Genomic DNA, 246092 nt, shown 5'->3' on the forward strand with positions numbered 1-246092 from the left:
TCATTGTTTTTCTAGAAACATCACTCTGGGTAATCCATGGCCCTCGCTGCCAGTTTTCACCGGAACTACGACTGACAGGAAGAACCGGCCGAAACCGCTGACGTCGGGCTCCGTGGGTTATCCAGGGCAACAGAGGAGTCCTCGTGAGAAAAAAAAAAAAAACACCACCTGCCGTGGCCACGCTGGCAATGGCTGTTCCCTCTCGGGAGGAAGCGGGTATGGAAGGTGTTGGGCGATGAGGGTCTGACGATGACCGGGACGAGACCACGGTTCAACAGCTCTTCCATCCTCCATCTTGTAGGCCGGTCTTGTGGAGTGACTCTGTGTCGTTTTTTAAGGAAAAAATTGTTTCGGTTCATATTAAAGCCCGTTTGTTACACAGTTGTTACAGAGCTTCAACCAACAATTGTCTCCATTGTCAACAACTCTGACAATTATTTTCTCTAGTAATCGACCGATTGTTCAGTCAATAACATGTCGGAATATGGTGAAAAAGGCCTGTCATTATTCCCTGAAGCCTAAGTTAACATATTCAAATTGTTGTTTTTTTTTCTGATCTTTTTCTGTCAAAAAGCCGATGCTATTATAGAAACTGAGAAAACAAGCAGTTTCTGCTTCAAGATGACTATTTTTTTTTTTTTTTGCTTAAAAACGATTTGAGTTATCAGAATTGTTGGCGAGTGATTTTTTTTTTTTTTGGTCAATTGACTAATCTGATTAATCATGCTAATTATTTCAGCTGTAGAGCACAGGTTGGTTTCTGGGTGCCTGGGGAAATAATGAAACTGCCATGTATTATAGTGGGGGTGAATAGGGGCCCCACAACAAATCTGTGCCCTGGGGCCCCCTAGGTGGTTAATCTGGCCGTGGTGTAACTACAGCTGCTGTCATGCGGCTCCTACTATCTAATTTGGGGTGGAGCAAATTATTCATTTTATATGCGCGAGTGTTAATAGAAAATAAGACATTACATTAAATTTCATTTTCACAGCTGAGTTTAAGATTTTAAGGTGTTAAAATAAAGAAGGGACATTAACGTGGCCTTTATCATGTGAAATTTATTCAACTTTTACTATGTTATTATTTTTGTATCCCTAATAGACTATATTATTATGAAAAAAAAAACCTTGCTGTTTATCTTCTTTTTCTTATAACAACTGCCATTAATGACAAACATGTTATGGCTTTTACTGCTAAGTGAGAAATTCCGACTGAGGAATTTCAGGTAGCGAGTTTCTTCCCGTAATTAATTCATATAATATTGTATTTTGGAATGAAGCCCTTCATCTGGCATGTGGACCTCAACAAAAGATGATATCATGTTAATAAAAAATTCAACTCATATAAAAGATCCCCCTGAACATGACACCTTTGATACCTGCAAAGTAACTGTGAAAAATCTCATGGCAGCTTCAGTCTGCGGTGAGAAATGAGGCAATATGTTACTAAACTGTATCACAATTCATAATTCAAAAGAAAGTAGTAAGAGACTGGGTGAGCAGGAGGAAGAAGGGTGGGAAAAGGAATAATAGAGAAGAGAGAGAAAGAGAGAGAAAGAGAGAAAGAGAAGAAAAGAGAGAGAGAGAAGAGAGAGAAGAGAGGAGAGAAGAGAAAGAGAGAAGAGAGAGAAAAGAGAAAAGAAAGGAAAAAAAGAAGAAGAGAAGTAGTAAGAGAGAGAAAAGAGAGAGGAAAGAAGAAAGAGAAAAGAAAGAAGAAGAGAGAGAGAGAGAGAGAGAGAGAGAGAGAAGAGAGAAACAAAAAAAAAAAAAAAAAACAAAACTTCTCTCTTTTGCCCAAAACATTTTTTTTTTTTTTTTCAAAATATTTTTTTTTTTGTTTTTTTTGTTTTCTTACAAAACTTTGACACCTTTTTTTCTTTTTAAGTAATAAAATTTTGCCAGTGTTTTTTCCCTTTCTCCTTCTAGACCCAAAGGTGTGGGCCATTCCCCATGGCCCCAGGCTGGGGAGGGGCAAAACCCCCCCCTCCTAAGAAGAGCCCAAGACAGGACCTCAGCAGAGCAAATCGAGCCACTTTGTCACCTCCGCACACCTGGCCAGTCGCCAGTCGCCGGTCGCCGGTCGCCCTTCTCTAGTCGCCCGTCTCTAGTCGCCAGTCGCCAGTTGCCGGTCGCCCTTCTCTAGTCGCCAGTCACCAGTCGCCGGTCGCCGGTCGCCGGTCACCCTTCTCTAGTCGCCAGTCTGGAGTCGCCAGTTGCCGGTCTCTAGTCGCCAGTCGCCATTCTGTAGTTGCCAGTCTCTAGTCTCAGTCGCCAGTCTGTAGTTGACAGTCGCTGGTCGCCCGTCTCTATTCGCCCGTCTCTAGTCGCCGGTCGCCAGTCTCTAGTTTACATTCGCTGGTTGCCCATCTCTATTCGCCAGTCTCTAGTCACCAATTGCCAGTCACCAGTCGTATGGCCCCAGTCGCCAGTCTCTAGTCGCCGGTCGCCAGTCGCAAGTTGCCAGTCTCTAGTTGCCAGTCTCCAGTCGCCAGTCTCTAGTCGCCAGTCTCTAGTCGCCAGTATCTAGTCGCCAGTCTCTAGTCGCCAGTCTCTAGTCGCCAGTCTCTAGTTGACAGTCGCTGGTCGCCCGTCTCTATTCGCCAGTCTCTAGTCACCAGTCGCCAGTCGCATGGCTCCAGTCGCCAGTCTAGGTCGCCAGTATCTAGTCGCAAGTCTCCAGTCGCCAGTCTCTAGTCGCCAGTCGCCAGTCTCTAGTTGCCAGGCGTCAGTCTCCAGGCGCCAGTCGCCACATAAAGTGCGCATGCTTGTCAGTTTTGTCCGACCCTGGGAAGATGTGTTTCAGCTGATGTTGGATGATTCAACAAGCACTTTGTTTAAATCATACTGAGCCCCCTCGGTGAAAATTACAAATGTGTTTGCTGATTCTAATCATTTCATCCAGTTCAGTTCAGAGATTGTAGTTTGTTTGTTTGGTTTTTTTGTTTGTTTTTGTTTTGTTTTGTGTTACTAAGCTAAGTGAACACACCTCTGTTCGAATGCACTCCAGTCAGTCCCTCAGTAAACAATTCATAAGGCCAAGACGTTCTGCGCTGATGCTGACTGTCTTCAGCTTAGTAAGTCCATTCTTTTGCAACCTATCTGAAACAGTTATCAGCTAAATCTGCCACACATTTGCGTGGGCAAACCTTAAGTGATCGTATCCCTGCAGACCAGAGGTGTTCAGTACACGTTAGAACAAATCTTCAAAGCAGTAGTTCGACATTTTGGGAAATGAACCTATTTGCTTTTTTGTCGGGAGCTAGACAAGATGGATACCACTCTCCTGTCTGTATGGTCAATATGAAGCTACTCCCCCTTTAAAACATCAGATTGTTGTTTTTACACCTCAAGTAAGAGCTGTAGAGGTGCTGTTAGGTGGATGTTGTTATCTTTGGACAGAGCCAGACAAGCTGTTTCCCCGTTCCAATTCTTTATGCTAAGCTAATGTGTATTTGTGTTTATCTGTGCGTTTCATGCGTATCCGTGTGTGTTTGTTTTTTGTGTACGCGGTTGTCGACATGCAGACGGTGCCTCTAAATCAAACACAAGGCTGGATGTGATAGACGTCAGGCACAGGTTCCCCCTGGACTAGACCGGGGTGACTTTCCACCGACATGCTGACTCACTGCAGACAGACGGGCAGGTAGACGGACGGGAGAGGCCCCCGACGGGACGTGTTGGGACAAATGCAGGCAAGGGTTGGGAGGAGGGCACGCGCTACAGCCCTTTTACAGCGTTACAGGCCTTTAGTTGTACCAAAAGCGCAGGATGGAAACCTTTAGACAACAACAGACAACTCTGCCATGCACCACCAAGTAAGGCACACATACACTCTCTGATTTAAAGAGAGCCAGAGAGCCGTCTGTGATGCGGATTTTTAATTAACTCAGTCTGAATCGAAACGCAACCCACTTGGACGTGGTGGTCACGCACCCCGCGGTAACTGGCTGAGGTTAGGATGTAAGTCCAGCATTGTATGAGCATTGTATGGACAAACAGCCACGATGCCGCGTAATGCAAAACTGTTTGTTGGCTTCAATGCTCTACATTGTCAAAACAATAGGGCTGGTGATATACAGAATTTTCTTATTGTCAACAACACCCAAGAAAAAAACAAAATCAACAATGAAGGGATCCTACCAAGTAAGTATAGTGTGTGTATCCAAAGACGGATATATCTTATTCCTCTGTGCCACAGAGCTCCACTGTTGTCCGGAAACACACCTATGAGACACACTGTTGCAGGGGGTAACATACTCCTTCGTTACTGTTTAAGCTCACACACCGTCTTTTATTTTGACTCAGTCCCACACACACCATCCTAATGCCCGAAATACTGGAGCAACAAACGTGCATTAATCGGCTGCTGAGAATAGTCCCCAACAAACAGACTTGCTACTCATGTTATATTAATGTTGAGTGATGCTTGCTGCTTGAGTAAGTGCCCAGCTGCTTTTCAAAACTATTTAAACTTCTGAAAAAATTCAACTACATATATCTGTGACATATTTTTTAAAGATTTATATTGTCAGTAGGAACCAACGGGCTTGGGGCTGAAAGCCACAGCCCTGGCTGAGATCCGGAAAAGTATCTGAGATGGACTAGAGCATTGTCGGTTTTGGTCTTTTCATGGGATTTGTTGATCCTCGTGTTCAGCAGAAAAACTGCTCGTGAGACCCTTTTACAAACCGGGCCAACCCTAAAAGAATCAGACGAGAAAATCTTTCACTCAAAAGAAGTTTTCCAATACTACATGTATAATGAAACCCACATGTATTTTAACCAGCATCCCACACCCACACCACAAGATGCTTCGTCTTTGCAATGAAATTGCAAAATTAGACTAAACATTGTCACGGTCTTGTGGGTTCGGACTTACAGTAGATGTTGCTCACATTGTACCGCACCAAGTAAAGGACACAAGCATCCTGTCTCCACCCGGCCATGCTCGGTTGTACAGTGCAAGTAAATGCAAAAAGAACTGCACCAAAATCTGACGGCAAGTCGGGATGAGGCAGACAGACAGATGCTCACACAGACAGAGAGAGAGAGTCAGACAGCTGTATAGACAGGACGGTGAGCTGGTGTCGAACACTTTCTGATTTGGAAGCCAGCCAACTGGGGGAAACCTGTCAGACACTGGCAGGAAGCTGCTGATTAATCTGAGCAGTGATGGAGAAAAAAATCCTGAGAGAGCTGGGAGGTATTCTGTGTGTGTGTGTGTGTGTGTGTGTGTGTGTGTGTGTGTGTGTGTGTGTGTGTGTGTGTGAGAGAGAGAGAGAGAGAGAGAGAGGGAGAGAGAGAGAAAGGAAAGGGGTGACAAAAGGGAGAAATACGGTATTTATTGTTATGTTGCAGATATTTTTGTATTATTTTTATTCAACTGATTTGACAGCGCTGCTCATCCAACATTCATGCCAATAAATTAAATTGAATAGAAGTTTAACCGAATAAAAGAGAGCGGAGAGAACGGGAGGAAACGGGGAAATTAAGGACAGACGTGGCTGGATGGGGGGTTTTAGAAATACCGAGGTCCAAAAACTGAGCTTGCTAGGGGGAAAAATTTGGAGTTCTCTGATCGCAATACGTGCACGTTAAGACATTGGCATGGGAAAAACCGGATAACAGTAGCTTTAAAACCATGTCAGTGGACGGTGGCAGAAATGATCTGTCGAGCAGAAATGCATGAGCACCAGGTTAAATGTTGTCAAATTGAGCCTATAGGTTTCACTGTCATTACCAAAGAACATGTATCTCTGCGGTAATTAGGCCCACGTTGTATGAACGCGATTAGGTCAGTCAGTTTTTTCTTTATCTGGAGCAGCACGAGGACATAATGCTAATCCTGTCCTGGGCACCGTGGGCAGTACACTGCAAAAACTCAGCTCTCAATATCAATAAAATGGGGAAAATATTACTTAAAAGAAGGAAAGTTTTAGATATATATAACATAAAAACTGGATGGTAAAAAGAAATATCTCGTCAGACAAAAAACAAGCACATATTGCCTTGATTTAAGATATTTCATCTTACTTCGGTTTCACTCTTTGCAGTGTAACTGCTCTTCCTCTCTCATCTCCATCGCCTTCTCTCTTTCTTTCTCCCCTCAAGTCTCCTCATCTTGTCCCGTATCTCTTCCCTTCCCGAAGCTTTGAGCTTTGATTGATGCAGTCTTTTCATTTTTGTCTGTGTCAGTGAAGTAAAGTAAACTCGGGGTCAATTGATATTTGCATGTAAATGTAACCGGGCCTCCGCTGGGATAATCTTGCAATGAAGATTAAAAAAGCAAAAAACAAAAAACAAAAAGCATAGGGGTAGGCCTACCTCAATTTAACACACATTTTAATCCTTTACAGAAACTCAATTCAAAGAAAAGAATTTATTTAAAGTTTATCGGTCTGACATTGGATGGATGGAATTAATGCTAGCTAGCTGAATCGTTTGATAAAGTCCTTTAGGTACTTTTGAATTAAACAGGTTCAATTTAGAATTTAATTTTTTAGGCAAAGGTGTATTATAACGTCACATGCATTTAAACAAAAACAAATCAAGAAAGTTACTCGTTGCAACTCTGAATCCCTCAGGACACGAATGCGGCAGACTGAGCAGAGTCGTTTGACTCCGTCGTTCAGTTTGGAGACAGCGGCGACTGAACGCGTCCTAGAAAATGTGCAGGTTTACACGGCGGATTTATGGTATCCTTTCCGTTGGGTTCCACGTGATCCGACAGACGTAACGCTTAAGCCGTTACACTGTGGTCATAGGAGTATCAAGTTTAAGTTTTACTGATTAATGTCAGTACAGTTATTAATAGAAAGGGCCGTTTCACACAACCCAAACACGCTGTAGTGAAACCCGACTTAGGTAACTGGTAGAACAATCTAACGTTAGTGGAGAATAAACCAGAACACTATTAAAAAATGGGTAATTAACAAAAAAACAACAACAAAAGAAAAAAAAACCCAAACTATGACTGCGCTTCATTTAACTTAACAAAATCATTCCTAGTTTCCTAGTTTCATAGCAGTAACCATGATGTATTACATCAGGCATTTTTATCATCAATCTTCTCAGCCAAAAATCACGTCCTTAACAAAAAAAACCATGGACAAACTGAGTGTAGGTGCTTTAACCTCCACCACATCCCGGTCGGCAGGAGGAAGGCGCCCTCTTGTGTCGTGCATCAGATTTCACTCGTCCACCTGCTGTGATGTTCACCGCAGGAAGACTCAGCCTTCGGCGGCTTTCAACACAACATCAGTACGGAGAGACCGAAATATATGTGACATCCCACTGTGTCAGTTTGTCCACAGGGGTCACACCCTGCAACACGGAAGCTGCATTCAGGTCACCTGGGAAGGATGGGAGAGACGGGTTTCCGGTCAACAAATACTATTCACATCACTTTTCGGGTTGTATATGGAACTTGGGAATGTGAGACTTGAGGAAAAAGGTTAAAATTTCTCTGTCTTCTTGAATTCTGATTGAGCAACGTGAAAATTCTTGTAGCCGGGCATCATAGTAAAGAATTACATTTACTCTCATTACTATGGCAAAGTCGTTTTTTCGTGTACTTGTATTTTTTCAAAAAAACATGATTTGACTTGGATCCAAGTCAAATCGTGAGAGAGTCATGATAAAACTGTGTGAGAACGGAACAAAGAAAGGAGCAAAATCAGCAGATGGAGCAGAGAAGAATTAGCTGCTTGTGTGTTTGTGGCCGCAGGAGAACAGAGCAAAGAGCGGAGCGGTACAAAAATGCATAATGAGATCAAATGAGGGATGACACCATCATGGGTTGGATGGTTAACATTAGCACTGTGTCAGTGAAGGTTAAGAAAAAAGGTCACGTCTATCTCAGTTAATCGCTGATTTATTGCACCAACCGGCCAGCATGATAAGAGGCTCAAATCGAGCACACCCACAATGCTGCAAGACCATCAGGTGCGTGCTGGGTCTGGTTCAAATGCTCACGGTGGATCCTCCAGCAGTGACGTGTGTCAGGCCTTTCTGCTGTTTTTGACTGTTAATATTGGTCACAGTTGTGACTGCAGAGCATCATTCAGACCAACAGTGTTTGAAAACTTTTACACACACACATAAATATATATATGTGTGTGTGTGTGTGTGTGTGTGTGTGTGTGTGTGTGTGTGTGTGTGTGTGTGTGTGTGTGTGTGTGTGTGTCTGTGTGTGGGTACAATTGGGTCCAAAAGTCTGAGACCACTTTCCCATTCGCTTGAAAAGAAAATACATTTTCCATTAAAAAAAAAAAAACTTTATTCACTGTGTAAACCTTCAGCTTGTTCACACATTTAATCAGTAAAGTCTGTTAAACGACTTTTGTTCAGCATGATCATACATGGGATTTTAGAAAAATACCAAGGTCCAAAAACTGAGTTTGCAGGCGAGGTTAGGGGGCTGGCCCTACCAAAAAAAAAAAAAAAGATTTCCCTGATCTACATTAAGTTAGGTGCATTAAATATTTGGATCATTTTCGTAATAATTTTTCAGCTGAAAAACAAAACAAACCTATCAGACGGACGACAGAAACTTTAGCTGTGGCCAAATCAACAATTTGGTACATTCTTAAAAAGAAGGAAATGCACTGGTGAGCTCAGTGTCACCAAGAGGTCTGGAAAACCGTGCAACCAAAGTAGATGATCACAGAATTCTTTCCTTGGTGAAGAAAAACCCTTCGCAACATCGGGCCAAGTCAAGAACCCTCTGGAGGAGGAAGGCGTGTCATTGTCTACAATCAAGAGACGCCTTCATGAACGCAAATACAGAGGGTTCACCACAAGGTGCAAACCACTGGTGACACTCAAGAACAGGGAGGCCAGATCAGTCTTTGCCAGAAAACATCTAAAAAAGCCTGCCCAGGTCTGGAACCAGATTCTTTGGACACATGAAACCAAGATGAACTTGTACCAGAATGATGGGAAGGGAAGAGTATGGAGAAGGAAAGGAACGGCTCGTGATCCAAAGCCACCACATCATCTGTTAAACATGGTGGAGGCAGTGGTATGACATGGGCATGTATGGCTGCCATTGGAACTGGGTCATTGGTGTTTATTGACGGTGTGACTGCTGATAGAAGTAGCAGGATGAATATCTGAAGTGCACAGGGCTAAACTATCAGATTCAGCCGAATGCTGTAAAACTGATTGTGCCTCACAGTACTGATGGATAATGACCCAAAACATACTGCGAAAGCAACACGAGGGCTTCTCAAGACAAGCAAATGGGATATTCTTCAATGGCCAGGTCGGTGACATGACCTCAACCCAATTGAGCATGCTTTTCACTTCCTGAAGACAAAACTGAGGGCTGAAAGACCCACAAACAAGCAGCGACTGAAGGCGGCTGCAGTAAAGGCCTGGCAAAGCATCTCAAGGGAGGAAACTCATCCAAGTATTAAAAATAATCCTTATATTTTATAATTATGTTGGATTGTCCAACTAGTTTACCAATCACCCCTTTGAATTAGAGCTGAAAGTCTACACTTCAATCACATCTTGATGGCTTTGTTTCACATCCATTCTGGTGTCTGTACAGAGGCGAATTTACGAAAACTGTGTCACTGTCCAAATACTTCTGCACCTGACTGTATGAGCATTTTAAGATGCTTGCGGGGGCAAAGATTTGAAAACAATAGTTTTACAACCATGTCAGTCAGTTATAGAAATGTGTCTCAGATAGAACATAAATGTAAGCAAAATGTGTTTTATACAATAATATATTCACACAATGATACAGTTTTCCTCAACTGAAACTGACTTGAGTGTGGACAGCCACTGTTTAGTGCATTGCAGCCCCACAGGAGCTATTGGTCTTATGATGTCTGGGGAGGAACGGCACTGAACTACAAACAGTCGGCTTGTAAAATTCTCTAGTTACCTGTATCACGCTTCGGCTGATGCAGCTGCCTGTCCAGTTTGACAGACAGAATTAATGAACCACCGCCTCGAGTAAAGATTTTGTAGAAACGACAAGATCACCCACTCAAACCCACCAACACACAAGCGATGACGCAGGAGATCAGGCGAGAAAGTCGGTTATCTCGGTGTTGTACAATATCTTTGCAGCACAAAAGTAAAGTTGTTTTAGGCAAGAATTCCACGTCTTTCATTATATACACCTCGGAAAAAATAACCGGGGATCCGACCTTGGTGACCTCAACGGTGGGTACGGCCACGAGGACAGAGCAGATGGGAGAGAAAGAAGGAAGACAGCTGCGAAGAGATAAGAGCGGCGTGAGACAAAAAAAAGGGAGGTAATATTTGGAGGGAAGAGGAAAATTGATGTAGAGAAAGTGGAAGATGCGTGTTGTAAAAGGTGTTAAAGGTGCGAGATATGAGAGGAACCGAGAAAGGAAGAAATGGGAGAGGAAAGAGGGGAAGAGAGGTAGGAAGTCTGGTGTTTACTCACTAACAGGTCTACTCTTTATTTTGGCATACATCCAGCCACCAAGCAGCACTTATTTTGACAACCAGTCAATTTAAAACAAAAAAAACAAAAAAAATTGATTTGAACTCCTGGCTCCTGCCACCCACACTGGATTTGGGTGAGAAACAGGAGGAGTGACAGGAAAACCAGCTGCAGAAGATGAAATAATGTGGACTGAGAATGAAAAATGAGAAATTATGTGGACCAACATTTCCAGCATTTCTGGTGGTAAATTGAGTGTCACCCATCCATTCAATTTCTGCTGACTATTCAGGTCCAAGTCACCGTGGCAGGAAGTCCAGATGTCCTTCTCCCCGTCGTGTCCTCCAGCTCCTTCAGGGGGATTTTGTAGCATTCTCCGGACAGAGGGGACATGTACTGTAAACACTCCGGTGTGTTCTCTGTCTGTCCTGCCGTCTCCTCCTGGGTGGATGTGCCCGCAATACTTCTCACAGGGCGTCCATGCCGGATGCTCCAATCGCTTCGATTCTTCACTCGCTTTGTTCCTTTTAACTCAGAGGGGAGTGTGGAGACTGCTCCAAACTAACTCCAGATGTCCACACCCCTCACCTCATCTCTACAGATACGTTCCTCCATCGTTCCCTGTGTAAACAAGATGGCACCCGCGGTGCGGATGAATGGCCTGAGTTGATGTTGGCTGAGCTCAATCAACTCTCCTCCACAGCTTGCCAGTGTGACACTGTCGACTTTACCGGTAACCGAGTTCACTTAATGGAAGCCGGGCAGATACAGTACGGATTTGTCCCGATTTTAGCCCTGAATCCGTTACCTCCGACTAATTCTAGAATCGGGCTGAATTTCTGCCATTGTTGGTTGTTGTTTGACGTGCAGTTTGAGGTCTTGACACCTGGTTAATTACCTGTGTGGTCAACGTTCTGGCTTCCGGACGATCGGATGGATTTCTGACGTGTAAAATATAGTGAGCTTGTTTTAATATTGCTAATCCTAGATGGGCCAATCCACTGTTCAGTATTAGCAGTCGTCTAAAACGGGTCCAAAACAGAAAGAAGCGTAAAACAATGCCAATTGGTTCTGACTGTTTGTTTTACCGAGAGTTCAGGTTGACAGAGGCATCTTATTGTTCTACACTTTGCTTTTTGTTTGTTCGTTTTAAGCCTCTCAAGATTGGTCCTTGTCAGATACACTTTTGTCTACAATGCGACTTACTCATCCACTTACATTTGGCCGACACCGAAACAAATAGAACCTATTCTTTATATAAAACAGGGAGAGGAATTCACCGCCTGTTCCCTCATAGGAATGTGTTTTACTTCAGCGGTCATCATCTGGTCCAGACAGGCTTTCATTACACTGTCATTTGTTTCACCTCTCCCCCCTCCAAAAATCACATCAAGACAAGACCGAATCCATTTGAAATGGCACGGCATCCATTGGTGACCCGAGAATATTTGCAATTCAGATTCACATCACCTCGGTGAGAGAAAATGTTGAAATATTAAATATCCAAAAGTCCAAACGTGATCCTGGATGATTGCATGTCATGTCAACAGCGAGTTCCCTTTAATTACTTATTTGAAGTGGGTGATTCACTCGCCATCATGTAACCCCACACTGATGCAAAGAGTCTGATTTTTTTTTTTTTTTTTTTTTAACCTGTCGAGGGACTCGCTGCTTTCTGATCTAGATCTAAATGGCTGTGGTGCCTTTCTACTCGTCACATATTTTAATGGTGTCTGCCCACACACAAACAGACGCGAGCATCTATGGCTGCACGCGTGCAGACACGCAATTGTTTTTTTAAACAGACCTGCACATTGAAGCTTGTAGGGGCATTCAGCTCAACTCATGCTACCTTCATCCTCAGAAACTGTTTTGAAACAGTGAGTATATGAAGTATTTTCTACTCACAAGTAGGGCTTCCAGTAAATATTGTGTTCATTGTTGATTCATTTGTTGATTGTCATTATTGGTTTTCTTTCACAGCTGATGGACTATGTGTTTAGTCTGGATAAAGCAATAAATCCTCAATAAAAGCTTGAAAAGCTGGATTACAGAATGGTTGAAACTTTTTCCCAGATAAATGAGTGAAGCAACTAATCAACAGCTAAATTCACTATCGATTAAATTTGATGGTTAAATATGGTTAAAATTGGGTCATTAAAAAGTCAGGAAAAGATTGTGGTCATGGTTTTTTTGTTGTTGTTGGTTTTGGGCATTGGCGTTTTATGTAAATCGTGCGCTGCACAATCATCCAATATGAGGGTAATTACTGGGGAGACTATTATTACTTTCGCACAATGATTAGACCACTAAAGAAAACACTCTTTGCAGTATCAAATACCCTCTGTGGGCTTGAAATGTGGCTCTTAAAAGTTTGTAGCTTGCTCCCTCATGGAGGATGGTAGTTAGTTTGGATTCACAGAAGTTCGATGTCCGGTGTCAAACCAGATGAACAAACCAGCAACAAATGGCATCCACATGTTCACAGAAACGTCTCGAACCACTCATCTCTCCACTTTCGATAAGTATGTCCCTATAACTCCTCGTTTCTCCACAACGTAGCTAAGTACGCCACCTCCACGTCTCGCTATTCCCTTGTCATAGCGCTGAAGCTCTGCCGGAAGAAGCGCATTCAGTGATTTGTTGACCAAGCGACAATTGTTTTTTAAAGATACTTCACACTCAACTGTAGCAGCTGTTCCATGCAGCTGTCGTTAGCTGTGAGTCCCAGCTAACGACAGATGCTGTCCTCCACGAAGGAGCGTCTATATAAAAACTCAGAACCACCGTACAAACCTACCGGGGGTATTTGATGCTGACGAGATTTTTCTTCGGGTACATTTTCAGTGGAGTGTTCCCTTTACAAAGTTACAAAGTTCATTTAACGGTATGGATGCTCCACCACCCTCCTGCCCAGCGGGATCGTCAAGAGATTATCATCAAGATGAATTGCTGAATATTTACCGTTCTTTGTGTAGGTAGTAATTCTAGCTCAGACATCAATCCAACGGGAAATTAGGAATGATTCCCTCAATTTTCATGACCAAACACATCAAGTTAGCAAATCTCATTACAAACAAACTCTGCTTATCCGGACAATGGGGAAGCCATCTTGACTGAAGAGCACCTTTCCGCCTCCTCCTCCTCCTCTCTTGGCCTGAAGATTGCCTGGCAGTGAATGAAGAATGAGCTGCGTCAAGCTCACAAAAAAGGCAGGTGAGTTAAGCCTCACTTTTCATTTTTCCATTTAAGCCCGGGGAATGAATCTCCAGATAATACTCACACCTTTGGCCTCGGGAATTGAAAAAGCTGCCATGTGTCTGCAGGATGCGAGGCCATATTGGATCTGGGAAAAGGGCCCCAGACGCCATTACAGCTCATTTAAAGTTAAAGATTGAGCTTTCTTCGTTCTGTTTTTGCCCTGGGGTGTAAAGAGTCTCCTCAGTGTGGACGGGAGATATTAGCTTTAGCCGCCATGAAACAGAAAGAAAAGATTGGAGGGAAGTCTTTTAAAGCCATGCTGTACTACTGTGAGATGGACTGTGGAGTGTGACTGACTTCATTGTTTTAACTTTTTCACTAAAAAAATACTCGCCTCGTTTACTGAAGTGGAAGTACCAAAAGCACAATGTGAAATACAGGCAAAAAAAAAAGGACTCTTGAAACTTTACCAAGTTTTATGGTACGGGAGTTAAATTTCATAGCATAAAGAAATCAAAGTAAAATCAATGGCAGTCTGGAAGGACAGAAAAAAGCTACATCCAAAACACAAAAGCATGGTTTAGAAAGTATTAAGCTGTGATGAAGATTACTTGTGACAAGTAGTAACACTTGCAACAGTACTGGTTTGGTCTTTTAAGAGTACTTATTCTGAAGAATGGTCCCTTGCAGAGTGTGAATTACAGATTTCATTTTTATACAGTATTTATACCGTCCAAGCTCCCCCAATCCTTGACTACTGTCTTTTGACTTCTTGTCGGATAAGGATAAAAATGATTGAAACTTGTTTATTATTATTATCATCATCATTATTATAAAACCTTGCCAAGAGGAAACACTAAAATTGTCTTTAATGAATAAATTATCTTCATCCTGTGTCCGTGTAGCCACAGACTGATATACCGAAGCTTGTGCCTTTGTGCCATAGATCTGCACTGTCATCCAAAACTATCAAAGCATTTGTTCACCCAGACCACAGAGTGCTATTTATTTTACTTCCTCGTGACGGTAACTCGGCGAACGCTTTGAGATGCCTCTCTGTTTGATTTCTGCCTCCATCCAGCTACTAAGTGGAGGCGAACGGAATTTTATATTCAACGCTCAGAGAAGACATTTAGAAAATCGAGCAGTGTCATCTCATTGTTTTCTGGAAACAATGTCCCAGCCGCGCTGGATAATCCACAGACCTCACGTCAACAATTATGACGTCAACAGGTGCTTTCTCCTGACGAAACAGTCCTCGTGAAAACTGTTGAATGTATCAAATCTAATGTCTTAATGCTGTGAAAACCACAAGTGAAATTGCATTCATTCTACATTGTACTGGATTAGGGCAGAGATCTCAGAAAAACCCAAACTATCTGCATGAATGGATGTACTGGATGTCATTTGCAATTCGGGCGAACTGACCCATTTGAGCCACGTATTCCTTAACTACAGTGTGTGTCCTGCATTTACCCCGTGCGTCCAAAATATCCCAGTGCTAAACAAAGTGAGGATGCTTTCAATGTATGTGTGTGTGTTTTCTGACTTTTGCTCATTGAGTGCCTGTGTGTGTGTGTGAGTGTGTGTGTTTGACAATGTGTGTGTCCTGTTTGTATATGCATGCGCTCCCTGTGTGTGTGCCCAATCAGCTGTGGGAGGAAACACACTCGCTTCACCCTCTTACCGGCCCTGCTCCTCCCGATTGGCGGCTCCGCATCAGACACATTGCCCCTCCATTGGCTGGCGGACGAGGAGGCGGCAGTTTGTTGCAGTTACTAAGATCCTGTTGCTAGGTTCCCGGCTGTTGCTAGGAGACATGCGATGCATTATGGATGGCTGGTTTCCTCATGGAGGCTCGAATCTGAAATGCTGATGACTGGAGCCTCCATCATCCCCTCTGTCTCTCTGTCGCTCTATCATTTTCTAACACTGTTTCTAAATAGCTCAGTGATTCTGTTTCTAATTTAAATTTGCTTTAATGGCAGGACCGTAATTAATTACGCTGTTGCCAAAGCAGGTTACACAAGGCTTACAACATTAACATCCATTTGGATGAGGTTAATATAACAGGGGGTGAGGTGGATATTAAAATATTTGCTCTGCCGCTTGGCAATTTAGCTCATCTTTGTGGACAGCATGCTAGCCATTGGGAAATTAAAGGAACTGGCTCTGTATACAAAGACATTCATTCTCAGTAAACACTGAAGCAGTAGCCCGCTCCTATAGATTCCTCCTGTACAACATCAGGAGGATTCGCCCCTCCCTCACTGGGGAGGCGGCCCAGGTGTTTTATCCACTCGCGTGTCATCTCCCCGCCGGACGTCCGCAGCTTCCTCCTTCCGGGGCACCTGCGTCTTCCTGTCTGCTTTTCAGCCTCCCGAGGTTTTCCCAACCCCGTATCTCTCTGCACCACGGAGATATCCCCGCTGCAGCTGAAAGGAACCGCTCCCCTCCACCTCCAAGCCACCGCAAAAACCCCAACTCTGTCTGTGGAAGACTGGCGTCACAGTCAACCTCCGCAAGGGCGTAGGTTTGGTTTCCAGAAGAGGGGAAGGTGCAAGGGAGTTAAAAAAAAAAAAAGGAAAAGAAAAAAGAAACATTTAAATTAACTGAGCAAATAACAGATTACACTAAAATGGGTCACTGTGTTTTCCATAAACCCTTCTGAAAATAATTTCTATTTTCTCTTGTAGATACCTGATACTTTGTGATAGATAACTGTTGTATCCGCAGCATTGCCACGGAGCGAACGCTGCTTTACTGTCTCATTTACCTACCGACGTACAGTCCTGATGTCTTTTTAGGAAAAGATTGACTCCAGAATTCAGTCTATATAAAACTGGCTCCAGCACTGGCTGCTGCTCCTGAGCTTGCTGCTTTGAGCACAAGGTAACAATTGAATCTTAAGTAAGAGAGTTAACCTGAAAGTATAAAAGTGAAAGAATCAAAAAACAGGACTATTTGAGCACGAGGGGGACATGTCTCCCGTGTCCCCAGCAGGAAATCACACTGCTGATTCTTTGGACCCTGTGGTTGCACATCTCGGTCAAGGCGTTCCTTTGCACTGGCCCGACAATGGCAAACAATGCGTTTTGCCCTTTTGACCGGAGGCCTGGTTGTCTACGGGAGGACCCACATGTGGGCCAAAAAGAAAGTAGGTTATTGGGGCTGTAATTACTACGAGGAGAAGGGAAGGAAAGTCTCGCTCACACACCCAGCATGTGCTGTAGAAGGGATTAAAATTACTCACATTAAAATTAAAATTACTTACAAGCACGAGTAATATTAAAACCATCTGACCTGTCCTAGAAAAGTATCCTGTCCAAACAGCGCTACTATACTAATTCAGAAATTTTTGAGAAACAAAAAAGTTCTCTTTCACCATTTTCTGTGGTAAATCAGGCTGAACGTGCATCGTTATTACATCCAGTTCACCTGCAGTTCAGCTTGGCCTGTGCTTTGTTGAAAAAAACGAAGGAGGCTGAACTCGGCATTGGGCTCCACCCTGAAGTTACCAGTTCAACTCAACTTTTTTAGTCAACTAAACAAGTCAAAGTGGAACCGACCTGTAAGTTCCTCCGTCTCGAGCGTACCTTACTGACACAACACAGTGACCTCTACTCTTCCTCGCCATTGACTGCTTTTGAGGATGGTAATCTGATCTGCTAGATAAGAACATCCCCCCTCACGCCTCAAAAGTGAAGTGTAAATGGAGCATTGTTACCTTCACGCTGGAAGTGCACAGAGGTGCCGCAGCCAGTCTTTCCCCTCACTACTGAAAAAAGACACGCTGGCTCATTCTGCGTCACAGAGCGCCCTCCCCGCCATGACCAAATTCTTCTATTCTCTCACACCAACTTCCACTTTCCTCCGAGAGACTTTTTTTTTACTCGTGCAGACGCTCAGATCCTACGACAGTTACGTTAGATGCTATCGATGCAGTACGCAGTTCCTGGACGTGTAAACCGAAGGCCGCGCAACACGACAAAAGCGTCTGCTCGACATCGCCGCGTGGACGAAGGCAGAGCCCCGGGGTCTCAGTCATACAACAGCGTGGTGGTATACGGTGCCAATTTGCTGACGAGCTGTCCAAATCGTCGGGAGCTAAACCAGCCGGCTGGCACAGTGGTAGATACATTTTTTTACATGAAAACATTAAATGACTTCTTGATAGGTGAATCGTTTGAACTCTTGAGGTTTGACATGTAACACAGCTCTGGAATTTCCCTCATCTTGCAATACTGTTTGAGTTTGTAGCAGTGAAAACAGCCAAACGGAGCCAACGTTAAGAGCGCGGGTGCATTATATTATGTAACTGCGAGAGCCACAGTCGTCAGAGCCATTATCGACCCCTACTGGCCTGGAGTACACGTGCCCAAATCTAATATGTGATATGCCTGCTGCCTGCTGAGGCAAGGGATGTAGCTACTTGGGGAAAAATTATTTTCGTGTTTGTGTACTCCTTTCATGACGAAATAAGCAAAACTGTCAAGCCTCTGAAACGTTGTGACTGCAAGAAAGAAAACATGGCTGTCTGGAGTTGTAGGTGGAAAGGTGTGGCACAGTTTATGCCCTCTTGGAAATGAGGCCCTTAGCCGTTCAATGTTCTGGGGAAAAACAAACCAACAAACCAAAAAGCCTCTTTCTCGACCAGCGGTGGGGCAAAGCTTCGGAATAAAAAGTTGAGCTATATAACTTTTGCTTGCAGACACCTTTATGCAGCGCACCTGGCTACAGGTGTCCCTCCTCCTTAACGCTGGTCTCAGTGCCTCTTTCTATCTCTTACACTCCCTCTCTCTCTCACACACACACACACACACACACACACACACACACACACACACACACACACACGCGCGAGCGCACACACAGACACATGCTCACCACCCAGATGGCGGAGGAGCCACTCAGTCACAGCTCTTATCTCTGAAAATTGCTCAAGTGTGCACGTCGAAAATACCTGCTGCCGCCGTCACAGGCGTGTGTGTGTGTGCGTGTGTGTGTGTGTGTGTGTCTGTGTGTGTGCGTGTGAGTAAGTGAGAGAGTTAGAGAGAGACACATAGAAAGGAAACAAGTGTATGTCTGTGCATGATTGCCACAGTGGGGAGTATGTCAGCTAGTGTGTGTACACTTATGAGAATTAAGTTTGTGCAAGGTCCTGGGTCGTGCGCGCAGACATGTGTGTGTGTGTGTGTGTGTGTGTGTGTGTGTGTGTGTGTGTGTGTGTGTGTGTGTGTGTGTGTGCGTGCGTGCGCATGCCAGATCCGTGACAAGCCAACTGTGACAGGCTCTAATAGCTCTTGAACACATCCGTCTGAACACGCTGCTGCTCGTCGCGTGTGTTCTCTCCGTCCGTTTTATCTCTGGCTCCGTTATCACTGCGAGTCTCCCCCTTCATTCCCAGCCCAGCACTCCCCTCCGCCACTGCCGAGGCCGCCGGAGCGAGACAGATAGAGGGGGAAGTTGGCCGAGAAACGGCATCGATGGAAAGTTTCACTTGGCGGTGAAAGTCTGAGCTCAGACCCTAAGCAAACACAGGACACCCATGGCATCCTGCGACTGCGGATTTGAGCTGGTCGATGAATTCAGGGGGCCTCTAACGTCTGTCTTAACACTCGCAACCTTAAAGCTGCTGCAGATAGGATTTGAAATACGATTTGGTTCAGAGCGAGCGACAGGTCGAGGATGTGAATCAGCGATTTCCAGTCACGGTCCTGCTTCTCTTACTTTCCTCAGATTGCAATCCCGTCTCCTAAACGTCGCCATGTCCCGTCTTGTGCTTCAAGTCAGAGTTGACTTTTTCAATCTTTAACGGCGAGTGCAAAAATGTTTCTATCTTTAACGAGGGGTTTGATTATGCAAAACCCGACCGTCCCCGGGACATGGGACACAAACTGCAGTCATATGCTTGGTACACCTGGCTTTTAGATTAGAAGCGACCACCTACCAGCACGTCCGAAGCTCACTAATGAACACGTTAAATCCTGGGTTTTTTTTAAGTTACACAAAGAGCAGAGTGTGAAATTGACAATTTGTCGATCCTCGTGGGGGTAACGCGCCAGACTCCAGGAAGTTACCGGTCACCTTTTCATCCCTCTGCGCCCATGTTTTATATCCTCCCAGAAAGTCTTGCTGGATCTCAGTGCTGTGACAGCAGCCGGGGATATTAATAAAGCTCAACATGAAACCTGTGAATGCTGAGGGCAACGGACAGAGTTCTCCCGACTCCTCTCAGGGGGACTGATTAGTGCTACTGAACTCGTCTCGCTCAGTTGTTCCATAAAATATATCTCAGCCTGCAGGGGGGGGGGACTGGCTGGAGTCTGAGTCTGCTGCACCACTCTGGAGCTGACAACAACACCAAACAGAATCCGAGCCGAGCATCAAATTTTCATTTTTCCCTAGATGTGAGCGAAGACTGACTCCTGCCGATGCTGCGCTCTTTGGACACCGAGGCGGTAATAGAAGGAGAAAACGCTTCATTCACTGCTCTGAATAAAGAGCTTCATGTTACAGCCCCTTGCGCTTGATTATTAATCAGAACATGGGATTTCCCACTACCTACTAGAAATAGGTTCTGGCTAGTCTCTCAAACTCAGAGACGTGTCCCAGGGACACTGCCTGCCCGGCACCAAATGTCAGGCAGGTGAGATGGAGAGAAGCTGGCGAAAAACAGGGGAACTTCCAGCATCTTAAGAGCCAGATATTTTTCTCAGGAGTTTCTCAGACCAAACTCAAACTGTAGCGAGAGTGAGTACTGGACCTGTGACGCCCACTGAAAGGCTGATGTTGCTCTAGGACCACAGGTGACTGTTTGCCAACATGTTAGCCATAACAACTTTGCTTCGAGGTGTTTCTCTGATGCCGAGAGGCTAAAAACGGATTAATATACACATCTTCAAGGCTAACGGTTTCCCCATGCTTCCAGTCCTCATGCTAAGCTAGGCTAACCGCGTCCTCTGGGCTCTTAATGCACGGATGTGCGAGACTGATATTGATGCCGTACCACAGGAGGAAAGGAAACAAATAAGTGTATTTCCCAATACTTCAAAGTATTCATTTTAAGAAAGTAGAAGCTAGTTCATTTACAATCACATTTGTTAAAATCAGGATTGAATGTTGGATTGATGTCTAGTTTGTCACTTGTAATGATCGTGATGAATGTGGCACACACAAATACATATAAACCGGCATGTATTGGGGGTTATAGTATGAATTAAATAAGATTTGTTAGTGTGTTTAAAACAAAAAACAAGAGGAATTGAAAAAGGCATTTATTAAATAGAATCCTAATCTGTGAAAACTGCGTTTAATCCCCCCCAAACACTGGAAAAATAACATTCTCCACCGTTTTTAGTCTCCAGCATTTTTCGGCTGTGATCTTCCTTCATGTCCGCCGACACACATCATATCTATCAGAGTCCCATTCTCCTCCTTATTCTCCCATGTGCCCACGTCAGTCTGGTCCGGCGGCCGCACATCATTTGTAATTATGCAAAACAGTCCTTTCCCGTCGCATGGAGGAAAGCAATTTTTCTATGCAAATGGTTAAATTCCCCGCGAGGGCCGCCATTGGACGCGTGCTTATAAAGGTGCTAATGATGAGTGACGGCGAGCGATATTGGGGTCAGTGCACGCGCCACACCGATGAAAATGATCGACTAAATACCAGAAGTGTTCTCACAACGGGTGAACCGGGCAGGGGAGATGGGACCAACTGGCGCGCTGAGAGTCACAGCCATGGCCATTAGTAATCCATTTGGACGAGGCGGTCATGAGAAAGGATCTGAGGGGTGATTTAAATTAAATAATTATTTTCCTTCAAGTCCCTTTGGCTTGTTGAAGTGATAATCATTCAAATCCTGCACAGTACCCTACGAGTACACCTGAAAATTGCATGACCTTAACCGGGTTGTAAATATCCGTGAAAATTGGGCTCGAACCATTTAGACGGCCCTCATTCACCAGCGAAAACAACCTCCTGATTCTCACACGCACAGTTTCTCTACTCGTGATGACATGAATGCTCGACATATGCCGCTGTCGGGCAGCCTCACAAATCACGAGAACCAACGATGCAAACCGCAGTTCGCCTCTCGGCCAAGTCGACTGTCTGCTGGTGGGTCGTAAAGGCGGGGAAACAAAACGTGTTAGTTCAGCTCCATCGTTCCGGTGGCAGGGAGCACATCAACGAAAACGGCGCCCCAAACTAACGGAGCGAGCCGTGCAAGGCAGTGTTAAGTCCCAACTGGTTTATGGCGTCCGAACCCTTCACGTGAATGTGCAAACGGAGATATTGAGTCGATGTGACCTTTAGAAAGTTCCTCAACCTTGACAGCTCGGCGACAGGCGCCTGTCGGCGCTGGAAGCTCCCAGGTGGGAGATTGTACAGCTGTGTTTTTATGACCGAGTTTTTTGTTTTTTTTCCTTCTTTAAATGTTTGCTCAGTAAACCCTCAGATAAATAATCAGTTAAAAAATGTGACTCTGTTATGACAGAGACTGTGCGTGTGTGTGCGTGATTACCATTCACAGTGAAGCACTGACATTTCAGAGATGATGTTTCACACCCTCCAAGGCGTCTTTTATTGATCACCGAACAGTCACAGAATATCCGACTGCCTGCGTACGCTGCTTGCAGGCTGATGCGCGGACGGGGACAAAATATTTGAACTGCTGTTGTTAAACTGCAGATGCCTCATTTCTGTACAAAACTCTTGCATCCATCTGTGGACTGCAATGAGCCTTTTTTTTCCGATCTATGCAACGAGCAGCGGCGGCAGCGTGTTTTCTGCAGGAATAACAATGGCCCATTAGCAGGCCGGCAATGACACGGCGAACAGCTACTCCGTGGTTTTACAAATAACAGCAGATGATTTTGAACTGCGCACAGACTTGACTGCTGCCTTTCAGGGAACCTCATTAGCTACCGGTGGAATAAATGACAATATTTCACTTGGAGCGCTGTGGGGACTGAAATCCACGATGGCGTTATAACCTGCAGGCGCAGGCATCTTGTTTGGATGTAAAATAAAGTAGACTACAGTGAGTCTCAGTGCATAATACGTCTGTCTGGGAGGGGGGGGGGGCAGTCGAAGCAATTATGTCTTTTTCCTGCTTCACTTGTATTTAAAGTTCCCACAATCATTTATTTGCTGAATGAGTTTCATGACCTCTCAGGCCCTTAAAAACCTGTTAAAATCCCCATTGTACAATTTCAAATCTGCCTGCGTGTCAAAGGGAAAATAAACATTCATCTCCTCACTCCTGAAAACTTAATATTCCCAAATACATGTCTCTCTGTGTGATTGTTCTGCTTCAGCTGCAGTGGCAAATGACACGACAGCTAAAAATAATGACTATTTACAACTCATCTTCTTTAGGGCTGTGGATTTTAACAATAGTGGGTTCTTTTGGGGACCTGGAAACAAGATTAATTCATTAATTACAACAGAAAACCTATAAAATACAACCACAGTGGGTGAGGCACAGATTGAAGCAACAAAGTCCGAAGGGCCAAAGCAGGCAAAACAACCAAAAAGCAACCCTTCCTCATAGAAATTAGATTTCTACAAAACAAAACGTATTGTTGGAAACAAAGTCGCTGGCTGGATTATGTTCAGAAACAGTGAATTTTTTTTTTTTGAACGAAAGAAATGCACATTTACTAACAGCAGCAGCGACGCCAGGAGGCAGACAATGGGTCATATCAGAGCAGGCAGAAAATAAGAGGAGGAGAAGGCTGGAACACTACAGCTTAGATGGCACAATGGACAATCTGGCAGGGAACCAAGGCCAAAGGGCAGGTATATACGGGGGAGCTAATGATGGATTGGGAGGGTGTGGATGTCAGATAATGGTGGAAGGTGGGAACACACCGAGGATTGCTGCAGACCACAAAGGTAATGACAGGTTCTGAAATGACTTGGAACAAGTGCACCGTCGCCATGACACCCAGCAAGACATCTTGATTACCGGCCGGATTTCCATGAAATGCTGTGGGTATTCATGTTCCCCAGAGGAAGAAGCCTAATGATTATGCTTCAGAGTTGACATGTTGAGCCCCAGAAGTGTTCTAAAGGAATCAGTTGTTTTGCCTATAGTGTTTGGACCTCCGGTACTGTAGTATTATGCACTGTAATAAACATTTCAGCCTCCGGGGGCCACTGGTGCTGCTTCACACTTTTAGTTCTATTATTAAAATCCAAAGTAAATCAGTATTTCTAAAAGGGGGTTGCAATCTAGACATTGCGGCTGCCACCATGTTACCGACGTGAACTAAATCTAAGGACACAAACCCTTTTTCACATCAGTTTCGCATTCTGACACTTAGAACCTGAGTCTGTCTTCTTCCCTGGGAGCTGATGTGGCTTTGCGTATAGAATTGTAGAAGATGCCGTTTGGGTGCAGCTTGGCGTGAAGATACAACACTTAGACGCTGTAAAATCTGCTCATATAACTCATCATTGAAGAAAGCAGGGTCTGGCTAAATCGATTTCCCTGCTTCCTACTCTCTAAGTCAACAATGCCGGCCAGCAACACCCGGCTTACTGTAGGTACCAAGAGTGTTTTCTCAACAAATCGATACCAAGCGGCTGTTTCGCCTGAGTAAGTACCCTAAAAAAGGCTATTCATCCACTCTGTTTAATCTTAAAAGATGCCGGTAGAATAATAATGCTGGTGTCATGTCTATGTGTAAAAAAAAAAAAAAAATTAGACTTTTCGTTATGGCCACAGAAGGATTTTTAAATTGAGGAGCTTGTTGTCGTCAGCAGGGTTAAAGCAGTGATTAAAACCACAGATGATCAACCTGTTTAATAGTTTCAAGTGTCTCTGGAGCTGAGCAGGTACGGTAGTGTGTGGAAACTAGATACGTATTTCTTGGGAGCTGGCGGAGACCAAACCAGCGGCAAAAAGACGGGTCAGTATTGGACTTCGGTTGGGCAGGAACACGACTCCGAATGGATGCTAATGTTGCCGGCGATGGTCTGGTGTCACGATCCTCGGTTGCCGGGTTTTTTTCCAGTTAGCTGAGGGAACAGGAATAGCCGAGGAATAGGCAAATTTACTGAAGGCAACAGGGCATGCGCTGGGTCAGACAGACTCCACCCCCCACTGGAGTGTAAGGCATAGTTTTGAATTTGAACAGATGGTGACAGATTGAATATTTAACTTTTTCTAGTAGCTTCAATTTCAAATAAAGAGTGAAGGCCCTAGTGCGTAGTTCTGTAGGGGAGCTGGAGATTTACCGACCCGTCACCTTCTGTTTATTGTTTACTTTTCGCAGCAGGATTTATGGCTACTGTGTACTCTCCATTTTCCCGTTGGACGAAACCAAACTGTGACCCTGAAACCCTGGTTTTTAATCAAACCTTGGAACCTGTGTAGCCTATTGTTGTTACACCCTCAGTAGACGGGGGGAAGTTTCACCGTTTGATGCATTAGGTGGCACATCCCCGCAAACCGTTTTAAAGCGTGAAATTGTGACTGAGAGGCAGAGTGTTGCTCCAGGAGAACAGCGGGCGTTCTCAGAAAACTCTTAACGGACGACTGAACGGACGACTGAAAAAAATCTGAGATAAGTTGAACTTCGAGCTGAAAACACAGCGGACTGCAGGACGGCGCTTGGAATCACGGCTAACTTAACGACGCCGTATCTGATTTAAAATGTAGCCGGTTGTTCGGTGCTCTATGGAACAGCTGTTTAACTGCCCTCCAAGACGGGAAGACGGCCGTGTGGCTATAATTACGACCTAAGCATACATTTGATTCACAACAGTGTTAAGAAAGAAAAAAAGAGGGACAGAACTCACAAGTCAGGAATGCATTATAATACTGCATCGACAATGAGACTTTATTCACAATTTGTTTACATCAATAGAACAAAATATCTTCTATTGTATTTCTTGTCTTGGTTTATGTACAGAGTGTTAATGCAACAGACCAGCCATCTATTGATACCTGATGGAGCGTGTGTAAGAAAGAACAGCACTGGGAAAGTTGACCTACTGAGCAACCGCACTGCAAAAAATGCCCATTAAAACTGGCTCAGTTTGGACTCGCATCAAAAAATGGCCAGTACAATGTGATCATTTCAATTCCCTCAATGCAGTTTCCCTTATTCCCACATTTTTATAACAAACATGTCAGTATCTTGAAACCGGCAGAAAAGATAACACTCCATTCTACATCAAACGAGCTGTGATAAGGAGCATTTCTTGCAGCCGGTTTAGGGTTTGTGATGAAAAATGGAGTCGATTCCAACAACATGACACCAGCTTGCTGCAGTGTTACATCACATTGATACTGCACCACCTTTCAACTCTCTTTAACCTTGATCTGCACAGTTTAGAGAGGGTAATCCTTGGCTTTTGCACTTTTAAGGTCCTTGGAGCTTCTCGTGCAATAGATAGTTTGAAACAGAGCTAATAGATAAACCGTTTGCTTGTTTGCTTGAAGAGTTTTGCTAAGATCGTCTTGAGGCCACAGAAAAATACAGCATACTCATTTACTGAATAAACAGCCATGCACTAGTAGCATAGTGTATGCAAGTCATATTACTGGTGATTCGAATAAGACTGGACAAACAAAAACAAGGATTTGATGGATTAAACATTTAAAACTGCTCGTTTGCTGTCAGCCAATTGTCAGCAGCGAGATTACGCTGATTTTACACAAACTGCGAGCTGGTTTCCCAAAGTCATCTTTAGACGAGTGATTAGTTTGTTCAACTGAACCAAAACCAAAAGGATTTCAGGGCTGATACTCGGATTCGACAGGTTATCAGGGCCGCCCAATATACAGGCTACTTGAGCGAGTAATGCGACTTTTGCTTACGTGCAGATAGAGGCCTTTAATCGTTCAGTGCGAATCTTAAATCTACCAAATACAATAATGCACCAATGGAAAGAGACTGTAGCCGTGATTGCATCTCAAAGCACCATACTGGTGTATTTTTCCATTTAAATACAAAGCAGGGATACTGCAAGTTCAGTTCTTTTTGTGTGTGGTAAATTGGTTGTAGTTGAAGACTGATTTGAAAAAGACAGCTCTGGACTATTTAATAATTTGTCTGGTAACAGATTTTTATTTTACTTTATACAGGAAAGAGTGGAAACCGGCGGCTGCCTGGAATATAGGTAAAGCACTTTGAGTTCAAAGATGTTAAATAGAGGTAAAAGATTTAGCAACAAAGTGAAGTATAAGTAGTTTGCAGTGAATGGGCTGAACGGCTCATTTCATGGACATCAGAACAAAAGCCCAGGTAGTTTCAAGATGCTTTTGGGAAAACCAGCCAAGTGTCACTGCAAATCAGTTTTCAGTGACATACAGCTTTCAGCTACTGTATATGTACAAATCATCCATCAATGCTACATAGAAGAACTGCTATCCAGAAGCAAGACTTTCCCCTTTTATCAAGAAAGGGGATAGTCCTTCCCTGTCAGGAACACTTTACTTTATAATGGCCTCATTCCAGTACGGAGTGGTTCATATTAAGATAGGAACGTAGTTTAAACTACACAATGTTACTGCTGTTGAAGTGATTTCAAGACTGTCATAAACTTTTGCACAGGGGGTAACTTCCTGCTCCCGGATTAATAGAGACTTCATGTCCTTCAGTGTTTATCTGAGGGATTTTCTTTAAATACCAGCACAGCAAACCTTTAATCCACAGGTTAATCCGCTGGAATAAGGCCATTTTAAAATGAAGCATTACACACTGGCCTCGTCTCCAGGTGGCAAGACACACTTACCAGTCCATCTACTGTTTTTTTAGTAAGGCAGACATGAGTGTTACTTCACTGACAAGCCACAATATTGGTTGTCCACGAGAGATATCGATTCATGTTGAAGAAACACAATATTGCTTCTACGATAAAGATAAAAATTACACATTGAAAAAGCCATTTCCAAGTTATTTAACCTCATCTCCAGTGTTAGCGTCTCATTTATTTTTCACCAGTGTCTTGTAATGTTTCGCCACTTACTTTTACGAAAAATAAGCCTTCAAGGAGAGATAAAATTACTCGTATTTGGTCTCATACCTACCTCACTGACACTCTAGCATACTGCATGAAAACATATCAGAAAAAAAGCATGGCACCAGAAATCAGACACAAATACGATTCTGTGATACAGACATGATGATCAACATCATACACTCACTCAAAACAAAGACCAATCAGCGGCGTCAATTCGGTTAAACACTCGGGTTTGGCAAATACCTATACTGAAGATCGTTTTGGAAAACAGACATTAAATTTAAAATGATATAAACTGATTTATTTAAGTGGGATTGAACTACTTTTGATCCCACTAAACCAATTCCGGAAATTCGGACGAAAAAAAACTCTTACATCCAAGTAGATTGTGACGCTATTTGCCGAACCTCGCTTTACCCAACTGACGCCCATGAGGTCAATGCTCATCTAGAAACAGAAACTATAATAAATATACTCTTAACAGAACATAGAGAAACATTTTTATCACTCTATCAAAATGTCTTTAAACGCAGTGAAATGTCACTTTGGAAAACAGGCTGCATGGATCATTACAACAGAAGGAAGGTCTATCTATGTACAGGACTGATTCAACGGTTTCCTGGCACAATGTTTACTGAGATGGAAGGAGAGACGGAGATGAGAAGAAACGAAAAGTAGGTGGCAAGATGTGGAACAAAGAGGAGGTAAAAGGAGAGAAGACAAGAGTAGAAAGGAGGAGAAAAAATGAGGAAAGGAGAAGGGAAACAGGAAAGAAGGAATGGACAAGAGGGAGAGGAGGAGACGAGACGAAAGAGACAGTGATGAGAAGGGACAAGAGGAGCCAGAAAATGCAAAATGATTAGTTAAAATAGAGAGTACGACTGCAGGAACGAAGAGATGAATGGAGGACAGAGGGTAAGGAAGGACAACAGGGGGAGAAACAAGACAGGATGAGACCAAAATGACAGAAGAGAAGTATGAAAGGAGAAAGGAGGAGATGAAAATGGGAAATAGATGGAGGAGGAAACAAAAGGAAGCATCCTCCAGTTAGGACAGGGGGAGGGAGAAGAGGAGCAGAAGAGAACTGGAGGACATCTGTCAGAAGCAGGAGCTCCTTCCTACTGTGGAAGAGCTTTCAGTATGGCGTTCACCTCCTCCGCAACGGCCGTCAACGCAAACTCAAACTGATCCTGTAGGGGGACAAAGAATGGAAAGAAAGAGACAAAGAAAGTGAAAAGTTCTGAAACACACACAGGAGCAAAACTCTGGACAGCAGAGAGCTGCCAAGGAGGCCTTTGGCAAGATGATGAACCTGGTGTTCCAGCAGAAACGACAACTTGGAATATCAGCTTCGGCTGGTTAACAGAGTCCTACAAAGTCCCACTTCTGTTCCCCACTTGGCTTCGGTTCGACTTACTGCAACCCAAACTGGAAAAGCAATTTCTTTATGGGCCTGGCTTTGTGCATGGGGGCACTGCCATATTGAAACAGGAACGGGCCAAACACAAACTACTTACACAAACTTAGAAATATATTATTGTCTAAAATGTTATCGTATGCTCTGTCATTTAGATTTGCCTTCGCTGGAAATAAAGGGCCTCAGACCGTAAGTACGCAAAGGCACGAACGTGGACAGGCGCGTCCCAAAGCAGCAGGAGTCCCGAGTGGATTTTTTTTCCCCCCGGTTTTGACTCTCAGGATACACACAGGCTGCCCTAATCCTGTGAACCTGAAATTAAGACTGCGGACACTCCTCAGAGCTGAGAAAACCGACCTCAACCTCCACTGCCTGTTTTTCTAGGAATAATTTAATCTATGCTTTGATTTAGAGTTGACAATATGGAATTCAGTAAACATGCAGCATTATTTATCATTTCTGTGATTTTGCATTGAAATGCCCTTGTGGTAACCTTTTTTTGGTAACCACTTGGAAACCATTTTATTTCGAAATATTTAGAAGTCTTGCTTAGTCATGTTCTGAAGACCTATACATGCTTAGCATTTAGTTTAATGTACGTTTACAGAAAGCGGAAGATTAGAGGAACAAACAACGACTCCCTTCATCAGAATCAGTGCTGAGGCTGCGACTCCAGACCACAGGGGGAATCAATGTGTGGGGAACGCCGAGAGAGCACCCTGACAGCCGTTTGCTTAGGATACATGGTTTAATAAAGCCCGGATCGATGCGGCCAATGTTCTACACAGAGCCTGGCTTTTCTTTCTAATTATGTTCAGAGATCAGCTGGTAATTGAAGTTTCCAGGCGTCATCCTGCTCGCAGTGAGACGAACAATGACTCTGGTTGTTTTTGCGATTTACAGCATTTGTCTTTTTTCAAAAGGGTCTATATTGTGGAATGTTATACAAACAAAAGGATTTGTGTTTAACTTTTGTGATCTCTATTATTCAACTGTCAAATAATTAAAACAATATGTATTTCCATATCGAACCAATGGGTTTTCATTCGGGTTGGTAAAAAACCTCAGGGGCTGCACTGCAGAACTTCTGATCCTGCTGCCACTGGGAGCAGGTGTTAGCACAGATTATCGCCTTCCATTTGAATTCTATACGTACTCCTCCGTGATGTGGGCAGACCTGACTGTAATCCCTGCTCAATTACTTTTCAGAAAACCGATCGATCCTGCCTGATGCGGAGGAACGAGTCCCAACCCCGAAAAACTGCTAATCCAGCCCTATCTCACGACAGGACACAAAGATTACCGGCTAACCCGAGCATTTAAAGATGAAATACAGTTTTAATGGAGGCGTGGCTGATCGTTAGAGAGACTGTACTCTGACGTGAAGGTCAGAGGTTTGTAACCAGCAACTGTCGGCGACCAACTGTCAGATTCAAGAATGATGGCATGTGTGACTTCGCGGAGACAGTCCCTCGAACTAACCCTCTTTACGAACTCTCCTGACAGTGCCGAAGCCTGTTAGATAAGGAATTGTTCATGACGCGGTGATGCCACACTGTTACAGTCATGATTTCAACACTTCCGAATAGAGGTGCGTCACTGTCTCTATCGTTTGAACGTACAAAGCTGAGGGTGGTAGTCTGCTGGATTTCAGCTGAAGTGAATGGGACACGGGGCGAATTTTCACAGAAGACTGGTGATGGTTTGACTGCAACTTTACTCCCAGCACTGGGTTCGGGGAGGAGATCGGGATGGGCTGGCCGAGGTTTGCGTCCCATCTCCTACAAACACTCGATGTTGGTTTCTTTTAAACATGAGGGGCAGCTTCCCTCCACCTAACCTACAATTAAACAGAGCTTAAAGGAATATTTTGACATTTTGGGAAATCCACTCGTTCACTTTCTTGTCGAGAGTTGGATGACAAGGTCGGTACAACCCTCCTGTGCACGCACTGAGTTTCGCTTAGCGTGAACGCTCGAAGAGACGGCGAACGGCTAGAGAACTCTGTCCAGAGTTCAGCAACATGCCTAACAGCACCTCAAAAGCTCACTAATTACAATCTTGTATCTTGTGTTTTTTTTTTAATCCCTTAACTCCTTTTCTACCCTTTCATGAGCCCGATGAAGCACTGAGTGAAAAGTGCTGTTCGTTCCAGAAATGCTCGATCACACACTCAACGGCTACGTGTGCGGTCATGACCACAAATATATCCAAGTTTATTTTTCTGACTAATGGAAATGTTAAAATGTAAATGTTAGATCGTTAAAATAAGCGTGTCTTACCTTGGTCTGAACCATTCCTGGCCTCTGGTCCCGCAGGTGCTCCAGAGTCGCGGCAATATCAATCTCCTTGGCACCTGTCATGTACAGAAACACACACACACATTCAAAAACTCACTCATATAACATGGTGTTGGACGGTGTCCAAAGACCTAGCGAGAAAATCCAGCTAACATCTGTCCACCTGGTGTTTTATACCAACTCCCTCTAGAAAAGCAGATGCCGATTAGATTCATCCTCTTCGCCCATGCAAGCGCACGCACACACACACACACACACACACACACACACACACACACACACACACACACACACACACACACACACACACACACACACACACACAAAGACTCTACAAACAGCTAGGTGGTGGTGTTGTGTTGTTAGGATGAAAAAAAGATAAAGAGGAAAGAGGAAAGAAACTCTTGGAGAGGACTTGAGAGGGAAAATCACAGGCCTGCATGTTTGTAACCTCTTCTAAAAGAAACGGAGCTGATCCTAAAGCCCCTTGTCGGTCTTTGATAGTTGTCCTGTAGCTCTTGAGCCCCTGAAAGATGCCCAACCAGAGCTGCATCAGCCCCTGCCAAAATCTGACATGCCTGTTTGTGTGCTGGTGTGGCCCCTTGTCGGCGTGCCAGACTGGCACGAAGTCCCACAGCCGACAACGCTGAGGCTGCCGGCACTCGGCTGAATGACCCCTGGCCAAGCGCTGGCGAGATTGTTGCGCTGTGATACATTACTGTTGGAATATAATGCTTTTAGAGATGAACACAGATGAAAGCTTATCTGTCTCTGAGGTGTACGATCAGTTTATGAATTACCTTCAGCTCAATGATGATCTTTCCAAGTCAAGTCGTGATTCTTAATAAGCAAATTGCAAGTGAAACTCCAGGTCTTTCACTTCTCTGAAAGCTGACACTGCATTTGAACATCTTCCTTTCAAAGCCGTGTAATGTTGTTGTCTACGTAACTGAGACCGAGTTCTTTTACTCAGAGGATGAACAAATATCCAGAGAGAGCACCACGTCTGCTTGACATTATCATATTTCTTTTACTTAACCCTGAGACTAAATGTCTACGTTTTGAAAGTGGCCTTAATTTACGTTTTTATATCAAATGACACTGTGAAAACAATGCGATGCTTGTAGAGGTGAGCTCGCAGAGAGTTATCCGCTCGACGTTACCGAGCTTCGTAGCGAGTTCACGCTCATCGTTTGGCTTTCCGGCCCGCACGTTTACGTTTTTTTGGGATCACTCCCACTGCTCTCGCCGTAGAGCCAGATATTTCCCCTCGGGAGTTGGCAGAGACCAAAGGCAGAGCTAGAAGAGAGGGAAACTGGACTTATGTTTGACACCCCTTTTGAATGATAATGTTGCGCCGTAACTCCTGGAGGTGTAAATAAACAACTGCTTAATAAGTTCACAACATGAACTACAAAAGGCGATAGGCCGGTGTTGTGTTCATTGCTTGTTTCTTCTGCCCCCAAGTGGCCAAAAAATAAGAAAAATCAGTTATTGCAGGTTTAAGTCTTAAGTCTTGCTGCAGCCAAGTCTAAAGCCTGAGTCTAAACCAAGTCTCACGTCTGCAGCTCTTTCATCTCTTACAGTCTCTTTAACTATAAATGATTCTGACCCAAAATTTAAATGATTGCAAATCCAATTTCTTATGTAAGGTTTTTGTGTGGAAAAGGAACATCAGGTGTTATTGGGTCTAAATTCCCTTTAAGTATCAATTTGTCCCCTAAGATCGCACCTGGGTCGGGCTTCATGAAGAGAGTGAAAGGAGCGCAAAACTGGAAATGGGAAGATGCATTCAAAAGGCCTAAAATACTGAGGCTTCTGAAGATGATGGACGGTAAGGTAAAGTATTCCTGCAGATGAATTAACGGATGAAAAAAAAACGAATTCCAAGGTTTGATGTTCTTAATGCACTTATTGTATATAAAAAATAAAGCTGTGTTGAAAGGATATTTATGTCGACACACGTTTATTTTATATTGTAACGTGACTTGATTTTTCTGTTAATTTTAAAGTGTGGACGGCACTTCTCTTTTCAAAGACAAATATCTCTTTGCGAGCACAATAATTTTGTCTTTTTTTTTTTCTCCCTTTGGGCTTAAATGGAATTTATGTCACCTTATAATCTCATAAGAGCATAACTAATAGCTTTAGGTACCCAGCCATTAGCTGAAAAAAGAGCAGAAAGAAAAAGAGGGAGAGAGATAATTTGAAAACACAGAGTGAAGAATAGATGTTGAGGGGGAATGAAGACATCTAAAATAAATAGAGAAACCGTTGAAAACCGGGAGAGAAAGGAGACAAGAAAGAGAGGCAGGAGCAAGAATTAAATTAAATAAGAGAAAGAAAAAACATTTAATTTGTTGTCTTTCTACACGCTTTTCTCTCCCCCCTCTTCCTCTATCCAAATTCTGAAGAAACAAAAAGCGCAAGAATTCTCTTTTTTCTTGTTGTGACACATAATAATGCCGCTTTTCATCGCCTGCATGAAGAGGAAAGTGAATGGTGGGAGAACTGCTCATTCACACCATTTTCTCTTTCTGTTTCACAGGTTTTGTGAGCTTTTTTTTCCTCTTTACATCACAATAGACTCCCTTCTAGCCAGAAAAGCTGGAACACACTACTCACTGCTACAGTTTTTCTTTCTTTTTCTTTCTTTTTTTTTGGGGGGGGGGGCTTAACAAGCTGAGGGCTTTTGTGCAGGTTCTGATAAACCTCAAAATGGACGGCATTAAAAAAAAAAAAAATTGCCTTCCTGCAAAATTCCACCTTAAAGGAGATGGTAGAGGCATGAAAAAAGGAGGAATGGTATAAAAACCCCAGCCTCATTTTGAGCTTCCCTCCTCTGTGAGACCCTCGCTTCAGGGTGGAGGTCGAGGAGTAGGACTGATGAGGGTGGGGGGGGGCATAATCAGAGGAGGAGGAGAGAAAGATACAAAAAAGAAAGACAGGGCCCTTGAGGAGGCCACGAAAGACCCACGGAAGCCAAAGCCGAGGGCCGAGCTCACCAGCTGGACCTGGGGGAAAAAAAAGCAAAAAGAAACAGAGGGATGCTGAAAAGCTCTCCGGCACTCGATGGGTCTCATTCAATCCTTAAGATGAAGAGAAGGGTGGTGGAGGTGGTGCTGTGAGGGGGGGATAACATTAGAGGGAGGAGGGAAATGGGGGAGCCTTTTGGAAAAGAAGGGGAAAAAAACCCAAAAAACTAGAGAGTCGCGGCAATACCTCCTCAACCCTGCAACACCGCTGTAATTCTCTGACAAATTTACTATTCATTCCTTGCGAGAAAGAGAGTGGGAATCACAGAGAGCGAGGGGGGAAGAGGAAGAGGGAAGGAGGGAGGGTGAGGGAAACAGGAGTGATCTTGTGTCTAAGAGGGAGGAGGAAGAGGAGGAGGAGGAGGAGGAGGAGGGAAGTGTCTTTGATCAGGATGGAGGAAGCCTGCAAAACCTGGGGGCCTCTAGCTTCTCAGGACAGACAAAAACCTCCTAAATAAGGGGGGATGGAGAGCTGAGAGCAGTGATGTAGTGGAGGGAAAACCAGTCTTTTTCCCTGGGGGAGAGATTTTATGAACCTTAGTTACTTGCTGAGGTATAAATCGACATGATGTAAACTACAAAAAGACAACATAAATTGAGGCTCATCTAGCAATTAAATACATTTTTCTTTTTTCTTTTTTTTGAAGGTCACTCAGCCTTCTACTGAGCCATGAAAAATGTTGTAAAATGTCTTTTGTAGGTCTGGAGGAGCTTTGTCAAGTACGCCTTGGAGACAAATATTACATCTTATTTTTGGTTTAAAAGACAGGGACGTTTGCGAAGGGTCTAACAAAAGATGCTTTTAAAACGGATTATGAGTAGTGTAGTGTTTTTTTTTAGACCTGCTAAAATTTATGGAACTGCAGTCCTATGTAGTCCCCATTTTAGTTAAAAGTAGAGAAGTGTTATCGGCATAAATAAGTCGAGTGGGCTGTTAGTAGCCAACTCATACCGGATTTTTGAGGCTAATACGCGTATTGATGGCGAGTTCGTGAGTTAAAAAATGGTTGACATTTATTTTTCAGATAAACACATAACATAAAACAAAACTTAAAAAAAAAGGTCCCTTAAATATCTCTCTACGCTTTGGCCAACTAAAGCTCAAACAGACAGACAAACTGAGGCAGGATTGAAAAATTTGGGGTACAAGATTATAGTAAGAGATCAGTTGCTGCAACTTATTAAAAGATGGTGAGATCCTTCCGTTGAGATGCTTTGCCAGCTCTTTACTGCAGCCGCCTTCAGTCGCTGCTTGTCTGTGGGTCTTTCAGCCCTCAGTTTTGTCTTCAGGAAGTGAAAATCATGCTCAATTGAGTTGAGGTCAGGTGACTGACTTGGCCATTGAAGAACATCCCATTTCTTTGTTTTGAGAAGCTCTTGTGTTGCTTTCGCAGTATGTTTAGGGTCATTATCCATCAGTACTGTGAGGAACCATCAGTTTTACAGCATTCGGCTGAATCTGAGCAGATAGTTTAGCCCTGAACACTTCAGAATTCATCCTGCTACTCCTATCAGCAGTCACACCATCAGTAAACACCAGTGACCCAGTTCCAATGGCAGCCATACATGCCTATGTCATACTACTGCCTCCACCATGTTTAACAGATGATGTGGTGGCTTTGGATCACGAGCCATTCCTTTCCTTCTCCATACTCTTCCCTTCCCATCATTCTGGTACAAGTTCATCTTGGTTTCATGTGTCCAAAGAATCTGGTTCCAGACCTGGGCAGGCTTTTTTAGATGTGTTCTGGCAAAGACTGATCTGGCCTCCCTGTTCTTGAGTGTCACCAGTGGTTTGCACCTTGTGGTGAACCCTCTGTATTTACATTCATGAAGGCGTCTCTTGATTGTAGACAATGATACGCCTTCCTCCAGAGGGTTCTTGACCTGGCCAGATGTTGCGAAGGGTTTTTCTTCACCAAGGAAAGAATTCTGTGATCATCTACTTTGGTTGCACGGTCTTCCAGACCTCTTGGTGACGCTGAGCTCACCAGTGCATTTCCTTTTTTTTAAGAATTTGGCCACAACTAAGGTTTCTGCCATCCGTCTGATAGGTTTGTTTTGTTTTGTCAGCCTAATGACGGCCTCCTGCATTTGCATCAACACCTCTTTGGACCGGGAACAGGCCACACCTGGACATGAAACTGACTGTGAGTCAATTGCCCAGTTCTGAGGAAATGAAAGAGCAAACAGAAAATAGCTAACAGAGCAAAGAGAAAGAAAACAGCCAAATCCCAAACACCTGACAAACATAAGGCCTTATGTCATCACTGCTGGGTGAGATTTTTGTAACTCAAGGTTTGGGGATTTTCATGTTTTAACTCGAAGGATTACATGCTCCTGTGTGGGGTTTAGCAGATTCCACAACACCACAGGTTTATGAAACCTCTTCAAAGGCAACTAGATAATCTTAAAATACAGAGGACAGTCAAAGCTCGAAACACAGCTCTTCCGAATGTTGAGCCAAAGACCCAACTCGACCCTCTACCACTACTAACACTATTATCACTGCTTCACACTGGGGTGGCTAAATCTGTTTCTAAAAGTTGTCTGCCTGCACTGAAATGCCAAATCAACGAAGAAATAAAATCCCCTGTCTTTGGGTTGGCAAACAAAATATTTTTGCATTACTGCCATCATCCGCTGGTTACATCTGATGATGGCACCTGCTTTTGTGCATCATCACCTATACTGTCTTTCTGTTGTGTTTCTGTTGTCAGACAACTACAGTTTCCAAAAGGATGCTTTATTTTGGAACTGGCTGAATCAGAATTAGAAGCTCCAGGAAAAAAAAAAAAAAAAAAATTGTTGAGAACTTTTCTTTTTCAGAGTAAATTTGAGATTAAACTCCCTCCACGCCCCGCCCTTTCCTCTCCGGCCGCCTGGTGCCGAGGAGGGGCCCCCGGGGCCCCTGTTCACAGTGTGACAGCCTGGGAAAAGGCCCCCGATGCCTGACTGACCCTTTGATCTGGAATTAAAGACCCAGGAGCTCGTTCTGCTACAGCAGCGCCACCACTGAGGGACACCTCACACACATACTGGAACACACAGACACACACACACACACACACACTTACAAAGGAACCAAAAGATATGCAGACACACACATACACACATGTAAAGTCTTAAACTGCTGTGTTTGGACGTCAGCTTCTATCTTGAATTTATAAGGACTTAGAAATAACAAGGGAACCAACTGTGGTCAAATCTTCATCAAAAATAAAACATTTTAAAAAACATTTTACATTTTACTCTATTTATTAATAAACACTAAATACAATGTCATTTTCATCTCATCATTATACTGAGGCCTGTAGCCTTTTTCCACACTGCTTATGAGCTTAAAGAAATGTAAGTAGTTACCTCACTACGCAGTAATTCTTTAGTAATGAAAGTCACCCTTTACATTATTTAAAAAAAACAACTGTCATGCAAGGAGGAGAAAATGGCAGTTGTCAATTTAAAAAAATAGAAATAAATAATAGTCCTGTAATGTGCGTGGAACCCCACATGGTATGAGGGGCTTTTAATTTGAAGACACAGTCCTCTGTGCTGTGGCTGGACAGGTTTTCCCTAAGGTGGTGAGATGTCAAGAATTTGAATGTATACGCAGTAGCACTAATGAAGACCTACTTATAAGTGTAAGCACAAGCTCGAGCTTAAAGCAGATGTAATCATATAAACCGAAGAAGTAAAAGTCACTGGTGCCTCCAAAAAGAACATGTAAATACTCTCATATTGCTATGTAATTGAATATAATCAAACTTAATTTAACGCCATGTCATGAACAGCCAAAGCCCCATGAAATATTCAGTCCCCTACATAATTACTACACTGTTTATTATATCATACTTTAATTATAGTAATTATCATGCACTCGCAATGTGCTTAAAATGCTCTGGCTCTGGGTCCTGATGACACTTCAAAATAAAGTGTTCACGATCAACTGTGTTCGATTCAAATCTGACCGCAGACTTTGAAAGTGGGAGCACACCCCTAGACGAAACTTGTTTAGTTCCTCTTTTCCACTGATCGTTCCACCCCTTTTTCCTTCCTTCCGTAATCTTTCTTTCCCTCGTTACACTACTGAAGCCACTTTCCGTCTCTCTTCGGAATTTATAAAAGTTTAAATTTGTTTTCTTCGCATGTCAGGATAGAAACATCCCCGCAGTATGCTGCCAAATTGGCATAGCATCCACTGAGATAATGAAACAGATATTAATTTGCACTAATTAAGGAAAATCTTGTTTTCTCTGGCTCAGTCGCAGACACTGACAGTGATTGAGTTGTTTTGTGCTAATGGAAAATGTCACTCGTACCTACTCATCACTTTAATTATCTAATTAAATATCATTATTTTTAACGCAATCATCCAACTTTATATTTTACACCCTGTTGAGCATGGGGGGAGGGGGCATGTTGCCACGGTAACACCCCTCCACATAGGTAACAATGAAGGGCAGAGGGGAGGGGGGAAAGAAAAAAAGGCAACACCCACCTTTAGCCATCTTGTTGAGGACCATGTCGATCAGGATGTAGGTCCCAGTTCTTCCCGCACCGTCACTGCACGGGTGGGCGAGAGACAAACAGACGGGGGGGGGTAGAGAGGCATTAATTAAATGAAACAGTTCATTTGATAATGTCATATAATTTCAGATATCTGATGAAGTACTTATATTATTACTTGTCATTAGTTAATGTGTTTGATTATAATTTTACACAGCACGGCTTTCATAATTCTCCCGTTTCTCTCTTTTCATTATATTTTTTCACTTTGCAATCATGAAAGAAAAAATGTTAACGAGCTGAGCTGGAATTCTCAAAATAAAGACGCCAATAGCCAAACAGACTGTCCTTGTGCGTGCAGGTAAATGTGCGTTTCGTGATGTCTCATGACAACGGTATTATATCCGTCAGGCATTTATAATGAGGTCAAAACCCGTACGAGCCGTTGACATTGTTGTAGTTCCTGCTGGTCACGGATTGTGTTACAGAAGTGACAGAACACCCAAATGATCCTTATCGCTCATTCCCTCCGGCCCTCGTCCCTGTGACAGCGTCACCCACTGTGAGACCGTGAACCCGCTCCGCTGCCGTTTCACCGTCAGCAGGTGCGTATCTGCAGGTTTTTGTTGTCTTGCCACGATCCCCCATCAGGCTCGCTTTTACACGGTCAGTCCGGAGGCTCTGTGTTTTTTATCCAGACAAGGATGAATGAAGGTTTTCTCTTTCTGGAGCGAAGACAGACGTAATCTGACTCCAGTTTAAAGCAGGTGAGCAGCGAGATTTAATATGTTGAGGTTTATGAGTCTTCTAATGCTATTTCAAGGGGATAAACAACTTCAAAGGTGTTTAACCCTGGAACAGAAAAGCTGAATCTGATTTTTTTTTTTTTAAATCAGGAATTGAAGAACATCCAAATAGGAACCTGTTTAACACGTTTAACATCAACAGCAAGGCTAAAATGTGTTTTTCTTTTTCTTTTTTTTTTTTTTAGACACGGACGTCAATGCACGTTCTTCTATGCTAAAAAAAAATCTATGTGGAGGGAAAACTCTGTATCCTAGATTTATTTCAAGTGTTGAAAATTGATGTCTTCACCCCTACCAGTCTATTTAATGGGCTAGTGTGTCATCCAACAGACCCGACTGTGCCCTGTGTGTATGTGTTCTAGCATGCCTCTATACTTTCATTTTCACTGGGGCCTTGGTTATTTTCTGCAAGCACGCACACACACACGCACACACACACACACACACACACACACACACACAGAGCTGTATAATTCAACACACCCGTTGGCAGTAATTGAGCTGCAACCCCACTCCCAGCCCCACCACCACCACCGTACGTGTGTGTGTCTTTCAGAAAGGTTATTATGGTGCGATGAGATCTGTCGTATTGCTGCACCTTGTCAGGATCATTTCAAGACGATCAAAGATATGTGATGTGTGTGTGTGTGTGTGTGTACATGTGTGTGTGTGTGTGTTTGTGTGAGACAGCAGAAGCCTGAAGGCTGTGAGTAAACATGTCAAGATGTCTGCTGCCTTCTCTCACTCTATTTAAAATGAGAGACACAGTAAGAGGGGCAGAGAGAGGGAGGGAGGAGAAAAAGACGAGATCGAAGGAGACAGAGAAGATAGAAACAAAAAAAAACAGAGTCGGACAAAAAATTTGACGAAAAAAAGAAATGCCAAAAAGAGACAGAGACAGAGACGCTCTCTGAATGCTGTGTCATTATTGAATTTCTGCCTCCGCACTCTTCTGTTCGCTCGCTTCTCACCCTGATTGCTTCACTCTGCTTGCTCTGTACAATAGGGTGATAAATGGCTGTGCACACTTGGCTTTGACAGACTGGCCTGAGCGTTCGACAGGACGAACACGAGGGTCTCTCGATCCTTTCACTACTATATCCTTAGACGTGACTGGCTGGTTGGGCTTAGGAATGAGCTTGGATTGGTCCAAATCAGAGGTTACAAGTTAGAATATATAGTTCTCTGCTCGTGGCCCGGTGCCTGTCGTGAATTACTGAGGTAAGAAAAGCCGCTACGTATGGCAAAGAGCAGCTGCAATGGGCTTAACAGGCAATCTAACTACAGCCACAATCCATTTTCAAACCTTGCTGATCATTGGAAAACCTGCAAAAGCCAATCAAACATGGTGCCGCTCGCTGTTTATTACCCAAAAAATAGCCGACGGAGAAATTATGTTTTGCTTCTTTTCTTCTAAATCAATTCCAAGGCCCTATACACACAGACGGGTCCACCCACCAAGGTGGCTCCCCTTCACGTGGCCGATGAGCCCTCTCCCCGAGTCACATCTCCCGACCTCTTCTGTTGGAGCCGGGCGACTTACACCTCGGCAAGAGCTGCCTTCGTGGCATGGGGGAAGACCGGGAAAACCCTCAGAGCCTCAGGCTTCACGCATTATTATTCCCATGGCATTTAAGATGTTTACGCCCTTTGCAAGGTTTGTAGTCACACTAGATACATAACAATTAAGCCTAAATGTACTTTTTCCAATTGTGTCGTATATTTGTAGCAATTTATTAAAAGTAAACCATGATACAAACAAACAGTGTATAGCTCCGCTTTAATAAACTTAAGTTAATATTGGGTTTTTTTTTTATGTCTACCACCGATAGCAGCTTTGTGGTCATTTTGCCACAAGTTTGGATACTTCTGCAGTTCTTTTAAATACATTTGACATATTGTAGCTTTCAGAAATTCCTGACAATGCCAACTTAGAAATACAGCAGACGGGCAGATGTGTTGTTTTTCCCCGGACTATCAGCCAGAATAATCTAAATCGCCTGTATGGGTGCGCAGGGCAGTTCGGAGGATTTAAAAAACTTATATACTAAACAGTTTATCTTTACTTTAATTAGAGATCTGATACAACCATCTCGCCAGATAATGGGTAAAGAGACCTACGGAATGAAATAACACCCTGAAGCTAAAGTAGTCATTTACTTTTGACTTGTAATTCTCTCTGTGTGAAGATAGTAGTGACCATACCAGCACTTGAATTTTTCAAAGCGGAGAGAAGGACTAAACCTACAGCTAAATCTGGACCCACTGTGATGGGATACCGCAGAGGACCGCTGTTCACTTCCTGTCTGAAACCAGTGGTCGTGGTGATCGTTTCTTTTTTGCCACGACCAATCCCCAACCCTGACGGCACGCTTATTATTGTAACCACGACGACGAGCGTCCTCTTTCCTTAAGGAAGTAGTTATTTTAACCCAAACTACGTGTTAATTACTGTGACCATGACAACGGAGGTCCGCTGGACCTGCCGCCTTAGGGGCGCAATTTCAGGAGAAGCTCCTAAGTGTTGCAACAGAGGGTAGGGACAGACGAGGCATATGGTTGTTCAGGTTGGAGGACTTGTTGCAATTACTGCAACTTTCATATACATTAAGCGTGTGTGTGTGTGTGCGATGGTTCTATTCAAGCAACCTCTCAACCAGATAACAAACCATCAGCTGGAGGTTTGACTATGTATCTAAACACTGACATCTTCTTGTAAAGTCCTACAAGTAACCAGGGAACTTCAGGATGTTCCGGCTGCTGCGGCTGGTGCTTCATAAAGACAGGTTTCATTCTCTGGTGCAGACTGGCAATTTAGCTGAGAAATGTACAGTTCCATCATCCTGGAAGAACCATTACACCATATTAAATAATAGATCACTTAGTGGAGGAGTGAGCAGACAGACATAACGGCAATATGTTATGGAAGTAATTTTTTCCCCCTCTAATCCAATCATTGCAGGATGCTTCTGCAAAAAAACTGTGGCAGATTTTTCTGTTAAATACCGATTTAATTATGTCTCACTGGTCTGAGTTATTTCCTCAGGTGGTGGGGCTATGCAGATGTGATTAAAAACACACACACACACACACACACACACACACGTACGTATATATGCAAATACAACAGCTGCAGCACTGCCTACTTCTCTTTACCCCTCTCTCCCTCTCACCCGCTGGCTCCGACCGACACACTGCAAACTTTGAAGTGCCTCCAATTAAAAGTTGCCGTCCACAGTTTGTCAAATTAGATCACAACTTTTTGGCTAATTTCTCATTTAAAATGTTTGTCGTCCTCCACATGCTGACAAGGGACAAGAGAGCTGGTGTGAAGGGAAACGGGAGCGCGGATTGGAGGACAGGAACCAGAACCGGCTGAGCTCAGCTTCAAATCTTCTGAGCGAACATTTGATCAGTATCAGTAAAAGGTCTGTTTATCTGCTTGTTTGCTCATTAACTACATTAAAAAAAAATCACAAGTACTATGGAACAGATCTCAGTCACAACAGACATAAAAATAGATAAAAAATAACATAAAATAGAAATGAGTTATTATTATACTTGCCTGCAGTGGACTATGATAGGACACGAGCGTCCCCGGTAGCACTTGTTAACTTTCCTATAAAAAAACAGAACAGAAAGAAAGAAATCAGTGTTAAAATCACAGGTACAGCAACACACACACACAGACAGTACATGTTGCATCCGGGCTTTTAGGGATGATCGCTAAAAAGAAAAACATGCATAGTACCTTTAATTCAAATGTTTATCAGGAAAAAAAAGACAGAACTATTCCTTGGGCCAGAATTCTCTGTAACTGAGGTATAGTTGCACAACCTTGAGATCGTCACATAAATACTTTCTAAGCTCGTTGTCATGATACTGAACATGATACTGAACATGAGTATCCTGCCCTTGAGTCTTGCCCACTTACGATGTCCATAGTGTTCCATTTTATAAGTAATTGTAAGTTTACAATTACTTCAGTGAGTTCAAGACAATATGTGTCTGTAAAAACATGCTTTGCAGTTTGTTTTATCTCACATAAAACCAGTTTACCATTGTGCAACGTGCACTAGGCAGTTTAATCAATGAGCCTGATTCGAGACTCGAGAGCTTCAGGACTCATCGTCCCCGACAACGAAATTGATGCTGCAAACTGAGACTGAATGACTCAACCACGGCGAGCAGTAGTTGAATTTTTTCCAGTCAAACAAAAAATGAAGTTTCATACTACTTCTGATGCAGTGGCAAGTGATCAAGAGGTATAACAATATTAAGTACGAAAAATAAAGGAGGCCTTTATAAAAAGAGAAAGAAAAAATCTCTCTGAATGTCTGCTGAGGGATGGCCTAACTTAAAACTGTTGTGTCCTGGAAGTGGTGAACCCCATTTATCTGGTGCTCTGAGAAGACTGAACGAGCGAACAAGGTGGATACACTCTGAAAATGAACAGTTTGTTTTCGGCTTCGACCAGATTTGGATCTCACAGTTCTGCCGCTTTCCACACAACATACAATAAGTTAAAGGTACATCATGTATCCTTATTAACCACTGACATACTTCTGTATAAAAGAACTGTTACCTTGAAACAAACATACTGGAAAATTTAGCGCCATTTGATCTGGAGGAAAGACATCCACTTCCTGTTTGGAGCTGCAAAAACAGTCCAGCAGACTTCCCAGAGGCTCAGAATTGTTTATCAAAATGTCACTTCTACACACATAGGTAGGGATTTTTTCCATAATGTTGTCAGGCACTTACAAAAATAATCGGAACCTGTCAGTGGCAAGAAAAAAAAGCACAAAGTACCTGGACGTACACTGACCCGGACCAATGCCCCTTCGGCTTACGTTGCAGGTTGCCGGGTTCTAGCGTTCTTGCTCAATATCGGACCGATTCCCAACATTTCTGTCCTTATTAATCAAAATGGGGTTTAAAAACCCTGGAATTATCCTTTAAGAGCTCCACATTTACTTCACTGGTGGAAACAATGAGCTTCCAACATTACACTGAAATAAAGAACACAAACTTCACGGCAACTTTTATTCAGAGAATGAAAATCATCATGTTGCAGTATCATAACATTCCATGACAGAGGGATATTTCGTGCTGCTTCCGTACATGCACGAGTAAAACTCAAACTGTGTGTTGGAAACGACGGCCTTCTAAAAAAATAAATTAATTAAAAATTGTGATGAAAACGTCACACCTTCATCAAAATGCATAGCAGCCAATGGATCTATACAAACATGCAGCTTCTATCTGAGCAAGAAGCAGTGAGCCGTGAGTTTGATCCCAGCTGGAGATCATCTCTGATTCTATTTCATGGTGATAACTCTAAATAACAATATTCAGCGGGAACATATTATGTAAAGACATGGTGTGTGTGATCCATAATGCATCACTCAGTCAAGGAAAGAAACCTCAGACCTGCAGTGTTGAAGCTTCACTTTTCCTTCCTTCAACTTAAGTTTCCTGGGTCTTTTATGTTCATAGGGAATTTTCACCTTCGGGTTCCTGAAACCTGCCAGACTCCTCATCGTAAACAGCTTTTCAACATTTCAAAACCTGTTGATATTACCCAGAATTAATTTTACCTAAACCCAGGAGATAAATGTTTTACCTCTGCCAAGGTGCTTACGATTTCAGCCCTCTTTTTTTGTTTGTTAGTTTGCGAGACACTTAAAACACACTTGGCATATTTCAGTGGGATTTGGTGGAAAGGTAGGACAGACTTAAAGTAGAAATGACTGAGTTTTTGGTATTTGCTACAGGATTTCTTTGTTTTTTTTGTGATAGATTTCTTAGAGAAGTTTTGATCATTTTTGCTTTTCTTTCCAAGAGCTAGTGCACTTACCTGAGTTAAAAATATCACAGCTGTCTCATTCTTGTCTTTGACCATGTGCATTTTGATTCAACTCTAGATCAGATCCAGATGCAGATCAAGCAAATTTAAACTTTTTCTTTTATGAAAATAACAAATATGGAGGATTATGCAGCTGTGGCAGAGGTTTGCACTCAACAAGAAGGACCATGATTTTCCTAATTCTTCAACAAGCTCGTGCTCTCCATCTGACAAATTCTGATATAATTTTCAACCACTGGCCAAAATCGGCACAAACCTGCTGCCAATGTCAGCAGGATTGTCGGGTTTTGAATGGGGTGCCCGGGCCGAACAGTCAACACACACGACCGGCAGCATCGCAAAGACCGAAGAAAGCGAGTATTTCCACCCAAAAACCCCACACATTCTCCCTCCTCCACCCTAGCCGAAATTGAAAAGTCAGAGCTCACTGCAGACAACCAAAAGTGATGTTACCATGGAAACAGTTAGAATAAGAGGGGGTAGGACCGAGAGGGAAAGAAACCGACGGAGAGAGGATAGAGGAGAGAGACTCGGTACATGTCCATGCTAAGTCGGATCATCTTGAAAACGCTTTTTATGTGTGAAAACAATAAGTGTTTTTTCTGGTTGTTCTCATAAAGTCCCCATCCACACTGAAATATATAGTCAGTAGGACAACAGGTAAATCTCCTCGTCTTCATTCACTTTCAGTTTGAAATCCACAAAACTGTGCATCCCAGCCAATATCCGGGGACCGTTTCACCGAACTTAATACATGGGATCAGTTTCAGGGTTCCCCTGGTCAAAGACAGACCCCCTTCATGCAACCTGCGCATTGGCACGCGAGAGCCCTGTCGAACTCGACACCCGCAGCACACACACCGAACCCGTCGCACAGACAGGAGAGGCAGTGAAGGGATGGCAGCCACTATGGGTCTTTTTTACCTATTCTAACTCCACAGCAGCTGCGTGTGTGTGTGTGTCCTGTCAAAGGGCACCGGTGTGTGTTGCGCTTCTTACCTGCACCGAGACACAGTCCAAATCACCATTTTTTACGAATACGGCTCACGGACAACAACTGCATTGTGTAACTGGCTACGCTGACATTTAAAATAACTATTGCGGAGAAGGTTAGAGGGGACAGACAGTTGCTTTCTTAACTTTACTACCACACATCTCCCACCTGCGTCTGAGCTCTGTTCACCTTGTGCGCACATAAGACCGCTGTGTCACATTTATCCAGTCTGGAGACAGACTTGATAGCTGGGTGCCAGAAACGGCGGTCAACGGCTTAGCATGGACAAAGGGCCAAATCGTGGAGAAGAAGGTGGCTTTTCTCAGTGTGGATGTATTCTCAGACCGCAAGTCGGAAATCATCAAGTGAGACAGAAGGAGAAACAGGGTACACGGGTATAAGAAAGAGGAAGCGACGGATCGAGGGTGGGAGAGAAAAAGACAAAAGCGAACCAAGAGAGGAAGGGAGGCATGGCGAGAGAGAGTGGGGAGGAGGTGGGAGGAGATCCGAGGCGGTGAAGCAAACCGTGAGCAAGCAAAAAGGCGAGAGGTCATCTCAGGTCACCAGGCACAGCAAGGAGAGAGAAAGAGGAGAGAGATAAAGGAGGGAGAAAGAAGGGGAGGCGAGAGGGGAATAAAAGCGGAGTAAAAGGGTGGGGAGGGGGGGTCCATGAGGCCCATTGGTTGCAGAATCACAGTCTCCAATGATCACTTTTGTGACTATGCAACTGGGCTTATATTACTAGCTGCAACATCACAAAAATGACACTGGCAACCGCTAGTTAGCTGGTAAAAGGGGGGGAAAGGACAGAGAGGAGTTGTAAGCAATGCGTCGGCTCAGTCAGTTGTAAGTGAGGCGAGTGCCGGCACGAGCACAAAAGAGGGAGAGATATTTCAGCTGCCATCCTGAAACCATCGAGGTGGAAAAAAAGGAAACGCCAAAAAAAGAAAAAAAAATAGAAGGGGGCAGGGTATTTGTTGCGAAAGTACCACATCCTTGGTAATAAAAGTGAAAAATATCTCCCCCTGCGCTTTCTTCATTGTGTTCTGACCCCAGTGCCCTGTGAGTAAAGGCAATATTTCCTAACTGATGGTGGGCGGTGACGCCCACCAGACCCTTTTATAATAGCTGTGACCACAAACCCTCACTCTTGATATCACCTAATTGATGTGCGCCAGCAACACAGCGACACCGGACCTATATATAAAACCGAGCTGGGGTCTATCGCTCGAGAAAATCCACAATGAATCAGAAAAGGGGCCGGGGCGGCTCCTACCTAATAGGCAATACAGTATATCAGTTTAAAAGAGGTCGAAGGGGAGCAGCTATAAAGGCACCAGAGATAAAGGATCACTCCGGCAGAGTTCTCTCAATGCGTCCTCAATTACACTGTTATCGACTGGAAAATGCCCAGGATGTTTGAGGATATACAGATATTTTTCTGCCTGCACCTCAGGGCCATGAGTCAAAACTCCTGGAGAAGTGAGAGGTTTGAAGTTATTATGCTGTCAGGCGAGCCACATAAGCTACCCAAAGCCTTTGTGGTTCAGGGAGGAACAAACAAGTCCAAGACCTTCTATTTAATGTCCACCATTTCCCTTTTTTTCTTTCGATTAAAAACAAAAATGTCCAAAAGAAGTGCGGCCGTAGCCATCACTCATACATTCTACCATGCGCTCTTTTCTGTTTTTTAATTACCATACCTTAGGAGAGGCATAAAGAGCTGAAGAGAATTCCACCCTTGAATACTTAGATGACTGTCAGGCATTTCAGGACTTGCTTTGTAAGGCTGTAGCCCACATTTCTGTCAGCCACCTCCCTGCCTTTTGCTCTGCCATTTCAGTTTGCTATTTCCTACTTTTTCCAGAACCCTCAGATAAGATACAGATACAGATGCAGATATCAACGGGACTTCTTGTTTGCGTAAGATAGCAACGTTTGCTTTTAGAATATGGAAAATGACACATCTTAGTGGTATTGAACAGTGAAAAGCCGCTAAACATTCCCTCATTTTGGATATGTGGGTGCCATCAGCATTTCTGACGAGAAAATGCTGATTCTCAGCTACAATCACACAAATCTTGGCGTCTCTCGTGTCTTTTTACAGGACTTTTTCACCCAAAGCAAGAAGAAAGTTACGTATAACCAGCCCTTTTGAAAAATCGATTGCGGTGACTTTTCTTGAAGACATCATACAAAGTGGTGTTCTTCTATTCTGCTATGGAAATTTGATTATCAAAGTGCGTTTTTCTCTAAAGACCTCTTTAAAAAAATGCACTTTGAAAAGTCTCTTTAAGGTCGTCTAAAACCTCGGGGCTTTCGTTACCTACATGAAAAGCAGGCTTAAGTACTTCATGGTCTTCAAATAAAAAGAGAAATAAAAGAGTTCAGAGAAATTCTCTAAGTAAGAAGCTTTAAAAAAAAAAAAAAAGCCGTTATTACTTGAAATCAACTCTGTGTCATGCACACTTGCCCACAATGTAGAGGACACGATTAGGTAGCCGGTGGTGGTACTTTGAGCTTTATGTGTGCATTCCAAGAATGTAATTGGCTCATCACATCCTTGTCGCTGCAGCAGCAGCTCTTACAGGTTGGGTGCCGGTCAAGCGGCTGGTTGGTTCCTCCTCATGCCGACAGCGAAGTTACAGTAGCAGTCAAAAGGGACCACAGCACGGGGTCCCAGGACCAACCAAACTGGTAAGGGGAAAAAAGAAATCCTCCCCTCTGAAACGACGCACCGATTTCAAAAAGCTACTGCCTGAAGAGCAAGAAGTCTTAGTTACGTTTAAAGTTTCTGAAGAGGCTCCCTACCTGCGGAAGTCAAGGAGCGTCCGGCTGGTCTCCGGGACATTCTGGTTGAGCCAGGTCAGAAAATGGAACTGAGTGACGGTCCGTGTCTCGTTGGTCTGCATGTTCTTCAGGTAGAAGCTACGAACCAGGAAATCGTCACACCAGATGTGTTCGGACACCAGGTTCACCTACACCAGGTACATGCAAATGCACGATTAACAAATATGTATACAACATGTACAATAATAGGTTTAGTCATGAAATCCCCTTAAACCAAACACTGGCCGTCAGTGTTTATTTGCCATGGCATTTATGCTTACTAAATCCAAAAAAAAAAAAAAAAATTCTTAAAATTTGAGCTTTAGAAACTAGACTACAATTGACATATCATCATATTAATGGAGAATTAGATCAATCCAATCAATGAAAGCCAATCAGATTCCCCAAAAAATGCCATAACCCCCTTTAAAGAGGAGAGAGAGCAAAATATTTATGTTTTTACCTTAAAAACCAAACCAATGCCAAAGAAAGTTGCAGCTCACCCCCTACACAGGTCAGTTCTGCTCCCGCTGAGACATTTTACCTCGTAGATGTGGTACAGGTTGGATCCCTCATCAGGCCAGTAATGGTAGCACTGCTTCACCCCGCTCTCGACGAGAGGTGTCAGCATGACAATGACCACGCAGCCGTTCTCCCATACCATCTGCAAACAACACACGAACTCCCTCAGACTCACTCATCACCGCGGCGGGCAAATGCCTCGCATGCCACGACACAGGAGCGGCGTCACAACCTCAAACTTATTCTCACTCTTCGAAGGCCTCCTCCTTTTGAAATCTGGGAGGTTCACATTTGTCGAGACAAGGGAGTGAACAAGCCTGGTGATTTGATTAAATAGTGTGTTTTATTTTAGCTCTCTCAAGATGCTTAACAGTGCTGCTTCACCGACTTTGTTTAGCTCTACACCAGTAATCTAACAAAGCTCTGACTCGCTATCTGCGACAGCGAAACCTACAGTAAACATTTATACTTTTTAAAAGGACCTGGCACGCAAGTACAGATGATTTATTTTTCAATCCGAGGATTTATGTTACCTCATGTTCTTTAAAAACTTTCAAAGTTTGTTAAAATGTCAATCACTCAGCCATTTCCTAAGAGTAGGAGTCACGTTCTTGAAGAGGGGGAGAGCTCGATTTGGAACGAGATCTTATACAAAGCTGTCAACACTTCCTAAAATCTGCCAACAGGAACGGTGACATGTGTCCTCACTCACCCACTCACTTGGATATTGGTCCATAATTAGTTTAAATTTTGTGCAATCTAGCACTTCGGAAGGGTAGATGTCTCTGTTTTGGGGGTGGGAAGGAAAATGAAATCTAAGTTTGAATTCAAACGCTTCAGAACATGTTTACTGTGTTTTCAAACTTTGGTAAGAAACTGCAAGAAAGTCATGGGTTGTCGCATGGAAAGTAATTGCTGTCGAGGCTGCTCCCTCCCCCAACTGGGTCATTCCACAGCGAGACCGGGCGCGCGATTGTATTTTTCCTGCTGGCAGTCATATTCTCACAGCCGGAGGGTGGGCCGGCTCTGGAGATCCATTCGACTCTGATCAGAGGCAACAGTCTGCCGTTAATGGAAGCCATAAAACAATACCAATCCCACATCATCGCGTTAGATAATCAAGATCGCTACACCTGCCATTCAGTCAGGATTGCTGCCGCACCTTGACAAAGCTTTAACTGACGTTAATTGCGGCGGGTATGAATTACTGCTGCTCTAAGCCCCGACTGCTTCGCTGATTGCTCTCATGCATCTAAAGATGTGACTGTGCACTTCTTTGAGAAATGGTGTTAATTCACTTTAGCTGAAAGGGTGAGAACTCTGCTGGTGCTGGGGAGACAAGTCCCAAAGTTTGTTAAAATGCTAATTTTCTTTAAACCCTTATTTATCCAGGCAAAAGTTAACTGCACACCGTGCTCTTTTCTACAATTGCACCCTTCTCATCACACAGATCCACGTTTTAACTTGTGGAGGCTGGGCATCGCGGAGGATGTGCCTTCAGTATTTTACCCGAGGGCACCTCAGCAGAATCCGGATGGTAGAGATGTTGTGTCATGCAATATATGTTGTGTAATAACCTTGACAGCTCCGGATTAAGGGGCCTGATAAAACAGAGTAATGCTGGTTAAGTCGCTGGGCCACAGGACAACAAGAAGCCTGGTTAAACCCTGAGTACAGAGAAGCCAATTACAGAATCCGAGCTGAATCCATGATGAGCAGCACTTCTGGTCTGAGGTTTTCAGACAAAATTTTAAATGATCTTTTCAGATATGGTGATAATAATGAAGATAAGGTCCATCTCTCCCTTTTATTTGATTCCTCTTTACCTCTGTCATGTCCAAAAATATTTTCAAAAAATATTTCTAAAAGGAGGTAAAAGGAGGAAAAAGACAGTGAAAGAGGAGGCGGAAGAGCAGGGGAGGAAAAAAGGTTGGAGTCTGAGCAGGATGAAGATGGTTCGTCAAGAATAAACTGTCTACAACTCACACACCCCCACCACAAGATACACACAACCAACCTTTCCCTTTCCTAAAAGAGGAGTAATGTCTAGAGATGCACAGGGATTAGTGGTGAAAGGAGGAGGAGGAAAAGGGGGAGGGAAGTACTGGTGTAATGGGGTTAAAGTTCATTCTCTCTTCCCCCAGAGACCACCAACCCACCAATTCTTCACAATCCAATGGCCAAAACCAAAGTAAGCTTCTCTCATCACCACAGCAGCTTGTGTGTTTGTAATCACCTGAGGATTGTTGAAGCAGTCATTTCAGTGTTTTAGCTATTTACTGCGGCACCGTCGTTTGGTCTTATATCAGCTCCCGCTCTTCTCGGATGTTTTGACAGTGCACTTGAAACGAAATTGGGTATTTTTTAAATTTTGTTTTATTTAACCTTTAATTATACAGGCTCAGCGCTGGGCAGTAATGCATTATCGGTAACACATTAGCGTGCTGTGATTGTTTTTATTACAATTTGAAATTCGGTAAGGACATTGCAATTACTAGGCCCAGTAGCACTCCGTTACTCTGACATTTGGGGGTCGGCCTGTTGGCTGTCTTACTGCGGGCTTGATGGAGGGCTGATGTCAGTTCGGTCTCTGTGTTCCGTGGGTAGAGGCGGGAGCCTCTACCAAAAGACGGGAATTGTGACTCCAGGTATTTCCTTTATTCTAATTTTGTGTGTGCCCTTGGCTAGCTTGCAAATGTTAGCCACAAGGTACGTGTACATTCAGGAATCACCCCTGAACTCCTGGGACTTCTGAAAAGCTGTGTGCAGTCACCGGAGGCTAAGCTGGCTGTGCGACGGTCAGTAAATCCCTCCGAACTGAAGGGCTGATTGTTAAACTGCAGTGTCTCATTAAATACAAAAGATGTGACGTACGTGTGTGTGTGTGTGTGTGTGTGTGTGTGTGTGTGTGTGTGTGTGGGTGGAGGATTTGGAGTTGTGTAAAGGCACGTCTGACGGAGCTGACTGCTGAGTAACCGAAGTACAGTGACGAGTAAAGTAACCCTGCACTTTTGCTGCTGAGTAATTAGCCAAGTAATTATTTTCCCGATAAATAACGCAGGACGCGGAAGTGATTACGATTTTCATGTGACTTGCTCAACACCCCAGCGTAGGCTGGCTGAGAACGGACACTCCTTTGCAGCACTGCCCTGCGAACATCTCAGTGGAAGCAAACAAACAAAAATGACGTGATCATTTTGTGGTGTCAGCAGGCACTGTGGCAAAGCTACGGGGCGCCTCTCAGCAAGAGTTTAGCTGAGAGGGCGAGAACTCTGCTGGTACAGAGTTCGAAGGCAATTTTTCCCAGGCTCCCTCTGCACCAGACACTGACGTAACTGCGGCGTATTTGCATTGTGTCACAGCTGGCGTGGTCGCCATTTGTGGAGCCTTAAGCAATGAACTATCAGTGAGTAGAGAAGAGACAATAATATGTAATCTGACCAGAACGTATTAAGAAAATAGTAACATAAGTAATGTGACTTTCATTTCTTGCTGAATTACTTTGCTAATTAAGAGATGTTTGGATTCTGTGGCCTTGGCGTTTCAACGCTGGAAAGGCAACGACAAAAAAAAAAAAAAAAAGATAATTTATTAGAAATTCCTTGGCGCATTTTTAAATGTGTGTGTTTTTTATACTTCACTCAAGTCGATTAGAAGTAAAAGGAGAAGAAGCAGTGACCATACAAGAGCCTGAGATTTCTGTCCTTTCATCCTGCATGGTAACCTTCACTACCGGGAACGCACCGGGGACAGAACTTTCCTTCCTACAAACCCCTGACAGACACACACACACCCCGCCCACTGCTCCGCTCGACACACACACACACACACACATACACCACGACTGGCCAGAATAACTTATCGATCTCCTGGCCTCAGATTCAAGTCCAATCTAATATTTGGAGCAGCGGGAAAAGTGTTTGCTGTCTCATGCATTAACAATGTGTCTCACCGTTGACTGGTTGTGTGCGTGGTGTGTGTGCAGTGGTGGTGGGAAGTGGGCATGATGGTGAAAGAGAGATTAATAACGACAGCCACAGAACAGGCTGGTCTCCCGTGTGACTCGCTGCACTTATAAAAATCGGCTAACTCTTGTTTAAAAGAGGAGAATGTATTGATTTTTATGTCCCGAGTGTGTGTTTGCATTTATGCGTGTGTGTGTGTGTGTGTGTGTGTGTGTGTGTGTGTTTTTACCTGCCAGAAATCAGCCACCGTGGAGGGCAGAGGGCCTTGAGTGGCAATGTAGGCTGGGTTCCTGGGATCGTGATCCATCTGGGGGAGATGACGTGAGGTTATAAATGTTGATTATACCGAAGTTAATCACCTTCACACACAATTCATGTCCTGGTCGAAGTGGCAGCAGAGTTTGCAAATAATTCACAGAAAACGCAACACAAGAAAAGACCAAGACACAGTTAAATATAACAAGATCCTGTCAGTCGCGACTTACAACTGACAGGCAGTCTCTTTAACCTTTGTTGAGTGACTTCATTCAAATGAAAGTTTCAAGTGGGCGCGAGGTGAAAACACAGACTGTCGCTGTAACAATATAAAATTTTAAGTTAATTCAAGTTTGAGAAAGTTAACAGAAGTGAAAATTCTAAGTCAGGCAACCTCAAAGGCAAACCTTTAACAAATTAGGTAAAATTCTCCAACATAGATTTTTAAGTGAAAATGTTGGCTTTGGAAATTTTCCGGACTTTTTTCAAAGTCTGTGCGAGTTTTTTGGGGAATGAACCGACTATAAGTCCTGGGAGAGGAGGCTGGGTGTTGAATTTGTGGAAAACTTAAGATACAATGTGAAGAGAGAGGACTACAAACCAATAACAGCCTCATAAATAAACGATACCTATGATCTCCGAGTGGTCGCGCAGGACCATTCCACCTCAGCACACAGTCGTACAAGCGTTGTTTTAATGCCCCGAGGCCTGTTACAAACCTCGCAGCACAATGATATACAGTATCCAACAAAGTATTTCTGTGCCGCCTCACTGCTTTTGTCCATTTCAGTTTGCAAAACCTCTCCATTCTCCATAATGACCTCAAACAATTTCCCCCCTTTGTTTAATTCTCCTTGTAAAAAAAAATCTATCTGCATTTAGGACATTTGAAGTAAGCAGAGAAGGACAGACTATCTGTCTCAAGGGTACGTTATTGGACTTGTGACAGGTGATAAACACATTTATTTTTGCCAGGATTAAACCTGTGATTGTCACTTTAGAGAATGGTCTTTGAGCTGCCTGACAGACAGAAGGACAACTCTTTATCAGTCCTTCTTGCTGAATTAGTACATTATGTATAATTAATGATATATATCATATTTTACAGTTCTTCTATTCACAGCTGGAGGCTCTTTGGTTAACTTCTTCCCCAACTCCATTGGAAATTACAGAAGGATGGCGAAGCCATTGAGAGCAAAAGACAGGAGGGGAGCGTGAGGTGAATTGGCGAGGAAGTGAGTGACACCGCTGCCTATTACCATGCAAATTGTACGGTAAATGTAATAATTGGCAGGACCAATTTAGCCGGAAGCAATTACAAAGGGAAGACAGATAATTTCTGGGGCTTTTCTGCACACAAATTGTCTTTAATGTTCTTTCTTCCCTTTATGAATGCTAAACAATAATGCACTTCTAATTAACTTAAAATGTAATAACGTGGAGAGAGAAAAGGTGACATGGTACCAGGGAGTTTTGCTCATTAAAACATCCACAGCTCGAATTTCATCATGGACGAAAAATAGCCGGAGGCGAAGAGTGCTTTTAAAGACTTCTGAAGGTGAAATGCCACAGGGTTACACTACACTGCATGGCAAAAAGTATGTGGAAACCCCTGTCGGCATGCGTTTCCTCTTGTCTGGGGCTGTTTTTAAGGGTCTTCAATGCAAAGAAATCCTACCGCTAGAACGTACAATGACATTTTAGACAATAGTGTGATTTCATGTCCATAAAGAAACGGTTTTCCTGGCTTGGTGTGGATGAACTTGACTGGTCTGCACAGAGCCCTGACCAAAACCCCACCCAACACCTTTGGGATGAACTGGAACACCGACTATGAGCCAGACCTCATCCCCCGACGTCAGTGTTCTGGCTCAATGGCAGCAAATCCCTGCAGCCAGGTTCCATATCTGGTGGAAAGGACTCATATGTGGGATTAAAGTACGGGTGTCCATCGGTTTTTTTTTTTATTTGGTCATGTAGTGGATATATTAAATGAAATTCAGGCCTTTTCACTGGTTTTTCCATTCCCCATTTCATTTCTGAGAGAAGCAATGACTTTTTTTTTTTTTTTAATCCGAACGTCAGATGTGAAGGTACAGTACTGAATGTTAGAAAATATCAGTTTTTAGGAGCTTCACAAGCCCAAACTGGTCAAAGTCCTGTGACACGTGGTTACATAGTCAAATATTTTGGTCAAAATTTGACCGGCTCTCGACTGCTTTGAAAGAAGAAAAGACATGTTCCTTGCTCATCCCAGAGTGTTAAGGGCTGGAAAATAGAAAAAGAAAGTTCTGGAAGGGATCTGAAGAAAACAAACAAAACAAAAAAAACAAAATAGGGTCTCGGAAATTGAAAGACAAAGACCAGGAAGGGCAGAGAAGGAGAAAGAAATTGATACTGAGAAATCAAGAAAGACAAGAAAGAGAGGGTAGAGTAAAAAGCTGGCGAGAGGCGAAGGTGAAAAAGGAGGGGAAAAAGATTCAGGAGAGAACGAGGAAAATGCAGAGACAGTATAAAAGACGAAAAGAACGAAAGGAAGACAGTGAGACCAGGGGGACTCTGTACACTTGACATCTCTTTTATTTCTCTGTCTCCTTTTCACTCTTTGCAGACACACCATGCTTCCTGACATCTCAAAGTCTCAGAATTTAATCTCGGCCATTAATGACACCGCAAACGTGTGTGTGTCGCAAAGGACAAATGATCTTTTCTCCACCTCTCACACACACACACACACACACACACACACACACACACACACACCCTCTCCTCTTTAATGAGGAACAAGATCGGAGGATGTGACAACTGTAATTATCCCTGTTGTTTCTTGTTTTTTTTCTTTTGGAAAGAAGGAAGGACTCAAATTGTGTGTGCATATGTGTGTGTGTGTGTGTGTGTGTGTGTGTGTGTGTGTGTGTGTGACTGCTGACAGACTGGTACTGGTAAACTGCTAGCTGGCAGCTACATGAATTAGCTGTAATTGTGAATCTGCATATTAGGAAATAAAATTACGTCTACTGTACTAGCGTTCTCTTAAGACACGGGAATCTTCTTTCAGACATGAACCTTGATCAAAGTTTCAGTTTGTTTTGCTTGACTGTCATAAATGAATAAATAACTTAAAAAAAAAAAAAAAAAATATATATATATATATATATGTATATATATATATATATATGAATATTTATGACTATTTATTTGAAAAATATCTATTCCTTTCGCTCCACCAGGCCAAAATTAACATTCAGGTGTAGCAGCTGACTATTAGTATCTATGCTGTAGCCCTACAACATGTGGTGCGTCAGTGGGTTTGTCTGGTAAAAGAGTGTACTGCACTCTTTTGGCAGCTAGCCAGTCACGTCAAGTCCACCGATATGAAGCCAGGTACTTTAGAGACTTCCGACAACTGCTCACAGTGAGGTCTAAGAATTATCTAGTGTAAACAGGACAGGTTCTGGGAAGTGACTTTCCACTTTCCTCAAGTTTTCAAATGCAACCAAAAAAAAAAAAATTTCACTCTCTGCCATTATAGTGGGATGGAGGCAAACCTCTTAGCAGCAGTGAGAAAATGTTTTGGGCATTTGAGCGAGATGTTCCTTTAAGAGAGGAGGGTCTTTCTAGAGGTGAAATAATGGAAAGGGGCCCAAAATATTCTTTTTCTTAAAACCCATAATCTGTTTAAAATCTTCAATAGCAAAAAGAAAGTTGGACCTTGTGGCGAGAAATTTTTGTCGAGCTCCGCGATGTTACATTTCATCCGCATCTTTTCAAGGATAAATCACTGCTTCGGCAAATGTGGTGTCTAGTTTCAAATGTGTAGTACAACCTTGGAACTTATTATAGCACTGGGATGTTTGAAAAAAACAAACAAACTGGTTTTTTTTTAAAAAAGAAGTGCCCATTCAAAAATGTCCCAATAGGTAATTTATCATGAGTAAGATGAGCTTTCGACGTGCATCCAAATGGGTGTATGTGTGTGTGTGTGAGTGTGTATATGCATGATTGAGTGGTACCTGAGTGATTTATTACGTCTTAGGAAGTGTGTGTGTGTTAGACTTGAGTGTGTGAGGAAGCTAGCGTGTCTGTTTTTGGACCGACTGCGTGCGTGCGTTTGAAAAAATGAGTGATTGATTCCGTTTGCGAGCAAGTCTGCGCATCTGACTGACTGAACGTGAGCGGATGTGTGCATGTGGGACTTTGGGTCATATCACACAGGTTGTGTTTTGAGCAGAGGAGCGCAAGAATGGGTTTGACTCAGAAAGGACAGGAAGCGCGCTTTACTTTAAGCTTCTATTTTACTACCCAATGGAATCAACGGAAAGGTCGGACATTAACAGTAGCTTTGGTTAAAAATATAAAGGTAGGATTTCCAGGAGCAGAGTTCCCAGGTAATGTGTTTCCCTTCTGTTTGTTCGATTGTTTTTGTGGTAATACTATATTTTATCATAATAACTGTTAGCTTTGCACAGATAATCCCTCTACTTTGTTTTTGTGGTCAGTCAAGATTCAACACGACGTTGCTTGGTTGAGGGTCATCGTCAGAAGTTGGACACCAAAGCGGTGATTGGGTCGGCAAGAACCAAACCTGCACCTGAAAGGATGAATGAATTAGCAGCTGAGCTGTCACTGGATGATACTTTGAGTTTTCAAACTGGAAAAAAAATATCATGGTTGGTGTGTTAAATGTTTCATCCAACTACCTGGAAGATTCCGTTTTCTGAGCAAATGTGAGGCAAGAACCAGACTGTGGTTTTGCAGAATCGGCCATCATTTTAGGTCTGGCTTTCTTTACCAAAACCGTAGTGAGGAGCCTGTGCGTGCCCATGACTCTAGAGTTTACCTTCTGGTAGGTCCAGCTATGGACAATCCTTGGTCAACCTGGGAGACCTAGCCCCATAAAACAAAACCGTTATCAAGAAAACCATCCATAGCCTGCTGGTTGGTCCAAACTCCAGCTGTTGGTCCCAGCGATTCATCTTAACTTTTTTTTAACCCACCTGTGCCGCTGCGAAAGCCTCAGAGAAACGGAATCAATGGGATCCTTGCTTTGCTTAACTTTCCAAATTATTTTCTTCATCTTTATCTGTGTATACAAGACTGTTTGACTATATAGTGTGACCATGTCTACACCAGACTCATAAATCACCCACTGTGTAAATAATACACAGGTTACTGGGATACATATATATATATATATATATATATGAATGGCCTCTGGTAATACAATTTTGAAAGTAAAAGGTCTGTGAACATCAGACCAAAACCAGTCAAACTAGAAAGGGGTCAAAGCCATGAGCTTAGATTATTTTGTAACATAAAATCTCACTCAGAACTCAGAACTTGCCAAGGTCATTGGATGTTTATCTGCAGAGTCTGAATAACCACTTGTTGGACTGGAAACATGCTTTTGACGTCTTTGTTGTGGCAAAGAACTGTATTCTTCCATGAACAGCTGCTGTAACCGACATTTTATCGATTTGACGTATCATTAATCTTTATTATGGACAACCCCCCCCCTCCCAAAAAAAAAAACACATTAGCGTTCCAAAAGAGAGCAAGTAATAATATCCAGGTTTTAATTGTATGAATGGATGCCGGGAGAACTAACAAGTTACTCCAATGCGACAATAGGGAATTACTAGCTACTTTCTTGCTAATAATCCATCGACCCTAGAGAAAGGGTGTAAGAATGTTTTTTGGCCAGGCAACCAAAACATTCGGCAGTCTGCCGGAGCAAGCCCCCAAACATCTTCTCTTTGCTGCTGTTCTTTCCGTCAACGTGTAGGTGAGGGCGGTTAGGGGGAAATCAAAATGTCAGCGGATGAGGTTCCCTGAATAACCTCAGTGTGTGCCATGCATTCACATGCAGTCATTCTTTAATATGTGAGAGTGTGGGAGGGGAGGTAGGAATGTATTCATGGCAGAGGCTATGAAATGTGTGTTCATGTTTGAGTGTGTGCTTTTGCATGTCTGTGTGGGTGTTTTCACTGTATGCTCTATGGTATCTGTGTGTGTGTGTGTGTGTGTGTGTGTGTGTGTGTGTGTGTGTGTGTGTGTTTTATGTGAGTGTGGGTTAGCATGCATCCTTGTGTGTGTATTAGTGAGTGTGAACATTTCAGTGTCTCTGTGCATGCTTGCCAGAATGTGTGTCTTTGAGCGTATGTGTTTCTTTGTGTGTATGTGTGGGTACACGTGCTGCAGCTGTTTTTGCATTTGCTTGTTTGTGGCATTTGAAAAGGTTGCTCTTCTGTTCCTGTATAGTTTTGATTCGTTCTAACTCTCTCTCTCTCTCTCTCTCTCTCTGCCTCTGTCACACACACACACACACACACACACACACACACACACACACACACACACACACACACACACACACACACACACACTCGGCCACTTCTTGGTGTGACGCCCAGATTTGAAATGCATAGCGTTTCTGTTGCTTTTAATGGAATACCACTGTATCTGCCTCGAGGGAAACATAAACCTACTATTCCAACACTGGTTTCCAAATTGATACACTCACTCACTGGATTCACACGGCTCTTTCTTCCCCCTTCTCCTTTCTACGGGCTGCTTTTCTGCTTAAATCTCCACCGCACCGTAACAGTAAACACAAACTAGTGTCAAATTAGCATAACCCAAGGTTAAAAACAATCATTTCCCAAGACCCCACAGATCAATTTTTTTTCAGAAATGAGAAGTGAGCCGAGAGCCATTCACATGTCCTTTCCCACGCCTTGCCCGAGCTAATACTCACCCGGGGTGTTTTTTCTGTATAACAATCATTAATATTCATGGTGCACAACATACACACTAGCGTGGGGCTGCCGCTGAAGCTAAGCAAGCGTTGCATCAAAATTTATATTGTACAACGGTAGGCTGCCTTTGTTCCTGCGACGCCCCGTTGGGACTGTGGGAGCCTGGCATAGTGGTGGTGTGAGGCACAGAGTAAGAATGCAGAGGAGGTACTTACGATCGGGCTGGCATTGATGTAATCTGAGTTGCCTTGGCTATTCTCCGCCTTCAAGGTGATTCGGGAGTGATCATCTGGAACACAAATGGAGGAATTAATTGCATTTCGTCTTAGGAATGCAAGTGCTCCGTGGTCATGTTACATGCACTGCAATTAGGGATTTCCTTTCAGATCTGTTGAGTATACAGGACTCCTCACTGTTGCCTTGAAGTACGTTCCCGCAAGCAGCTGAGTAAGAATGCCTCCGTGATCTAAAGAGTTTATTCCCTTCAGGAGTAGGTTGTTTTCAGCTCAGAATAGAACCAGTTTCATTTGAGAGATTGAAAACCCCCAGGGGGCTTGTTTGAGAAATGTCCTGATGTTCTTTGATTTTTCCTCAGAGATTTGATCAATTGATCCCTGACTTTCGCTGCCTGGAAGGCACCTCTGACAAATTCACACAGCTCTGGTGGGTCAGTCTTTACAGACTCATGTTGTCTGGCCAAACTTTTATCGGTTCGACAGGATTTCATTTAAAGTGTTCTGGATATCCAAAAATACCACAAATGTTTCTTGGAAAAATGTGTATAAAATGATCCAGCTTTCACTACATTTAAGCATCAACTAGGTTAAGTGAAGAATTGAAACGAGTCGATATACTATGTGTGTGTGTGTGTGTGTGTGTGTGTGTGTGTGTGTGTGTGTGTGTGTGTGTGTGTGTGTGTGTGTGCGTGAGTGTGTATGTCTCAGTCCAATTATGTCAGACAACAAGGGAAAAGTTTTTTTCTATATTTAAAGGAACTGACAGTTTGGATAAATTCCGGTAAATCTAAGCAAAAATTATGTTCATAAGTTTAAGCATAATATAGAATGATTTATTTTTTTAAGTTTAATCACGTGTGCATGTGCAGCTGTTGTGTTCACTGCCTGGTTGGTAGACACATTTTGGAATTGGATTAAAACACTCAATGTTTAAGGAGGAGAAAAGTTGCTCTCTGTGAGCTTCAAGGAGATCAGCCCTCCGTCATCCCTGGTCCAATGAAATTTTTGGGAGTGAGATATTTCCCTGGTTTGGCCATTTCGCTCTTGCGAGCGGCCCTCTCAAGCCTCCAGTGATAATGGCAAAACGGTTCTGAAAATCTTCTGGAGAAGCCAGTGGTGCTTCAAATAGGGAGCACAATTTATTCCTGACAAACTGCTTTCCCTGCTGACAACCTGGTTTTCATTAAGCCCTGGCCCGGTGGAGAGAATGGGACAGCACTTTTTAGATGGGCTATTTCCACAGGAGCTTAGAAATTTTAATCATTGATGAGGTCGGTGCAGGAGAGCTTTAATAGAAAACTAATTTACAACCCTTCTGCTCACTGCATCTGCTCCTGGTTCTGATAATAGAGGCCCGGGCTCGGAATGTACGGGGAGTGTTGTCAAGAGGTGGTGAGAGTAATGCCACCGTGTCTGAAGGACTGACTTCAGGAGGTCTAACAGTCGAGGTTTGGGGACACACTTTAATATGAAGCTTTCTTTCCTGAGACCACAGCGTCCATTTTTCGAATACCCACAACAGCACACGTTGAGTTTTTCAGCACTCGCTGAGATTTTACAGGTAAGTAAACCCAACCCGATTGAGCAACAACTGAAACGCAGAGCACGTGGTCTCTACCAAAAGCAGAATCTGTGTTGTAACAGTTTCCTATTGGGTAATTAAGTTATGTATCTTTGAATCCAAAAATAACCCGATGATGGTTCCAGTGACAAATATCTGCTGACTGGAAATTTGGAGGCCTGTTCTGATCCTTTTGATTTGGAGCTGAAGATGTTAATGCCTTGTGGTGATTTCCAACTTTGGTGGCCCTTTTCATGATAACAAATACCCCAAACGCACATGTCCTCAGGTCTAAAGCAGCGTTCAGAGGATCTGACAGAAGCAAGCAACAGTAGATATTGAAATAATAATTCACTGAGTCGATCACTTTTTGATGGCTACTATCTAAATGCTAAGGTGTGGCCACTAATAACCATGAGGGCTGATAGAAATCAAACTTAGAAACAGAGAACTAAGAAAAGAAACAAAAGAGGGAGAGTTCATTGCTTACATGCCACTACAGCAGGGGAGCGGTTCTTCTTGGCGTTGCCGTCCTTCAGGCCGATGGTGCAGGCGTTGGGTTCTGCCTGATAAGCACACAGCGCCTCCCACTCCTTCTCCAGGCGGTCCTTGTTCTTCAGGTGATCCTCCATGTAGGACTGAAGGAGACGAGGAGATGAGAGAGAGGAGAGCGGGTGAGGAAAACAGGGCTGAAGATAAAGCGGAGGAGTTATGCATTTGTAACTGTTGGATGGCTTTCGGCATGTGAGACTTCTTCACCGGTTTCATTACTGGCATATCTTTATATAGGTTCATTACTGGGGTTCCCTGTATTTGTATTAATGCTTGGTTAAGCTTGTCTTTATCTCCCCCTAGCACCTGATGGGCAAACTCTCCCTCTTAAGAAAGAGGGTTTCAATTGATTTGTCAATCACAAAATTTCACATTCTAGACTGTCATTTCAACTTACTGAACAACTTCGGCGAACTGTCGGGCAGACTGTTTGTTCGCACCTTGGCGGAGCACCAGATGAAACCAGTTATTTTGTCAATCAAAGAAGAGTTGACCATATAGATGCTAGGGCCCCTTCCTGCGTTTGCCAATCAACTTTTAAACTTACTTTGTTGCCCCAAGCGGCAAATCCCACCCACCTGGTGCTCCGCTGAGGTGACGAGGGAACCAAGATAATACCGTCTTAACCTGCTTAAAGCACCAGAAGGGGGGAGTTGACCGCATCAGGACAATTCAGTTTACAATTGTTAACCACAAACACTGAAATTGGCAAAGAAATTCAAGATATTACACGGTAGTCTCACAAACCTCAGGCACTCAGAATAATGAAAATAATCAGGTCTGTTATGAGCTTCTGGTTGGGATTTTACATGTGTGATTTTTTAAAACCGGGTCGCTCTCCTTTTTCATCTTTTGTGGCGAACCTCCTCCGTCTGCCTGTCCGTGAACTTTAAAACAAAAGGGGAAAAATACTTGAAATAAAGACTGGTGCGGATATGCGTTGCTATGCACGTGTTTTACTCTTTTTTTTTTTTATTAGTTGCATCTTAATCAGAGTGCCTATCAGTCTAATCTACTCTAGCTCTGTTTAAATGACGACATCGACAGTTTCAGCCTGGCCATTACCTACCATGCAGTTTTCATAATTAATGAAGGCGATGTGACTTTGATCGACCGCCAGCAAAGGAGCTCGGCACATAAGACCACAGCAGGGACCGTGTGCGGTGTTAGTGCTGAGGCTAACAGGTTAGCTATATTATGATGGTAGACGCCGTGGCTTTGTTTTTTTAGCAGCCTTGGAAATCAGCTGCCCTTGCACACAAAATTCGTGCGATAGTTTGTAATGGATGAGGGGACAAAATGTGCTGGTGTGGTTCTTTAAATGGCTCTGGCAATGATTTATGGTGGCAGTTACAAATGGGGCTGATCTTAATCAGAATTAGCTTCCAAAAAAGGCCTAATGGCTTTCAGCTGAAATGAGAGGAGTTTGTTAAAAATGGAAGGCAGCACGGCTCGACGCCCGGCCGGTGGAAGATAATGGGAAAGTGTCCTAATCAAACGCATGTACGTGATTTTGTCATAAATGTGCCTGTGCACACGACAAATTCAACGAGCCGCGATGTGCAGCCGGCCAGGCTTGTTATTGGTTAGTCTAGTAGTGAGCCGAGCAGGGCTGGGAGTAGGACAGCAGGCTTCGCCTCTTCGCAGCTGCATTGTGCATAGCCGAAAACACGCACGCACATAAGACCCTACACAACACCCACACACACAGACACAGACAGCGTAACACGAGCCACTCCTCGTTGTAGTATCGGCTCTGTATTACATTTGCTTCAGAGCTGCTAAAAGCGGCAATGATGTAACAGGAAGCCACGAGGTGCGACCCTCCGCCTGCGCACAGCCGCTTATCAACAGCAGGAGGTTCGAATCCTTCAGAGGAGACGCGCGCGCACACGCAGGGAAATGCACGTGCGTCTGTAGCACAAGGGTTCTTATGAGGCCACATACACAAAAACAGAGTCCACCCACACACGCTTACACGTATCCACTGCAAAGACACACACAAAAAGCAAACACGCTCACACACGCCAAACGCAACAAACACACACTCAGATTCACATTTACACGAATCACTGTACATATGTACTATATGCACACATAAAATACACATACCCAAAATCACACTCACATTCTAACCACACGCAAACACACAAGTGCGCACGCACACACACACACACACACACACACACACACACACACACACACACACACACACACACACACACACACACACACACACACACACACACAACATGCAGACAAGATAACACAAAACACAGAATAGAAAAACGTAGAAAGAAATACGGTCCTACAGAACACACACACACACACACACACTCACACACTGTCCTACATCAGACGCCCCCCACCACCCTCTACCCCCTACCCTCTCTCTCACTCTCTAATGCCAGAGTAATAGGGTTTTGTGGCTGTGTAAAGGGATTACTGCAATCCAATCAGGAGGCGCTGAGATCACCATGTGTCGGCCAAACACTGAATAATCCCCTTACCGCGGGGGGGCTTACAGCTGCCAAAGGTGCTCAATAAAAACTGCTACGCAATAAGACTCTGCCTCAGCGGCCATTGTGGCTCTGACGCACCATCTGAGCACCTGTAGGAAACAGCAGCATGAGAGCCGGCGGCATGGGAGGTGATGTAATGCAGCAGCCATTTTGGATCGACAGAGACCGGAGAGAAAGGGGAAGAGGGTGGAAAAAAAAAAAAATCAATGTGGGATACTGTTTCCCAGCAGGGAAGGGTCTCCAGCGGTGGAAAGTAACCAAGTACATTAACGAGTGCCGTCTAATCGGAGAGTTTAAGGCGGATGAAGGCATGTTTCATGTCAAAACGTTAGTTGCTGCCCCCTTATTAAAAGCTCTCACTATGACCGTGCGCTCCGGATCTCATCTTTACAGACCCTGGCACAGTTGTCATGTCTGTTCAGGCACCGGCTCGAGCTCTAGCTGGCTGATGCACGGAGACGCCTTCACCTGGGACTCATTACTTTACTTAAGTATTTCCATTTTATGGTAGGCTGCATGTCAGACGGAAATACTCTCCTGTTTACCCCACTACGTTATTTAGACAGCTGTAGTAATGTGTGCGCAGAATACGATGAAACATTTTATAATTTTTGATAAATATGATCCAAATTAATCCAATTAAAGATTAAAATACCAAACATTTAATGAAGTGGTTCAAATTAGCATTAGCAGTAATTATAATAATGCAGTAGTTGGCTATACGCCCCAAAAAAGGGACATTTGTACAATTTTACATTGAAAAATTAAGTACATGAGTTAATACATAATACGCTCTATATTTTTGCTTAAAGTAAAACTATGACTGGAGTACTTACAATGTGGCACTGCAACTTTTATTTCGGTAAGAGATTTGATTGTTCTTCCTCCACTGAAGGTGTCGTAGCGGAGTAAACAAGTTACATAGATCAGTGCTTTTATCGTGAAAAAGAAAAAAATGTCTGAGTTTTATTTACCATATAAAATAAATAAGGAATTTTAAGAACTAATCTGTTTCCGGAATTTTCTCTCCGTCTGTTTAGCCAAAGTGGCTGTTGCTGCTGATGCACTGTCCTTTATGTTTTTATGTTTTTGTCCAAACGTAACACGCAACAGTCACCAAAAGCTTTTATGAAGAGGACACGGCATTGATCGCTGTTTTGTCGTACAAATGGGAAGTTTCATTTAACTGAAAACAGTGAAGTTTCCAGCTGTATTTTGTCTATAAAGGCCTCACTTCAGCACGAGACATAGGGAAGAAAGTCCAAAAATGAAATCCATTATACACTATACACTTTAACCTGAGTATTTTCTGTTTCTTGTAATAACAAGTCGGTGCCATTTTTATTTGGTCAAAAATATTGCAGCAGCAGCAGCAGGTGCACTGCGTCAGTCTAAAACAGACATGTAATCAATCAACATCAATCAATCTGCATCCATCCTTCATTTCAGAGGCCGGTGTCTTAATTTTAGTTAACAGCTGACGTCATCCTGCTGCAAGAGTCCGACTTCTCTGCATCTGAACGCTTGCTCCTACTCCACCGACCACACTGGAGTGATCTCACGTCCATTTCCTGAAGCCAGATCTTCCTACAGCCATTGCCCTGTGACCTATCAACTCCACAGATCACATCCCAGCCGGTGAGCTACAAAAACCACAACCACGACAAATTCCCAGCGCGATTAATCTCGATGGAGGCTCCTGCTGCAGTATAATCTATAACACTTACTTGGCCTACAACAAAAGACTAGATAATGTGCTTTATATATAGAGTCGACTAATCCTCTTAAGACACAAGCAGAGAGGATGTGGGGGGAGGTGGTGGTTCTGCGGGGAGGTGCTCGGTCCCAGTCACATGGGACCAAGTAATACATTAACTTAGATAAGATGGAGAAAGCTGTTCTCCTCAAATTAAAATCAGTGGGTGGATGATGACATGGAATTTGCCTGGGTTTATGAAAGGCAATTAATTTTTTGGGGAGGTGGGAGGGTTGGGTGGTGAGGAGGAGAGAGGTGGGGCACTGCGGCTCATCAGCAGTCATGTTATTCCTTTTTTGACGCCCGTGATTTTTATTAATCGCTTAACAGCTGCCTCACTCAAGTGCATGGCAGGGAGGAAATACTTTCTTTTCCACGGCTGAGGTGCGCTCATCTCGTAGGGTCTCTCGCTGTGATGCCACTCTGGAAAAAAAACTCTCTCTGCTCTCAGTTTCCCCCGAATGTGTCGACTGGGTCCCAATTTTGTTGCCGCAAAACTCTCAGCTCATTCTCTAGTTAACATCATGATGTGAATCTGAAATTCTGAAGTTCTCTTGTAAGTGTGAATATTTTTGTAAAACTGACAGCGCTGACTGCAAAAGAAAAGTATGAGCAGTAACAAATAAGCATTGTTCCAAATCATTAAAGAAAAGAAGAAAAAATGACAGTCCAGAGAAACAGAGGAGGGAAGAGGAAAAGGAGAAATGAGAAATTCAAAGAATAAATAGGGAAACAACAAAAACCAATGGAAGAAAGAACAATGTAAAGAAATATGAAAGACTGACAAATGAAAGGAAGAAAGAGGGTGATGATAAACAGGGAGACAAAAAAAAGAGGGAAAGAAGTAAAGAAAGAAAGGAAGAAAGAAAAGAAGGAAAGAAAGATGAGTAAACTGTGTGGAAGTGTGGAAAACTTGGGAGCGGAGTAAAATGAAAGAAAAACGTAAAGAATCCGTGACGAAATAAAATGGAAGGAAAAAAGGTAGGAAGGCGAAAGAATGACAGAAAAAGGACGGAATCAGCAACAAGACGCGGGAAAAGTAATGAATGAAAGATAGAGGACGGATGAAAAGAGGATAGTGGCGGCTAATCCATAAAACCTTTACTAAAGAGAGGTATGGGGGTGGTGGGTGGGCAGTAAGAGACATTAAACAGCTATTTCCCAGACTGTCACTTTTTATGTGAAAGCCTTGTTACTCCAATTTTAGTTCTTTTCATCTTTTAACATAAGCAGAGGGATTTCATGCTCTTCTACGGGCCAAGTAAACCAGCTGACCTTTGGCCTGTACGGGGGGGGAGGTTTGTGTTGGCGTCACGTGACTTCCCCTCCGCTCTGTAATGTCTCTGTGGGCGGGAGAACGTGGAGCTGCAGTTTGCCTCGCTGTACGTGCGGAGCTGTCCAGGGTGCTGAAACACACTTCCAGGTCGAACATCGCTTCTCTTTTTCTATCGTGTCCTTCTTCCCTGTGTCGTGAAGGAAGAAAACGGCGAGCAAAATTCTCACAGCTCCCTCCCATTAACTGAGAATCACACATCATCACAGCGTCCCGCGACTGACAAACGACACCAGAATCCTCATAGCTTGTTCCTTTTTTATTTCCTTGATGCAACAGCGACGCCGGATCAAAGTTTCGTATGCCATCAACTCCCCGTCGGCTCCATTTGGACAGATTTCGTGAGAGCATTAAATAGCATAGTTACAATTAAAAGGGGGGCGTGTTATGTTTATAATCCAACTGCTAAATACAGGCAGTAATAAAATGGGCTCAATAACAGATCATTTGACTTCTTACACCTATTGACTGTATAAAACTCCTTTCTCCTTTATTTACCTCACCTGCAGAAGGTACCAGGCCTTTCTTTGAAGCAGGCGGTTATTTTTCTAATTTCCTCTGTTTGATAAGTATAATTGGTCATATTCTAGTTTAGCCTCCGAATGAATGAATCAGAGGCCACCGTCGTGTCAGTTCGAACCCTGTACAACATGCCAGGCACATTTACTGGAAATATTCTCTCAATACCAAGTGTATAACAGTAGATGACAGTACGTGCTTTTTTTGTTGTTTCAAGCACATTCAGAGGCCAGTCTCTCTCTTTCATATTCCTCATTATCACTGGTGCCAAATAAAACATTGCCCAAACTAGACTCTAGAACTTCTTACTTATTCTCGCGGCCTACATACATACATGTATATACACACATCTATCCACAAGCATCTCAATCTACATCTATACATCTCTATGAAAAGACTGATATTGGGTAAAACACACAGCCAAAGTCGGATTAGACCAACCACTACTCCCACCGAAACAACAAAATAGGTTATCCATGCAGTCAAAAATGACTCCTGTGACTGTTACCAAAACAATTCCAATGAGCATGTTTTCGTGTGTTGCTTCTGTGGTTAAGGTTTGGTAACTAAGGGTTAGGGAGAGGTTGTGGTAATGGTCAAAACTGCACTCGATCCCCCATATTTACGTTCATTTTGGACGATTCCCAAATTCGGGTATGGCAAGACCCACACTTGCATCCAGTCACAGACCGAAACCACAAACTTTCCCCGAACTTTAATCAGATGTTTTAGTTGCCTGACCCCAACTGTACCTTTTACTCATTGCTCATATGTCATGACCCTGGTCTCTCTCCAACCTTAGCCCCAGTGTAGATTCCATGCACAGATACTGAAGTCATCATTTAAAAAAATGTCATTGAATGTTTTAAAAAAAAAAGTAACGAATGTAATCTGGGGTTTTGCGTTCTTGTCTGGTCGTAAGTTTGGTTTGAGAGAATGAAACTTTGGCTGAGACAGGACGCCAACCGTGGCCCCGGCGTCAAAGTCACCCAACCTACAGGGATTTGCATTTCTACAACTGTCACAATACGTCTTTGCCTCTGAGAGAGGAAAGTCATTATTGGCATGTTGATTTAAGCATGTGAACATTTTAATGACCGATTCTGTAACTTTTCTTGGTTTCTGATTTTTTATTTTTTTTAAATCAGAAGATACACAATGCACTATACAGTTTAGCTGAAACATTTTACAGAGTGAAAGATGTCTTTTAGAACTTTGAAGTTTCTTTGGAGAGGATTTAAGTGGAACATCGAGAGGACAATCATCTCCATCACCTACACAAAATTTATTAATCCTCACGGCCACATCCCTTTCACTTGGTCTCTCTCCGTCCCTCGCAACACTGACACATTAGACTCTATTTTATGACAAATTCAGCAATCACCCTGACCAGACTGTACTTGACTAAACATGAGCAGAACTTAATTTCATTCCTGCTGTCTCTAACGTACCTGAAGAGGTTCAGACCTCGCTGTCTCGAAAACTCAAATATATTTACATCCAAATGTGACCTTGGCACATCAAAAGCACGTATCGCACCGTGTTGTGGGCGCGTTTGCCAAAGAAACACTTTAGCTGGATGGAGCGTTCATGTCAAACAACAGAGCCGCTTCTCTGCAGTGGCACAGGGCTGCAAAGGGAGACATTTCTCCTGAACACAACTCCGGTGCCAGTCTCTGGGGTAATTAGTATCTTTGTGCCTATTGAACACATCAAAAAGCCCGCTCTGTCACATCTCGCCGGCAGCTTCATAATGGATGGAAAGAGAGAGAGAGAAGGGAGCGGGTGGAGGTGGGGGAGTTGGGAAGAGGAGGTGGTGGTGGGTGGTTGAAGGGAATAGTTATAGCAGACACGGAATGCGACCGAGGTTCAATAGAGATTTTCATCTGCAGGATAGAGGAGGGTAAGAAGCCTGCTTATAGAAACCGTGGGTGTAATGAGATGTACAGATACAAAAAAAAGACACAGGGAGAGAGATGAGAGATTCAGTGAGATGAGAGGCAAAAGAGAAGAGTGTGTGTGTGTGTGTGTGTGTGTGTGTGAGGGAAATGAGTAGCACATGAAGAAATTCAGAAACGCGGAAAAGACACAGACGTGAGAGATGGAGCCAAAATAGCTCCTCTGGTTTTTAAAGAGATAAGTGGTTTGAGGGGGTAAGAGAAGCAGGGGGATGGGATGTTTTGGATGAGTGGGAAAATAAAGGATGCATAGAAAATCTGTGGCAGCTGCTTGGAAAGACAGACAACCCACACCACAGGTAACAAAAAAAAAAAAAATTAAATTAAATCAATTACTGTAGAAGTGTAAGGGCAAGAATAAAACAGTGATTTGTGATTTGCCTTGTTATAGTGCGAATCCACCATTTAAAAACAAGTTTACCTTCTCTTGTGAAATGATCACTGAAACTGAAATAAAGCTCACTTTGAAATATCTTGTTATCGAGGGATGAACTCATAATCAGACCGAAATGCCTTTTCGTTTCACCTAATTATTCAGTTTGCCAACATATTCGTGCAAAGCCCATTTCTGTTTGGGCTGGGCAGGTATTTTGTTTAGTAGCAAGTGACACATTCACCCCACCAATGCAGTTTTAAATCAAGACGGAGGCTGCGGTAACGGCTCCTGGGAGCAGTTAACGTTTTTCACGATGGTCAAAGAAAAATGTCGAGTTAAGGTTTGCTGCACCCATCTAATCCATGCTAATCACCATTTTTGCAGACATTTTTTTTTTTTTTTTCTCCTATGGTTGTAGCAATTTCTTCTGCCTCTGCCACACAACGATTACATCCCCATTCTTAATCCTGCCTACACGGCTTTGATTGGCTCTTTTTTTTCAGCAGGGGAAACAGTCATTAATGAGTACACCCCGAGACCTATTTGAATAACGGAAAGAAAAAACTGGAGATGTGGGCAGTAATTCGGAGGTCTGGAGCCCGGGCTAACACGATCTGAGTTAACAGTTTGTTCTCTTAAGGCATTCGCCAGGGAAACCCTTCCTTCAGTATGTACTTTCTTTCTCTATCATTCAATAAACTCAGGGTCAAAATTTTAGTCGGCCCAATTTTCCACAACTCAGGATGTGTAATATGAGCGGCGGTCGGATGAGATTTACACATTAATGTCAGTTCCATTGATTCGTTCATACCGAAAGAAGGACATGCAGTATTTTAAAACCATTACTTATCCCACGATTTGTCAGAAATTGAAAGACAGTCCACAATCCTCCTTCAAATCTTTAATATGTATCCCTCAAATCCATCACTTAGAATTCATGCACGTTTCCAATTATGTCCTTGAAGATTTAGCAGGGTAACATCCTTATCACTGGCTTTTACAATATTTCGATTCGGTGTACAGTGAGTGGTGTGACTTGATCAGAGACTCACCAGTATCATGTGACCGGTGGAGATGTCCATGTTGGAGTGGGCGGGCTCCTCGCTCCAGGAGGAGACGCTGCTCCGCGCCGAGGGACTGAGGGCCGGCCCGCCGTCGCTGAACTGAGACGACACGCTGTTGATCCTGGAGGAGATGGGCTCCGGGCGCTCGGCCGGAGGTTTGACCGCCATACGCTGCCGACAGAGTTCCTACAGGGGGAAAAAGACGGGGTCAGGTTAGTCGCTGGCGTCGTAACGCAGCTTGACTCCGAACACGGGGCGGACAATTTCATTTGAGCCGCCTTAACGTAACTGACATAATTAGGGATCAAACCCCTCATAGTAGACCCTGTTGTCTTGCTCTAACCTGCGGTCTTCTCAGGGAACGAAGCCTCTTTTATGTCTTACTTCCGTTACCTTTGAATTTGTCCCTCTGTATGTTGCTACGCTACCGGTCCTGCCGATCCGTATTCACATTCATTATCTGACGGCATCACTGTTTGGCTGCAATGCCAAGGAATATTTATCTGTGCTATTTTGAGAAAGGGTGCGTTTTACAAGAGTTTCGGTGCAGGAAAAGTGGTGGTCTCTAAAATTCAAAACATTCTTGAACAAATGACAAACTAGGCAAGAAAAAATGTAATTTTAGTAAAAAATATCACTGCAAATTTGACTCAATTTAAAAAAATCTTTAACTGTAGACATAGCGCTGACAATGTCTTACTATTAATCCAACAAGCTTCATTAGTTCTACTGAATCATGTGAAGGTCCAGGGTTTTACAACTCTGTGGGACCTTCACACATTGAGGCCGCATATGAATAGTTGTGGGAGGGTGGTTCAGGTCACCTGGCCACCATGTGATGGACTCGCACAAGTTAAGGTGAGAATTGCTGTGAAAGCACCCGTGACGGGGCATCAGAAAAGCTTCTTTGATGACCGGAGTATCACCTGCAACTACAGAGGATTTTTGAGAAATGTGTCTTCAAAAAAAACTGCCTTTCTTATAAAACTTTATTCATGATTATCCTTTTTATTTTGGTTCTCTCTCGGTACTTGAGCTCAAAGGCTGAAAAACAGAATCATATAAACGGCCACTATTGGCTTAATGAGTGAATGTGAGTGTGCTGGGTGGATCCAGGACACAGAAAATAGAATTTACTGTCAAAAAAATCCCGACAATGTCTGTCGCGACCTTAACGGAAAAAGCTTTTAGTAAAGACTTGTTTTGTTATGCTCCTGTGTGCAAACCACAAATCATAAAACGACAACAATGCCATGAGCGTGAGAGTACAGGTAGGAGCAGTGGGCTTTTAAGTGGCAAGTACCTAGACGAAGTCCTGCAGACTGGCTGCAAACATCTGGGCAAGAATGGTGAGTAAAACTTTTCCACGACCAGACACTTAACCTCCAACTGCTGGATGCCGGCCAGCTTCCGGGATGTCAGTGGAAAACGGCATGCCTGCTCAGCAGCCCTTCCCTGGATAAATAATAATGGCAAAGTACGCCGGTCGGTCTCTCGGCAGCTAATACGGCGTCTTCATTCATACGCCAGAGGAAACTGTCATTTTCTGTCTGCCGGGTACGTGACCACAATGAATTGTTGTCACCACGTCAAAGTTATCCACGCCCTCACTACACGACTCCCAGCGGGAACCTTCAATGAGCTGCGGTGAATGACTGTACCACTTCACACAGGAGACAAGACAATGACACAGACGATGTTGTTCTAAATGTAGAACAGCAGTTTTACTCATTCTACATGTTAGAGAAAGATTGCAAAGGCCGATGGGCCCAATAAACCTGCAATGACGGTTAAAACTATGCTGAACTTTCTACGCTTTCATTTGAACGTTTGTTGTGTCTAGAACAATGTCACTTCCTTGCTTTGATTTTTTTAAGTGGAAGCTGATATCTGTACTATGGTGCTGCAGATGAAAGTTGATCGTTTGTGATGCACATAATAGGATCTTGTAATGTTAAGATGTCAGTGTGCACATCAGCACATTAAGAGATCTTTGCTGAAAAGCTTTATCAACTTCGGTGGGACAAGATCCCTACGACTAGTTCTTTGGTGAAGTGGTCCTGAATTCTGGTTCTGAATCTCTATAAGGACATATACTGTATGTGCAAAACTAATTAAAATGTTCTGCAAAACTGAAATATTATTTAAACAAACAAACAAAAAAACAATGCATGTCCCACATGCTATGACAGTAAAGCCAACAATGCACATTCTTTACAATACAGCAAACTTTGATTTTTTTTTTTTTTTTTTTAATGTAAAGTTGGAGGTTTTCACGTGGACAGAAAAATCTTATAAAACTCAATTATTTGTGTATTTACTAACAAACCAACCTCAATCCAAATTTTTTGTCAGAACTCCAAAGAAAGTCTGTCAAGCTGAGCCTCCATTAGATCAAACACGGACATTTCTTCTTTGACCACATGTTGCTAGAAAAGCTTGCGCGTTTTGAAAGTCTTTGTTAACGAGGCTAAGAGTCTATAGCCGTGCCAGCAGTTCTGTGAGGCTCTACATCGGCACGTCAACTTCTTCACAACGGTAATGCTACTGACATAAAACCAACCCCAAGGTACAAACTGAGGGCTCATTACAATTCATCCTGAGGGGGGCGCGAATGTGCGAACCAAATTTCATGGCAATGCATCCGATAGTTGCTGAGACGTTTCACTAAGGAACTGACCAACCAACACTGCAGTCCCGTCTAAAAAAATCTCTAAATAAAGGCTCCAGTGCAAAGTTATAGCGAAGGAAATTGGTAGACGTGTGTTAAAACCACTGAATAGAAATAAAAAGATTTGATTCAAATTTAAAGTACTGTATTTAATTTGTTTGTTCCTTCCTGAGCTGACATTAGTCACTGCAATGCAGTAGTAAAAAGGAGTGCCTGCTGGGTTGAACACGGCCACCCCCTGCACATCGCTGTCCATCACGAGCTTAGTGGCAAAAAGAGGATTCCTAGGAAACCAATGGATTACATCTTCAATCCCTGTATGACGTTTAATACATAAGTAATCAATATGTCCAATCTTGGTAAGTCATTCTATGTAATCCTGCATAAGCGCATCACACCACTGCATGCACTGTACCCGTGAAGAGTGAAGAACACAATAATAAAAGCCGCCTGGCCCTTTTTATGGGACCCCGTACATCACATCACTCACGTCAGCCCACAAGGACGCTGACTGCAACGGAAGACCCGGGCTGAATCTCAGTGGGTATCTGTGTTTCTTAATGAGGGAGACGCTGATGATTAACTAACGGCACGTCTGATGGACGGCGTAGGTAATGCGAGCGGGCCTTCATTAGTCTGTATCTGATCTGACTGATGTTCTCGTAGGTCGGCACGCTGACACTGATCTATGAGCTCGGACACAGACTCATAACTGTGTGCAGATTATTAAAGTGCTTCGGTGCCTGGCCTGGGGACCCTGACAGCACTGCCGGTGGGAGGCGAACACAAACATGCCTGCATGTGACGGAGGAGAGTGCAGACAGACACTATGGGAGGCGCTGAACCGGAGCTAAATATATTCCGCAGCGCTGGGTTTACAGACATGGTTTTCATGGATGTTTTTAGTCCTTTTATTTCCAGAACGTCAGTGATCGGTAAGCTTATGAAAAGCAGCGTTGTGTTTAGCCTGTCGAATAGTATGTTTTAAGTTGAGGCCAGTGGAGGGGGGGAAAAAAAAAATGGATGAACAGAAAATGATTCAATAACAATTCTGATAATTGTTTAATCATTCACTGGTTGGGTTTTAGATTGCTGCTCGGACCCAACAAGCAACGTGAGCACATCAGCCTGGGCTCTGGGGAGACTGTGATGGTCGTTTCTCACAAATTTCTCCTTCTTCATCAGAAGATTAGGCATTTGGTCAATTTTCAGTACATGAAAATATATCTCATGTACATTTCGTCTACACGTTACCCAATTCTCACCGGCCACCGGTTATATTTCAAATATTCAAATTCATTATATGGCTTTAAATACTTACTTCTGATTGGCCAGTGGGGATGTTCTGAGGTCAGTTACAGTAGGGGCAGAGACTAAATGGTTTTATCGGATTTAGTTGTGTTTCTGTGGTTACAGATCTTCAGGGCTGTTGGTTAAAATCATCTTATCTCATATTAAAACTACTGTAATTAATATTCCATACCAAATGAGACATGTCTTTAAGAGTCTGCTGCACGATAACCGGATAACGTATGAGATAGGTACGAGATAAATAGAAGCATACTTGATCCTGGATTTGGCATAATGACAAGTTCAATGCACGTATAATTTGGAAAACCAATTTGGATTTTTTGTGACAGCCGACACTGAACTTTGTCAGTCAGAGCCTCCAATATGTGATATTTTTATCCACTGTTCACCTTTGTATTTGATCGTTTTAATGCTAAAACTTTCAAGGATTTTACTCTCTGGGCAGAGAAGTTTAAATGTCACTCCATGTTTCACAGACTGTTGCTGTAGTTTGGAGAGAAGTTTCGGTGAGACCAGAAGCGGATCACACTAACTGGCCAATTTCAGATGTTTAATAAAGGTCAAGTACTGGCCCCATAAAGTGGTCTAACTCAAACCCTGACTGTTAAGCACACCCGTTTGTCCGGCTTCCCGTCTGTGCATCAGACCTCCAGCCTCAGGGAGACAACGTGGAGCCCAGTCAGCGCACCACACTGAATTGTGGGTGTTTTGTCAGAGAGGGAAACACGTGATCAACGGCATTCATATTTCAACGAGCCCACACGCTGAACTTTGCTGCAGCAGCAAATTCTTTTATGATGTAATTAAAACTCCTTAAAAATGGCTTCCCTCCCGAGAACCAATTAGAGGACAAAAAAGGCAAGAATTTTGAAGGACCAGCTATAACCCAGGACATGTTTAGAGTCTAAACAGCGAAAATCTACAGCACCTCTGATGTCCCAGCACCTCCCTTCCCCAAGCTGCGACAAACACAGATATCTTTATTTACAGCGTATTGATTTTCAACTATACACACTTCATCGGGTGGCGGGGCGCGTTCCTGTTAATCACTCAGGTTTATGATGTGGAGGAGAGTCCGGTGTGCACTTTCCAGCTCGGTCTCAACGTTGCCTTTAATTTTTGAATTTACGCCGTGAATGACAGAGAAGGTGAGACGAACAGTCAGACTCCCAGAGAGATTCGCAGCAAACACATTCAGTCTTGTTTCAGCTTACACCATCCCATCGGTTTTCAGTAATTGCCTGCACTTTATATTACTGCCAAGTTAATAAGAGTGATTCCCTTCATTCCGGGAAATAATTCGTTTTAGTTCATTCTCAGAATTGTATGAAAATCGACACGCAGAGTTTTGGAATTAAATTTTTGGTCAAATGTTACGTCGTTGTCGCAGGGACCGTTTTGTGTTCAAGGAGATCCAATATTTCAGTCTCCTGCCAAACAGCAAATATTAAATGCAGCGAATGAGAAAATGACCCTTTCCAGGACGTCCACATCAGCTTTTGTTTTTCTTGTGCATTCACTTTTCTGAGGGCGTAGGTCATGAGTGAAATGCAGTCAGGTTTTAAATCTAAGATGTTGGAGCATCCATTCTAACAACTTCATTAACTTTGAAAATAAATAGAGGCAGATAAACGTTCACCATGATGGATTACCAATGTCTGGCAAGCTTGAACTCTTTTCAAATTGATTTTAAAATACAATGAAATGAATGATAACAAGTGTCTGTCTGGGAGTTAGAAAGTGAATAATAAAACTGATGGCAGCATTTGGAAAAAAATAAAAAATAAAAAATTATGGGATGTTTTAAATAAATGATTCATTAAGCTCCTGCATACGGGTACATCACAGCAAAATGATGACACAGTTGATTCATAGAGAAAAAGGTTGTCATTGATCCACAAAGTGTCAAAAATGAAATTTCTACTAAATTTACTGTGATCTACAGCAACAGTCACCTAACTCTGAATCCTTTCTTTATGTCCTGAGGCTAATTTTGTTTAGTGGCCTGAGACAAAGTAAAAGCTTTTCCCACAAATACTATTTTTTTTTTCCCCAGAGACAAAAGAAAGTAAGTAATCAATTAAGAGCACTAAGGTAAATGGAAAAGGACTGTCTGTGCTTTAGCAGAGCATGTGTGCCTCATCAACCCTTCCTGCATGATTAAAGGTTAAAAGAACCCCCCCCCCACACACACACACACGCAAAAACTGGCTTCAGGCCAGGGAATCCACTGGGCGTCACATGACCGACACGAATCATGCATCATCCCTGGGCGACGGCGGGCAAGTCAGCGTCAGGAGGCGAGTGCCACCAAAAAGCAACCCCTCTTTACAAAAACCTGCTAATGGGGAGGAAGGCTGGGTTGGGGTGTGCCAGCAGGGGCCAACGGTGCCCACGGGGGCGCCTCTGTTTACACGACCTTCTGACCAAAACAAATGCGGTGGTCTTAACCCGAGCGCGATGCCTCTGTGCTTGAACAAACATACAAATAGAAGGGGGAACATAATACAACATGGTGGAGTCGAGGGAGGGTGGGGGACGAGGGACTGAGGGAAAGAAGAAAAGCTAGAGGAGACCAAATACAGGCCAGTATTTTATAAAGATCCCGCTGGACTGCAGCTGCAAACAGCTTGTACACTGACAATAAATATTTAAATGTGTTATCATTGCAAAAATAAATCTAGAAAAATTACAAGTATTCTCTCAGAGTCCTGCCCAGGAAAGTATTTAGCCTATAAAGAGCTGGAATAAGGGATAAAAGTGGAACTACTGGCACTGAATGCTGTTTTGATTTTAAAATATATGGTCCCCAACAAACAGTAAGCGGCATGTTAGTCACTGTTCCCAATAATATTTTAATGAAAGCAGCCAGAGAACCCAATGTACAGGCTTTGTTAGCATATTTAAAAACAGTGGCAGTGGCAGTCACCATGTTAAAGGGCTTCCCACCACAGCTGTTGAATTAGCAACAGCAAAGACTCATGTTGCCAGAATGACGACTAGTGCGGACGAAAAGCCCTGCAGAAACTACTCTGCCATATTTGAGAACAAAAAGCACTGGTTTGAAAGAATTTCCTTAACTAGGAAATAGAACCGAGTTCACACGCGTACTTTCTAAAGAGCAAGACTGGGTTAAATCTTTTCGAGGTATTGCGTGACGAAAATCATGTTCAGCGATGGCATTCAATGGCAAAGCTGCCGAAGCTAAAGGCTGGTAAATACAGTGGTTTTAGGTCAAAAACCACGGGGAAAGGGGAAAGGAAAAGATAGCTGCCATTGTTATAAAGATCTGACGTACACATCTTACATTCTGCCTCACCCAATTAACATTACACTACTTTCTGCAGATGTGCTGGACATAAATTCACTGCCCAAGAACCATCCGACATGTGCATACAATAATTCCTAGAGAGACATGGATAGGGCGTGACCCTCTGACCTGCCCTAATGCACAATCTAAGTCTTTATACCCAGTTTATTCTCTCTGGTACTTGTTGTTGCAACATGTAGACAAGGACTTTGCACACTGCGAGGGTTTGTGCAAAAATCCGATGCAAAAAAATAAACATTATCTACGAGTTTTATAAATTTAGACTAATTGAACTTTGAATCTGTTACATGGAGGCCACTTGGTGGAATTACTGGCTGCACAGGATGCCGCCACTCTACACTCAATTCGACTATAACACTACAAACCCCCATTGTTGCTGCTATGAGTCTTGGTACTAAATAGTAATGGTATTAAAATGTGTGTGGAATAAAAATCAAAATATCTCACCAAAATCGGTTCAGGGGAGGGCCTCCCGAAGAAAAGATGTACAACACTGATTAATTGTTATGATATGTAATCAATCAAGTTACATTCTTTCCATCATATTAGTGGTAGACGACGCTGACTGGAAACGGTCTGCTTTTTAATGAAAGGACGTTATCGGCAATCTGATGTATTTACCCAAGACAAGGAGAGAGAGCAAGGAAAACTGAAGAGGACGGGAAATTTAAAAAATAAAAATAAATAAATAAATAAACACAATTGACAGGGAGAGAGAGTCAGGGAGCAAGAATCATTGTTTGCTTGTTTAATCTAAATTGAGATGCACTGAAAATGTCTTTTGCACTTATTCTTCGGCAGTGTAAAGATGATGTTATCGTGCCAGTGAAGGTCCTTGAAATTGAATTGAGACAGAGAGAGAAAACAGACGCAGTTGGAGGCAGGCCGAGGGAGGCAATCCTAAAAAAAAAAAAAAAACAACAAGTGATTAATTTCATCTTGAGTCTTGAAAACTTGAGAAAATATGCAAATATGTTGAGATATCCAAAGCATTTGTCATGTTTCAAGAAATTTCATGCTGTGGATGATGATATCTTTAAATAAGATAATATTGCTTCATGATAACATCTCAATTTGTGGAAAATCAACGCAGAAAGTTGAGTTCCACCGCTATCAAATGCAACGATCTCACCCTACTGGCGGATAGTTTCTTCTACTTCGAGGGAATAAAAGGAGCAGATAAAAGTTTGAACCAGATGTAAAGATAAACTGACGCTGCAGACTCCCATGTCGACAGCAGAGTCGTCCTGGGACCGACCGACCGACGAGCGTCATCCACCGTCTCCCCGCCCAGCGCTCCGACACGCCGCACGCACTCCTCCGTCGACGCCTGTCGATCAATGTCCTCCTTTGCCAGTGTCGGCCAATCCCATTTCGCCGCTTCACCGGGACCGTTTGATTGACAAGTCGGGGAGCGGAGGAGGGGAGCGCTGCAGGTGGAGGAGTTTCAAAGGGAGCTGGTGGCACAGTGACGTGCATGGAAGATGGAGTGTGTGTGTGTGTGTACTTGTGCGAAGTGAGGCCCTAAAACAAACGCGCCAAGGGCAAGAATCATTAACATGTAGTAGCTGGTGAGTGTGTGCATGCATATACAGTATGTGTGTGTCTGTGCGTGTTTATGTGTGTGCACGTTTGACAGGCAGCACGAAGGAACTGCAGTAGTAAGGCCATCAGGCAGCCTGCCGCTTCCTGTCTGCTTTAATTGCATGTAGCCTTGGAGACTGCGCTCACGCACACACACACACACACACACACACACACACACACACACACACACACACACACACACACACACACACACACAGAATCCAGCCCAGGGAACCCCTCTACACAGCAGTGCTGACAAAGAGACGGGGCTTACACGGCTAAGATGGGAGCTGAACATTGAGGTCTTTCACTGAGATGACGACGGCTCGCTGTCGAGACTCGATAAAGACGACAGAGGAAAGAGAATGACTGGAAGGGCTTTGGGAGTCTGAGCGAGGCAGGGCTGGGTAAACCCTCCAAGAATGGGCCACATGAACGTTTTTTATTAGCTATTAATCAGATAAATAATGTGTAAACACAGTCTTACGTGTGAATTTTAATTAGCCGTTTCCAATTAGAGGCTTGAAAGCAAATCTTGGTGGCAAGTAACCATGAAGATAAGTTTCTCACACTGAGGAAAGGCAAATATTTTGTTGTAGACTGAGGAAGGGGCAGAGCTGAAATGTCAGCCCGTCATTGGACATGTCGAACGTCAGACTTTCAGAAACAGTTTCTTCTTTTGCTAAGCAGTTAAATCCTACGATGCTCGTACTCGTAAGCTACGTTTCCATCTTCTCTTCCTCATTGGTAAACAACATGTTTATGCAAAAATTAAGATCATGAATTTTCAGTGCCAGGTCCCAGGTGATGAGGCAAACCCTTGACGCAGCAGCAGGGTCTATTTCAGAAGTTAAAAATTCCCGGCGAGGAGCATGGAATGTAAGCGCTTAGGGGATGGGCTGGGCTCATTATAAAATCAATGCTCACAGGACCACTCTCATTTAAAAACACAGTGGGGAAAAGGTCAGAGACAGAGAGACGGAAAAATCTCAATCTAACTCTTTGCTCAAAAAGCCACTTAATATTGGATTCTGTAAATTAAATTTCACACCCGGCTATTCCGGCCAAAGATTAATTACAGCAAGCAGAGGAAGGAATGGAAATGACTTGGGGTGGAAAACCTGTTGGATTGGTGATACTGCTTCACGTCACATCATAGCACGGGATTAAGTACAGTCAGCAATAACCACAGAGCATCAATCTAGTGCTAACATGTCAAAATAAAAGCCGAGCTTGATTTAGTGAAGCGGAATGAGCTGAATTTCACCAACACTCCCACAGTAACGAGTTTCGCTCACAAACACTCGAAATGCTGCACTTGAGGCGGAGGAAGGTTATTTATAAACCCGGTACAAATCAGACAAAAAGGCTCGACAAAAGACAAGTTCGGATCAGAGCTGGGTTTTAAAAATATCATTTGCAGCGCAAGCAGCCTGTAGTATAATGATGTGTTGTCTTTTTAAATGATTTTAAGGGGCAGCAGCATTTTAGCATTTATTTTTCTCTCCTAGCTGATAGACTTTCTGAGCTCTCCTTAACATAAGAAGACCCATCGTAAACTAAAGTGGACAGAGTCTTCTCGCAGAAAACACAAAACGAATTTTACAGCAGATGCTTGATGGGACATAAAACGCCATTAATTTAAAAAGAAAAAGAAAAAACATGTTTCGTCTATTTCGACATTCTGATTTCCGACTTCCCTCTTTTTTTTTTCTCTTGTGAATTATTAGATCATTTTGCCTCTATAATGATTCCATTAAAACAAGGGAAAAATGTCACTCTTGGGTTGAACTTGTTGAACATGCCCCACAGTAACATGCCAGTCCAGGCCTAACTTCATTTTAAGGTGTCACAAACCAAGCAGGTTGGGGGACACTGATCTATACCGTCTCAATCCCGCATCTTTTCTTACAGTTAGAAAAATGAACCCTCCGCCAGAATTCACGGACAGCGCAGTAACACCTCCTACCTGATAGGTGGCGGTAGCATCGCTGCCGGCATCTGTTCCCAGGTTGGTGAGTTTCTCCTTGAGCTTGTGGTGGGAGCGGTGGCGGAGGCAGTAGACCACGGTGGAGGCCAGCAGCACGCCGACGATGCACAGGATGGACACGACAGTGAGGACGAGGAACTTGGTTGACTCCGCCTGGCTGTACTTGCTGGGGATCTGGTTGATCTGGCTTCCCTGTGGGCCACAGAAGAACTGATTATTATTTTTATCTCAGGCACGTGGTTCTTCTTTGCAGCTCAATAGGTAGGGCGCGGCACTATCGCGACCGAGATGAGCGTTTCGATCCATCCATCGTGCTAAAAACGCCCTACGCACTCGTGATGGAAGCAGATGCTTTGGAATAAACAGCAGGGGTGTAAAGCGGTGCACCTAAAAGTGCGCACGCTTTGATTCCAGCCAAAAACTACAGCAGGTGATTTCACCGATCAGTCAGACAAGAGGAACTAATCTGTGAAATCATCTGGCGGAAGTGCTTGATTGGAACAATCCTGCGGGCTCTCAGTGCTTCACGGCACATGGTTTGATACTCCTGGATTAAAGTGTCCACCAAACGGTCCAAAAAACTCACTCTGAAATCCTTCATGTGACAAAATAATCTCTCTGAACCCCTTTAAAAGCGTTGATGATTTTTACTTCACACGATTCTCCCTAAAAATGTTTGATCCTACATTAGGAGATGATAGCATAAATCACATGGGGTTTTTTTTCTATCCTTTTTTTGGAAACACATAAATATGCATATCACTGTGCTCGATGAAAAGCATAATCACAAGCGTTTGTTCCACCATCTGTGCCCAGAAGTGCATAGAATGCACAAACTCCTGTTTAGCAAAGCGATCTGGATCTCTCCGGACAGCTCAACACACCGACTGCTATACTGGAGGAATTTTCTATCAACAGACGTTCTGCCGTCTTGAGCAAGCGCCTTGCCAATTCCGACCTCGGCGGCACTTTAATCCAACGCATTAAAGCCAGATCCTTCGGCAAACAACTGGAGATGAAAGATTTCTTTTCACACAGTCTGCTGCTTAAGATAACACAATGGACACACACTGTATGATGAAAGTCTCTCAACTGCTTTGCGAGTGTGTAAAAACCACCACGGCAATAATTTGAGAGAGGGGAAGTGGTTTTATTGAACTGTTCATTATGAGCTGCAGTTCCGACCGCTGCTTGCTGTTCACTTTCAGACACCAGTGAGCTCAAGATAATGGGCCTGTTGCGTTTCACCTGACTATCAAGAGTTAACAATAGGAAACATAATTCCCCATTATTACACACTGCGTAATGATCTTGACAACAAAGAGCGAGGCAAGAACCAGAAGAGGAGAGCTACAAATTGCGCTGCCAATGACAAGGCCTACAATTCCTCCCGACAAAGAATTATCAAAAGAAATCAATGGCGAAAAAAAGAAAAAGAAAGAAAAAATAAAGCTCTTCTAGACTCGTTTCTGGTTGGGTACACGTGTTTTTTTCTCAACAGTAGAGATGAACTTGCCCACTTTTAGTGGTACAGAAATGTAAACGCTTGCAGTAGCTCATCATTAACTGCCTCTGATAGTACTTTTATGCCGCATATTGTGCATTATGGTATTATTTTGGTGCCGGAGGAAAGTGTAGAGACTAAATCCTGAGGGGCTCTCAACCTCACAGAAAGGCAAGCAGGCTTGTCTTGAGGGTGAAAAAAGGGGGGGGTTAAAAAAAAAAATCCCTCTGCCTCGGTGTTAGAGGTCACAGAGATTAGGCGAGGTGCGGCATGGCGAGTTAATGGAAAGGAGGCTTTGAAAGCGGTAGGGAGAGAGGGGGCAGCCCTGTCCAAACCCTCCTGCCTGCCTGTCAGCACAGAGAAACCCTGAAACCCTGGGGAGGTGGGAAAAGGGCGGCTCGGCCCTGCACACGGATTGTTGTGGAATTCTTGTGAGGTTTCAGGGAGTGACCTCCCCCAACACACACACACACACACACACACACACACAGACACCCACCGCCATCACGACTTGATGATGCCCCCCCTCCTTGCCAACCCACCCCCTATGATTTCATTCATTGCTGCTGCATTCAGCACCTGATAAAGGGTGCCTGCAGAAAGACCCACAATGGGGGACAACAGTTGTTCGATGCTTTGTGGGGTGTCCACTTTGCTTGGGGAACTCTAAGCCGTACTGTAAAAGCTGGTTGCATAGTAATGTGGTGGCCTTGAAAGGAAACAGTGGGCGTCTCTGACTGGGGCGCTGCACTAAAGAGCATTTTCTCACTGCTAAGAAAAAAATATATAATAATAAAGCGGAAGAAAAGAAAAGTGAGAAATTCAGAGCGTATAAAAGATTTATCCACTAGTAACCGCAAGTTACTACCGAGGCTGTTCATAAATCAGTAATAAACATAACGCAGGGTGTGTTGATGTTAGACTCGTATGGCTGCAGATATTAATATTGCATTTGAAATGCATAAAAGTAGATACAGTTGACTGTGGTTTGATTGTGCATTTTTAATGTTTCTTTTCATTAATGTGGTCTTAACGTAAAGGATCGCGGCAGCAGTGCCAGCTGTTAAGGAGGCATCGTAAACAAAGGTAGCTGAGCAGTAGCCCGTACGTGTCGTGGGCTCGGCCATTAATAATGCATTACTGCTGATTCTACATGCTTCCACTGCAATCATCTTTCGCAAAATGTATTTATTTTTTTTTTCAACCACAGATCAAATAACTTCATTTGTCATTTTACTCCCCGAGTCATCTCATTGTTTTGTCAAATTAAGTTTCATGGAGAGGGATTGCATCTTGCTCGGCGAGTAATGGCCCATAATTCAAGGCTCTAACTGTAACAGCTCAGTCATCTTTCACGGGACAGATGCCGGCGTTTCCAAAGCTCGCTACCCCCTTCTCTCTCTCACACACCCACACACACACACACACACACACACACACACACACACACACACACGCACACACTGGTTCCACCTCCCCCCTTGGTCTCTTTATCATGGCTGCCTAGCATGTCTGTCTCTTGATTCAAACAAATGTAGCCTGACCCCAACTGCTTAATCAAGTTTGGCTGCAGTTGTTAGTAACAGTAAAGGGATGGAGGAGTGTGTGTCATTGAGAGAGAGAGAGAGAGAGAGAGAGACTTCGGTGTGTGTGATCGTTCGCAGCCATGTAAAAACGAGCAGCCATTCTGCCCGCGCTGCAGAGGCAGATGTAGCAGAAATTCGCAATGACCGAAAATCAAACGTTTGCTCAGGATGGGATGTGGAACATTCACACATGAGCCAATGTGTGCAGCCATTACTGTGCGAAGGACTGTGTAACCTTTTCAGTAACATACAGTATGAAACTGAACTCTTAAAATATACTCTCCAAACCTTTCAGGCGTCGGCTACCTGGGTCTGCGTAGCCATTCCTATTCTTGTCGTCTGTGTTTCACCTATACTCTGTATCCGATAGTGAGAGGTTATCGGCTCGGCTCCGGAGCTCTAAGGCCCTTCTCGGCTCTTCCTCCTGTGGCTTAACACTTTTAAATCAAATTACATGCTACGGGCTTGAGGCGCAGCATAGGTGAAACGCAGCTCGGCGGAGAGCAAGTGAGGGAAATGTAACATTTGTGTTGCTGGTCTGATCGTAGGTAAAAAGGAATAATCTGAGACAATAATCAGTGCGGGTCCTGTGTCGATTCTGTAGCAAAACGGAACACGGCCAGCGTGAAATAGCACTCGGGACTTCAATCTGGATCGCTCCTGGCTCACAGGTCCAATTTTTTTTATCATACAACACAGTTGCTTCTGGAGGAAAATCAGACATTTTGATCAAGTCTATTTCAGTGAGTGGCTAAAAATGAAAGGCAAATATCGTCTCCCCAAAGGCAGAGGGGAGACGGGAGTTCCTTTCATGCCTCCACCTCTATTGTCCATCTGCTCCCGCAAAAGCCATTGTACTTGCAAATTTTTCATTTCATTTCAGGCAAACATGATTTGACATACAGTGTGCGGCTCCTCCTGACTGAGTATTTCTGAAAAGCATTACCAGAGTCCGTCAAGGATGCTGGCTTTCACCAAATATCCGACACACTCCCTTCAGACGGACAGGCATCTTGGAACAGGAGGGGAAAGAACAAAAACCCTCGAAAAGAGAGGGAAACGAAATGTACCACCGCAGAATCTCTTTTTAGTTTTTTTTTTTTCCATTTCTCCTTTGGGGAATTTTTGATTCAGTTTCACATTGAAATTGGCTTCCCTTCCACCACCTCTTTCCACGGTGAACGTGATGTGCAGGTCGCGTTTTAATTCATCAACTTACAATAATCGGCTTTACTAAAATCAATTAAGAAATCTGAATATGGGGGAAATCAGTTTGAAAAAGTCTCCGACGGCTGTTGTAGAAATAAGTGTGTGTGCAGCTTTTGGTATCTGTATTTGAGATGGAGGTTTAGCGGTGGAGGGGTTAGGTCTCCTGGTTGGTGTGTGTGTGTGTGTGTGTGTGTGTGTGTGTGTGTGTGTGTGTGTGTGAAGGGGGGTGTGGATTAGCCGGGCTCCCATAGACAAAAGGCAGATGGATTTGCACGGCTCTGGCTTATTCAGAATGGGTGAAAAAAGGTCAGAGGGAGAGCGGCGGCCGTCCATTGTTTTCCACCACCACGACTGCTGTAGGAAACAAAGATCTGTCCCTCACCTCTGATTCATCCTGGGCCTTTGAAAAAGTTCAGCCGGGGTTTTAACAAAACCTTTCAGCGAACAAGCAGGCAGAAATGCACCGCAGACCACGCGCGCGTGCACACGCACACACGCACGCACTGCACATGCAAGTACGTACACCTTGTGTGTATCTACGCAGGCCGATGAGCGATTTTACACACGTGTGTGTAGCATGCGCTCACATGCACACGTTCTGATACGCAGAGCGATTTTATATTTGCTGCGCTCACGTCTTCAGGTGCACACTTGTACACACTTTTACGCAGGTAATTTTTCCACACGCCCACACAAACTCAAACACTGTACATGCTTGCGTTCATGTGTGCACACTGCACACGCATCAAAACACACGCGCGCCCGAGCCAAAGTCCACACACGCAATTTAGGAAAAAAAAAAAAGCCCAACAACACGCTGTAAAATGCATCTCACCGATATGGACTTCTGTCCAAAAATCGAACAGAAAGACTGTCAATCTCACGTGCTTTTCATTTCCCTTCATGTCTCGGCCAGAAAAAAAAACTGCGTGAATCCATTTCTCAGCAACATCACGCACTGCATACAAATAAGGATCCTCCTCCAAGTTGGATATCACTTGCAAGATTAAAAATACACAGCGTGATTTAAAGTTTGCGCTCTAGCGGCGCCAAGATGCAGCTGGGGAAAATGAAAACAGCAGTAAATCCCATTAAACCGAATGTTATCACAATGTTACGGTAAGATGCAGCTACATGCAGCCCCTCTACCAGGGCGCGCCGTCAATCAGTTACTAAACTCCACGGATACTCCCACTGCTCGTTCACCTCAAGAAATTCTACTTTTTGGTTAAGATCAGTCGGTTTTTTGAATGGAGCAAAGTAGTTGTTGTTCACAAAATGCTAGAAATAAAACTGGGTGCAAAAATATACTTGAATAAGGGACCGTGTGTAAAATGTGCACGAATGTACTACTCAAGCCAACAGAGGAACGGATGAGGAGGAGAGCAACAGCAGGACAGACACATCGTTTTTGGTATTTTGTAAAGATTTTTGGGACAAATGGCAGAGAAATTCAAAAGCAGCGGGTTATGAGGAAAATCTGCCTACAGAACAACAATTAAATCCTACCCAAAATCCATGGCGAGGTGCTGCAACGGACACCTCCTCCCGCGCCAATTTCCCATTCCACTCCAGCTGCACCGACGCCAGCGACTCGGAGACAGCACCACACCGGTGGTGGAGGAAGAGGAGGAGGAGAGAGTGAGTGAGTGGGAGAGAGAGGGAGTTTCATCTCCTCCCATTACCCCCCTTCTGTCCTTTGAAAAGAATTTAAAAAAAAAAAAAAAAAAAAGCAAAGTTCCCGGCTTCCTCTCCTCCTCCTTCTCCTTCTTCTTCCTGCCATTTGCCTCATCCGTTAGAAAAAGAGAGGAAAAATGCACCGAGAGATTTCTCTCCAGTCTTTTCCCTGACACAACTGAGCACATGCTCAGAGAGGAGAGGAGAGAAGAGGAGAGCAGAGGAGTAAGAAGACCAGTAGCCTCCACCACTTCCACACAGAGAGGAATGAGATGCTATTTTTTTTCTGAGAGAGAGAGAGAGAGACTACAAAGTGCGCTGTGGGGCTCCTCCTTATATTCCTCCCATCCCTCCCTCCATTCCCTGCCTGTCTGCTGCACATGTCACCACCCCTCGTTGCCATGGCGACAGCTCCACATGTTGCCGACAGGAGGAAGAAGAGGAGAGGAAGAGGAGGCGAGGACAAGAGAGGGGAGCGAGGCGAAAGGGAGGAGGAGGAAAAGATGAGGAGAGAGGGAAGGAGGCAAAAAAAAGGAGGAGGAAGGGAACAGGGAGCGGGAGACCGAAAGGAAGAGGAGCAGGAGGAGGAGGTTGCAGAGGTTGGAAAAAGAGAAAACACCTCGCCAGACGCATGCTGAGCCTTAAAAAATGTGGTTTTCCCTTCAAACAAATTAAAATCTCTCTGTCTTTATGGCAACATTTACTTGTTTTCTGGAAACACACGGAAATATCTTTAGGCAGATCAGTCCTCTGCTGACAAGAAACTGCTGCTCGATTCAAAAAATTCCTGCAGCTGAGAAGCTACAAGATTTCTCGTTCAGTATCAGACAGAATTGTCTCCACTGGCACTGCAGTGTCTTATTTTCCAAGCTGACTGTAATAAGACCTTAGGACTCTGTTAGGGACTGGGACTCTTTCAGATGAAGATGTTGTGCATAGATGTAGGAAATCTCGCGCTCATACGTCAAGACTTGGTTTCAAAAACTCAAAGTGCTTTCTGTCTCTAGTTCGAAAAGAAAAAAAAAAATCCCTTTTAAGTAATGGAGCTGTGAGATGTTGGACCAGTGGCTACCAACAGCTTATAATGTCTTATAGATTAAAAAGAGGGTAACATCCAGTCAGTCAAGTCATCATTGGTAAATGGACCGTTTATGGTCAAATACAGTTTGTTGGATTTTAGTTTATCACAAATACAGAAACTGCAGCAAAGAAATACCCAAACTATCCTTGACAAACTTAGAAACAGTGTGGCTATTATACAGTTTGTCCATCACAGGTTTATTTTTTTGAAGTTCCAAAAAAAAAAAAAAAAAAAAAATTTGAAGGATCCATTTCATAAGTTTTTTTTTTTTTTTTTTAACATAAACACAAAATTCCCACACATTGGCCAATATCTCATGGTCATTAGATTAGTTTTAATGTCAAATATTGACCCTGTTATTGTTTTTTAAAAATCCCAGCATTGGTTACTAAAATGGAAATGTATGTTTATGTCCACTGAATAAAATGAAAGTTAATAAAAGTTTCTCCTTCAACAGGTTGTAAACAGGGCTGTTTGTGAACTATGACAAATGTAAATTTTAAACAAGTTACCTAAACCTGCAATTTTATATAATTTTTTAATGTTAAATTAAAGCAAAAAGTGATCGGACTTTTGTGTGAAACAATGATTGCAACAAAAAATTACGCAGGCTTAGTTCAGTCTCACAACAATTACGTCGATCAAAAGAGGATTTACTTTTCTGAATTATTGTGTGGAACCTGCCGAATACAAGCAAAACAGGAAACACCATATGGTCCATGTTAAACCAAAAACAAAACAAAACAACTTGTTAAACAAAGACTGATTCACAAGACAAAACTGTCTCGTGAATCTGGACCCTTAACTACTTCTTGCTTTATTTTATATACTTTTATATTTTATATACTTTTATATACTTTTTTGATATATATACCAATTTCGTTTCTCCAGTCCATCTGATTCAAATTTCCTTTGCTCAGTAGTTAAAAATGATCATTTAAGTTTTCACATCCGAACGAATCCACCTTGTATCTTTCCATCTCCTGTACCCAGCTAGTCTGTGACTATCCCAACCGTCTTTGTCAAAAGAGAAAGTGCAGTTGACAGTAACAGTTTTGCTGTTACTTGGGGAGGTGACCCACTCCACCACACACACACACACACACACACACACACACACACACACACACACACACACACACACACACCACGGCCACCCCAGGCCTAATCAACAAGTAGGACTAATGAGTTAGTAGCAGCAGGGAGTGGAGAGGGAGGCACTGAGGCCAATGGAGGACTAACAGCTGCAGCAAACATGGGAGAAGGGTTAGAGAATTAAGACAGGAAGGTGTGTGTTTGTCCGCATCTTTGTTTGTGTGCGTGTGTTTGTGTGAATATCTGCGTGAGTGAGTGAGTGTGTGTGTGTGTGTGTGTGTGTGTGTGTGTGTGTCTCCCGTCTTACCACTGGAGTTCGGCTTGGAAAAGAAATTGCGGGGGCAAAGAGAGGAGATGCTGCCTAATGCAGATGACAAGGTCCTTTCTGGGGAGTGCGTGTGTGTGGGTACATGTGTGGAGGGGGGGGGACTCTTCAGTTTATCTTTCTATTCAACCCCCCCCCAACTCCTTCACATACACCCCCACACCACCTTTTGTCCCCCTTGGCGACAGCTGGAGCTGGCAGGCAGAGAGGACCCTGCTCTCCTCTGTGTGTGTGTGTGTGTGTGTGTGTGGGTGTGTGTGTATGTCTGGTTTTTGGACACACACCAGTGCCTTTCAGTTTGAAGCCCCCCCCCAAAGACTTCATTCGACCCCCACCAACCCAACTCTCAATGCTCTGAACACAAGCTAACCGAACTAGAAGACAGAGGGTTAAAGGAGCTTTGGGCACCAACATTTAATTTCCTTCCCCTTTCAGCAGCACGAATATCACATCCCGTTAGGCTTTTATTCTCTACAACCCACAAACACACAACCCACTGCCCCCTCTACCTGCTCTCCCTCTTTCTGTCTCTGTCTCTGCTTCACGGTTGTAACAACAGCTTACAAGCAGGAGGTTTACCCGCCTTATTCACCCGTTTCTGTCCCAGCCTCAGTCAAAACGCCTCGACTGATTAATTTCTGAACTTTCAACTAGTATATTTCGATTTACTGAAGGCTTAAATTTTAGGTAATGACTCTTTCAGTGTTAAATGTGTCGCTTGGGACCAACTGACAGATAATTATAACCCAAGTCTGCAGTTTCCCTCGGGTCTATGGAGCTTTTCAGCCTCTTGTGGCTCCTTGTTTCGGTTCTGTTTCGTGCAAAAAGCCCTAATAAAACCACTGTACAATACCTGCCCAGCACCGAATGGCAGACTAATGACATTAGCAACTTGATTGTGAACAAGGTGGAGTATTTAGCAGCTAAAGAGCTGCAGTCTAACTGTGGTAATCTACTCTGAAGTGTTCTGATACGGAGGGAAAATGACTTAACCGCTTACTTTTTGCAGTGTTCGCTTTACCAACTACTACATTTTCATGAAATTACAACCTTGATTTATTCTTATTCGACATCTCTCTGTACTGTAGGGACTATACCCATACTATGTAAATTCACTGTTAATAAAGCTCATACCAACTGAGTTCTGGTGAATTTTTGAACCTAAAACCACTGTGTACATTCTACTGAGTACCATGAAAAGTGACATTAAAGCCCTTGATAGGGGGAAAAAAAAAAAAAACCTCACTGAGTGGAGAGCGTAGTATACCACTCTTAATTTAAACTTTTGAAAACAAGGTCTACATAAACGCTGAGCGAGACCATATTAGGTGAACACTCCACCGGATGCACATTACTAGGCCATGGTTGCGTACACACTGTGTAGTAGATGTTGTCGGCAAGAATTAAACGTAGTGTACCTTAGTGTCTATTCTATGTTGTAAGAGGTAAGTGGAGGAGATGTGCTGTGTGAGATACCACAGGTTTGTAACACCGTCTGTGAAGCAATAGATTTGTCTGAATGGAGCATTGTGCTCATGCTGAATGGTCCTCAGCCATGTTAGTTCTTATCTGTAACCAGAATCTGTCATGTTGGTTTGTTGCATTGCTCCTGCCATGTTGCTCTTTGCCACTGAAATAGTTGGAAGATGGTATCAGGGGTTCCTACTCCAGGGGACGACTAAAACAGAAGATATTAAGTTGTAAAAAGGGGGGGAAGAAGAATTCAAGCTGCTTTGGTAGCTGCTCTAATTTCCACTACCCTCTGTAGCTAAATAGGTGGAGCAAGTCATTGACAGTACCCTGGGTTGTAGATATCACTGGAAATGGGTTAGAACAACAGGTTGCCATTTCAAACTGGGTCCATGTTGCATCAAATTATCTATTTAGTGCCACTAAATGGATAATGGCCAAATTCCAACAAATTATTTTGACATTATTGCACAAAAACAATAAAAATCAACTTCATTCCTTTACTCGCCGAGAGCCGTCTCCAGTGCCAGTGTCAACTCCTGTTTTGCTTCTGTCTCTAGTCACTTCCTCTCTTTGCTGCTGAACGTGGGTTCTTGCCCTACTGGGCGGCGCTACTTCTTCATCCTCTCACTTTGGACTGAGGTAAGGCTGGACACTACAGCGACTCGCTATCGCCTCTTGAGGTACAAAGTGTTACTAGGAGACGGGCCGGGCCGGGGTCAGCGGGTTGTCATGCTAACTTCAGTAGATATTTCTGCAACACTATGCAAATACATCTTTGACACAACGCCGAAACTGTTCACATTCTGTTGACGATGTTACCTAATTTTGGAATGTTTTAAACTAAAATACTTACATGTAGCACCTTTACCATTAAAAGAACTTGGTACGGCAGTGTCACGTTCCTACTTCCTATGACCAGATACTGTAAAACACAATGCTGTTTTTAGAATAATGACATTTCACTGCTAAATCTATTGCGACACCTTGTTAAAACTGCCTTCGGACACCGGTTGTTATAGTATTGATTAGATTAGATCAAGCGCTTCCCTTAATTTAACAACAGAGAGATTTTCGATAAACTCCAAAGCTCTCAGTTTTCTCACTAAATCTAGCTGCAATATTCACCCAGACGTTCACATCTGTTTGTGGTTATTATACTAGCGCCTGATGTCTTTTAATGTTAGTAAGATACGATGCTAAAATGTTATTTTCCGTTGGTCATAAGTAGCATCTGAAGAAAGAGCGTATGTTGTGTTTAAACACACTTGTATCGTCACTGTGAATTCTCTCTTCCACAGGTCGATCAGTTTTGATTAAAACGAGTAAAACGTTAGCATTGATAGTGACCATAAAGATCTCTTCTCTGTATGACTTGACTTTTTCTCCTGCTACCACTTGGACCCTAACAGAACACCCGGAGAGACACATTCCCCACTATCATTAACTATGGATGAACAGAGGATTTTTAGACCAACCGTCTCCACATAATGAGCTCGGAAAACATCACTCATCTCAGAACCTTAAAAACAGACGTGTCAGCCTCTTTGTCTGACGGCCTCAGACCGACACAGGCATCAACTCCGCTGTCAGCTCTGTCAGATAGAAATGACATCAGAGGCCGTCACTGGCCGTCGTCGGGACTCAGCTTGTGTGATATTCAAACGGTCACCGACGGATACAAAATGAAAGGCTCTCAGTCTTGTTTTTCACCGAAACGACGGCTCATTCAGCCCAAGACCACCAAACTGATGTCCTTTGTGCGGTGCAACATATTTTGGATTCCTGCGACCCACCGTTCTGCCCCCGCTCGTCTTGTCTTCTAGGATGGCACCCCAAGACAAAAGAGCCATCATCCGCATGATATGGTAGCCCCTCGGCCCTGATGCCCCCTGGGACATAAATCTTCAACATACAGTGAGCAAGCATAACATCTGGGCTGACCGACAAACGGACTGTGACGAGGTATTTCATGCAGTTTGCATTATAGTGGACAAACTGCAACGGAAAGACTGCAGAGCTAATTGCACTGTATGAGACCAGAAAACCAAAATACCTTTTTTTGATTCTGGGCAGAATTGAGAAGTACAATTGCCCCGGTCTTGGCCAAGGCTCCAGGTTTTTCTGCTTTTTCCTTGTGTTTCTCCTGTTTTCCCTGTCTTTGTGATTCCAGTGTTTGTCTCTCTCTCCGTCCCTGTTTGCCGGTGCTGGGTTGTGTGTCTCTGAGCTCACCTGCTCCACTCCATGCCTCCTCCTGATCGCGTCAGCCAGCTCACCTGCTCCTCATCATTTCATCAGCGTGAAGTAATTATACCCCAGTTCTCCAGCCACTTGTCGCCAAATTGTTCATTCTACCTGTGTGGTACAAGCGCTTGGCCTCAATGTCTTTTTTTTTTTTTTTTTGGCGCAAGCTCTTTGCGTCCTTGAGTTCTGCCTTTTTGACTAACCTTATATCTCTTGTGCCCCAGGACCAAACCTCATCCCGTCCGCTGCTCAACATCTCCCAGCCTTGCTTCACCTGCCATCGGCCTCTACGCTCTGCCCCTCATCACCTGCCAGCCTCTCATTCATCACTCAGTCCTCACCTCAGTCTGCTCAGCCCTCCTTACCTTTACAATAAATCCTGTGCAGCTTGTTCAACCCGAGCCTGTGTTCTGCTTCTGGGTCCAAACAGTCATTGGGGCAAGGCCACTCTAGTTTCTGCTTTTACTACAGTACTCAACATAATACTGATTTTACAAAAAAAAAATAGTAATTTTCAGGAGGAAAGAAGAATGAGTTTTGCACACAGCGTGCATCAGAGAGGAGGTGCTGCAACTGCTACATTAAGTCATAAAAAATGAACCTGATTAATTAGGCATAACTGATGTGCTTGCTTATTTTCTCTCCTCGGCTTGTTGCAAGTGCTGAGCAAAACACATTGCTCATGCCAAAGTTCACCAAAGATCCTTATAAAAGAACTTTTCGGGGCTCTCTGTGTGGTTACCCTCGCATTTGTGGATTATTTTTCTGACTACTTTTCTGGGGTTTCTGGCTACAGATTTTACGTACAAAACATGAGCCAATTTCATAGAAGATAACTACAATTATCTTGCTTTCTTTAATTCCCTCTTACATCTATACTTCTGTCCTCTGCTTCCTTCTTTCCTTCCGTCTTTCCTTTCTTGTTTCTTCTTCTTTTTTCTTTTTTCTGTACTTTGTTCCATCTTGTCCTTTTTAGTTCTTTTATTACTTCCTATTCCTTCATGTTTCCTTCTCTCCCTCTCTCATCATTCTTTCCCTTTTCCCCTCCTGTTTTCTTTCCTTATTTACCCTTTTCTCTTCTTTATAATACTTACCTGAAAACACTGGTGATAAATAGCATTAACCACAGAGTCAAGCTACACTATGCTATGTACTCTTCGTCAGTATAAGTTTTTTTTATTTTGAATCCCTGAGAACATTTTACTGCCAATAGTCACACTAAGACAATATTTCAATACTGGAATTGTACTTGTAATGGAGTGTTTTTTACCATTGTGGTACTGATTAATTAAAGAAACTTTCACCATGGAGTCTGGGTATCTAGAATGATCCCACTCATACTTGCAAAGACAGCAAATACACATTTACACACACAGTATGCACATGTATTCAGATATATACTGTACTAACACACTGGTGATACACAGATTCGCTCAGTTTCTACCTCTGCTTTTCTTTGTCCTTTGCGAACTCATTCAAAATAGCTTCCTTCCTTCCTTCCTTCCTTCTCTTTTTCTAGCACACATCCTCGGCCTCACATGAATACACATATTCTGTATCTACCTCAGTGCATAAACACACAGTTGATGCCTGTTCCCTTCCTCTTCATTTCTTTTTTCGCACACGCTGTTTTGTACCTATAGCTAAGCTCACTTCACAAGCTGGAAAATAGCTTGAAAGTGGAGGCCGATGTAACCGTCTCTCCCCTGCCGTCGGAGAGACGAGCATGAAGCAATTCTCCTGACAGTCTCAACCGGAGCTGCATCACCGCCAGCCGGTCTAAATCTGTGAGCTCCATCTCACCAGCCCAATCACACCCCGGGAGCTTAAAGACACCATGCACTGACTGTTGTCCCCAACAATTAAGCAAACGCAGATCGTTCTCACTGGAAAAACGTCAGCCATTCGCTCAAATATGTAAAGGTTTTCCTGACCGCTTGTCATTGTGCAAATAATTGTGCGTGTCATCTCCAGAAAAGAGATATTGTTATACTACTGTAAACTGTCTTTTTGATACCTGTTCATTTACATATTTAAGCTTAGTCCCATGGATCAAATATGCTGGACCATGAATTGTCTCTTTAATATTGTAGTACGTAGCGTTAATGAAACAAAACCCAAATAAAGCTTGGTTTCTGTTTAGTTTAGCTTTCACTCTTGTGAATTCCGTCTGGCTCCTTCTCTCTTTTCTGTGTTGGATGGGGGGAAGAACAGGACAGACACTGCAGCCGAACCACGCCGTACACGATCTTTGAACAGGTGTGTGTCCGTTTGTGCCAATGTACACGTTTAACCCCAGACAAGCTGCATTTGAAAAGGACAACTTTGTGTCATTATATTGTTATCTAGTGTGTACACCAGCAAATGGGCTGTGGTTTCCACCAAATAATCTTCGATGCTATAAAGCACAATTAATTTCCCAAGGCCACCTTTTTCCCTAACCCTTAACACCCAGGTTTTACTTTCCGAAACTTAACCAGGCCTTAACCAAAGAGATGGCAGATTTTGTAATGAGCACTTGTATAAAGAGGGAGAGGATGCTCGCAGACTAGTCTTCATATATGATGCACCTCAGCGCTCAACTGAATTGCTTGGTTGCCTGCCCCAACATGTGATAGGGGTTTCTAGCGCAAATCATCGCCATACAAAACTGGTGGAAGTGATGCATCTAACTGCTACACTCCAGTGGTACTATCTAACTATATTGGAACTCTGCAAAAAGAAAAGAATTCCATATTATAGCTGTAATGCATTCTATCAGATATTGTTGCAGATATCACAAATAACATCTCGCAGATGTCTGTCATTTTCAGTCACAGGGCGTGACGGCAGCAGAGCTCCAGACTTATTTCAACAATTCGATCTGACCAGTGCTGAACGTGTCCGCAAACCTGGTTGAGAAAGTAACGATATTTGGAAAGAGCTGTTTAGAAGCACAGAGAAACATTTTCTGTCTGCCTGCCTCCTCAAACATCAAATGGAGTCTTGTCTGTAGCAGAGGCAGGTTGCGGGATGGAGGAAGAGAACGAGGGAGAGAAGGATGGATGAATCCCCTTCAACCATCACCTTTATCAGCCATCCTCTCTGCACTGACGAGGATGCCTCAGAGCTCTAACAAAATAAATTGAGGGTTATTTTCTAATGCGATGCAGACAGAGGGGAAGGTGATAACAATGACTTTTCTCACGTCATTAGAGCCGTTTTTACATCTGCTTGTGGGTCCCAGTGGATTGTTTTCTTCCCTCCCATGACAAATAAATATCTACTAGATGTGCGGTGCCACCAGACAACGCTCTGCTGTACGGAAACAGGCCTACAGCCACATGGAGGATTACTGTCACGGTTGAAAAGGGGCTCTAAAGGAGCTTTCATGAAAGAACATTTAGGACGTTCTTGAGAGGGTTCTCATCTGCAGTTCTCAGCAGTTTCTAAAGGTGTATCCTTTTATTACTGTCTTAGGATCTACTCATACGAAGCACGAGTGTTGGTTTCTCTGGAGCATCCATCCTTATCTTTTCCTAATCTTGACCAATTGGCCACTTACTGTATATCCATCTACATTTTCACCCATCTTGATGTTCCCGGGCCATATGCTCATCAGTATTGGGCCTACTCGAGTCGAGAGGGGGGTGGTAATGCACCTGAAGCTGTTTGGTAATGGCTAAATCAGAAAGGACTAAACAGTGAACTCTGTGCATCTCTTCTATGGCCTTATGTGCTGAAATCACTGGTTTCCCTTTCTACCTGTCACTTACATGTGATGGGGAGAAAAGTGGCAAATTTTACTGAAAGAACGTGTTGGTCGCTAACTCCACCAGATTGCTCGCCGACGTTGTTGCACTTGGGAGGAGGAAAGATAATGTATATACTGTATCTTGGAGAGATGGGTGCACTTACACCTTTTCAACATTTGCCTGGAATGAGTCTTCAATGAACAATCCATCTACAATGTTTTCGGTCCATCTCAAATTCTCTTTGGTTACATTTGCGCTTGGCTTTTTTGACATCAGATAGTTATCTGACCTGCTCGAGTTGCACAAAGGGTACATGCAAACGGGCATTAATTGCCTAATCTTAACCATTATTACGCCAAGTGAATGAAATTAGATTGAAGCTGTTTGTGACTTTGTGTTGATATGACAAGAGGAGATCACATTATCAACTCTAGACCAGACTTCTGACCTGTATCGTCAGTCGTCCATACAGTATAATTAACATAAAACTGGAATAAATTCATTAAATTATCATATCTTTGTCTGATTAGCTCTTAATCTGCTTGTAATGCATCAAGCCACAAACCCAATGTGTCATTGACCCTCCTCAACAAAGAAACCTACACACAAGCACAGACCCTCCAAACTACTGCAGAAATATATTGTGTAAGTCTATGCATATGTTGGTGTGTGTGTGCGTGTGCGTGCATAGTTACAGTGTGTTGCCGTTGACGCTCTGCCCAGATTAGCTTGTTAAAATAGAGCAGCAGCATTAGTATGCACTGTGCTTCAAAGCCAAGAAAAGGCTGTTGATCAAGGTGAATGCTACGCTTGTCGTCTCGCCTCTCCCTCACATTCAATCACCCACAAGTCCGCCTGCTGCCTGCCAGTGCGTGTTTTAGTAAGTGTGTGTGAGGGGCTGATGGCATGTATGAGGCAGTATTTGTGGAACAAGCGCTAGCTCATGTGTGCAAGAGTTAGGAGTTGATTAGGAAGTGTGTAGCAGGGGTGACTACAGTATCTGTGCGCATGGCTGCGCCTCTGAGTGTGTGTTTTCTGTGTTTGTGGACGTATCATGTGTCTATGTGTGTACTGTTGTTTTTCTGCACATATTTTCCCTCTTCAACATGGAGCTCAGCCGCACTGAAATATTCTCAAAACTGCAGGGATCGACGGTGAAAAGGGAGTGGTTCGGAGGTTCTTTCAGGTAGCATTATGAGCTGAGGTCAAATGAGCAGCAACCAAAAACAGTGTTCATGGCTTCACACCAGCATTTTGTGTGAAGAGACAGAGAGAGGGAAAGAAGAGAGAGAGGAAGTAGCGAGAGTGATAGAGTGATAGGAGTTGGACGTGCAAAGCTTTGCTAAACTGCTGTCACGTACAACTTGCTCTCATTATTTTTTGTTTTTCATTCCAAAAGAAACCCTTTGCAGGAATCTTTGTACAATGAGCGTCTTTACAAAATTTCAGATGAAATCAATTAGTTGTTGAGTCAGTTTCCATCGACTGACATTGTGGTTTTCATTACAGTTTTTTGGGACTGTACACCAACCAGTACTAGTGCAACTGGCACCAACAACTAGCGGAATACACAGTTTTCTAGTAAGCGAAAGTAAAAAAAAAGATTGTGATATACGACCAGCAGAAAATACTTTTTATGACTCTACAGGTAATGCGTGTGTTTTATGATACTGGTTATAATCATTCCTTTTTATTTCATTGTGACTCTCACAACTGCTGTGTATTTTTATTTCTCTGTGCCATAGAGCTCCATTTTTGTCCAAAATGAACTAAAAAAATCAAAAAGCCACACTTTTGCTCTGGTTGACATGTTCCCTCATTACCATGATCACATGCATACACACCGCCGCCAGAAGCAGTCACTGGTGCAACGCGTGGATTAATCCACGGCTGAAAATTATCCCAAACAAAAGCCCAATTTACTCCTGTTCAACTACTGTTTGCTAAAAACTATGGCTCCAAAATTAAACTATACGTTTGTTTTGAAAGATTCACATCTTCAGTAGGAACCAATGGGCTTGGAGCTTAGGGCCACAGACAGAATAGGACGTCAGAGAGTACTGAGAGACAGGCAAACACATTGTTGACGTTAGTCTTTTCGTGGGATTGGACGGCAGAGAAAAAAAATATACAATAACACCATCCTTATCATTTAAGGGACGGGTTCACCCACACTACAAAGACTGCAACTAGTTCTCCAATAAAAAGACCTTAAACTGGAAAGTGCTCACAGTGACAGATGGGGATGGCTCTGGAAGGATTTGATGTTAATTTTTTTCAACATTGTGGGTAGTCCGTATTTCTGGCACTCAGAAATGTCAGAAACAAATATTTAAAGACACGGGCACATTCAGCTAAAAGTATCTACATGGCAAGGTACCACAAGAGGGAAGTGAGATATGCTTGTTTTGTAATCTGGACATAGTGCCTCTTTAATCCACAGCCCGATGATTCAAAGAACCCTTCAGGAAGTTAGTGGCATAAAAATATCCTATTTCTAATCTTATGAGAACACTGGGTCCTCAAGTCAAGAAATACAAGAAAACACACACATATAGAAATGGAAAAAAATCCATTATTTCAAAGATTTTAAATCGATATATAACACTTCAGCTAGAGAACGTTCATTGCTTGTTTTATCTAACACTCCTGCAGTTGTATCACGTTCTCTTATGTAATTTCAAGCACGACGAACAGTCTGGCCTTCATGTTTAAATCACCTTCCTTAGCTGACTGATTACGATCTGAATGCGGGCATCCTTTTTGGTTTAATACTTGTTGACTACAACCTCCCTGCTATAATGTTCGCTGAAAAATCATCAGTGGAGCACGGCTCTGGCATTAATGCACTGTTCGCAAGCTAGCACGGTGCCATTAGCTGCAGTTGGCAAGGCTGCGGCTAACAGCCTCAGCCAGCCGCGGAATATTAAATACATATGACCCGGAGAGCACATATAACAAAATGGCAGCGACCCTGCCTGAGGGGAGTGTTGTTTCTGCGGCGAACAGGATTCTCTGCAACACCATTTAGTCTCCATTCATCAAAGTCATTTCTTGTTTTCCCCAACACCAGGAAATCAGGGGCGAGGTCACAATTTTCACAACAGGAGGGGGGAAAAAAAAAGGAACAACAATATTTAAAAAAAACTTGCATAATTATTCATCATTAGCACCCCACCGGTCCAGACCCGTGTCATCGTCATGACAACAACCCCCTGGGCCTGAATCCCCCCCATACTCCCCGCTCACCTCCCACTGCATCCCACCCACCCCTCAAACGAGCAGCTGCAGCGGGACGGTTTCCCGACTAAACGTGGCTGCCGGGCGTTCCTCGGGTGCGCAGGAGCGCTGCTTGAAACTCACTCAAAATGGACCAGTCGTCTCATAGGTGAGTCAGGCTCCTGTTTGGATCTCAAGGCGCATACACCTGGTACGTCAGCACACTGTTTTACATTTAACATGTGCACTAATGATTATGCTGTGCCCCAGTGTGTTTTTGAGTTGGTAACACTTTTTAGGCTTTTGGAGGACATTTTTTATTATTGAGGAGGACAGATTTCCATATTTCATGTATTAGTTTGTTTTCTTTTCAATTCTTACTGTGTCCCTTGATTTGTGAACAGCATTGACAACAGCAAATGTCTGCCAATAAATACCCCAAGAAAACCGATTGATTTTGGAATCAGTCAAAGTGTGCGTGCATGCATGAACTTTTTTTTCCAAATGACCTTTGCCCCCAAATGCTTTAATGAACCTACCCAGCAGCCACCAACAGAAGAAAAGCTGTGCCTGTATAAGAATGGGAAGCAAGATGCTAAATATGCTGGAGGTTAAAAAAAGTCTAGGGTCACTGGACATTCACGTAGGGACTGAAACTGGAATTATCGGCAATTCCTCAAAACTATACCGTACCATATACATTCACAGTTGTCTAATCAAACATCCTCCATCTACTCTTCAGACTCTGTATTTTCATCATAAATGAAAATGTTCCGTAAGAAGAAAAAGAATAAAATAATCTGTATGTGTGAGACAATCAAAAGAGAGAGAAAAGAGAAACACATGGATGACAAACAGTGACATCAAACTTCAGCCAGGAGGAGACCGGCGCAAAAAACAGCAACACGCATCAAAAACCTAGTGCGGGACATAAAGGAAGTCAGAGGTATAGGTGTTCAAAGAGACTGCACAACTTCATGCACAAAATATGAACAACTTCCTATTTGAGCAAAGGCGGTTTCTGCTACACAGAAATATACTGGTGTTGATGTTTGTTACATAGACATTGCATCATAAAGCAAGGATGTGACTTGTTAGCAAGTATGTGCGGGATGACTGGGAAGTATGACGATGAAAGAAAAAACAAGAAAAAAAAAAGAAAAAGGAAAACATCCGATCAATTGACAAAATGCAACATTAACACCACTAAATCCTCCTTTTAGACCAGTAGTCCATTTCTCTGATAGCAAAAGTGAGGAACATTGATCCTGAGAAGCCAGAGAAAATTGCCTGCACGTCACTGGCATCGCTTGATGCCTTGAAACCTATTTGTTTGGGGTGTTCTTGGGTGCTTCAGTTTACAGGTTCCTTGGATTCCTGAGCAGTGTTACTGCATCGGACTGATGAAGCCAAGAGGACAGGATCAAGATCAAACAGATCAATGTTAACACTGACCGTATCTAAATATTTCAGGAATATGCTTGTTGTACATAAATGTTAGAGTGCTCTCTCATCTTATTTGGTTGTCAAAGTCTGGATCGAATAAAACTGCATAACAAAGATAGAACCCAGATTAAAGGGAACTCCACTGATCCTACACAATAGGACCGGTCTGCTCGACGAAGAGGACAACCGAGCCAGATGTGCGATTTGGCCTCTGTGACTCAGTAGCCTCGTAAAGTCTGAGAAAATAACTCTTGATGATATCGTTACGGTTATCTCGGGTTTTGGCTTTGGACTGAAGGTCTTCAACAGAAGGCCCGCATTAGAAAATGGAGGGTAATAATGATGGATGCTACGGAAATTAAACAATTCTCAGTTCTAGCACCTTATAGCAATGGAATATGTGATTGACAATCTATTTCCATACCCACATACAGTACATATCATCATTCCCAAGTATGAGAACAGATGCGTGGCAAGAGAGTGCGTTGGTAAATAGGAACCAACGACGGCACCAGTTTCAAATGACCATACAAGCGATTTTAAAGGATTTTAGAGGAGCCACAGACCAAGGCATTTAACCTTGCTCACTAAAGAAAATGATTTTAGATAACAATCGAAAACAGTGGAAAGGGATAGACAGGAAGAGGGCAGATAAAGATTGTATAAAATGTACGTATAAAAACAGAGAGGAGAGAAAGTGTTCACACCAATAAACATCAAGTTATGCGATCATGAAAAAGCTAAACAACACAAGTGACTTTTGGCCCCTCTGAGTCCTTCTAAGGTCAGACAATAGAAAAGAGGGGCCCAACAGTACCACACAGTTTGTACCGGTCAGTGCGTATGTCTGTAACAGTAAGAACAATAAGTTTCAGCGACTTTCCCTTTTCTGCAGGTCACTCACTGGGAATCCCTATTTCATGAACTGGTCGTCTGTTTCTATGAAAGCAGAGGGGAGGACCGGTGGCAGTGAGCCAGGAGGGCAGCGTTGCCCTTCTCCAACCCCCCCCCCCTCCAGCATCCCGCGCAGCGCTGTCACCAAGCTCATGGTGTCCTCGCCGTGTCCTGATTTAAGGTAACGGCTCCAATTTCACAGTTTAATTATGGCTAATCTGAGGAAACCGAGCCAATGCTAATGAGAAGGCGCGTGCTGGCAGCCAGCACTCGCCGGGAGAAGGTGCTAAGGATTTACAGGCCGACTATGTGGTGTGATCCTGGCCGAGAAGGGGTGAGCTAAAAATTCATTGTGAACTTTTAACAAGTTACGGATTGGATTTTCAGAGATGTTTAGTGTTTGGCTGTTGATGCTGATGAAGCAATATTTTTTTATCATGGCATAGACACCGAGTTCCGTTGATCTAAGTGTTGAAATATTGGACTGGATCCTCACCTGTCCCCTCAGTTTAGCGAACTAATGATCAGTATGGAAGTGGGGATACCACTCATTTTGATATAATTTGCTGTTGGCAGCTCTGGCAGTATGAGGAGGGGACACGATTGAAAACACATATGTTATATAAGAATAAATTATTGCAATTTCCTCAAATGAACAGCCTTGTCTGTCTCCTCTGTTCATCTGAAATCTCTTCCTGCGGCAACATTTTGTTCAGTCGTTCATTGGTCTTAAAAAAATAAGGCATCAGATTTTCTGGGTCATCTAGTTTTGGATGAAACATCTCGACTAATTTAGGTTTATAATCTTAACATTAAGACCTTTAAAATCCAACATTATACAAAAAGAGAATGTTAATTATGTATTTTATTATTTTTGTGAACTGAAATGATTCAGGGTTCCTGTGTCAAGTGTTTTCTAAAGCACTGTGGATTCAAGAGCTGCAGGTTATAGGCCATGGCACCTTGCAGCCTCAATGTGTTATCTCACCTCAGACCAGTTCTTTGTGGGTTCAGTCCTAACTGCTAACCTGTCTCATATGATTTTCACAGTGGGGTCTTTTCTACATAATTACTCAGAGAACAACACTTACAAAAATCCTCTTCTTTTTGCTAAAGGTTCTAAGACTTGGTATGGTATTTTGACTGGGAATCATGCATTTTCTTGTTGTTCTTTGCTTTCATTGGTGACCTGTTATTCTCATAGTCTACATTCTTATGTGTGCACATGTACTCATTCTTATTCTTATGAATAAATCAAGGTTCTTTCTCTACTTGACGGTAAATGTTGTATGTGTATGTCAGATGTGTATTTTAAATCTTTTGTAGACTTATTGCTTAATTTAAAAGAAAGCATCCAGATGTTTTTTTTCTGCTCTTTGATTTTTGATGTATATGACGACACCATATGTCTGTCTATGCAACAACGGTGTGTGTTTGCAGTGTGTTTGTATATGCTGACAGCCTCAACGTCTGACTGGTCCCAAAACTTAGTAGGAACCTTTGTTTCTCTGTTTCTTCGTTCCAGACACTATACTTTTTTTTTTCTTTACGAATTGGATCCATAAAGCCTCAACGAAAAAAGTTTTTTCAGCGTGGGACGTCACATTTTGCCTTGAATTTTCCATCGACTCCTGTCTTTGCTTTGACTTTATATGCAACCGCTTTGCCTCTAAAATTCACTTTGAAATCAGTCTGAACACACCTTTAAAATGGAGATATAATGATCTTGGCTATGAGTGAGTCTATGGACTCTATGACTGTGTTCATGTTGATTACCCTTTGAACTCAGTAATTTGAAACACTTGCCCGATGCACAACACACTGTGTGTCAGTCAGAGGATTACTCACGTTTATAGTAGAGGGCCAGATGCGCCGAAACATTCACAGAATGTAAAATGAAAAGATCATACTGTTAAGGCTGTGAAGCTTTCCCCCCATTTCTTTGAGGTCTGTGAGCCACTACCTCACTAGAAGAGATGCCTTTTCCACACGTTAAAAATGAGTAATTCAATTTTTTATGGTATTATGGTATCAGATAAACAAGAAGCATCTCCACAACCTCCTATTTTCATTGCAGTGAATGCTCTAATTAACTTTCCATCAGGGCATTTTCTAATTGATTGGCAATCAGCCACTTGTGACAGACACCTAGAAGACAGGTATTCATCCAATACACTCAGCATAACTCTCATTTCATGGTGGGTGCATGTTAGACACTGGGTGTTTATAAGTAACACAGACAATTTAATTATTCCCCCCTCTGATATGTCTCAGCATCTACAAAGCGATGGCGAACTCTGTTGGGGCCTGAGATTTCAAGGGGGGATGTGTCTTAGATGTCCTTTTAGAGACAACAGATAAAATTCCATCAGCATTCATATCTTTTTTCTTCTTTTTCCATACCAAGATGAAATGATCAATTTGCAGAAATCTACAATCAAGCATTATCTTTTCTTTCTTTTCTTTTTTTTTGCTTTAAGGTAGAGAGGATTGGAAAACAATGCAATCTTTTCAAAGTATTCATCACCTGATAAAAGCTGCCAAGGTCAGACCTATGGGAGATTGCTCGATCGAAACCATTATTTGTGCACCGGGTTGTTTGCCTGGAGCCCACTTTTAAAAGAGCAAAACTGCATGGGCTCAGCAGTAGTAGTGATTCAAGTGCAATGATGTCTGGTGCATTAAACCTTCTTTAAAAATTTGTACCATTATGTGTCGTTTTGATTGCTTAGTGGCCCAAGAAGACCATGAAAAAAGAATTCTCATCACTTTCCTTCTCCTGGTCTTTGGTGTCTCACTCTGAACTCCCTAATTAAGCCAAAAATACACACAAGATAATGCATAATTTTCTTAACAACACTCATCAGTGCTGTTCACAAGCAACCTAATAAGGATTAGATAACACCTGAATTTACACCCACTTTAGGTCAGTTTCTGTTCCACCATGTCATTTCTCCTGGTTTCTCTTATTGTTCTGTCTCAGGAGCAAAACACAAAACTTGGACTTTCTGTGCATGTGTTTAAGTGAATAGGTACCCAGCAATAAACACATCGTTAGCAACTGTATGGCCACATAATCTTCATCAATCTATTTACAGAATGAGTAAAAGAAAAGCCTGCACTGTTTATGTCCCGCACTTGGTGGCCTACACACACTTATACTGTTAAGTGGATGACTCTACCAATTACTCAGTGAGGACAAAGTTTAAGGTGTGTTCAGATAAAGTGCAAGCACATTTTTACCTTACTTTACTTTTTTGCTGTCTGTGTTTATTGACTACAATCAGCTAATGTACCCACGGTGCGGGTGTCAGCCGTAGCTAATGTACGCACCGACCGGTGTGTGTGCAGAATATGCTTGTGTTTGCGACACCTTGGACTGAAATCAAAACCCGGGACATCCACTTCTTTATCTTTATATCCTCTAGACTCCTTGTGCTTTTCCTCTTGTCTCTGTATGTTTATGAGCTGAAGCCATTAAGTCTTGGCAACTTTTTGTCTGAGCTGAAACATTTTCAGCCTGCACAGACATATTTGCCTGAGTTTTCACTGCCTTGAGGGAATCTGCATCTGTTCACATCTCCTTATGTCTTTCCACTGATTTTTTATGCAATTCTTCTTCTAACATTTGCTTCACATTCAGTCTGAACCAACCTTTAATCTTACATCATCTAACCATTGTATATTTTTACAGAATGTTCAGTCATTTGTGTAATATGATTTACGTTATTCACATAGCAAGTATGAAACAATACATATGTTACCGCAATGCATACATTAAAAGACTTTATGAAGTTACTGCATCAGCAAACAACCTTAAAAAACAACCTCAATGACAAATTGTATGCACCTGCATGTGTAAAAATTAGCCAGCTCACAAGCCACTTTATTTGAGTCGATGCCATATCCCTTCTTTAAAAAGATAAGCCCAAACATTAACTTAATCAGTGTGGTCTCTTTAATACACAAATAAGTCGTAGGAAAGCGTATTTTCTGATGTTCTGATTTACCTCTAATGCCTAACAAAGCACTTTAAGTGAACAGTTACAGGGTTGTGTTGCTTTCCCTTTCTATTTTGGGTTAACCTGCTTCACTTTAGAACACTTCTAATAGTGGATCAAATTCGGGCGACCATGGTGAGCAACTCAGTTATCATCCGCATAGAAATGCGTTCCCTACTGTTTGCGATCAGCACAGAAACACAGGCGCTACCTGTGATATGATAAAGGGGGAGTTAATTTTCCTGCTAATTGCTCACCACACAGCTCATGCTGTGACTGAGAACAGCCACATCAGCCAACAGGAGCAAGACAAACAACAGTAATATGAATTAAGTAGTCCATTATATGCACGAGTAACAACCAAATGGTGAGTAGTAGAGAAGTCAGGTTTGCTGCGGTGACTATAAATGTGAGCAAACAAAAACAGAGGAAAATTAATTCTAAGTTTGCACAATTATCTCATCAATCAATGCGGTATTATTGATCACTGATCAAAGCTAAAAAGATCTAACTTTTAATAATGAAGTTTGTTTGTGTGTCACTGTTCATACATGTTGCAGAGCTTTGCAGAGAATAAATCCAAGTCCTGAAGGCAAACAACACAAAATGTTCATTTATAATAACAGAATGGAGAATGTGTTAAAATACAATGTGTGACCGTGGTCAATAAATACTTTCATGCTTACATTGTAAGCCAGCAAGTGCTAAATTATAACAAGTACTGAGCTCAGATGCCAACAGAGCTGTCATAACATAACCTGTCAACACTGCATCTGGGATTTGTAACAATCATTGTTAAAAGTTCTATGACTTTTAGTACTCATGACCAAACCGTAACTCCAACCTTAAATACCTTGTATTAGTCATCTCAACGTGTCTGTTATAAAGCACTGTAGCTGTGGCACAAGCTCTGAACAGTGAAACCATTTGTTCACCTGTACCAGACAACAAAAGCCTCAGCACACATGCAGTGACAGTTGGTAAAGGAGACAAGCCACACAGTATGATATCGTCGGTGACCTTTGAGTCCCAGTGGCTCTCAGCAGGCTTCTCTAGAGCTGCGCTGATGCTTATACGCTTCAAATACTGCAGGTATGTAACACAGGCCATATAGGGACTGACGCCTTTTCTACCGTTGCATTCAGTTCAGACTGGAGCATCAGCTTAAAATATATTCAAGTCTGTCTCCGGGCCCCATCGCTATGGGGGTGCGTAGGGGTGCAACCCCCCCCCCGTTGCATCTCTCATACAGCTGGTTCAGCTGCCCTTCCAAAGAGACCACACATTCAAATGCCTGAATGAATGGACGGACAAGGTCCTCAGGAGATTCGGCACTGAGACACGTCGCCTACGGCTCTTTTAACGGTGAGTTAAAAAACGGTTTGCTCTGACTCAAACTGAAAATGCTGGTGCTACGCTGTGATGCGCTCTGTACACTGCACTCTGATGCAGACATGGAGTGAATGAGTTTTTTTTTCTTTTGTTGAGATTGAAGTGTGAGTTCGTAATGCATTTTTGTATCAAAGCACAAGCTGTCAAGCATCTTAATACTGATGTATTATCAGCATTCTAGGTTTTTCTTGTCATATAGTGGTCTTGGCATTTTTATCCTGTGAGAGTATACAGTGTTTTTCCAACCATGTTAAAGTCCGGACCCCCTGAATGCCCCCCTCCCCATTCAATTTGTTCCGGCTATGGGGCTGGTCGGTCATTTCGGCCCATAGGCATTATCTCTCACACACCATTCTAGCAAGCGAGATGTTTTATTACCTTTATCATCAGATTGATACTCTACTCTGCCTGTTGTGATCACAGGCAGAGTCTCTGGATAAAAAGCACCTGCTAAATGCCAAAAATGAAATTTTTACCATTTGTAGTCCCCTGGCCTGCTGTCTACTCTGTGAAAGCAACAGAAATCATAATGTTGGTTGATAGTGGTGAATCATCAGAGGCATCTGGAGAAATAACAATCCAGAGGCATTATGTAAGAAATGCCTTTTTGTGAGATGAATTATTAGAATTCAGTACCTCTAAAATTCAGGTGTTAAAGAGGAACGTTCCTGTTGTGTTTTTTAGTTTTTGCTTTGTGTTTTCGCAAGAAAGTCGAGGATATCTCTTTCCTCTCAGAGCTGTACAGAGGCAGGCTGCTGCAGAATTTAATTGATATATGCTGGCAAACTGTAGAGATATAATTAATTCTCTTGTGAGGCGACAGATAAGACAATAAGACAAACAGGTTAGTATAAGGTCAGGGTTGTGTTATGTTCCATAGAAAACTGTAAAGTACAGTTTGTACCTGAGGTACTGTGGTGCTGAGCTGTTTGTTGTCAGAGTGTAGTAGGTACAAGGAAACTCAAGGCCGTGACCAACGAGGGGGAGGAACACTCAAGAACTGTCTGATACTCACCATCATCTGTTTCTGTCGAACAAAGGTCATACTTCTGTGAGAATATGTTTCTTTTTGTGTGTTTCTATGAGTTTGTGTCAGTTTCTGAGATCTTGCCTGTCAATATGAGTGTGTATGTCCATGTTGGCAATCATAAAACAATTCCAACAGCTTGGATTGTTACACTTGAAGGACAAAGCCTCACAAATACAACTGAGTGCGGTACCTAATATTTACCCCTGAGCCCCTGAGTACCTCAACGATTACTTTAGAGGAGCTGGGGGAACTCAAGTCCACCAGACTAGAGCTGCTGTTGCTAACTTCCATGCCGAGGTTCAATACCAATATGAATAATAGTTCCTTTAGGTTCTGTGGTGCGAGGAGTTGAAATAAGTTGCCTTTGCACAAAAATAACAAATCTCTAGTAACTACCACAAGTTCAAGGTTGAATTATGACTTACAACTTGTTATAGCCACGTTGTAATTTGTCATTTGTTATTTATTTATTTATTATTTATATCTTTGGATGTTTGACTTGGAGTGATTTCACTGATGGTGAAACATAGAAGTATATAAAGCAGCTGCTCTTATGTTCAAATGTATAATAATCTAGTAATGCAAGTGTTTACGAAGTATCTAGTGATGCTTAAATCACTAAGCATCACTAAATTTAAAGGAGTTTTAACCCAAAAACTAGTTCTAATATGAGTTATTACTATTACTGTTTACATCTACCCAACTGAACCAAGTGAGAAAGCTAACGTTAGCTTGCTAATATATATCGCTTAGACTGGAGGAGTTCAAGAGGTAATATGGTTTACATATGTGACCCGACACTTGATTAAAGTTCTAGTTAATAATGACATAAACTGGCAAGAATTTAAATTACATTTCACAAAAAATTAAACTTTATCTCTAATTAACAAACATTATGACAATAACCAACCCTGTCTTCTAGAAATTACATTTATATACAACTATTCTGCAACAGCAAATACGTTCTGTAGGAAACCTAATCACTGGCAGGATTATTTATCAATGGTTCCCTCTCACTCTTAACTACATGAGTACTATTAACATACAGACAAACATTTTTTGATTTTTTTTTCCCCGTGTGATTTAATATCAGCCTCACCGTTCATTAACTATACGCACATTGAGCGAGGGGTGGTGCACACTCTGCACAGGTCACCCGTCTATCACCTGGCCAACATGGTTGATTAATCGACTTATTGTTTCAGCGCTACAGCATATTCGCGGGGCTTTCTTCACAAAGACACAGTTTACTCAGTTTATTCCTCTGCAGGTTTGTTATGTATTTCTGTAAACGCTCATGAAGGATGTGACTGAAGTGTATGCGCTAATGCACATGTATCTGCTTCTGCAGGCCACCCGCACCCTGCACACACACCCCTACTACAGCTGTACAGTATAAACAAACCAGTCCACCATTGCACATTAGCTCTATCAACTGCAGGACTGCAGCCTACATCAGCTAAGCCTGTGAAGCCTTCTTCTAGCCCCGTGGAGGGAGGGATACATGTTGGGGAGCTTGTAATGGTTGCTGAGGTGGCTGGGGGTAATTACGACTGAGCCTCCTGTCCCTGACAGACATCTCTGTGCCCACCCGGAGAGCGATGTGCCTGGGTAAAAGCGTCTCCAAGCCTGCCTGTCAGTGTCCAGCAGGCTCCACAGACGGGCAGCCAGCCTCCCAGCTAACAGAAACCTTTAGCTGCAGATGCCACACAGTGTGTGGTTCTACTGTTCCCATCACTGGAAGGAGGAGGAATTGGGGAAGGCAGACATGCAGAAGAACACAACACTAACACACAAATAACACCCAACCAATTTGCAGAAACATGTTTATTACGTATGTTTTCTCTCCCTCTGTCTTTCTCTGGTTCTTTCTTTGTGTATTTGTCAACACAAATATTTGTTGTATGTTGTTCAGAACAAGGGTTATTTTTAACTAGCCTTGCATGACCCCATTAGGACCTATAAAGATGGAAAAATCTCTTTATTACACCCTGTCTGACATTATCATATTCTTTATCAGCATGTTCCAAATAAATTTTAAGTAAAATATCCAAACCCAAAACCGCATGTTTGACAAAATGTGGAGAACTGAGCAAACTCAATCTTAAAATCAATATAAAGGCCTTGAGGTGAGAATTTTCTTTTGCAAAACTACTGTTTCCAAAGTCAAGAATGACTCAAAACACACACACGTCCTAATCTTCCTCTACATTTGCTGATATTGTTTATGTTAATGACCGAGTGGACAACACCAGCCACCCACTATCATACCAAGATGCCACTGGCTAATCAGGCGTGAGACACAGTTAATGAGACGGGCCATTTCAGAGAATCAGGCCATTTGCTCAGTGATGTGTACAGACAACAGTGTTGCAGTGTGTTGTCCACTCCAAATCACAGCTCGGCATTCACATTAGACTGAGCCTACAGGTGCATAATACCAGGCTTGACGCTGTTGTCATTACACTCTGCAGCACCTTGTTTGCTAGAACAGAGCCTCTCAGGAGTGCGTTCTGTCCGACAGAACAAGAGATCCAGACTGCCGAGATGTAATGAAATTTTGGGCTTACATTTTCCTACCTTTTTTTTCTGGATGACCTCAACTGTGCCTAACAGCGCATTTAGCGCCTGGGGAAAATGGAGAGAGATTGTGAGCCTTGTATGCCAGCTGTCTGTAGTGGCATGCTGCTTGTCAGAAAGCCCGGCGGGTGTCCACAGCCCCAGTAAGCATCCTGCCAGTCTGCTGAAGTGTAGCTTGCAGTCAGAACGATGTGTGCTTTAAGTACAGCACAGAGAAGAATCCAGCCCAGGCACAAAACCGGGCTTGGCTGAACGCTGAGACACTAAGCTGTACTGACAAACTTGGATAACATGGAAAACACACTTTCCTTCTCTAAGTGTTCTTAATGGGACTATGTTTAGTATTTTAAAAAAAGTTACATCAAGATTAATTTTGCAATTGAGTTCTAATAAACCAACAGATCCATAGTTGAGTCTCTGCTCTGATTTGACTCTGTGAGCCACTAATATTAGGAGGGAAATCAAAAATCATGGCTACCCTCTGTGATTTAACTCGTAAGCTACCTTTAGCAAAAAGTTATACACAAGGTCATTTCTCAGTGCCCTCCAAAATGACCCACATCACTGTTCCAAAGAATATTGTTTTCTGATCTGTCACCTCTGTGGTTAAGGTTTAGTTAAGCTTCAGTGACTAAAGCCACTTGCTGAAGGTTAAGGAAAGATCATTTTCATGGTTCAAAGAAACTTTCCTTGACTATTGGTAGGAGACAGAATGCAAACTGCAGTCTCCAGTGTTGGAAGTCACACATTTTGAACTTTTTGTGAGCATCCACCTCGATCTATGGGATGACAATGTCGCGCCACTTGTGCCCTTTCTACTGAGAAAATGACTGTTCTGCCACCAACAGTTGGTTTCAGTTGAACGTTGGGTTTCTAGTGGCAACCACTACTGGCACAGTTTAATTGCTGTTGAGGTTTAAAACTGATATTACCTGTGTCTCGATTCAGGGGCCGCATCCTTCGGAGGATGGAAAGGATTTGAACAGTGATTCCATAGTGATTCATCACTGGTGCACGGTGAATCTCGTGATAGGTTGGGCCTTGAAGGATTTCGACCCATTGGATCCAAACTTGCCATTATACTAGCTGTCATGGTGGACATCACGGTGGACAACTGTCACAGTTCAATATCTTCTGTCAATACTGACAGAATACCAGCAAACTGTTATATTGCTCTGATAGAATACAGAGGCTGCAAACGCCTCTAAATATGTCTTTAGAATTGAAAAAGATTTGAAATAGAAATGTTATATGTAGGTGCACTGATCTGTACCTTTGATCTGGATCTGCATCAAAATAAGGATGCAATTATGGGCTACTCTACATGCCAGAACTGTGTCATGCAAGTAACTGAAGTAGTTCCCAGCGAAAAACGATCAAAACTATCCTTTCTCATGCAGCTAAAGAATTATTCCAAAAAATTCCACACAAAAAAGAGTTCACGTTTTCCTTGGTCTATAGCCTAACTGGACAGCAAATTTTATTAAAATTTGATCAGGAGTTGTTGATACAGCCGAACAAACAGATTGGACTGAAAACATGGTGTGACCTCTGTGGCAGGGGTAACAAGCTCTGCTGCTTTCTGATGGGAAGAAAACTGTCTTCTGTAACCAGATAGACCACACAGTCTGACAGACACCTGGGATATATCCCAGCATGCATCTGGCCCTCAAGGCCCCCGCGATGAGTTGTCATTACCATATCAAAGGCCATTTGGGCGCCTTGTCTCGGCCAGAGAGAAAAAGAAGAGCCAGCACTTTAACAGCCCCTTGATTCAATTTTTCACATGGAGCCATTTGAATATCTATGGCAGGAGATGCAGATGGATGCATGAGTGTCCCACACAAACACACAAACACACACACACACAGACATATGCTCACTCAAGTGCACTTTCAAGAGGGTATATACCATATGCACGTATGTATACAAGATCACACACATGCCACTGTTCTGTTCTTTTATGATTTATTTTCCTCTTTGTGATGAAAATTACAGGTAGAACAGGGCGCCGTGGCGAACAGACAACCTTGATCCAGTGTGTGTCTCTCTGCTTCATGAATATTCTCATTGAAATCCAGCTCTATTTTCAGGCACCTGGGCAGGCAGCAAACAACAATACTGTGTCATAACGAGTGATGCTATCACTCTGCTCTCCCCCCTACCACAGAAACCACAGACAAGAATATATTCTCAGTGAAATCATTATGAAAGCAGTTCATTGTGGCTCAGTGGGTAGACCGAGACAACAAACAACGCTGCCGGGGTGAGCAATTCTATTCAATAAGATCTCCTGCAATATTGTGAAATGAGGATGAACTCTGAAATCCAGATTATCTGTTGTAGAAATGGATTATGCGGAGATTACATTCCATCGCCATGTACTGGATAAAGTGACAAAAGCATAAATTGGACAGAGAGTTTTTATCTGTTTGTTGCATGAAGAGATTAGCGAACAGTTGTGTTTAAACAAGTAAAACAGTTTTAGCTAAAGTTGACCTTATACTGTCGGCAGCTGGAGCAGCGTTACCCAAGGGTAAGACTGGGCCACCGAAGCCTCTGAGCTAAGGTCAGAGGATGTAGTCGTGGATAAAATGAGAAAAAACTGTAAATGATCATACTGTATTTTTGCATGTGTATATATATTAATTTCAGATTAATCTATTTTTTTTATCATAACTACTGTATTAGCATCTCTAGATGTTTATATATATATTTTTTTTTTTTTTAAAAATAAGACTAGATATTAACTAATACCTACAATTGCAATACAATTACTCATACTCAATCTTTGCATGCAGGTACAAATCTGAGAAGCCAAGATCAAACTGTTCAAGAGAGTATATATATATTGTTTTTGGAAGTTTCTGAAGTGAATAAAGGCATCATTAAAGCTTTCTAAGATCACCAACTACCCTAATACAATTAACAGACATAAAAAAGCATCATACCTAAATGAAAAAATCGGCCACTTGTCAACACCAAAATCAACTCATATAATCATTTTCTGACGTGCCACCTCTGTGGATAAAGTCTGGCTACATTTAGGCAGATAAAACTACTTGGTTAAGGTTCGGGAAAGATTGAGGTCAGGGTTTGAAGAAGCCAACGCTGACTGTTGGTAGAAGACAGGACGTGAACTGTGGTTTCCTGTTTCTTAGTCAGAGGCTTTATACGCTGGACCATCCACTCCAAGATGTTTCTGCGACAGCATAACAAGGGTCAAGTAACAGATGGAGACAGTCAAAGGCATCAGTGAAGTTTACGCTAGCTTTGCCAATAGGCAAACATTTCTTATACTGTTAAAAAGTAATGAGTGCCAGTGGAGTTGCTTGCTAGCACTGGTGCTAGCTTGGCTTCCCCTGTCAATGTCTTGCACACTCAAGTGGTCTCTGCAGCGATTCTGCTGTATGGGCTCTACCTATTTCATCTATTTTTACAATGCAGAGAAAGAGGTTGTCTGTAACGTTTTGACAGGCAACTTGAGGCAGAATGAGCAGAAAGAGGCAAAATCAGAAGACCCATCTACTTTTCGGGCAGATATCTCATTAGAAATTTGGCCAAAGTGTACGGATTGCATTTACATCCAGCGGCCATCCAATCACAATGCCAGATACAGAGTGTATTTTGATACAATTTGTAAATGGCATGTAAAAGAGTATTTAGCTTTGCACTTCCACGATGCTGCGGACTTACAACTGGAGAGTAAAAGCAGAACAGCCAAACCGTTGCAGTGAAAGCTGAGATATCCTGACCTTTAGTCCATAGTATGACTCAAACTCCATATACACTAGATCCTAGACTGTTAGATCCTCCCTGCTTGGTGAAAGCCTATGCCTTTTAAACTCAACCCCCCCCCAGTTTGTAATGCTTGCTTTCTGTAAAACCTTTTGTAATCTCCGAGCCGAAGCAGAGACACTATTGATATTACTGAAGTACTTTTCTGAAATAACTTTGACAAGCAAAATCAGGGTCCCCCTTGAAGGCTCAAGAATACCAAAAATTTGCAGTTTATCCAACCAAAACTTGCAGCAGTTGATTTCTCTGACGAGTTCACTCCTCCAGCTAGAATCAGTGAATTTTTAATACTTCAATCAATCTGAAGCAACCAGCCTGTCCGTGTTTTTGTGTAAATGTGATTGTTCGGGCATGCCTGTCTGCCTGTATTCTTATGAAGGGAATTTTTTTAAGTGGTGATGGAAAGGGCCATTTACTGATGCTTTTGTTTTTTGTTTTTTTTTGTCTGTTTCATTAGCCCCTTCCCTCCTCCCTGCCTCCCTCTATTTGTGAAATCGTTCTTTCCGACAGACAGATTGGAAGTGCCTTGATTTGCGGTGAACAAAGCAAGCTGGTCAGGGTGGAGGGGGATTAGTGCCACTCCAGGACAATTATAATCTGGTTGCTGCCAGGGCAACCTTATCTCCTACCTCTTTCCCAACACACACACACATTCTCTTAATTGGACTCAAGTCTCAGTGTGGAAACAACAGTGCTGAGTTTTTCGCAGCCTCCATGAGGCTCTGTTCAATTGTGAAGCCACGTGAGCCGGTCAGATTGGAGGAAAATGAAGAGAGCCTGAAGTAGTCTGCGTGTCTTAATAAAAAACTTGATGTCTGAGATTTTAATGAAGGCTTTTAATCTATCAAAGCCACCAAGTAGTCACTGTGCAACCAATGGAACCAAAAAAAAAACAAAAAACAAAAAACAAAAACCTCACAGGCCAATTTATTAGGTACAATGTTACACTCTAATGCAATCCAATAGAGCAATTCTGCCCTGAATTCCACTTTAACGCAGCTTGTAAATTCTCAGTTTTTGTTGGCACCGTCTGAAATGTGAAAGTGGGTGGTGATGTTGTACTACGGTGCATTATTTTGAAAAGTACTTTCAAATATTTTGCCCGAAGTATGTAACTGCAAAAGAAAAAATATTGGAAACATCCAGTTAACACCGCCACCCATTACTACCATGCCAATGATAAACATGAAGTAGAATTATTACCTTTTTTGTTAACAAAAAAATGGAAATTAATAGGCTCCATAGGGGAAGAATTCATGGCATAACTGTTGTATTTGATTGCACTAGCTCGTGCAGGTGTACCTGCTACCTACATATCAGAACTGGATTAGGGACCCAGTAGATACCGTAGATACCCTATTCCCTCAAACAGTGGCCTTGTCCCCTCCACATTTATTAAATTCATTCATATTAAACTCAATGTTTGTTCAAATGTTTGCTGTTGGTTCAGATGTGTAAAATAATTTATGTTGACGTTTTTCTGAAAAGTGCCCTCTTGTGGTCGTGCAACTAATGACCATTGCCTCTCACTGGCAAAGATGAAAGTAGCGTGATGTCGTTAGACCACCACGAGGAGGCTTACGACTAAAGAGGAGGTCAGGTGGGATAATGAGACATAAAAAGTGTGTGAGCTGTTTTTGGAATAGCCATAAGGGTTGTGCCGACACGGAACTATATATTCATTTTAAGTATGAGAACTTCTCGTTGACATTCCTCAAAGATACTTTTTTTTTTACAGGATAACATATTGTTTTTTGATGATAAATTTGATGATACCCTGGATGTCGTCCAGAGGATAAAAAACTTAGCTCTTTGGTTACAGAGCTCTTTGGGGCACAGTGAAGACGCAACGCCGCCATTCTGAAAAGGAAAGGAGGGAGGGTAAAGTCGCGACGCTTGACTACAATTTACAAATTCACAAATTGAACTGTTTGAGAATATGAATCACTGAATTTAGGGAGCAAAATCAAATATTTGCAGCGCACAAAGGAATACTCTGAACAAAATTGTGATTATAAATATCTAATCAATTTGATTAAAAAAGCAGAACAAGAAGCAGACAACTCAACTTTCTGTTGCGTGTTTTGTTGTCGCTTGTACTTGTCAATTACTGTCAAATCGTCTTCTTTGCTTTTTTGAGATACAAGTATCGATTCTTTTAAAGCCAACAGTGATTTAACTGATTTTTAGACCAGTAACAAACTAATACAACCTGCTCTCACCATGTTTTGCATTTTCCCTGATTTATTCAAGTGTTTCCTCTATTTTGCAAATCGTAGGCACTTAGAGTTAGAAAGCAGATATCTCCACCAGACACATCACATCAATATGCCTACTGAAGCCTCAATGCATTTGCTGTCTTGAATTTCAAATAACAAAAAATCAGCAATGAGAAAAGGCAAATTACTGCCTGAATTTCTCAGAAACACGATACGAGAGGAATTTAAAAGTGTTGTCACGAATCTCGACTGACCCATGAAGAATGAACAGCAGGAGATGTGCTGATTCACTCAGAGACAATTGGACTGGACGTGAAGGCTGCTGAAGGACGACACTTTGGCTGCTGCAGTGGCTGAACCTTAAATACTCTCTGACGCTGTCTAATGTGCCTGGTTCCTCACCCTTATCCACATCATCAATGAAAAATGTAATACAACTATAAAGCACAAAACAAGAGTGTCACCGTCAGAATGTCAGTGGACTTTTGAGGCCAGCCGGCTTCAGATTTACAGCTGTTGCTGCACTCTGACCCCAGCTTCCTCCTAATGTGCCAAGCTATTCTTATGGCTGACTTAACATTAATGTTCGTGAATGTGTTTATCATCCTCGTTGCTGCTCAGATTCTTTGACATCTCCCTCGAACAGCAGCTATAATTCCAAAACAGAGAAGGTGTCCATGAAAATCTTAATATTGAGATATTGAGGCCTCAATAATACAGCGATGACCTTTTTTTTAATACAATCTATGATATCAACAGAATTTTGCGTTTTCGCACATCGAGGTAATGCTTTTCCCCCCGGTATGTGACAAAGCGAGGCAGGTTGCAGCTCAGATTCCTGCCGTACGGCCGCTGGACAGCCGTGCTCAGCTGGTGAGTGGGGTATATTATGATTTCTGTCAGTTTCAGGATGGTCTCTCTGAAATCTTCAGTGTGTTGTCTGCCCATGCCTGTATCTCTACAATCCTAACCAGAGTTAGAGGAAAAGAGAGGGTCTCCACCTTTGCTTTACTACTTGAACTAAAAGCTCCCATCGCGTTTATATGTTGTTTGTTTGATGTGCTTCAAGTTGCTGAAACCTACTGAGTACTTTCAAAAACACTTTAGCGTCTAGAAATAAGCATTAAGGCTGTGTTGGAAATTACTCCCCATTTACTATAAAGTGCACTATTCTTACTCAATATATACTCCGCCGTGTTACTTGATAAATTTATCCACTAAAAAATGCCCTCAATACATTTTTTATTGATAGGAGAGAAAAAAAAAAAAAAAAAAGTTTACGTTCCCTTAACAATGACCCAATTCAATGCTCCACATTTCATAGATGCAAAACTGACCATCACATCACGCTGCCCCGGTCACTGAGGCTGCAAAAGGATTATAATTAGCAAGTGTCAGAAATCTATACTGGCTGCTCACTATAGAGTATCTATGGAGTGTCTGTTACGGAAGGAGTAGTGAACGGGACACAGCCCAAGACAAATTCTTTCTAAAATCCATTTTAAACTCCTTATGTTTGTGTTTACATTGACGTAATCTTTCCATGTAATTCCTATTTATTTATTTCACTTAACATGCTGGATTGTCAGATGAATAATATTTCACAAGCCCACAATAATTTATGTTCCTTTTTACTGTTCGACTGTTTTGCCGTTATTGGTTTTATGGCATGCTATTTTTGCCCATTACTTTTCTTGCTACAACAGCTTAATTTCCCCACAGGGATCAATAAATTTTCAGGTTATCTTCGTTTCAGATAGACACAGGCATCAATGAGAAAATGAGAATTCATTTGTCCGCCTGCCAAATAAAACCACCACTCAAACCTGCAGGCCTGTTGAAAATTTCCTTACTGAGTCGAGTTTGGACATGTGCGAGAAAACAAATCGTCTCCCCTCACTCTCGAGAAACTAACTTTTCTTTTTTGTAATTTTAACCTGTCAGCAGTGATGTAGTATGCTAATATTCTTATTTTACAGTGTATGATAAAACTATAATAAACACCGTATGGGTGATGATGGATGTTTTGTAGCAGGTCGAGACTCGCAGACTGGTTTTAGCTTTTCCTCTATCTGGAAGCCTGTGATGGAGGGATTTTCTCTGCTTCTCTCCCTGTCTCTCTCCTACATCAAAGGTTCGATTGGCCACCTTTGGCTCCTGTTTGCAGCTAGGTATCGATCCCCTCGATAGACCCTCCATTTCACCCTTCCCTTCTGCCACCCTCCCAACTCGTGTCTCCCTCAGTCTCCTTACTTCCCTCCTCCGCCCTTTTCCAACCGTTCCTCTCTCAGACCTCGCTGCTGCCATTTTGATAAGCATGGTGAATGGCATGCTGTCATCGGTACAGACTAACTCTTGAATCAATAGGTGAGTGCAGACGCTCAGCAGCCTATTTACCACAGAGATGGTGGAGAATAGCAATGCCGAGAGATGAAAACCAAGGGGGACAGGGATTTAGAGAGGTGGCAGGGATGTAGCAGGTGCCATACGTTAAGAATGTTAGATGTTAGATTTGTTGAGATGCTGCTTACTTATTTTATGTGTTGCTTTGTTGTTTATTGATTTACACATACAGTAAGAGATAAACGCTGAGAAAAAGAACGGAAAAAGAAAAGGAAAGAAAGAAAGAAAAGGAAGTTTAATGGTATTTGATTCTTCAGTACGTCAACAAATTTGCGTGTCTTTCCAAATGTAAAGACTCAGCTACTCTGAATAAGATTTTCCACCAAACACAAAATAGTGAGAAATGCAAGATGCAAGATAACAGCGTGGATAAGATTTTCATACTTGGACACAGCTGTCCACATACTATTGGATACTTTTGGTCTGTGGCTATTTCTCGGTCTAGGGCCCTTGATTGCAATGAAGGGAAATCTTCACGATACAGCACACAAATGGTATTTTAGCCAACGGAGTTCTTCCAAATTTGTAGCAACCAAAAGGAAGGTGCTTGTCAGCTCCATAACGAAATGCTTTTACCAGTTTGGTGTAGAACCTGACTTGCCTGCACAGAGCCCTGAGCTCAACCCCATCCACCACCTTTGGGTGCCAGGCCTCATCAGCCAACATCAGTGTTGGACCTCACTAATGCTATTGTGGCTGAATGGAGGCAAATCCCTGCAGCCGGGTTCCAAAATCTTGTGGAAAGCCTTCCCAGAGGATTGGAGGCTGTTATAACAACAGATTAATGCCCATGGTTTTGGAATGACACGGTCAATATTTATATTTGGGTGCAATGTTCAGGTGTCACACTTTTTCCTCAACGTGTTTTTTGGCGATGTAGTTACAGGTGATTCTCATTTTATTTTTATAAATATCGGGGGTGCAGACTCGTGACATATTTTGTGATCACCTGAATCTTTGATTTAAATTGTACTCACATCGGCGACTCCGGCCTCCAGGATGCTGAGCTTGGCTTCCTTCTCCAAAGCCACTTTCTGCTGAACTGCAGTAAGAAAACAACGCAGAGAAAACAACAATCATCAATGAACTGAAAAATGTCACACATAGATTTTGTTTAGGATTCTACACGAAGTAATACAGGATAGTTCCTCAGCCTGCACCTATAGAAACAGACACAGAAAACTCACCCTGGTATATGAAGATAAAAACAGACAATCAAATAAAAATTATTTGACAAGCTGAAGAAGCAGCAATAACTTTTCAGCACAAGAGTAATCTACATTACAGTACTCTTCAACATCCAGCATCATGCAGTTTAAAGTGGATAACTTTAAAATTTGATGAATTCCTGGTGTTCACAATAATGTGCAGTATCCAACCGTGTGTGTACAGTAGCTACCATTAATCAATGGCACAAATTCCACCAAACCAGCATTTAAACTCTGCGCTCGACTGATCCACAGAAAATCAATGCTTCCTCCTTCCTCCTTGGCTTTAAACACACAGCGTCTATACAGCAGAACCGGAACCTGATTCATCCAGATGCCACGGAAATGCAGTTTGTTTTAACCAGTTAAACATACAGATGACTGAAAAACAACCTGAATCCAAAATTTTCAACCGTCATTGGGTTAAGAACTGTCTCAGCAATTTTGCAATTTTTTCATATTAGAGTTGTAAAATGAGATTATCATTACTGTGTTTTTTATGTCCTTCAAGAATTTCTTTTTTTTTTTTAATTCTTAAAATTTACAGAACAAAATCACAAAAAAAGAATTAGATTCATCAACACATTTCTTTCTTCACTGTACAGTAACAGCGTAGCACTCTGGAGGATCCAAGAGGCAGCAAGAGAAAACAGTTTCAAATTATGGAAGTCCGAAGTACCCAGTGCTGATGTGTCTTCATCCTACTGATTGTGGGCACGAGATCCGCAAAACATTCATGGTTCTGGATGGCAGGTAGGCACGGGGACTTCTGTCATCGAGAGGAAAGTTGAACCCCCCAGCAGGTCAAAGTTTGCAATTTTCCATTGAAATGTCTTGACAACTGTTGACCGCACTGCCATGAAATTTGAATGGATTAATTATAATAACTATGGTGATCCCTTACCTTTTCATCCAATACCCTCAAGTCAAAATTTAAATTTGTCAAATACTTTAGTTGTGTGACCAGAATCCTGCAAACCTAATGACATTCTCTTCAGCCTAATCCTTTGGTTTGTGTTTAGTGCTAACGATGTGGATATTACACTACAACTATCTGTTAAGCAAGAGTAAGTGTGTACGCTGAAGTTTGGATTTTAGAAGATCTTTGAGGTTATCACTACCGCAGACAAAAATAATCAACCAATCCCAACTGACATTTGGCGAGCGGCGGGGAACACCCTGTACAGGTCCTTGTCGTGAGAAGGTTTTGGGTTCGATCCGGGGTTTGAACCTTCTCACTGTGAGGAAACTGTTCTAACTACTGCACCACCGTGCTGCCCCAAAAACAGTCCAAATCATATTGTACAGTTGGTAAATAGACAAATTGGCTGAGTGGGATTTCAACTCTTCTATGAAGCTTTGGTGACAGTTCAGTGAGGAAGAAATTCTCTCTCATACTTTCATCTATTGGTGAACTTCTGCTATTTTTTTCCCCGTTCCAGTATTTTTTAAATCCACCTCATTGTAACTTTCCTTTGAATTGAAGTACCTAGCCTACACTGAAATTTGAATTTGAGCAGACAGGTGGTGGAGGTGCTGATGTCATTGAGGTTATAATGTAAACTCTTCCCAGGCACAAACGTTTGCTAAATTAGGCCAACAACACCTCCACAGGGCTCGACAATAAATGCTGCCGTTCCAGGACCAAATGAGCTATTACTGTTGCATATCTTCACTTTATGAAATATGAATTTTTAACCTGACCTGCCGCCAGGCAAATATTACAACAAATTTCCACACAAATAGAATTAAACCCTGCATAGAGCTCTCTTTTTCCATCACCTTAAAGGGAGACAAATGCAAGGCTACAATTGAAATTCATGGTGGAGCACATATTAAAGCCAGAACAAAATGTTATGAAATTTAAAAAAACAAAGGATACATAATTACATTCACTTTGCTTTGCATCTGAATACACCAGCGTGGAGACGGGGAGTGAGTCTTCTTTGTTGACACACCAGACAGATGAAGGATATGCAAATAGCAAGCCTTGACTCTACCATAGTCCTCCACATTCACCAACAGCTTTTGTAATTAGTCTTTCACTCTGTCAATTTATGCCATGTGTTGTGTAACCACAGACCTTGACCTTAAACACCATTGTTTAAATGAGTAGCTCTCTGCAACGTAGTAAACCACATCATTCACCAATGGGGAAAGAAAGAGTCTGTTTGTGCTTCAATCTCTGTAATACCTACAAAATAGCCGCACTTAAGTTACCGATATCAAGTGTGTGCATGTCCTGGTTATTGTGTGTTACCTTTCAATTTGGTTATGCGATGTAGGTATTCATTCATCTGGCTTACTTACACTGTGATAAAAACACAGTGAAGAGTTACTGTGGGGGTTGACTGGTCGGTGTCCAGGCCCCAGACAGAGACGTATGAACACCTTGCCTGCGATAGCTAAGTGGGCTGACATGTCTTAATAGTGCTGTCAGCGGGTAGCCACTGCAGGCTCAGCTTCCTTCGTTGAGAAATAGAGGCTGAGCTGGCAGAATTGGTTTGTCAGCGTCGCCTCTTCATATGTTCACTGAGGAGCATCTGAATAGACTTCAGGTTCAGTGTTATACGTGTCCGATGGAGACGCCTGCCCAGCACACTGCCACCTCAGGTGTTTTCAGTCACTTGTCAAAGGTTAGGTTCGGAATGGTTCAGCCCACAGAGAGCAGTTCAGCAGCTGTATGTGATTTAACTGTTTGTTTTTGTTTGGAAACTGCATTCATTGATTTATTCTTTCTTGCAGTAACATGACTTCTTGCATTTTTTTTTAAAGGCTCTTTTAAGCTACACTTACTCCTGGTTATTCGATGTTACTGCCACGTTGCTAAATTACTACAACTCTTATTACTTACATCTGTCTGAATTAATGTTGAATAAAACAAACTGTGCCTCTTACACTGCTCAGAAATTACAAGAAAGTGACTCTTCACTGGCGCACAGAGAAGGGACATCTCATCGTATCCACCACGATCCAGAGCTGTGTAAGGTTTGGCTTTGTGTCCGGGCATACCAGAACGTCACATAGTGAAACGGGTGGCCACTGGGTTATGTATTGACTACTTGCTGGTTGTTCAATGGCTGTTGTACCAGTAGTTGTGGCTAGTTTAGTGGATTTACCTTGCCCCTGCTAGTGAATCCACTGATTCCACTGAAATCAAGAGATTTCCTTCCAAAACACTAGTGTTACACATGCTGGTGTGACGTCAACCTAAGCATGGTCTCTACAGAGCAGTCATTTCGCTGTAAATGGGGTTTCAGACGGAGATTTTCTGGTGAGACAGTAATTACTGTTACAAAAAAACCACTATAATTAACTGTACCTGAAAAACTTGCCACTAGCCAAAACGTAGCTAGATCACATTCCACCAGTGTAATGTGCCTCACAAGGCAAACAACCCCAAGGACAATCATTTTTTTTAAATGTGAAGAACATAGTTTTAAGCTGATGTCATGCTGCCAAAAACGGGAAACCTGTTTGTTTTTTTGCCAGATATCTCATCTTGATCTGAAGAGCTTCATTTTAGCGAGATAAGGAGGAAGGGGTGGGAAGTGGTTTGTTCAGCAGTTTGTTTTACATCATCTGGAGCCGTAAGCTCTGTGATCTCAAAGTAAATAATATATTATTGCAGCTTTAACTTACTTTCATTTTACAGATAAAAACGGTTTAATTTGTTTCAGTCAGATGCTGCCAATCCTTTTTTTGGTGCCATTTCTTTCAAACTGTGGCTACTGTAACTTACTCGAAAGTTGTAGTGGTGTCAGGGCACTGATTTCCCATTAAGGATTAATTAAGTTCAAAAGAAACACAGGCAGAGATGGTAAACAGAACGCAACTTTGGGACCAGACTCAGTGAAACAACTAAAGACTTTATTGCCTAAAAGTGCCTTTGGTAATTGGTGAGGCAAAACCTATTTGAGTTGCATCTGCGGGAAAGCCTAATTGAAAGGCTCACACACCCACCCACCCACACACAACCCGACATACATACACACTGAACCACCTACATACACAAACACACATTTAATTCCTGATACAGAATCAGAGTAAAAAGCCTGATATACTGGAGCACAAACAAACATGAAAGTGCTCAACATGATTTTCGTTGGGAGGGAATGAGAAAACTCTGTGGCAACACGGGCGCCCGTCTGGTTCCCCGGAGTGATTTGCCACGCGGCCAGCGAGCGTGACTACATCACAGGCAGTGAGCTGCCTCTAATTAGCCGACAAGTCTTTGGACCTCCCAACACCGTGGCACTGCGGCCTCTCCGATATGTAGCCAAGAGCTATCCGGACCATCCATTTCTCTCCTCTCCTGGAGACTACAAATGAGTCAAAGTCAGATGAGAGCACTGCTCGTGAGCAGGCGAGCCGAGGTGCCTCATTTGTACCCCAGTGAGCTTTCTTTCCAAAACCCAAATTGGATCCATTTTTAAGAAGCTGCAATGGGCTGGGTGTCGTGATCAGACAGGCTGGCGACTTTTCTTTTAGCCTGACTGGCAGCGCAGTGTGAAAATAAGCCGTAATGTGACAAAATGGGAATGAAGCAGCGATGGACCGCAGACTAAGAGCGAGCTGAAGGGAAATGATCTATACTCCGATTATTCTATTTTTTTCCATTTCGAGAATATTCCATCTTCCATTGTACCTCTCAGATACATATGAACTGCGGGGAAAAATTGGGCCTGAAGGAAGTAACGAGCACCAAATCTCATTTCTACAAAAGGGGCCCCTTTATTTTCCCTCCAAAACATACGGAGGCGCTTCATTTGTCACCCGGGTTCCCCCTGTCCTGAATTTTGTTTTATGTTAACTCAATGTATCTGAGGCGCCTAGAGGGAAACACAGCGAGTGCCGGGGATTCAGAAATGCTTCATTTTTCACTGTTGACAAAAGGGAAAGGCCCTGGCTGGCTCCTTGTGTCCCGGACCAACAGAATAGATGCTTTTGCAGCACCGAGGGGTGGTTATTTCAACTACTAACCACCCCCCACCCAGCCAACGTCCATACCTCTTACTCACCCTCCCGGGTACATTTCAGGAGTCGTATAATGAGAAGAAAACAACAGCCATCCTTCAAAAAACAAAGGCAGCAAGAGCAGCGTAGCACCATCACTTCGGTGAAACAGTAAAGGGATGTAATCACATTTGTTGATCATGAGAGCGACGATCCCTAGGCAAATTAAAATATATCGCCGGCTGTTTTTTCTCTGTGTCCCTGCAAGTCCTGGTCCAGAACACCAAACCGTCACTTGAATGTCTTGCAGATAACATGAACCAACAAAAAAAAAAAAAATGTTGCATCACACACAAAAAAAAAAAAAAAAATATTGCAGCTAAATAAAAAAGCTTAATGAAAAAAATTATTGCAGATCATAAAACCATGAGAACTGATGAAGAGTGAAGATTAGCAATTTGTTTCAGCAGGTAATAAAGCAGGAGTTTTGTCCCTCAATGAGATGTGAATCATTTGAAATACACTTAAAAATATGTGACAACGTCTAAGAAAAATGATACATATATCCATAGATATAAATTTCCATACACACAAATATATATATATTATATAATATATATTTATATATATACATATTTTGTACATATATATTTATATGTATAAAGATAAATATAAGAAAAATAAAGTAGGACAAATGTCAGTGATCACCCAGTAAAGAAAATTGCATCTACACTAACAAACAGGATATTAATGACATACATAGAGCTGAGAAATTCTTCAAATACTCCAAACCTAAAGTGCCTCACTGCCGTAGATCTGTGCTGATTTTCTTACCTCTAAGTTAAAGTCTTATTCATTTCCATTTTTTTTGTCTAACCCAGCGCATCATTTTAGGCAATAAGTGACGAACATGGAGCTGATTTTCACCCCATAACATTCAGACATTTCTAACACTTGGTAAATGAACTCATCTTATAATCGACGTCACGAGTCATGAATATTCGTGTCAAAAGAGATTTGCCTGTCGTTTTTTCAAAAGCCTCTTAATTAGATATGGTTTCACCCTCACTTGCATTAATTTGATTTCTGATATCAACTTTTCAGCCTTCAATCTGTTCCTTGTTGATCCTCCTCACCCCTGCCCCCGCCCCTGGGTGTTATTGCCTGCAGTAATCTAGGATGCACTATGAACCAGCAGCAATGGCTTGGGTGGTGTGTATGTGTGTCTTAATGTGTGTAAATGTGGGTGGGGGGGGGCTCCATGAAGACAATGCCATGAGTAATTAAATTCAAAAGCAGGGGGCCGAAATGGCATCAAGGGCCACCTGGGGGACGAGAGATCATTAAGGGAGGAGAGAGACAGCAAGAGAGAGATGTGAAGACTAAGAGAAAAGAGGAGGAGAGAGGGTGATAGATGGAGGAGACAATATGATAGGTTGGAGGAGGAGTGAAAGAAACAGAAAAAGAAAGGGTGGGGGGGGGGCGAGGACTATGAGGAGGTGAGGGAGAAAGAATGATGATGTAGAGAGAAAGAAGAAAGAGAGAGAGAAGAGGAGTTGGTGGAAGGAGATAGAGAAAGAGGAGATATGAAAGACAAGGAGACAAGAAAAGAGGAAGGGGATAAAAAGAGAGGGAGGAGGGCCGAAAGAAGAAACAAAAGGAAAGAGATGGAGAGGATAGGAAACCGGAAAGAGAGAATATGACAAAAAACGTTCTTACTTCGAACTAGGGGTAAAGGAGTTGATCCTATATCAACGTGCTAAAGGAAGTGAGCTCTGTTAAGTCAGAAGTCGGAAACAACTTGGAAAAAAACATAAAGCTGAGAAAAAGCTGACTAAAATATCTGGCTTTTCAGTCGCTAAGTGGAACACTTAGCGTTTCACCAGCTAGTTGCTAACGTCGTCTCTCTGCTCTTCGGTACTGGGCAGGTGGTGTGCAGTGGGTTTATCAGAGCTTTTCCGCCGCCTGCTGCTGCTGCTGCTAGAAACACTGTCGATGAGAGCGGTGAGACTGAACCATCCAGTAAATGTGAGACAGAAAAGGCCAAAAGGGCTGAGTAGACTTGCACAGTTAGGTGTTGATTCTCTGTAGGTTTGCAACTATGACTGATACCTTTTGGTTCAATGCCGGAATAAAAAAAAATTGATTAGTGGGACACTAAAATACCTTGAAGCATCTGACTCTAACTGCCAGATTACTAAATAATCTGCTCCAGTGATCCACTTTCAAACTTTCCTCAAAGATTTTTCCTTCAAACTTAAATGTAACAATAAAAGTAAACATTTTAGGGGTGTTTTCTGGGGCTATTTAACCAACATTTCACAAAAGTACATCTGAATTTTCATCCAACAATAGCATGACGTCACTTCTTTATTGCCAAATAGTTAACATCAGGGTTATCGAGTCCAAACCTTTGATGGGGGATGTTGGGTTGAAATCAGGCATTATCCAATTACAATTACACAACAACCGTAATGTGTTTGTTTGCCTTGTTGTGTTGAACACTGTTCACTGCATTAATTGATGACATTTAGCTCTTCGCTTCTGCTCCGTTTGATTCATTCACATTTTAAAAGGCAGGTATTAAACGCGTCTATTAGTTTACATAAACAATTCATTAAGCTGATATGACACTGGGGACCCCGGCGGGAACACATATCTCAACCACCCACAACAATTAATGACCTTGCATCAATCCATGCCTCGCTGCACCGAGAGAGGAAGCCCTATTCCAGTAACAATCGTTCATTAGCAGATCACCTCTAAAACTACGAAGTATAAACCCATATAAATCAGCTACATTTTTATCAACCTCTGTTTCTACTAGGAGGTTTTTTGTTTCTTCCACATGTACACATTATGCAGCCACTTTTCCACTGGAGCAGTTTGGAAGTGCGTAAAAGAGGTTTTCTTTCTGGGAGGGAATTGTCATAAAAACTAATATTCCCCAAGCAGAGGTGACCTTTGAGAAATTGAGTCTGGAGTCATAAAACCAAATACTCCATAAATTGAACTGACCTCCAGTATGTGGGGGAAAAAATGAAATAAAACCTCGTTCTGGCTCCAAAAATGTGATGACAAACTGGATTTGTGCAAATTTTGCCTCCCGTCTCTGCTTTTTCCTATACCACTATGTCCTCCCTCCTCCACTTCCCTCTCTTCTCCATCTTTTAATCTGTCCCCTTTTCTCCTTCCCTCCCTCCCGAGTCACTACTTTTCTCCACTCAGTTCTCCTCGCTTCGTCTCATCATCAATCTGTCTCTTCCCGCCCTCCTTCCTGTGTCCGACCATTTCTGTAACTTTCCGAAACGGACAATCTGACAATCTGATTCACACTGACTTCATGCTGTGATTGGTCAGGTGTGTGGAGCTGAAAAAGGAGCCAGGGTTTTTTATATTTTTGATCTCTAGCTCTCTGTTTTCATTCTTTACAAAACTATTTCTGTCACTTTTCACTTGAACAACTGGGTGCTACACTATGGAAGAATTCCAGGAGAGACTCTCTGAAAATGTAAGACGTTCATGCCCTAAAAAAAAACCCTATACGTCATCTATGCAGCAGCTTATTATGGCCCATAGTTACATTTTATATGTCAGGCGACCTCCAGTGGCCATAGTACCCATGACGGGAGCAAAAGAGGAAGTCAGGTTACACTGTATAAAGAGAGACAAAGTCTGCGTTGGTAGGAGGTTAGCGGAATGGACGGGTCGACAATACACAGGATTTTGACATTGGGGCCGTAGTTCGTTTCAACCAATACTCATCACTGTTTCTTTTAAAAATAGCCACAACCACAAACAGGACGAAGGTCCTCCAACCCTAACGAGCCGCTTATTTTAACCCAAATAAAACCATGACCTTTCCCTAAACCAAACCAAGTTGTTCTTGTGCCTAAACCTAATCACACCATCACCTTTCCATAAGCTTAACCGCATGATTCTTATTGTTACTATGATGACAAAGCTCTGCTACAACTGCTGCCATAGGGGCGCTATTTCAGGAGATGCTCCTGTGAGCCGTGAGGGTAGGGACAAACAACCAATATACTCGTTCAGGTTAGAGGACTCAGTTATAAGCATTTTTTCAACTACTTCTTCTATAACATAACCCAACCTTGACTCCTCCAACGTGTCAGCATTGGGTTATTTTTACCATGATCATGATCTTTCTCTAATGTCTTGTCTACACAGGAGGTGTTACAGAACTTTTTCAGTCAATTTCTTCTCAGTTCCTCAAATCTCTCCCCTCCCCTCTCTTCTTCTTTTTCTTCCCTCCCTCCTCCATCCAATCCCATTTCTCTCCACACTCACTTTGCTTTTTGATCACGTCTATCTCCTTCTATCTTCTTGCCACCCCTTTCTTATCCTCTTTCTACCCACTCCACCCTCCCTCCAACACCGAGTGTTGGGGGGGGGGGTTATATGGCTGATAAGTGGCAGATGACAATCGCTTGGCGGGGCCGGAGATAAGGCTGCCAAAACCAGGGTTGCCATCTATCAAACCTCCCTCAGCCGAACCAAGCTTCACCCAGCCGAGGAAAAAGGGGGCTGAGGGGGTGGGGGGTAGGTAACAGCTCTCCATATTCAAACACAGGAGGAACTCCCTGACAGACCGGCCGAAATGCACTGGATAGTTTCTGTACATAATGCTTAGTGTTTGCTTTAGTGCTACACAGGCAGGAGTTTACTGTGACAAGTCAGATCAGGTAAGATATTGACTGCAGACGACAAAAATGAGTTTTAAATGTCTTACTTTGATTAAGAAAGACTAGAAAGAAGCACTGCTGGGATCCGTTTATAGAACTGTTTCTAAGCTTTGGACCCTAAATAGCAGTTAATCTGGCTAACATAATGAAAAGTAAAGCACAAGTGAAGACACAGCAATTACTGTGTCTTCACTTGTGCTTTTGGTGGCTATCATGCTGCCCTGAATATCTAAGAATATGACATGACATGGGTTACTCTGGTTGAACTCAAACCCTTAAAGGATTCAAGATTTTAGCAGCAACTACTCAGACGATTTATCGTAAATGCAAGGAAAAGCAGAAGCGGTAGTCTGCCTGAAGCTGACAAGAAGTGTCAGCATTGGAATCAATCATATTCAGAATTCAAATAAGTCAAGTCATATGTTTTTCAGTCATCTTTTCTCATCCATCTGGCTAAGTATGCCATATCCAAAATATAGTTGGTCAAAAGTGACCATGGGCAGCTCGAACCGCAAATGAAAACAGCTATGGGGTATTTTTGTTATAGTTTAACAAAAATGGTCCAATGTCATCAAGAATCAAACAAAAGAGAATGAAACTTAGGATGCTTTGACAACTCTAGTTTGTTAATTTGGTCAGGACCAATGGAAAAAACTGTGACACTTGTACTTTTTTTTTTTACAACAAAAAAAAAGAGAACTAAACAGACTGACAGTCAAACAAAGACACAACACAACAGTTGGCTGCCATTCTGTAACATCATGGAGCCAAGCGGGGAAACCTTATTTTGGTCAATGACGGCAGGTTATAGAGCACATTAATATGTCTAATGTGTATATTGTATGAGTAATGACAAACAGGTTGATACAGAATGAGAAGGATGCATCTTGTACGGAAGTGTATTGTGCCGCGGGGCTATGTAACTCACTTTTTAGTGGACTTAATGAACTGCCAAAGTATAAGGAGTAGGATACAAAAACAGCACGGCACAGTTTTATATGCTCAGCGGATGGAGTGAACAGAAGTTTAGCTTTTGAAATTGTGCTAAAATCACAAATCTACTACCACTTATTGTTGTTGTTGGTCCACTCGCTTAAACCAGACCTTTTTTTTAGGTGGTCTCAGTCCCAGTTGTGTGATCCACACCGGAGTTAGACTGACTGCCTTCACACCAGCCCAAATGAACCGCACCAAAAGGTAAATTTGATCCAGAGTTTAGGCCTGAAAACAAAGCAGTGTTTGCAACACATTTCACAGCTTTTTGATTTGATTCAAAAAGATTTAACATGGAGTATCTCTGTAACCCTTACTTTGCCCATAGAGTGACAAAAGACTACAAACTAAGTAGTAGGTTTAGGAAGTAATAAAACTTTTGATATCCATCAGGAAATGTAGCAGGATACAGTTTCTATGTAAAATGTCAATATGAAATGTGTGAGCAGACTGCCACAGAGAGTGATGAAGACAGTATTTCATTATTTTGCATAAATTGCCATGTTATATAATGATACATGCTACTATGATCATGTTATTTACTATGCTTTACACCATTTTTTTATTGTCAGTTGTACATTACGGCCTGTTGAAAACTCTCTTACTGCCTTGAATATAAAAATGTCAAAGGCATTATGCTACAGCGTATTGAATTAAACCCTAAATGTTAACACCTCAGTGGACATCCTGCTGTCAGGGGTGATATTGCTGAGTAAGAGCGAGAAGAAAAGCAGCCGGAGAAGAAAAAGAGGCCCCACTTACTGCTCCTGACAGAAAAATTGACATGGAAAGCTAACACTTAATGCCGTCCTCCTCCATCACTCTCCCTCCATTCCTCTCTCCCTCTCTCTTTCTTTCTCTCTCTCTCTCCCTCTCTTTATCTTTCTCTATCTTTCTCTCTCTCTCTTTCTCTCTCTCCCTCTGATGGATGACCTTTACAGTACATGTGACTCATCCTCTCGGCTGACTGGGTGAGAGAGCACGTTACAGAGTGAGAGGGGGGGCAGCCGATGGAGGCAGTGCTGGTTGGGCAGCCGCCTGCTTTCCTTCGCTGTCTCATCAACAGGTACTGCAGCACCGGATGGTTCAGACAGTGCGATGGCATATCACAAAGTGGGTACGGGAAATGCTCACATGGTAAAACATGAAGGGAGTGTCTCCTCTCCCCAAAATGCAGGCTGTCACATTTACATCTCTCGAATCTGACAGAAGAACTTCATCTTGCTTGCTGTCCGTGAGTTCTGTCAATAAGAATTTAATGAATTTGCTATTGTCCAACCTAAATGACAATTTTTGGGTTTCTGTACTTCCAGGAGACTCCATAGTTCAAATTTATAAAATTTTCTTATTTTTCAACAGTGAATGGTTTTGTGATTAATTTTTGGGTTACTTTATCTCAGGCTAATGTGTGCTCTTATTCAATGAATTTTACTGTGACGTTTAGTTTTTGTGCAGCAAATTAATCTGAGGCCATTTCCTCCTATGGGAGACAATAAAAGTAACCTTAACCTTGATTTCAGTGTGCACAGCCTCACTATGAAGATTATCAACTTTGTTGCCTAAGCCAGCTCTAGCGATTTGGGTGGTTGGATCTTCAGTTAACTGTGTGAACACATCACACCTGGACGTTGCATGATTTTGATCTGCTGAGCTGCATTCAGATCACCAGTTGGGGAAGGGTTTTATGTGACCATCAGATCAGGAAATCCTGGAGTGACAAATGGCAGGCAGATCGCCTTGCAAATGTTTTCGAACCTTAGAAACTGAGCCAACACACAGTGTCTGGCATCCGGAAATTGAACCAAACTCAACTTTCACTGTTAACGCTCATCTTGTCAGAGATCTTGCACTAATTCTGTAGTATAGTATAGTAATGACTATTTTGGATGAACTGGCTAAAAAGGTGAAACACTAAAATACAGTAAGAACACTATAAAGAACATTAAAAATGTTTTGTAACCTAACATGGTGCACAAAAACCATGCCAGTGAAATTTCAGGAGATTAAGATTTTAAGTGTTTCAACACATCTGGCTGTGCTCAGAGCATGGAAAAGCTTTTTTTGGTCATTTCTTTCGTGGAGGACTGATGCCCTAGCTGGCTTTTTCATCTGCCAATCTCATCTTTCAAATACTCACATAATGTACACGCATCTGTCTCTGTGTGCGCGTTTTTACTCCCATGCACCCCTCTGGCGTTGCACGGCAGCCAAGGCCAGGCGGGTCAGCAGTCAGGCATTGGGGGCTCTTATGGGGAATCGCACAGGTTTCTACTCTGCTGAAATTCCACTTAGAGGAAATATCCACCATTATCACTGGAGAGAGGACAAGGAGTCCAAACGCTAGAGGAGAAAACCTTGAGTTTTCAATCGTTTGCCTGCCTCTTTATCCTGTACAACAATCTATTTGTAAGACTGTTGATGCTCGAGGTTGTTCATCTTGTTTATGTGGTGACTGCTTCTGCTGGATCCGTATCAACTGGAAACCATGACAAGAAAGTATTGTTTTTGTGTAGAAACTATTGGTAAAACATGCAGCAAACTGACCCATCACAAGGCAGCCAATACAAAAGAATAGGGGAGCTGTTAAAAGCTCTACTGTTTATACTGGTTTTCTTCTCCACTTTGTTCGATTAGGATCAGGTCAGGGCTCTTGCTAGGCCACTCACAGACATTCACATAGTTGTCCCTAAACCACTTCTGCATTGTTTTGGCTGTGTGCTGAGGGTCATTGTGTCCTCTTGGAAAGGTGTACCTTCAGCCCAGTCTAAGGTCCTGAGTGCTCTGTACCAGGGCTCATTAAGAATTTCTCCGTACTTTGCTCCATTCAGCTTTCGCTCAACCCTGACCATTCTCCCTGTCCCTGGGACTGAACAACACCCCCACAGCATGATGCTGCCACCACCAGGCCCCACCATTGGGGTGGTATTGAACCGGTGAGCGGTGTCTGGTTTCCTCCAAACATGATGCTTGGAATTGAGGCCAAACAGTTCAATCTTGGTTTCATCAGACCAGAGAATCTTGTTTCTCACAGTCTGAGAGTCCTTAAGGTGCAATTTTGCAAACTCCAAGTGGGCTTTCATGTCTCTTTCACCGAGGAGAGGCTTCCATCTGGCCACTCGGCCAAGTTCCTCCCATCTCCACACAGGATTTCTGGAGCTCAGCCAGAGTTACCATCTGGTTCTTGGTCACCTCTCTTACCAAGGCCCTTCTCCCCCAGTTGCTCAGTTTGGCCAGGCAGCCAGCTCTAGGAAGAGTCCTGGTTGTTCCAAACTTCTTCCATTGAAGAATTAGGGAGGTCACTGTCCTCTTGGGAAGCTTCAATACAGAAGAATTTTTTTTTGTAGCCTTCCCCAGATCTGTGCCTCAACATAATCCTGTCTCTGAGCTCATCAGGCAGTTCCTTCAACCTCACGGCTTGGTTTTTGCTCTAATGTGCATTGTCAGCTATGAGACCTTATACAGACAAGTGTGTGCCTTTCCAAGTCATGTCCAATCAATTGAATTTATCACAGGTGGATTCCAGTCAAAGTGTAGAAACATCTGAAAGATGATGAAGAATTGTGGGGGGCACCTGAGCTAAATTTCAAGTGTTATAGCAAAGGCTCTGAATGAACAAAACATAATTAGGACTGGGTTACGTTATCTCTTAATGTAATGAGGATATGTTGTTTAAGTATTTTTTATCAATAGAGGCATACCAGCGGCAGGCGTACTTGACCTCTGTCGTCATGGTTACAATAAGAAACACACAGTGAAGGTTGTGGAACAGTCATGGCTAAAAGAAACAACGCTGACTATCATTTTGAAATGGGACGCAAACTGAGGTCTCCTGTGTGACAGTTCTGCGTTTGGTCGACCCGTCCATCCACCCCCACCTCCTCCTCACGCGGACTTTGTTGCTCTATATTCAGTACTACGTTACCTAACTTCCTTGTTTGTTCCCATCATCAATTACCACAGCCACTAGAGTTCGCCTAACAATAAAATCTAACTATGGGTCATAATAAGCTGCTGGCACCAGCAGCCTATGGGGTCGTTTTTACAGGAGGATAGTCTCCCAGGCTCCGGTGTGACATTTTGTATGCTTTATACATTTGCCACTTACCTAAACCACGTCCCAGCCACTCTTGTGCCGTCAATTAACGAAGCGCTTCATTCATTCAATGTTGCCTCTTCATAAATGCAGCCAGTGATTACGTTTGTCACCACAACGGAAGTGGGAACACAAATTCGTAATATATAAAGGTAATTTATAGGAGACAGGGCTGAATTATCTCACAACATTCACACATTTTTCTTTTTCACTTGCTTTTACATGCATCCGACTTCCAGCCCCGATACAAGAATGAATAATTGACTTTGCATTGACATTACTCAGTTACATCCTGAGAGGAAAACAAAGCAGATACAGATTAAAACTCTGCTGTGTTCACATCAGCTGGGAAGAACTTTCATTTGAAGCGACAGACGCCTGGTCGAGCGTGTAGGCATCTTTACGGCAGAATCACAGAGAGAGAGGGGCCTGACCTCACAGATACTGAGGAAAAGGCTCAGCAAAATGCACAGTGTATGTTCAAGATGTATTGATGTTCACTTCACTTGGCTTGACATGATTAGCCAATGAGCATGTTTTTTCCTGCATAAAGAATTATGCGGCGGCCGCCTCCGTCAAGTTTCATGACGCCTCCAGCTCTCAACAGAACTCTGAGGAGTGTCTCCGTGGAAAACTATTTTCTAACAAGCGTTGCACTCGCTTAACACATAGGCCGCTTGGAATCAGCAATTAGCCTACTTTAAAAGGTGAGTTGGCGAAGAGGAGAATCATGAAGGCAGGTAAAACGGTGCAGACATCATCCGTAGTCGTAATCGCCATCGGGAGTGTCGGACGAAATCCCAACGCATCGGTGGGCCAGATCCATTAAGTTCTTACGGTCCCTGTCAATGACATTTTGTGGCAAGCATGAGAGCATAGTTGTTCCGGGACTGGGCTAACTTGCCAATCACAAAAGGTAATGAACCCTTACCTACCCGACCCAAGCACCCACCCGCCCCGTAAATCCGGGTCTGAATTTCTTTCCCAATCTCACTCTGACATCATGTGATTACTACAGGCAGTAAAAAAAATAAAAACTCACATTCCTCACCAGATGTGGTAAATTTGTCAGGCCTGAGACTAGAGCACAACCACAGGACGTGGCAGGGACCATTGATGGAGAGGATCAGAGTCAGAGTGCAAGACAGGACAAGGTGAGGGTGAGGGTGTTCGGCTGTCAGGTCATTAGGAGTGTATCAACGCAAAGCCGACATTGACGTGATTTTAACATCACTTTTTATTCATCTTCCCCACAGACGTTTTAAACAACGAATCTTCCTGAGATCTGGATAATGAAAGTGTTTGTATTTCAGATGTTTGTTTGTTTTTTCAAAAAATAAGTTTGTTGTGGAAATTGGGGTATTGTTTGTCTGTCCTCACTGTAAAATAATCTGAATAGAATTTTGGAAAAATTACAAAAGCATTAACAAAATAAAACTTAAAAAAATGACTTAAAAAAAAATCTCGTTCAGCCAAATATCAGCTGGAAAAATATTCAACTGGAGCAGATTAAAAAAATTCTCCGTAAATTTTTAAATGTGACACAAATGCAGCAAAGGTTTCTTTGTAGGGCTGAAAGAAAAGATTATTTTTCATTCCTGATTGATCTGTTCATTATTTTTTAAATTAATTGTTTAAGTTAGTCTGTTAAATGTCATGAAATTGCGAAAAATGCACAAAGTGACATCTCCTAAATCGTTTTGGGTTATTATTGTCCTGTTGGAAATTTCTTGGGATTCACTAGAACTCCTAAAATAGTGTTTGCTTGAGCCAGTTTAAGGCACGGTACATCACGTACACGTGCGTGCACATGATCAGGATGGTACCACCTCTGCCTCATCTTGAGCCAGGAGAAACCCTGAATGAGGGAAAGGCCAATCCCTAGTAGTCTACATTTGTGGAGTAGACAGGTGCAAAACACAAGAGAGAAGAAGCTACTGTCAGTGGCCGGACGTCAGACAATTCGTTGACCGCCCTGCCTTCGTTGACCCTGTGTAAATATGTGCAAGAGCAGTTAAAGAACTAAGAGTGACTTTTGTCAGTTTTCACCTCTACAAACACACCTCCTGCCTGCAGCCTGCCCCTCACCGCGATGGCCACATCAGACAGAGGCAGAGGCAGGACGGCAGCAGAGACCACACATCCCAGTATCGACACAGCCCGAGGGCAGAGTGGGCTGATGGGTAAATCGACGATAAGAGAGCCTTTCACATCAAGACGTTATCCCTGGCGAACAAGCCATCTTGTCCCCAGGCTCTTAATTACAATCCAGGCGGGGGAAAAAATCCGGTGAAGTGATAATTTGGAGAATGACAGCAACACCTGAAATTTGACAAGCTTCTGTAGCTATAATGTAGGGATATCTGGATGGAGGTTAAAATTACGCCTTTTTCTGCTGCCTTGTGAATAGAAATAATAATGGTAATTACAATAATATTAACAGCAATAGTAAACTCTTGCTGGGAGAACATGGCTCAGCTTTGGAGAAATGCCAGATGACTTTAAGCAGAAAGGGGCGGAGGAGGGAGGGAGACTGAGCACCGGCAGTGCCTCTCAGGATCTTGAGAGATGGAGCTCAGATTGTAAATAAAGAGCAGCCTTCGGCGTAAGAAAACAACAACAACAACAGCAAAAAAAGCTGCCGAAGCCTGGGCTCTTCGCCATGCTGGTAGCCTTCAAAACAAGTCGGGAAAGTGACCATTGGGTAAACTGGCATTAGGCTGCCAGCGCCCACTCAGAAGCCTCATCTGTGGGACAGATTCAAAGGATGAGGGGGAGATATTCCCCCTCCCCGGAGCCTACAATGTATCCAAGGCCTGGCTTCCACCTGCAGGGCCAAGACATTTCTGAGGCACTGAGTGTCAACGGCAGGTACAGGAATGCAGGAGTTCACCATCATTACTGTTGTCTTTTCTATGTCGAAGGATGACAGAGCGGCAGGGAGGGCCGTCAGGAGTTTGCAGTGCAAAGACGGATTTAATGGAAAAGTGGATGTATAGGAAGGAAACCACCTCACACGGATTTCAAATGCCTCAAAAACAGACACTGATGATGCAGGTTTTATGCCTGGGGCCAGTTTGTTGGTTGATCGGTGTATTTTTTTTTCTTAACTTAATTGGCGATAACTTATAAATATACAGTGGGGTCCAAAAGTCCGAACCACTCTCTTTTTCGGGGATGGGGATTCGCTTCTCTCTGCCATTTTCTCCACTGCATATGTGTGTTAGTCTGACAGGCAGCTGAGCAGGAAAGGAGACGCGCACGTGCAGATGACATTCTCCGTTCGGTTGCATTTTTTTTTTTTAAACTGGTAATACGCAAATGTACATGGTACGATAACCATCAATTCTCATACCAAAGTATGTTGCTCCTCTTTTTATTCCTACGTTCCTCCCTCTTACATTTTAGGCTTTTAGACACAAACCAGACCAACAGTTAGTGCAGGAAAACAAGAGGTTGGAATCATATGAAATCGACACGTGATCAGGCTTAAAAGAACTGGGAGTAAAAATGTAAATATTCAGAGCAGCAGGGAAAGAAACAAACTGAACATATAAAATGTGAAGGGTTCTCGCTTTACTGTTTTCCCACATGGTTTAAGAATTTTTTAAGTTTGAAACATACAAGACGGGGTGGACAGAATAACAGAAACACCCATTTGGTGCCTTGCAAAAAGCACTATTTTGACATTTTACGCTTGTTGAGACTGTGACTGCTTTGGTAAGCTATGAGGGTGTAGTTGGTTAATGGTCGATGTAACTGTCACTAATCATGACTGTCTTAATCACACCAACATGTTTTGCGTGAGTGGTTATTTTAGAGGAAATTGTCTGAGGTGGTCTCTTTCCCTCCCTTGCTGCTTTCTCAGAACCGATTCCCGAGAAGATCCTGGTTTCTGTTTGCCCTTCGGCGAGCAAGTCCTCTCATATGATCTGACACTGAGCTGTGTGCATGAGGTCTGCTCTGTCTTACACACACACACACACACACACACACACACACACACACACACACACACACAGAAAAACCGCACACACATGCAAGCGTGTCACAGCCAGAAATAAACAACAACACACATCATTCACACTAAGATACAGTGGTTTGAACACAAGCAGACACTTGTACTAAACTAAAGCGCTTTATGAACACAACCTGAACAGTCACATAGCGACACACACACAGACACATTCACAGAGATCAGCATACATGCAAACACAAAGACTTAAACACTGATTTACTCACTAAAAAGAGAGAAACTTTTATATATTTCATATCAAGACTGTTGTAGGCAACAAGGGCTATTGTGATATCACATCATGTGATATATCATATATCACTATTTTGAAGTTCGGTGCAAAATATTTGATTTCCCTCATTAATATGTGAAGACTTAAAATCTAATGAGATCATCTATTCTAATCTGAGGTGTCTGCACAATGTTTCCATCAGGTACAGCGTTGGATTACTCGTGTCTGAACACACACACACACACACGCAAAGACAAACACACACAAAAAGAGACAGCGTGACGCATAACGTGGCACTGGCACAAAACAAATTCTCTTTCCCTGCTTCTCACGTTTTGAGGGTCGCACTTTGACAGAAACGAGGAAAATCCGACCCTTTTTGCATCATTGTACACAATTGCCGTTTCCTAGTGCTATGAGGAACCATTACGGACAGTGTGCACACTTCCATGCGCTCACTTTTACTTTCAACTCAGAATAAACAGGTTTAGATAATGTGCATGAACTGCTGTTGTTGTTTGCAGCCTGTCTGACGGTCCCTTCTCACTTAGTTACGGCAATGTCGCCGTGTTCCCGGACCTCAGCGATGCCTATGGTGAGTACAAATCAAAAAGAAATGATGGTGACAGTTACGGAAATAAGACCCAAGTTGATGTATTACGGTATTTACAGTTTGTGAAACTATGCTAATGATGGATTAGGCGTGTAACACCTTTACATCCACCATGACTTATATCAGTGAACTGAATATCATCATGGTGCATTACAAGGTTCTGATTCTACCTATTGAGTTCAATTTGTGCATTTTGCACTTTCCTTGTTTTTATTTCTATACTTTTATCTTTGTATTTATCTTCCATATTCAATTTTTTTTTTTACACCACAGAACAGGAATTTTTTACTTTTATATTTTGTTTCTACTCTCATCTTTTTCCTGAATCTCATTTTCCTCATTTTCATTCAGATGGCTCTGAGTGCCTTGTGATTTTCTCTGGAGCTGCATCTGTTTCTGTGTGTGTGTGTGTGTGTGTGTGTGTGTGTGTGTGTGTGTGTGTGTAGGAGATAGAGAGAGAGACCTGGAGCCGAAGGTGACCTCATTACCGACATTTGTTACGCTTGTCGCTGCAAATCACACACTGTGTCCGTCAAGATCCGGCGAACACCTTGCAGTCATGGCGGCCGGTAACCCGCCCATCCCCACGGCGGGGGAGTGCAGAGCTGATGCCTTCTGATACGTGACCCCGGAGAAAATCAGCAATATCACATTCGCATTTGGACAGACTCGGGGAAAATCTGAGGGTCTACGCTAAGCTGGACGAAGGCGACAAGGGAAACGCAAACGTGACCCATCGGCTGACCTCATTTAACAGGCTTAATCTCAGGGCATTAAAGGGAAGTTTATGTAGCATGTAGGCAGTTCCTCCCTGACCTCCTCACCTCTAAAACGTCGGCTGGGCAGAATATCAATGCGATCTGTGCGGCAAATTGCAGACAGTTTACGATCGTATCGGGATGCTTTGGAAATGTCATCAGTGTCAGAGGTGTCAGAGGTGTCCGCATTACAACGTCTGCAACCGGAACGATACGTCAACCTGATAACTACAGCTGTAAAATTTTCCGACACATTTTGTCCACAGAATTTCGGAAAAGTGAGTTTTGCTAGGGATATCTTGCCCTGAGCTGACTCTGCCAGGATGCCCTGAAATTCCCCTTTGCAACAGGTGCTCATACCAGAATGGAAAAAAAACAAACAAAGAAAAACAAACCAAAAAAACATATTTGTACTTTCAAAAATGATCAATATGACAGTTCCAAAAATGACTCAAAGGGGTTTTCTGATTGGCCAACTCTATGGTTGAGGTCTGGTTAAGCTTCGGCAACGAAAACTACTTGGTTCAGATTAGAGAAAAGAAACAAATGACGAGTATGTAGGATACAGGGAGTGAAACTTCCGTCTTGGTTCCACGTTTGCCACTGAAGGCAAACATAGGTCGTTTTAAATACTGACCACTGCTCTTCGCTGTCTGGAGAGCGCAGTCATTACCACCATGCAGGATGTCATACACACGTTAGAAAAGGGTAAATCTACACTGTTTTTCTGTCTTATGCTGTTGATTTCTGCTGAGGACATTCTCCGCTTCCAGTGCTGGGATTAACTGATCTTTACCTCAGACCCTGGCCTTGAGTCAAATACAGTATCTATAAAGTATATACAGTACTATGCAAAGGTTTGAGAACTAAAAGTAAAGTGAGGATGCTTTCAAAAATAACGCCATACTTTATCAGTTAAGTTCAAACAAGGTTCAAAAAAACCTAAATCACATCAGCATTTGCTGTGATCACCCTCTGCCTTTAAAACAGCACCTGCTCCTCTCAGTACACCTGGACACAGTTTTTACAGGTACTTGTCTGATAGGTTGTTCAAAGCATCTCGGAGAACTTTAGTCTGTCTCAGCGTCTTCTGTCTCTTCATGTGATCCCAGGCTGACCCCAGGTAGCTGAGGTCAGGGCTCTGGGGGGACCAGACCATCTGTGGCAGGACTCCTTGTTCTTTTTGTCTCTGAAGACAGCTCTTTATGACTCTGTCATTATGTTCGGGCTCGTCGTCCTGCTGCAGAATGAACTCAGGACCCATCAGACGCCTGCCTGATGTTAATGCGTGATGGATAAGAATCTAAACATCTGAAGTGTCTAAAACTTTTGCAAAGTACTGTACATGTAAAGAGAAGAAGGTCAAACGACATGGTGTCAACCATATCAGAAAAACCTGTTAGAGTCACTGTAATAGAGAAAATGGTCTTTTATCCACAGGCACATGTCTCAGTGTGGTACAGCAGTGAACATGAAGAGTGGAGGAAAGAGAAAACATGAGGGAAATCACCATTCTGCACACCTGGCCAGTATTTGAATAAAAGAAGCCTGTTGGTTTGTCAGTTTGACAGTTTAAATTCAGACAAGCATGTATTCAGAAAGGAGCTTTTCACTACTTTCTGGCTGACTTTTGTAGTATGTATTGGCCTTAACCCTTCCCTTAACCAAAAGCTAAAGCATTTGATTGGTAGAGCTTGTTGTTGGGCCGATACACTGTCTTGAAGGAAGCTCTGTTCAGGGCAGAAAATTTAAACTTGTCTTGTTTCGACAAAAAAATTGGTCTGACATTTTCATATGCATATAAAAACGCCAAATGATGTACTGTTTGGAAGGTTACAGCTTTGCAAGTTTCTGAATGTAGCTCAGCACTGTTGGAGGTTCGCACCTTTTTCCTCCTAAATATATAACAACGGAGTGTTTTGGATTCAAACTACAAACCGTTATGCTACAGCGGAGGCAATCCCCACCTCTTGCTATGCATGTGTGTGTGTGTGTGTGTGTGCGTGTGTGTGTGTGTGCGTGTGTGTGTGTGTGTGTGTGCGTGTGTCGTTGTTGGAGGCGGGTGGTGATGGCAGCAGCCAGTTAACTGGTGAACATATCTGCCTTGGCAGCGCCATTATGCAGGACTTGGGCCCATGCCAGCCACCAGTGAAGCGAGAGAGGGAGTGTTGTGTGTGTGTGTGTGTGTGTGTGTGTGTGTGTACGTGTGTGTATCTGTATGTCATAGGCTACTTTTTGGGACAGATTTCAGACTATAGACCAGTTATTGGGCGACGGCTTTAACAATTGGGGACAAAGAGCTGATTAAGGTTAGGGTTAGGATGATGCAAGTAGTGGTTATGGTTTGGGTTTGGGTAAGTCCCCGGGAAGTCTATGTAACGTCCCCAAAAGTGACCTCGATCAACACGTGTGTGTGTGTGTGTGCGCGTGTGCGCGTGTGTGACAGAGAGATAGAGAGACAGATACTTGGATCTGCCACCGAAGCCACATTCCTCCAGACGCATGGCCAGGAAATCGCACCGGAGACTACCAGCTGCTGAGAGAGAGAGAGCTGCCTGTCGCACACACACACACACACACACACACACACGCACGCACGGACGCGCACACACACACACACACACACACACGCGCACGCACGCACGCACACACACACACACACGCACACACACTGGCCGCCTACTTCGTCCAGCTGATGCAGATGCCGTGTGGAGGCTGAGACTCCCTTTGTTATTTTCCTGGAGGATGAGTAGAGTTCTTCCTCTGCACTTTAAATCTGTCTGCTGTTGGACCGCAGTCAGATCACTGAGAGATTACATGTGAAGCACGGGAGCTAAACTTTGGAGGCTGCCAGTTTAAAACCCACCGAGACGAAAACACAGTGCGGAAACCACAGAATCCGGAGAAGACAGTATCTGCTGAGGAACATCCTGCTTTATCCCCAATCATCCCTCTGTTCTTTCCTTCCCCACTTCAGCCCCTGCCCCAACTCACTCTAACCCCTGGAAATCATGACATTGTGTTTCTTAATGTTCAGTAATCACTCTGCATTTGGTGATAAAATGTTTGGAAAAGTGAATCATGGTTTGGTCAAAAAGTCTTTAATGCCATGTCCGATCTTTCATCAAGGTCCGGGAAGCATATAAGAAATTCTTCAGTTCAGACAAAATCAATTTCTTTTATCAGTTTTACAATTTCATCAGCTCCCCTTCTACTCCTCTTCCTCTTGGGAGGCCACATGAAGGCCAATCCAGGCAGAAGTTGGGTAACATGTAGCACAGCACCTGAGGAAGGCTGACTCACGGTATTAGCATTTAAAATACGCTGTGCAACAATGAGAGTCGAGGCCAGTGTTTCTATCCCAGTTAAAGCTTTTATCAAAAGTGAGTAATTTAACTGGCAGAGAGACTGAGTCACCCACCTACGCATCCACCTTTTAAATCCTTCAATCTATTATAATTTTAATGGGTTTGATTTTGATGAAAATCCTGAAAATAGTTTGTCATCAAACAAGTAACGCTGCCTTATATAATGACTTCAGTGTGATAAGTGAACATCTCGCCCATACATTTTGCATTTAAAACATTCGATCCATAGTGTTGAGTTTTGTATTTACATTTTTTTTGGTTTTAGAATTAGTGCCCCTGTCAGTAATTTACGGAAAGAGCATACTGCAGTGCCAGGATGCATCTTCCCATCAAAGTTGGAGGATATTTGGTGAGAGGCATCGCGCTAAATGTAAACATTACCAGGACTAAAAGTCTAAAGGCATCCCCGCAGCCCTTCCACATTCTAAATTATGATTACACCGCTGAAAAACAAATTACTAGAGACTACAAAGAAAATGTAAAGTTTGTCTGAATCTGGGGACTCAGCTTGTCAGTCTCAGCTCTACACTGGCGGACTTGGCTCAGCTTTCATCCGTCTAAGCAGAGGTCTGCTCTGTCGGTCTCGAGGTTCGGCCGTGCCAACAGGAGCATTAGTACGCTAAAATGCTACCGATGGCTAATGCTAATGTTAATGCCCGTATTGTAGATTGCGTATATGCTTACTGTAAACATGCTAATGTTGCTAATGGTCCGCAGTGATTCCAGAAATTCAGCAAAGGGGTGTGCAGGCCGCGTGTGTCACTCAGGGTAATTTGTTACCAGTATGCTACTTTACTTTAGTGGCAGTTGTTACGCCGCATCCCCGATTGCTGAATGGGTGAACGAACGCTTTTTTAATTGGTTCATTTTTGTCCACCGTAGCTCTGTGCGCCCAGATGTGAAATCAAAACGCTCAAATGAGTACGGTGGCCTTGATCGATCATACAGATATAGTTAATAAGCTCACACATTGACGGCAGGCGATTTGTGTGATTAAAATGGCTGCCCGTGATATTAGTCTTTGCTGCCTGTACAAGATAGAAAAGGAAAAGGCCGGCGGTGTTTTTGCCCTACCTACCTGACAGTCTTTAGAGACTGAACTACTGCTAACCCCGCGTGAAGGTAAATCTTGAAGGTAATGCACAGTGCTGCTACCAGGAGGTGGCTTGGTGGAGAGATTATCAGCCTACATTTGTCACGTAAGCGGCGATGCTAACATCTGCATGTTAATGTTTAAGAGTTATCTTGTCGCGAACTAATGGTTTGGACAAGATGAAATTTTCACCTGTTTGTGGCACTAGATGTCTCATCATTCAGGTCAGTGTTGACTTATCAATTTAAAACCATGATTTTTCCATAACTTAATCCGTGTGAAACTGTACTATGTAACCTATTAGTCAATGCAAATAAACTGTATATGTTGTACAAGTTGTTACTGATAGAAGACACAGTTGAACACACAAACTCAGATAAAGCGACTGAAGTCCCTAAAGCCTTGAAGTAAAAACTGTAAACCTTTTGAACTAAAATGATATTAACCCCAAAAGCCTGCTTTGTGTGATCTCCTAAATGTTGGGACACAATGTGAAAGTCAATCTCCAAGTTTCTTTACAATTAAAAGTGGAGTTTGAGATTTTTTGCTCACTAAAAGTCACACAAGTCATGTCCTGATTTTGCATCGCATGGCGGGTAACGCGCAGTAAAGCAATATGAGCCACACAGACCGGCTCCGCGTGAGCCTGGCCTGACAGCATCCAGACATTCAAGCCCTTCATCATGTCAGAGTAATCTCTACAAAATGAACTGAATCTCCACCAAAGTCATGATTCTATTCAATATTCACTCCTAGAAACAAGGCAGCAGCCTATTAAAGCAGGCTTCAAACGAAGCCGCTTATCTTTTTAATTAGGCCGCAGGTTGAGAGAGAGCGATATTGCACTGAGCTGATGTATATGTAATGTGGAACAGTATTGATTGTGGGGAGAAGATGATGACGGGGTCCATTCAAGGTGCTAGCTCCATGAAGTGTTCAATACCGGTGCTAATAAATAATATCAAAGGCAAAACCTGGCTAAAGGTAGATGAGATGAAATCTCTTTATAATGCAAAACCCGGAGCAGAGAGAAGAGAGGAGGGGAGAGGGAAGGGGAGGGGAGGGGAGGGATGGCAGATATTTCTTTTTGCAAGCAGCCAGGGCGACAGGATATTGCAAGAAGTATGAAGCTGAAGAAACAAATAACCCGTCTTTCATCACTAGCAGATTAAAACACAAACAGAAAGACGGATGGAAAAAAGATTCCTAATTATATTCTCTGGAGTTGGTGATTTTTCTGACTGTTTTGACACAGCTAATATGCTCTTCTGTGAATCCCCCCCCCCAAACACACACACACACACACACAAACACACACACACACACACAACACCACCATCACCCTCCACCTTGCCAGGTTATCTGGGTCTAATAGGCAATATAAGAAGCTATTTACACTTCAAGGTGCTAATGCAACACTTTCCACAATCTTATTACCCTCGCAGTGATTTTCTCACCTGTGTGTTGACAGGTAGAATTAGACAAAGTGTTTGGACAGCAACATTCCCAACATCAAACACCCCGCCTCCACCCACCCTCCAGTTTCTAGGCCAGTTAACACCCTGACCTTTGCCGGTCTATTACATTGTTGACTTTACTGCAGGAAGCTGCATGTCAGAAATGTAATTTAAAGAGATGCAAATCAGCCTGTCGTGTTCAGCGGAGGGCTAGTTTCATCAACAATAGCAGCTTTTTTTAAAATTTTAAGTTAAGAATCAGTTTTAACACGCAAGATGACCCAGCACAGTCACGGTTACGTCGTGGTACACATATAGGACAGCTTATAGAAGAGAGCAGAAGATGTGACACAGCACAGTCCGTACAATGACAACCACATCCAATGATCAAGCATAGAGCAGTATCTGAGTAGAAAAGTGACTCTCCAAAAAGCGCTTTCATCTTTTGTGAACATTAAAACAGTGAGTGAATATTCATGTTTTTATCATTTCACTGTTGTTCAAGATTCCCATGTTATGTTTTGATTTGTTTGTTGAAAATCTTAACTAACTTTATCTGTTTTCTGACAAGCAAAATGCATCAATAAATACATAATTTAAAATGATCCCAGAACGCGGTGATTCGGCGATATGCAAGTCATCTAGACATCTTGGTTAAAATTGGATTGGCACTCACTGAAATGTGACTTTTTTTTTCAGACGTCTATTCTCGCGACAAGCTCCACATTGAAAAACAGGCATTAAAAAAATGTCATTTCCAACCAAATTTGCTTTTAACTTGGATGTCTAAACATCCTTTCACTCTCAAATCACCAAATGATTGTTTACTGAGATATTCCAATCAAAATCTATCTTTTGAGGAGCAAACCCTGTAAGGTGGCAGGTGGGTATAGTAGGTGGTGGTTAGTAACTTCATCCTTCACAGAGAACAGAAGTCGTGGTCAAAATAATTTCAATTCTGAAACAACAATTTGCAAATCAAAAAGACTTAAAAGATTGAAACAGCGCCGATAATTGGTTTCATTCTGTGCTAACAGGTATTTTGTTGGGATGTCATTTATTTCAAATGATGGACATCTCATTGTAGAACAAACATCACTTCAGATTCGTGAATTTGATCAGATTTGGCCTGGAATTTACAACAGTGTGCCATCCTTTGTTTGAGCTCCTTCCCAGGAATGATGCTCTTGGTGTTCCTGTCTTTCACTTCTGTCGATACATGATTCACTCTTTCCCTTCACTCCGACAGGCAAACGCAACCCTCTCTATTTTCCTGACAGATCTGTACTTGCCCCTTTCCAGCAGGGAAACTCTTTGCACATTAACGTGAAATGAGCCCAGTAATGTACACCACGCTTCATTCTCCACCTCAGTAGCAAAACAGGTACGTCTCTAGTAGATAGATGTCTGGTAAAATTCTGGCAGGGCAATTTGGTTAAATTTATGTTTGATTAATATTCATAGTTTACCATGAAAAGGACAGGAGGTCACTTTACATTACATACATTTAGTTCATCTATTTATCCAGAGTCTATCTTGAGCAAAGCCCTTCCTTTGTGTAAGTCAGCTGGAACGAGAGCATTAGCTAAGCCCTCAAAACTCAGTCCTCATCCCTAATTTACGGATAAACAACCGATTTGGACTCATTTCTTTAAAGATGCCATCTGTTTTGTGTTTTATATAATTTTCACTCTTACTATCTGCCAAAGTAACAAAATAATATTATCTCAAACATGTGCCCAAAACCATAGTATTGGCAACACTCAAGCTCAAAATGGTAATTCTCAGGATTTGGTACAGAATGTATTTCTTAAAATATTTGTCACTGTGCAACTTTTCACTAAATCTTGGGTGGAGGAAAGCACTTCTGCACTGATTATGGACACCACTGTGGGTTTAAAAGTCTGTTGCTCTCCAGGCCACACCCAGCATCACAGGTGGATGCGTATAGGTGTGGTCTACTTTACATGTGACTACACCCACCTGTGAAGCAGTGTTGCAAATATCGCACATTGTGAAGTTCTGTTGTCAAAGTGGCGTCTTTAACGTGGATGTAGTTACTCTTTACGATGAAATGTGGCGACTAAAAGCCAAGCGCTTACTTATTATTTCTATTTAATGGAATTCGTTCGTCAGGGACCGTGTGCTGTTGAGTGTTATGACTTTCTGTTAAGTCATCATTGCTCGTCATTCGCTAAGGCACCGAAAACACAACTCTCACAGAGAAGAGATGCGTTGTACCAGAACAGAGTTGCTCAGTATATAGTTACGTGTATCTTCGTAGGAAATACACAACATTTCCCAGAACTAAAAATTCTATAGTAATTGATAGTTTTAGCTGATGTTACAAAATCCGACGACATGTGTCTGAGGTGAACGGCTTCATGTACTTCTTTAGGCATTTATTGACAAGCTTGTCAACCACATGCCTAAAATCGCTCTGAATGGAAGTTCATTGTCCTCCTCAGAAAGCACGCAGCTTCTGCTCATAATAAATCTCAGACTTTCCAGTTACAGAACAATCTTTGATCATATGACCACACCAACTACACACCCCAACCCTCTCTAACCTCTCCACAACGACATACGCAGTTGGAAAAATCTCATCAGCAGTGCAGTGGTTTGAAGTCTCCAGAATGCAAATTGAAAATTAAGGTGCACTTCCTTAATCTGCTGTTCTAATCCAGCTCCAGAAAGGAGGTAAAAAGAAAGAAGAAAGAAAAGAAAAATCCGTAGGAAGGGCTATATTAATTATACACAAAAAGAAGAACTACAAAAGAGGGCCTGGTCTTTGAAGATACTGAGCGCTAAATGTCACCCACAGCCTTTGAAGCTCTCGACTGCCTTTGTCTCTCACTTCTCCTCTACATGAAACACGCTGCAGCAGACAGACACTAAGAGCAACGGTGAGGGACATTTCAACTTGTGGGTACACACCCTTAGAAAAGAGGAACGATATGATACGAGAGCAAGGTGTACTCCACTTGTGGAAGGTACAAACTGGAGCTCCACGCTGACAAGTGTCCATCAGGATCCAAAAAATACTACAGAAACATCTTGTCTGACTCAGATAAAATAACTCGTTTTCAATCTCTGATCCAAAATACGAAATCTACAGAATCAGATGCAGTGTTTAAATAGAAAAAAAAAAATTCTCGGTCACACTGCTCCAGGAATATATTGATCACACATATAAATTAAGTCCTGCTCACAGAGGACTAATGATATCTGATGACATTCAGAGATTTAAATTTTTATAATTTTCTGCTGTTTCTGTTTTTGGTAAAGAAAATTTTCACTTCGCCCAATCAATTTAGGTCCCCTGAAAGAAGTTATCACCTGAAATTCAGGCTCTGGGGATCAGGAATGCTTGAACCAAATTTCATTGAGATCCATCCAATAGTTGTCAAGATATTAGACTTTGGATTAAAACAGGCATAGGGACCAACAGAAATATTTTAAAATTTGTTTATTTTAAACGTAACAAGTACAATGTCTCTTCCATAATTTTGTTCTAGCGGCATAAAATACCCTATGAAACAACCTTTTAACCTTTTTAACCTTTTTAACCTTTTAACCTTTTTAACCTTAACCCAAGTAAACCTAGTATGGTTATGGTCAAATTTCAGATATAAAAATTACTGAGAGTTTAAGAACTACAATTATTGCAGGTTTTCTAAACGGTTTTCTGGTTCTGTGGTTAGGGAGGAACCTCTGTCATTTTCGAAGTGGAAACATGACTCGCCAATTCTCAACATTTAAAGGACGAGGCTCGCAAAATTCTGTATTTTTGTTATTTTTAAAGACCAAAACAAACAGTGTTTTAGTCTGTTGCTCAAAGCTTCCCTACCCTGTACAAAGTCAGCCCATTAAATCTGACCTTTTATCCATTTAAATACATCACATGAAAAAGGTTTCCCTATATAGGATAAATAGGATACTGAGCATTACTGAGTATGAGTTTAGTCCCTGAGGGCTAAAGTAGAATAAATAGGAGTGTGCAGACAAGCAGCGCTTTTTAAAGAATGCAGACAACAACAGTCCATCAGAAACCAGAAAAGCATATTCCTGTTTACGTAAGGATTTGGTTTATAATACCCTTTGGGGTTTCACTTTGTTAATGGCACAGATTCTCCCCTCTTGGTGCAGTTTCTTTAGTTCTGCATGTGCAAATAAACTAAAAGTGTCTCATGTGTGCAAAGCCACAGGTCATCAGCAAACACCTTTACATGATGAACCTGTGGTGCCATGGCATTATTTATTTTTTTCAGCATAATTTTTCAATGCTTTGAGCACTACAAGTAAAATTCAGTCCACATCCACAATATTTTGGTGGCAGCAGAAATAGGAGGCTAGATACCACTAGAGGTAAGGTGGAAAAAATATGATTATTTTGACCCTTTAAATGTCTTACATTTACATGTACTCATTTGACACTTTTACGCAAAGCAACGTACAATTTAGGGACATTAAAGCATCAGTACAGTAGGAGTCCTTGAAGTAAGCATTAAGTAGTAAATCTGTTGAATAAGACAAAGTGCAAGGACATCGGGTAAAAAAGAGCACTAAAAGTACACAGTAAGTGCGAGGTGTTAGGGTTTTAGAGGACGCATACAGAGAAGACACTCTGTAGGCAAGCCTTAGTGCGTAAAGGGTAGCCAGTGGAGGTCAATGAGCAGAGGAGTGACATTTGCCCTTTTAGGCTGATTGAAAACCAGATGCGCCCGCTGCATTCTGGACCATCGGTAAGGGTTTCCCTGTGCGTGAAGGGAGGCCTGCTTGAAGGGCATTGTAGTAGTTGAGGCGAGAGATAACAATGGCCTGTACTAAGAGTTGGCATACTGGTTCAGATAAGGCCAGATTATTCTTATATTGTATAGAGTAAAGCAGCACGACCAGGAGACAGATGCAACATGGTTAGAGAAGGATAGCTGGTCATCAAACATGACACCCAGGTTTCTCGTGATCTTGGTTGGGGTAGGAGATGAAGAGGTGATTTTGATTTTGATATTGTGATGGAGAGACTGATTGGCCGGGATGACTAAGAGTTCAGCCTTAGTGAGGTTTAATTAAAGGTGGCGTTCCTTCATACAGATACGTCTGGCCAAAACCGTGGGGTCATCTGGTGGAAATGACAGGTATAGTTGGGTGTGGTCTACGTAGCAGTGATATGAGAAGCCACGCGAGCGGATAACTGGACCCAAGGAGGTGGTGTACATGGCTAAGAGAAGAGGCCCCAGCATCGAGCTTTGGGGTACCCCTGTGGGGAGGGGATGGGATAAAGAAGTACTGTGTGTCCCTGCTATGAGACGTTGAAGGAACATCCAGTGAGATAGGATTCAGACCTAGAAAGCGCTTTGCCCGAGATGCCCAGTGAGTACAGATAGCAGGATGGGGTGGTCCACCATGTCAAAGGCTGCTGATAGGTCCAGAAAGATAAGGACCGGGGGTGGAGCTTCAGCTCTGGCTGCCCTTTGGGCTTCTGTCACGGACAACAGAGATGTTTCAGTGGAATCGCCGCTCTTAAAGACCCAATTTATTTGGGTCATGGAGAGCGTGCCGTGAATGGAATTCCGAGACCTGTTTAAAAAACACCCTTTTGATAGCCTTATGCAAGAATGGAAATAACAAAACTGGTACATATTTCTCAACTTGAACCGGGTTGAGTGAAAGATTTTTGAGCAGAGGTGTTCCCAAGCCTGTTTGATTGCAGTTGGAAATGTTCATGAAGGCAGTGAAGCATTTATAGGAGGACGGCTACCATTCAGGAGCTTTGATACCTCGCTGTCAGTGAGGGGGTGAGTGAGAGACGCGATGCGCTATTGACCTGGGGAAACAGAGAAGGACATGTAGTAGGACTGCTACATGTTACGCTTTTTGGTACTTTGCGCTCAGCTAGAGGGCTTAGTGAGAGATGTGGTGGGCCATTGACTGGGGGAGGCAGAGAAGTCTCTGAGTGGTTCAGAGAATTGGCTACTGAAGGCCGCCACCTTTTCAGTAAAGAAGGAGGCAAAGATATCAGCTGAGAAGTTTGTGTCTGGTGGAGGAGGTGGAGGATTGAGTAATGTTTTGATGGTGGAAAATAATTTCAAAGTGTCTCTGGTACTGTGGATTTTGTCATTGTAAAAAAACAGTTTTGGCAGCACTGATGCTGGAAGAGAAGGAAAACAAGAGCGAGTGATAAACCCGTTGACATTAGCAGAGTCACTGGATTTACACCATTTTGTCTCAGCGGCTCTGAGATCGATATGTAGCTTTCAGATGGTGTCAGTCAGCCATGGGTGAGGCAGGTTAGAGCAAGCAGGTTTGGTCTATAGAGGACACAGGCTATCCAGACATGAGCTCAGTACAGAGCCTCTGAGGCATCATTGACGTCTAGTGAGGAAAATGTGCTAAGAGGAAGTAGAGTGGAGGCGACCACTGAGAAAAAGTGGGTGGGAGACAGGTTGCAGAGGTTGCAGCGGAACAAAACCAGAGGTGGTGGAACAGAGGGCAGTTCCGGGAGGCACACAGTGAAGCAAATGAAATAGTGGTCAGAGAGGTGCAGAGGCGTGGTGGTTAGTCAGTCTGTAGCACGGTTTCAGATGAGAATGAGGTCTTGTGATTCTAATTAAAGAAAAGGATTATATTACTGCCAAAATACCAAAATACACCCACCCACCCACCAGAAACAATCCACGGGGGAACATCCAGAGCCTGAATAATCTGTTTAACACTTTTTCTGTAACAACAATACTGCACCAGGATGTTTACACCAGCAACATATTTTGGATTTATGGGACAGACAGGATGTGCACGCCAAAATTCAAACTAAAAATCAGCCTGTGACAGATTTTGTAAACTATCAGCTCTATCCCAGCTAAAATTCTGATCCGATTCTCTCGCATCAAAACGTGATTCCAAATTCTTCTCAAACCAGCTCCTAATAGGCAGCTCCATCCTCACCCTGTTCTACTTTCCGAAGCAAGCGGAGCCATGCAAAGCCAAATCTTCGTTAGTCATTCTGCTCTTTTCTATTCTCTCCTCAGCAGTCTCCTCTTATCCATCCTCTCTCTTTGTAGGAAAAAAGAAATCATGAGAAAAGGGAGAGATAAGGAGGCTGAGAGGAGAGAGGCAGACTAAGAGAACAAGATTGGGAGAGAGAAATTGACGGGGGGGGGGGCACTTAAGCGCAGTTGTAATCAAGGCCTGTGCGCTCAAGAGGGGCCAATCAATCCAGCTGTCTGCCTCTACATCTCATCAGGCACCTTGAAGATGGCTAAAAATGCGTCACCGGGTCCAGGCAGCCTCCGTGGGCCACTGAGAGTGAGTGAGCAACAGGCGGCTTCAGTCAGTGGTCTGTAATAACTGCAGCAGAGGACACAACCATTCTGAAAGTCTGAGCTACGGTGAAAGCGAAAAGAAATCAACCTGCCTCCTGCCAAGAGAAAAGTGTTTACTGCTACACAGAGGGAGAGAGTATTGTTTAGTATTAGTGAGGTCATGGTAAATACTCAGGTATGTAAAAAAAAAAAAAAGATTAGGGCATTTAACTAGAGTTTAACTTTGGTGAAAGCTGACACATCGATTTACTCACAGCCAAATGTCTTGGAAGAGCTGACCTTTCAGAAAATGAGGAGCTGGATCGTCCAAATAGTCCAAATCATATTATCTGTATCACAACATCCGACCCTGCTCTGGCAAATGAGAAACAACATCTACAGAGCTTTCCTTTTTGTATCTGTTTTCGACACAATGGTAGCCTCTGCACAACCGTCAGAGACGGAGAGGCTGTCGGCAAATATAACATCTAACGGGGAATGAAAAAACAACAGGTACGTCAAATGTTGTTTTTGTGAGAAATATTCTGCAATATATAATACATAAACAAGGGGTACAGTAAATGCAAGGGATACTACCACTATTACTATTGTGGTTTAAAAAGAAAAGAAAAGATAAGGAAATATGAACTAAGAACAGTTACCCCCCCCGTCAAAACTAAGAGAAAACCTCCTTAGAGCCGCGATGTTCCCAAAATCCATGAAACTGTCTTTTAATATTTCAACGACTGTAATTTCATGATATTACAGGTATCATACGTCATACTTTGTGGCAGCGAGGAAGGTTAAAAAACAGTAGGATGAAGAGGTGATAATTAGGAGCAGTCATCTGACAGACACGCTCATTAAATCTGAGGATATTAAGAAAATTCTATGAGATGATTTCACTCCCATCCGTTGCAGCTTAAAAATGTATATTAAATTATTCAACCTTAGTACTAACAAGTTTTGGGGAGATTCAGGTCTGTTCTTCCATTCTGCTGAGATTACAAACTTAGTGGGATATAAATTATAGTTAATGCAGTAAGATTTAAATTAGATTATAAATTAAATATGAAGCCAAGAGGCACCTTGACACTGTCCCGTCACTTTGGATGTAAAAGATAGGGTTATTATGGGTCTGTTCCATTTAAATTAAACAGCAGTGTTGGTTCTAGTTTGTGTATGTTTGATGTGTGTGTGCATTTTTGTGTATGTGTAGTGTGTATTAATGGATTCAGGATTGTGAGACCAGATCCTTTTTATCTCGTTTCTAGTCCAAGAGCTGTCACTGCTTTCCTGAAAAGCGGCTACACAAAAAGCACGAATGACAAATCATTGTTGAAAAGTGTGAGAGCTGCAGCAGAGTTTATCACTCCCACATCACGCGTACAGAAATGCCGCAGCACGACCGACGGAAGCCCTCTCCTTCCACCACAGCTATGTAGCTGGGGGATGATGCAAAAGCGACGCAAGCACGAAGCCAGCTCTGCTACAAGGTGGCCATCTGGGAGAGGTCTGCCAACCCCACAGCGAATGTCAGGAGCAGAGGCCAAGTCGCAGAGATCCTGCCAGCTGCGGGAGTGGGAGAGAGAGGCTGGCGGTGCCAGCGGGCCAGTGCCAGCGCCGGGGAAATCAGGCCGGTTGCTTGGCTGCTTGGCTTAGTGGCTGGCAGGGCGGCTGCGTGGTTGGCTCAGGGATCACGTTGCACTGCTGTGCAAACTTGAGCTCGGCACAACACCTGAGTCCCCCCCTCCTCTCTCCCATCCCTCCGCTTCACTCGACGGCAGGACTCACAGATGCTCGCAAAGCTCCAGAGGACAGCGTGCAGCTCCCCGCTCTCTCTGAAGTTGGACCAAAATAACCACAGGTGACTCTGGATCGGCGTGGTGTGTGTGTGTGGAGGGGTGATGGGTACGCAGGCCTTTTAAAGCTCAGATGAGGCATCTTGCAATTCACAAAATGCCTCTAACGCTTCTCTGATGACAGGTGAAGAGATAAAAATGCTGCACAAAGTCACAGCAAATAGCGTCACTGAACACCAGCACACCCCTGATCTCTTTCTCCCCCTATTTTGATTCTTGATTTTAGCAACAGGTGAGAGAAACTTCTAGGATCGATTAGCCTTTGGTGTGTGATGAAAACTGATTAGCCGGTGAAATGAAATGAAGTTAACTCAAATAGAATTGCCTGCTCCTGAAGGGCACATAGACATCGCTGGATGGATCTAAGCATCAGAGCTGTTTCCAATGCAATCACGCCGGCAATCAATGGGAACAATTAAAGGAGGATCACGCAGTGACCGGCGATGACACAAAATCAGTCAGGGGTGTTACTAATGGCAGCGTGTATGGACAGGTTGTCAAATATGACCATAAAACATTTCTCCCCGCGATTGTGCACATCACTGAAAGAAAACAAGTAACTTCCCAGCAATAAGAAAATGCTTTTCAGACATGATCATGTGGGGAACACCTCAAAGGCTGGACAGTCATTGCATTTAACTCAACACCTAAACAGGAAGCTAGGATTCAAAAAAGGTTGTAGTTATGCGTTTTTATAGTCAGCTCCCTCGAGAGACAGCTGATGCCAAGACAGCATAACAGAGTTGACAATTTCCAGGCATGTAATTTACAGAGGAACGGTAATGGCGATGATGATGATGATGATGATGATCACGGCAGTGTTACGGAGGCACTCTGCAGTTCCGCGAGATAACTTTAAATTGTCCATAATCACAGGATCTGAGAGTGTATAGGTTGGCAAAAGTCACACCAAGACATCTAGCCGTGTCGCAGCGCACCAACTTGCCCACATAGATAGCAATTTGACCACATTACTCAGGCATTATTACGAATACATTTCCTGGCTTTGCTGTAACACAAAACACATGCAAAGAGCCGCGGGAGGGACGAAGGGGGACTGGACTGGAGTCTGAGGTCGGAGGGCCTGCACATCAATAACAGGGCGAAGTGAGGTAGATGAAACACATTACTTTGACCTAAAGAGCTCAGTAATTACATTTGGCATTTTGACAAGTGTTTAGCTGCAGTGAAGGTCAGTCCTGTCAGCATACGAGATCTATGCTAATCCACTCAGACAGAAGAAAACGAGGAGAAAAAAAGTTGAAAGGAGGAAAGAAAGGCCCAGGCGCAACCGATGCCTTTGTAAAAGTAGCTGAAACCCATCTTCCACCCGGCCATCAGTACCTCAGATATCAGTTGTCAGAAACAAGTCGGACTTGGCTTCCTCCCCCGCAAATGCAGCCACCGAACAGCTCAGCCTTCTCATTGAATGGTCGCTTCCTTATAATGAAGAAAGTCAATGGAAAATTCTAATTTTGTAGCTTTCTATTTGCATCATCAAGCAGCGTGACTGGATGGAGATACAAGAACTCGAGTATTTTGCTCTATTGTTAGTACTAATAAAGCGTGAATAACTTTATTGATTATAAACCAGTACTAATGCATCACGCATGATCATCATGTAGTCACAGGAATATATTTTACCGTACCCCTGCTGCTAGGTCAGACTGGTTTTCACATGTGCCAAGCAGGACACTGACCCAAGGACCTGCATTAATAACGGATCTTGAGACCCTCTCATGTACTTCATATGGGCCCTGTGATGTCATTTTGATGGACCTGTGTTAAGGAGTCATCAGAAAAAGTGACGGACTTTCCGGTCAGACAGAAAGGCCATGACAGTGGAGGGCAAAATGGAAGGTAGTAAATAGCCCAAAGACAAAAGAAAGATCCTCTAGGAATCAGGTGAGAGGAAATGCCATCAACATTCATATTTTTCACATAGTTTACATACATACATAATAGATTTTGTTTGTAATTTGGAAAAACACAGACAGAAACTAAATTCTAAAATCTTTGATTGATCTGTGAACTAGATAGGAATGATAAGCACTTCCCGCCACTTTTTTTAAAAGGGATATTCCATTATTTAGGATGTAAATTAAGCATTCACTGCTTCGATCTCTCCAGGGGGGACAATGTCTTTTTAACTTATTAAACTGAGAGTGACCTCTCCGCAAGGAAATTATTTACATGTCAACACACAAATCAAACCTCAAAGGGGACATCAACTCACTGAGCTACCGGCTATTGTCTGCTGATAACAATGACTGGTTAGTTTAACTCCAGAAACAACTGATGGGAGGAAAGAGAGGAGTTTTGAAAATCGAGCACTACCAGCAGCAACTGTCCTAACCGTCCAGAATCCCCAGACTGGACAGCTTTTAGGCCTGTGCGAGTATCTAGCTTCACACCCAGAGGTGTGATTAGCGTGTATGCAAAAACGAGTGGTGGTTGGATAAAAAAGCGGGAGTCAAATGAACAGACGGCGCAGGGATAAGGCAATCTCAGCTGCTCTCCCCCTGCTTTAAGTGCTAATTGAGCTGCCCGCTGTCCTGACCCTGACCTGCGGCCTATTCACGGGGTCCCGTTCTCACGGCCGTGACGCACCGCTGGAAGTAGCCCCTGGGTCCCCCGCCCACCCTCGGCCGGACAATGAAGGTCACCACCTCGCTGCCCACCATCTTGACATCCACCCCCATGTTTGACAATGGCCCCCGGTGGGCCCGGAGTCCCTCACAATGGGTGGACGCGCGTGACAGCAGTGGTAACGTGGCTTCTTAAAATGCAACACCAGGTCTGGCCGGCCTGGCTGCATTAATCGGACCTTTTGGCACCCGGAGGCCGGGGGCAGAATCGATCCGGTGTAAGAAGGAGAAAGATGAGATTTAATCTGGACTCCTGTGAGGCCGCAGTCTGAATTTGCCTCATGTTTTATATTAACTAAGAGAAATAGAATATATAGTCACATTTAAGTAAGTACATTTATTTAAGCATATTTACTCCAGAAGTGTACTTTAATTTAAAACTTTGCTCCAGTGCATTTATGCGACAGCTATAGACTGAAAATACAAGACATATTATCAGCTTGAAACATCCATTGGTACAGATAAACAGATGAAGATAACAATGGAATCATTTATAAAGAGGCTAAAATGAACCTTATTTGTTAATGCATCACTAAGTGTAATCCAATAATATACAGTATAATCTAAAACGATGGGCCATAATAACTTAACATATCAATTTATAGATAAATTTTACTTATAAGTACTTCTACTACCACTACTACTGATTATCATAATTAATAATAGTAGCTGAAATATATATATATATATATATATAAAATAATCATTATTGTTGATTATTACTGCTAATACCACAGACCTAATTAAATACTGTTACCTACATTTTCCTTAATAATTGTGCCTTTCAGGGAAAAGATAAAGGAATGAAAGTCTGAGAATATTTAATAAAACTGAATATGTAGACTTGACAGACCTTGTGTGTTCATGTTAATGAATTGTCCACAGTGAAACAGCATTTATTGACAAACATTAGAGAAGGAAATTGCTGTCCAACTTGAAAGGGAATGTAATGACTGGAGTTTTTTCTTTCTTGAATATGATAATAGCTTGCGAAAAAAAAATAGAGAGATCACCACCCACTCCCTAAAAAATGCGGAAAGTTGGAAAAAATGTTCTTTTTCCATTGACGCACTGCCTGCCTGGTTTTTAATGGCTAAAATCACTTGTTCAGATGCAGTGTGGCTACCTAACATCACGCATCTGAACGACAAGATGATGCCAATATGATATGATCATCGGGCTTCAGTAAAATGTTTCATTTCAAATTCTCTGGTTTCATTAAATATTTTTACACTGCTTTTCCATATTCTCAGTTGTCCATTTCAATTCTCTCACGACTAATTTCCTGAATATTAGAAACTTCACTTAGAACAATGCAAATCGATTCAACAGCCTCCAAATCGACTACATGAAAGCATCTGAATTCTTCTCCCACCATAATTCCTTCTTTAAGCGTTTCTCTGGCACACTCTGATGTTTTTACGGATGTGGCCGTGGAGATTAAATCAAATAAAACTGAATTATTTTTAACACAGCTGCCAAAAGTGTTACACCCAAACACGCAAGTGTGTGACAGAAGAGATGGACGTCCAATCTCTACCATCCGCTGCCGAGCAGCTATAAATGATGATAAAACGACGTCATTACAATGTCCGTGTAAAGCTTAATGTTTCAGAAAAGCACTATAAACCCCAGCCAGGGGGGATAATGTACGCTTTGGGATGGATTGATATTCTAGTTGAATATGACAAACGACACTTTAAAGACAGCCCGCCCACACTATTGCACTTTAGCTGAGAGGACGCCATATTTCATTTTGAGCACGTTCTGTCAAACGTTTGCATTAATAACAATCGAGGCTCATCCGTGACCCCGCAGAGCCAGTGGGAGCGGCGGGCGGAAAATGAGAACACCAACAATAGCACTTAAAAAACAGGAGAGAAGCTGTTGCATAATCAGCACAAAGTCTGTGTGTGTGTGTGTGTGTGTGTGTGTGTGTGTGTGTATGGGGGTGGTCATATAGAGTGACAGAGTGTTTGTCTGTGTGTGTGTGGGGGGGGTGCAATTATCAACCATGGACAAGATGTTGGGAAAAAAACAGACAGTGAGCTACTCATGTAGGTTACTTTCCCAGTGCAGGTGATTTCGAGGTGTGTATCTGTGCGTACACATGCGTGGGGTGTGTGGCAGTGTGTGCATCTGGGATTGCGACTGGGGGAATATCAGAAAAGTTCTCTCTCTCTCTCTCTCTCTCTCTCTGGACTGACAGCTTGGCTAATGGCAAATACCCCTCCTCTCTTTATTCCCCACTTCATCGACACCCTCGCCTCATTACCGTGAGTCACACTACAGCCCAGTGCGCACACAAACACACACACACACACCTTCACAATGTCTTTAATGCTGGGTTGCACTCTGAAAGATTACTACAAAGTCTCTCTCCATGTGGCAGGGCAGGCAGGACTGAGACATTTTGACTTCAGTTGAAAAAACAAAAACAAACTCCCAGAGCACTCGACAATGAGCAAGTTTCCTTGCACACCACTATCCCGGTTTTGAGTCTTTCTTTGAGTCGAGCTTTTGAACATAATCCCAATAGGATGTTTACATGGAGCATGCATTTACTGGATAGAGCTTTGCCACACGATCATATGAGAACTGAAGATCACAGCAATTTTTTTGTTTTTTTTGTTGCACTACTATTGTGACATGTTGCTGTTATTCTGCTAACTGAGTATGGAGAGACTGTCCAACCACCACTGCTCTGTACGCCACCTCAGTGGATTTGAAACCGAGCCATCAAGATGTGATTGAAGTGTCGACTTTCAGCTTTAAGCCAAGGGGTTTAACAAAGACATCGCATTAACCGTTCAGGAATTACAGCCATTTTCATGCACAGTTTCCTCCCTTGAGATGCTCTGCCAGCTCTTTACTGCAGCCTGTTTGTGGGTCTTTCAGCCCTCAGTTTTGTCCTCAGGAGGTGAAAAGCCTGCTCAGATAGTTTAGCCCTGTACACTTCAGAATTCATCCTGCTACTTCTATCAGCAGTCACACCATCAGTAAACACCAGTGACCCAGTTCCAATGGCAGCCATACATGCCCATGTCATACCACTGCCTCCACCATGTTTAACAGATGATGTGGTGGCTTTGGATCACGAGCCGTTCCTTTCCTTCTCCATGCTCTTCCCTTCCCATCATTCTGGTACAAGTTCATCTTGGTTTCATGTGTCCAAAGAATCTGGTTCCAGACGTGGGCAGGCGTTTTTAGATGTTTTCTGGCAAAGTCTGATCTGGCCTCCCTGTTCTTGAGTGTCACCAGTGGTTTGCACCTTGTGGTGACTCCTCTGTACGTACATTCATGAAGGCGTCTCTTAATTATAGACTCTGACAATGATACGCCTTCCTCCTCCAGAGGGTTCTTGACCTGGTCAGATGTTATGATGTGTTTGATTTCATAGCAAGAGAGGGGCTGTTTGAAAAATTGTGATTGACTTCTTTGCTAGGACTTTTTGGTTAAACCTAGCAGTTCAGTGTTAGGGTGTTTCCAGAAATTTAGCCATTTTTTGAAAAGCTGTCTTGTTAAGTCAGTGTTCTAGCCAGTTAGCTACCTAGTTTTTCCAAAAGCTGTTTTTTCCAGTTAGCTAAGTGAACTGGATTCTTTTAGGTACAACAAAAACCGATTGGTGATACTGGACTGAAGGCCACACTGTGTGCGCTTGTGAGAAAACTCTACATTATCAGATGTTTCATATTTGCATATGCATTAATGAACTGACTTGTTTCCCAAACACAGTAAATTTTTGGTGTCTCTCTTCCCTGCCTGTTTTTTTGGCCCACATCCAGCTCTCCCATGCTTTTCCACGATGGAGCCAAACATGGCTTCGTTTGCTGCTGGCCTCCTTTCAAAATGGGCCGTTACCAAACAGTAAGCCAAACTAAACCAAACTGAACACAAAGGGATAGAAAAACTTGCCATAAAGTACCAGCGTGGGTACGGCAGAATTCTCAGTTGGAGAAAACAAACAAACAACAAAAAAAAAACAAACACATTTTACTGAGGAGTCATAAGTGTTGAAAAATGTTCATTTGGGGCCTCAGGTGCAGCAGCAAGCCAATGATAATGGTCTGTCTTTCTCTCTGTCAATATAAAGACAACATGGAATACCTACCAGCCACGTTGGCCACATCTGTGGTGCTGACGTTCTGCCGGTTTGAGCTAACTTTGAAGGTCACAGCGGGGCCAACCACCCTGTAAAACACACACACATCCACAGTTAGAAGTTTCACAAAAGACTCAGAATCTATTTTTCCACAGCGGCGAGGTGTTATTTTTTCAGACAGAGGGAGAAAAGGAGTTGTTGCTCATTAAAGCTCAGCCATACATGGTACTCGGGGAGAAAAAAAAGAAGAAAAAAAAAAAGCTTTAACCCATGGAGACCCTTTAGGCTGTTGCAATCCCCATCACCACATTGAGATAACCTCTTGAATCTCAATGTAATGCACCCGCCGGCATTTAAGCACGCTGGGAAATGAGAAGAAGGGGGTCGGAGATGAGAGGATTTTGGTCATTGACAAGAGGACGCTCTGGTGTGTGATTCTCTGAAACGCATTTCCAGCAGCCCATGTTATGATACATTTACATTTTCATTTGACGTATGGTGATTGCAACGCATATTGCCGTGATACATGTAAATTGAGGGCGACAGAAACTGGGACAGCGAGGAAGGCGAGAGGAGGAATAAGACAAGGAGAAGACAGCATGGACAGAAAGGGGCCAGAGAGACATCCGTATTGCGTTTCTAGGTGCTTTGGAAGGTGCTTTTTTTCCCCCCGTTCATCCAATATTCATGCCGATAAAGCTGCTTGAATTGAAATACTGAGGGAGACACAGAGAGAAGCTGGGTGGTCAGAGGCAGAGCGGAGTCTCCCAATGTGATTAACCTTTTGTTTTTCCTGCTGTAATTCAGACTAAAAGCCCAGAAGGAAGACGTATGACCAGGTCCCCCTCCAGGACGCATTGTGAGCTGTTATAGGAAGTGGCCGCTACTGTAACAACACTATTATAAAATATGGCGACTTCAGTAATGGAGCAGGTCCTATCTTGATGCTGCTGGCAGGAAAAAAAAACAAAAACATTCAAAGTGTTTTCAGGGATTCAGAAAAAGTGGTTTTTGTTTCAGGTTGATGGATTTAAATCGCTGCACGTTCATTGTGGGTTTTGAGTGTGTTTTTGCAGGCTGTGCGGTGTGCCTCTTCAGTTTGCTTAAAAAAAAACAACAACCAACTGTAGTGTCTTTTTAAAATTAAAACAAAATAACAGGAGCAGCAAAATAATTAAGAGAAATGAAATACAAGCACATGTGGCTCTTGTACAGAATTCCACCACATACAATAATATGTCTTTTGTCAGTAGTTGCTTTTTCAACTTTGCCCTTTTGCACAAAATGTCCCTAATGTATAGTGATATGTAACCTAAATGAACTACGACTGAAAGCAGACACAAGAAAAATTTAAAAGGGATTTTATCTCCTGGGCATGTTAAGATAATCCATAGTAGTTTTCTGATCTACATTTCTCTGACCTTCAATCCATCCAGTAAGGTTTCCATGGAGGCAATGGCCCTAATTTAGCAAAACCAACTGCCAGGTAAAAAAATAAACCTCCAAAGTGTTCACTTCTCAAACAGCTTTGGATAAACAGCTGTCGCTTGACATTCCCAGCCATGCAGCTTGTTTTTTTTAACTCCTATTGTGGTTTTTTTAATTGGGTTTTCTTTGGCCCTGAGGTCAGTGTATCAAAGAAAACACAAACAGCACCAAACTCACATTCAGCGGGTTTTAATGCAGACGTAAATGTTATACTCTCACATTTAACGTGCAATAACAAAGTAATTGGACCGGGTCAAATTAATGATCCCCAGGGGGAAACTTGGTGAAGCTAAGTGCTTGAATAAAAGAAGAAAAATAAGTAAATCCTTTACTTTTGTGTCACTGTTGTTATGAATTCCACTATGCCCTGTCCCGTTCTATACTGTACCTGCTACTATATTCCGCATAATGTGTGTTTCGATGTCTTATTGGAACATAAATTTGAGCAGCCAAAGAGACAGAGATTGTGAAAAGACCCAGTCTCAGCCATTTTGTGTGAGGAACTCCACACTGTGCATCAAGCCATTTTTCTGATCACTGTTTCTCCTCTGAGGTAGATACATTTGTCACATCTAGGGAGTGATTCATCAGCCGGTGCAGGCAAAGTCTCCGCGTGCGACGCGGAGGGAAAATCGCTCATGTTGAGTTGATAACATATCCATCCGTCGGCCTCTGGCACCCGGGGCAGCTCCCGCACAAAGACGCCACATCGACTTTGAACCTTGTAAATAACCCCGTCACTCACTGGGGCAAAGAAGCTCACAGGGGGTGATTTCTGCACCTTCTATTGCTCGTATTTATCAATTTTTAAAAAAATGTTGGACTTATAACGTTAGAATACAAGATATTTGCGCGCTAATGACGATACATACTATTAAACAAAGGATTCAGCTGGAAACTTGAGACTTGTAAGCCCAGGAGCCTTCGACATGGCTTTCATCCATGAAAAACACGTCATAAAAATCTAATACTTATTTCTCACAGTGTTCAATAAGTGATAAATGTGCCACTGTTGTCCCTCTGTGTTTTCACTGCAGACTACATGTTAGTTTTGGAGTTTTAGAACATCATTGGGTAATAAAACCACTTCTAAATCCATTAAAACAGATTTAAAAAAAAAAAAGATATTTCTGACCTCTGGCAGTTTTAATCCAGCAGCAGCATAATTATAACTTATTGCAGGGATCAAAAAATAGTACTGCAGTGATGTTTTTGTTGTGCTAAACTGAAATAATATATCCTACTATCTGGAAAAAGTGACAACTACTCTTACAGTATGATTGACAACAGAAACGAATCCTGTCACGATTAAAGAGATAAAACATAAATTCAGTCTTTGGTTGAAAGAATGGCAACAGTTTTACAGACTGAATGCTCCTGTTTTTCATAGATATTGAAGGACGTTCCTAAAAAAGCTATTTTTTCACTTTATAAATGGGTTTAAAGTGGAGCTAATACCCTGCAATCACAAGGTTTGGAGTGATTTCTAAATTTGTCGGTGCTGGGAGGAGCTATAAAATCCTTTACTTAGGAAACCATTGGAATACTAGTATGGAGAAAAAAAAAAAAACACCATTACAAGAAAAGGACGTATTAGCACTGAAATGTACTTGAGCATCCAAAGTAAAAGTACTGCTAATGAAAAAAATTCACATTGTTCTGCTGACTTCCACTGACATGTGAGATATAGAGCACATCCAAAATAACAATGAGGGGTCATAAAATGATGAAACCCCCCCCAATGTTTAGCATTATTCAAGGATCGGTTGAAGGATTACACGTTCCTTAAGAAGTTGAGAAGAATCTCTAATCCTCCTGTTGAAGTCTAAAGTCAACATGTCACTGAGCTGGGGGGGAGAAAAAAAAAACCTGTTCAGCAGAGCTCCTGAAAAGAGGACATTTTGAAGATACCAGATTCTTACCCAGCAGCAGCCCATTTTTATGGGCATATCCCACGCTGGCTGTAGAAGCTGAATCCAGAAAGTAACCACTAACTCCAGCCACGAGATACCGTGAATGAGCCGGAATAAAATTACAATATTTTCTGGAGGGAAAAGGAAAAAAAAGTCCCTGAGTGGAAATATAAAAATGCCAGAGCCTGAAAAGCTCTATAATGAGTATATAGGACCTCAAAACCACAGTATACTGAAGTTTCTTCACTGTAAAAATCTCCACCTTATCCAGTTATTTTTGTGGGTGACTGAGTGCACCAAATCTAATTTTCTAAAAATGAGTGAAAAAGTCAGTTGCTCCTATTACAAATCTGCTTGTTCCATGTTTTTTCTAGGATGAAGTATTTTTTTTGTTTTTTTTTTTGCTGATGCAAGGTTTTTATTGAATCCTGTTTTAAGGTACTGACACTTACTCGGATAAAACTTTTAAAACAATATGTTTTGTACTAAAAATAGGCTTTTAGGACTCAAAATTGGGACTAGATGAGGTTTTTATACAACACCGATTGTTCAGACTGTGGAACAAAAAAAAACTGCACACATATGCTGTGAAAAATGACATCCAATGAAAACGGCGATGGCAGATTTTTGTCCCCTTGTTTCAAGAGAATGAGACATTTCAGACTCATAACCGGGACTAAATGACGGATACAGATGTAGATTTTTCTGCAGTGTTCACACCTCTGGCCTTATCAGTCTACATTTCCATCCATCATCCTCACATCCAGCCAGTTTAGGCCCACTCTCTCCTCCTAGTGGCAGCTCTTTGATATGACCCTTCAGCTCAGACACAGACATTACATCACCCCGAGCCTCCTGTACCAAAAAAAAAAAAAAAAAACAAAACAAGAAGAAAAAAGCAAAAAAAAAAAAAAGCCCTCCAGTCTACACTCGGTGACGGTTACACAACAGCCATCATTATTTGGCGGCCGGCTACAGTCAAAGGCTCCGTGAAGCCACCCACATCAGCGCTTCCCGCCCGCCGCTTCGCCCTCAACCACTATCAGGTAAAGCTAAAAACATTTCCAAGGCCGTTCTGCTGAAAGCGCTCACCATCAGTATTATCTAATCAGTATCGAATTGTTCCAAATGAAATGTAAGGGTGTGAGTCATTCTCCAGGTTTGTTTTGTGTCCTGGCACAGTGTGTAGGCTCACTTTTTTATGATTCATCCGTTGCCAGTGTGGAAGTTTTGCCGCAGGCTCACTGAACTGCCGCTGCTCTCTTGCTTCGGCCCCAGGAGGAAGTTGCTGGAAAAGGGAAGTTTTGTTGTCTTTTCAGTGGCTGAGGTCGCACGGGTCGCTAACTACTTTGTTCAGAGGCACTTCTGTTGATGTAATATGCTAATCTGGTGCTACTGTGTGAGGTGTAAGGTTGAGGTGCCTGCGGTGTTGCTGCCCCGCAAATGGATGAAGGGGGGGGAGTTCCGCGCGGTGGCTGGGATGCGGGATAAATGTACGGGCAGGAGCGAGGGAGGGACACACACACACACACACACACGGCTATGACTTTCAGTTCAGTTACAGTCAACACAACTTCTTAAACCCTAAACTCCTTCTTTGCTTCGTCGCTGCTGCTGCAGACGACAAAGCTCTGCCTGACGTGATCCGAAGCCTCCGGAGCAGCGCTGTGAGACACTGAGCCTTACTCTGTCCCTCAGACTGATGAAGGCGAATCGGGTAATCAATGAAGACGATGATACAGTATGTTCTCGCCATTAAAACACTGTAAACAGATGTTAAGACAATTACGTGTATCTGCTCCAGCAACTCTGTGTCTGCTGGCTTTTATATATATATATGTATGTGTACTTTGAAAGTTTAAAAGTTGTTTGCTGACTTACAACTCATTTTGGCGAGTTCAGTGTTAGCGAACGAGCGGCTACTAAACATGACGGTACCAGTTCCCCGGCAGAGCTAAGCTTCTTGACGCCTCACACGGCTGCTGTCTCCCAGCCTGACGTCCATCACATACTCAGGACGCTTCGCAACAGCCGGTTTGTACGTTGAATATTCAGCACTGTAAATAACAGTCACTAATGTTTACAATTACAAAAACACTTAGTGGCTGATCAAGGTGGAATGACACAGTGTGTTTCATGGTAAAGGAAACGCCGCTACACATAAGTGACGGTCCCTATACTTCCTGCTCCTGACGGAGTCGATTCTACCTTTGTTCTTAACATTTAAAGGTGTTAACTCTACAACAAAAAGAACTGCTTTTTAACCAGTCATTTAGTCTCTTCTTCCTCAAATTGGATTTTCCAAAAAGAAGTGACAAGATCTGCCAGTAGGCGGATATTATGTCAGCTGTTTCTAATGTGTCGTTGACACTAATATGGTAGCCTGCCTTAATCTGGCTTCTTTTAGGATTTGGATCAACCAAATATCTTAAATTCATTTTGTGTGGCCAAGCTTTGTTCAAACCCGCAGAAATGTATAATTCCTAGCAGGAGTTCCAAAAGCTAGCGAACTTTTCAGGTTTAATTTGGGGGGAATGTGCATAAAATAACGCACAAGACATTTGTATATATTCCATTTGATGGAACGGTGAAGGTGTAAAAAAAAAAAAAAAAAAAATTCACTCAGGGTTTGAATTCACTCAGTGTAAACATCCGGTGGCTTCAGTGACAAGCTTGTCTATTTTTTTTTAACCTTAAATCTAAATAATGGGAAACATAAAGGGGAAAGTGGATTTTAAGGGGTTAAAGGAGGAAAAAAAAAAAGCTGTAGAAACCAGTTGTTGGAGGAGCAGGGCGGTAGAGACCAGAGGCAGGCTGGGTAAATCAGGAGTGTCAGCAGGCTCAGAGTCAATCTAAAGCCTTTGTCTCTGGGCTTCCTCACTCCGGTGAAGGTGACTGCCATTGACACAGCGGCGAGGAGTCGGGCGGCCTCGGAAGAATAAGCGTGGCGCCTCTGACAAATTGTCAAGGCGGCTCCCCCTGCTGGGCTTTCACTGTGCTCGCAACAAAAGAGACCCCCGGCCTCCCCCCGCTCTCTCCGTATCTATATCTCTCTCTCTCTGTCGCTCTCTCGCTTTCTCTGCCTCCGATCCATCACCCCCCCCCCAGTGTATAGCTCCCCTCCTGTCATTCCCAGAGTGGCAGGACAAAGACAAAAGGTGCATTAGAACAGGAGAAGACTTCGGGCCACCCAAGGGACTCCCTACAGCGGCCCAGCAGCACAGCGAGGGGCCGGGGGGGGGGACGGGGAGAGAGAGTGAAGGTATGTACAGTATGCGACTGTGCCCCACGTTCACAAATACATGAATGTAACACGCAAAGTCTTTTTTTCCTCTTTCGCCGTCTTACTTCAGCTTCAGTTCTATTCATTTTCGAAGTTGCTTAATATACTGCACGAAAACCTCGGCGCGCACAGATACGCGGACACGCCCCCCGGCGGTCGTTTCTGTTCAAGCGTTAAAATCAGCGCCTTGCCGCTTCGACCAGCCGCTCCAGAGCCGCGTCGCCTCCTGGAGGAAAAACGCGACTGCGCACAATCAACACTGGCCGACGCCGAGTGACTGTCATTGGAAAAAAAAAAAACCAATACGTGATAACGCCGCAAAAATATGCTGTGCAAGCGAGATAAGAAGTGAATGACCCACAACGATTCTCCACAGAAGACAGTAATCACAATTTCATCATTGGTCTATATAATGGTACGGAACGCTGCGGACACGCGTGATGATGCCGACGGGAGTTTTGTTTGTCAGTAAACCTCAAATTTGATCAGTCACAAGAGAGAGTATTTTTTACACCATTTCTTTTTTTTTTTTTGCTATGCTTTGTTTTGTTTTGGCAGCTGTCTGATCGCCATCCACAATTTCATTTTTCCTGCTGCCCTGTTAAGTGTCGCCTTGTGGAACTACGGTGTCCATTGCGCGCTAAACCTCGAAAACCGGGCTGCTTGAGGGTATACTTCATCGTGACCTTCTTCCACCGTAAACCAACTACTTGGATTCCTGCAAAGTTTGAAGAGCTTGAACGCGTAGCTATATCACTATTATGCAAGTTTTCGTTTGCTTTTTTGTTTTAGTTCAGTAATCGTGGACATTTTATTGACTATTCCGATTATAAAATAATAAAAGATTTTCTAAATTCTGTACGTAAAATTCAGGGGCGCCAATAATTTCAAGCGGGACTGTACTTTGCTGACTCTACCCTATCCGAGTACTAGTTCTGGTCTTTGGAACATGCATGGCTGTAGTCATTTGCGGGGAAAGGTGCTTGTGCTTTGATGAGCAGGTGCATGACAGCGGTCCCAGTGTCGGCCTTGGAGGAGAGTGATTGGAAACAAGAAGAAAAACTGTTCCGGGTTCGTTTATAAGAAAACCGAAACAGCTGGAGGAGGAAGACAGAGCGACGAGTTGTGATGCTCTATTTCATGGGTTTGACTGACTTCCTGGAAATTTGGACGTGCTGCGCGGACTAGCATTAGCAGGCTGGGGTGGCGTGTATTTGTGTGTGTGAGGTACATGGGCGCGGACATGCAGTCAGCTTTACTTTAAGACTTCGGGGTTCATTCCAGTTTATTACAGCTTGGTCTTATTTCGAGTTTCATTACCGTCGGTATTTATTTCATTGAACTCACCAACGTATTTGATGAGCTTTTGGGAACAAGGCGACGTCGCTAAAGCGAATTCAGTCGCAAGAATCATCCCAGACCTCGAGTTATTTTATAGTCACACACATTTGGAAGAGGAAACAAAGGTCAGTGATAAAATTTTGACCCAAACAGTCTGTTGTTCCAGACCTGGCTCAACTTTAACCTATGACACTTGCTGTTGTTGTGAGTTTTCCTGTGCAGGGAAAGAATATTAACGACCTTCTGGGTATGCTCACTTTCAAGTTACATAATCTGGATAAACTGTTGTCTCATTTACACCCTGCCTGACTCAGTGTTTCCTGAACTTTTTGGCTTGTTCAAGCAAAGAATGATTTCCTCCAAATCAGGCTGTTTTATATATACATATATATAAATAAAACTGGTACCTGGCTTTAATGTTGCGGCTGACCGGCGTATACCTTCCGTATACTGGCTATAATTTCGAGCAGCTCAAATGCAAACCACTGCAGTAGCACTTGTTTTGCTATTGTAGCTCACCACACTGAAAATTGTTCACAACCAACTGCAAAGTCACCTGTGGGGCTGAAATATAGCAACAACTATCAAAGGGGAGAGAAGGAGGGAGAGACTGAAAGTGACAGAGAGAGCGGACAGAAATAGCTTGAGACAAACTAAGAAAGAAGCAGACTGAAGAGGTAACGAAGAGGAAGACACTGCCAAACAGATGGAGGCAAAGACTGAGAAAAAATTTGTAGCAGAGAGTGAGCGAGAGACGGAGAAAGACAGAGAAAAAGAGAGAGAGGGTTCAGGCAGAGTTCACTCTCATTAATAAATGATTGCAGTCAGCGGTGGCTCGACTCCTACATGTCAATAACGCGGACAAACAGGTCTCATCGCCCCCCAGAGCAGGGAAAAATGTTGACAGAATGAAAATAAGGCGACGTCCTTGGATGTCTACTCTGAAAGGGCAATGTTTTCTCTCCCTTTTCCCACTTCTGATTTTAATGCCTTGTGCCAGTGGAAAATCTTGGTTTTGATCCCACCAGTTTGCCCTCTCTGATCTGGCGTGCCGTGGATGAGGCGACACCGCTCGTCTTCTACGGGGGATATCTGGAGACTCTCAGTATGCGATGCTTGCCCTTTGAGAAAAAATTGCTGCCCACTTGGGCCTACAGGTAGAAAACGGCTGCTGCACCGTGGACACTGGCGATGAGTCATCCACAGACCTCTGCTCCTGCCGTGGTTCTGGTCTGAGTCCAAAGTTTCACTGATGAAGTTTTTTCCGAATGTAATTCCTGATTTAATTTAACGGCTTGGCCGACTGACAGTTGGCAGGACTGCACGTTCAGAGTCCTGTTACATTACAAGGCACAGAGAGTTTTAGAGGGACTTTATAAGCATTCAAATGCTTTTATTTTTAGCCTGCTGCCCCACTGCTGGTGCTTTGACTGCCTGTGTGTGTGCTTGTGTGTCTGTGCGCCGGTTAACTACGGACTGTGTTGACCTAATCCTGGCCCACTCACATCGTGAGGACTCAGCTCCGCTCTAGGGACCGAAAAAGTCACCTGAACAGCTTTAACTTTGTTTTCTTTTTCTTTCCTTTGTTTGCCAGTTCTGGATCCTAACACAGGCTGGAATTTTCTGGGCATTTTTCTATTATTATAATAACAAACTTAGCGGATTGTGCAGACCCACTGGGGGTCTTCTCTTCCAGAGTTTCGACCTAACTGGAATCACGATTTTTGTTTTAGACTGAAGACATATTTATTAAAGCTGACATCCGTACATTTTTGCAATGACAAGAGCTCTGCAGCATAGGTTGTCTGTGGATGAATGTCTGACAGGCTGACGTTTATTTGAATAAGGAAATGCTCCACTAATCCTGCTGGGTTTATGCTTGTGAAAATACATGCACGGTGTGAGATTTGTCACTTCCAGTGCGCTGGCTCTGTTCTGAACAGGTTTTATTTATTGGCATCTTTAGCCAGAGCAGGTGCAGCCTCGTCTACATTTCTCAGTAGCAATAGATTATTCAGAGCGGCAGCGAACGCAGTAAATGGGCAGGTTTTCGGTTTTAATGATACTCCACCGCACAGTTGGACAAATGACGGGTGTATACCTGGAGAAAAGCTTTAGGTTAGATGTTGATTTTCAGTCCAGACAGGAAGGGGCGAGCACTGTGTGTTTTTCTGAGTGTGTGTGAGCGTGACTGACGGATAAAAAGCGCCTATACGTACGAGAGCTCGGCGAAGTCGGTCATCTGGATTTTGGCCCTGCGAGCCAGGATCTCCATCAGGTGGAGGCCTTCGTCCGTCTGCAGCCCACTGGGGAATGGTGACGAGGAGGCAGGTAGGAAGAGGAGAAGAGAGGAGCACAGAGAGAAAAGGAAGGGATGGGAGGAGGAAGCGAGGGAAGACAGGGAAGAAGGCAGAGGCAGTGAAAAAAAAAGAGTAGTAATTAATGGAAAATCCTCCCAAAGACACTCAAAAGGAACATGCCAACACACAGCTGTTTGAATTTTCTTTTTTACTAAACTTTCGGTTTTTATTTGAATAGCCATGATCTATCTACTGTATACAGCGGGGTATTTTTCTCTGCTTGTCAATGTAATGTAACTTTGAACGAAACCGAAACGCAAAATAGTTTTTCTTCCATTCGTGCGACTAAAGTTCGGCATCTGTTGCGATTAGACTTGTGGGCAAATGAAAATCTCTGAAATTCGAAGGTGTGATAAAGCGAAGGTTTTATAACTAAACCTGTACCTTGTGCCGAAAACATATTCAACCTATTTCTCTCCAGAAGCCGATCCTGCCTTCGCTTTTTAAGACAGGTGGACATATTGAGACATGGCAGACACAGCAAATGGACACAAGATTAGCATCAAGGAGAGAAATCCGAGGAGATACTAAATATTTCTGGACATCTCAGGGTCACGTCAAACATGTAAACTGAACTAAGACAGAAGACAAGAAAAAGTCTGGAAAATAATGAAATAAAAAGACCGAAAGGGAGACCAGAAAAAAGGACAAGAAAAATCTCCACTCTTTCCACAAAAGCTCCCAGGTGAGGTCAGATAGGTGAGAGGCGGAGAGGTGGGAAGTGCAGTTTGGTGGCGAGGTGAATACTGAAGAGGTGAGGAAGGTCGTAGACAGAAAGTTTGTTATCACCGCTCCGCGCTCCCTCACTTTAAGCTGTTAAATGCGCGCTGACAGGAAGTGACAAAGTGCCTACACACTAACTCTGTATAGTCATTTAACAAATGAAATGACTTTGGCAGTATTCCACAGCGAGAATGACCTCTGTTGTGTTTGTGGATGTGGGCTGGCCGGAACCGAAAGAGGAGAAAACTACTTCGCCGGGACTCCTGATTTAGCGCCGGTCTGGTTTACAGTGCATGTTCCTGCACAGATAAAGAAATGGCTTCCTCTTGTGTCGGCTCAAACTGTTTGAAATGTAGTAGAACACTACTTTATGCCGTTTGAGGATTCCGGCTGACTGTGTTCAGAAACCCGTTTAGAGTCTGTTCATTTGTATTTGTGCAGGAAAAAAAAAAAGAGAAAAAACTCAGTTAGAAATGTTAAGCAGCTAAGTACCTTTTTTCTTTAAGTTTAACTCAAGCACTCTACAACCCTGTCCACTAGAAATGACTACGTTTACATACTGGAAAGAAACACGACGCCACCAGTATTATGTTTTTACTTTAAATCAACATAATAATGAGGCTTGTAAACCTTAACCAAGTGCTGCGAGTGCTTAAACATAACCACAAAAAAGTCAAATAATGCTTCAGTTGCTACGAGTGGATACTGCAGGGAGACAAATGAAGGATAAGTCAGCTTTTTACTGATGTGATCAGTGTCCATATGTAGAAATTGCCAGATATGTTCGTTAATATCTGTTGTTTAATTCTTTTGTGTGATTACAGCATGGTGTTTAAAAAAGCCTTGTCTGCGTGGCGTTATGCTTCTCTCAAAATATTTTTGCCGTTGCTAATTAGTATTATAGGAACATCACTTCTAGGGGACCGGCTTGAGTGACGTCCCTCCCGCTGACTCATGGGCTGCCCTGGCCAACCGCAGGGAACCACCCCTCTGACCGTGGGGGGTCGGCGGCTGACGTGGCTCTTCGGGGGCTCCACCCTGCATCATTCTTGTTGCTGTTGCACCTCCAACAACTCCATGCATCCAAGCGCCAGCTTCAGCTAACACTGCTGATTTCCACAGACTTTTACTTGTTCGTGTCGGCTTTCGTTTTGATAAATTGCATTTGCTTAAGCAAATCTCTTGCGCGGGTCGGTTTGTGATGAACCAAGATCCGCCCCATCCACCTCACAACCACATCTGTGGGGTATGAGTCCGTAACAATTTGTCGACTGGGAAAAAAAAAACATTGCCAGTGAACATGATCCAGGCAGCAATTATTTTTCCTTCAAAATGCGTCTGGCATAAACCTTTTTAGTAGTATACTGTATCAAAGAAATTTCTTAGGGCTGGAACTTGAGTACAGGTTTGTGGTTCCTTTACTTGAGCAGTCCCACTTTGGAAGAGTTTGTACGTTACAACATTCGGGATTTTTTTTTTTCTCAACTGCGTTTATCTGACAGCTGGAGTCACTGGTTACTCGGCAGACGAGAGTCTAATTTTACATCCCACATGAGCTGTTGTCCAATAAACATTTGAACATCTGAATCCCTGTCTTCCTTCCTTTCTATACTTGCCTTCTTTCCTCCTCTCTCTCTGTCCGCCATATCTTTCCTCACATCCTTTCCTCTATTCTAGAATAGCCCCAAGACTATGATGCAAGGTCGCTGAACGACAGCAAAATCCCTTCTTCAATATCAGGACCTCATACTTTGGTACATCTTACTGCGAGTATTCACGTAAAGTAACAACTACATTTAGAAACTCAATAAAGTCTCACCGAACTGTGAAGAAAAATGGCAGAGAAATGGAGGAAGAGTGAATTAAGTAGTCAATGAAATAAGCTTCGGTACATGCATAGTGCAAGCAGGATGGGTGTGTTTGTGTGTGTGTGTGTGTGTGTGTGTGTGTGTGTGTGTGTGTGTGTGTGTGTGCGTGCGTGTGTGCGTGCGTGTGCATGTGCGTGTGTGCGTGTGCGTGTGCGTGTGTGTGTGTGCGCTGGAAGCCCACGGTTAAAGCTCAATACCCGAACTCCAAGCTAATTGCTTCTTATCTGCTGTGGACTCGTCTGACCTCCGCTCAGCTCCCTCTGCTGAATTCAGATACAGAGTCTCTGGCTCTCCCGTCTCTACTACTGCAGGCGCAAGGATCCGTACCACGGCCGCGGTCGCCATGGTTACCGCTGGCGGGAGGGGAGCAGATGTGTCTAAACAATTAGGCTAGAGATAAACCATAAACTGTTGTCTAACGTAGATGACATGTGAGTGTGACCTGTGTGTAGACATTGCCTGAATAGGAGAATCCAGACTAAACGAAATAGATTCAGTGAACGAAAATTCCTTCCCAGTGAAGACGGGGAGGAAAACGGGAAGAGACTTTCCGGAAAATCGTGCAAATCGCTCACTTTTTTAAACATATTTAATGATGGGAATTGGCAGCTGTCTGCTTCTTTGTTTCTCCATCTTTGTTGCTTAGCACTCACCGGATTTTCTCGACAGCATTAAAGTCAGAAGATTTTTTTTTTTTCCTGTCATTTGGATTAAGAGTCAGTGAAGACGTCATGTTTACACAGAAACGGAAATTAAATGTAAGTTTAAAGGACAAGTAGTATTTGGAAGTTGAAAAACATACCGTATGTTCCAGAAGTTTCTCTGCCTATGTTTGTCATAAAACATAAAAGTGCTGGTTGATTTGGCGACACAAGGGTTTTAATAATACAGCTCCCACAGTCACATTCAAAACGACGCACGAATCGACCACTGGGGGCAGTAAACGCACCGTGATTATTAATAAAGAAGACGAGAAGACAGTCAACAACAGCTGTGCTTCCTCTTCCATGAACCTGGCACCAGTTTTTGCCTGTCCAGTACAGGTATGCATTATGTCCAATGAATCCCTTGTGTACATATATATATATATTTATAAAAATCTTTCATGGGAACGGCCGGCACAACGATACCTTCTATAAAGAGGTAACTACTGAATGTAAAAACATTGAAAGATGGCAATAAATAGCATCAAAAATGGGGCTTTATATACTGAAAATCCCAAGGTTTCTAGCTTTAACTTCCTTTCTCATAAGAAGAGAAGACGGCCGACTCTGGTTGAATCACGGTTTATAAAAAACTGGATTGTCTATGTCTGAAAAGTCCCTGACAGCCAGTGATTTTTCTCCCACTTGCTCAGCCTGGAGAGCAGACAGCACCCTGAACAGCCCACAGAATGAGTCAGCCCTCCGCGGCGCAGAGCAGCTGCTTCAGTTCTGACACCAGTGATCACTCTGCCCGCCTGCAGGCCGGATCCTGAGGGCGGATAGCTGCACCGCGGACCTCACAGCAGCATTCGCATTAGCTCTGCAGCATACAGCACGCTGGTTTGTGATCCCTTTCAGATACGACAGCCTGAAACAGCAGGATTTTTTTTTTCTCATACAGAGAGCGGCTATGGATTCGTTTTCTCCTATTTTCACCAGAAGGACAGCTGCTAACAAAACAAAAGCCTGTACTGTCCAGAGTCTCTTGCAATGTAAAGCAGCAAAACCAAGCGCATTGCTACGCAGGTCATGAATACCTGCAGCGTCTACAAACCTTCGAACAACAAGAGTAGCTGAAACGACCTTTGTTGCAAAGGCAGTGAGTGGGAACCTTCTTTCAATAATACACAAACAACCAAGAGTGAGTCACAGTTCATGGTCCCCAGATGGTTTTAGCCTACTGAGTTGTTTCCCCTTGACTTCTCCTCCAATGAATGAATTGAATAACTTGAATCGAACTGTGATAACTTCTGCGATCCCCTGACTTTTCCTTTAGTGCCATCATCAGGTCAAAACGTCACTTTGTCCAGTACTTTGGTTAACGACCAAATAGCTGCAGAACTAATGAATTATTATATTGGCAAATACTAGAGCGCTAACACACTAAACTATGATGAATATAGTAAAACTCTATACCTGCTAAATGTCAGCACATTAACATCGAGCCTACGTACAGCCTAACAGAGCTGCTAGCAGGCCTAGACTCTTCGCCCTCAATCTCCGGTGTCAAAATCAACCATTTCGTACACACACACACTCATGTGAACCTCCTTCCTAATCCTAATCAAAATCAATCCATGTTGGTAGCGTCGCAGTAATCTGTAAATTCGCTTGAGGGGTCGGATAAATTTGCACGTTGCTGTCACGGAGCTCAGCCTTGGGTAAGGTTTGTCTCGCAAATGCAACCCCCCATCTTTGCTCACCTTCGAGGGAATGAAGAGTCCGAAAATGGAGGAAGCTAACATAAAGCGTGCTCCACCAACCACAAGCAGTCGCTAAGCCACCGGACTTCCAACATCACCTATTTCATTTATTTTATTTTCTGGATTGGACGGTTGCTATTCCTGTGACCTCATAATTCACCTGTCAGGAAATCATACAGACAGTCACTGTTTTAAGTGATTAATCAAATAACCAACCAACGCTGTTGTCCTCCTGGTGAGGACAGTGTCCCGGTAGAGTTCAGTTGCTGCAGACTGTCAAACACGAACCTGATTCCTGTTCTTTGGGAACAGACGTGCCTGAGGAGAGGACTGTTGGAAAGCCAGAGGTTTCAGCCAACAAAAGAGGGACCGTTTCTTCCGACATCAAAGACCCCTCCTGCCCACAGGGCCTCTCCAGCGATCCTTGCTCACCGAGCTACCCACCGGCGAATACGTGGCGGTGAAAATAGGCTTTCTTAGCTAAGTCTAATCAGCAATAATGATGACTGAGGAGAATGCCTCCAGTAAAGATGCAGCCAATTTGCAATCACCACTATTCTGCAGACGCTTCGTTGTGACATTACCAAGCTGCCACTACTGCTGCTATGGCAGACCTTTTCAGGAAATACATTCACATACAGTAGGTACAAGGAAAACGAATAGCAAATATTTCACCTCTTTGAAAAAGCACACTTGGTTTGAAAAGGTTTTCCTGTTTTATATTAATCTTTAATTTAACTTGTAGTTTTACAGGTTAAAGGTAAATTAAACATGAACTTTGACACCGTATCTAGCCATGACACGTATGTAGTGCATGTGGCCGTACTGTTTAGAAGTTAAAAAAAACTACCGGTGAAACTAAATACTGGTAGAGTGCATTGAATATAAAATTGGGAAACAAAATGTTCAGGCGAAGGTAACAAATCCAGAGGGATTGTAGGTAAATGTTGTTTAAAAAAAGTACATAATTATAGATTATTATTCACTTATGAAATTATAGAAAAAAAAGAAAAAAACAAAAGAAAAAAAATAAACATGCCCCGTACGCCCTCTTCATCAATTAGACTAATTAAGGAGCAAAATCCATTAAAAGCTGAGTGTGCTGATTGAGTGAACTAATTGTATTTTAGAGATTTTGTAATATTAGAGTTTTTCCATTTTAAATAGGTTTTTTAGATGCAAATCACAACAGTAATGTGCATGGAAAAAGCATTTATGGGTTGAAGGGTTAAAGTGTTGTGTTGGGGAGCAGGTGTTTTCCTCCAGCTGTGATGAATCACCCTGTCTTCTGCCTCCTCCCCACAGGCCACGGGGGGGGGGGGGCGATGCACTGAAACTGCTGGTAGGTTCCTGTTATCAGCCTTCACCTCCTGCCACGGCACCAAAATGTCAGAACTTTGCATCTAATCTCTCTGGTTACACCTGCAGTCCTGCACCCGTGCTTGTGTTTTATATTTCTATAACCACGGAACCTGGGTTTGAGAAGAGAGGATCCTTCACTCCTCTATGGGCAATTTAGGAAATAATTAAAAATCCCATGTCCTTCATATCTCGCTCAAAGCTATGATTTATCAAAAAGTCAAACATAACTGTATTCTATCATCCTGTTCGTATTTTTATTAGAAATAAAAAATGAAGTAGTCATACTGTACATTACACACATGAGATCATAAAACCAAATTAATAAAATTGGCCTAAAAATGGTTTTTCACAGAAACAGCTGAGGACTTACTTTTTTAATCTGGGTTTGACTAAATTTAGTATTTTTGAAATTCTATATTCTTACTTAATATTAATTAACTATTTAATTTTATTAATAATATATGTATTTTACATTTTTTGTTTGTCCACACCATTTTATTCTTTTGATTTTTAAGAATTATTTGTTTTTGGCAACTTTATCCAGGGCACTTGAGAGCTATGTCTCATGTATAAACTGTGTTCTTCTTCTTCTTGTTGTTAGGATAGAGATATTGTTGGATTGTTTTTATCTGCAGGCGCCTTCATTCTTTTATGGAGAGACTCCAAAATGGACAATTTTGAAGAACCCACGTTCCCCTTACTGTCAGATCACAGCGCCACACCGAGGAGAACGCAGCGGTCTGGGACCATGCAGCGCAAATCAGAGCTGGTTTAGGTAGAGCTGGAGACAGTTTGTGTAATCCAGGCTCTTGTTGACAGGCTGCAGGTCTGTGGTCTAGGTCAGTATGACAATCTAACCAGGTCAACTGGGTAATCAAGCTCTCCATCAGCTTTGGCTGTAAACCACACGGTCAAAGTGTCTTTCACACGGTCAAGGGTTTTAGGTTTTGTCATTGCTCAACCATCAACAAGAGACGTGTGAAAAGATGTGGATAGGGAGGCTACCCAGGTACAGAAGAAGCCTCGTGTCACAAGGAGGCTCTTCTTTTATGAGGCAGATGAAGAGTCTTTTTCTTTCTGGCTTCAAAGTCTTGAATTTTTCCATGTTGTGGTCAATGCTGTACTTAACTCTCTCAAGGATGAGTTTTGACATGATGTGAACTGTCAAGGACAACTTTGGTGTTCTTTTGAAGTTCATCGATCTCACGGAGATGTCAAGAGACACTTTGAAGAGTCACTGTAAAGGCTTAGAGAGGAATCTGCTGAGTACACTAAAGACTGACATCAGCAAAAGTGACTGCGGGCATCTTAAACCTTCCAGTTCACCCATGATCAGAGCGACCCATTGTCTGAGCCGGTTTCATGGAGTTACAGGAGTTGTAGCTCGGCGTATTGGTATCTGTCAGAAATGCTGTATCACTTACTGTAGCTTCTGCTGACTGAGGATTTTTCCAAGCTTAAACGTATAAAAAGAAAAAAAAATGCCTTTTATTTGCTACCCAGCGGGAGCAGAGCTTCCACGTAATAATTTCTAACAACATATTAAAAAAAAAAGGTTGAGGTGTGTCTGATCTTGGAAATACTACTGCTACACTCAGTGTCCAATTTAAAGAGCATCTCCCACCCTGATAGACGGTGTCTTAAAAGGCCCTGAAAACCTTTTTTCTCAGTGTACTTCTTACTATGAGCTACATTGTCCTATATGAGCACACCATTTTCTGCCAAAGTTTTAACACTTTTACAGTGTGTTTGTGTATATATACATACATACATACATATATATATATATATATATATATATACACACAGCCTTTGGTGAAAAAAAAAACGTCATCAACACTATTAAGGTAAATGCAGTAGAAGCATTCGTCACAAACATGCAAGAATATCCCTCCTTCAAACATTTTTCCTACAAAAAATGCAACTATAAATCCGAATTTCTGGCTTAATTTGAGCTCTTTTACGTCTGCAAATTACCAGCTTTTATTAAGATAAGCCAAGTAGTTTGGTTCAGACATTTATCTACGTCAGGCAGAAAAAATCTTTCGACATTAAAGCTTTATGTTCCTGCCGCTGCAGCTGTTGGTTTAAAAACACTGACACCTGTATGATTGGAATTCCAGTACAGCTGTGATACTGTATGCTGCTTTGTAGTGTAGGGTATAGAGGAATGATTCATCCTGACTGACTGAACATAGCTTTTGCGGACCACAGCGAGAAGAAATTTCAACTTCTTTTCATACCTTAACGGTTTCTGAGGATGGAGGTTTCAGTAATGTAAAGAAGGTTCAAGGAAAAAAGACTCACACCAGCACACCGGGCTGGTGAACGACTTCCCATCATTCAACATATTGAAATGTGACCTTACCAACAACATCACACCGATGTTTCCCTCCATAAAGTAACATTTATGACTTTTTCTGCTCTCTGGCTCTGAGTGACGACTAACGGAGGCATTCAGTAACAGAGAAAGAAAGGGACATGCCACAAAGGCTTTGAGCCAGAACTACACCTGTTACTGTTCCCAGGACCTCAATCTCAAACTGGGGATCGGAGAAATCTTTATGAAAATAAATCTGCCCTTTGTGTGAATGACAATGAAGGGAAGAGATGACCTGCAGTGTCCTGGGTAATGTTTAATCAACTGCCTCTGTATGAAAGTCTGGTTCACCTGTTTCTTGATGTATGAGGAACTAGATTTTGCCTCGATGGTCGCTGTCAACAACAACAAGGAAACGGAGGATTTGTATTCACCTGGAAAACACATTTCCTGCCTCCATTACTGTGAGAACAAAACATTGGCCGTTGCTGCGAATTGTTCAAAACAAAGGCAAAAGGAAATGCATCGTATAGAAAAAAGCGCCACTGAGTCTATCCTTTAAATTAACAACAGCTCGGATCTCCATTAAAAAAGTCACGTAGGCTCCATGAGAAGTATAAAGGGAAAAGATGGGATTGTTTTTACTTATTGATTCATTTATTCTATCTCCCCTTCCCACCATAACTCTCAGGTCCATAGTGAGACACGCGGAGTTATGAAAACAAATGCCCAAACTGATTATTTGATCTTTCAAACACAGAGATCATTCCCTCATGTTGGTGATTGGTATTCCTCGTAAGTAAACGTCATTAAATATCTGTCAACGCAAGAATACTCCACAATTATTGGCCAGGCATCCAATACGATAAAGTATCAACACATCTAATGTCTGAATTTGGAATTAATACGTACGCAGCAATATTACAGCCCGACCGAGAAAAACAGCCAGTCAATGTTATTGGCCAAAATGAGCTTATCACAGTTAATGCATCTGGCTAAAACTAATGCAGCCCAATACAACGGCTCTGCAGTAAATCCTACATTCATGTAGGTTATACGGTTCGGTTTGTGTTGAAACTGTTTCAGAAACGCCTTGATTCAACTTTACGATCATTTTTAAGGCTTCTGTAGTTTGTGCTGCTGTTGATTTGTATTACATTATACTAAGAGGACTTCCTAGTATTTTGTCCACTAAATATTGTGAGTGAATGTCGACAGATAGATAACAAGAAAGTGCCGGGCGGAAATCCCAGAGACAAATTTGCTATAATTTAGGGTTTGGGTTGTCCTACTCGTTTCTTTAATAAGCAAAATCAGAGGATCCTTATCAAAAATGTTTGTTTATGTTATAAGCTATTGATAATCAGATATATCAGATTTTTTCAACGGTGTCATATCAGTATTGACCTCAAAATTCCAGTGTTGTTCAAGCTTTTACTAATATTTCTTCCGTACTTCCTCTGTATCACTTCTATGTCAGTAGCTTTGTACTCACTCTGTGTCAGTGATGACGTAGCCAAAGACGTCATCGTCAGCCTTCTTCCTGCCGTCTTTGACGTCCAGTTGAAGTTCGGGAACATTCATCATCTTTTTGTGCGGCTCCTCGTACACAAGTGAAGCAGGAGGGGGCGCCACCTCCTTGATCCAGCCCTCCACCTCCGACACCTCCTCCACGGACTGGGTGGCGTCCTTCTTCTGCACCGTTACTCCTGCCTCGCTGGTCCGACTCTGGACGTTCTCCAGCCCCACCTGTTGGCCAATGGGTGTCTGCACGGCGACGTCGTTGCGGTTTCTCACTGAAGGAGAGGCGCTGAGGGAAGTTTTGTCCAGGTAGGCAAGAAGTTTGGTGACAAGACTTCCACTCTCGGCCTGAAAAAAAAAGTCAAACAAATATTCTGAGTGAGAAGGTAAACCAATAAAACTGAAAATACAAACATTCGAACCAGAAACAACCTTGTTTCCATTTCGGCAAACCGCAACTCTTAAAATTGGCACTTTAAAATCTCAAAATCCGGCAATTTCTTTTTAATGGGAGAAAAACGTGGTTTTAGACAGACACCCCAGCTCATTATTTTCTGATCCTGTACAGAATTCTAGGTGTAAACTTTTTTTTTAAATGCGCTACCTTCTAAGGTCCGTTTTAATCTTTCAAAGCGGCCACACACAGGTGTTTTCATTCATTGTGCCTGATTAGACCTCATCTCAGTACTGTGTGTGTGGGTGTGTGTACCTGCTGGGCTTGATCGACATCCCCCTTGTTGCACCCGTTAAAGCGGGCAAGCCGTTGTCATTCCCGTTTGCTCAAAGTGTTTGGTGAAATCACATCATTTACGACTAAGCAGACGTCTGATCAGCCAGAATAAGGGAAATCACCTGTGTGGGTTTGCATTGCCAGTAACAAATTTCTGTCCACATACTTCTGTTTTTTTTCGTTTGTTTGTCTGTCTGGTTGTTTTTTTTTTTCACGGGTTGGGCTCAGTCTCTTAGCTCCAATGAAGACAAATCTTAATCCTACAGCATTCAGTGACACCTTAGACAACAAATTGCTTCCAGCTCTGTGTCAGCAGTTTGGGGAAGTTCCTTTCCTCTCAACATGACAGAGGTCCCGTACACAGGGCCAGGGCCATTAAGAATTGTTTTTTCCTGTTCAGCACCTTTGGGATGAACTGGACGCCGACTGCGATCCAGACCTTAGCACCTAATATCAGTGTTAGACCTCACTAATGCTCTTGTGGCTGAATGGGAACAAATCCCCACAGCCGGGTTCCAACATCTGGTTTGAAAGACTGAAAGCAGAAGAGTGGAGACTGAGAAAAAGCAGCAGATTAATGCTCATGGTTTTGGACTGACAGAAAGATCACCCCGGGGTGTAATGTTCAGGTGTCCATATATTTTTGGCCACGTAGTCCACCAAATATTTGCTGCTTACAGCTTCTCACTTGTGATGTTTTTTTATTTAATTTTTATTCTCTACATTTGGGTTTTTTGACTGTTGCAAAGGCAAAATAACCAATTGTAACATGTCGCTTTGTCTTCTTATAACTCGCAATCAACATTTGTCATTCTTATAATCAACGAAGTAGTTAATTGATTAATATGTGATGAAAACAATCATTGCTTCAGCCCTAATTTCCATTTTCAAAGACTGAATCTCTTGGGGGCTGAAAAAAGGGTTAGATTTTTTTTCCCCCAAATATTCTTTCATTGTTTCCCTGTGACATTTTGTCAGCTAATCAGGGGGTTTAAAATACTTCCAATAATGATATTGTAATTTAAATTTTGATGTTTTTTATTATGTGCTCCCAAATTTGTAACCTTCTTCAGGGTAATTACTCGTCTTGTCAAGATCCATAAGCCAGCATAGCTACAACGCTACCTGAGCCAAAAAGTTACTCAGATTGAACTTGTTCTGTTTATGAGCACTTAAAAATCAAATTTTCTTTACAATATCAGATTGTTTTCGGGACCAGCAGGATGGAAAAAGTCTTGAGGGATTTTTCAACAAGCAGGCACAGAATAAGAAATGGGTACAAGGAATAAGTACAGAGAGAAGACACACTCAAGCACTTACAAACAAACCGCATCAGAAACAATCAGACACATCTCTGAGCTCTAAATCATTAAGTGGGATGAGACGTTTCAGTTTAAAAATAATTTGTAATTCGTTCCATTTATATGGTGCAAAGTACTGGTCTTCCCAAGTTCAGTATTTACAAGTGTAGAGGAGCCAGCCCTCAGATCTGGTCTGGTGGCCAGTTTAGAAGGGATGTAGTATAACGAGGCACCTTTAGTAGGAGACATTTATAAATAAAAACGATGTACAGTAAGTATGTAGTTTTCTTGTTGCTAGTGCGGACCAGCCATCTTTTTCCACAAGATTGAGTGCTAAGTTGATCTCTTGGGCAAGAGCGTGTTGTTTCATAATCCCAGAGTAAGAGCACAGCAAAAGTCAGATTGGTGTTACAAACATTTAGGATCTCAGTCGGAAACAACAATGCGGGTCGCAGCTCCGGAAAAACCCTCGACATTGCCTAGGTGTTGCCAGGACTAGACACCTATTCAGTGTGTCAAAAGAATGTATCCCTGGGGGATTGTAGCACGCTCAAAATTCAGCGCTGAAACGAATGAACTCCATGTAGTACTTGGCAAAATGTGTTTTTTTTGGGGGGGGGAATTTTTAATTTGAATGTATCGGTGTCATTATTGTTATCAATCGTAGTATTATAATAAGTAATATTTGTAGAAGAATAACCTGCGAAACCATACTGGAAAATTATGATCTGAATACGGGATTTAGTTTGACAACTACAGTAGCTTCAGAGCAGTTCAAAGTCTGGCCTCTACAAATGCCCCAAAGGTTTTCCTAAAAAACTAGACTTGGTTTCCTTTCTACGTATAACCCTAACCGTCAAGTTATTCTCTCACAAGAATATCGAGTTCCTGCTAAAGTCTCGGGACAGTTACTTCACCTTTGTACAGTAGCTGATGTCAAACACAGTTTGAAGTTCTTTTGAAAACTGCAGGGCGTAAGGTTCATTTCCCTCCGCATACAGAATATTACATAATTGCTCATAATGTCAGCCCTCTCTTTGACATTTAAAGTTTTTTGTCTTACCACAGAGTGAATGCTCACCGTGTCCTTCACATTTTGCTCTTCTGTATCCGCGTGGCGCTCTGTCGGGAGGAACGAGAGTAAATATATGCGTACACTTTGTGTTCGTCAGAGAGAGGAATAGAATGAAAACGTTATGTTTTAATCAAACAGCAAAGCAGCAACCAGGAACATCTTGGAAGTAAAAATGTGCACAAAGAGCTAATAACCAGTTGCAGGTCTCCAAATTTCAAGGACAGTTTTTAATTGCAAATTCATCCTTCTGTAATATTTGACTGATTAGCTCTAGTGGTAATTATTGTTTTCACTGGTTTTTTTCTTTACTAAACACTGTAAAAAAGATCAGGAAATGTGCAGTAATAATGTGTCTGCAGGCTCCTAAATAAGTCAGTCCATACTTTTGATTGGAGTGGTCTCTGTGGACACTGAACCATTAAAAGTGGCTGTGTTTATACTGAGCTAAACAGGACGCCTATGTATTTTCATATTGATTTTTATGTTGCATTCTTGTGGCCGGCTATTTTAGAGCTCCTTTCTTTGTTTAATCCAACCTACATAATTATGTATGTACTATAGACTTTCTTTCCAGCTTTTGAACAGTACTTTAATTGCGTAAAAACACAAAATAAATCACTATAAAATTACCTTGAAGTGCTGCCGGCACTATAGGAGTGCTCCCCTGTGGTTTCAGAGTTGGAGCGTTCTCCAGCAACTTCTCCTCTTCCTCATCTCTAGCAGCCTCCTCCTCCTCTTCTTCCTCCCCATCCCTCAGCTCTCCCTCCAGGTCTCTTGGTCCAGTTCTAACCCGAGTCAGACCCCTGTTTATTCCCGGGTCCTGGTCGACCACCTGCAGAGCGTCAGCTATCAGGCTGGACAGCTGATCCAGGTCCTGCGGCGTCAGGTCGTCCATGTCCACGTGCTGCCTGCCAACGTTCTTCAAAACGTTCTCGATGAACCGCTCTGGAGGAGAGATGGATGTGACAGAGGTAAAGCAACACAGTCTGACAGAGGCTGTCCTTACCAGAAAAAACAACAGCAGCATTGATTGTGTGACAAAATGCTTAAAACGACGTACAGTTACTTGAGATTGAAAGTTCCTCTTCACCTTGGAAACAGTAGTTGACAAAAAAATCTCACCACCCGGTCCATTTCGTTGCTATTCTAAAGCTTTCAGCCTCAACGTGAATGAGACCTCGTTAAAGCAGCTGTAATCAATATTTTTTTATAGTACCAATGTATCAAATGACAATGTGGCAACAATGTCACAGTGTGGAAAGTGTCTCTAGCAGTGATGAACCCAGAATGAATTATCAGCTGAATCTGCAGCTCCACCCAGCTTGATGGAGCTTTATAGTGAGTTTCAGCTCATTGTTCATCTGTCCAGACCACGACTTTAGTGTTTTCAGCCGCAGCAGGCAGCTGCTTTCACAAGAAAGCTCTTAAAACCCACTGTCCACTATCTGCTCAGCACCAAACAGCAGACCAGCCGGTGAACATAGCGGAGCGTTTAGCAGCTGAAGAGCCCGATATTTCCCTCACGAGCTGGTGGAGACCAAAAACAGAGCTAAAAATAGAGGGAATACTGGACTTAACATTCATCAGGCGGACACAAACACCAGATCCTCTTGAATTATTGTGTTGCTCCGTAACTGCTGGATATGCGAATAAGCAACTGCTTGTTAACATGATCACTATATCAACTTAAAAGGTGATGATAAGTCACTGCTGTTTTCACAGCTTGTTTCCCCTGACCTGAACAAAAAAAAAAAAAAGTTATGCAGATTTAAATGCTCGGAAAAATGGGAATCTCATTTAAAAAATAGCACATTTTTGTATCTGCTACGGCGTATGCTGTGATATGATCGAAGGCTGCAGAACAGCTACTAAATGGAGCTGGTAGTGAGGTTGTTTTGTCAACAACCTATGTTTATGTTTTCCATTATAATGACTATCCTTGGATAGAAGGAGCATGGTTTTGCTTCACACAGAGGACTGCGGCAAAAATGCAGTGTCATCTGGCAGCAGGTTTAAGTGACCTCCATGTTTGCCACGATGTAATGCAACAACATATGGGATCATTTTGTGTTGACCAGTCAAATACATGCAAGTACACAATTCCGTAGAACACTTTGTAACATGAGACCCGTAATTCTACTGTCAGTCAATGTGGTTTCTTTTAATCATGAAGGCAATCTTTCCCTTCCCTTAAACAAGTAGGTGTAATTGCCTAAAACTAGTCAACCTTAACCATGAATGTGGCAGGTAAGTAAAACATGAAATGAACAGCCTTATCATGTCGTCCATGTTCACAGTTTTTTCTCCTGAATTACATTTTCTGAAAATATAGTTTACATGATATTATAGCGATCCACTCCAGTTCAACAAATGTAAAAAACTGCAGCTTAGAAAAATAACCACAAAGTTGAATCGAATCCTCTCTGTGCTTTTTAAGCGTTGATAGTAAAAGCGCTAAAAGATGAAAGATGTGTTTGTATGTGATTGCTGGATGATGAGACCGCCCCGCAAGTGAATGACGCGTCTTGCCTGAACTACAGAGAAGCTCTACGTCTTAGTATAAACCTGCTCATGATTTTCTGATGTTAAAATCGATCATGTCGCAACTTAAAACACGTACCATCCACGGACGTGAGCGGGTCCTTCACTGAAGCCCCTTGAGTTCTTCCCATCTGCGGAAGCCTGGATTTTGAGGTCTCTCTTTTGAGCCCAGAGTTTTCTATCCCGTTGCTGTAAAAGGGCTTAAGGCGAGAAGGTGGGGCCTCGTGCTCCTCGGGGCTCACCCCGCCACCGCGAAGGGACAGATGCCCAGAGAGATACTGCCTCAGGGCACCCAGGAGAAGGTCACCCTCAGATTGTGTGGCTAGAAGATGGTTGGCTACAGGTCTCTGCTTCTGCAGAGGTTGGAGAGATGAAAGGGAAGTGAAGCTGGAGGGAGGTGACTTCTGAGCCGAAGTCTGGGCTTTGGAGCGATAAAAGTCTGCAGGGATGCCAGAGTGGAAATGGTCGCTCTGAAAGAATGAAGAAAAGCACAGGTATTCACATACAAAAACTACGAAAACAGCTAAATGAATCCATGTGGATACATATTTAAAAAAAACTAATATGTTCAAGGGAAAGTAACAGACATGGTAGGAGAATTTCAATATTAAAATCCAAATTTGTCTGTACTGCCTAGAAGAATTTAATATCGCAAACTGGGCAGCTGCCCACATGTTGTAGTGTCATAGAGCAAGAAATTGGACCCCAAATTACTCCACTTGTATGTGCACGGGAAAAAAAGTAAGTCACTTTGGAGTTCGAAAGCAAAATTTAAAGATTTCTGCAGAGAGGAGGAGTTTTCATCATAATCTTGATTCTGTGTTGATGGGGTGTCCTGGTGACCGGGGGGTTTAAAGGTGCTGACTATGACCAACAGCCACCGATCGAGTCCTACCAGGCACCTTTGTTGCTCGTCATTCCACATCTCTCTCTATACTCGTGTCCTGTCGCTTCTCTCTTGTCCATTATTTAACAAAGGCATAAAATAGCCCAAAAAATATAATTAAAAAATATTAGAAAAAAGTGAGTGTCCTAAAGACTGTGCACACAACAAAACTGGACTCAATGCAGATGCTGGGATCAAGAGGAATGTCCCGTGGGCTCTTCCACTATTAAAAAACTGGAAAAATATCCTGACACACTGAGCAGAGATGTGGCTGTGCAGCCCAGGAGTGAATGTATGCAACTTTATGCATGTGAGGTGAATGCCAAAGAGCACGTTGCTGAGCTAAAATGCACACTCATCCTGCCTGAGCAGCTTTGGTTAATCATTGCACTTCTTCACTTCATCTGCACTGCATCTGCTGTGTTTTTGCTTCATCTCTGTGGGACTGCCTGTCAAACACAGTCAGTCCTAAATAAATGTGTTGCAACCTCTTTACTACTGGTAAAACGCTGGAGCCTTGCAAAATAAACACATGTAGTTTTTAAAAAATATATTATATGAAAGCCTTCTTTATCAATATACTGAAATGGTAATCTATTCTTTAAAACTTTTTACTTCTTGTCAAATAAGGACTTACATCTTCTGTTAATCGTTATAAAATAACACATGGCAAGTTTACTTTATATAGCACAATTCATACACTGCGGCAGTCCTGAAGTGCTTTACATACACTTTAAAATTCATTTCCAACAAAATATTTAAACTCAAATGTACGCAAAAGCACTTTAACAGTCCGTTACTGTGCTTTACATAAAAGATATTAAAAGAATGAATTTAAAAGAGAATGTAAAGAGATGTATGCACATACTGTATGTAAATTTAGAGGCAAAAATCAGACAGGAATCAGAATATGGTCGAACGCTACCACTCCATTCAGTGAGAGCATTTCAATGCAGAAGCCATATTTTGCTTTAATATTACAGACTTCCATCCAACATTTGAATAAAGTAATTACTCACATGAAAATAAAGCCCATTTAAAAAAATAAAAAAAAAACAGGTTATTAATCCATTTATGCAGTCATATTAACATTTCCATCAGCTACAACAAAAGCAAATTGTCACTGCCGGCTCCATTAACGCCCACCTAGGAGCACAAAAATGGTACAAGCCTGAATAACGTTAACATTATCATAACAATACCGACATAAACGGTTAAGTTCCTCACAGTTGTCGTACTTCTTTATGGCCTGTATGTGCGAGGCCCCTTCTGGTAAAGATACTGCCGGGATCTTTATTAATCTATGTCACGCAGATGATGCAGTTTATCCCACTCGCGCCCCCCAGGACCCCTTGTCCTCCTGTTCTGTTTCGTTTCCACCAAACACGTAAACCTGGATAGAAAAGGCCACGAGCCCCCGAGCAACGCCTGCAGGCTTCCGCGTCGTCTTACTCTGTGAGTCTTTGGTACAATTCCCCAGCAGGAGAAAGGTCTCCGCGGACATGGCGGAGGAACCAGTCACATGGAGAGTTATTAATTAGAGCACTGAACTCCTGAACTCTCTGATGGTATTATTTCGCTCGCAACGGCCATGCTGGGCGAAGTCATCAGTTAGGATGGAAAAGCGAGAGCAGAGTGACAGCAAAGGATGACACTGGACTCCCCGTTGTGAAGGTGTGTGTCTTTGTGTCTTTGTGTGAGTTTTTATATAACTGGGTAGTTGTTTGAGTATGTGTGAGTGTGTGTGTGTGTGTGTGTGTGTGTGTGTGTGTGTGTGTGTGTGTGTGTGTGTTCGTGTGTGTGCACTCTCTTTTTTTTGACAGAGGCAGGTGGCTGTGAATGGAGGGTGGGGCTGCATGCAGATGCTGGGGCGAAAAACAAATGCTCCACCTGCTCTTCACCAACATTCAATCACTTTACTTTTTGGACTGTCAGATATCTTGCAATACAAATTAATTAAAAGATTAGACTCTGTTCTTTGTGTATTTACTTGAGAGCTCAAATATGCAAAGTGGCTGGCAACAGTAAAGAGTCTTGATGGGCTGCAGTTGATTCAGTTTTATCACTATTCTGGAGGATGTAGTTTGTGCTGCAGTTGAATTGTACCGTGTTAAACTGACAGGTGTTTCTATTATTTTTCCGCCCCATTTATATCCATGAGGATAGGCTGAATTTAAAAAAAAAGAAACACCTCTCTGTGTAAATGTAATACAATTCAACAGCGGCACAAACTACATCCTCTGAAATGATCATACAGTTGAACCACACCTCTGTAAAACCATCTGAATAAAAACTGAACATTATAACCTTGATGAGAGGAGGATTTACTGCAGGACACTTGTATTAGATTGCATTAGTTTTTAGCTGGGTGCTCCTAATAAATTGCCAACTCAGTGTAAAGCCAACTTCACTTCAAGTGTGTATTTTACTTTTATTAGAGAGACAGACTGTAAACTCAGATCTATACCTTCATTAGTGGACCTGCTGAGTCATTTTGTATTCAACTTTTTCAAGCAATTAAAATCAGGCTGGCGTTGTTTTTATCATTCTGTTTAAAACTTCAATGCATGATATTTTATTTGTAAAATGTTAAAAAGTGAAAAAAATCCATGTGAAAATCCAATCCAACTCAAGAACTACTCTTGATGTCCCCTTGAGCAATGCACTGAATAATTCACTATCCAGAAAAGGAGCTGTTTAATAATTGACCATAGGAAACTGGTCGGACTGATCAGATCCAATTGATTAACATGAATAATTTGCAGAAATGTGGTTAAAACTGCCTTAAAGTGAAGGACAATGGTAGTATTAGGTTATTTTCAGCCACCAAGATTAAAAGATAGTTGCACTACACATCTGTATTTAAATTATTTGAAAAACTGGGGGTATGTGAAAGTGTTTTAATAAGACTGAATATTGGAATCTAAGCTCAGAAAATCCTGTAAAAGCACAAAGAGACGCACAGAGACCAGGAAGAGACAAACTGAGCTCCCAGGAACCCCTCACCTTGTCAGGGTCACTCAGGCTGGCAGCGGACGACGTCTTGGGGAGGAGGCCGAGACGTTGAAGGTACGTATGCAGGTTTCTGCTGAGCTCCACCTCCACTGGCTTCACTCTCTGGTCTACTGGGTCCATCGCTTCGGGTACTGGCCTGTAAGACGGAGAGGGGATGGGGATTAAAAATTTGCACATCTAAGTTGAACCAACCATGCACTGTCTCAAACAGTGTTTCAGCATTACAGAGTACAATCACAAAATTCCTCTTTAAGAAGTGATTAGTTCTTTGAATGTAACCATGTCAAGATGGACTGTTATTACTCATCATTTTGTCATTTCAAATCCAAACATTCACACAAAAGTTTAGAAGGAAAAACTTGTGATTTTACTAGCAGAGCACATCTACACAACACATCTTCTTTTAATTAAAGTCAAATCAAACTATCTGATTACATAATCATTTATTTATTCAAACGTCTAATTTATCAAACATTTGTTTACCCAACAGCAGTAGCATCATAAGCACGATTTCATTGATTCATCCATCGTTACTCATACTCATTTTTTCCATTTCAGTCGTTGATATGAGCAAACAAACAACACTGAACAACAAGCAGACTAAATAGCCAGTGAAACTCTCCACTGAAACCAGTACTAGTGAAATCCCTTAAGACGAGATTTGGACCATGGTGGGACAGTGGGGCATCTCCATGGATCACAATAGTACAGACCGTCTGATGGGTAAACTAGGTGACCGTCTGACCTGCTGTCGGTGTTGTAGACAGGTCCATTCTGCTGCGGCCCGTAGGGAATCCTCCTCACTTTGGACAACTCCTTGGACAGAATCTGCTGGGTGGTGTCATCTTCCCAGGTCAAGCCTACAGACAGAAACACAGGGAACCTTTAGAGTCACATCAGAACATAGAAGAACTCCCGGATTTCTTTTTCTGAGGCCAGTCTGCCCCTGTGTCTCTCAGACGGAAAAGAACAAATTCTTAATTGAACTGTGAGTAACACTGCAATGGGGTACTCAAAAAACGTGAGTTGTATTCATGAAAAAAGGTCCAGCTGAAATGCAGAGAGGATGGTCTAGAAAGAATGATGGGAAGTTGCTGAGCATGCACTTGCTTTCCTAAACTCATTAGGTCACTCATTAGCAGAGGAGATGGGGCAACAGCGCCGTGTCCTTGGAGACTCTGGTGAGCGGTCGACTGTGTCAGTGACTAAGCAGAAACCATTTCTCCTCTCCTCCTCCTGCCACAGTTCAGTAGTACAGACTTGATTCATTTCACAGGCGTCGACTTGATGTCGTTAACCAGCGCAGTACACAATTCAATTGAATTCGATTTTATTTATATAGCACCAAATCATAACAAAGGTTATCTCAGGGCACTTGTCATACGGAGCAGGTCTAGACCGTACTCTTTATAATTATATTTACTGAGACCCAACATTCCCCCATGAGCAAGCACTTGGCGACAGTGGCGAGGAAAAACTCCCTTTTAACGGGCAGAACTAAAGAAAGTTACAGAAAGTTGCTGGTCATCCAGCTCTTTATATCCCTAAGGCAAGCTTGAATTTCAGCGAACTGATTGGTTTCATTCGGTTTAATTGACAAGTACAACTTGGTATCATCTGCATTACAATGGAAGTTTATGGAGTGTTTCCTAATAATAGTATTGCCTTATATAAGGAAGCTTATATAAGGTGAATTGAACTGGTCCAAGCACAGAACCTTGTGGAACTCCGTGACTAACTTTTGAGTATATGGAGGATTTATTGTTAACTTGCACCAACTGAAATCGATCTGATAAATAGGACCTAAACTGGCTTAGAGCGGTTCCTTTAATGCCAACTTAATGTTCCAGTCTCATAGAATGTCATAGAATGAGATGGTCAACTAACTGCTAAGCCAAAGTAACTAGCAGATTTGAACACTGTGAAGTAGCGAGAAAAATCGCTACACGAAGGAGAGAGCTATGAGTGCTTGAGCAGAAGTAGTGTAAAAAAAGGGAAGAAATGGTGAGGATCCCGTCTCTTTCGACAATCGACACACTTTGCAAGTGGGTTGAGAGAGAAACTTGTTATCTAATAATCCAAATTTCTATAAATGTATACATGCACAGCTACCTTTTCATTCCTGTTTTCTTTTAAATTTGTTCCGAAAATTTGTTTTATGTGACATTGTCTATTTAAAATTATTTTAATCCGTCTCTAATGGCAGTAATTTTTCTAATTCTATGCCTCAACTATCACTGTTACTATGACTATGATACATTTTTCAATCTTCACTTAAGATTACATTTGTGCACTAATTGTCCTTATTTGGTACCATTTATTAAATGACTGATTCCGTATCAGTGACTGAGCAAAATTTATCTGTATCGGCTGCTGAAACAAGTGGACACGCTGAGGAGCAGTTTGGGCATTTTCTTCGGTAACGTTTTTATCACCTGGTCGTCAAACCGTCCCGGCACCAAAGTCAGCCAGACGTTCTTGTGCATTTACTGGACCCGGCAATTAAAGAGTATCAACATCAGCGACAAAGCAAAACAACAACAACAACAACAAAAAGAATCTCTTCTGCATTTCAGGGAGTGTACAAAAGGACAGGCTTGATGAGCTGCTTGGGCATTCACGTCTGTTTCTTATGCTTAAGATGCATCCAAACACAGCTTTTTGGCACCCGAACAGAGGAGCAGGCGCCAACACCAGATGGTTGGAGGAACAAAATGTTATCGGAAATATGGCCGTACAGCGCAAAGCACAACATGAATTGCGGCATTTGGCAGATCCGCGACGACGTGCCTGAAAGATTCAAGTAATACAGACTGCAGCTCCAGATGTGATGCCACAAGTTGTGGGTCCAGCGCAGAGGACAGCACACTTAAAATAAGAACGGGAACATCACCGCTATCAGCTGCAAAACCCTTTGTCTCGAGTTTTCAGGGAGAAAAGACGTGCCTCAGTCTGAGCCGAGGGAAGAGTCAAACTGAATATTGAATATGTTGACAGGAGTTTCTTATGCAGTACAACAAACAAACTGAGCCATAACTGCAGAAAGCGGCCAAGAAGAAAACAGACACTAGTTATCAAATCCATGATGAGCTGATTACTTGTTGGAGTTCATGATGAACCCTAACCCCAAAGGCGAGAGAGACTGGAGGTAAACAACAGGGAGAAATGGAGGTCTTGAGTTTTGAGATCAGTCAAAGTCTAAGCTGTCGCGGCAACACACACACAATCACACAACCAATATTCACTCTCTTTTAGCTCCGTTTTCTCTCCCTACGAACTCCTGAGGGAAATATTTGGCTCTTTATTGTTTACTAATAAAAAGCAATACAAAAGGAGTTAAAACAGTAAGCAAAGCATTCAAATGTCTCTAACATTTCAGTTCTGTCAGAATGACCAGCTGCATTCCCTGCGTACAGCTCAGTTAGTAGAACAAGGCACCACCACCGCTTGGATCTCATTCTAATGTTGATGGTCAACCAGTAACGACACATTTTCTAACAACTGAATCCGCACTTCCGCCTTGATCAGAAGCGAATCTAATTAAACGAGATCTGCTCATTACAGAATGTTTCGGCGCGCGGACACCTTCTTTAGACCACTGCGAAATGAATTATGACCCCGACTGCCGCAAATCAGGCACAAGCTCCTCTTTAACAGCTGCACAGCGTGCCAGGCCAGCTTTTGCCGTCAAAGAGCCATAAAACGGAGCCTTTAATGGCAGCCACGGTGGCTGGGAAAACGGGCGCTAGCGGCGGGTGAACAGACGGCATCTGACACGACAGGTTAATAAACGTTGGAGCCCCTGCCAGGATATTCAGAGCTACTCTACGCTTCTCACAGACTGAACGGACCACAGCAACGTGGGCAGGAGGCTGCCGGCCAGTCGAGGTGGAAGGCAAAGGGCGGTTGGGGTGAGATGCTTTCACATCTGAATGGCTGACTAAATGAGATTCTGTTGTGCGAAAGGGATAGAGATGCAGGATGTTTTGGGGGCAGAAGCTGGCACTTTTATCCAGAAGGCGCAACAGCAAATGAGCTTCAGTTCCTAGATGGCCTAGAATACAGGCAGACAACAGTGAGGAGGTCAGAGGTCAGGGCCTTTGTGCCTGGACAAAGAATAGAAAAACTTGGAAACTCCAACTCATTTCAACTCTACTTTTTCCCCCCGATATGGTAGTTTTCTGTTCTACTTTTTCTCCTTTTTGACCAAATTCTGTGTGTGTGTGTGTGTGCGCTCCACAACCACCAACAGTCGTACTCAGTAGGAATCACACTAATTACAACCGTGGGCAGAAGCGGGCACATCTTCCACCACTTCAGCGCTTTATTTATCCAGACCACTTATGCTAATCTAAATTCCAAAACCTGAAGCGCAACCACACTCACTGCAGCATCTTTCAAAAAAACAGCAAACAGAAAGATGAGAGAGCAGCACATTAACAGCAAAATAAGTTTGTGTTCCAAGTAAGTAAGTCCTCCGAAACCACCCACACTGCTCGACCATACCAAAAATAACTTATATGAGTGGTCGAAGCAACCTTCCAGCGTTGCACAGTGGCGGCAGGTGTTTGTGGCATGTCAGATAGGCTTGCCTGTCTTCCTCTTGTCTCGTTATGTTTTGTTTTTTTTCGCTTCGCCAATTTTCAGAACGTCTTTGCCTGGAAATGTTTCCCATCTTCAAGCATAGTTCTGTTGAAAAAAAACCAAAAAAAAACATTGTGATACGATGGCTGTGTATGGGTGTGTGGGGTTGCATTTTTTTTGTTGTGCTTAAATGTTGGTGTATTTATCTGTTAATTGCCACAGACACAGAACGGATTTCCAAAACACAACGTAAGGCTTGAAAGGTCATTCTTGATTTTGGAAAAAAAAAAAAAAAAAGCAGTTAGACAAAGATCCAATTCATCAATTTACTAACCTTAAAGAGGAACTGATTCTACACATCAGAGTCTGTTATTAAGTGTTGGGCCGTACTACCTTATATGTGAAAATTTGGGGCTGAAGACTACAACTAAACCTCAAGGCTTCATTAGTTGCTACTAGCAGAAGACACCTGAATCTGTACAACTGAGTGGATCGAGTCCAGTTGCATTCAAGATATCTCTGGTTCTGCTGCATCAATTTTGATGCTTTTTTTTTTATTTTTGTTACTTTCCATCATGAGTCAGACAATATAACCCAATATAACCTTAGTCCTGTACAAGAGACTGAATGAACACCGCAAACAAACAACATCAGCTTTTTTTATGAGCACCAGACCAAAATCAGCCACAGCAACAACTGGGAAAGGGTCAAACTGATCACTCCAACAGCAGGTTCCATCACCTGACACGCACATCCACCTGTTATCAAGGGACCAAAGCTCGATCCAGAAAAATCTAGAAAATGAACGTTCAGTTAAGATATTGTCAATTTATCTGGGGAAGTTTTGAGATATCTGACTCTGAAACCTTTGACACATCGCCAATACAGTGGAGGGGACTTTAATTTTGATTTTGTTTTTTTGTGTATGTCCAGAGCATTTTAAAAATGTAATTTGAAAAACTCCAGAGCAGAGTGTTTTACCTGCATGTCCTCCTTGCTCCGGATAATCCACAGACCTCTGATTTAACAGTATTCTCTGGAAAGACTTTCTACTTAAGAAATAGTTCCAGTGAAAACTATTGACAGCATGGTCTGGTAATTAGAAATCTGGGCATTGTTTCTGGTCAGAGACATTTCTGTTGAGTTTTTCAAATGAAACTTCAATTGTGAATTTGTGTTATTACCAAAAACATTCATTTCCATTGTATTACGGCGAAAGGCAGGAATCTAAGGGATGGATAACTCAAAACCTGGACAAATAAAATACAAAATTAGCTACTTGGGTTTTGTTGAACTGATCCTCTGAGAAAGATTTTCAGTAAATCATTCAATGGTGTAGAAGAGCCAAACAGACTTTATTAAATAATATTAAAATACAACACTTCCCTCTTTTTTAAGTCTCTCAAGGGTCTTACAGAGAGGTCAAGTAGGCTTTCGATGTTGTGTGCAGACTGAAGAACAGCATTGTCGTTGTGGGCTGACCCTGGCGAGGCGGCTTTTCAAATGTGCTGCGAGAGAGTCAGGAAGTTACAGCTTTTGAGTGCCTGCGTGTTCGTGTGTGTTTGGGGGCGGATGGAGGAGGGTGAACAGCAACAGCTGTCTGAAAAATGTAAGCCATTAGAGAGGATAATACTGGCTTATTAGAACTTCGGTCTCTTTTCTTTTTTCTTTGGCCTTCATTTCTACTGATAACATTGTACTCTACAAGTTTACTGCTAAGATCTGGGAACATGGTGGTGACATTTCTAAAAACAGGTCTGATATGGCAAAAAACGACGAGAGTCAGACAATTAGAATGGTTGTTATGAATAAACTCCAGACTAGCCAGGCCTAATCAGAAGAGAAAACAAGAACAAGCTGTAAAATTATGACCAAAACGGCCCAAACGTTTGGCCCGTTGGACTTACTGTGGTTTAGTCAGCCATCATGTGAATTAGAGCTGAAACAATTAGTTGAGTAATCAATTTGCTGATCAAAATCTAATTAATCAGCGACTATTTTGATAAATGTTGATGATTAGATGAGAAGAACAGCACGACTCTCACACAGTATCGATCAGAGAGTTAGCTTAGCTTAGCATAAAGAGCAGAAACGGGAAACACCTAGCCTCCTTGTAGCTGCCCGCTGAATAGACAGACGTGACAGTGGCGCTGATCTTCTCATCTAACTCTCAGCAAGAAAGTGAATGTGCGCATTTCCAAACGCACCGTTGTGGACGGGGGTCCCAACTATTTGAAAGAAACAAGGAAAGTTGATGAGAATGTCTGGGTGTGTTTATAATAGGAAAAGCAAAGGATAGAGCAAACTGTGTTTTCTGTTCAGCGGACTGGAAGTGCCTGAAATGCAGATGCTTCAGTGTCTTTAAGAGTCGTCTCCTTCCTAATGGCTTTTACATACAGCCAGGGCAAAACCTCTCATTTGCATAAATTATTTCACTTCAGAGCCTCTGACAAATGCCTCCAAACTCGTCGCCTCTCTGTGAAATCGGAAGATTTCTCCGGCTCTCCCGCCGAGTGCCGATCCGGCGAATTAAACCAGAGGAGCGAGGAGCGGGCGGGGGGGGGCTGTTTTTCTGCAGAGGGGAGGGAGGAAAGGCACCATTTCAGGGTGAAAAGAAAAATGCTGGAAAAAAGGCAAGAGAGAGAAACAAGTGTACTTTTCTAACGTCATTCTCACTTGAGCAGTTGCAGGCATGAGTCTAACTCTGGAGAGAAACGCACTGTGTTTTTTTTTTTTTTCCTGTGTGGTTGAGGTCCTCTCGTTCAAAGCAAAGTTGGGTGATGAAAGTGGATGAAATGCTCGCCACCGGCCAATGCGCCGTTACACGGGTCTCTGTCTCTCTCTAGTGGTAGAGCACGGTAACAGCAACATTATTGCACCAGGAGAAGTGACAAGCAGCACCTGGCCATGGGTTCACACAGGTTATAAAAATATGTTAAAATAAAAATTCAAGCAATATTTCACATTTGTTCAAGTCCTGATGCTCACTCAGGCAATTCATTCTTTATTACTCCCTAGTTCAGCCTTAGATGGGAAACTGCTGTTTGGATTTATGACTGCAGGCAAGCAGCAGTGTAGCCAACAATAAGATGTGAACGGTACACAAACGGAGGAAAGTTGTCGCAAAAGTAAAACACCATATCACGGGCACAATTAATCTCTTCAGACCTGTGAACCTTTTAGTACGAGCTCATGCTTGACAGCCAAGCGTTGTCCAAACCCACAGAACTTTACTTTAAATTCCGGTTACGAATACATACGTGTCAGAAAGGGTGGAGGGTTGAATAAGACGATCACATCTTCAGGACCAGCAGAGCAGTGATCAGCAGGAGCAGCTTGGAGTCTTCGGAGTGAACGGTACTCAAGGTCTTTTTTTTTTTTTTTTAAAGTTTAAAAAGCAAAAAGAACAAGAAACCTATGGAAATATAAATGTTTAGCCCTGTTATCACTGCCACCTCTTCATAAACCTGTAGAATACAGCCACCTGGCTCTACGTGGCAATGGCGAACACACATTCTCCAATGTCAACAACTGTTTTGCTGCAGCCAACTCACACCGGCCCCACAACAAGATTAAAGATGAGTTTACCTCAGATAAAACCATCTAATCCTGGCGCTCTCCATCTTCGTCAGTCAACGTCAGACCGCGACACACCTGTACGCCGGCCACTCACGTTAGGCAAAGCTAGGATGCGTATGATTTCAGCAACTACTGTCGGCAACTGCCCTTATTCTTATTTGAGACGAGTCAAATAATCTCAGGCCAAGATTCAATCAAGTGAATAATATTTATATAGTAACACAATGTAACGACAGGTGAACATGAACGGAATACTTACTTGACAGAATGCTGAATCACATTTTCATCAAAGCTGGCTGGATTACGCTCAGAGGCAGTGTTTTAATTTAATTTCATTTTATTTTTTTGGTTAAATGAATAAAGCACTACAGCTATTAACAGCAGCAGGGTCACCTGGAGGTGGATGGAGTGGATTATTATCCCGCCGCGGACCGGAGTTCGCATCCACCGTCCTGTCTGCGGTTCAGGAAACAGAAGCCCTTTGGTTTTGTTAAGACTGTGGTTTTTGCTAAATGTAAATGTGAACGGTTTCTGTATTCAACCAGACCCTGATCTTTCCCTAACCTTAACAAACTGCTGTAGCTGCCTAAACAGTCACTACAAATGGATGTTACACTGCAAGACCGGATATTTTGGCAGGAAAAAAAAGTACGTCGTCAGTGAACATTTTTGCGACTTGGCAAATATGTAAAACAACCCGTCCTCATTACATTAACAGAAAATGTAACCGGTCGCAGTTATTTTTCCTTCAAACAAACTAATTGTTGCAAATTAGCTGTACAGGAACATTATTTCTAGAAGTCTGGGTTGAGTATTCAGGAGATATGTACCCGACAAGTTGTACGTTCCATGATTGCAATGGATGCAACCGAGGCTAAGAAACCACCCAATGCAATGCGAAAAGTTATTTTTAAAAGGCTAATTCAAAGGGGATAATTTTGAGTTAATTTTCACCTAAAATACGTAAATATAAGACCTGGAAAAATCCCATTAGAGTCACTGGCAGAAAACTCTCCTTTACAGGCTAAACCTCAACGCTCCACCCGGCACTTTCTGATGACTAATAAAAAAAATTAAATAAAAACTCATGAGGTTAAATACACTCATTGTAACTTGCTTTGGACACAAGTGTAAAATCAATGTGACGTTATTTTCTATAAACCTGTAGAAAAATATAATACAATATAGGTCTAGACCTGCTCTACATGACAAGTGCCCTGAGATAACCTCTGTTATGATTTGGTGCTACATAAATAAAACTGTATTGAACTGAGTTGAATATGCAGTGTCTATAATATAATATGCAGAAGAATGGAATCTGCATGTGAACATAATTTGTAGGAGACTCGGCTGAACCACGAATAATTAAATAACAAAATGCAAAGTTCAATGATTAAAATCTGAGTTTGCCCTTTTTAGATGGAATATTTTAGAGAGCCTTATATACATACATCCAGTATCCGGTAACTGGTTTTAAAGTTTTGGCTGTGTGTACAGTATATATACGTATGTGGGGTAATGAGAGAGGAGTGTGTGTGTGTGTGTGTGTGTGTGTGTGTGTGTGTGTGTGTGTGTGTGTGTGTTTACCTCTGTTGGACAGCTTCTCCAGCAGCATCCTGAAGCGTTGCACTACAGACGGGGAGACGTCGTAGGTGTAAACCTCCTTCACTGGAACAGAGTGACACCTCCCAAACATACCATCTGTGAGCAAGCGGACAGACAATTCAAGCCGAGAATCTAACCTGCTTTTATATTCTGCATTTCACACTTAGGTCACTGAAAATAACAGAATTTCTTTAAAAGGCTAATTCAAAGGGGATAATTTTGAGTTAATTTTCACCTAAAATACGTAAATATAAGACCTGGAAAAATCCCATTAGAGTCACTGGCAGAAAACTCTCCTTTACAGGCTAAACCTCAACGCTCCACCCGGCACTTTCTGATGACTAATAAAAAAAATTAAATAAAACTCATGAGGTTAAATACACTCATTGTAACTTGCTTTGGACAAAAAGTGTAAAATCAATGTGACGTTATTTTCTATAAACCTGTAGAAAAATATAATACAATATAGGTCTAGACCTGCTCTACATGACAAGTGCCCTGAGATAACCTCTGTTATGATTTGGTGCTACATAAATAAAACTGTATTGAACTGAATTGAATATGCAGTGTCTATAATATAATATGCAGAAGAATGGAATCTGCATGTGAACATAATCTGTAAGAGACTCGGCTGAACCACGAATAATTAAATAACAAAATGCAAAGTTCAATGAGTAAAATCTGAGTTTGCCCTTTTTAGATGGAATATTTTAGAGAGCCTTATATACATACATCCAGTATCCGGTAACTGGTTTTAAAGTTTTGGCTGTGTGTACACTATATATACGTATGTGGGGTAATGAGAGAGGAGTGTGTGTGTGTGTGTGTGTGTGTGTGTGTGTGTGTGTGTGTGTGTGTGTGTTTACCTCTGTTGGACAGCTTCTCCAGCAGCATCCTGAAGCGTTGCACTACAGACGGGGAGACGTCGTAGGTGTAAACCTCCTTCACCGGAACAGAGTGACACCTCCCAAACATACCATCTGTGAGCACACGGACAGACAATTCAAGCCGAGAATCTAACCTGCTTTTATATTCTGCATTTCACACTTAGGTCACTGAAAATAACAGAATTTCTTTAAAAGGCTAAACGTGATAAATCTTTCACGAGGACACTTTTAGGTGCATTGCTCAATGTCCAACTTTAGTTTCCACTTTCCACCTTCGGTCGGAATCAGATCCAACTCTTCTCTTTGGACTTTCTTTAAACTCTTATCGCTGAACACAGATCCAGAGAGTGTGACTTTTCACTCAGTCATGCATTCTTCTAGAAAAAGCCACTCAGTGGGCAGTGTTAATGTGAGCTGTAGGAAAGGCCGGTAGGAGGCTGTCTCAGAAAATGAAGCGGTGGGTGGAGAAAGTGTCTCCAAAGATGAGTCAAAGGGCAAACATAAAAACAGGACTATTTTCAAGCAGCGCTCACCAGTGCCTGTTGAATTCACACCACCAAGGGTAAGTGACAACACAGTGCACTTATTCTGTAATAAGCATTAAATAAGTAATAAACTGCGCAAACAGAGCCAGATGTGAACCGTTTATCTTCTCTGCATGTCACTCTGCTTTCGATTTGCATATTGTACATTATTTATTTGAATCGGCTGCAGATGCAGAACTTTGGGAGGTTTCATTTTTCTGTAGTGGTGACACGTGTTTGTGTCTACATGTACGGCACAGGAGCGATCATGCGTTCTTGTTCTGGCTCATCACAGACAAAAAAATGATGGACGTGAAAACACCGTTTCCCTGCCTAAAGTCACATATTTATAGTAAAATCCCAGAGTCGCTCTTTTTCAGCAAATGTTAAACTAATGTTGACGTCAGTTGGGAGACTTTTGTACTTTAGCTGCCATTGCTCCGAGAAGCCACACGAGAGCACATTTTTAAACGGCTGATTAGAGCTCACTCGCTTTCTTAGCTTTTTCTTGTCTGTTCTCTTTGATCTCTGTTCAAGTAGTCACAAAGGTAAAGTAAATAAAGTTTACTCACTATTTTAGCTGAGATTCATTCTACAAAAGCAGATTTTCAGGCGACACAATCTCACACAGCTACCACGAGGCTCTGCAAAAGTCGCCTGTGACACCCACAGTGATGTTGAGAGAAGTAACAGTGGGTTGTCAAAGACATGGTTAATTCATCTGCTATTTGTTAAAAGACAAACTAACAACGAACAAATCTAATCGGGTTTGCGATTAGAAAACATCACCTTTTCGGCAATTCATCTGGTCTCACAAATGTATGTCGAAAGCATAGAGTTAGCTAACTTGTCACCTCAAATGTGCAGCCTAGCTCAAGCGACTGCGGCAAAACCTGCGGCACGCTCTGGGCAACCAAATATACTCTGAAGCGAACGCCCACCTAAAATTAGAGCTCGCATCACGGCTGCCTGCAGTCCCAGACAGCTCGATCGATACCCGGAGTTGTTTTAGTAGCAATGGCGGCATTTATTGATCTACAGTAGCGGTGGAGAGAATGAAGCTTTAAACACTCTGACTGATGTGTAAGGCTGGGGAAACATGATGAGGTTTTGAAAACGTGCCGCAGGCTTAACTAAGCAGCGCATTTCGTTTTGGTTTGTCTCGTAAAGATCGTAAATATCCTCCCGGTGAATGAGGCATAGCGGGGATATCAACAACAAAGTGAGTCAGTGACAATCCAGCTTTGTCTTCACATGTCACCATGTCAATAAAGTGTTCTCCGTGGACATCATCCCCCGAAAAATATCTTCCTAATCTGTATTCAGATTCGACAAAGTGAGATTGACTCCACGTTTATCCGCAAAACACTAACAATGAAATGTCAGCAATATCATACAAATCTGCCCTCAGATCAGTGGAAACACCGTCTGTCTTCATTCAACCTCGTCACTCAAAAGGGTATTTTTCATCTCAGCAATGATGAACGAGGGGCTGATTTTTGGGACAAATAGTCAGAATTAGTGCCAGGGCATCAGGTCATTGGCTCGTGGGGGCCAGGTGCGGCCGCGGTCCAAGAAGTATTCGGATCCTTTGCTTGAGTAAAAGTAGCAATGCCACAAGGTAAAAATACTCTGTTACAAGTAAAAATCCTGCATTTACAATTGTACTTTAGTGTTATCTGCTAAATGTACTTAAAATATGAATAAAGTAGCAGTACTAGTATGATGTGGGAAAATGGCCTGTCTGAGCGTTATACATCATATATTTCATTATTTAATCATTATTACTTGTGCATTAATGTGAAAGCAAAATTTTAATTTTGCGGATTGTGGAGATGAAACTAATTTTAAGTACTTTATACACTGGTAGTTCAATCTACAACAATGCACCATATTTTATATTTAAGTTTCGGCTGAGTTGATCTTTGCAGATTAAATCTTAATATTCAAAGTAACTAGTAACTAAAGTAAAAAAGTGCAATATGTGCTTCTGGAATGTAGTGAAGAAGACGTTTAAAGTAGCATAAAATGGTGATATGCATGTAAAGCAAAATAATCTGAAAAATGAATTTAAGATCAGGTATTTAGTTACCTTCCACCACTGAACTGCATTAATACTGAGGTGTTTCTGTTCAAATGACTACATTATTATTAATATCCTCGATGTTGTGAAATTCATCATTTATGCTAAAGTGCAAACGATGCAAACTTTACTAGAAACTAGGATTACCACCTCGCGGTTGGACGCCTCCACCAACCAGTCAAGTTCCAGTTTACATCCACGTCTGTCCAGACTCATGTCATATATGCAGTGAAGACTTTGTGAAGGTATTAAGTGTATTTTGTCATGATCAGCGTATGAATTACTGAGTTACGGCCCAAACCGTGGTTTGTTAGGTCGCCGTGACCTTGACCTTTGACCTTTGACCACCAGAGTATTAATCGGTTCGTCTTTCAGTCCAGGCGACCGTTTGTGCCAAATCGGAAGAAAATTCCCCCCGGCTGTCGCCGGCATAGGGGTATGATAGGAGAGATCCCTGCGTGTACACATTTGTACTTTCGAATGTGTTTTGTATGGTAACGTTTGCCGTTTCGTCTGCGGCTCCGTGCTCCCGTGTTTGTGCACGCCCCCCGCCGCATATCTGCATGTGTGATTGTGTCTGCGTGTATGTGGGAGAGTGTGTGTGTTGCGTAACGGCACTCCTACATGGTAATTCAGGCCCCCTGTCTATAAATAGCCTCTGCCCCACTGCGGCCGTCCCAATCAAACCGCAAGCTCCATTTAACGGGCAGCTGAGGATGACCAGCGGCTGGTCTGAACCCCTGTAATTACTCTGTAATGTTTCACTCAATGCATATTCCGTTGTTTACAAACGAGCACAGAAGCGTTAGATGAACTGTGGGTTCGTGAGGAAGAGTAACACAGCTGGCATTTTAGTAGTCAGTACTAACTACATGATTTAAATAAATGTTCTTAATATTGCAAATGTTTTTGGCTTGCTTGAAGCTATTTTTTGTTCGCTAAGTAAATTATGTGTAAAATAGAGATGAATGGTTTTTTCAAGTGGCTTTGAACTTCCTGAAATGTGGAGACCTGCTGTCTTGTCCATATTCTGTTACCCCTGCACTGTTTAGTAGGCAGCAGTTGTACTGGAAACTATTGTTTCATTGTTTACTTCTTTTTGTACATTTTTAAGTTTTCATGAAAAACCTTTGCAGGTGTAAAAATAATCATATAGCGCGACAAATAAAGACAAAGGGAGACCAAGAAACAAATGTGGTCCTTTCTCGTCCTCTCAGCCCTTAGATCTGAGTACAGACAAAGAAAATTAATCATTACAAGCCTCTCCCTTCACTGCACATAATACAATCCATCTCTGTACCTTCCAGGAATGTCATCTGAATTATCCCTCTCAATTAAACCCATCTAGAGCTACAGTATCATGGCCAAGATTAAAATTAAATTATTTTGACACCGGGTTGACAGAGTGGCCTAGATTTTACAGTTCCTCAGCAGGACTAGGGTTTTACCCTCGAGTTCTGTTGTGCTGAAGTGCCCTTGAACAAGAAACAGAATCACTACCGCCTCCTGTACAGATTTGCTCCGGGGTAAAAACCTGGGGGACAAAAAAGAAGCAGCAAATCTCAAGCCATATTTCAAGATTGAACTTTGCAATTTCAGGAAAGAAAAAAAAAAAAAAAGCAATTTCAGAGAGAAGCAGAAAGAAGGGTCTGCAGTTTGCATTTGATGGATATATCCAGGATGTCAAACTGACTCAGCAGCAAAAACACATTAAAAAGTTAAAGATTGAACCTAAAGCCTACAGATCACCATGTAAAAGTGAAGCACCAGATCACTTGGCAATCGAGACGGAAGACCATGAAATTAAGGAGCAACAATGTTCATGTTAAACAGGGCAGGTCAGTATTCACTGTCAACATCATCAAAAAGAAAAAGCAGCATGTGTATACATCCAGTTTACCTTCAGTGGCTAGCGTATCATACAAATGCTAGTCTCCTCAGGAACCAAGTAATATCACACGACACTAGCAAGAAATCTAAAACTTTGTTTAATTTGCTCTGGCAGAACATCAGTCTCTTCCCGTTCATGCCGCAAAACAGATTTCCCTCCAAATTCAACCTGGTGCCTGGAAGTAAAATGTCGTTGTCATCTTTTTGGCTGCTCCCGTCAGGAGTTGCCACAGCCGATCACCATCCGCATGTTTGATTTGGCACGCGCCTTTGTGCCAGATGCCCTCCCTCACGCAACCTTGGTTTTGGGGGGGGGGGGTTGAACCGCCAACCCAGGGATCAGCGGCCATCCTGTGCTGCCACCTGAAACAACCCCACCCTCACTAAAGCAAGACCCTGAGTAAACTACCGCACCACAGGCCTCTCATATAACACAATTTCTGTGAATCCCAGAAGCAACATCTTGAATTATACTTCATAATTATATCTTCATGCATATATTTCTCCACAGTTTATTCCAGCTCACCACCACAGGACTGTATTTCAGAGCCAGACATGTCTTCTTGTGATTTATGGTTCAGATTAGAGCAGAACGAGGATTCAAAGGGCCATTCTCAGAAGCACAGGGTGTATTAAGATGGAGGAGATGGGCCTGCACTGCTGTCCAGATGTTGCTCTCAGTAGCCACAGCTTAATTATACACTGGCCTGAAAAGGTTTGGGCACCCCTGGCCAAAATTTCTGTTACTGTGATTAGTTAAGCGAGTAAAAGATGAACTGATTTCCAAAAGGCATAAAGTTAAAGATGAGACATTTCTTTAATATTTTAAGCAAAATAACTTTTACAGTTTCAAAATAACAAAAAAGGAAAAGGGCCGAACACAAATGTTTGGGTAACATTCATGGTCAGTACTTAGTAACACTCCCTTTGGCAAGTATCACAGCTTGTATAGTTCTCGTTTGGGGGATTTTCGCCCGTTCGTCCTGCAGAAGGCTTCTAGTTCTGTGAGATTCTTGGGCCGTCTTGCATGTCCTGCTCTTCTGGGGTCTATCCTCAGATTTTTGATGAGGTTTAGGTCGGGGGACTGTGAGGGCCATGGCAAAACCTTCAGCTTGCGCCTCTTGAGGTAGTCCATTGTGGATTTTGAGGTGTGTTTAGGATCATTATCCAGTTGTAGAAGCCATCATCTTTTTTTTAATCTTCAGCTTCATGGTTTCTCTCTGAATTTGCTGGTATTTAACTGAATCCATTCTTCCCTCTACCAGTGAAATGTTCTCCGTGCCACCGGCTGCAACACAAGGCCAAAGCATGATCGATCCGTCCCGGTGCTTAACAGTTGCAGAGGTGTTCTTTTCTTTTTCTTATTACGGCAAAAAAAGTTCTATTTTAACTTCATCAGTCCACAGGATTGTTTCCAAAATGCATCAGGGTTGTTTAAATGTTGCTATACAAACTTCTGATGCTGAATTTTGTGGTGAAGAAGCAGGAAAGGTTTTCTTCTGATGACTCTTCCATGAAGGTCCTATTTGTGCAGGTGTCGCTGCACAGTAGAACAGTGAACCACCACTCCAGAGTCTGCTGGATCTTCCTGAAGGTCTTTTGCAGTGAAATGGGGGTTTTGATACGAGCAGTTCTCTCCGAGAGTTTTTTCTTGGTCTTCCAGACCTCAACTTGACCTCCACCGTTCCTGTTAACTGCCATTTCTTAATTACATCAAGAACTGAGGAAACAGCTGCATGAAAACACTTTGCCATTTTCTTATGACCTTCTCCTGCTTTGTGGGCACCAGTTATTTTAATATTCAGAGTGGCAGGCAGCTGCTTAGAGGAGCCCCATAGCCGCTGATTGTTGGGACAAGGTTTGAGGAGGCAGAGTATTTATAAAGCTTTGAAATTTGCATCACTTGGCCTTTTCCTAACGATGACCGTGAACAAGCCGAAGCCCTAACAAGCTCATTACAGTCTGAGGCCTTGGTAAAAGTTACCTGAGAGCTCAAATCTGCGGTGACCAAACCTTTTCCTTTTTTTCATTCTAAACTTGTACAAAACAAAAATACGCTAATCTTGCTTAAAATATTGAAAAGAATGTTTCACCTTTAACTTTATGCCTTTTGGAAACCAGTTCATCTTCTACTCACCTAACTATTCACAGTAACGGAAATTTTGACCAAGAGTGGCCACACTTTCAGTGTAGCTGACATCAAATGAAACAATGAAAATACACATTTCGCCTCCTTTCTTTCATTTGATGTATTGTCTTTGGACGACTGCCTGATAAATGAATTTGGAAAATTCACAGATAAAATCAGGATTTTTAAAGGTAAATATTCTATTTAGTTAGAGCTATAGTTACATAGTTATAGTTAGTTATTGTTATTCATAGCTATAGTAATTTAGTTTTAAAGCTGCTTTAAGTTGTTATCTGTTTACTTTGGAAAAATGCAAAACATCCATGATCAATGGACACAATGTATATTAAAGCGTTAGTAATAAGATTATTGTATGCTGGAAACATAAGTGTACAGTAGTATGTCAGTGTTAGGTGCAGTTAAAAAAGTTTTTAAAGTTTTTAAAAGAGTACAATTAGCTGAATTCCTCCTGGATACAGTGTTGTTGTACATTTCTGGACTGAAAGCAGAAAACTCAGTCCTGCCTAATGAACTGGATTAAGACATCTTAATGGATCTGTTGCCTCTGGGGATCACCACGAGTGCATCCCTCACAGACTGCACTCAACAAGATCAATGGCTTTTGGCATTGCTTGGCCGGGCTCAGGCTGCTTTCATTGGCTCGAAAGTAAAGGGTTTCCTTCATACATGTCGCCAACTTGCTCTGGCTCTCATCATTTCACTTGTGCTAGCAATGCTCATGGACGATTAGCTACATTGGCTGCTTCGTATGCTTATTGGGCTCGCTGTGTGCTAGGTGTGTGTCCGAGTGTGCGGTGAAAGTCAGTGGTTGGTTTGAAAAGCGAGATGCGTTAACTGCAAGACAAACAACAACTGAGAAATAATCAAGACTAAAGCTGGAACAACTAGTCCGTTAAACGTCAGTCAGTTAAATATCACTCAACTGTCAACTGACAGAAAGTGAATCAACTGTTTCGATAATCCAAGTCACTTTTGTAAAAGAAAAATGATTCAGCTTGTCAAATGCAGGAGTCCGATGCGTTTCTTCGTTTTATATCACTGTTAATTGAACATATTTGGGTTTTAGAATTCTAGTCAGACAAAACAAGCAATCTCAGGACACCATCTTGGGCTTTGGGAAATTATGATTATGACCTTTTTTGCCATTGAATGCCAAAGGAATTTGTGTATGATACCAAACTCACATATTGTATTAATGCTGGTGTAAAAAAAAAAAAAAACTTAAAACTGCACCCAACCCCACACAAAACAGCTCCAAAAGTAAACCAACATTATATGATAAGTGAATTATTCTTTGTTTTCTAACTTTCTATGCGTTAATTTTAGTCTTATTTTAGCACATTTTAAACTTACCTTACAGTTTAACTGTCCTTAAAGGAGATCATGCATGTGGGGTAACCACAAGCATGATCTCCTTTTTCAAGACAAACTCAGCTATAATTCTGACTTATCATTCTGTCAATTTGACAAAAGTATAGAGCCACCAGAAACTGCAAATACAGGAAAACCGACACAGGCTCCCGTAAAAATGTACAAATCTTCAGTGGTGATCACTCAAAATATTACCATTGAACAGTTCACGGTTAAAAAAAAAAAGCTATTTAGGATATAATCATTTAAGGCTTTTGTGCCTTTCTTCGAATAATTCTTTTTTTTAATTCTAAAATTAAAAAAATTCTTTAAAAAGATTTTTATCGCAAAACAAACAACTTAAAAGCTAGTCTGACTTTTCAGAATGCCGTGAGCGTACAATCACTAGCCATACCCTCAGCTGATATTTTATTCCAAAACTGAAAACCCCTCAGAAGCTGACTTGTGAAAAGCAGAAAACTCAGCACGTGATCACTGGGTCAGCGGCACTGACCCACAAACTTTCAGCTCCTGCACATACAGTGTGGTAGCTTTGGTAGCCGTTTGTTTTGTTTTGTGTTGGTTTGTTATTTTATCTCAGGCTGATCTAAAGTATAAAGGGGGTCCTACTGCCTCATGACTGAAAATGGAAAAAAAAAAAAAAAGGTCAAACCAAATATATTTTGCTTTCATTCAGTCGTTCTTTCAGTAACAAAAGCGTGGTTTCAAAATAGCTCTTGCAGTTACAGGAATTTCCCTCACACGACTGTCAAACCACACACTTTTGATCAATAACGCCACCCACACCAGCCAATTTGTCTAATCAGACAGGCGTACAGCAAACATGCCGATGACTCTGGAGGCTGTGTGAGATCATTAAACAAATACACTCAGGCTTCTTACTCCACTGGAGTGTTCAGCGTTCTCTCTCCATCCTGACCAAAGCTCCCATTAGCGATGTGCCTCTTGAGAGCAGGAGCATAAGAAACTGCTCTTACCGCCGGTTCTTTTTTATATTCGGTCTACATCACAGTTTTCGTGTGATGTTACCCCACTGAGAAATCTCTCAATGCAGACGGTCACTGAAGCTGAGTCTCGTATGTTGGTGGTAAAGCTTAATGCCTTATAAAACGCACCCTGACTCTACCTTAGATTTACGTTTAACACTTGATTGAACAGTTACCTTTGTTTTGAAGCATTACAAAACACGAAAGCTGACTTTACCGTGACACCTATTTAACACGGTGACCTCAAACCTCGAAGAATGAAGGCGGGCCAGTTCTTTATCTGTATGTATAGAGTGTGCAGTCAAAATATGCCAAAAAAACTAATACTAATACTAAAAGCACTGTGTGGAAAGGCAAAGGAGAAAAAAAAACTCCCTAAACGCAAGTTTAGTGAGTGACTCAGTGATTCCGAATAACAAGAACACAGCAGCAGACATTATTTGTGTTGTTAATTCAAAGTCAGCACAATATAAAACCCTTCCAGCAAAGAGAACTGATCATAGCAGCTGCGTTGTGTCACTGAGAGTTAAAATTGTTCATTTTTAACCAGGGTAAAAGGAGTTTTTTTGGCTAGAAAATTTTAAAGGAAGAGGCTGACATTATTCTATACTTCATTTATTGTCAACCATTCCTATGAAAAGACAGCCCCAAGCCAAATCTTTAAAATCAGGTCACAAATTGAGAGTTTTCTTTTAAAAAAAACAAGGCCCAGTAATTCCCCACAACAGCTGGCCGCTGTACTTCTTCCAAACATTACTCAAACAGGAGAAAAAAGTGCACTTGTTGGGGACTATTTTCAGCCAGGGACTGATACGCATTCGGCGCTCCCGCATGACAGCGGCACGGTGTGTGTGTGTTCATGGCAGTGAAGGAACACGTCACTCAGGGCAGCAGTGTGGCTCACTGGTGTGTTTTTAATGTTTTTTTGTGAAACACGGAAACAACGCAGCTCTGTGGCAACGTATACAATCAACCCATAGTTGGTTTTGGTCTTCACGTGGGATTTGTTGACGTGAATAAGAATCTAGACTATCACCAGCCTTATCCTTTAGTTTAAGTCACGGCGAGACTCAAACCATCAAACACACATACTCGAGGTAAGCCATGTCTTTTCCCACACAGTTACTGCTTCACTCTCCTGTCTTTTATCACAGCTCACGCTTACTACCCCACTCCACTTACATACTACAAGCATCACTTCTTGCTCATATATAACCGAAGCAACCCACTGACAGAAAGACTGAGGACAGCTCCAATCCTGATTAAAACCAAATGAAATGACGAGATACGATCAAAAATATCTTGTGCCTCGGGCTACTCCCTGCCCCGAGAGTTGAAAACAGGAATTTCAAAAGCTTTCATCAACTCTCAGCAAGCAACATTTGAGAGCAGTAAAGGAAGAAATCATTCAAATGTCCGAGAATACTTGTTTACATCGACGATACGGTGATCGATCAGTACATTCAGACGTCGTGAAGATATTTTTAGCCCCAACTACCCTTGCCATCGGCTGTTGTGACTGCTGTGGTGCATGTTCAGGAGAAAACATGCAACAGGGCACAGATGGGTAATGGGCCAGTTTAGCCCTGCTCCTCTTGCGCCTGTTGCCATGGTGATTTCCATCGAGTGCTCTTTGTCCCTCACAGCTAATCAAAGGGAAGTAGGGTTGGTGGGGAGGCTGAAACAAATCACCCTCCTTTGTCACTCTCACTTTGCTGTGTGTGTGTGTGTGTGTGTGTGTGTGTGTGTGTGTGTGTGTGTGTGTGTGTGTGTGTGTGTGTGTTGCCAGGGATTGGCATGTGCACCCCCCCTCTCTCCCATTCTGGTTTGTAAGGAACACCTGGGCCGTGTTCAGGAGAGCCATGCCGTAAAGTCTGCTACTGGATGTGTTGTTAGCAAAGCCTTCTGGCAGATTACATTAAAAATGACCTCTTCAATAGCACAGTCGACACACATGAAGATCCAATGTCTCGTATGATTTGCAGATAATTATCTTAAAAGTGAAGTCAGTGATATTCTAATGCACAAAATGACCCTAATTTATGAGTGGGGGTCCCTGATACCTCCACAGCAGCTGGCTGTCAAACCAGCACTTTATTTTTGTTGCGTGCTCTGTACTTCCAAAACCTACGTGAACACTGACGCAGCATTTAAGGGCGAAGGAATTCAAGGATTCAAAAAAAATCGTCTGTTTGTTTTCACACAAAAAGCAGGGTGGATGTTACACAGTTAAACTGTACTATAAAAAAAATTCTTCTAATGTTTTTTCGTCCCCCTGGTCTTTTGATTTGGCTCTGTACATAGCAGAGAAATAACACTTATCTAAAGCACGAGGTAGGCGGTCTAGCAAGCACCTCTCCTCTTCCTGAGTCAACTAACGCCAATTAAAGCGTAACTGGGGGCCATATTCTCTGCTGGAAATGAGTGTTTCCATGCTGAGCAAGCTTCTTCAACCTTCTCCATTACAGCTCTGACAGTAAAGCCAAGGGACCCGATCAAAACCCGGGGGACAACGGTGGCTCCGTCACAGAGCGGGAGATGGAACAGACATGTCCCAACTGGACCAGTGAATGCATGTTCAGAAAACGCTCAGGAATCCTATCACGCTAAAAATACATTTTATGATTTTCAATGAAAAAAATAGCTGAAAGAAATATTTTCCACGCAGATCATTTTTGCGATTTGTTTTGTTTACATTTCTCACCTCATACTGTGTGTGTCGGTGTATTGTGTGTGGAGATGAAAACCATTGCTGAAAAATGTCCAGTGCACCAATACCTGAGGGACAAACCCCATTAACTTGGTTGTTCTAGGTGAATTTGGTGATTTTGGATCTACAACACTGAACAAGCAGTCACTTGAAGTGTGAGGGAATCACTGAATGGAGGGTTTACATTTATTTGTTTTTAGTGAGCGGTGTATTTAACCAGGTGTGTCGGTTAAGACATGAAGCAAAATCCTTTTTGGTAAGAAACACTAGTTGACTGTTTGGTTCTGTTGCTGCATGGAAATAACTTTGCTACCTGCTCAGCGCCACACAGCAGACAGACAAAGCTAGCGACTAGCTGGTGAAGAAATTTCGAACATCTAGCAGCTAAAGAGCCAGATGTTTTACTCACGAGTTGGTGGAGACCAAAAAGGAAAGAGAATAATGAATAAATTAATAGATTATTAGATTAGATGGAATGAAAAATGAATCAAATCTAGTGTTCCTGTGTCTGCTGTCTCTCTGATCTGAGTTGTTGTCTTACGCTCGGCAGTAATAAAAAATAACAACTTGTGATGATGATGATGAGTGTGAGCTGTCTCTCTTCTTTTGAGTTGAGCTCTTCTGCCTGCAAGTGGCCAAAAAAAAAGCAGTTTTAAGGTTGTAGAACAGTGGTTTTTCGCACTTTCTAACTTGTGAACCCTTAAAAGTCAAGCCACGTATGTCTAATCGTTAAGTCTACTTCATCTCCAGTTGCATGCCCACCGGTTTATGACCAGTTCAGACAAACAGATCTAATATCCCATGTTTTATCTGAATAACTTTTAGAAGCCTGGAGAGTGTGTAATGATTCCAGTATTTCACAAGGACAAGACGAGATCAAGGACCAAACACAATTTTGTGTAGCAGAAAATATATGTCAGCTTTTCTATCTTGTTAATCTTCTCACGGCGCCTCCAGATAGTCTATCTTGCAAACCCTCGTGGGTGTCCAGAAACCCCCAGTCGATGGAAAACAGGATTTTTAAGCTGTTCTTAGCCTATTGTTAAATCAACATACACTTTTGTTTTCTATCCTTTGTGCCAAAATGTAAAAAAAAAAATCTTAAAATAGATTAAGTATAAGACATTTGCTAAATATCATCAAGATTATGATCGGAGCACTGCATGAACCTTTTCTGATCCTTTTCCTGTCATCTCAATGAACAACATAAACGAGCAAAGAAAGATGGAAAAATTCAGCGTTTCGGAGCTTAGTGCATAAAACCTCCAGTAGGCAATCAGACAGGGTGTCATTAGAGCAAATTCACCAGTCTCCAAAAGATGGTCAATGTAAACAGAAGCAGGGTGCAAGACTGACTGGGCCTTCTCCACATCGTCGGTCGTCCCCCCATCTGAAAATATTAGCAGAGCTCAGATAACCTCGGCGCGTCTCTGATGCAGCACTGCTACTGAGCAAACTTCACAGAGCAAATATGATGCAACACATCCCGGCACAGATCGAGTCACTGGGGCTAAAACTTTGAGGCTGAACGATCGTCAGACAACACAGGGGTCGCACTGACAATGAGTTTGTGCTGTAACGAGGCTAAATCTATTCCCTTTAACTTAAAGGACTGCTGCTAATTTTATCTATATTCTAACTGAACATGAATTTAATTATAACTGGTTTTATGATGTATTATAATACATTTTTTTCTCTGCTTTAGATCAGTGTCATAAAAATAAATTATTTAGGGAAAATGATTTTTCATTATTGCTTCATATTTAAGTCAGTATTAATCCATATCTATGAATAGCTGACACAGAAGTAAAAATAAAATGTCTACTAATGTTGTTCGTCCATCCAGCAACTAAAAGTTGACAGGTTGAATCACTGTAACAATACCTACATGATGCAATATGATTATAACCTACACTGCGTTGAGTTGAGGCATCACAAAGCAAAGTTATTACATATAGGAATACCTGACTCAGACAATACATACATTTATCACTGACACATGCTTAGGATATCTTGTCACACAGCAGCACCACACCTAAAAATGAAAACCGGGTTAAACAATGTCAGTAATGTCAGAGCTTTCCCCTCAGACCAGCTCGCAAATGTGGTGCATTTGAACGCACCGCACTTTCCCGCTTAATCTGCACATTCAGCTGCAACATCACGTAATTATAATATAATATGGACAAAAAGTGACATTATGTTTGCTTAGGTGAACTTATTATCTCAAGCAATTTTCAGGTCTCTCCAAGGTGAAGTTCATACACTACAGAAATGAATATGAACCAATAGCTGCCTGCAAAGTGTGAAATCATGTGTCAAACATCCCCAAAAAAAATGTAAGGTATATGTACTGTATATATGGTTTGTGGTTATTATGAAAGGGCTAAAACTAGACTTGCAACAATAAATAAATTAATCAATCAACAGAAAATTAACCAGAAATTATTTTGATAATAAAAGAATTGTTTTAGTTGGGTTTTCTTCCAGTACAAATTCCAAAAATATGCTGGTTCCAGTTCCTCAGATGTGAGGATTCGATGCTTTTCTTTGTCATACGTGATGGTAAACTGCATATGTTGGACAAAACAAGACATGAGCACATCAACTTGGACTGTGGGACATAATAATGGGCATTTTTCATTACTTTTTGATATCTTTTTATAGAGAAAAAATATTAATTGAGAAAATAATCTGCAGATTACTCGATAATGTAAAAAAAAAACAAAAAAACTGTTAGTTGCAGCCTTAGTAAAAACATGTAAAAACATAGGAACCTTTAAGTGAGCAAGTAGCCTGTAACTGACAGGCCACCATCCTTATCTTTATGGCCAGATTCAGGTGCATGCTGGGGCTAAAAATGAAAGTAAATAGAGGTTTCTACACTGCGGAAAATGACCATCTGGACAGAGTTTAATCAACTGGACCTATCTGTCAGTCCACTGTCCACAGTCACTATGCTGTAATGAAGTGACCTCCTGTCACAATATCGTCAATAAATTACCTGAAAACAGGTAAAACAGCAGGGAATACAAGTCAAACGCTGTCCTTTTGCCTTCTATCGGTCCCTCAGATGAAGCCTACCATTTGAAAACTCACTACCACATGATTATATCATTATGGTCACTGTTTCCAGTGTAACAAAGCCGACCCTTGTAGTCGTTCAATGCTCCAGCTCTCAATGTGGCTTCGCTCCGACTGCTGCGATGAAAGTCACAAAGGAAATGTCAAGTCACTGATCGAGCAGTATCCTGCCACGTAGCAGGCATGCCCTTTCTCCTTTTGTACCCAGAAACGTCGGGGTGACACGCCCGAAAATAGCAAAAAGTCCCCAGGGGTGGATGGATACCCTCATCGCTCATCCCTGAATCCTGCGCTTTCAATCCTGGAACGTCACTCTACGTGGCTTTATGCTGAACGTAGGTTTGTCGTGCTGTCAAGCGTCAGCATGTTCACATTTGCTGAGGAGGTTTGCCAAAAGCCCTTCAAAAACACGGAATACGTAACATCGCTGACGTCACGTTCCCCTTAAATATAACGGCTTTTGTCATGCAGACATAGGTCCAACGTAAATGCTCCGCAAGGGCTCTATTCCGACATGACGTGACTGTTATGAAAAAGGGCCAAAATGCTAACATGATCTTTGCGTGCGTACTGATATCAGTGAAGAAGAGTGTTGCTATCTTGAGGTTACAGGGTGTTGAGGTGGTGACTATGAAATGGCGACATGGCAGAATGGGAAGTTCAGGCTAGGGGCTAACTGAAGAGACCAGGGGAGACGAAATATACCGTATGTCGTGATATAACTTTTTCGGCTCCAACACGATGTGTGTGTTGGAAGGTTGTAAAGCTTTAAATAAATGATTACAGATAAATAGAAAGAAGAGTATTCACTGATCTGTGTGATGTTACAGTGTCATCATTTATTACATAGGGAATAGAGCAAGATCAATATATCGGCCCATAATAGCTTATTGCAGATATATAGATATTGATGTATATTTAGACTGAGGTCATTGAGAAACAGTGTCAGCTTTTTATTGTTTCTTCCACCACAAAGCACTGACAGGTGGATTTTTCAAAGAAAAAAAAGATTTTTTATTTTATGTTATTTTATGTGATTACGTTTAAAAAAACCAAATAAAACACACAATGGGGGAATTGTGACGCCGCAGCATGAAGAGACGAGACCTTAAACTGGGGACTCTCGTTTAATCCCTAGTTGTTCACGTGACGTATTTCTTTATTTCTCTTTCTCTGCGTCGTTATTGAACTTTCTTCTCTTTTACTTTCTCTACCGATGTGTCAAACATACTGTATAAGATATATTAGTAAGAGATATGTATGTACCCGCTTCTTAACAAGGCAGAGCGCGAAGCACGTTCAGTCTCTGCAGTCGCTGCGGCCTCTTGCATTAGTCAGATCTGAACTGCCTTTACTTGGGCCTAGTCAGATTGCTGTTGTTGCCCTTTACATAAAAGTGACTTAGACACTTCTTCAGATGTGAAACTAATCTCTTTGGCGGATAACCGAAATAGGATATTTCCTGTTGACTTGCTACATACATAAATTAACATTTACCTTATTATGTTAAGAGAAAACGTGATCCGGTTTCCTCTAAAATGTACCTGCTGTTGAAAATCAGTTGTACATAAACATCATTTCTCGTTGACTATTTTGCTACAGTGGGAACACGTTTGGGTCTGTTTAGATAATTTACCTAAATGTGAAACGATGCCTTCAGCCCACTCCCGTACAAATAAACAATGCAGTGAAATGACGGGGGGCTGTGGGCCTCTGCGGCGCCGCAGTTAAGACCTTTAATTATGTTGCCCTTTCGGCCACACCCCAATCAGTGATTTCACGACAGGTGCTTTGCCATTGCAGGCCCCTGGGTCCTCCTGCTGCGGCGCACCGATTCGGGGTCCGGCCTGAAGGTTTTCACCTACGGAGAGCAGCGCAGCAGCAGGCGCTCCAGGCTCTGCGCTCTGTGGGATTCGGCGTCAGATTACTTTGCTAAAGACTGTTTACTTCAGAAAGACAACAGACCAGTTACACATCTTTGTAAATTATTTTTAACACTGGTGCGATGTTCATCCAGCAGCTGTCGCATGTCGAAACAACAACTGGTTTCCTCCCGGTGTTGAAATACGTTTCTTTTTTTTTAATTTTTCACTTCTCTCTCCCTGTGTTGTTGGAAAAGGGTAGAATAGCTAGAGAATGTCCTCAGCTAAACAATACCAACCCTGCTCACTGTTTTCCTCTGCCAGGAGATTACAGCCTGCTCAGGCAATCAGAGCTGCTGTGTGGCCTGATAGAGGCTGAGCTGTCAATCACCAGCACAACGGACCGGCATTGTCTGCGGGGAGCAATCTGACAGCAGCTACTAAAGCAGGTCAGACACGGTGGATGTGAACAATGGCCGGAGGTCCAGCCACTGTAGCTTTCCCAACTGTGAGATCCAGCTGTCAGAGCGGCCTCATCTCAGCCCGGGGGAGCTTTTTCATTCTCTTGGAAACTTGGTCTTAAAGTGCAGCTGAGCTGACAAGTAGCTCCAGCAAAAGAAACCCGGGCAGGGACCGACAGAATCATTTTGATGCTCATGTTTCACAGTGATTAGCATTTCAGCACAAATTTGGGGGAGAACAGCAACGTTTCGATGCGAAAAACTCACCGCTCGAGTCAAATCAAGTCAGACAGGTGTAGCGTCTGGAAATAACCACCCGGAGGTTTGACAGAGTCCCCCACCACAGCTGGAACATCAGCTGAGGGAGCTACTCACAACTACTGAACATCTATCTAACTGAGACCTGAGAGGTTTCTAATGACCAATGAAGGAACAGAGGTAGAGCAGTAAATTGTATTTACTACCCGAAGGCAGTGAGGCAAAGACAACACAGCCCACAAAACTGTGTGCACCACTGAAATCTGCTAAGTAGATGCCACTTCCCTCCCTTTGTTTGGCTGCTGTCAGACAACGGTAACTCCGATTCAACTTTCCATTTTCTCTTTCATTTTTCATCTTTATGTAGATAAATGTCAGCTCTTTTTTTTCCGGTGGTTAGTATTTTGGGGCTTTTCTTCCAGTTCTATCATTGTGTGAGTTTTTCCGACGTGTCTGAGGCAAATTGCTTTGTTACGTAGCTTTTCCTCAGGGTGCAGACATCCCTGGCTTCTATACATTGAAAATATAAGTTGCCTGTCAAGAGAGGATGACTAACAAGGATGCCTCTTTTTCTCAAACATTTTGAAACAAGCTACAACATCCTGACGAATGTAAAAATGTACCGAAACCTGCAAAATGACCTATCAGGAGAGTATTTTACCAAAGGTTTTACCTGCACAACGCTTTTTTTTATTGCAGCCAGGTCCATAGCCGGGATCTTAGAAATAATATCGTGTAAAAGTGTGTTGATTAGCCACCAAAAGGCTGTGAATTTCTTTTTTTACATTTAATTATTCATTTAACTGTTTTGATATTTGTTTCCCAACTTTTTTGCCTTCTGGTCCCTCAAAAAGAACTGATGTCTGCTCAGGAACCCCTCGTGGCTTGTATCTGACAGACAAGCAACAATAGATGAACTTTTTCTTTTTCTTTTTTTTTCAAAAAAATGTTTTGTGTGTAGCTGAACTATGTTTCAGATCAACGGTCCCCAACCGGAGGGGGAGGCCTCCTTGAAACGGTCGTGACATGATTAACAGAGGACAATAGAAACAGTTTGGGTTTTTTTTTTCACTTTTAGAAAAAAAATTTTTTAAACTTTTCTTTACTCGTTGCCCAGGAGACACAGGAGAGTTCTTTCTTGTTTAGGCTACTTAGAAAAAAAAAAAAAACAATCCCTTGTGGAAGTGCTCACAGCTCATTGTCCTTATACCCGCAGGGGTCCAGAGTAAACAGAGTTGTTTCATTCGGAGATGCCACGAGGCAAAAAGTTTAGGAATCATTGCCTCGGTTTCCCTCCATCACTCTCCGGACACCTCTCTTTTTTGGACAATTTTTAAAAAATGACAAAGCTAAATCTGTAGAAGCACAGAAACCATGCAGAGAAAAGATTTGTGTGTGAAAAGCAGCCCAAAGTCAAAAGCCGAAGAAATCAAATACAACAGACCACCTATCCACATAAAAAGAAGTTGACACATTTTCTTTTTTTTTTTTTTTTTCATCAAAGTGAATCGGGGTCACCAGAGGCTGTCATAACACGGCCCGTCTGAGCGGGGCTAAAAATAAAACCCACCACGGATATAATCACAATTACACCACACTAGACACACACATTAGATTAACGGGCACGTTTTCAAAAGGACACTGCACAAGCAGGAAAGGACCGAGCTAGTGAATTCAGAACACACACACCCCACCTGAAATAAATACACATCAGCAAGCAGGTCAGAAACCCGTTCGGTCAACGGTGTACCCGACGGCGCGGCCACCTGCCCCCTCCTAACGGCCCATTCACGGGCTTAATGAGATCACACAACACACAACAGATAACAGTATGCCGTCATCACTGCCGGCCTCTCTGTCATTGTCCTAAATCCCGCGGTGGCGTCGACAAGCGAAGCCCGCTCTGCACGGCCAAGAGCCTCCCGGTGAACCGATGAATGCTGGTGATCGGAGGATGCGGGGAGCAAAACGCTAATTGAGAAAAGATGTGGTGTGAAGTCTACAGAGTCTGACCGAATGGTGTCACAGATAAGAGGGTCTCCGAGATTATTTTCTGTGAACAACGATTATTTTTTTAGCTTTTTCTTTTTGATTCTAGGTTGATTCTCTGCAGGGGTTTCCTCCTCAAGGGGACACAGTAAGGCAGAGAAAGGCAGAGTGGGGGATTAATATGTACATTTATATGCGGTCGTGAGCGTGTGTAATAACAAAACACGGCAGTTGAATCTAAAGAGGTTGGGATCAATGCACACGCTGATTTAGCAAACACCTCACATACGGTAACTGCCATCATTACTACAGTAGAGACTGAGTAGGCTTTGGCCTCCGGTGTCGTACCTTGGCGATTGTACTTTTAAGAAAACCTGAGCGGTGCCCGAGTCACGGGCAGCAACAACAAGCTCAAGATCCAGCTCAGATATTCAACCACTATCACATCATAACGGGAAACTCAGTCGACACCCGACTGCTCCGAGACAAAACTAACTTTACTTCCTCTGGGGGCCCTTTACCCTCTTAATTTGCGTATCGCTTTTAAAATACGTATCAACAGTCTTTTCAGACGTTCACTTAATGTGCTTTGACGCTTCATATATAAAAAACATGACTTTAGACTTTCAGCTGCCACTACGGTCAGAGTCATGTTACCAGGAGATGTGACTATGACCAGGCATTAATATACTTAATGATCCATAATACTCCTGATGTTGTTTTTGTACATGAAGGTAGACGAGGAGTTTTAATCCTAGTGATGGGCTCTGTTTTCTACCTGTACATAATAAAAGCTTTTTTTCTGATAAAATGATCAGGTGTTAATCCCCGGTGGCAAATGTCAGTCAACTAGGATATGAATGTGAATTAGCATGGCTAACAATTAGCCGTCTTGTTCACAAACTGAATGTTAGTTGGTTACAAATGGCAGTCTGAGAGCTGTCAAGATTAATTTTCATCTGGGCCGTAGCAGGTGGTCTGGCTGTGCAGCGGAGTCGGTGTTTGCTTTGCCCACAAGTAGTAAAGGATGGATGGTATAAAAGGCCTGTATCGGCATGTAATTGGTGGATCCTAAAATGTGTGTGTTTGGTCATATATCTTACCGTTGACACAGAGCTCGTATGGTGAACACAGCTCGTTCTCAAACAGGCAACCTGTCGGCAGGGAAACACAAAGACAACAAACCGGTTAGCAGGTTCACAGATTTTGTAGCTGAACCGCATTTCTGTCATTAATTGAGGTGTGTTCTCGGTCAGAGTTTAGAGTCCGATGAGGTTGAGCCTTTGTATTTAGCCCTTTCTAGCCCTTTTCCCTTAAAACCCTCGAGATGGATCTTAAGGAAACAAGACTTGAAAGGTCAGTTCACCCAAATTACAAAAAAAGACCCCCATTTTCTCGCCTACCTCTAAACCCCTAGTAGCCATGCAGATAGTTTTGGCTTCATTTGCTACGGGTCTGATCTCTGCTTCCACCTTAATACAGTGGCGTTATGGAGGCTCTATACACCCAGGATACACCACCACAGCTCTTTTCACTTATTTGCTTGATTAGACCTCTTCTTAGGATTATGCAGGCATGTACAGGATGAGCTCGATTGACAGCTTCCCTCAATTTCCTGTTAGTGTTGTTGCACCTGTTGTTGGTGGACGGTACGACTTACACATTCGACATTGTTATGAGTAGATTGAGCGGGAACGTGACTTTCCAGAGACAAAGTCTGCCTAAACTCTGGATAAGAGACCTACAAGTTTTTTTTTTGAAATATTTTCTACCAAAGCAACCCCACCTCTAAAACTGTTAAACAGTGTTCTGTGGATTTGAATAGAATCAAACAGAATAAAACGCTTTTATTGTCATTGCACATTTGTAATACGAGCAAATTTGTTTTGCAGCCTTGGGAAATTACAAGAGAGAGAGAAACCTTCTTACAAAAATATGATAAACAGATAACAAAGAAGCAGTAACAAACTGTGCAATGAAAAGGTATAAAAACAGTGTATAGAAAGTATAAAAAGTGGCAGCAGTTTGTAATAGTTCTCTTGTGACTTGCACACGACAGTCAGTAAGGTTGGTGAGGGGGATGGGGGAGATTTGATGTGCTGTGAAACCAGCCTTGCAAAGCACTTCACGACGGTGGGTGTCAGTGCCGCTGATCTGTAGTCATTTGCTCAGCTGGTGGCTGTCTTCTTTGGCTGATTTCAGGCAGGTGGGGGGGACAATGGACTGAGGCAGGGATAGGTTGAAGATGATGGCAAAACATCCTTCCGGGCATCTCGCCGGGTCTCTGGGTTGAGGGGGAACAGGGGAGGAAGCTATATTTTATCCTGTTCCACTTCCACGGGAGATTTAGCAGCAGCTGGTACAAACACACACTGTCCTCTACACATTTCTGACTCTGATTCCACTTTGGCTAACGGCTTTCCCTGAAGTGGGGGATATATTAAAAAAAAAAAAGAAAAAAAAAAAGGAAAAAGACAAAAAAACTTATCACAATGCACCAAGGAGACAAAAACACTGCCGAGGAACGAGAGAAACAGACAACGGTTGGTAGAAGCAGGTGCAAGCCATGTGCTGCTAGTGTGCTTCCTGCAGCTGCTACACAATAAAAGCCCTCCGGTGTGAAGAACCGATAATGTCTGATTGTAGCTACAGATTAAGGTCGCTGAGGTTAGTCTGGGTTTAAGTGAGCATAAACACACTGTAGGTCTTAATCTCGACTACAGGCTACTACTTCTACGACTACTACTACATCTTCTAGTCTACTCCTAATACTACTACAGTTATTACAACTGCTTTCGCTTCCACATCTTCTACTTGCGCAGTAGCTACTACCGCTGCTGCTGTACTACTACTACTAGTACTACTACTTTATACTGTATACTAAAGCTGCTACATCAACTACTACTTCTATTAACACTACTACTACTAACCTACTTCTACTACTTTTAATACGAATACTATTACTACCTCAACTGGAACATCTACTACATTTTCTATCTACTACACTACTGCTTCTACTACTGCCACTGCTACATCTTCTTCTAAAACTACTAATCTACCGTTACTAGTAGTCATACTACTTCTACTATCTACTTCAACAAAGATTACATCTACTACTACTACTTCTACATTCAATAAACTTCTTCTCCACTACTGATAGGCTACTACTACTACCCTACTTCTATCACTTCTACCACTTTTACTACTACTAATCTACTTCTGCTACTTCTAAGACTAATATGTGATGTGTGCAGGTCAGTAAATACTACTGTATTTACTGACCTGCCTCATCTACTGCATTTACTACTACTACTATAGTATCTACTATAGTATACTACTCAGAATACTGACCACTTCAGCCAGTATTTAACTTCTTTCAACATGCAATAGGACCACTACTACTCCAGTGCTACTTTAAGTACTTCCATGACTAATATACTATCAGTCTCATGCACTGCCACCACTAGTGCTTGTTCCAATACTTCTGGCATTAATAAATTAGCAGTTTAAAATGTTTATTTAGCTAAACACGTACCAATGTTGATAGCAATCAATTGCACTCATCATGTATGCACTCAGATGGGTGTACACACACACACGCACGCACGCACACACACGTACACACACATGCCCACGCGCACGCTAGGAAAATACTCCAGGGACTGTAACAGGCAGGGTGCCTAGCAAAACGATGGGATGCTGTTTCCATGGCAACACTTGCTCATCGCTGAGTGCCTCTGCCTTCCAGGGATCAAAGAGTGGAAGCGATTTCCTCCCCTCCTCCCTCTCCCATCACTCTGCACACTTACACCCTCTGAGATCCTGTTTTTCGTTTTTTGGCGTCATATTTCTCTTCTCTTTTCTTTGTATATCCAGGGAACGGTTTGCTGAGCATGCTCTGTGTTCAGCGACACAATTACACTGCTACACACATCCACACCTGGGGGCTAACCACAAAAAAACTGCTTTGGGGCACCAAGCAGCTCAACTGAAACTGTTTTGGAGTAATTCAAGAGCACCCTATCATCAGCAGTTAGGCTACAGCAGAATCTACTGCCCAGACTCCTCCAGCCGAAGATTTTTCTGTCACAAAACTGCTTCTCTAGCCCTCAGGGGGTGATGACGCCAACAGTATTGCGCTCTTTTCTTTGTTCGGACAACAGATGGCATTTTGCTGTATTTTTTGCGTGTTACAACCATACCACGGCATGTTAACAGAAATCAAACAGGCTCAAAAAAATTACGCTAAATGCCGTTCTTTGCGTTTTTGTTCCACTAGATTAGATATTTTGGTGCCAAGGTCAAAAAAAGCTAGCAATTTTAGACTTTTTCTAATTTTGTCGCCTAAAAATTGTGATAATATACAACACATTTGATTACATTCTATAGGAAAGTTAATTACGCTAATTTGAAGTTACTTATCAACATAACAAGATTAATATTCAACGCCTGAACTTCAACACTTGGTCGAAATGTTTGCTGTCAACATCTTTCACATATTTCCCTGCTGTAATAATGTTTTTAGAATTATGTTTTGGCAACTCAAAGTACTCGTAGTCTAGGTTATTCAGTGATGGACAGTGTTTACAAATCACAAAAAAGGGGAAATACCACATACAGCAAGAACGCACCAACTATCACTAAATAACAACTGTCGCCATCTGAAGAACACCACGGTAATTACATAAACACATACCAAAAGAGTAAAATACACGACAGCTAGCCCAAGAGTTATTACCAGTTACTTAAAATGTTGTATTAGCAACACATTAGCCTCAGAAAGCTAGCATACTGCCTACCTTGATAAGCAATCTACTATAGAAAAGCTAAATTAGCAAATCAGAAATCAACAACTATATATATATATATATATATAAATAAAATCAGTACCTAAAGATTCGACAAAGCCATTTGGGGAATAAATAAAAGATGTCTGTCAATGTTTGTTTTCTCACAGATCTGACAAAATGGCGGATGTAGCGTTGTCAGTTAAACTGCCATAGAACTTTGTCAGCAGCGGTTGCTGTGACAACAGCATGTTCAACTGAAACCAACAGAACATGCAACGCTAACGTAAAGCGCGAGGTTTCAACCGTAACCGCGGCCTTTTCCTAACTTTAACCTCTGCAGCAACAACTGCTGCTGCCAGATTTCCATCAGCCGTAGCTAGCTAGCTAGTTGACGCTAACTAAACTGTGAGTTTGTTGAAGTTCCAGCTGACTCAAAAACCATGTAAAAGGGTCTTAACTATGCACACAGTGGCTACATACATGATATAATGCTAAAACAGTGGCGCTAAAGCTACTTGTCCATGGGCAAAAGTCATTGTCCTCACCAGATGATGATTTGTAACGCTATCGTGTAAATACCAGTTAACAGCTTTGCTCTCGTATTGCGGTGTGCAGCTTGTTAGCCCTTGTAGTACAGTACAAAAAATATAGCAAAATATAATTTGCTCTAACAGAAGACTGTTTGATGCCCAACACTAGCTTGGATAGGCAACACAGCCCTTTTTCACAGCAGACATTCTTACTTGTGTTTCACTACAATTTGTAGTTCTCTCGGATAATTGCAGAAATTCCCTTATTACATTTTCAGATTTGCTGTTATGTTGTACCACAAAGGTTTTGCAAAACAAATCAAAATAAAAACAAGAAACACTCAAAAGCCTGCATAAATACCACTTAAACAACTAGCGACTCCTGCCCCTAACCAAAATCAACAGCAGTCGCTTTCAACTTTAAATCTTCTCTTGTCAACATTTCCGAACAACATCTCACTTTTGTCAGTGCAGGATATTGTCTCTCGAACGAGGACATGTCCGAGTGAAGTCATTTGTTATTAGCTTGTGTTGTTTGCTAGACATTCATTATTTTACTTTTTCTGGTGCAATTAAAGAGAGAAAAACCAGAAGATGTATTTTTTTTAACATCTCTGTGGAAAAAAATACAACAACAACAAAAAAAACCCCCCGCAACTCACAGTGGTTTCCAGCAGACGAAACCTTGTTAAAAGCAGAAACATGTAAAACAGAAATGCTGTTTACAAAGAGTCGGAATTTCAAAACAGCAGCTTTGGGGCGTTCATGCAGCGTATGGGCCAATTTCTCCAAAACAGCATGATAATAAGACCAAAAATATATAAGCAAGAAAGGGAATACACAGAGGCTTATGGTGCAACTGAAAGGGAATCATAACAATAATTAAAAATAAAATTGGATACAAAATGCTATACACAAACTTTGGCAAAAAATGGTTCCTGACATTCATTATCTAATATTTTAGAACACAGAAAAACTGATAATAACATCCAATAAAATGGTTACTTACTGAAGCAATCACACCAGCAGGTGAATTCAATTAAATAAATGTTTATTTTCATGCTACAATTATTTTCTCGGTATGGGGGGGTCACATTTCTCTTACTGAGGGCAGTTATTTACTTTTTTATGTCTGGTAGTTGTTATCATTAATTGTACTTCATTGTACAAGCAGTCCCCTTTTTGTGCTCAAAGTCCAAAAATCACATACCGCAAAATGAAAAGGTTACTGTGTCTTGAACATTTTTTGCGCTTGGTCTAATCTGAAAAGTAGGTTTACTATCAAAAAGTCAGAAATTATGTCAGTGAGATTAAAAAAAAACAAAACAAAACAAAGTGACAGAGGCTCAAACATGGTAATGTGAGTTTCCCCGCCTGCTTGGTTTTATTTTGAAATTTTACAGCTCAGTTATGTGTGCACCCCTGTTACAAAATAAGCAGCTGTTGTGACACTGGGAGTGATATAAAGTGGTGCTGGGATCCTACAATGGTTTACACAGATCCAGTTGTTCTACAATGCACCGTTAGTCAAGGTTGAGTCAGGACTCAACCCGGTGCCTCCCCAAATACGGTAACACATCTCCCTCCTTGCCCGGGCTTACTGTATACATAAGGATGACAATGATTTTTATCGCGATAAATCGAATAGAATATAAACTATACATTCTAATCAAGTTATAAGGTGCCAAAGTGGAGCCAAAGTTCCTTAAAAACTTGGCATGGAGACTTTATTTTGTCCCCTTTTTCCATTTCACTGCCAGATAGGAGCCTTCTCCGGCGAGTTAGCGGTGGAGGGATATGGCTTTTGGACTTTTGCTGCCACCCTGAGTTTTTGCTCTCTGGTTTCATCACTCCACGCCAGCAGAGTGTAAAATAGGTTGCGGTGCTGCGACTGCGGACCGACGCCAAGTCGGCGATGCGGGAGGAGCGGAATTTCAATCAGCTTCACCCTGTGAGCAAAGGAGCGGTGTCCAGGCTGCGGCCTTTAATGCCTCCTGGCTGGGCCATCACAAGCTGCGCTCACTGACATGAAAAAGGGCACTACGTTTCCCACAATGCCATCTGTCTGTTTGCATCAGACAAATGCTGCTCTCCCGAGGGAGGGGGCCAACGATTAAGCCGAGAGCGGTCACCTTGAAAGATGAAGCCGGTGCTTTAACCGCTCGTATAAACTTCTGGGTACATGCGTCCGTGCGGAGACTGACTTGAAAATGACAAATTCATGTTCTGCAGTTTCACAACTATGTTTATGTAAATGAGAAATCACCTTTTACACCAAATTTCAGGCAAAAAAAAAAAACAGTTAAAATAAACAGTCAATCAGTACATAAACAAATAGTAGTGGGGTATCTAGAACGCCTTACTGCCTCTCCACCTCTCTCTACTATCGTCCTGTTTGTGCAGTTATGCCACATTAAACTGGGTTTCTGTAACATCCGACGCAGTCTAGCAGCCAGGACTGGCCCCCAACACAGAGGATGCCTCCTGAGAAGTAACCCAACAGAATACTGTAGTTAGCTAGCGACATGCTGGTCAGAGGCCCTGGAAGTAACACTAGGGTACTACCGTGGGCAGGAAGCCAGTTAGTTCGGCATCGGGGCTGCCAGGTCTGCGTGAAAAAGAAAACTCAGCACAATACCAGAACAGAAAACATACCCCTGCCAAACCATGCACTCTGCTTTTAAGGTCTAACGGCATTGCTATCGTATCACCATCATTTGCATGCAAAATTAGGTCTACACAACCAGGGGACAAAAAAAAAAACAAAAACGTCAACACTTCGAAAGTAGCCCCCTTCCTTCGGGGAAACCGCGAACCTGGCAACCCTGCCGGGCATGCTAAGGTTCGAAACATACATTAGAGCAGATAAACACGCTGTTTCGTCCATTTCTTACACTTTTGTCCCTGTGTTTTTGGTCTCTGGAGCTCACTGCCACGTGTACCGTGGCATCACTCATTGCTGGATGTATATTGTGCTGTTCTGTACGCATTCATCACGCGGTGTGTACACATTTTGTAAGATACATCTGTTTATTCTAAGTTTTGGCTGCCCTTCTGGCATCTGGCTGGGGAGCACTCATGAAGACTAGTCTGGCTTATTTTAAATTTTGCTTCTGTTTATTAATGCACATCGTCCCTGTCAAATGAAATGAAACCAAAATAAACTGTTCTCGGTGGTTCAGCGAACGGTGAATTAGTTTTTATACTCGTATAACTAGCGATAGTTAGTTAAGTTGTGGCTGTCTCCACCCTCGGCCTCGGCCTCTCTCAGTGACGTATTATGACAGCACAGGAGCGTGGACTTCCGTCTCCATTACAAAAAAAAAAAAGGCCGACTTCTACTTCGACCCTCCCCTCTAACCTTTTCAGTTTTCCACCACACAATGTTATCTCTGCAGGCGTGTTTACATTTCGGGACAGCTGATAACGAGTTGGGGTCGCAGGCTGAAGGAAGAGGGCCGAGCCTTTTAAAAGTGTTCCTCGTCTTTGTAGTTTTGTTTTTAAGCTGGTCTCCAGCTTTTAGGTGCCGTTTCCCACGGCTGATCAAAACGGGGGTTCCTAATCGGCTGTCTGTGTGTTGTCTATCTACATGTGTGTAGGCGGCGTGTTTTCTGTCGTGTACCACGCATTCGGTGTCTCCTTTGGTTTTTTTTTTTTTGTGTGTTTTTTCAAGATGACGGCAATCCAATTTGGTTCGGGCCTCAGCTCTGACAGCAATGATCAGTCACAACAACACGCCGCCAGACAATTTAGGCGAACACAAAAGGAGAGGATTCGGAAGCAGAGGCAGTATTTGATCATTTTGATTCTGCTGCAGCAGAGCAGAGGAAAATCCATTTCTCAATTAGGCCGTACTGTATGTGCGAACAGCCCTTCCTAAATTGGCAGTAATCTCTCTTTGTCTTCCCCTCCTCTGTCTCCTGCGGCGGCAAAAAAAGAAAAAAGAAAAAAAAAAAACCCCACCTCCGTCACCCACTCTCTTGTCCTTTCATCCCTCTCCCCTCATCTTCCTCTCTTCTTCTCTTCCACCGATGGTTCAAAGCCGAAGCACCGATCCGTCCATCTGGTCGAATCAAGCAGCAGTTCTTATGTGTTCAGAGCTCTGTGGATTTTTGCCTTTTCCATCAAAGAATCGAAGCCGATGTTTTATGCAGCTGTAGTGAATCGCCTTCGGTCCCTTGTTGTGGATGTAAAGTCATGTGAACATTATCAATCGTTTCTGTTTAATATAACTTGTGTTTGAGAAAAAAAAAAGTTTTGGTCAAGCTGGAATAAAACCAGATTCTAACGCTTCAGCTTGAAAAATACAACTTTCACTCACATTTTGAGCTGGAAAAGACCCTTTTTTTGGAGGCACAGCAGCAAAACAAGTGCACCTGAAACGCTGGTGATGATTCCTGATTGCACGGGAAAACTGTCCTCATGCGAGGACATGGCTTCGGTTTAAAAGTTGGTACGGACTCAAGGGTGGCAGAGCGCTCCTTCAATCTCGTCGTCATGCACCCTCCGCGGCACAGGAGACCCCCCAGTGGCCGCATTCACAATTTAAAACATCAGCACCCGATGCTTTCAGAAACCTTGGAGTGTCTCTCTCTTAGGGCCTTCAGGTGTTCACTTATATTGTCGCCTGTGTTGAATTCATTACCCGATACCTGAATGGAAAGACTGGGAGACAACTCACTCACAGTGCCCTGTCTCCTGTGAACTGTCTTCATATACAACTGATTTTTGCACCTGCTGATACATTTTGGGGGGAAAAAAATGGAACGATGCCCGGAGGTTCTAGGTTCAGCTGAAAACGTTTTGTTCCAAAGCAGGAAGCTGCATTTCTTTGCTCGCTGCATCAACAAAACAGACATGGAGAGGTGACTGGTAGGTGCCTGGACGGTGCAACAGCCACATTTCTTTGATACCGGGGACCGGGTTCCACATTGCGTCTCGTGCTTCAAATCAGCGTTCACTTGCTTCGATACTCACCGGGACCACAACCTTTTCCCCAACCTTAAGCAAGTGTTCGGTGTCATAACGTGAGCATAAAAAACATGGACATTTCTGGGTGTAAGCGATCGACCCCGTGCCTTCATGACCAAACCAAAATGAGGGGTTAATAAGGTTTCAGGGGGCCAGACTGGCAATGTCAGTTTCTACAATGAATACTTATACTTGCATGACAAACAATATGACTAAAGACTGAGCCATTGCTGAGATCTACTTGAGGGATGCATGAAAAGATGCTCAAGAGGTTTAAAAGTGAAAAAAAAAACGTGTTAGGGTCATTTGTTTCCAACCAGTACATGGTTACCGGTAACAGACGAGCAGTTTTCAGCCATGAATGCTCGGTTACCAGGAGCTGCCGAATGAAGGCAAGCGCCACTGGGGGGGGGGGGGGTTCAGCGGGAAGCAAGACAAACCTTGCAGGGCCCGACAGACGCATCGCCGCGGAGATAAATGCTCCGAACAGATGCGGCCTCACCTGTGCGGTGAGGAGAAACCAGAACAGGGGGGAGATACCGATCGGCGCAGCCGGGAACAGCTGCCCGCGGCAGGCGGGAACACGGCAGAAGCAGGGCGGCAGCGCCAGTGACAGGCTGCCCATCACACTTTCGCTTTCCGCTCTCCGAACATGGATCCGGGTCGATCGATCTATCGATCGGCGTCGCGTCGTCAGATACAGCTGGACCTGGACCTGGACCTGGACCTCACCGCAGGATCGTGTCGGGTCTCCCATCACGGCGCGTGAATCCTCGCTGATCTTCAGCTTTTCACAGGAATCCTCTCGCGGCAGGGAGACCTGAGAAACGACGCTGAATCCAGTCATGATGGACTGAATGATGACATGAATGATACCAGGGATCTACGTGACTGTGTCAACACAAACACATCATACAGTCTAACGTGTAGTTCCTCTTTAACTTGTGGGGTTTTTTTGTGCAGACAGAAAAGTAGAAGAGGTCTCCAGCTGCCCCCCGTTAGAACGAGAATTAACGGAGAAACCGAAAAAAGAGAAAGGTCTCAATTACGGGCTCTAACACTACAACTGACCAATGGGATCGCTCCGCCGCCGTGACATAACAGCGCTCATGCGCATGCGTCGGAGCACAGGTGCGGCGGACCTGCTCCCGGCCCGACCAACCAATCAGCGCGACTGACATGCGTCGACGAGCGCCGCCATGGCGACGGTCACGCCGGGCGAACCAGCGGCGACCCTTCTCCGGGTCCGGATTAATGATTAGGAGACCTGGGCTGGACGCAGTCCGTGGTTCAAATCCCAGCGGGGCGGGGCGGGGCGGGGCGGGGGGGACGCAGAGTCGACGCGACCGCGTCCACCATTAAGTTCAATACACGTGGACACAAGCGGCTGACAGGACCCGGATCGCGGACTGTAGGTCAAGTACCGACCACTGGCAAATGTCTTCTAGTTTCACAGAATAAGACAAGTGTCTGGCTGCAGCCGCGTTCTTTATGAAATAGGAACGTCCCGCACCGGGAGCAGGATCGGGTGTTCAGTGAGCATGCCGGACCCTGGATGCGTTAAGGCGCAGCCGGCAGGTATCGGCACACCGGTTAAAAATTTCACACCTCGAACCGAACGCAAAAAGCCCGGGCATCACGTCTCCGAAATAGCAGGAAAAGGGAAAGTTCGGAAATGTGTTTGTTCAGATAAAGAAATGTCTGAAAATCACATCGGCCCGTATGAAACGCAGTTTCCCGCGTGGCATTGAATGTAAAACGGATCCCGAAATATCGAAATAAACTTGTTAAATGCCTCCCGCGTGCTGTAAATTCGCTCTGGACGACAAATGGTTTGAGCTCTGGATCTGTTTCAGGTGCGTCTATAATTCTGAATCACTTTTCAAGAACCAGGGCAGTCGATGGATCGAGGGGAAAAGTATCCAGCGTTCCCTGGTTCCGGCCTCTCGAGTTGAGCATGTTCGGGTTTTTGGGACTGTTGACCGGATAAAGAAACAGATATGAAGACCTCCCCCTCGGCTCTGGGGAAATGTAATTGGCTTTTTTTCCTTCTCCTTTTTTTTCATTGATTCATTGATTCATTGATTATGAAATAAGGACTAGTTGAATTTGACATTTTCAAGATTTTGGAATGCGGTAATGAAATTACCCCACGTAAAAAAAACAAAAAACCCTCTGGCTCTTGGTCCTAGAAGCCAAATGTCGACAGGGTCTGACGTTATTTTGTGAAATGAGCAGGAAAAAAAAAGAAAGTCACACTCTTCCCCTGGGAGGAGATTATGTGCAATAAGCGTAAACTGGACATTTTTTTTTTTTAACACAACCGTCACATGAAAAGATTTGTTAAAGATGAAGGTTGCCAGATCAACGGACTGTCGACGTTAACGCTGGGGTTTCTGCTCTAATTGGTGATTGATGATTTCTCTCCGAATGGAAACTGAACCCAGATCATCTTCAGAGCTGGAGGTAAATGCATCCGACCGCCCACTCTCTCTTTCCGCTGCGCCACTTAAGTGTCAAACTACTTTCCGCTCCTGATATCTCATTTGTGGTAACTATTCCGGGCACGGAAACTCCTCTGACTTTACACCAACCCCACGGTGCATTTTGAGACCTCCCACGCATTCGAAAAAGAGACCCACTCGTGCGCGAGACATGGGAGAGCAGTCACCTGAGATGTCCGACGGGCTGCGCGGAGGACTCGGGACTACATCTGGAAACGGGTACCGTGACACTTAACGTGACCTATCACCTCCGGTCAAAGGGTCCACACAAGCATCGATGGTCTACTCAGAAAAAAAGCCAAAGCCAGAGCAAACACGTTTTAATACATCAGACATTAACTGTTGCTTCTTATTCAGTTGCTTCCCTCATTTTGATCTTTTTATTTATTTATTTTTTTTAATTTCTGAGCAAAACCACACGAAGGTCTTAACCTACCGTGAAAGGAAACAGGGTCCCTGGGGAGTCACCACTGGGTCCCGCAGACAACGCTGCAGCCCCCTCATACAATTACGCCAGCGATATTTCAGTGTTAAGAGAGTATTATCGGTGCACAGCAGCAGCACGCGGGGTGAAGAACGTCCGGGAAGTACGATACGGTCACGACCTCCTCACCGCAGAGCGCCGCTACGAGTCCCCGAGGGGATATTACAGACACTTTCTAAAGATAGTAAATAATATTATGCGCACAAGGTCACCATAAAGTCACTTTGGATTACAATTTTTAATATACTTATGAACACTGTAAGACGTGCACAGGGATTTTCTCTCCCTCTCTAGAGTGGGTCGCCACAATAACCGGAGGGGCGGTGGTTCGATCCCCGGCTCCTCCAGTCCACGTGACGAAGTGTCCTCGGGCAAGAAACTGACCCACCCCAATTGCCCCCAGTGTATCAGCGGTGTGTGTGTGTGTGTGTGTGTGTAGAAAGCGCCATATGTATAGAAAAGGGCGCTGTGTGAATGTGTGTGTGAGTCTGTTCACCAAGCTCGGGACAAGCCTGAAGACCAGCTGAAACCTACAGAGACCGGTCAAACCAGCGTTTGCAACAGCTTGCGGAGGTTTTTGGTCTTCGACGGTCAGGAAGGAGGGAAGGAGCGAGTAAATACACTAGAGAAAACACTGAACCGCCGGGTCAGTGACGGCTGGACTTCCGGTGGCAGACGACGCTACAAATCCCGCGGCAACCGCGCCGACTGGCGCGGGCTCTTGTACCAGAACAAACACGCGTACGGGCAACCGGCAGCTTGCGGTGTGTGTTTGCTCTGCAGTTTGCAGTGAAAAGGCCACAGAGGAGAAAAACGGCGCAGAGCTCGGGTGGGTGGAGAGGCGCAGGGGACTGCACGGCCCACAGAGGGAGCTAGAGGTGAGCGAACTTCGTAAAATGAAGCTAACTTCAGGTAAAGTCGTTTATCTACCGGTACGTCTCCCTCAGGCGACACGCAACTGACATTACCAGTCGCCTATTTCAGCCCCAAATATCAAACGTGTTTAAAAAATTCTTTATGAGAACGACTGGAAGCAACTGGACCTGAAGACTTAAAGATTTACATATAACACATTACGATTTTATCTGCTCACTGTCAACACCAATTGACCCAGACCCGGAACAGACCTGGACCAACTTGGTACCATCGGTCATCGCGGCCAAATCCTTTTTACAGAGCTGCTCAGCTGTTTTGGTTCACTCTTCTCACGTCGTTTTCAGCCACACGAGGCAGCTGTTCTCACTGATGAACCTCCGACAAACCCACTGTCCACCACCTGCTCAGGAAAAAAATGGCAGACAGACACAGTGAGAGACCAGCGGGTGAACATCGTGGAGCATTTAGCCGCTCAAGAGCCAGATGTTTCTGTCAGGAGCTGGTGGAGACCAAAATGGAGCTAAAAGAGAGGGAATATTTAGTTTCCATCAGGTGGACTCAAACACGAATCCAAAGGAATGACAACGTTGCGCCATAACTGTTGGATGGGACAACAAAACACTCGATTTTCACACAAGACACCACTGTTTGTTTCCCATTTCAAACCAAATAGTCAGCGTTGTTTCTTTTAACCATGACCGCAACTGTTCTATAATCTTAGCCACGTGTTTATTATTGTAACCATGATGACGAAAACCCTTTTAACGCAAGCCACGATCTTTCCCTAAACCTGACCGAGTCGTTTTTGAGCCTAAACCAAACCAAACCGTGACCATAGCCTTGTCACGTCATAAGAGAGTCGGCTATTTATTTTTCAAAAGTGATCTATAACAATTTTGGCACATCTCCTGCCGCCATTGGGACGCAACACTCCCACGGGTCGCATCAGAGGGTGGGGACAAACAACCTATGTGGTCGTTTAGGTTGAAGGACTCGTTGCCATATCCCTGCACTTGCTGGCCCGTTACCGCCACCAGCCGTCGATCAGCGGAACAGCGCGAAACCGACGAATGGGAAGGGATCGTGCCAGCCCGCGTCCCGGTGCGTGTGCATGATACAATCAAAACAGTATCCCACTTGTAGAGACATGGATCCATAGGGCTACTAGTGGACATATTTGTAACTAATCAATTTATCAAAACAAGTGGAGATGGCTCAACCTGTGGCTTTAGGGGCCCCCCCAGGGTGTGGGGGCCCCTAGGCAGCTGCCCCCGTCTGCCCGGTCGGTAATCTAGCATTGGGTCAAACAAGTTGGGGACCACTGCCACATGCTACAATAACGCAACCATGAATCACAATAATCTCGTTATAAACGCTGCTTGTCTGAACAAGTTGGCGGCGTCATAGTAAATATTCAGCACCGGGGTTAAATTATATGTATGTAGTTATATGACCGGGGGGGGGGTGTCATGAAATGTCAAAACTGTTCAATAAACCGAAGGACCCTGTAGGGCTACTGCAGGATTAGCACAACCAATCTGGTCACTAAACTGTATCCATCTCGGTGTTAATGTATAAAGAGGGACTGAAGCTGCAGCTCGGCTGCTCTCTGTTGTTTCGCTGCTCATCTTCTCAGCTGACTCTGTCCTGTGGCTGCCATACTGTCTGTTTGCTGGTTATGTAATCTGAAGGAGGAGGGGAGGGGAGGGGTGGGGGGGTCCTGGATGTACACACAGACACACACATGAAGATGCACAGACACGCACACACACACCTTCTTCCTCCTCCTCCTCCTCCTCACCATCTTCTACAACACATCTCTTGCATCAGTCGTCCCGCGGGCTCCGAAATCTCAAGATCAGTGGGGGAATATTCGGTGGCAGCTATTTATAGACTCTGTGCATGAGGGAAATTTATGTCTACAGCCACCTCACACACGCGCGCACACACACACACACGCGCACACACACACACACACACACGCGCACACACACGCACACACACACACACACACACACACACACACACACACACACACACACACGACACGATCAATAGCTGCCTCAGTAGCTGTGTATATGAGCTTATTTCTCAGCGCTTCGCATTGATGCTGTCACTGACTGTTGTTGCCTCCTCTTGTCTGCGGGCCAGTGTACACAGACCCCGCACTGCCTGTTTTACTTTGACTGACTGTTCAGTACAGTTGTGATATTCCGATTTTAACTCTGCTCCTATGTGATTTCTATATTTGACTTTGTTCATTGTATTGATTTTTGTATGTGTTGGCTTTCTTGAATCATTTTTAAATCTTAAATCTGTATCTTTATTGTATATATTTTTATTTCAGTTAATGGATTCTTGAATCATTTGAAACAATGAAATTCTTTATTTTTTTAAATATACCTTTTTTTTTTATCTAGCTTTTTGTTTTTAGCATTTTATTTCTATATTTTATTTTGTATATATCACTTGTAACTATGTTGTATATATTTTTATTTTTCCTTTCTTAAATTATGGCATTCCTAAACTATTTAAAACAATATGAATAATTCTAAAAATGATTTTATTCTATTCATGTGATTGTCCTTATTTTCTATTCAGATGCATAAGTCTAGCATTCCCTCACCATGTCCTGTTGTTTTTTTTATTATTTTGGACGTTTCCTTTGTAATTATACTGGAGACATTTTTATTTAGTGCGAATTTTATGTTTTTGCGTTCCTCGAATAATTTACCAAAATTAAAGGGCTTTGAAAATGATTTTACCGTACAACTATTTTTGCATTTTTTCGTTTTGAATCTTTTTTTTTAATTTGATTTAACTGCTGTTACCGCCAGTGCCGCCTGACAGATGCGGGCCTGCTCCGTAAACATAACGGCTAATGTCCCTTTATTGGCTCCGTGCTGCAGTTTAGAGACTCGCCGTGGCTCCGCGGTTCGCACGGCAGCGGCTCTACGGGGTCTCTCTCGCTTTGCGGCGGATCTCTCTGGCGAAACGCGATGAGAGGCTCGCCGCGTTTGTTTGTTTTGTTTCCCCCCCCCCCCCCCCTCGGCTCAGGTGAAGCTGCGGCGAACCATCCCGGCTCAGCCGATACCGTATTGACACAGAAATAGTGTCCTCCGAGGACCGGGGGTACCGGGACCGGGACTGATGCGGCTCCGGTCGCGTTATCGTTAAGCCGAAATAACCGGCCGTTGACGTACTCACCGAAGCTCCTGTCAGCAGAGGCGGGGAAGCGGCTCAGGGAGGCGAGGAGCAGGAGGAGGAGGAGGAGGAGGTGGTGGTGGTGGTGGTGTCGGAGGAAGGAAACGGGCAAAGGATTCATGTCTCTTCTGGGTTATTCTCCCAGGTGTTAAAAGGCCATTTCTTCCAGCGGGGCTCGGTCGGCCTTCCTTCCCCGTTGAGAGCGGCCCCCTCCGCGGCTGCGGGAGCAGAGCAGAGACCGGACGCCCGGGCGGCGGATGGACGCAGGAGGAGACGGGAGAGGAGACGGGAGGATGCAGGGCGTTTCTGCTGCTGCTGCCGCTGCCGCCGCTGCTGCTGCTGCTGTTCCTGGAGGCTCGTGCGCTCGCACCGTCAAGGCACGAGCAGTTAGACACGGTACATCCGGTGCGGATTTCCAAAATAAATGCTGGGGAGGGAAACAAAACAAAACCCAACAACAACAGTAATCTGCAGTTTTGGAGACACAAGATGAAAAGTGAAAACTGTGAGTAGTTTGTGTTTATACGAAAAGCCGTCTACAGAAACAGTCGCACAGTGCTTCAAATGTCAGTTCTATCACCAGTGCATTTATAACAAAACACATAATTATATCAATAGCATGTGTTTGTCTTCGGGAATAAACAAGCTCCTGCTTTGTTTCCCACAAAATGTCCTATCACGGTGTAGTGCATGTGGTACATTTTCAAAATAAAATACCCTGACTGACAAACAGAATCCGTGACTGTCACAGCTTGAATGGAAAACAGGAAGATTTGTAAACAGTTTGGGCTTTTTTAAAAATTTATTTATTTGTAAAGTGTCTTGTGGCCTGTGTCGCGAGTTTCTGCGCTAATGAAAAGTACGTAAGTGGAGAAATTAAAGATGTGAACAGGAGAAAACTGGTAGATTAAATAAAAAAGAATAAATAAAATAACAGCTAGAGTTGTTGCTTTAACGTGTTTTATCACAGCGTGTAATCAGAGACAATCTACTGGAGCTCCCGTTGCTTTAAGGGAAAAAACAAATATATATATAAGTAACTAAAATGAAATAACTTCTTTAAATAATAGACACTTTTAGAGCTATTTGGTTTGTCAACATAATACAGTGTTTTGATATCGAGTTCACGCACTGATAAAACATGCGTGTGAAAACGTTTCTCAGTGAAAACTTTGCCCCAGGTGGAGTTGTTGTTGTTGTTGTCGTCCCTTCCATACCTACACCAGGCGCCATTCTTTGGTGCTCTTATTGCGAAGGGTTAATTCGGTCAACGTCGGGGCCCGCGGCTTCCGACTGTGACCTCGACGGGCTCGCGGAGCTTCCCCGTCTCCGATTCAGCGCGATCGCTGCGCCTTCAGGTGCCGTCGGAGAGGCGGGCGAGAAAAACCGAAAAATCTCGGCCGAACCGGGGACCGTGATGAGGACCGGTCGGGGCCCGCGACGCGTGTGGTGTACAATACCTTTGACTGCCCTGAAATGTGTATTTATGTGTGTGTGTGTGTGTGTGTGTGTGTGTGTGTGTGTGTGTGTGTAAAGTAACTACTATTTTAGACTGTTCACTGGAAACTCTTAAAACGAACAGACACTGTCAGGCGGTGGCGGGTTTCACCGGGTCGTCATGGTTCCCATGGGTTTTTAAAAAGTTAAAGGTGCTGCCGATGCGAGCGACGACAGTGTCGAAACCCCCCATTTTGATTTCCAAAACGCGAAATCTGAACTTGCCGAATCATGAAATGTCCTGTCCTGGTGCACTCTTCTGCAGCGTTTTTCCGAATCGGGAAGTTTCTTGTCGCAAAGTATGTTTGGAAAAAACAAGACGCTTTAAAGCTGGTGACTTTAAAGCGTCAGTCGGCTTTATTTGGGACTTTTATTCCTATTGAATTAAACTCTCGTCATATCAAGTGGCTTTTTTTCTTCCTTTAAAAAAAACAAAAACAAAAACATGTTTTTACGATTGCAGTAATTGTGCTGATTTAATAAACGCTGAGTTAATGTCGTTGTCAGTCCAGGAGGCTCCATTTTGAAAAAAAAAAAAAAAATCCTACGTTCTTCAATCAGCAAATGGCCTCTGTGAATTTATGATGTTAATATTAGTCTTTATGTATGTACATTCATATTTAAGAAGATAAAACAGATTAATATTTTACAACCACAACAAAAAATGAAAGCTTAAAACGTAGAAAAGTATTAAGTGCAAAGTAAAAGTGAACTCTTCCTGTTTTGTCCCGTCTCTAGCAACCAGTACCGGTGACACAGAACCCACCCAGTTACCAAACTCACATTTCAAACCAGCGGGTCTTCACGGGCTGAGACCGTCCACTACACCGGGACGCCGGGGTCCGAAGGGGTTAAAATCCCCAAGGCCTCCAATCAGCGTGCAGCACGTTCTCACGCTCGTTTTCCACCTGCACATTAGACTTTATTTTTATTCATGACAAACGGCAAGAGATGAGAAGTGCTCATCTGTGTGTGTGTGTGTGTGTGGGGGTGCGTTACCTCTTGACACCAATATCCAGAAGCAATCAAAGTGGGTCAAAGTCTGATTCATCCACATATTCCAACCAGAGGAGCAATCAGCGCTCAGAGCGCCCTTATCAAGCTGCAGGCAGACCGTGTGGCCCCTGTGATG

At 42.8% G+C, this 246092-nt stretch overlaps 1 protein-coding gene across 1 annotated transcript; it reads right to left on the reverse strand.

Annotated features, from left to right (window-relative positions):
• Positions 1 to 25488: 25488 nt before the first annotated feature.
• On the reverse strand, positions 25489 to 243507 carry LOC120799458 (receptor-type tyrosine-protein phosphatase N2-like). Its single transcript, XM_040144688.1, has 22 exons — positions 243467 to 243507; positions 227208 to 227258; positions 205833 to 205946; positions 196828 to 196942; positions 196074 to 196218; positions 192261 to 192651; positions 190271 to 190585; positions 189629 to 189687; positions 186509 to 186882; positions 165958 to 166037; positions 123521 to 123585; positions 83616 to 83828; positions 72735 to 72932; positions 63157 to 63304; positions 61085 to 61158; positions 54086 to 54163; positions 49914 to 50033; positions 49352 to 49518; positions 43243 to 43296; positions 38864 to 38928; positions 31313 to 31386; positions 25489 to 28803 (listed from the first exon to the last, which is right to left on the reverse strand). Exons 3-22 carry the CDS (start codon positions 205939 to 205941, stop codon positions 28732 to 28734), a joined length of 2916 nt encoding a protein of 971 aa, XP_040000622.1. The 5' UTR covers positions 205942 to 205946; positions 227208 to 227258; positions 243467 to 243507; the 3' UTR covers positions 25489 to 28731.
• Positions 243508 to 246092: the final 2585 nt, after the last annotated feature.

This window comes from Xiphias gladius, chromosome 14, assembly GCF_016859285.1.
Source record: "Xiphias gladius isolate SHS-SW01 ecotype Sanya breed wild chromosome 14, ASM1685928v1, whole genome shotgun sequence".
Lineage (NCBI taxonomy): Eukaryota > Metazoa > Chordata > Actinopteri > Istiophoriformes > Xiphiidae > Xiphias > Xiphias gladius.

Excerpts from the sequence above, each read along its gene's own strand:
- LOC120799458 (XM_040144688.1), bottom strand. The coding sequence starts at position 205,941 with ATGTTTGGGAGGTGTCACTCTGTTCCAGTGAAGGAGGTTTACACCTAC. Across the intron at positions 123,586-165,957 it reads AGATGTGGCCAACGTGGCTG|TTCAGCAGAAAGTGGCTTTG; the intron begins GTAGGTATTCCA and ends TTCTTACTGCAG. Across the intron at positions 61,159-63,156 it reads CTCCCCTGCTGTAGTGGCAT|ATGATCACTCCCGAATCACC; the intron begins GTAAGCAATGAA and ends TTTGTGTTCCAG.